This window comes from Salvelinus alpinus, chromosome 4 (assembly GCF_045679555.1).
Source record: "Salvelinus alpinus chromosome 4, SLU_Salpinus.1, whole genome shotgun sequence".
Classification (NCBI taxonomy): domain Eukaryota; kingdom Metazoa; phylum Chordata; class Actinopteri; order Salmoniformes; family Salmonidae; genus Salvelinus; species Salvelinus alpinus.
Genome location: NC_092089.1, coordinates 33,623,977 through 33,869,198, shown reverse-complemented (window position 1 = coordinate 33,869,198; position 245,222 = coordinate 33,623,977). Strand labels below are relative to the sequence as shown.

The following is a 245,222-nucleotide window of genomic DNA, read 5'->3' as shown; positions in this document are numbered from 1 at the left end:
TGTGCCGCTGTGATTCAGAAGGGGTGGGGAATATGGAGGGGGAAGGACAGAGGAAGGTTTACCCCCCCCCACCACTAACCAAATTGTGATTGGTTGATACAGGGTCCCCCCCCACCCCTCCTCAATCTCCATAGTGACAGAGCACAGGAGAGAAAGAAGGTGAGAGAGTGAGTTAATTCTGTGGGTATGGCTCAGTAGCTTTTAGGAACTGATTTCCTAAGCATTTTCACCTGTTATTATCAGGGGAATAAAACATGAAAGGTAGAACAAAAAGATACAAGTGTAAATTGCAACAATTGTATTTTCTTTGTCTACTTATTTCCTCTGGGGAAAAAAGCAGGATATAAACTTTACAGTGGTACAAAAGCCTGGTTGATATGCTGATAATGTACTACTGATAAATCAATATCAGCGATACAGTAACAAAGTCACAAAATGAACCGTGTTTGGTTTCAGGAACCCTGGGCCAGGAAAAATTTCCTTGCAGAGACCTGACGGGGATGGTGAGAGAGGGAGGTAAGAAATTCACATACACACACACACACACAAAACACTACAACATGATACCATTCTATTGTCTGTCATTTAGAAAATGCCACCCCAAAAGGACAGAGTCCAACCATTCAGAGTGATGCATGACAGTCCACAGTCCATCCATGTAAACACAATGCATCCATCACACATATCCCAGATGACTTGATTCTTATCACTGATTCAGTACTAACACATTAGGGTATAAATCAATAAATCGATCAAATCTAATTGATAAAGCCCTTTTATTACATCTGCAGTTGTCACAAGGCGTTTTAAATGTTTCTGTCTACAGGGCTCCTGAGTGGCGCAGCGGTCTAAGGCACTGCATCTCAGTGCTAGAGGCGTCACTACAGAACCCGGTTAGATTCCAGGCTGTATTACAACCGGTCGTGATTGGGAGTCCCATAGGGCTGCACACAATTGGCCCAGCGTAGCCCGGGTTAGCGTTTGGCTGGGGTAGGCCGTCATTGTAAATAAGAATTTGTTCTTAACTGACTTGCATAGTTAAATAAAGGTTAAATAAAATACAAAAACAATATGCTGATGCTGTCAGGTAGTGTGTTTGCAAACACGGCATCAAAACATTAACATCCCTGGTCAATGCAATCTATTGACCATCTGTTGCCCAATTCAAGTCTGAATGCATCTGTGTATACTTTAGATCTGTGGTTTCCAACCTGTTTCAGCTACTGTACCACCAGCTGAATTTTGTTCTGCCCGGAGTACCCCATCATGTGCATTTTTTCCAGTAGGCCTATGGTCTGATGAGTCTTCTGAGTGAAGACATGGTGGATGTCTTTCATGCCCGAGTCCCCCAGCAGCGGAGTCGAGCTCTTGGGCTGATGAGCACCCCCTGTGGATAGGCCAAGTGCCCTCAGGAGTCCTAGTACCCCTGGTTGGGAACCACTGCTTTAGATGCTCTTCTATATGGTTGAATTCTCTGTGGCGGTCAATGCAATTGACCCTGTTTCAAATTCTAGTTTCCTCTACCCTGTCCACAGCACTGCATGCTCTGAGGGCTATGGAGACAATAGACCCCAACTGTACTGTGCCATCCCATAAGTTGTTCTGTTGAGTCCAGAGACAGGTGCCTAACATGTGACACAGCAGTCCATCATTGACACAAGCAGTACATGTTTCTGGTATCCCTGTGTGTCCCGAACAATTACATGTGTGTGGCAAACCTGTTGTGTTGTGTTGATGTGTGTATTTAAGACTAAGCCATGTGTACCATGTACTCCATGCACTTCAGTACAGTTGGCCTAGAGTTATTCCCATGCAAGTGTTATAAAGCAGTCTTATACTGTGAGTGCAGTCTGTAAGTAAGTACGCACAGTGGTAGCCTAGCCTACGTGTGGGCTTCCATAGGTCTTCTGGGTGCAGTGGTAGACATGCCAGGAGGACAGTCTGTGAATATTATGGTCTGTCACCAGTGGCCTAGAGTTTCCCTGGAGACCATGTGACTGGTATTTTTTCTCCTGTCTTTTTAGGAGTTGTGTTTATTATGGGATGTTGGTGGCTGGAGTATTATGGTCTGCCAGAGAGAGGGCGGGAGGAGGAGTGTCTCCATGACAACGGGGTTGCTAAGGGGCAGGGTGTGTGTGCAGTAGAAGTGTGTGTGTGTGTAGAGGGGGGAGGTGCGTGAAGGCTGAGTATTATGGTCTGTCCGTTGCGAGGTAACTATGCAGAGTTGTGTGAGTGTTACAGAACGCCGAGGGAGGGGGGATTATTCTGGGATGTCTGCCCCCTTTGTGTGTTTGTGAGGATGTTAGCTAAGCTCTGCTAGCCACTGAGGCTGGGGGAGAGAAGGGGGACGGAGTGTGCAACGTGTTTTGCGGGGTCATTAACGACATATTTTACTGGATATTGTTGCTCATTAATTTATATTAAAGACTAATACCATTGCTGAGAGACAATTATTACACGAAGGAAACCCATATCTAACAGGGACTACAGTAAGTTTCTCACAAGTCTTAGGGGTTTCACTTGAACCCTGACTGTAACTGTAAGTTTGCCTAAATTGAGTTTGTATCGCGAGTGGGGCAGTATTCCAGAGAGTACTATAATGCACCTATCTATTCAATACACGATGATTGACGGGTGTCCATTGCTACAGCTTCCTATGCGGTGTGGACAGGCATGCCAATTGAAAACAAATGTTTTTCGATTTAATAAGATAGTTAACATGTCACACCGTGACCTGTCAATGTAATATATACTTATTATTATTCGAGAAATACCAATAGGATTGCTAATTCAAGCAAATGTTTTTTTCCTTCTTACAGCGACCCCCCCTCCCCAGGACACCCCCGTTCCATTCTCCACCACCCACACGTATTTTGCCCTCCTCCCTCACAAGATCGGGCAGGGTTCGGTGGAGGGATTAGCTCGCTTTTAATTTAAATTAATTATTATTGAAATATGTCTGGAAGCGAGGACGAGCGGGATGACTTGGAACCTACAGGACTTGCACATGGTAAGACATCGTCAGCGATCTATTTTTTCAGAACAAGCTTGCAGGTTGGTAACGTTAGTTAACGGTACGTTAGCTAGTTAGCTAGCTTATTTGCTAGCTACTCTAGTCTGGTGCTGGTAGTGACAATTTACATTAGGCAGCCCAGTTCGCTAGCTAGCCGAATGTTTTGCTTCTACACTAGCTGGCAAACTTGATAGCACGCTAGCTAGCTAGCTACCAATAGAGAGTGCGTAAATATTTGCACTGCCAATGCATGCGTGTTGTTGTTAGAAGTTGCGTCCACGACCATTTGCTGGCAAAGTCACACGAGTCATGCGTACTGAACTGGCAGCTGGCGTGCAGTGCATATCTTTATATCAAAATGTATCCAAAACACTGTCAATAAAGCTTGTCTGGAGTTGACAGTTTTAGAATTTTATACAAATCCCTCGGTAATCTATGAATATTTTTTTTAATTAATATAATTATCTCGTAATTATCTCAATCAATTATGCATTATATTCAATCAATTCCTGTACCCTTTCCATCGGCAGATGAGGAGGAACCAGAAGAGGCTGTGTCTGACGTCGAGGTCCCCACCAAGTCAAAGAAGAAGAAGAAAGCCAAGAAGAGCCGTGAGAGCAGGATCAACAAGAGACCAAGACCTGTCAGAGAGGTAGGATGGGCATCATCCTTCCTTACATGCAGTATCCTAGTCACTGATATCAGGGATTTCTCCAAGGAAGTTGGGAGGGAAGAATGCATTTTGAAGTATATTAATAACAATACGGATAGCCCCTAGCCTTTGACCCTTTTGACCTGTCCTTAGTATAGATTTTCAGCATTTGTGAATTTTTTTTCTTCTTCATATTTGCATCTATGTTGACTCATTTTGTTTCCTCTCAGGAGGTGCCAGTCAGCTCACCAGAACCCTTCTTAGCAGTGGAGCAAGTAGCGAGGGAGGAGGAAGAAGGAGGAGGAGGTAGAGCCAGGTCAGAAAGCGAGGGAAGTGATTACGCCCCGAGGGGGAAGAAGAAGAAGCGCTCCAGCTCCTCCAAAGACAAGAAGAAGGGAGGAGGGACGAGTGGAGAGAAGGAGAAAGGTGGAGGCTCATCCAGCTCCAAGAGTAAACGCAAAGAACCAGAACTAGAGAAAGATGAGGATGATGAGGATGATGATGATGAAGATAGCCAGGTGAGGATGAAGGCTACGAGGATGTGGGTGTTGCAGGTGGGGTGAACGAGGGAGTCGTTGATTCTGTTTTGATTTGAAGCAGCCCCTGCAATGCACTTAATGACCCTGTTGGCTCAGTGACCCTGAATGTAATGATATCCTCACTCCGCCCACTCTCCAGGAGCCCAAGAGCTCGACTCAGCTGCTGGAGGACTGGGGCATGAAAGACATCGACCATGTCTTCACTCAGAAGGACTACACCACCATCACCAACTACAAGGCCTTCAGCCAGTTTGTCAGGTTAACACACCTCTCTCACGTCTCATGTTTTCTACTTGCTTTTTGCTATTCTCCTTCTATTTCTATTTCCACTGTAGCATGTTTCAGTACCACTTCACCTGGATAGCGCAGCTTTTGTGGATCGGGGGAGAAAGTTACTTCATATCTGTGTGTGACTGAGCTAGCTACGACCAGTCTGAAACTGCCCCTACTTCTACCCCGAACTTAAACTAACATAGCAGGCGTAAAAAGATGCTTGAAAGGAGTCCCCAAATCTGTTTTTCAGAGCAAATGGAAGTTATGTTGAAAATACTGTATCCCTGAAAACCGCAAACATCCGCTTTCTGCTGGCTCCCCGTTGAGTGCCCCAAACTTAACCTCTGCCTCTCCTTTGGCCTCACTTCCCCAGACCCCTCATCGCAGCCAAGAACCCCAAGATCGCTGTGTCCAGGATGATGACTCTGATGATGGCCAAGTGGAGGGAGTTCAGCACCAACAACCCTCTGAAGGTAACACAACCCAATACAACATTGTTATTACATGACATTACATTGCTATTACAATACATTACAAATGTATTTTGACTATGATTGCATGTTCTTTATAGCAACGGTCCTGATTTCCATCCTGCCTTGTCTAACCCTCTGTAGGGCTGTGCCAGTGCCAACGCAGCCCTGGCAGCTGCCAACGTGGCTGCGGCCGTGGAAAGTATGGTGGTGGCAGGGACAGAGGCAGGAGGGGATACAGGGGCGGGGGGTAGTGCCGCTAAAGACTCCCCTCCAGCTGCACCCGCTTCTGTAGCTGTGCCCGCTGTGCCTGCACCCCCACTCCGCAAGGCCAAGACCAAAGAGGGCAAAGGTGAGGAACAAGTTAAAGGAATGCTGATGGAGGGAGCATGTATAATATTATTTTTGGGGATTCGTTGTAGAATAAGGGAATAATTGAACTCCATCTCCCTCTGCAGGCCCCAATGCTCGCAGGAGGTCCAAGCCCAACCCTAAGCCTGCCCCCAAGCCCAAAGCCAAGAAGGTGGCTCCGCTCAAGATTAAACTGGGAGGCTTCAACAGCAAGAGGAAGAGATCCTCGGTAAGAACACTAACTTGTCTGAGAATCAACTGATATGCAGTAAGCCTTGCCATACTTCTGTCCCACAATTCTATCATTGTATCTTTGTCTCTGTTTCTCTCTCTCCCTGTGTTGTTGTCAGAGTGAGGAGGATGAGCTTGACGTGGAGAGTGACTTTGACGACGGGACCTTTGAAGTGTCGGACGGCTCCAACAGCCACAGCAGCCGCTCCAAGAAGAAGGTCAAGACCGCCAAGAAGAAGAAGAAAGGTTGGCATGGAAACGCAACTGTCATCTCTTGACCTCTTATTCTATGTAATGGAGGTGTCTACATGCTATACCTTGGGGCTATAGCATGTAGACTAGTGTTCAGTCACATACCTTAGATCAGGAGAGCTATAGGGGTTTCAGGCTTTTGTTCCAGTCCAGCACTAACACACTTGATTCAACTAATTGTGTTGTTGATGATCATGTGATTAGAGGAATCAGAGGATTAGAGGAACCAAGGACCTGGCTCTCAGCCAATCCTTTGATAGTATTAAATGTTTTTGACAGGACCATCATCATGTACCATCCCCCTCCCTCCTAACTCCTCCTCTTCCCTCCTAACTCCTCCCCCTCCCTCCTAACTCCTCCTCTTCCCATCCCAGTTGAGGAGGATGGTGACGGCTATGAGACAGACCACCAGGACTACTGTGAGGTGTGCCAGCAGGGAGGGGAGATCATCCTGTGTGACACCTGTCCCAGGGCCTACCACATGGTCTGTCTGGACCCCGACATGGAGAAGGCCCCCGAGGGCAAGTGGAGCTGCCCCCACTGTGTAAGTACACAATGTACCCAGTCTGAAGCCGGCCCATAGTCCAACCCATGGCTAGGTAGAGTTAACACCATATTGCTTGTATACACTGTATGTATTTTCTCTTTAATGACTAAAGATTGATGTGATATCCTATTTCTGATAATGACCTTTTTCTATCCTGGTCCTTCTCTCTTTCACTCCTCCTATCTTTCACTCTCCTTCCATTTGTCCTTCATCACCCCCCCTTCCTCCCCTACTCTCACCTCCCCTCTCTGGTTCTGCCCCCTTTCCCCCACTCTCGCTTCCCCTCCATCATTCCACTCCCCTCTCTTCCCATTTCCTCTCAACACCCCCCCACCTCTTCCCTCCCTCTCCCTTCTCACTCCCCTTCCTGCACTCTCACTACCCCCTCCGCCACACCCCTCCCGCATTCTTCCCCCCCCCCCCCCTCCCCCGCCTGCTCTCTCCTCCCACTCTCTTTTTGTTCCTCCCTCCCTGCAGGAGAAAGAGGGGATCCAGTGGGAGGCCAGAGAGGAGCTGTCTGAGGGAGAGGGGGAGGACGAGGAGGTGGGGAGGGATGAGGGATGGGTAGAGGAGGAGGATGACCATCACATAGAGTTCTGCAGGGTGTGTAAGGATGGGGGAGAGCTGCTGTGCTGTGACACCTGTACCTCCTCCTACCACATCCACTGTCTCAACCCCCCCCTCCCCGAGATACCCAACGGGGAATGGATCTGCCCACGCTGCATGGTGAGCCCTGCCACCCTGTGTATGTGTATGTCTGTGAGAGAGAGAGAGAATGAATCTCAACGTATGGGTGTTGGATGTACATGATTATTAAAGAGAACATGTTCTGTTATACTTGTGTGGGTGGCTACACCTACATCATATGGAATTCTTGATTTGAGTCAGCTATACAGCTGCCATTTCACTCTCATTTCTGATCTCTCCTCGTATACGCTGGCATTGTTTTTTAAATGTATAATGACGAAAGATTGCAGATAGAGATGCAATATGTAGTGTTGACATGATTGACAAAGAAGATATTTTTTTACACAAGATATTTCTTTGTGAATGTATATCTGATTGTTCCTGAATTTCCCTCAGTGCCCGGGAATGAAGGGTAAAGTCCAGAAGGTTCTGACCTGGAAGTGGGGTGAACCTCCGCCCCCTACACCTGTGCCCCGTCCACTGGACCTCCCAGCCGAGGCCCCAGACCCTGTCCCATTGGCCGGCCGACCAGAGAGGCAGTTCTTTGTCAAATGGTGCAACATGTCTTACTGGCACTGCTCCTGGGTCCAAGAGCTACAGGTAACACGCTCAACCAGCAATATGCCACTGTAATATGCAGGCTTAATTAGGGCTGTGGCGGCCATTACATTTTGTCAGACGGTTATTGTCATGCAAAAGACTGCTGGTCTCATGGTAATTGACCGTTAATTAACATAATCACGTTAGGGGACAGAATGCGGTCGGACCATCACATAATTGGCATATACAGTGGGGAGAACAAGTATTTGATACACTGCCGATATTGCAGGTTTTTCAACTTACAAAGCATGTAGAGGTCTGTAATTTTTATCATAGGTACACTTCAACTGTGAGAGACGGAATCTAAAACAAAAATCCAGAAAATCACATTGTATGATTTTTAAGTAATTAATTTGCATTTTATTGCATGACATAAGTATTTGATACATCAGAAAAGCAGAACTTAATATTTGGTACAGAAACCTTTGTTTGCAATTACAAAGATCATACGTTTCCTGTAGTTATTGACCAGGTTTGCACACATTGCAGCAGGGATTTTGGCCCACTCCTCCATACAGACCTTCTCCAGATCCTTCAGGTTTCGGGGCTGTCGCTGGGCAATACGGACTTTCAGCTCCCTCCAAAGATTTTCTATTGGGTTCATGTCTGGAGACTGGCTAGGCCACTCCAGGACCTTGAGATGCTTCTTACGGAGCCACTCCTTAGTTGCCCTGGCTGTGTGTTTCGGGTCGTTGTCATGCTGGAAGATCCAGCCACGACCCATCTTCAATGCTCTTACTGAGGGAAGGAGGTTTTTGGCCAAGATCTCGCGATACATGGCCCCATCCATCCTCCCCTCAATATGGTGCAGTCGTCCTGTCCCCTTTGCAGAAAAGCATCCCCAAAGAATGATGTTTCCACCTCCATGCTTCACGGTTGGGAGGGTGTTCTTGGGGTTGTACTCAACCTTCTTCTTCCTCCAAACACGGCGAGTGGAGTTTAGACCAAAAAGCTATATTTTTGTCTCATCAGACCACATGACCTTCTCCCATTCCTCCTCTGGATCATCCAGATGGTCATTGGCAAACTTCAGACGGGCCTGGAAATGCGCTGGCTTGAGCAGGGGGACCTTGCATGCGCTGCAGGATTTCAATCCATGACGGTGTAGTGTGTTACTAATGGTTTTCTTTGAGACTGTGGTCCCAGCTCTCTTCAGGTCATTGACCAGGTCCTGCCGTGTAGTTATGGGCTGATCCCTCACCTTTCTCATGATCATTGATGCCCCACGAGGTGAGATCTTGCATGGAGCCCCAGACCGAGGGTGGTTGACCGTCATCTTCAACTTCTTCCATTTTCTAATAATTGCGCCAACAGTTGTTGCCTTCTCACCAAGCTGCTTGCCTATTGTCCTGTAGCCCATCCCAGCCTTGTGCAGGTCTACAATTTTATCCCTGATGTCCTTACACAGCTCTCTGGTCTTGGCCATTGTGGAGAGATTGGAGTCTGTTTGATTGAGTGTGTGTACAGGTGTCTTTTATACAGGTAACAAGTTCAAACAGGTGCAGTTAATACAGGTAATGAGTGGAGAACAGGAGGGCTTCTTAAAGAAAAACTAACAGGTCTGTGAGAGCCGGAATTCTTACTGGTTGGTAGGTGATCAAATACTTATGTCATGCAATAAAATGCAAATTAATTACTTAAAAATCATACAATGTGATTTTTTGGATTTTTGTTTTAGATTCCGTCTCTCACAGTTGAAGTGTACCTATGATAAAAATTACAGACCTCTACATGCTTTGTAAGTAGGAAAACCTTCAAAATCGGCAGTGTATCAAATACTTGTTCTCCCCACTGTATATTACTCTTACAGAATTTCCACATGGGTGAGGATATTGGAAATTTAATCAAAGCCTACTGGATGATTAACTAGGACAGAATAATTTATAACTGATTTTTTCCGACATAACATAGGTACAGCAGATCCCCTTATTGTATGGGACACTTTTAAATGTGCCTTTAGAGGCCATGCAATTCAGTACTCATCGATAAAAGAAAAGACATTTAGATCAAAAGAGTCCATGTTAACAAAGGAAATTGAAGGACTAACAGTACAGATAGATAGCAATAAAAACTGTACCATAGAGGAAAAACAAAAAGAAATGGAGGAACTTATTCTAGAAAGATCCAGTGTAATATATTATAAAAATAAAGCGAACTGGATGGAATATGGGGAAAATGCACCAAATTATTTTTAGATCAAATTGTTTGGTTGAAAAATGTGTTACAAATGATGGATGAGCTGGTGCATGATATCTAAGGAAGTCTCGAGCAATTGCTCGTTTCAGGTAGAGGTAGAGTATCGCCTGAGGTAGAGCATCGCCTGAGGTAGAGCATCTCATGATAAGCTGTAGACCACACTACCTACCGAGAGAGTTTTCATCTGTATTCTTCGTAGCTGTTTACATACCACCACAGTCAGTGGGTGGCACTAAGACAGCATTGAATGAGCTGTATTCCGCCATAAGCAAACAAGAAAATGCTCACCCAGAGGCGGCGCTCCTAGTAGCCCGGGGATTTTAATGCAGGGAAACTTAAATCCGTTTTACCAAATTTCTATCAGCATGCTAAATATGCAACTAGAGGAAAAATAACTCTGGACCACCTATACTCCACACACAGAGCCACATACAAGGCTCTCCCTCGTCCTCCATTTGGCAAATATGACCATAATTCTATTCTCCTGATTCCTGCTTACAAGCAAAAATTAAAGCAGGAAGCACCAGTGACTAGATCAATAAAAAAAGTGGTCAGAGGAAGCAGATGCTAAGCTACAGGACTGTTTTGCCAGCATAGACTGGAATATGCTCCGGGATTCCTCCGATGGCATTGAGGAGTACACCACATCTGTCTTTGGCTTCATCAATAAGTGCATCGATGATGTTGTCCCCAAAGTGATTGTACGTACATACTCCAACCAGAAGTCATGGATTATAGGCAACATCCGCACTGAGCTAAAGGCTAGAGCTGCCGCTTTCAAGGAGCGGGACTCTAACCGGGAAGCTTATAAGAAATCCCACTATGCCCTCCGACGAACCATCAAACAGGCAAAGCGTCAATACAGGACTAAGATCGAGTCGTACTACACCGGCTCTGATGCTCGTCGGATGTGGCAGGGCCTGCAAACCATTACAAACTACAAAGGGAAGCACAGCCGAGAGCTGCCCAGTGACACGAGCCTACCAGGCGAGCTAAACTACTTCTATGCTCGCTTCGAGGCAAATAACACCGAAACATGCATGAGAGCACCAGCTGTTCCGGAAGACTTGTGCGATCACACTCTCCGCAGCCGATGTGAGTAAGACCTTTAAACAGGTCAACATTCACAAGGCCGCAGGGCCAGACAGATTACCAGGACGTGTACTGCGAGCATGCGCTGACCAACTGGCAAGTGTCTTCGCTGACATTTTCAACCTCTCCCTGTCCGTGTCTGTAATACCAACATGTTTTAAGCAAACCACCATAGTGCTTGTTCCCAAGAACACTAAGGTAACCTGCCTAAGTGCTTTGAAATGCTGGTCATGGCTCACATCAACACCATCATCCCAGAAACCCGAGACCCACTCCAATTTGCTTCCCGCCACAACAGATCCACAGATGATGCAATCTCTATTGCACTCCACACTGCCCGTTCCCACCTGGACAAAAGGTACACCTATGTGAGAATGCTATTCATTGACTACATCTCAGCGTTCAACACCATAGTGCCCTCAAAGCTCATCAATAAGATAAACCTACAAACCTATTCCCCCTCAGGAGACTGAAAAGATTTGGCATGGGTCCTCAGATCCTCAAACGTTTCTACACCTGCACCATCGAGAAAATCCTGACTGGTTGCATCACTGCCTGGTATGTCAACTGCTCAGCCTCCGACAGCAAGGCACTACAGAGGGTAGTGCGAACATCCCAGTACATCACTGGGGCCAAGCTTCCTGCCATCCAGGACCTCTATACCAGGCGGTGTCAGGGGAAGGTCCTGCCACCCTGGTCATAGACTGTTCTATGTGAAGGTGAGGGTGACCGTGACCCCCAGCTTCTCCATAAAGGCTTTCCAGACCCGCAAAGTGAACTGGGGACCACGGTCGGTAACGATGTCCTCTGGAAGACTGTAGTACCGGAAGACCTGCTGGAACAGTGACCTGGAGAGTGGTAGGTAGTCCAGAGAGAGGGATAAAACGGGGGGATTTAGAGAATATGTCAACAACAACCATAATAGTGGTAAAACCATCAGAAAGGGGGAGATCAGTTACAAAGTTTATGGACAGGTGTGACCAAGGCCGCTGAGGCATGGGAAGGGGAAATAGTTTTCCTGCTGGAGTGTGCCAGGGAGATTTGGATTGAGCGCCAGCTCATTCCATCTACTGGAGGCTGCCACATTCTGAAAGGTGAGGGCATACTCTGCAGTGGTCTGGGCACCCTGCTGGAGTTGGAACAGTCGCTCACCTCCCTCTCTGCCCTCTGGAGGTTGGTCGAAGACCGCCCTGAACAGAGCCATGAACCTCTCATAGTAACCCAGTTCCTCCTCCCATGCGGACCGTGGCAACCTTGGACCTCTCGATGATGGGGGCTCCCGTTTGATAGGTGAAGTAGAGGGAGCACTTGAGTAGGAAGCCACGGCATTTCGATGAAGTTCCGTCATACTTCTCCGGAAGGGATAGTCAGGCATCGCTGACCTGGGCGGACAGCTGGGTGGGCTGGGGGACTGGCTCACTGTGATGACCCGTGGTAGGAGGCCCTCTGATAGGGGTATGGAGAACCTCGCTGGTGGTGTCGAGGCGGTGGAGAACATGGAAGTTTCCCTCATGGTTGTACCCAGTTGCGACATTTGGTTGTGGTGTTGGTGGAGTAGATGACCCTGTTCATTGACCGTCTAGAAGAAGGTTTTATCTTCTGCTGCTTCCATATTGTGAGGTGGTATTCTGTAACGTATATGCCGGGAGTCAGGAAACAGGTGCAGAAGGTGAGTTTAATAATCAAATCAAATGTTATTGGTCACATACATGGCTAGCAGATGTTAATGTGAGTGTAGCGAAATGCTTGGGCTTCTAGTTCCGACAGTGCAGTAATATCTAACAAGTAATGTAACAATTCCCCAACTACCTAATACACACAAATCTAAAGAGCTGGAATAAGAATATGTATCATGACACAAGGCGAGCCCCAGATGCAGACACAGGAGGCAGATGGTTGGAGTCTTACAATATTTATTAATCCAATAGGATAAGGCAAGAGAATGGTCGCGGACAGGCAAAAGAGTCAAAACCAGTTCAGAGTCCAAAAGGTACCGAAGGGCAGGCAGAATCAAGGTCAGAGCAGGGCAGGATGATCAGGCAGGCGGGAAAGTAGTCCAGAGACAAGCAGGGGTCAAAACCTGGAAGACTAACAAAAAGAGAATAGCAAAAGGAGATCGGGAAAAACACGCTGGTTGACTTGACTAACAAACAAGACGAACTGGCACAGAGAGACAGGAATCACAGGGAAAAATACACTGGGGGAAATAAGCGACATCTGGAGGAGGTGGAGACAATAACAGGAACAGGTGAAACAGATCAGGGCGTGACATATGTACGTATAAATATATGGATGAGCGATGGCCGAACGGCATAGGAAAGGTACAGTAGATGGTTTAAGGTACAGTATATACATATGAGATGAGTAATGTAAGATATGTTAACATTATTAAAGTGGCATTGTTTAAAGTGACTAGTGATCCATTTATTAAAGTGGCCAGTGATTTGAGTCTCTATGTAGGCAGCAGCCTCTCTGAGTTAGTGATTGCTGTTTAGCAGTCTGATGGCCTTGAGATAGAAGCTGTTTTTCAGTCTCTCGGTCCCAGCATTGATGCACCTGTACTGACCTCGCCTTCTGGATGGTAGCGGGGTGAACAGGCAGTGGCTCGGGTGGTTGTTGTCCATGATGATCTTTTTGGCCCTCCTGTGACTTTGGGTGCTGTAGGTGTCTTGGAGTGCATGTAGTTTGCCCCCGGTGATGCGTTGTGCAGACTGCACCACTCTCTGGAGAGCCTTACGTTTGCGTGCGGTGCAGTTGCCGTACCAAGCGGTGATACAGCCCGACAGGATGCTCTCGATTGTGCATCTGTAAAAGTTTGTGAGGGTTTTAGGTGACAAGCCACATTTCTTCAGCCTCCTGAGGTTGAAGTGACTCTCTGACTGGCCACGTAGTCATGAGTGAACAGGGAGTACAGGAGGGGGCTGAGCATGCACCCTTGTGGGGCCCCAGTGTTGAGGGTCAGCGAAGTGGAGATGTTGTTTCCTACCTTCACCACCTGGGGGCGGCCAATCAGATAGTCCAGGACCCAATTGCACAGGTCGGGGTTCTGACCCAGGGCCTCCAGCTTAATGATGAGCTTGGAGGGTACTATGGTGTTGAATGCTGAGCTGTAGTCAATGAACAGCATTCTTACATAGGTATTTCTCTTGTCCAGATGGGATAGGGCAGTGTGCAGTGTGATGGCGATTGCATCGTCTGTGGACTTGTTGGGGTGGTATGCAAACTGAAATGGGTCTAGGGTGGCAGGTAAGGTGGAGGTAATATGATCATTGACTAGTCTCTCAAAGCACTTCATGATGACAGAAGTGAGTGCTATGGGGTGGTAGTCATTTAGTTCAGTTGTCTTTGCCTTCTTGGGTACAGGAACAATGGTCTCCATCTTGAAGCATGTGGGGACAGCAGACTGGGATAGGGAGCGATTGAATATGTCTGTAAACACACCAGCCAGCTGGTCTGCGCATGCTCTGAGGCGGCGGCTAGGGATGCCATCTGGGCCAGCAGCCCTGCGAGGGTTAACACTTTTAAATGTCTTACTCATGTTGGCCACGGATAAGGAGAGGGTGGCACTGTATTATCCTCAAAGCGGGCAAAGAAGGTGTTTAGTTTGTCTGGAAGCGAGACGTCGGTGTCCGTGACGTGGCTGGTTTTCTTTTTGTAGTCCGTGATTTCCTGTAGACCCTGCCACATACGTCTCGTGTCTGAGCCATTGAATTGCAACTTCACTTTGTCCTTATACCGACATTTCGCTTGTTTGATTGCCTTGCGGAAGGAATAACTACACTGTTTGTATTTGGCCATATTCTCAGTCCTCTTTCCATGGTTAAATGCGGTGTTTCGCGCTTTCAGTTTTGCGCGAATGCCGCCATCCATCCACGGTTTCTGGTTAGGGTAGGTTTTAATAGTCACAGTGGGTACAACATCTCCAATGCACTTCCTTATAAACTCACTCACAGAGTCAGTATATATATCGATGTTAATCTCTGAGTCTGCCCGGATCATTTCCCAGTCCGAGTGATCAAAATAATCTTGAAGCGTGGATTCCGATTGGTCAGACCAGTGTTGAATGGTTCTAGTCACGGGTACATCCTGTTTGAGTTTCTGCCTATAAGATGGTCGGAACAAGATGGAGTCGTGGTCGGATTTGCCCGAAGGGAGGGCGAGGAAGGGCCTTGTATGCATTCCTAAGGACTCGAAACGAGGCAACCATCTCTGTCGGCGTCATCTTCATGAAACGATACAAAAGAACAAACATGAGAAGCGAACTGAACATGAGAGAAAACAATACCACCTCATGACTGATGACAACTGAGGGCAAAATAAAGGGGGCGAAATCAAGGAGAAAATGATGACCAGGTGTGTGTAATGATGAGGAACAGGTGTGCGTAATATAATAGCCTGTACCGGTGGTTGGTAGACCGGCGACGTCGAGCGCTGGAGGGAGGGAGCAGAAGTAGGTGTGACAATATGTTTATAAGTCCCGTGCCATTATTTTATTTTACATGATTTTATAGTAAGAAGGATATAATTGAAATTAGCTGAATAAAATAGAAAGGATATTTTTCCCATTTATGGAGCATATGAAGTGGCAATGTTGAGCGAAAAAGTGATCACTTGAAACAGGTCCTATATGCTAGATTTGAGAGTTATTTGGCAACTTTAGTTGTGAGTGATACAAACCATAGAATGTCTCAGAAATCAGGCTGCTTGGGTTTTATAGCGGAACATGTGCTTAATATGAGCAGCTGAGAAAGAAATATAACAACACTTATTTCACTCAACGCGGCAGGTAGCCTAGTGGTTAGAGTGTTGGGCCAGTAACCGAAAGGTTGCTGGATCAAATCCCAAGCTGACAAGGTAAAAATCTGTCGTTGGGCCCCTGAACAAGGCAGTGTTCCCCGGTAGGCTTGCCTAGTTAAATAAAGGTTCAATTATATATAGATTTAAAAAAATAAAATAATAATGCAGTCCACACTCAAAGGCAATTACTCACATTTGTTAGGATAGACCCAATATGTTCCAAAGACATCTTAAATCAGTTTGTTTTATGTTTTTCTGCCATGTGTAATATGCGGTAGGCTATGTATTGTAAAGACACAACAATCATCATTTCAATTTGTTGTTTTTGAGCTTGGGCTAATAAGCCTATGCATAAACTCAAATATGCGTTTGGGTGTTTTGAATTAGTCATCATCTGAGAAAGTGCTGTCCATTTTGTTAGGTTAGGCTTTGAAACAACATCCACAACAACCATGTTTTATACTGTTTCAACCTGCTGTTAAACTTGTTTCTTCAAATTGATCATCACAGTGAGATGAGTTTTAAAAGTATGATAGGCCTTCTGTTTTGATGATAAGTGTTTGATGTGATTTTCCATTGCATTTGCTTTGATGTCAGAGTGGTTAGAGGGACAATAGAGCCCTGAGTACCAGACCATTATGACCTGATGGAAGGACAATAGAGCCCTGAGTACCAGACCATTATGACCTGATGGAGGGACAATAGAACCCTGAATTCCAGGCCATTAACAACCTGATGGAGGGACAATAGAGCCCTGAGTACAAGACCATTAGGACCTGATGGAGGGACAATAGAGCCCTGAGTACCACGCTGTTAGGACCTGATGGAGGGACAATAGAGCCCTGAGTACCAGGCCGTTAGGACCTGATGGAGGGACAATAGAGCCCTGAGTACCACGCTGTTAGGACCTGATGGAGGGACAATAGAACCCTGAGTACCAGGCCGTTAGGACCTGATGGAGGGACAATAGAGCCCTGAGTACCAGGCCATTAGCAACCTGATGGAGGGACAATAGAGCCCTGAGTACCAGACCATTAGGACCTGATGGAGGGACAATAGAGCCCTGAGTACCACGCCGTTAGGACCTGATGGAGGAACAACAGAGCCCTGAGTACCAGGCCGTTAGGACCTGATGGAGGGACAATAGAGCCCTGAGTACCAGGCCATTATGACCTGATGGAGGGACAATAGAGCCCCAAGTACCAGGCCATTATGACCTGATTGAGGGACAATAGAGCCCTGAGTACCAGGCCATTAGGAACTGATGGAGAGACAATAGAGCCCTGAGTACCAGGCCATTAGGAACTGATGGAGGGACAATAGAGCCCTGAGTACCAGGCCATTATGACCTGATGGAGAGACAATAGAGCCCTGAGTACCAGACCATTAGGAGCTGATGGTAGTTAGTAAGTTGGGTACTACTGTCGTGGAAAATCATTTTCAAATACAACGCTTACCAGAACTTTTAAAATCAAACATGCTCTTTATTACAACTGTACAGCCCACTGGCATGTCCCCGCGGAACACACCCCGCGGAACACACACCGCTTCCCAACCCCGGTTCCAACATTTATACATAAATAGCATATGGGTCCACCCCATATGCAAATAAGCATACTTCCCCTAATTCTTCCTGCCATCCTTATCTTTTTAGTTCAGGCTTCCTGCTTGTTCACGCCTACTAACGCCCATTATCTGCTTTCAGTTAAATTATAATAGTGGCCAGACCCATGCTTGTCTTAAAAATAATATATGTCCCTCTATACTCTAGGCCTATGACTCAACCCTGTATTTAATTCAATGCCCCAGCATGTTCTCTGGTATGTCCTTATTGGAATTGGCAGACTCTATGTCTCTTCTTATCATTAGTGTCCAGTTGCCTTAGGCATATTTCTCTGGTATGTGTGCTTTTAGTGGAATGTGTAGACTATAAGTCTAGTGTGTCCAATTGTTTTAGGTGCCCATGTGTCTGGTCAGTCTGTCAGCACAATGGAGAAAATAAGAGGGCCAGAACGTCCCTTAGTATATCTCCATTACCACAGTCTCATGATCAACGTGAACATGTGGTTCGTTACTTTAATGTTCAGCTGTCTTATGTCTTTATATGTTATCCATGTGTCTTATGTTACTACTACACTACCAAAGCATGTCCAGAGTGCATAAAAGGAGATTACCGTAACTCAACGGTCAAGTGGAATTTTACTGCCGTCATGACTGCCGGTGTGGCGGTAATACGGTCACCGCAACAGCCCTAGGCTCAATGTCTTCATCCTTATGTACTAAATAGAGAGCAGACTCACCTTTTACCCTCTTCACTCTTTTCCCTCCCTCCAGTTGGAGCTGAACTGCCAGGTGATGTTCCGTAACTACCAGAGGAAGACGGACATGGACGAGCCCCCGCTGGTGGACTTCGGAGGGGAGGGGGACGATGACAAGAGCACTAAGAGGAAGAACAAGGACCCCCTGTACGTCCACATGGAGGAGGAGTTCTACCGTTACGGAGTCAAGATGGAGTGGCTCATGATCCACCGCATCCTCAACCACAGGTAGCGCACACACAGGCACCTGGGATACACACGCTAACACACACACACGCACACACCTGGGATACACACGCTAACACACACACGCACACACCTGGGATACACACGCTAACACACACACGCACACACCTGGGATACACACGCTAACACACACACGCACGCACACACCTGGGATACACACGCTAACACACACACGCACGCACACACCTGGGATACACACGCTAACACACACACGCACACACAGGCACCTGGGATACACACGCTAACACACACACGCTAACACACACACGCACACACCTGGGATACACACGCTAACACACACACGCACACACCTGGGATACACACGCTAACACACACACGCACACACCTGGGATACACACGCTAACACACACACGCACACACCTGGGATACACACGCTAACGCACACACCTGGGATACACACGCTAACACACACACGCACACACCTGGGATACACACGCTAACACACACACGCACACACCTGGGATACACACGCTAACACACACACACGCACACACCTGGGATACACACGCTAACACACACACGCACACACCTGGGATACACACGCTAACACACACACGCACACACCTGGGATACACACGCTAACACACACACGCACACACCTGGGATACACACGCTAACACACACACGCACACACCTGGGATACACACGCTAACACACACACGCACACACCTGGGATACACACGCTAACACACACACGCACACACCTGGGATACACACGCTAACACACACACCTACACACCTGGGATACACACGCAAACACACACACGCATACACCTGGGATACACACGCAAACACACACACGCATACACCTGGGATACACACGCTAACACACACACGCACACACCTGGGATACACACGCAAACACACACACGCATACACCTGGGATACACACGCAAACACACACACGCATACACCTGGGATACACACGCTAACACACACACGCACACACCTGGGATACACACGCTAACACACACACACCTGGGATACACACGCACACACCTGGGATACACACGCTAACACACACACACACACACCTTAGATACACACGCTAACACACACACGCTAACACACACACGCACACACCTGGGATACACACGCTAACACACACACGCACACACCTGGGATACACAAGCAAACACACACACGCACACACCTGGGATACACACGCTAACACACACACACCGGGGATACACACGCTAACACACACACGCATACACCTGGGATACACACGCTAACACACACACGCACACACCTAGGATACACACGCTAACACACACACGCACACACCTGGGATACACATGCTAACACACGCACGCACATACCTGGGATACACACGCTAACACACACACACGCACACACCTGGGATACACACGCTAACACACACACGCCTGGGATACACACGCTAACACACACACGCCTGGGATACACACGCTAACACACACACACCTGAGATACACACACTAACACACACACACATGGGATACACACACTAACACACACACACATGGGATGCACACGCTAACACACACACACACCTGGATACACACGCTAACACACACACACACACACCTGGGGTACACACGCTAACACACACACACACACCTGGGATACACACGCTAACACACACACACCTGGGATACACACGCTAACACACACACACACCTGGGATACACACGCTAACCCACACACACCTGGGATACACACGCTAACCCACACACACCTGGGATACACACGCTAACACACACACACCTGGGATACACACGCTAACACACACACACCTGGGATACACACGCTAACACACCACAGCATAGGTAACATACTACCACCTCCTTACACAGTCAGTTCTGTAAAGGAATACAGATGTAAACCATAATATCATCATTCTCCTTCCCCTCTCCTCCTCTCTCCAGTGTGGATAAGAAGAACAACGTGCACTTCCTGATCAAGTGGAGGGATCTGGCCTACGACCAGGCCTCCTGGGAGAGTGAGGAGATGGACATCCCAGAGTACGACCAATACAAGCAGACCTACTGGAACCACAGGTGCACACACACACACACACACACACACACACACACACACACACACACACACACACACACACACACACACACACACACACACACACACACACACACACAAAAACATGCACATACTCACCCATGCATGCACACAAAACTCTGACAACTCTGCCTATAGCAACCTGTAGTAAGTAACCTGAAGCAATAATCTAATCCTCTTCATGTCTTCCATCTTTCTCTACCTACCAACTCTTCCATCTCTCTCTCTCAGAGAGTTGATGTTGGGAGATGAGGGCAGGCCTGGTAAGAAGCTGAAGAAGATAGCTAAAGTGAAGAAGAGTGAGAAACCCCCTGCTAACCCTGTGGTGGATGTAAGTACGGCTACTTCCTTGTTCCTTTTCATGTGAATCTTCCAAATCTCCCATTCACATTGATTCATGATTCTGTGATGTAAATGAAGATGTTTATCTTCCACTTCCCCTCCAGCCCACCATCAAGTTTGACCATCAGCCAGACTACCTGGACACTACACGGGGAACGCTGCACCCCTACCAGCTGGAGGGTCTCAACTGGCTGCGTTTCTCCTGGGCTCAGGCCACTGACACTATACTGGCTGATGAGATGGGTCTAGGCAAGACTGTCCAGACCGCTGTCTTCCTCTACTCACTCTACAAAGAGGTGTGTTGTTAGGGTCTGTATTGGGGTCTGTGTGTGCTGGATAGGCAAAAGGATGTGGTCATCTGATTCCATAGCGATGTGTTTCAGAAAGTGTGTGAGAGAGAGAGCGATATCCTGTGTGTATATAAGTTTGTGTCTCTCTTCCAGTCTGCCTTCTCTTATCAATAATTTCAGTAGGGGTACTGCCAAACCCTGGACAAACAATAAAACCGCCCATCAAAGGGGAAAAAGAGTCCAAAAAGAGGGACACTGTCCTAAAGGCAGGCTGGGACAAATACAAGCAAAGTCCACATAGTCTTATCAGAAGGCTAGGTTGAGTTATTACTCTACTGCTAAATACCTAGTGCGTGAATGATCAGTCCAGTGTTAGGGGATAAGGGCAGAGCATCTAAATCGGACTTAGGCACTTCTCTTTTCTGATTCACCTGAAGTGTTTTACTCACTCACCTTTTAACCCCTGACCTTCCACCTCTCCAGGGTCATTCAAAGGGCCCGTTCCTGGTGAGCGCCCCCCTGTCCACCATCATTAACTGGGAGAGAGAGTTTGAGTTGTGGGCCCCGGACATGTACGTGGTGACCTACGTAGGAGACAAGGACAGCAGAGCCGTCATCAGAGAGAACGAGTTCTCCTTCGAGGGCAATGCCATCCGGGGGGGCAAGAAGGCCTCTAAGATGAAGGTGAGAGATGAGTGGGATGGGAGGATGGGGAAAGACTGATAAGGTGCGGTCATGGTTGTTATTGTTGTTGATTTTTTTCTATCTCCCTCATTATATCTTTATTGTTACCCCCTAATCCTCTGCCTACTCCCTCTCGCTCTGTCCCCCTGCAGAAAGACTCATCGGTGAAGTTCCATGTCCTGCTGACGTCCTATGAGCTGATCACTATAGACCAGGCTGTGCTGGGCTCCATAGACTGGGCCTGTCTGGTGGTGGATGAGGCCCACAGGCTGAAGAACAACCAGTCAAAGGTCAGACACACACCAGTACAATAACCATTATAGTCATAACCAGTACCGTAACCATTATAGTCATAACCAGTACCGTAACCATTATATAATCATCCCGAGTGGCGCAGCAGTCTAAGGCACTGCATCTCAGTACAAGAGGCGTCACTACAGTCCCTGATTCGAACCCAGGCTGTATCACATCCAGACGTGATTGGGAGTCCCATAGGGCAGCGCACAATTGGCCCAGCGTCGTCCGGGTTTGACCGGGGTAGGCCATCATTGTAAATAAGAATTTGTTCTTAACTGACTTGCCTAGTTAAATAAAGGTTAAATAAATAAAATCAGAACCAGTACCATAACCGTTATAGTCATAACCATTATAGTCATAACCAGTACCATAACCATTATAGTCATAACCAGTACCGTAACCATTATAGTCATAACCAGTACCGTAACCATTATAGTCATAACCAGTACCGTAACCATTATAGTCATAACCAGTACCATAACCATTATAGTCATAACCAGTACCGTAACCATTATAGTCATAACCAGTACCGTAACCATTATAGTCATAGTCATAACCAGTACCATAACCATTATAGTCATAACCATTAAAGTAATATCCATTATAGTCATAACCAGTACCATAACCATTATAGTCATAACCAGTACCATAACCATTATAGTCATAACCAGTACCATAACCATTATAGTCATAACCAGTACCATAACCATTATAGTCATAACCAGTACCATAACCATTATAGTCATAACCAGTACCATAACCAGTATAGTCATAACCAGTACCATAACCAGTATAGTCATAACCAGTACCATAACCATTATAGACATAACCAGTACCATAACCATTATAGTCATAACCAGTACCATAACCATTAAAGTCATATCCATTATAGTCATAACCAGTACCATAACCATTATAGCCATAACCAGTACCATAACCAGTATAGTCATAACCAGTACCATAACCAGTATAGTCATAACCAGTACCATAACCATTATAGACATAACCAGTACCATAACCATTATAGTCATAACCAGTACCATAACCATTAAAGTCATATCCATTATAGTCATAACCATTATAGACATAACCAGTACCATAACCATTATAGTCATAACCAGTACCATAACCATTAAAGTCATATCCATTATAGTCATAACCATTATAGTCATAACCAGTACCATAACCATTATAGCCATAACCAGTACCATAACCACTATAATAATAAGCAGTACCATAACCATTATAGTCATAACCATTATAGTCATAACCATTACAGTCATAACCAGTACCATAAATATTATAATATGACATATCCTTGCATACTGAATACAGTGTTTATTAGTATAGTTATGGTTATAACCAGTCAAAGATGAGAGATCACCCTGTTTTGTGAAGAGGACAGCTGAAGTATAAAACGCTGTCTCTCTCTCTCTCTGTGTAGTTCTTTAGGATTCTGAATAACTACCCTCTCCAGCACAAGCTGCTGCTGACTGGTACACCTCTACAGAACAACCTGGAGGAACTCTTCCACCTGCTCAACTTCCTCACCCCAGTGAGATTCAAGTCAGTATGCCTACACTACTGTGTGTCTGTGTGTGTGTGTGTCTTTGTGTGTGTGTATGTGTGTGTCTGTGTGTGTGTGTGTGTGTGTGTGTGTGTGTGTGTGTGTGTGTGTGTGTGTGTGTGTGTGTGTGTGAGTGCTGCTATTGCTTAGTGTTTTGTAGTCCTGATGTTTCTTTTTGAACAAATCCAGTAACCAAAACAATAACAAAAGTCCCCCCCCCTCTTCTCTTGCTCTCTGCTCTGCAGTAACCTAGAGGGGTTCCTGGAAGAGTTTGCTGACATCGCCAAAGAAGACCAGATCAAGAAGTTGCATGACATGCTGGGACCACACATGCTCAGGAGACTGAAGGCCGACGTCTTCAAACACATGCCCTCCAAGACAGAGCTCATCCTACGAGTGGAGCTCAGCCCCATGCAGAAGTAAGTGATGAGGGGAGGGTGGGGAGGATGGTGGTAGCAATCAAATCAAATTGGATTCGTCACGTACACAGTTTACAGCAGGTATAAAAGGTGCAGTGAAAGGCTTACTTGCTATCTCCCTCAACAGTGCAGTACAATCAGTGCTAGCACATGCTAATGAGAGGAGAAGTATAGAGAATAAGGAAATAGAGGATTGAATGTCAGTAGTGTAGTGTTGCAGAAGTCTCATGTTGGCTTCTATTTCTTGTTTTCTGGTATTAATTGAATTGTGTGATGCAGGAAGTACTACAAGTTCATCTTGACGCGTAACTTTGACGCCCTGAACACCCGCGGAGGAGGAAACCAAGTGTCCCTGCTCAACGTGGTCATGGACCTCAAGAAGTGTTGCAACCACCCCTACCTCTTTCCCGGAGCCGCAATGGTACGATCCCAACCCATTCTCTGAGACGTGGGCCATACCATTGATTCGGTGCTTGAAGGAGGGCATCAATCTGTGTGTTTGTATACGAGAAAATGTTGTCTTGAATGTATATGATTTTGTTGGTTATATTTCTAAACCTAACAGACTAAACAGAATGTGTTAAGATGCTTTGATCTGGATGCAGTCTGCTTGATGATGAGCTTTAATTAATTAATTGACTGATGTTTGATTGATTGATCTCCTGCAGGAGGCGCCAAAGATTCCAAACGGAATGTACGAGGGCAGTGCCCTCACAAGGGCTTCTGGGAAACTGACTCTGCTGCAAAAGATGATGGTTAAACTCAAGGAGGGAGGACATAGAGTGCTCGTCTTCTCTCAGGTACACACACACACACACACACACACACACACACACACACACACACACACACACACACACACACACACACACACACACACACACACACACACACACACACACACACACACACACACACACACACACACACACACACACACACACACACACACACACACACTAACTGTCTCTGTCTCCTGGTAGATGACTAAGATGTTGGACCTGCTGGAGGACTTCCTGGAGAACGAGGGTTATAAGTACGAGAGGATTGATGGAAGTGTAACGGGGGGCATGAGACAGGAGGCCATCGACCGCTTCAACGGTGAGACACACACGCATGGGTTCATGGATACACTAACAACAGCACAATTGGAACACTAACTTTAACTGTGAAAAAATATGAAATGGAAGTATCTATTTGTCTTTTGTCTCCTCCCTCCCTCCTTCTCTCCCTTCTCCTCTATCTCTCTCTCAGCTCCTGGCGCCCCTCAGTTTGCCTTCCTGCTCTCTACCAGAGCGGGAGGTTTGGGCATCAATCTGGCAACCGCCGACACCGTCGTCATCTACGACTCCGACTGGAACCCCCACAACGACATCCAGGTACACACACACACACACACACACACACACACACACACACACACACACACACACACACACACACACACACACACACACACACCCCTCTCCTCTTCTCTTCCAATCTCTTCCCGTCTCTCTCTCTCTCAGGCATTCAGCAGAGCTCACAGGATTGGTCAGAATAAGAAGGTTATGATCTACCGCTTCGTTACCAAGGCGTCTGTGGAAGAGAGGATCACTCAGGTAAACCCAGTATACCAAGGCCTACCAGACTCATACAGAGTGGTAGGTAAAAGACAGACACTAACTCTCCTCTCATCCTCCCCTCCTCTCCTCCAGGTGGCTAAGAAGAAGATGATGTTGACCCACCTGGTGGTACGTCCTGGGCTGGGCAGTAAGACAGGTTCCATGTCCAAACAGGAGCTGGATGACATCCTCAAGTTTGGAACAGAGGAGCTGTTCAAGGACGAGCTGGGAGAGGGTGAGTCACTAACTACTAACCATAACCAGATCAGTCCACTCCAAACAGGTAGTCATTCCCGTTGTTGGGGGCCGTAATGTCCGCTGGTTTTCCTTCAAACTAACAACCTGGAAACTATGTGTGTGGCCTCTCCAGTCTTTCTTTCTTACACACTCTTTCATTGTACGCCACTCTCTTTCCTTGTCCCTTTCCGTCTCAGGGGACAACAAGGAGGATGACAGCCAGGTCATCCACTATGATGACAAGGCCATAGACAGACTGCTGGACAGGAACCAGGAGTCAGAGTCCACTGAGGACACAGAGATCCAGAGCATGAACGAGTACCTCAGCTCCTTCAAAGTGGCCCAATACGTCGTCAAGGACGAGGAGGAGGAGGTGTGTGTGTGTGAGAGATACTGTGGAAGGTGATGAACAGGAGAGATGACCCATACTTCTGAGTCTGTGTTATTACACTTGAATGTGTTTTTATACAAGTTCTTCCATCATTGCTAACCTGTGTGTGTGTGTGTGTGTGTGTGTGTGTGTGTGTGTGTGTGTGTGTGTGTGTGTGTGTGTGTGTGTGTGTGTGTGTGTGTGTGTGTGTGTGTGTGTGTGTGTGTATACAAGTTCTTCCATCATTGCTAACATGTGTGTTAGTTCGTATATAAGTTCTTCCATCATTGCAAACCTGTGTGTGCATGTTAGTTAGTATACAAATTCTTCCATCACTGCAAACCTGTGTGGGTGTTAGTTAGTATACGAGTTCTTCCATCATTGATTAGGTGTGTGTTAGTATACGAGTTCTTCCATCACTGCAAACCTGTGTGGGTGTTAGTTAGTATACGAGTTCTTCCATCATTGATTAGGTGTGTGTTAGTATACGAGTTCTTCCATCACTGCAAACCTGTGTGGGTGTTAGTTAGTATACGAGTTCTTCCATCATTGATAAGGTGTGTAGGTGTGTGTTAGTATACGAGTTCTTCCATCATTGCTAACCTGTGTGGGTGTTAGGTAGTATACGAGTCCTTCCATCATTGCTAACCTGTGTGGGTATGTTAGTATACGAGTTCTTCCATCATTGCTAACCTGTGTGGGTGTTAGTTAGTATACGAGTTATTCCATCATTGCTAACCTGTGTGGGTGTGTTAGTATACGAGTTCTTCCATGATTGCTAACCTGTGTGGGTATGTTAGTATACGAGTTCTTCCATCATTGCTAACCTGTGTGTATGTTAGTATACGAGTTCTTCCATCACTGCAAACCTGTGTGGGTGTTAGTTAGTATACGAGTTCTTCCATCATTGATAAGGTGTGTAGGTGTGTGTTAGTATACGAGTTCTTCCATCATTGCTAACCTGTGTGGGTGTTAGGTAGTATACGAGTCCTTCCATCATTGCTAACCTGTGTGGGTATGTTAGTATACGAGTTCTTCCATCATTGCTAACCTGTGTGGGTGTTAGTTAGTATACGAGTTATTCCATCATTGCTAACCTGTGTGGGTGTTAGTTAGTATACGAGTTATTCCATCATTGCTAACCTGTGTGGGTGTGTTAGTATACGAGTTCTTCCATGATTGCTAACCTGTGTGTATGTTAGTATACGAGTTCTTCCATCATTGCTAACCTGTGTGGGTGTTAGTTAGTATACGAGTTATTCCATCATTGCTAACCTGTGTGGGTGTTAGTTAGTATACGAGTTATTCCATCATTGCTAACCTGTGTGGGTGTGTTAGTATACGAGTTCTTCCATGATTGCTAACCTGTGTGTATGTTAGTATACGAGTTCTTCCATCATTGCTAACCTGTGTGGGTGTTAGTTAGTATACGAGTTATTCCATCATTGCTAACCTGTGTGGGTGTGTTAGTATACGAGTTCTTCCATCATTCCTAACCTGTGTGGGTGTGTTAGTATACGAGTTCTTCCATCATTGCTAACCTGTGTGTGTGTGTCCAGGAGGAGGAGGTGCAGCGGGAGGTGATTAAACAGGAGGAGTCAGTAGACCCAGACTACTGGGAGAAACTGCTGAGACACCACTATGAGCAGCAGCAGGAGGACCTGGCCCGTAACCTGGGAAAGGGAAAGAGGACCCGCAAGCCTGTCAACTACAACGACGGCTCTCAGGAGGAACGGGGTAGTAGACGGGGTACAGAACAGCGCTGCACAATGCAACCTTTTTTTACCTACTCTGTGTGTGTGCATGTGGACGTGTGTTTATGTGTGTGTTAGGTAGGGTGTGTGGGATAAGAGTGTGTATCTTTTGTGTTATATTGGAGCGTGTGTGTGTGTGTGTTAATGGTTTGTGTTCGTACTACATGTTTGTCTATGTCCCATCTCTGTCTTCTGTGTTTTTTAGCTGTTTCTACTAGTATTCTATGATTAAGCATGGGCATGATGTTTCCTTCCTACTGTCTCAGTACTCTCTCCTATCTGTCTCTAACAAGATTGGGGTCAATTCCAATTCAGGAAGTGAATTGAAATTCAATTCATGTTTGACAAGAAAGTGACCCCAACCTTGTTAATGATTTTGGTATTGACTAGTTTAGTTTTCTTGTGAAGTTGGTTGAAGTGAATTTCTGTCTATGTGATTGTATCTATTCTTCACTCTCTCTTCCTTCTCCCCTGAAAACAGAGCGGTCTGTGTCCTAAAACTCTCTGATTGGCTAATCCTGTCTCTTCCCCGTACCTCTCTCTCCATTCTATAAGCAGATTGGCAGGAGGATCAGTCTGACAACAACTCAGATTACTCTGTGGCCTCAGAGGAGGGAGATGAGGACTTTGATGAGCGATCAGAAGGTAACAAACACTATTGTCATGAATTCAAATTGATTACAGTGCATTCGGAAAGTATTCAGACCCCTTCATCTTTTACCCCAAATTTTATGTTACAGCCTAATTCTAAAATGGATTAAATAAAACATTTTGCTCATCAATCTACACACAACACTCCATAATGACAAAGCGAAAACAGTTTTTTAAAAACATTTTTGCAGAAATACATTATTTACATAAGTATTCAGACCCTTTGCTATGAGACTCGAAATTGAGCTCAGGTGCATCCTATTTCCATTGATCATCCTTGAGATGCTTCTACAACTTGATTGGAGTCCACCTGTGGTAAATTCACTTGATTGGACATGATTTGGAAAGGCACACACCTGTCTATACAGTGCATTTGGAAAGTATTCAGACCCCTTCACATTTTGTTATGTTACAGCCTTATTCTAAAATTGATTAAATCGTTTTTTCCCCTCATCAATCTACACACAATACCCCATAATGACAAAGCAAAAACAGGTTTTTAGAAATTTTAGCAAATGTATATATATATATATATATACAGTGGGGAGAACAAGTATTTGATACACTGCCGATTTTGCAGGTTTTCCTACTTACAAAGCATGTAGAGGTCTGTAATTTTTATCATAGGTACACTTCAACTGTGAGAGACGGAATCTAAAACAAAAATCCAGAAAATCACATTGTATGATTTTTAAATAATTAATTTGCATTTTATTGCATGACATAAGTATTTGATCACCTACCAACCAGTAAGAATTCCGGCTCTCACAGACCTGTTAGTTTTTCTTTAAGAAGCCCTCCTGTTCTCCACTCATTACCTGTATTAACTGCACCTGTTTGAACTCGTTACCTGTATAAAAGACACCTGTCCACACACAATCAAACAGATTCCAACCTCTCCACAATGGCCAACACCAGAGAGCTGTGTAAGGACATCAGGGATAAAATTGTAGACCTGCACAAGGCTGGGATGGGCTACAGGACAATAGGCAAGCAGCTTGGTGAGAAGGAAACAACTGTTGGCGCAATTATTAGAAAATGGAAGAAGTTCAAGATGACGGTCAATCACCCTCGGTCTGGGGCTCCATGCAAGATCTCACCTCGTGGGGCATCAATGATCATGAGGAAGGTGAGTTATCAGCCCAGAACTACACGGCAGGACCTGGTCAATGACCTGAAGAGAGCTGGGACCACAGTCTCAAAGAAAACCATTAGTAACACACTACACCGTCATGGATTAAAATCCTGCAGCGCACGCAAGGTCCCCCTGCTCAAGCCAGCGCATGTCCAGGCCCGTCTGAAGTTTGCCAATGACCATCTGGATGATCCAGAGGAGGAATGGGAGAAGGTCATGTGGTCTGATGAGACAAAAATAGAGCTTTTTGGTCTAAACTCCACTCGCCGTGTTTGGAGGAAGAAGAAGGATGAGTACAACCCCAAGAACACCATCCCAACCGTGAAGCATGGAGGTGGAAACATCATTCTTTGGGGATGCTTTTCTGCAAAGGGGACAGGACGACTGCACCGTATTGAGGGGAGGATGGATGGGGCCATGTATCGCGAGATCTTGGCCAACAACCTCCTTCCCTCAGTAAGAGCATTGAAGATGGGTCGTGGCTGGGTCTTCCAGCATGACAACGACACGAAGCACACAGCCATGGCAACTAAGGAGTGGCTCCGTAAGAAGCATCTCAAGGTCCTGGAGTGGCCTAGCCAGTCTCCAGACCTGAACCCAATAGAAAATCTTTGGAGGGAGCTGAAAGTCCGTATTGCCCAGCGACAGCCCCGAAACCTGAAGGATCTGGAGAAGATCTGTAGGGAGGAGTGGGCCAAAATCCCTGCTGCAGTGTGTGCAAACCTAGTCAAGAACTACAGGAAACGTATGATCTCTGTAATTGCAAACAAAGGTTTCTGTACCAAATATTAAGTTCTGCTTTTCTGATGTATCAAATACTTATGTCATGCAATAAAATGCAAATTAATTACTTAAAAATCATACAATGTGATTTTCTGGATTTTTGTTTTAGATTCCGTCTCTCATAGTTGAAGTGTACCTATGATAAAAATTACAGACCTCTACAGGCTTTGTAAGTAGGAAAACCTGCAAAATCGGCAGTGTATCAAATACTTGTTCTCCCCACTGTATATATATATAAAAAAGAAAGAATGAAATATCACATTTACATAAGTATTCAAACCTTTACTGAGTACTTTGTTGAAGCACCTTTGGCAGCGATTACAGCCTCGAGTCTTCTTGGGTATGACGCTCCAGGTTTGGCGCACCTGTATTTGGGGAGTTTCTCCCATTCTTCTCTGCAGATCCTCTCAAGCTCTGTCAGGTTGGATGGGGAGCATCGCTGCACAGCTATTTTCAGGTCTCTCCAGAGATGTTTGGTCAGGTCCGGGCTCTGGCTGGGCCACTTAAGGACATTCAGAGACTTGTCCTGAAGCCACTCCTGCATTATCTTGGCTGTGTGCTTAGGGTCATTGTCTGGTTGGAAGGTCTGAGGTCCTAAGTGCTCTGGAGCAGGTTTTCATCAAGGATCTCTGTCCTTTGCTCTGTTGATTTTTCCCTTGATCCTGACTAGTCTCCCAGTCCCTGCCGCTGAAAAACATCCCCACGACATGATGTTGCACCACCATGCTTCACCGTAGGGATGGTATTGGCCAGGTGATGAGCGGACCTGGTTTCTTCCAGATGTGACGCTTGGCATTCAGGCCAAAGAGTTCAATCTTTGTTTCATCAGACCAGAGAATCTTGTTTCTTATGGTCTGAGAGTCCTTTAGGTGCCTTTTGGCAGGCTGCCATATGCCTTTTACTGATGAGTGCTTCCGTCTGGCCACTCTACCATAAAGGCCGGATTTTTTATTTTATTTAACCAGGTAGGCTAGTTGAGAACAAGTTCTCATTTACAACTGCGACCTGGCCAAGATAAAGCAAAGCAGTGCGACACAAACAACAACACAGTTACACGTGGAATAAACAAGCGTACAGTCAATAACACAATATAAAAAAATAAAGTCTATATACAGTGTGTGCAAATGGCGTGAGGAGGTAGGCATTAAATAGGTGGAGTACTGCAGATATATGGTTGACCTTCTGGAAGGTTCTCTCATCTCCACAGAGGAACTTTGGAGCTCTGTCAGAGTGACCATCGGGTTCTTGGTCACCTCCCTGACCAAGGCCCTTCTCCCCCGATTGCTCAGTTTGGCCGAGTGGCCAGCTCTAGGAAGAGTCTTGGTGGTTCCAAACTTCTTCAATTTAAGAATTATGGAGGCCACTGTGTTCTTGGGGACCTTCAATGCTGCAGAAATGTTTTGGTACCCTTCCCCAGATCTGTGGCTCGACACAATCCTGTCTCGGAGCTCTACGGACAATTCCTTCGACCTCATGTCTTGGTTTTTGCTCTGACATGCACTATCAACTGTGGGGGTTTTCGGTGACAAGCCACATTTTTTCATCCTGAGGTTGAAGAGGCACTGTTGCAAAATGACGTTTCCACAAAATTATGATAATGCTTTGCTACAAAAATTAAGCGTAACATTTCCAAATGCACTGTATGAGTGTGTGTATGTGTCCGTGCAAATAAATGAATCTCTGTATGTGCCAGTTCGAATTAGTGTTTGCTTGTGTGTTTTTCTGCAAAGGACAGAAAGTGAAAGAGTGTAAGCATTTGTGTGTGAGAATGATGCGCGAGAGAGAGTGACTGATTCTGTTAGCCAGTTATAACAGGCCAATTAAATTATAATAGTACGAAACTATTCCACACTACAAGTCTAAGTAAGCAGAAGTACAAACGAATACTTAATGGCCGACGGCAGTTAGAAAGGGCGGTAAGCCCCAACTACTGATACAGGGTTAGATATTTGTTCATCCACCTAATGGTTCATTTAGGATTGGGGATAGAATAATCTGATTATAGATCTGTGGTTAAGGTCAGTTCTACATGGACTGTTACGAAGCTGTGTCCCATGCTAATGTCTTTCAAACGGCCGCTACAGATTATACAGAAACAGACTAACTCCTGCATCGACTTGTTAGACAGGGCAGCAAAATGTACAGAGTATATCAATTCTGTACAGTGAATCATCCATGTTCTTTTTGAGGATCTGTTAAAATTCTTATTTTGAAGTTTATAGTGTGGTGCTCATACATAGAATTAGAATAAACTGTTGAAAGCACTTATGATTACATCCATTCTTTGAGTTTATGGATATCCAATCATTGTCAAGTTAATATATGATTGTGGTCAACATGACATTTGGTTAAACTACACGTGTTTTGAAATGGAAGGGTTGCAGGTCAAATGCTGGTGTAGCATACCTTTTACTTTACATTGTTGGAACAACATTTCCATTGATGAAATTCACACAAAAATCATCCAGGACATTTATGTGTGTATGTATTATGTAAGAAAGACAATATATATTCTTTATAAAGAAGCGTTTTGGTGGCAAAACAATAATTCATACAATGTTGGTCAGAAATGTGACATGATATGGTCTGGGTTCGAACCATTGATCTATTGATTGAACGGCAGATGAGTTACCGATTGCGCCGCCGTGGCAAATAAAATATTAATGACTGCAGATTTCACCCTGAATGAGCGACTCAAAATCTTGTCATAATCGTAAATATGTCCATGCTAAACAGTAAACACATTGTCAGAAGATTAATCTGATGATGTTCACTTGCCTCAGTTGACGTTCGCGGCACAGAACATTCAGAGCGGATTTTATTACAGCGCGACAGATACAGTAGCTACTCGCGGTTACGTTTTTCGTTATTGAGGTGTTCATTTCCATCATCCGCCCGTTTCAATTGCGACAGTCAGTGAGTGAGTGCTCTTTCAAGATCAGATATATCGAGGAGTAGCAGCATCGTCTGTGAATACGATAGCTACTAATTCAATTCAATTTGAAGGGCTGTATTGGCATGAGAAACATATGTTTACATTGCCAAAGCAAGTGAAATAGATAATAAACACAAGTGAAATAAACAATATAAAATGAAAAATCAAAAGTTCCAAAGAAATAGAGACATTTCAAATGTAATAGTATGGCTACACACTGCTATTAGCTAACTTTCGCTAATATCAGGGATATATTCACTAGGAACAAAACGGGGAGGTACCTACCTGAGTTTTTTCAATATAAACTTTTTTTGTGCTACATTGCAAACCGTTTTCCGTTTGCAACTGTTTGCTGAGGTGTGAACTAATTATACACACCGTTGCCTCCTTGCAATTCGTTTTTTCAGCAAGTTCACTGATGATGCAGCAACAATGTATCAATATATGTCTTTCAGACAATACAGGGTTTGAATCCCTTATCATGTCACATTTTATGGTACACTATTTCAAATAGGTCTGTCTGCAACTTGTATCTGCAATTGGTTGTAAAAATTGCAAAGGCTTGCTAAAACAACATCCGGTAGAGGTAAAATAGCACACAATTCCATGCTGTTTTGAGGGGTCATTCAATCAAAATCTCATACAGTGATGTAGGGAGTTTACCCCAACTCTATTGCAGGATGAATTGTGTGTGTGTCAGTACACATTAATATGTGTGTATTTTCTGTGTGTGAGTGTACAGTCGTGGCCAAAAGTTTTGAGAATGACACAAATATTAAAGTCTGCTGCCTCAGTTTGTATGATGGCAATTTGCATATACTCCAGAATGTTATGAAGAGTGATCAGTTGAATAGCAATTAATTGCAAAGTCCCTCTTTGTCATGCAAATGAACTGAATCCCCCCCAAAAGAAATTCCACTGCATTTCAGCCCTGCCACAAAAGGACCAGCTGACATCATGTCAGTGATTCTCTTGTTAACACAGGTGTGAGTGTTGACGAGGACAAGGCTGGAGATCACTCTGTCATGCTGATTGAGTTTGAATAACAGACTGGAAGCTTCAAAAGGAGGGTGGTGTTTGGAATCATTGTTCTTCCTCTGTCAACCATGGTTACCTGCAAGGAAACACGTGCCTTCATCATTGCTTTGCACAGAAAGGGCTTCACAGGCAAGGATATTGCTGCCAGTAAGATTGCATCTAAATCAACCATTTATCGGATCAACAAGAACTTCAAGGAGAGCGGTTCAATTGTTGTGAAGAAGGCTTCAGGGCACCCAAGAAAGTCCAGCATGCGCCAGGACCGTCTCCTAAAGTTGATTCAGCTGCGGGATCAGGGCACCACCAGTACAGAGCTTGCTCAGGAATGGCAGCAGGCAGGTGTGAGTACATCTGCATGCACAGTGAAGCAAAGACTTTTGGAGGATGGCCTGGTGTCAAGAAGGGCAGCAAAGAAACCACTTATCTCCAGGAAAAACATCAGGGATACTGATATTCTGCAAAAGGTACAGGGATTTGACTGCTGAGGACTGGGGTAAAGTCCATTTTCTCTGATGAATCCCCTTTCCGATTGTTTGTGGCATCCGGAATATAAGCTTGTCTGGGGAAGACAAGGTGAGTGCTACCATCAGTCCTGTGTCATGCCAACAGTAAAGCATCCTGAGACCATTCATGTGTGGGGTTGCTTCTCAGCCAAGGGCGTGGGCTCACTCACAATTTTGCCTAAGAACACAGCCATGAATAAAAAATGGTACCAACACATCCTCTGAGAGAAACTTCTCCCAACCATCCAGGAACAGTTTGGTGACGAACAATGCCTTTTCCAGCATGATGGAGCACCTTGCCATAAGGCAAAAGTGATAACTAAGTGGCTCGGGGAACAAAACATTGATATTTTGGGTCCATGGCCAGGAAACTCCCCAGACCTTAATCCCATTGAGAACTTGTGGTCAATCCTCAAGAGGCGGGTGGACAAACAAAAACACACAAATTCTGACAAACTCCAAGCATTGATTATGCAAGAATGGGCTGCCATCAGTCAGGATGTGGCCCAGAAGTTAATTGACAGCATGCCAGGGCGAAGGCGAATTGCAGAAAAAGAAGGGTCACGACGGCAAATATTGACTCTTTGCATCAACTTCATGTAATTGTCAATAAAAGCCTTTGATACTTATGAAATGCTTGTAATTATACTTCAGTATTCCGTAGTAACATCTGACAAAAATATCTAAAGACACTGAGGCAGCAGACTTTGTGAAAATTAATATTTGTGTCATTCTCAAAACTTTTGGCCACGACTGTAGTGTGTGTGTGAGACTAACATGACATGACCTGTGTTTCTCCCTCCAACCAGCCAACTCCCGCAGGCCAAGCCGCAAGGGGCTGAGGAACGAAAGGGACAAACCGCTGCCCCCCCTGTTGGCCAGAGTGGGAGGCAACATTGAGGTCAGACTGCAGCTTCTATCAGTCTCTCTCACCGTCTGTCACTCAAAAGAAAAATCGACATTGTCCTCTTCATATCTCCCTCTACAAGCAGTCTTTTCTTTCGCCATGTCTACTTCTGCCTGCACATTTTCCTCTCTCTCTTTACCACTTGTCTTTTGTCTCTTTCAGTGTGTATGTTGCTCTAACCCCCCCCCTCCCCTCTCTCTCTCTCTCTCTCTCTCAGGTGTTGGGCTTCAATGCGCGCCAGAGGAAGGCATTCCTGAATGCAGTGATGCGCTATGGGATGCCTCCTCAGGATGCCTTCACCACCCAGTGGCTGGTCAGAGACCTCAGGGGGAAGTCTGAGAAAGAGTTCAAGTGAGTCTGTGTGTTAATGTCTATGGTCTATCTATTTGTATGTGTGCAGTCTTTATGTGTGTGTTCCCAGGGGTCCGTATAACAATATTCTCTCTCCCTCTCAGGGCGTATGTCTCTCTCTTCATGCGTCATCTCTGTGAGCCGGGGGCTGACGGAGCGGAGACCTTCGCTGACGGAGTTCCACGGGAGGGGTTGTCACGACAACATGTCCTTACTCGCATCGGCGTGATGTCATTGATCAGGAAGAAAGTAAGCAATGTGTTATCAATTGATCATTTGTTGTTTTGTTTTCATTTAATTGATGTATGTATTGATTGTATTGATGTCCAGGTGCAGGAGTTTGAGCATGTGAACGGCCAGTGGTCCATGCCCTGGATGATGGAGCTGGAGGAGAACAGGAGGCTGGCAGCCATCGCTGCTGGAGAGGACGTCAAAACACCTTCTACTGGAACCCCCGCTGACACACAGCCCAACACCCCCGCCCCAGGTACACACACACACACACACACACACACACACACACACACACACACACACACACACACACACACACACACACACACACACACACACACACACACACACACACACACACACACACACACACACACACACACACACACACACACACACACACACACACACAGAGAGACAGCCAAACATCCCCGCCCCAGGTACAAACACAGTAAAATGGAAATATACTCAATCATTCTCTCACACTCTCTCTGTCGCTAACAGAGGACCTCACTAAGTCTGAAGACACTGGCAAGGAGACGGAGGTAAAGAAGGAGGGAGAGGTAGAAAAGGACGGCAGGGTGCACAGCAAGACAGAAGACCCAGAGGTGAACATTCTTTATTACATTATACTGCACCCTCCGCTCAGATTGTGATGTCATCCCATCACTACCTTAATCCTCACCCCTTTTTCCTCCTCACAGATTATTGAAATCCCAGACGAGATGGAAAAACGCTCTGAAAGGAAAGAGGCAGAGGGAGAGTCCTCCACCACAAAGAACGACAAAGAAAAGGACAAAGACACAGAAGAGAAGGAGGATAAAGAGACTGAAGAGAAGGAAACCAAGGAAACCCAAAAGGAGATGGTAGACGAGGTGAAGGATTCCCCCACTGAGGTCAAAGGTGAAGGGTCAGAGGCCACAGCAATGTCAGAGGAGGCCAAGCCTAAAGGTCAGTCGGGACAGTCAGGGTGACACAGATACTGTATTAAGGTCATGTCTCCTGTGGTTGATTCCTGACCTGTGTTCTCTCTGTTATAGTGGAGGAGAGCAAAGAGGAGAAGATGGACACCAGTTCTCCTGCACAGGACAAGAAGGGTAGGTTCTTCCGTTCCATACACACATTTATGCACACACACACACAAACATGGTGCTAACCCAGTATTCTTCCTCCCTTCAGAGCAAAAAGAGGAGAAAGATGGTTTGAAGACCGAGGAGTCTGGCAAGCTGCAGAATGGAGAGAACACTAAAGAAGGAGTGGCAGCAGCAGCGGTGAATGTGAGTGAGGAGAAGAAGAAGGCTACCAAGCAGAGGTTCATGTTCAACATCGCAGACGGAGGATTCACAGGTACACACACAGATCTAGGATCAGCTAACCCTCCCCAACCTTAACTAGTAACCATTGGGGGGCAGGGGGATGCAAAACTGTCCTTTGTTCATTTTCAGTCTCTCTTAACATCTCTCTCTCTCTCCAGAGCTCCACTCTCTGTGGCAGAACGAGGAGAGGGCGGCGACCGTCACCAAGAAGACATTTGAGATCTGGCACCGTCGCCATGACTACTGGCTGCTGGCTGGCATCATACAGTATCCTTTCACTCTGTACCAACGTCACTCTGTACCAACGTCACTCTGTACCAACGTCTCTCTGTACCAACGTCACTCTGTACCAACGTCACTCTGTACCAACGTCTCTCTGTACCAACGTCACTCTGTACCAACGTCACTCTGTACCAACGTCTCTCTGTACCAACGTCACTCTGTACCAACGTCACTCTGTACCAACGTCTCTCTGTACCAACGTCACTCTGTACCAACCTCGCTCTGTACCAACATCGCTCTGTACCAACGTCACTCTGTACCAACATCACTCTGTACCAACATCGCTCTGTACCAACATCACTCTGTACCAACATCACTCTGTACCAACATCACTCTGTACCAACATCGATCTGTACCAACATCACTCTGTACCAACGTCACTCTGTACCAACCTCACTCTGTACCAACCTCACTCTGTACCAACGTCACTCTGTACCAACGTCTCTCTGTACCAACATCGATCTGTACCAACATCACTCTGTACCAACATTACATTTACATTTAAGTCATTTAGCAGACGCTCTTATCCAGAGCGACTTACAAATTGGTGCATTCACCTTATGATATCCAGTGGAACAACCACTTTACAATAGTGCATCTAACTCTTTTAAGGGGGAGGGGGGGTTAGAAGGATTACTTTATCCATCACTCTGTACCAACATCGATCTGTACCAACATCACTCTGTACCAACGTCACTCTGTACCAACATCGCTCTTTACCAACCTCGCTCTGTACCAACCTCACTCTGTACCAACATCGCTCTGTACCAACCTCACTCTGTACCAACCTCACTCTGTACCAACCTCGCTCTGTACCAACCTCACTCTGTACCAACATCGATCTGTACCAACATCACTCTGTACCAACGTCACTCTGTACCAACATCGCTCTTTACCAACCTCGCTCTGTACCAACCTCACTCTGTACCAACATCGCTCTGTACCAACCTCACTCTGTACCAACCTCACTCTGTACCAACCTCACTCTGTACCAACCTCACTCTGTACCAACCTCACTCTGTACCAACATCGCTCTGTACCAACATCGCTCTGTACCAACATCACTCTGTACCAACGTCACTCTGTACCAACATCGCTCTGTACCAACATCGCTCTGTACCAACGTCACTCTGTACCAACGTCACTCTGTACCAACATCGCTCTGTACCAACATCGCTCTGTACCAACATCGCTCTGTACCAACGTCACTCTGTACCAACATCGCTCTGTACCAACATCGCTCTGTACCAACATCACTCTGTACCAACGTCACTCTGTACCAACCTTACTCTGTACCAACATCACTCTGTACCAACCTCGCTCTGTCCCAACATCGCTCTGTACCAACCTCACTCTGTACCAACGTCACTCTGTACCAACCTCGCTCTGTCCCAACATCGCTCTGTACCAACCTCACTCTGTACCAACGTCACTCTGTACCAACCTTACTCTGTACCAACATCACTCTGTACCAACCTCGCTCTGTCCCAACATCGCTCTGTACCAACCTCACTCTGTACCAACGTCAATCTGTACCAACGTCACTCTGTACCAACGTCACTCTGTACCAACGTCACTCTGTACCAACTTCGCTCTGTACCAACATCGATCTGTACCAACCTCATTCTGTACCAACGTCACTCTGTACCAACATCGATCTGTACCAACCTCACTCTGTACCAACGTCACTCTGTACCAACGTCACTCTGTACCAACATCGATCTGTACCAACCTCACTCTGTACCAACGTCACTCTGTACCAACGTCACTCTGTACCAACATCACTCTGTACCAACGTCACTCTGTACCAACATCACTCTGTACCAACCTCACTCTGTACCAACGTCACTCTGTACCAACGTCACTCTGTACCAACGTCACTCTGTACCAACGTCAGTCTGTACCAACCTCACTCTGTACCAACCTCACTCTGTACCAACGTCACTCTGCTAATCAAAGTGTGGAGGAGTAGGTTATTAGTTGGATCAGGTATGTTAGTGCAGGGATGGAACTAAAACCTATAGGACCAGGGTTGGAGACCACTACACTACTCAGCAGGATGTCAGAGGTTTGGTGGGAGAACTGTGAATCATTATGATGTCATGACCTTTGACCGTGGCGCCTCTCAGACACGGTTACGCTCGCTGGCAGGATGTGCAGAGCGACGTGAAATATGCTATCCTCAACGAGCCCTTCAAGGGGGAGATGAGCCGAGGAAACTTCCTGGAGATCAAGAACAAGTTCCTGGCCAGGAGGTTTAAGGTGCGCTGGGCTGGCGGGATGTTTCTGGCTGCTTCTGTCTATTGAACCACTCTCTGTGTTCTGTTGAGACATCTCTCTCTCCCACTGTCACTTCCTTTCTGTTAATCACTCTGTTTACCTCTTTCCTCTCTCCCACTGTCTCTTCCTTTCTGTTAATCACTCTGTTTACCTCTTCCCTCTCTCCCACTGTCTCTTCCTTTCTGTTAATCACTCTGTTTACCTCTTCCCTCTCTCCCACTCTCTTCCTTTCTGTTAATCACTCTGTTTACCTCTTCCCTCTCTCCCACTCTCTTCCTTTCTGTTAATCACTCTGTTTACCTCTTCCCTCTCTCCCCCTCTCTTCCTTTCTGTTAATCACTCTGTTTACCTCTTCCCTCCCTCCCACTGTCTCTTCCTTTCTGTTAATCACTCTGTTTACCTCTTCCCTCTCTCCCACTCTCTTCCTTTCTGTTAATCACTCTGTTTACCTCTTCCCTCTCTCCCACTGTCTCTTCCTTTCTGTTAATCACTCTGTTTACCTCTTCCCTCCCTCCCACTGTCTCTTCCTGTCTGTTAATCACTATGTTTACCTCTTCCCTCTCCCCCCCTCTCTTCCTTTCTGTTAATCACTCTGTTTACCTCTTCCCTCTCTCCCACTGTCTCTTCCTTTCTGTTAATCACTCTGTTTACCTCTTCCCTCTCTCCCACTGTCTCTTCCTTTCTGTTAATCACTATGTTTACCTCTTCCCTCTCTCCCACTCTCTTCCTTTCTGTTAATCACTCTGTTTACCTCTTCCCTCTCTCCCACTCTCTTCCTTTCTGTTAATCACTCTGTTTACCTCTTCCCTCTCTCACACTCTCTTCCTTTCTGTTAATCACTCTGTTTACCTCTTCCCTCTCTCCCCCTCTCTTCCTTTATGTTAATCACTCTGTTTACCTCTTCTCTCTCTCCCCCTCTCTTCCTTTCTGTTAATCACTCTGTTTACCTCTTCCCTCTCTCCCACTGTCTCTTCCTTTCTGTTAATCACTGTTTACCTCTTCCCTCTCTCCCACTCTCTTCCTTTCTGTTAATCACTGTTTACCTCTTCCCTCCCTCCCACTGTCTCTTCCTTTCTGTTAATCACTCTGTTTACCTCTTCCCTCCCTCCCACTTTCTTCCTTTCTGTTAATCACTCTGTTTACCTCTTCCCTCTCTCCCACTCTCTTCCTTTCTGTTAATCACTCTGTTTACCTCTTCCCTCTCTCCCACTGTCTCTTCCTTTCTGTTAATCACTATGTTTACCTCTTCCCTCTCTCCCACTCTCTTCCTTTCTGTTAATCAGTCTGTTTACCTCTTCCCTCTCTCCCACTCTCTTCCTTTCTGTTAATCACTCTGTTTACCTCTTCCCTCTCTCCCACTTTCTTCCTTTCTGTTAATCACTCTGTTTACCTCTTCTCTCTCTCCCACTGTCTCTTCCTTTCTGTTAATCACTCTGTTTACCTCTTCCCCCCTCCCACTCTCTCTTCCTTTCTGTTAATCACTCTGTTTACCTCTTCCCCCCTCCCACTCTCTCTTCCTTTCTGTTAATCACTCTGTTTACCTCTTCCCTCTCTCCCACTCTCTTCCTTTCTGTTAATCACTCTGTTTACCTCTTCCCTCTCTTCCTTTCTGTTAATCCCTCTGTTTACCTCTTCTCTCTCTCCCACTGTCTCTTCCTTTCTGTTAATCACTATGTTTACCTCTTCCCTCTCTCCCACTGTCTCTTCCTTTCTGTTAATCACTCTGTTTACCTCTTCCCTCTCTCCCACTGTCTCTTCCTGTCTGTTAATCACTATGTTTACCTCTTCCCTCTCCCCCCCTCTCTTCCTTTCTGTTAATCACTCTGTTTACCTCTTCCCTCTCTCCCACTGTCTCTTCCTTTCTGTTAATCACTCTGTTTACCTCTTCCCTCTCTCCCACTGTCTCTTCCTTTCTGTTAATCACTCTGTTTACCTCTTCCCTCTCTCCCACTGTCTCTTCCTGTCTGTTAATCACTATGTTTACCTCTTCCCTCTCTCCCACCCTCTTCCTTTCTGTTAATCACTCTGTTTACCTCTTCCCTCTCTCCCACTCTCTTCCTTTCTGTTAATCACTCTGTTTACCTCTTCCCTCTCTCCCACTCTCTTCCTTTCTGTTAATCACTCTGTTTACCTCTTCCCTCTCTCACACTCTCTTCCTTTCTGTTAATCACTCTGTTTACCTCTTCCCTCTCCCCCCCTCTCTTCCTTTCTGTTAATCACTCTGTTTACCTCTTCCCTCTCTCCCACTGTCTCTTCCTTTCTGTTAATCACTCTGTTTACCTCTTCCCTCTCTCCCACTGTCTCTTCCTTTCTGTTAATCACTATGTTTACCTCTTCCCTCTCTCCCACTCTCTTCCTTTCTGTTAATCACTCTGTTTACCTCTTCCCTCTCTCCCACTCTCTTCCTTTCTGTTAATCACTCTGTTTACCTCTTCCCTCTCTCACACTCTCTTCCTTTCTGTTAATCACTCTGTTTACCTCTTCCCTCTCTCCCCCTCTCTTCCTTTATGTTAATCACTCTGTTTACCTCTTCTCTCTCTCCCCCTCTCTTCCTTTCTGTTAATCACTCTGTTTACCTCTTCCCTCTCTCCCACTGTCTCTTCCTTTCTGTTAATCACTGTTTACCTCTTCCCTCTCTCCCACTCTCTTCCTTTCTGTTAATCACTGTTTACCTCTTCCCTCCCTCCCACTGTCTCTTCCTTTCTGTTAATCACTCTGTTTACCTCTTCCCTCCCTCCCACTTTCTTCCTTTCTGTTAATCACTCTGTTTACCTCTTCCCTCTCTCCCACTCTCTTCCTTTCTGTTAATCACTCTGTTTACCTCTTCCCTCTCTCCCACTGTCTCTTCCTTTCTGTTAATCACTATGTTTACCTCTTCCCTCTCTCCCACTCTCTTCCTTTCTGTTAATCAGTCTGTTTACCTCTTCCCTCTCTCCCACTCTCTTCCTTTCTGTTAATCACTCTGTTTACCTCTTCCCTCTCTCCCACTTTCTTCCTTTCTGTTAATCACTCTGTTTACCTCTTCTCTCTCTCCCACTGTCTCTTCCTTTCTGTTAATCACTCTGTTTACCTCTTCCCCCCTCCCACTCTCTCTTCCTTTCTGTTAATCACTCTGTTTACCTCTTCCCCCCTCCCACTCTCTCTTCCTTTCTGTTAATCACTCTGTTTACCTCTTCCCTCTCTCCCACTCTCTTCCTTTCTGTTAATCACTCTGTTTACCTCTTCCCTCTCTTCCTTTCTGTTAATCACTCTGTTTACCTCTTCTCTCTCTCCCACTGTCTCTTCCTTTCTGTTAATCACTATGTTTACCTCTTCCCTCTCTCCCACTGTCTCTTCCTTTCTGTTAATCACTCTGTTTACCTCTTCCCTCTCTCCCACTGTCTCTTCCTTTCTGTTAATCACTCTGTTTACCTCTTCCCTCTCTCCCCCTCTCTTCCTGTCTGTTAATCACTATGTTTACCTCTTCCCTCTCCCCCCCTCTCTTCCTTTCTGTTAATCACTCTGTTTACCTCTTCCCTCTCTCCCACTGTCTCTTCCTTTCTGTTAATCACTCTGTTTACCTCTTCCCTCTCTCCCACTGTCTCTTCCTTTCTGTTAATCACTCTGTTTACCTCTTCCCTCTCTCCCACTGTCTCTTCCTGTCTGTTAATCACTATGTTTACCTCTTCCCTCTCTCCCACCCTCTTCCTTTCTGTTAATCACTCTGTTTACCTCTTCCCTCTCTCCCACTCTCTTCCTTTCTGTTAATCACTCTGTTTACCTCTTCCCTCTCTCCCACTCTCTTCCTTTCTGTTAATCACTCTGTTTACCTCTTCCCTCTCTCACACTCTCTTCCTTTCTGTTAATCACTCTGTTTACCTCTTCCCTCTCTCCCCCTCTCTTCCTTTCTGTTAATCACTCTGTTTACCTCTTCTCTCTCTCCCCCTCTCTTCCTTTCTGTTAATCACTCTGTTTACCTCTTCCCTCTCTCCCACTCTCTTCCTTTCTGTTAATCACTGTTTACCTCTTCCCTCCCTCCCACTGTCTCTTCCTTTCTGTTAATCACTCTGTTTACCTCTTCCCTCCCTCCCACTTTCTTCCTTTCTGTTAATCACTCTGTTTACCTCTTCCCTCTCTCCCACTCTCTTCCTTTCTGTTAATCACTCTGTTTACCTCTTCCCTCTCTCCCACTGTCTCTTCCTTTCTGTTAATCACTCTGTTTACCTCTTCCCTCTCTCCCCCTCTCTTCCTTTCTGTTAATCAGTCTGTTTACCTCTTCCCTCTCTCCCACTCTCTTCCTTTCTGTTAATCACTCTGTTTACCTCTTCCCTCTCTCCCACTTTCTTCCTTTCTGTTAATCACTCTGTTTACCTCTTCTCTCTCTCCCACTGTCTCTTCCTTTCTGTTAATCACTCTGTTTACCTCTTCCCCCCTCCCACTCTCTCTTCCTTTCTGTTAATCACTCTGTTTACCTCTTCCCCCCTCCCACTCTCTCTTCCTTTCTGTTAATCACTCTGTTTACCTCTTCCCTCTCTCCCACTCTCTTCCTTTCTGTTAATCACTCTGTTTACCTCTTCCCTCTCTTCCTTTCTGTTAATCACTCTGTTTACCTCTTCTCTCTCTCCCACTGTCTCTTCCTTTCTGTTAATCACTATGTTTACCTCTTCCCTCTCTCCCACTGTCTCTTCCTTTCTGTTAATCACTCTGTTTACCTCTTCCCTCTCTCCCCCTCTCTTCCTTTCTGTTAATCACTCTGTTTACCTCTTCCCTCTCTCCCCCTCTCTTCCTTTCTGTTAATCACTCTGTTTACCTCTTCCCTCTCTCCCCCTCTCTTCCTTTCTGTTAATCACTCTGTTTACCTCTTCTCTCTCTCCCACTGTCTCTTCCTTTCTGTTAATCACTATGTTTACCTCTTCCCTCTCTCCCACTGTCTCTTCCTTTCTGTTAATCACTCTGTTTACCTCTTCCCTCCCTCCCACTGTCTCTTCCTGTCTGTTAATCACTATGTTTACCTCTTCCCTCTCCCCCCCTCTCTTCCTTTCTGTTAATCACTGTTTACCTCTTCCCTCTCTCCCACTGTCTCTTCCTTTCTGTTAATCACTCTGTTTACCTCTTCCCTCTCTCCCACTGTCTCTTCCTTTCTGTTAATCACTCTGTTTACCTCTTCCCTCTCTCCCACTGTCTCTTCCTGTCTGTTAATCACTATGTTTACCTCTTCCCTCTCTCCCACCCTCTTCCTTTCTGTTAATCACTCTGTTTACCTCTTCCCTCTCTCCCACTCTCTTCCTTTCTGTTAATCACTCTGTTTACCTCTTCCCTCTCTCCCACTCTCTTCCTTTCTGTTAATCACTCTGTTTACCTCTTCCCTCTCTCACACTCTCTTCCTTTCTGTTAATCACTCTGTTTACCTCTTCCCTCTCTCCCCCTCTCTTCCTTTCTGTTAATCACTCTGTTTACCTCTTCTCTCTCTCCCCCTCTCTTCCTTTCTGTTAATCACTCTGTTTACCTCTTCCCTCTCTCCCACTCTCTTCCTTTCTGTTAATCACTGTTTACCTCTTCCCTCCCTCCCACTGTCTCTTCCTTTCTGTTAATCACTCTGTTTACCTCTTCCCTCTCTCCCACTCTCTTCCTTTCTGTTAATCACTCTGTTTACCTCTTCCCTCTCTCACACTCTCTTCCTTTCTGTTAATCACTCTGTTTACCTCTTCCCTCTCTCCCCCTCTCTTCCTTTCTGTTAATCACTCTGTTTACCTCTTCTCTCTCTCCCCCTCTCTTCCTTTCTGTTAATCACTCTGTTTACCTCTTCCCTCTCTCCCACTGTCTCTTCCTTTCTGTTAATCACTCTGTTTACCTCTTCCCTCTCTCCCACTCTTCCTTTCTGTTAATCACTGTTTACCTCTTCCCTCCCTCCCACTGTCTCTTCCTGTCTGTTAATCACTCTGTTTACCTCTTCCCTCTCTCCCACTGTCTCTTCCTTTCTGTTAATCACTCTGTTTACCTCTTCCCTCTCTCCCCCTCTCTTCCTTTCTGTTAATCACTCTGTTTACCTCTTCCCTCTCTCCCCCTCTCTTCCTTTCTGTTAATCACTCTGTTTACCTCTTCCCTCTCTCCCCCTCTCTTCCTTTCTGTTAATCACTCTGTTTACCTCTTCTCTCTCTCCCACTGTCTCTTCCTTTCTGTTAATCACTATGTTTACCTCTTCCCTCTCTCCCACTGTCTCTTCCTTTCTGTTAATCACTCTGTTTACCTCTTCCCTCCCTCCCACTGTCTCTTCCTGTCTGTTAATCACTATGTTTACCTCTTCCCTCTCCCCCCCTCTCTTCCTTTCTGTTAATCACTGTTTACCTCTTCCCTCTCTCCCACTGTCTCTTCCTTTCTGTTAATCACTCTGTTTACCTCTTCCCTCTCTCCCACTGTCTCTTCCTTTCTGTTAATCACTCTGTTTACCTCTTCCCTCTCTCCCACTGTCTCTTCCTGTCTGTTAATCACTATGTTTACCTCTTCCCTCTCTCCCACCCTCTTCCTTTCTGTTAATCACTCTGTTTACCTCTTCCCTCTCTCCCACTCTCTTCCTTTCTGTTAATCACTCTGTTTACCTCTTCCCTCTCTCCCACTCTCTTCCTTTCTGTTAATCACTCTGTTTACCTCTTCCCTCTCTCACACTCTCTTCCTTTCTGTTAATCACTCTGTTTACCTCTTCCCTCTCTCCCCCTCTCTTCCTTTCTGTTAATCACTCTGTTTACCTCTTCTCTCTCTCCCCCTCTCTTCCTTTCTGTTAATCACTCTGTTTACCTCTTCCCTCTCTCCCACTCTCTTCCTTTCTGTTAATCACTGTTTACCTCTTCCCTCCCTCCCACTGTCTCTTCCTTTCTGTTAATCACTCTGTTTACCTCTTCCCTCTCTTCCTTTCTGTTAATCACTCTGTTTACCTCTTCCCTCCCTCCCACTGTCTCTTCCTGTCTGTTAATCACTCTGTTTACCTCTTCCCTCTCTCCCACTGTCTCTTCCTTTCTGTTAATCACTCTGTTTACCTCTTCCCTCTCTCCCCCTCTCTTCCTTTCTGTTAATCACTCTGTTTACCTCTTCCCTCTCTCCCCCTCTCTTCCTTTCTGTTAATCACTCTGTTTACCTCTTCCCTCTCTCCCCCTCTCTTCCTTTCTGTTAATCACTCTGTTTACCTCTTCTCTCTCTCCCACTGTCTCTTCCTTTCTGTTAATCACTATGTTTACCTCTTCCCTCTCTCCCACTGTCTCTTCCTTTCTGTTAATCACTCTGTTTACCTCTTCCCTCCCTCCCACTGTCTCTTCCTGTCTGTTAATCACTATGTTTACCTCTTCCCTCTCCCCCCCTCTCTTCCTTTCTGTTAATCACTGTTTACCTCTTCCCTCTCTCCCACTGTCTCTTCCTTTCTGTTAATCACTCTGTTTACCTCTTCCCTCTCTCCCACTGTCTCTTCCTTTCTGTTAATCACTCTGTTTACCTCTTCTCTCTCTCCCACTGTCTCTTCCTTTCTGTTAATCACTATGTTTACCTCTTCCCTCTCTCCCCCTCTCTTCCTTTCTGTTAATCACTCTGTTTACCTCTTCTCTCTCTCCCCCTCTCTTCCTTTCTGTTAATCACTCTGTTTACCTCTTCCCTCTCTCCCACTCTCTTCCTTTCTGTTAATCACTGTTTACCTCTTCCCTCCCTCCCACTGTCTCTTCCTTTCTGTTAATCACTCTGTTTACCTCTTCCCTCTCTTCCTTTCTGTTAATCACTCTGTTTACCTCTTCCCTCCCTCCCACTGTCTCTTCCTGTCTGTTAATCACTCTGTTTACCTCTTCCCTCTCTCCCACTGTCTCTTCCTTTCTGTTAATCACTCTGTTTACCTCTTCCCTCTCTCCCCCTCTCTTCCTTTCTGTTAATCACTCTGTTTACCTCTTCCCTCTCTCCCCCTCTCTTCCTTTCTGTTAATCACTCTGTTTACCTCTTCCCTCTCTCCCCCTCTCTTCCTTTCTGTTAATCACTCTGTTTACCTCTTCTCTCTCTCCCACTGTCTCTTCCTTTCTGTTAATCACTATGTTTACCTCTTCCCTCTCTCCCACTGTCTCTTCCTTTCTGTTAATCACTCTGTTTACCTCTTCCCTCCCTCCCACTGTCTCTTCCTGTCTGTTAATCACTATGTTTACCTCTTCCCTCTCCCCCCCTCTCTTCCTTTCTGTTAATCACTGTTTACCTCTTCCCTCTCTCCCACTGTCTCTTCCTTTCTGTTAATCACTCTGTTTACCTCTTCCCTCTCTCCCACTGTCTCTTCCTTTCTGTTAATCACTCTGTTTACCTCTTCCCTCTCTCCCACTGTCTCTTCCTGTCTGTTAATCACTATGTTTACCTCTTCCCTCTCTCCCACCCTCTTCCTTTCTGTTAATCACTCTGTTTACCTCTTCCCTCTCTCCCACTCTCTTCCTTTCTGTTAATCACTCTGTTTACCTCTTCCCTCTCTCCCACTCTCTTCCTTTCTGTTAATCACTCTGTTTACCTCTTCCCTCTCTCACACTCTCTTCCTTTCTGTTAATCACTCTGTTTACCTCTTCCCTCTCTCCCCCTCTCTTCCTTTCTGTTAATCACTCTGTTTACCTCTTCTCTCTCTCCCCCTCTCTTCCTTTCTGTTAATCACTCTGTTTACCTCTTCCCTCTCTCCCACTCTCTTCCTTTCTGTTAATCACTGTTTACCTCTTCCCTCCCTCCCACTGTCTCTTCCTTTCTGTTAATCACTCTGTTTACCTCTTCCCTCTCTCCCACTCTCTTCCTTTCTGTTAATCACTCTGTTTACCTCTTCCCTCTCTCACACTCTCTTCCTTTCTGTTAATCACTCTGTTTACCTCTTCCCTCTCTCCCACTGTCTCTTCCTTTCTGTTAATCACTCTGTTTACCTCTTCCCTCTCTCCCACTGTCTCTTCCTTTCTGTTAATCACTCTGTTTACCTCTTCCCTCTCTCCCACTGTCTCTTCCTTTCTGTTAATCACTCTGTTAATCACTCTGTTTACCTCTTCCCTCTCTCCCACTGTCTCTTCCTTTCTGTTAATCACTCTGTTTACCTCTTCCCTCTCTCCCACTCTCTTCCTTTCTGTTAATCACTCTGTTTACCTCTTCCCTCTCTCCCCCTCTCTTCCTTTCTGTTAATCACTCTGTTTACCTCTTCCCTCTCTCCCCCTCTCTTCCTTTCTGTTAATCACTCTGTTTACCTCTTCCCTCTCTCCCACTCTCTTCCTTTCTGTTAATCACTCTGTTTACCTCTTCCCTCTCTCCCACTCTCTTCCTTTCTGTTAATCACTCTGTTTACCTCTTCCCTCTCTCCCCCTCTCTTCCTTTCTGTTAATCACTCTGTTTACCTCTTCCCTCTCTCCCCCTCTCTTCCTTTCTGTTAATCACTCTGTTTACCTCTTCCCTCTCTCCCACTCTCTTCCTTTCTGTTAATCACTGTTTACCTCTTCCCTCCCTCCCACTGTCTCTTCCTTTCTGTTAATCACTCTGTTTACCTCTTCCCTCTCTCCCACTCTCTTCCTTTCTGTTAATCACTCTGTTTACCTCTTCCCTCTCTCCCACTCTCTTCCTTTCTGTTAATCACTCTGTTTACCTCTTCCCTCTCTCCCACTCTCTTCCTTTCTGTTAATCACTCTGTTTACCTCTTCCCTCTCTCCCACTCTTCCTTTCTGTTAATCACTGTTTACCTCTTCCCTCCCTCCCACTGTCTCTTCCTGTCTGTTAATCACTCTGTTTACCTCTTCCCTCTCTCCCACTCTCTTCCTTTCTGTTAATCACTCTGTTTACCTCTTCCCTCTCTCCCACTGTCTCTTCCTTTCTGTTAATCACTCTGTTTACCTCTTCCCTCTCTCCCACTGTCTCTTCCTTTCCGTTAATCACTCTGTTTACCTCTTCCCTCTCTCCCACTCTCTTCCTTTCTGTTAATCACTCTGTTTACCTCTTCCCTCTCTCCCACTGTCTCTTCCTTTCTGTTAATCACTCTGTTTACCTCTTCCCTCTCTCCCACTGTCTCTTCCTTTCTGTTAATCACTCTGTTTACCTCTTCCCTCTCTCCCACTGTCTCTTCCTTTCTGTTAATCACTCTGTTAATCACTCTGTTTACCTCTTCCCTCTCTCCCACTGTCTCTTCCTTTCTGTTAATCACTCTGTTTACCTCTTCCCTCTCTCCCACTCTCTTCCTGTCTGTTAATCACTATGTTTACCTCTTCCCTCTCTCCCACCCTCTTCCTTTCTGTTAATCACTCTGTTTACCTCTTCCCTCTCTCCCACTGTCTCGTCCTTTCTGTTAATCACCGTTTACCTCTTCTCTCTCTCCCACTGTCTCTTCCTTTCTGTTAATCACTTTTTACCTCTTCTCTCTCTCCCACTGTCTCTTCCTTTCTGTTAATCACAGTTTACCTCTTCCCTCTCTCCCACTCTCTTCCTTTCTGTTAATCACCATTTACCTCTTCTCTCTCTCCCACTGTCTCTTCCTTTCTGTTAATCACCGTTTACCTCTTCTCTCTCTCCCACTGTCTCTTCCTTTCTGTTAATCACTGTTTACCTCTTCTCTCTCTCCCACTGTCTCTTCCTTTCTGTTAATCACTCTGTTTACCTCTTCCCTCCCTCCCACTTTCTTCCTTTCTGTTAATCACTCTGTTTACCTCTTCCCTCTCTCCCACTGTCTCTTCTTTTCTGTTAATCACTGTTTACCTCTTCTCTCTCTCCCACTGTCTCTTCCTTTCTGTTAATCAGTGTTTACCTCTTCTCTCTCTCCCACTGTCTCTTCCTTTCTGTTAATCACTCTGTTTACCTCTTCCCTCTCTCCCACTCTGTTAATCACTCTGTTTACCTCTTCCCTCTCTCCCACTGTCTCTTCCTTTCTGTTAATCATTCTGTTTACCTCTTCCCTCCCTCCCCCTCTCTTCCTTTCTGTTAATCACTCTGTTTACCTCTTCCCTCTCTCCCACTGTCTCTTCCTTTCTGTTAATCACTCTGTTTACCTCTTCCCTCTCTCCCACTCTCTTCCTTTCTGTTAATCACTCTGTTTACCTCTTCCCTCTATCCCACTGTCTCATCCTTTCTATTAATCACTCTGTTTACCTCTTCCCTCTCTCCCCCTCTCTTCCTTTCTGTTAATCACTCTGTTTACCTCTTCTCTCTCTCCCACTGTCTCTTCCTTTCTGTTAATCACTATGTTTACCTCTTCCCTCTCTCCCACTGTCTCTTCCTTTCTGTTAATCACTCTGTTTACCTCTTCCCTCTCTCCCACTCTCTTCCTTTCTGTTAATCACTCTGTTTACCTCTTCCCTCTCTCCTCTCTACACCTGTCATATCCCTTCCCTCTCTCTCTCTGCCTCTCTCATCTCTGTACCCCCCCCCCCCCCCCCATCTGACTCTAGTTGTTGGAGCAGGCGTTGGTGATTGAGGAGCAGCTTCGCAGAGCAGCCTACCTGAACATGTCTGAGGACCCGGCCCACCCCTCCATGGCCCTCAACACCCGCTTCAGTGAGGTGGAGTGTCTGGCTGAGTCCCACCAACACCTCAGCAAGGAGTCTATGTCAGGGAACAAGCCTGCCAACGCAGTACTGCACAAAGGTAGACTACACACACACAGACTCACTCTCTTTCTTTCTCATTGTCTCTTTTCTGTCTCTGCTTTTCTTACCCACTTCCATCATCTCTTTTTCTTATTTCTCTTTTCATTGTTTCGGTCAGTTGGACGGTCAGTTGGACTTTGGTGGTGGTAACTCTGTCTCTCTCCTTCAGTTCTCAAACAGCTTGAGGAGCTTCTGAGCGACATGAAGGCCGATGTCACCCGTCTCCCGGCAACCATCGCCCGTATACCACCCGTCGCCGTGAGGCTGCAGATGTCGGAGAGGAACATCCTCAGCCGATTGGCCAGCCGCGGGTCCGAGGTCACAGGGCAAAGCCAATCACAGACCACGCAGCAGATGCAGGTGCCACGCTGACCAATTCCGCCAGTCCTCCCCTAGGCGTTCTCCCACTCGTGTTTTGCAATCGGAGAGTGACCCTCATCTCACCCCCGCTCTGCACCTCTCCTGTCCCCAAACCAAAACTCACACTCTGGACAGTAGAGTAAGGTCTCTACCCACCAACACCTCTTCTCTGGACACACAGCAGACTACAAATGTTCTGCTTCCTCTTCCCCCAAAGACACCTGGAGGAACACAGTCTGTTCTCCACTGGGAACACAGCTTCTCTACAGTATCTACCTAATGAACTGCAGCACTGTCTCTGTGTCTGTCTGTTATGTGTCCAACCTTCACACAGAGGTTGTTTTCACTCTATCTTTCCCCAAGCCTGTCTCTAAAATAGACAGCAGTGTACCTGGCTCTGTCCCATAGAATTAGAATGGGTAAAATGGACTTTTCCACTCCAAGTGAAGGTTCTATAATATGTGGACTCGTCGTTCTATGGGTGTGCAGAATTCAATTCGATATGCAACATGTACAATTCAATTGGGTAAATATGAAATCATGTGGAATTTAGAACTATGTCTGTTCTGCCCATTCCATTTCTGGGTGTGTACCTCTTCTCAGTGTGTGTGTGTGTGTGCGCGCTTGTGAGTGTGTGTGTGCGCTTGTGTGTGTAGGTGGGCACACTGCTCTATACTTCCCACAGAGAGACTGTTAATAACTATCAACTGATGAGGATGCTTTAGTAGAATAATATTGGTTCTGTGTTACACTCCTGCCCCTCCCCCCTCTTCACTGCTCCCTTCACCTGTACACTCAGGTGGTCCATAACACTAGCCTGTTATTGGCTCTCCCCGCTCCTCAGCCACGCCCCGTCCTGCAGCTCTACATTCCTGAACGATTGCGTCACAAATGTTCCCGGAGGCCTCACCCCCTTTTTGCCCAAATAAGGACATGCAATAGCTCCACTAGTGTAGACACACGGGGCTGCATTGAGAATGATGGCAATCTCTAAATTAATTAAATGTCTTAGTCTAATGTTTTGTTCTTTTACATTTTGGAATATTATTATGGTTACCAGCTTGTTGTTTTTATCGTTACAGTTTCTTCTGAGAACTCCAATAAAAAGGGTAACAGTTTGTGAAGCTTGTTTCTTTGCCCTTTATTATGTGAGGGCATTATTACCTGGGCACATTATATTGTATTATAAACTGGGTGGGGTCGAGCCCTGAATGCTGATTGGCAGACAGCCGTGGTATATCAGACCGTATACCACGGGTATGACAAAACGTGTATTTCTACTGCTCTAATTACGTTGGTAACCAGTTTATAATAGAAATAAGGCACCTCGGGGGTTTGTGGTATATGGCCAATATACCACGGCTAAGGGTTGTGTCCAGGCACTACACGTTTCATAGTGCTTAAGAACAGCCCTTAGCTGTGGTATATTGGCCATATACCACACCTCCTCGGGCATTATTGCTTAAATGACCAATGGTACGTGTCATCATTTGACCTACAAGGTCTGTGGAAGGACATCTGATTTAACTGCTTCTATAAAGTAATAAAACCATAGAACACAGGTACAGGAAGAGGAGGGAGTGTGGCTGTAAAAAGCAAAAGTCCATTCAATGTCTTGTGGGTAAGTACTATCTATAGACACAGTTAGCATGTGAAGCTCACAGGTGTGAAAGGGGAAGAGAGCCCAACTCAAACTGCTGCAGGCGTTTTGTTTCACTAACCCGTATGTTTGTGTGTCTGCAATTCCTGGTGTTAACCACTGTTCTAACACCTGCAGTACAAACGTCTGTTAGTCTGTGCATGTGTGTGCGTGCTCGCTCGCTCGCATGCTTGTGTACGTATACTCTAGCCTTCTGTAATGTATGTATTTAAAATCACACGTGGGAGAACTAATTATGTTCTCATTGGCTGATCATTCTGTGTACCCCTTCCTATTTTTGAGTTGCACCTGCTTTTGCCCTAAGAAAAGCCTCAATTGGACTCTTGAACTCTACAAGGTGTCGAAAGCATTCTACAGGGATGTTGACCTCCCACAGTTGTATCAAGTTGGATGGATTTTCTTTTGGGTGGTGGACCATTTTTGATACACACAGGAAACTGTTGAACGTGAAAAACCCAGCAGCGTTGCAGTTCTTGACATAAACCGGTGCGCCTGACACCTACTACCATATCGAGTTCAAAGGCACTTCAATCTTTTGTCTTGTCATTCACCCTCTGAATGGCACACATACACAGTCCATGTCTCAATTGTCTCAAGGCTTAAAAACCCTCCTTTATCCTGTCTCATCCCCTTCATCTACACTGACTGAAGTGGATTTAACAGGTGACATCAGTAAGGGATCATAGCTTCACCTGGATTCACCTGGTCAGTCTATGTCACAGAAAGCTTTTGTATACTCAGTGTATTTACATACATTTAAATCTCACTGTTAAAAGTCCAGGCAAGAGAAATACGATTTGCAAGTCAAAGTGATAGCCCTGGAAGATTCTTGTTGTGACAATAGTTACTGTCAGACAGGGCTCTTACTTTGGCGTCATTTATTAGTATTTATTTCAAACCCATCCCCCACCAGGCTGCTGAGGGGAGGACGGCTCATAATAATGGCTGGAACGGATGTGTTGGAAACCATGTGTTTGATGTTGTTGATACTATTCCACTTATTCTGCTCCAGCCATTACCACGAGCCATCCTCCCCAATTAAGGTGCCACCAACCTCCTGTGTCCCCCACCCCTCCCTTCAGAGGACCAAAGCAACCTTGTTATACACACTTTTCCCCAGATATTTTTCTACATACATGCCACTTTCCCCACACATGACAAAAATACAGTTCATTATACACTGAGTGTACAAAACGTTATCACAATAGTTAGGTGCCGATATGATTAGTATTGCGGTACTTACGATTCTCACGATTCTATATGTATTAAGATTCGATATTGTGATTTTACTGCGATTCGATTTTCCAAACATATTGCTCACCAAATGTCTGCTGTAGAGGGACAAGAGAGAGCCATGGTAAAACATATATTGATCAGTCATGGAAATAAAAGTGCTGAAAACAAATTGGTTCCCTATTTAAAAAGAAGATGGAAAACAAGATATGAAGGGAAAATAATGGAGTTTTGGTGCAAGTACAGCCTACTATAGCAAAAATAGTATTACAATATTGTCAAAACGATACAATATATCGTCAAAAATAATATCCCAATATGTAAATGTATCAATGTTTTCCCCCATCACTATTAGTCAATGTGAGAGTGTGTACATACGCTGAAGGAGTGACTGGATCAAGAGATGTCATCACTTGTATGTGTGTGTTAGTCAGTGTGTGTGAGAGTGTGTACATACGCTGAAGGAGTTACTGGATGAAGGCATGTCATCACTTGTATGTGTGTGTTAGTCAGTGTGTGTGAGAGTGTGTACATACGCTGAAGGAGTTACTGGATGAAGGCATGTCATCACTTGTATGTGTGTGTTAGTCAGTGTGTGTGAGAGTGTGTACATACCCTGAAGGAGTTACTGGATGAAGGCATGTCATCACTTGTATGTGTGTGTTAGTCAGTGTGTGTGAGAGTGTGTACATACGCTGAAGGAGTTACTGGATGAAGGCATGTCATCACTTGTATGTGTGTGTTAGTCAGTGTGTGTGAGAGTGTGTACATACCCTGAAGGAGTTACTGGATGAAGGCATGTCATCACTTGGAATGTGTGTGTCAGTGTGTGTGAATCTTTGTGGAAGGTGGTCATCACTTTTGGGTGTTAGAAATGATACACAACAGCAACATGACTGAACAGGGAAAGCCATTCTCCCCATCAGCTCTCAGCTCTGTACATGTATCATCAGAGCCTGAAAAGCAGAGAGAAAGATGGACAATTTCACAGCTGTCTTCCCGTGTAACAAACTTCACAGGTTCATCAGCCTCCACCTCTAGTGTTCAGATCGTAGATTTTACAGTGTGAAAAACACAATGGGGTTCTGACGTTCCTCTCTCAGCTCCTACGTCTCAGATTTAATCAGTCCCCACAAACCCCAGAAAAGTGGGTTTGTCTCTGTCTCTCACTTGCTCTCCCATTGGTGGGGCTCTGTCAAAAAAACAAATGTATTTAACCTTTATGTGGTATTATTTGATAACAATGCATATTATATATATAACACCACACACAAAAAGGCATACAGACATATGCAGCCCCAGCCACTACAGATCAGGAGCTTTAAATCACACCTCTCACCTTTTTTTTATTTTCTATACATTGAATTAGGCAAGTCAGTTAAGAACAAATTATTATTTTCAATGATGGCCTAGCAACAGTGGGTTAACTGCCTGTTCAAGGGCAGAACGATAGATTGTACCTTGTCAGCTCGGGGATTTGAACTTGCAACCTTTCAGTTACTAATCCAACGCTCTAACCACTAGGCTACCCTGCCGCCCCACCTACGCTCTGCTGCTTTGCATGTTGGTTGTATTGAAATTTGTAACACTAACTTGAACAGGCAGTCACACTGTAACATCAAGCTGTAAACAGCCCTGCTTGGTTGCTATGCCGCTTCCGTAGCCACACCAGCTGGCTGTTGCATTGTGGGAAGAGTAGTTTCAGTTTCAAGCTCTAACAGACTTCTGTGGACAAGCCTTTAGTATACATGTAGCCCACCTCTTCTTGTAGCATGCTCACATGTCTTGTATTGCTGCTCACATGAACAGTGTTGTGTAGTTACTATCCTGACTGTAGTTATGTGTGTGTGTTGCTTGTTGTTAGTTTGTAAGTTTGTTGTCATGACCTCACAGTTGTAAATGGTTTGAGAGCGACACACGGGGGGAAGGTCGCACTCTGAAAATAAGGAAGTGTAATGTGAGCATGACCTTTGTGCATCAAACACAAACGGCACACAAAAGGTTAGACACACACACACGTGCACACACACAGCTGAAAGAAGATAACAGACACTCAGACAGAAGAGGGGAGGAGTGGAGGACAGGTGGGTTAGAAGGAAAGAGAGAGAATGAGAAGGACAGAGAAAAATTTATGATTAGTTTAACCAGTATATACTGGAGGGACTAGTGTGTTTTTCATTCCTGATAGTGGTGGTGTGCAGACATGCAGTTCCTTAGTTTACCTTTACCTTACCCCTCTCTCTCTCTCTCTCTCTCTCTCTCTCTCTCTCTCTCTCTCTCTCTCTCTCTCTCTCTCTCTCTCTCTCTCTCTCTCTCTCTCACTCTCTCTCTAGTTCATTATCTCATCGAGGAACAGTGTTTGGTATGACATATTCAGAGTAATCTCACTGGACTGTGTCTGTTTGCAAAACACTAATGGTGCTATGATCCTTCTGAAGGGATAGAGAGAGAGATGTGACATTAGATTGAGGCAAGGAGAGAGAAAGAATTATAGTTTAATTTTAAAGATGAATACTAAGCTTTTTTATTGCGTTGACATTTATGAAGTATCTCTATCAGTAAGAGATTCCGGCCTGTCAGCTTTTTTTGTTCCTGTCTGTCTCTTGCTTTCACTGTTTTGTGAAAAGAGACACAAAAAGGAAGGAAGGAGTGAGAGAGTGTCACAGAACGACAGAGAGAAAAAGAAAAAAGAGGGGAGGGACGGAGGGTAAGACATAGACAAGCCTGTCAGCAAGAGTGTCGCTTGTTTTCAGAAGGAGCTGAGAACAGTAAGATTGTTTACTTATCTACCTAACGTGAGATATTTAGAAAAGGGTAAGGGAGGAAAGAGGGTTTGATGAACAGATGAGCGTGGGTGTAAAAGAGGAAGAGAAGATAGGTTGTTTAGAATGGTGTTCTTTGCGTATGTGATGTTGAATGAGATAAATGGAGGAAGAAATATAGCAAACTAATGTGTGGAGGAGGGCAGTTAGAGAAAGGGATGATAATGGAAGTAAAACATGATTTGTACCTGTAAGTGTACCCTCACTATCCTGTCTCCTTCTCTTTGGGCCCAGAAGAAGTGAAGGTGAAAATGGTTCGGTGAGTTGAGCTCCCCCTTCTCAAGACTCTTACACCCAGTTGCTCAACCGTGGTCTGGATCTGCCTTTACCTAACGCGTGATGTCAACTTCTCTCTTTCTTTTACTGGTTCTCTCTGTTTCTTTACCATCAGTACTTTGTTCTTTAGTCTTTTCTGCTGTCTTGTGTGTTTGTAGTTCACACGTAACGTTTTGTTTTTAAACTCTGTAAGAATTCCCAGCTATTTTGCAGTAGTTTTTCAAAATCTTGAAATGTTCCCCCAATTCTGACCAATTCTGACTATCAATGTCTTTACCATGTCTTGTGTAGCTACAACTACACTGACACTTGGCAACAGATATTGTTAGCAGCAGGTTGTTCTGTAGAATAGGCTAGTATAGTATCCATTGAATGAATAGTTGGTGCTTTGTAGTGAGGTGGGTTTGTGGGTAGGTGGTCTGTGTGTCATCTCTTAGGCCTTAGTCAGACTTTACCATTCAAATGCTATGCTAGTTATTTTTCTTGAAACAATATTGTATACTTGTATACTAGCGTATACTTAAAAAAGGTTGCAATAATGCTGTGTAGACTGCTCTCTACCTAGTACTGTGTTAATCTATGACCTGGTAATGGAAGGCAGGGATTTGAAATGCGATTTAACAGACACATTGGGATTTAACTAATCTTTATTACCACGTCTCATATAATTTCCCATCGAGGGAAGAACTGAGTATCAAAGAGATGATGTGGCTCAGTGGACAGGTGCGGCAGGGCCAGATCATAACCATTTGTGTGTGCATGTGCTTATGTGCGTGGTCTGATCTGTGTGTGTGTGTGTGTGTGTGGTTTGTATATACTGTATGTATACACTACCGTTCAAAAGTTTGGGGTCACTTAGAAATGTCCTTGTTTTTAAAAGAAAAGCAAATTTTTTGTCCATTAAAATAACATCAAATTGATCAGAAATACAGTGTAGACATTGATAATGTTGTAAATTACTATTGTAGCAGGAAACGGCAGATTTTTTATGGAATATCTACATAGGCGTACAGAGGCCCATTATCAGCAACCATCACTCCTGTGTTCCAATGGCATGTTGTGTTAGCTAATCCAAGTTTATCATTTTAAAAGGCTAATTGATCATTAGAAAACCCTTTTGCAAACTGTTGCTTGATTAAAGAAGCAATAAAACGGGCCTTCTTTAGACTAGTTGAGTATCTGGAGAGTCAACCTTTGTGGGTTCGATTACAGGCTCAAAATGGTCAGAAACAAAGAACTTTCTTCTAAAACTCGTCAGTCTATTCTTGTTCTGAGAAATGAAGGCTATTCAATGCGAGAACTTGCCAAGAAACTGATCTCGTACAACGCTGTGTACTACTCCCTTTACAGAACAGCGCAAACTGGCTCTAACCAGAATAGAAAGAGGAGTGGGAGGCCCCGGTGCACAACTGAGCAAGACGACAAGTACGTTAGAGTGTCTAGTTTGAGAAACAGACACCTCACAAGTCCTCAACTGACAGCTTCATTAAATAGTACCCGCAAAACACCAGTCTCAATGTCAACAGTGAAGAGGCGACTCCGGGATGCTGGCCTTCTAGGCAGAGTTGTAAAGAAAAAGCCATATCTCAGACTGGCCAATAAAAAGAAAAGATTAAGATGGGCAAAAGAACACAGAAACTGGACAGAGGAACTCTGCTCTAACCAGAATACAAAGAGGAGTGAGAGGCCCCGGTGCACATCTGAGCAAAAGGACAAGTACATTAGAGTGTCTAGTTTGAGAAACAGACGCCTCACTGGCAGCTTCATCAATTTTATGCTATTTTAATGGACAAAAAATTAGCTTTTCTTTCAAAAACAAGGACATTTCTAAGTGACCCCAAACTTTTGAATGGTAGTGTATGTGTGTAATGTGTTTCTCTCTGTGTATCCAGGTGGTTCCACAGGGATATCTCTGGCTTGGATGCTGAGTCTGTTTTGAAGAGCCGGGGCGTCCATGGCAGCTTCCTGGCCCGACCCAGCAGGAAGAACCAGGGAGACTTCTCTCTCTCTGTCAGGTAGGAATACACTCCATCTCTTTCTTTGTCCTTATCTCTCTCTTTCTCTGTCAGCTAGGATATCCTCTATCTCTCTCTCTCTCCATCAGCTAGGACATCCTCCATCTCTTTCTCCTCCTTTCTCTCCATCAGGTGGAGATACTCCATCTCTTTCTCTTCTTCTTTGTCTCTCCTTCTCTCCCCTTTTCTCAACCTACAGCGCCTTCAGAAAGTATTCAAATCCCTTGACTTTTTCCACATTTTGTTGTGGTACAAAGTGGGATTGTAATTTTTTGTCAACGATCTACACAAAATAATCTGGAATATCAAAGTGGATGAAAAATTAAAACATTTGCAAAAAAGAAAAGTAAAACACTAATATACTGTAACTTGATTAGATAAGTATTCAACCCCCTGAGTCAATGCAGTGATTACAGCTGTGAGTCTTTCTGGGTAAGTCTCTAGGAGCTGGCCAGGTTTGGCCAGGGTAGGCTGTCATTGTAAATAAGAATTTGTTCTTTAAATAAATGTTAAATTAAATTAAAAATTTAAATAAGTCAAAATCAAGCAGATTTAAGCCAAAACTGTAACAAGGCCACTCAGGAACATTCACTGTCTTTTTTTCAGTGTAGATTTGGTCTTGTAGTTTAGGTTATTGTACTTCTGAAAGCTGAATTCATCTCCCAGTGTCTGGTAGAAAGCAGACTGAACCAGGCATTCCTCTAGGATTTTGCCTCTGCTTAGCTACATTCTGTTTCTTTTTTATCCTGAAAAACTCCCCAGTCCTTAATGATTACAAGCATACCCATAACATAATGCAGCCAACACTATGCTTGAAAATATGGAGAGTGGTACTCAGTAATGTGTTGTTTTGGATTTGCCCAAAACATAACACGTTGTTTTCAGGACATAAAGTGAATTGCTTTGCCACATTTTTTGCAGTGTTACTTTATTTAGTGCCTTGTTGCAAACAAGATGCATGTTTTTCTGTACAGGCTTCCTTGTTTTCACTCTGCCAATTAGTTTAGTATTGTGAAATAACTACAATGTTGTTGATCCATCCTCCGTTTTCTCCTATCACAGCCATTAAACTCTATAACTGTTATAAAGTTACCATTGGCCTCATGGTGAAATCCCTGAGTGGTTTCCTTCCTCTCTGGCAACTGAGTTAGGAAGGATGCTTGTATCTTTGTAGTGACTGGGTGTTTTGATACACCATCCAAAGTGTAATTAATAACTTCACAATGCTCAAAGGGATATTCAATGTCTGCTTTTTATATTTTTAGGCATCAACCAATAGGTGCCCTTCTTTGTAAGCCCATTGAAAAACCTCCCTGGTCTTTGTGGTTGAATCTGTGTTTGAAATTCACTGCCAGACTGAGGGACCTTACAGATAATTGTGTGTGTGGGTTACAGAGATGATGTAGTCATTAAAAAATCGTGTTAAACACTATTATTGCACACAGAGTGAGTCCATGCAACTTATTATGTGACTTGGTAAGCACATTTTACTCCTGAACTTATTAAAGGCTTGCCATAACAAAGAAGTTTAATACTTATTGACTCAAGACCTTTCAGCTATTTATTTGTAATTCATTTGTCAAACATTTGAAAAACATAATTCCACTTTGACATTATGGGGTATTGTGTGCATACCAGTGACCCAAAAATCAAAATGTTATCAATTTGAATTTCAGGATCTAACAATAACATGTGGAAAAAGTCAAGGGGTGTGAATACTTGCTGAAGGCACTGTATGTTAACCTACAACATTTCACTACACCTGCAATAACATCTGCTAGATGTGTATGTGACCAATAACATTTGATTTGAAAATGTGATTTTATTAAATTTGATTTATAGTATATCATCTCTCCTCACTCGTCCTTTCCTCTGTCCTTTTCTTGCCCTCTGTCAGGTACAGATACACTGCATCTCTCTTTCGCTACTTTACTTTAAAATGTTTTACTTAAAACTAGCTTAGGAAGAATTGTCTCCTGTCACTGACTGGCCCATGAATGTCCCCTCTCCCCTGATCTTTGACCCCAGGGTGGGTGAGCTGGTGACCCACATCCGTATCCAAAACACAGGGGACTTCTACGACCTGTATGGAGGGGAGAAGTTTGCTACGCTGTCCGAGCTGGTGGAGCACTACACTGCAGAGAACGGGATCCTGCAGGACAAAGACGGCACCATCATCGAGCTCAAATACCCCTTCAACTGCTCTGACCCCACCACCGAGAGGTCAGTGCACTCTAACCTTTACCCCTAACCCTTAATTCCACCAGAGTCAGTCAGTCAAGTCCGTGTACTCTTGCCTGAAATCTCTATCCCCGAACTTCACCATTCAGAGGCCTGTGCTCTGCTTTCATTGTTCTGCTGAATTTCAAATGTTATTTATCAAACTGAAGCAGATCATATAAAATGCTCCTGAGACATCCAGACATTTTGTAATTTCATACTTTCTTCATCTAAACGCTTTATGTTGAGGATCATAAAGCTTTCAGAAGGAAATGTCATTCTATGGCCTTTACTTTGAGGCGTGTGTGTGCGTGCGCGTGTGTAAATCCCTAATGTTCTGCCCTCACTGCCCCTCCTTTCCCCGCTCTCTTTTCTCTCTCTCTCACTGTCAGTTTAACTTCCCTTTCTTGCTGCGGTTGGAAACTTTAGGTTTTGACACATTTGAAAACAGTGACCAGACCCTCAATATCTTCCTCTCTCCTAACCTCCATCTCACTCTTGCTCTATTTCAGTCTTTCTGATCTCTTTCTTGATACCCATATCACAGGTACTGCTGTGATGGTATGCTCTATGGTCTCATTTTAATGCAGAGGTGTCATACTATGATATTTATGCCTCTGTAATTTTCCCACTCATCATTATTCACAGTCCATTCATGATTATCCGTAATCATGGTAGCATCCACATTAATGCAGAAGTGTTTAGAAACATATTGTATTCTTATTTACAATAAAAGTGACTCCACAAAATAATCTGAAACACAACCAAAACTAACTGAAAATGCATCCAACAAGTTAGTAGAGCCACAAGCTTGATGTAGTCATTGCGTGCTAGGAATATGGGGCCAAATATTTGGGGGGACTATGTACAAAAAGTGCTGCAATTTCTAAACGTTGAAAGTACCCTCAAATTCTGCACTTTGGGGTGAGGTATGGGGGGGTTTGGTGATATGGGGTGAGGAATGGGGGTGATGTGGGATGAGGAGGGATGAGGAGGGGGGGTAGTTTGTGTGGGGCTCAGGCTATTAATATCATGCTGTCTTGAGCCACGAAATCTTGTCATCAGAATTTTCCGACCGCAATGCAGGAAGTTCAGATGAAGAAATCGAGAACTGCGCCTAAATTTAAACAGCAGGCAGCACTCAGAGACGATCCCCATACCAACGAGTGTAAACTCCCCCAGACACACAGACGTATGCACGCAAACACACACTCACACACACTATACTCGCAGGACAGAAATACCTTGCATAAACCCACATACAGTGCATCGGTACAGGCCGTTAATACACATTAGTAACCAAAATGTCCTCAACCATTTATTAAAGTCCTCTACTACTTTCCATTCCAACGCAAAACAGTTACAGTACATTACATTTACACTCGCTTTCACTGTCTGTCCGGTAGCACTGAACAAGCTGCAAACCATACTTTTACAGAATAGTACTATACAGCCCTGTTCTAACACACTGGCTTCTGCTTTATGAGCTGCTTATTACAACCATGATTAGCTGAATCAGATGTGTTAGAGCAGGGCTGGAGCAAAAGCCTGTACTCACAGCAGCTCTCCAGGAGGAGGGTTGGCCAGCCCTGGTGTAGGGCATAGTGATGTTTCCATTAGAGCTTCATTGACCCCTTCTCTGTCATACACCATACAGGTGGTATCACGGACACCTGTCAGGCCCCAACGCAGAGAAGTTGCTATGGGAACGGGACGAGCCGGGCACCTTCCTGGTGCGGGAGTCTCTGTCCAAACCTGGAGACTTTGTTCTGTCTGTTCTGACTGAGGAGAAGAGCAAGGCATCCAGTGGAGGGAGGAGAGTCTCACACATCAAGATCATGTGCCAGGTGTGTGTGTTTGTGTGTGTGTGCATGCGTGCATGAGTGTGTGTGCATGAGTGTGTGCGAGCATGTGAAAGTGTTCGTGTGTTTTTCTCTCTCTAACTCACATTCACACATTCACTCACATTCCCTATTGTAATTCACATTGTAATCTTTGCTATAGTTTTTCTCATATCTGAGAACATCTTGTTATGAAACCAGACCAATTTTCAGTTTCCCCAAAATGTTTATTCTTATGCAACGAATGACCTTCCTGCTTCCAACATCTAGGAGAAAACCTGACAAACATCAAACACACCACCACTACTGTCTCAGCACAGAAACAGTTATGCAAAGTCCAGTCAATATGAACATGGAGGTTTGAGTTTGATAGATATCACTGACCACTTCCTGGTTACAAAAGTTTTACTTAAAAAACAGGTATGCCAAGCGGTTATGTTTTAATTAGTTAGTTACGTATTTATTTGGACCCTTAGGTGATGTGTGAAAATGCATATATGATTCCAATAAAATACATGAGAATTGGTATTCACAATTAAATACTTTATATTCATGTGTGTACAGTAACTACCACTAGAAATAAAAAATAGCATAGTTATTTCCAAGTGCAGAGCTAGACTGTAACTAACTGCGTTCATTCCCAAACCTCCTTTTCGTAGATTCAACATGATCAGCAGCACCATCATGGTTAGGTTATTTTTAGCTGTGGTTCATCTCATTGCAGACATGAGGCGGATTTGAATAAGAAGCATTGTAGGGCTGGAGTCTGGAGAATTCAGGGTCAGAAGATTATCACAGAGGTCATTGAGTCCTGGCACAGGCCCTACCAGGAGCAAGCATCAGGTGCATTTCTTAATAGCTCATTTGAAGTACATTAAAGATATTTTCCGGGTACTTTTGTTTACTTTTTAACTAGTGGTTCTGAAAGTAGCGCCCATGAGCCAAAATAGGTCCTGGAAATTGCATACTATGTCGCAAATGGGCAGATATGTGCACCATGTCATTGCTCTCTCTCTCTCTCTCTCTCTAATGTGTATGTGAGTCTTGTTAGCTGTCACTCAAATGGCAAGGGGCTGAAGCTCATTGACTGAAACTTGAATTGCTAGGGGGTTTGCCCACGTGGGTTGTAAATGTATGGAAATTGGTGCAGCACAGCTTCCAGAAAACAGTCTCTTTCAAACTAGAAATTTCGTAGCTAATTGAGGTAAAAAGGCAATTTTGCTCATAGATTATGCATGAACTACAGATTGACACATCCAGCCCAAAGCGCGAGGTTTAAAAAATACTTACTAGTCACCAAAGTACCGGCGCATGCCTTTAAATGCATGAAGTACACTGGCTGTATCATATTAGATAACATTTATTTCCCTCTTATGTGGAAATTTATTTTCACGTGCTAAACATAACCAAAGACCCAAAACCACAGTTACCAACAGAACATTATTACTGTGTATTATTGACAGTTTCTATATTCTATATTGTCCCGTGTGGTGTGTGTGTGTGTGTGTGTGTGTGTGTGTGTGTGTGTGTGTGTGTGTGTGTGTGTGTGTGTGTGTGTGTGTGTGTGTGTGTGTGTGTGTGTGTGTGTGTGTGTGTGTGTGTGTGTGTGTGTGTGTGTGTGTGTGTGTGTGTGTGTGTGTGTGTGTGTGTGTGTGTGTGTGTGTGTGTGTGTGTGTGTGTGTGTGTGTGTGAGAGAGTGTGTGTTTATATACAGTAACAGTCAAAAGTTTGGACACACCAACTCATTCAAGGGTTTTTCCTTATTTTTACTATTTTCATTGTAGAATAATATTGAAGACATAAATTAGGAAATAACACATATTGAATCATGTAGTAACCAAAACAGTGTTGAACAAATCAAAATCTATTTTAGATTTTAGATTCTTCAAAGTAACCACCCTTTGCCTTGATGACTGCTTTGCGCATTCTTTGCATTCTCTCAACCAGCTTCACCTGGAATTCTTTCCCAACAGTCTTGAAGGAGTTCCCACAGGTGCTGAGCACTTGTTGGCTGCTTTTCCTTCACTCTGCGGTCCAACTCATCCCAAACCATCTCAATTGGGTTAAGGTCGGGTGATTGTGGAGGCCAGGCCATCTGATGCAGCACTCCATCACTTTCCTTCTTGGTCAAATAGCCCTTACACAGCCTGGATGTGGGTTGGGTCATTGTCCTGTTGAAAAACAAATGATAGTCCCACTAAGCACAAACCAGACGGGATGGCGTATCGCTGCAGAATGCTGTGGTAGCCATGCTGGTTAAGTGTGCCTTGAATTCTAAATAAATCACTGACAGTGTCACCAGCAAAGCACCCCCACACCATCCACCTCCTTCTCCGTGCTTCACGGTGGGAACCACACATGCGGAGATCATCCATTCACCTGCGTCTCACAAAGACAAGGTGGTTGGAACCAAAAATCTCAAATTTGGTCCATTGCTCGTGTTTCTTGGCCTAAGCAAGTCTCTTTAGTAGTGATTTCTTTGCAGCAATTCAACCATGAAGGCCTGATTCACGTGATCTCCTCTGAACAGTTGATGTTGAGATGTGTCTGTTACTTGAACTCTGTGAAGCATTTATTTGTGCTGCAATTTCTGAGGCTGGTAACTAAAATGAACTTATCCTCTGCAGCAGAGGTAACTCTGGATCTTCCTTTCCTGTGGCAGTCCTCATGAGAGGCAGTTGATGGTTTTTGCGACTGCACTTGAAGAAACTTTCAAAGTTCTTGAAATGTTCCTTGATTTGACTGACCTTCATGTCTTAAAGTAATGGACTGTCATATTTTTTTGCTTATTTGGGCTGTTCTTGCCATAATATGGACTTGGTCTTTTACCAAATAGGGCTATCTTCTGTATACCACCCCTACCATGTCACAACACAACTGATTGGCTCAAATGCATTAGGAACGAAAGAAATTCCACAAATTAACTTTTAACAAAGCACACCTGTTAATTGAAATGCATTGCAGGTGACTACCTCATGAAGCTGGATGAGAGAATGCCAAGAGTGTGCAAATGTAACAAGTGTGCTGAGAGTCGGGAAGCAAGTTCAGGGAGTGAGTGTTTTAATAAATAAAATAAACCATGAACACGAAACACAAACGCATCGGCATGAAAACAGAGTCAATAACACCTGAGGAATGAACCAAGGGGAGTGACAGATATAGGGAAGATAATCAAGGAGGTGATGGAGTCCAGGTGAGTGTCATGAGGCGCAGGTTCGCGAGACGATGGTGACAGGTGTGCGGGATAATCAGCAGCCTGATGACCTAGAGGCCGGAGAGGGAGTATACGTGACAGCAAAGTTGTCATCAAGGCAAAGGGTGGTTACTTTGAAGAATATAAAATATAAAATATATTTTGATTTTGCTCAACACTTTTTTTGTTACTACATGATTCCATATGTGTTATTTCATAGTTCTGATGTCTTCACAATTTTTTCTACAATGTAGAAAACAGTAAAAATAAAGAAAAACTGGAATGAGTAGGTGTGTCCAAACTTTTGATTGGTACTGTATATATACATATATATATAGTGCCGTGAAAAAGTATTTGCCCCATTTCTGATTTTCTCTATTTTTACATATTTTTGACATTGAATGCTATCAGATCTTCAACCAATACCTAATATTAGATAACGGAAACCTGAGTTTACAAATTAGAAAACAAATTGATACTTATTTTATTTATTTAATTGACATAGTTATGCATCACCCTTACACTCAATAACTGGTTGTGCCACCTTTAGCTGCAATGACTGCAACCAAATTCCACCTGTAGTTGTAGATCAGTCTCACATCGCTGTGGAGGAATTTTGGCCCACTCTTGCATACAGAACTACTTTAACTCAGTAACATTTGTGGGTTATCAAGCATCAACTGCTCGTTTCAAGTTCTTCCACAACATCCCAATTGAATTAGGTTTGGACTTTGACTAGGCCATTCCAAAACTTCAAATGTGTTGCTTTTTAGCCATTTTCATGCCTTGATTGTTTGTATTGGATCATTGTCTTGCTGCATGACCCAGCTACACTTCAGCTCACACATTCTCCAGTATAATTCTCTGATACAGAGCAGAATTCATGGTTCCTTCTATTAATAAGGCAAGTGGTCCAGGTCCTGAGGCAGCAAAGTATCCCCAAACCATCACACTACCACCACCATGCTTGACCGTTGGTATAGGGTTCTTACTGTGGAATGCAGTGTTTGGTTTTCGCCAGGCATAATGGGACCCATTTTGTCATATATTTATATAAATAGAATGACCGGTACACGGTGGGAGGCACAGGGATGTTTGACACCCTGGCTGACCTGATGGAGCACTACAAACGCAAAGGCATCGAGGAGATGTCTGGAACCTGGGTGCACCTCAAACAGGTAAAGACTTACAGGACTTACAGTTGTAACGCCATACAGGTCACAAAGTCACCGTGAGTGTTGCAGTCAAGTTACAACCTTACACAGGTCGGAGATACTGTATCTTATAATGGGTTAAAGATCACCTGAATGACAAGATAGAGCCATATCCGAACAAATCTTGACTTCTTCTCCTCTCCTTCTCTTTCCTGTCCACTCCATCCTTCTCTCCTTCAGCCCTACTTCTCCACCAGAGTGAATGCAGCAGACATTGACAGCAGAGTGAGGCTGCTGGACCAGACGGCTGAGAGAGAGAACGAGGGAGACAAGAAGAGCAAAGCAGGATTCTGGGAGGAGTTTGATGTAAGTCGATTAAGTTTTTGATGGAAGGAAGATGTGATGTTTTGAACAACCCTTCTTAACCTCTTCCTCTCTTTACTCAACCTGGTCTCAGAGCATTTCATATTATTATGTATGTAAATTCCAGACACTCCATTTAGTATGAGATTCGAAGTTTCTTATGGTATGTATTCATTTGTGGGTGACCATCACCCATTTTATATGATATGTTATGAATTACAATTATTATTACATTTTACGAATTTGCAAAACGTACTACATGTTATGAATTTTCAAAAAGTACGATATGTAACGAATTCTAGCAAGGTGGCTAAAAGTGGTCTATGGTTCTTGCAGTCTACTTCCTATGGCTGTAGTTGTGAGACCTTTAACCATTTGATTATAGTTTTTCCTTGCAACACTCTCACTTTGACTTGTCCAACGGAACATGTTTCAAAATGTTTCACCATGTTGCACAAGAATAAAGGCACATTACATACACAGCTTATATGACCAACCAAATGGTCAAACACAGACACACTAACATTCTGACTACACCGGGCACGCGCGTGCACCATTTTTTATACATTTGCAAAAAAAACTTTTTTCACTGTAGGGATGGTGCCAGGTTTCCTTCAGACGTGACGCTTGGCATTCAGGCCTAAGAGTTCAATCTTGGTTTCATCAGACTCATAGTCTGAGAGTCTTTAGGTGCAAACTCCAAGCGGGCTGTCATGTGCCTTTTACTGAGGAGTGGCTTCTGTCTGCCCACTCTACCATAAAGGCCTGATTGGTGGAGTGCTGCAGAGATGGTTGTCCTTCTGGAAGGTTCTCCCATCTCCACAGAGGAACTCTGGAGCTCTGTCAGAGCGACCATCGGGTTCTTGGTCACCTCCCTGACCAAGGCCCTTCACCCCCGATTGCTCAGTTTTCCTGGGCGGCCAGTTCTAGGACGAGTCTTGGTGGTTCCAAACTTCTTCTTTTATGGAGGGCACTGTGTTCTTGGGGACGCTCAATGCTGCAGAAATGTTTAAGTACCCTTCCCCAGATCTGTGCCTCGACACAATCCTGTCAAACTCCCATCCTGTAGTCAAGATTACTCTCAAACTCCCATCCTGTAGCCAGGATTACTCTCAAACTCCCATCCTGTGGTCAGGATTACTCTCAAACTCCCATCCTGTAGTCAGGATTACTCTCAAACTCCCATCCTGTAGTCAGGATTACTCTCAAACTCCCATCCTGTAGTCAGGATTACTCTCAAACTCCCATCCTGTAGTCAGGATTACTCTCAAACTCCCATCCTGTGCTCATCACTCTCACTTTGATGACCTGAAATGGCTCAAGGTAAAAACAACTGAAGTCACCCAGATCAAGATGGGGCTTATCCACTAAACTGTATAGCCTGTCCCCAGATATCTATATGTAATTATTTCAGCCACATTAGAGACACCCTCTAGTACTCCACTAGAGGGAGCTCTACTGACTTTATTCCCTGTTGATTCAAGAGCTCCATGGGGGAAAACTCTTTCCTCTAGTCCAGTGGTTCCCAAACTGTGGGGTCGGCATTAAAAAAAACATATATATATTTTTTAAGTGAACTCAGTCCAGTTTTAAACTTACTCTTGAAAGAGTCAAGTTCCTCTTGTCGTGTCAGTCATTGCAGACCTTAGAGAGCTATTTATAACTTGTCAGAAATGTCCAGATCAACTAGCCCATGTCAGATATTTTTTTATTTAGTTTTTTTAGCCCATAGATATTGTTGTATTTTTTTTGTCACTCAAATATCACATAAATACACTGTAGACATGGCAAAATGTATAGAATTGCAAGAAAAAGTTGCTTTAAAACGGCTACATTTTCTTTGCACCCCATGATAAAATGTGTAGAATTGCAGGAAATAAGCTTTAAACCTGCAAAATTCTCTCCACCAACAAGAGGGGTTTGAATAGTTTGTGTCATGAACAGTGCTTGTGCCCATAGAAATAGATGTGGTGTGCGCGCGGGGCCCGGGATGTTCCCCAATGCTGGAAGGGGGGCCCAGAGTGAAAAAGTTTGGGAACCCCTGCTTTAGTCTGTGGCAGTACTGTGGAACAAATTAAACATTTGTCATTAGAGAATAGCTTTAAGGTGTCACTTAAAAATGGTTGAGAAATGTCATGGCTGTTAAAGGGTATTTTTATTTTCAAGAAGTGACCCGTTTAAAGGCCCCTCTATACTGTTGGTTAAGTAATTGAATGCTTGTTGATGTTTTTAAAATTGTATTGAGCTTACAATGACTATCCTTCTCTTTCTCTCCTTCTCTCTCTTTCTTGTTCTTTTCAGACCCTTCAAAAGCAGGAGACAAAGGTGAAGAAGAGCAGAGAAGAAGGGATGAGACCAGAAAACAAAAGCAAAAACCGATATAAGAACATCCTTCCCTGTAAGAGCATCTACTTCTAAAGTGCAATGATATAGCCTCTTATCTTTTACATATCTTCTTTACATTTTCTCTTCCATTTATATTATCTCTGTCTGATACATCCCCTCATCTCTCTCTCACATCCTTCCATCTCTACACTCATCCTATTCTCCTCCCAGTTGATGAGACCAGGGTCATTCTGTCATCTGGAGACCCCGATATCATTGGCTCAGATTACATCAATGGCAACTATGTGACAGTAAGTACATGTTATGTCACCTTGTAGTCTCAACATCAAATGATAAACCACTGTTATGAATCCATAACAAGTCTAAACATGATTATGTTTTAATTAATATGATCAGAGACTATAATTGCAATGGGCTTTGTCTCCATGTAGACAATATTTTACATATTTTACTAACTTTCTCCGTCTCGTTGTAGAATAAGCTGCAGGAGCCCGGTGACCAGAAGGTGTACATCGCCTGTCAGGGCTGCCTTGCAACAACTGTCAACGATTTCTGGCAGATGGTGTGGCAGGAGAGGACAAGGGTCATCGTCATGACAACCAGGGAGGTCGAGAAGGGACGGGTTAGTGACTTAAGAGTGTTACTGAGAATTTGAAAGCATTTTCTTTTACATTGTATGATTTTAATATTATAACATAGTATAAACTACCCATCTCATTTTCCTCAAACCATTTCTCCATGTTTGTTTATGCAGAATAAATGCGTGCCATACTGGCCAGAAATGCAGGGCTCCAAAGAGGTGGGGCCGTATGTGGTCACTTGTGTCTCTGAGAGAGATGCCACTGACTACAAGATCAGGGTTATGGAGATCTCCCCTCTGGATCAGGTAGGTACCACCTGCTGGCTCCACTCATCATCACCTCTCCTACCTCTGTTACCACTGTCATCATTGTTACCTCTGTCATCATTGTTACTACTGTCATCATTGTTACCTCTGTCATCACTGTTACCTCTGTCATCACTGTTATCTCTGTCATCACTACCATCATTGTCATTACTGTTAACACCTCTGTCATCTCCAATACTGTCATATCATCACTATCACCACTGTTACCATTATCTTCACTGTCATCACTGTTACCATTGTCACCACTGCATCACTGTTACCGTTATCATCACTGTCATCTATGTCATCACTGTTACCTCGGTCATCACTGTCATCACTGTTACCTCGGTCATCACTGCAGTCACAGATTAGCTGAGTTTACAGTATTACTCATGTCTCTCCTCTTTGTCTCTTTCCTCTCTCCTCCTCTCCTCCTCGTCTGTCCCAGTCGGACTTGGTCCGTACTATCTGGCACTACCAGTACCTGAGCTGGCCCGACCATGGAGTTCCCGAGGAGCCAGGAGGGGTGCTCAGCTTCCTCACTCAGGTCAACTCAAAACAGGCCGAGTTCACCAACGCCGGGCCAATGATCATCCACTGCAGGTATATTCTAGCTGTCTTCCAGATGTATTCTTGCTATATTCCAGCTGTATTCAGGAAGATAAGTGTCAGTTCTATCCATTCTCCATTGTCTAGAATACATGATAAGAACTTCAGATTATGTTGTTTTTCCAGGATTAAGATTAGTTGTTAAGATTAGTTGCGGTTAGGGTTGCGAAGTGTCGGAAACGTTCCGGTAAATTTCCAGAATTTTTCCGGAAATTTCCATCGGAAATTAAGCCTGGGAATTTTGCTTAAATTCATCAAAGAAGTTGGCTTATAACAGTGAACCTTTTTTGTGGCATACACATAAGGAAATTCTAGGTCTTGTGGCATATTTTGGTTCTACTATTCCCAATTGAATTGGAACCCTCTGCATGTGCAGTGCACTCTTCCATCACATGTACAGCTGATCCTCAAGATCTTACACACTAATGAGATGCTATTGAGCCCACACTACTACACTGTCTGAGCCAAGGACTACATGCTTTCTGGTAAGTTTTGATTACAATACTGGGTGGGGTGAATATATTTTATAGGACATACATGATTTTTTTGTTAACTAGTAAATAGTAGCCAACAGAAAGTGTGTTTAAATAATTTCTAACTTGTTAACAATTTCTGCTAGTTAGTTTTTGCTACCATGTGGGTTTTAGCTTGCTTTAGCCTGCTAATTCACCTGTTTCCATACATGTTTCATTTTAAAACATTTATCTTACAAAGGAGTTGTTTAATCTAGCTGCTTAACTATTTATCTGTACATGAAATTGTTTTTTGTTTTTTTTACTCATTTTTTTCTAATCTCTACAGGAAAATGCCACTATCTGATGTGTGGAGACATTTCACTGTAGCTAATGTAGAAGGAAAAGCTGTGTACATTTGCAAATACTGTGCCAAATCATATGTGAAGAATGCAACAAAGATGCAGAACCATCTGGCCAAGTGCATAAAGTTCCCTCAGCACTCACATTAAGCAACCTCTGACAAAAGTCCCTCTACTTCTATTCGAGGTGAAAATGATGAATCAGACACCTTATCGATAGCAACAGCTCATGGTCCTCCTGGAATGATTTTTTTTGACTCAATGGAGGAACGTAGTCAGAGAAATGCTGATGAATGTCTTGCTCGAGCTGCGTATGCAACTGGTTCACCTCTGATGCTTACAGGCAATGTGTATTGGAAGAGATTTCTGAATGTTCTTCGCCCAGCATACACCCCTCCAACCAGACATGCTTTATCTACTCATTTGCTGGATGCAGAGTTCAACAGAGTTCAAGTGAAGGTCAAGCAAATCATTGAGAAAGCAGACTGTATTGCAATCATCTCTGATGGGTGGTCGAATGTTCGTGGGCAAGGAATAATTAACTGCATCATCTCCACCCCTCAACCATTATTCTACAAGAGCACAGACACAAAGGACAACAGACACACCGATCTCTACATTGCAGATGAGCTGAAGGCAGTCATCAATGACCTTGGACCACAGAAGGTATTTGCACTAGTGACAGACAATGCTGCGAACATGAAGGCTGCTTGGTCTAAAGTGGAGGAGTCCTACCCTCACATCTCACCCATTGGCTGTGCTGCTCATGCATTGAAAACAATGGATACACTCTACAAGAGAGCAAAGGAAATGGTTAGGTATGTGAAGGGTCAAGTTATAGCAGCAATCTACCTCACCAAGCAAAGTGAGAAGAATAAGAGCACCAAATTGAAGCTGCCCAGCAACACCCGTTGGGGTGGTGTTGTCATCATGTTTGACAGTCTCCTGGAGGGAAGGAGTCTCTCCAAGAAATGGCCATATCATAGTCTGCTGATATGGACAGCCCCATCAAGAGGATCTTCCTGGATGATGTATTTTGGGAAAGAGTGGTAAGCAGCCTGAAACTCCTGAAACCTATAGCAGTAGCCATTACACGGATTGAGGGAGACAATGCCATCCTGTCTGATGTTCAGACTCTGCTTGTAGATGTAAGAGAAGAAATCCGTACTGCCCTGCCCACTTCACTGTTGCTCCAAGCAGAGGAAACTGCAGTTCTGAAATACATCAAAAGGCGTGAAGACTTCTGTCTGAAGCCCATACACGCCACAGCGTACATGTTGGTGCAGAGATCAACCAGGCCTATGGTGTCATCACTACTGTCTCTCGCCACCTTGGCCTGGATGAGGGCAAGGTTCTTGGCAGTCTGGCAAAGTACAATCAATTTTGTTAGGGCTAATTGGAAAAGCTGTTAAAAAGAGGACATTGTATTCCTTTTTTTTTGTACTCCCTGACGAAGGCCATGCAGCCGAAACGCGTAGGTTTAAAAAAAAAACTTTGTTTCTATTGAACATGCCATACTAATAAAGGCATTTTAATTAATTATATGAAGAGTGCCTTGGTCCTCCTTTCTTTTTTATATGCTTTTTTTTGTTGTTCAGTGAAATCATCCCATGTGAAAAGCCAACTCATTTAATTAAAGTTCAATTCGTAACTAAATCGTTTTTTTATTTCTATTGGAAGGATTTAATCATTTACAATTATGCCTACTTATGATAAGGTAAAAGGTTTATGTTTCTGTCTCCATATGATATGGTAAATATATCCAATGCAAAAAACATCTACATTTAAATGGTATTCATATTGATTTGTATATATTTCCGTTAATTCCAATATATTCCCGTTAATTCCGACGGAAAGTTACCACCTCTGAATATTCCCCAAAATGTGCAACCCTAGTTGCGGTACTCAGCATTTTAAGTCAACTGACAGTTTATACTATAGGAATTTTCCCCATGTGATATCAAGAATAGGGAGGGTTCTTGTACTCTTGTATGTTGTTGGTCCCGTGACTATTTGTTATGTAAGCAGACATAAGTACAGCACAATAGTGTATAGAGTGTTTACAAGGCTGTTGCAGTACAGTTTAATGACAAAAGCTATTTCCTTTGCTTCTTTACACTGAAAGACATCCATAGGGACAAAGTTCTTATTCAATCCACTGGTCTTTATAAATATAACCAAACTGTCACAGTCACGTGTGTGTAAAGTGGTCATCCCCTGGCTGAGACATCTGTTAGTGTGACAACATGACAAATCCCTCTCCATTTGTCCATGAACACTTTACACCTCCGATCACAGAATGACTTAGATGATCAATACTGCTCTAGAAATTCTGTTTCAATACAGTTAATTACTTTCAGTGAATTGCATTGAGTCCAATCACATGGTACTGTACTGACAGTTGTCCCTACAACCACTCTGTTTGTGTTGTGTTTCTGTGTAGTGCTGGAATAGGCCGAACTGGCACCATTGTGGTGATCGACATGATCATCGAGACCATCGACACTAAAGGTGAGTCTCTGTCATTACCAAAGTTCCCGCATTTCTTCACATCTTCATGATTTTATACTGTATCTTATTATGGCTCTTTTGTCCCATGATCCTTGTAATGCCTGTCATCACTGTAGAATGACAATGTTTTGTTGTTGATTGTGATTCTAACTTCCTGGTTGTCCATAGGTCTGGACTGTGACATAGACATCCAGAAGAGCATCCAGATGGTGCGAGACCAGCGGTCAGGCATGGTGCAGACTGAGGCCCAGTACAAGTTCATCTACCTGGCCGTCTCGGAGTACATAGAGGCATCCAAGACCTACAACAAGGTGAGGGAGAGGGGGGGGAGGTTGCAATAGAAGGGAGAGGAATATGGGTAATATGGAATCAAATATATGCACTCTCCCAAGTGCACTGGCTACAATATATGTCTATTGACAAACTGTGTTGAAAAACAACATTCCAGAAAATAACAACAACAAGACAGCAGAGAGACTCAGATATCAGCTGACACAGAGGGATCTGTGTCAATATATACTTTCCACTGTTGTTGTGCATGTTCTTCTGTTCTCCAGACAGATGTCTTATCAGACACTGCTTTGTAAAATATGAACATTGACAGAGAGAGGTTGAAATTGTTAACGGAAATTGCTAAATTTCTGGGGAATTGTTAATAAGACTATGACTTAATTCTGCACATTGACTCACCTTATACCACCCATCATCTAACACTCGCTGTCCTCTTCTCCCCTTTCTAGGGAGCTGAGACAGAGTATGGAAATCTGCAGTTCAAACACCAGCCTGCCAGCCGCAAGGTCTCCAAGTGAGTTTGTACAGTGTGTGTCTGTGCACATGCCATTGGAGTCCCGTGCATATTCCCATCTCTCCTCAAAACCACATTGGGTCAAAGTTCTCTGGCGCAGGCTACACAGAGTGAGAGACACACACACAGAGAGAGGAGGTTAGGTAGAGAGACACGGAAGAGAGAGAGACACACACACAGAGAGAGAGGGGTTAGGTAGAGAGAGACGGAAGAGAGAGGGAGAGGTTAGTTAGGTAGGTAGGTAGGTAGGTAGGTAGGTAGGTAGGTAGGTAGGTAGGTAGTTGGGTAGGTAGGTAGGTAGGTAGGTAGGTAGGTAGGTAGGTAGGTAGGTAGGTAGGTAGGTAGGTAGGTAGAGAGAGAGAGAGAGAGAGAGAGAGAGAGAGAGAGAGAGAGAGAGAGAGAGAGAGAGAGAGAGAGAGAGAGAGAGAGAGAGAGAGAGAGAGAGAGAGAGAGAGAGAGAGAGAGAGAGAGAGAGAGAGAGAGAGAGAGAGAGAGAGAGAGAGAGAGAGAGAGAGAGAGAGAGGAGGTTCGGTAGAGAGAGACGAAAGAGAGAGAGAGAGAGAGAGAAAGAGGAGGTTCGGTAGAGAGAGACGAAAGAGAGAGAGGAGTGGATGTGGACTTTCTCTCTCAGCTCTGTCTCCTAATGAGCCTAGCTCCTATAAGCCATATTGAAAATGGGACCATTGTTTATCATTGTTGTCCCCAGTGTCTCTCCATCCTTCTGTTGTCCAATTTAGCTGATTGGGCACGTTTGTGTAACCTTTGGAGGCGATACATTTGGCTAGGTAGCCCTACTGTACTCTCTCGCTCTGGAAGGAATGGACCAATTAGAAAAAACTAAACTGGACAACAAAGGAGAGGAGGAATCACTTGACCTGTTTGGATCATCCAGACTGACCAAACTCTGTAAACTTCCACTCGATCAACCAGCCCATTCTCTTGTCAGGGTTTGAATTACACTGATTCCCAGGGATGCTCTGAATACAGTTAAGACAATGTTAGCAGTGTTAACTGCTATGAGAATGTAGGGACACGGGTTCTTCTTGACCGGGAAACACTTTGGACCCTGATTATACAGCAGCCTATAGGGATCACTCTTGTTATACAGCACGGTTCACCCTGGTTATACAGCTGGCTGTAGGGATCACCCTGGTTATACAGCTGGCTATAGGAATCACGCCAGTTTATACAGCATGGTTCACCCTGGTTATACAGCTGGCTGTAGGGATCACCCTGGTTATACAGCTGGCTGTAGGGATCACCCCGGTTATACAGCTGGCTGTAGGGATCACCCCGGTTATACAGCTGGCTGAAGGGATCACCCTGGTTATACAGCTGGCTGTAGGGATCACCCTGGTTATACAGCTGGCTGAAAGGATCACCCTGGTTATACAGCTGGCTGTAGGGATAACCCTGGTTATACAGCTGGTTGCCAGCAGCATACCACCCTGCATACCACTGCTGGCTTGCTTCTGAAGCTAAGCAGGGTTGGTCCTGGTCAGTCCCTGGATGGGAGACCAGATGCTGCTGGAAGTGGTGTTGGAGGGCCAGTAGGAGGCACTCTTTCCTCTGGTCTAAAAAAAAAAAATATCCCAATGCCCCAGGGCAGTGATTGGGGACACTGCCCTGTGTAGGGTGCCGTCTTTCGGATGGGACGTTAAACGGGTGTCCTGACTCTCTGAGGTCATTAAAGATCCCATGGCACTTATCGTAAGAGTAGGGGTGTTAACCCCGGTGTCCTGGCTAAATTCCCAATCTGGCCCTCAAACCATCATGGTCACCTAATAATCCCCAGTTTACAATTGGCTCATTCATCCCCCTCCTCTCCCCTGTAACTATTCCCCAGGTCGTTGCTGCAAATGAGAACGTGTTCTCAGTCAACTTACCTGGTAAAATAACGGTAAAATAAAAAATAAAAATAAAAATAAAAAATAAAAAATAGGGATCAGAGTTCTTCCTGTTCAGATGACATGGTCAGGAAAGACTCTGGGCCCTAGTAATGAAAGAGCCCCCGAGGCACCCACCTCATGTATAATCAAACCCCTGTCTCTAGTACAGTATAATACACCACAGTATAACACATGTCTCTAGTAAAGTATAGTACACCACAGTGTAACCCCTGTCTCTAGTACAGTATAGTACACCACAGTATAACACATGTCTCTAGTACAGTATAATACACCACAGTATAACACATGTCTCTAGTACAGTATAATACACCACAGTGTAACCCCTGTCTCTAGTACAGTATAGTACACCACAGTGTAACCCCTGTCTCTAGTACAGTATAATACACCACAGTATAACACCTGTCTCTAGTACAGTATAGTACACCACAGTGTAACCTCTGTCCCTAGTACAGTATAGTACACCACAGTGTAACCCCTGTCTCTAGTACAGTATAGTACACCACAGTATAACCTCTGTCTCTAGTACAGTATAGTACACCACAGTGTAACCCCTGTCTCTAGTACAGTATAGTACACCACAGTATAACCCCTGTCTCTAGTACAGTATAGTACACCACAGTATAAGACCTGTCTCTAGTACAGTATAGTACACCACAGTGTAACCCCTGTCTCTAGTACAGTATAGTACACCACAGTATAACACCTGTCTCTAGTACAGTATAGTACACCACAGTATAACACCTGTCTCTAGTACAGTATAATACACCACAGTGTAACACCTGTCTCTAGTACAGTATAATACACCACAGTGTAACCCCTGTCTCTAGTACAGTATAGTACACCACAGTGTAACCCCTGTCTCTAGTACAGTATAGTACACCACAGTATAAGACCTGTCTCTACTACAGTATAGTACACCACAGTGTAACCCCTGTCTCTAGTACAGTATAGTACACCACAGTATAACACCTGTCTCTAGTACAGTATAGTACACCACAGTGTAACCCCTGTCTCTAGTACAGTATAGTACACCACAGTGTAACCCCTGTCTCTAGTACAGTATAATACACCACAGTATAACACCTGTCTCTAGTACAGTATAGTACACCACAGTATAACACCTGTCTCTAGTACAGTATAGTACACATCAGTATAACACCTGTCTCTAGTACAGTATAGTACACCACAGTGTAACCCCTGTATCTAGTACAGTATAGTACACCACAGTGTAACCCCTGTCTCTAGTACAGTATAGTACACCACAGTGTAACCCCTGTCTCTAGTACAGTATAGTACACCACAGTGTAACCCCTGTCTCTAGTACAGTATAGTACACCACAGTATAACACCTGTCTCTAGTACAGTATAGTACACCACAGTGTAACCCCTGTCTCTAGTACAGTATAGTACACCACAGTATAACACCTGTCTCTAGTAGAGTATAGTACACCACAGTGTAACCCCTGTCTCTAGTACAGTATAGTACACCACAGTATAACACCTGTCTCTAGTACAGTATAGTACACCACAGTGTAACCTCTGTCCCTAGTATAGTATAATACACCACAGTGTAACCCCTGTCTCTAGGACAGTACACCACAGTATAACACCTGTCTCTAGTACAGTATAGTACACCACAGTGTAACCCCTGTCCCTAGTACAGTATAATACACCACAGTGTAACCCCTGTCTCTAGTACAGGATAATACACCACAGTGTAACCCCTGTCTCTAGTACAGGATAATACACCACAGTGTAACCCCTGTCTCTAGTACAGGATAATACACCACAGTGCAACACCTGTCTCTAGTACAGTATAGTATACAACAGTGTAACACCTGTCCCTAGTACAATGTAATACATCACAGTGTAACCCCTGTCCCTAATACAATGTAATACACCACAGTGCAACCCCTGTCACTAGTACAGGATAATACACCAGTGTAACCCCTGTCTCTAGTACAGGATAATACACCCCAGTGTAACCCCTGTCTCTAGTACAGTATTATACACCACAGTGTAACCACTGTCTCTAGTACCGTATAATACACCAGAGTGTAACCCCTGTCTCTAGTACAGTATTATACACCACAGTGTAACCCCTGTCTCTAGTACAGGATAATACACCACAGTATAACCCCTGTCTCTAGTGCAGTATAATACACCACAGTGTAACCCCTGTCTCTAGTACAGTATAATACACCACAGTGTAACCCCTGTCTCTAGTGCAGTATAATACACCACAGTGTAACCCCTGTCTCTAGTACAGCATAATACACCACAGTGTAACCCCTGTCTCTAGTACAGTATAATACACCACAGTGTAACCCCTGTCTCTAGTACAGGATAATACACCACAGTGTAACCCCTGTCTCTAGTTTAGTATAATACACCACAGTGTAACCCGTCTCTAGTACATGATAAAAACCCACAGTGTAACCCCAGTCTCTAGTACAGGATAATACACCACAGTGTAACCCCTGTCTCTAGTGCAGTATAATACACCACAGTGTAACCCCTGTCTCTAGTACAGGATAATACACCACAGTGTAACCCCTGTCTCTAGTACAGGATAATACACCACAGTGTAACCCGTCTCTAGTATAGTATAATACACCACAGTGTAACCCGTCTCTAGTACATGATAAAACACCACAGTGTAACCCCAGTCTCTAGTACAGGAGAATACATCACAGTGTAACCCATCTCTAGTACAGTATAGTACACCACAGTGTAACGCCTGTCTCTAGTACAGTATAATACACCACAGTGTATCCACTGTCTCTAGTACAGTACTTCACAGTGTAACCCCTGTCTCTAGTGCAGTATTATACACCACAGTGTAACCATTGTCTCTAGTATAGTATCATACACCACAGTGTAACCCCTGTCTCTAGTACAGTATAATATACCACAGTGTAACCCCTGTCTCTAGTACAGTATAATACACCACAGTGTAACCCCTGTCTCTATTACAGTATAGTACACCACAGTGTAACCCCTGTCCCTAGTACAGGATAATACACCACAGTGTAACCCCTGTCTCTAGTACAGTATAATACACCACAGTGTAACCCCTGTCTCTAGTACAGTATAATACACCACAGTGTAACCAACTGTCTCTGGTACAGGATAATATACCACAGTGTAACCCCTGTCTCTAGTACAGGATAATACACCACAGTGTAACCCCTGTCTCTAGTACAGGATAATACACCACAGTGTAACCTGTCTCTAGTACATGATAATATATCACAATGTAACCCCAGTTTCTAGTACAGGAGAATACATCACAGTGTAACCCATCTCTAGTACAGTATAGTACACCACAGTGTAACCCCTGTCTCTAGTGCAATATAATACACCACAGTGTAACCACTGTCTCTAGTACAGTATAATACACCACAGTGTAACCCCTGTCTCTTGTACAGTATGGTACACCACAGTGTAACCCCTGTCTCTAGTACAGTATAGTACACCACAGTGTAACCCCTGTCTCTAGTACAGGATAATACACCACAGTGTAACCCCTGTCTCTAGTACAGTATAATACACCACAGTGTAACCAACTGTCTCTGGTACAGGATAATATACCACAGTGTAACCCCTGTCTCTAGTACAGGATAATACACCACAGTGTAACCCCTGTCTCTAGTGCAGTGTAATACACCACAGTGTAACCCCTGTCTCTAGTACAGTATAATACACCACAGTGTAACCCCTGTCTCTAGTGCAGTATAATACACCACAGTGTAACCCCTATCTCTAGTAGAGCATAATACACCACAGTGTAACCCCTGTCTCTAGTACAGGATAATACACCACAGTGTAACCCCTGTCTCTAGTACAGGATAATACACCACAGTGTAACCCGTCTCTAGTATAGTATAATACACCACAGTGTAACCCGTCTCTAGGTCATGATAAAACACCACAGTGTAACCCCAGTCTCTAGTACAGGAGAATACATCACAGTGTAACCCATCTCTAGTACAGTATAGTACACCACAATGTTATGCCTGTCTCTAGTACAGTATAATACACCACAGTGTAACCACTGTCTCTAGTACAGTACATCACAGTGTAACCCCTGTCTCTAGTGCAGTATTATACACCACAGTGTAACCATTGTCTCTAGTATAGTATCATACACCACAGTGTAACCCCTGTCTCTAGTACAGTATTATATACCACAGTGTAACCCCTGTCTCTAGTACAGTATAATACACCACAGTGTAACCCCTGTCTCTAGTACAGTATAATACACCACAGTGTAACCAACTGTCTCTGGTACAGGATAATATACCACAGTGTAACCCCTGTCTCTAGTACAGGATAATACACCACAGTGTAACCCCTGTCTCTAGTACAGGATAATACACCACAGTGTAACCCCTGTCTCTAGTACAGGATAATACACCACAGTGCAACCTGTCTCTAGTACATGATAATACATCACAATGTAACCCCAGTTTCTAGTACAGGAGAATACATCACAGTGTAACCCATCTCTAGTACAGTATAGTACACCACAGTGTAACCCCTGTCTCTAGTGCAATATAATACACCACAGTGTAACCACTGTCTCTAGTACAGTATAATACACCACAGTGTAACCCCTGTCTCTTGTACAGTATGGTACACCACAGTGTAACCCCTGTCTCTAGTACAGTATAGTACACCACAGTGTAACCCCTGTCTCTAGTACAGTGTAATACACCACAGTGTAACCCCTGTCTCTAGTACAGGATAATACACCACAGTGTAACCCCTGTCTCTAGTACAGTATAATACACCACAGTGTAACCAACTGTCTCTGGTACAGGATAATATACCACAGTGTAACCCCTGTCTCTAGTACATGATAATACATCACAATGTAACCCCAGTTTCTAGTACAGGAGAGTACATCACAGTGTAACCCATCTCTAGTACAGTATAGTACACCACAGTGTAACCCCTGTCTCTTGTACAGTATGGTACACCACAGTGTAACCCCTGTCTCTAGTACAGTATAGTACACCACAGTGTAACCCCTGTCTCTAGTATAGTATAATACACCACAGTGTAACCCGTCACTAGTACATGATAAAACACCATAGTGTAACCCCAGACTCTAGTACAGGAGAATACATCACAGTGTAACCCATCTCTAGTACAGTATAGTACACCACAGTGTAACGCCTGTCTCTAGTACAGTATAATACACCACAGTGTAACCACTGTCTCTAGTACAGTATAATACACCACAGTGTAACCAACTGTCTCTGGTACAGGATAATATACCACAGTGTAACCCCTGTCTCTAGTACAGGATAATACACCACAGTGTAACCCCTGTCTCTAGTACAGGATAATACACCACAGTGTAACCTGTCTCTAGTACATGATAATACATCATCATGTAACCCCAGTTTCTAGTACAGGAGAATACATCACAGTGTAACCCATCTCTAGTACAGTACAGTACACCACAGTGTAACCCCTGTCTCTAGTGCAATATAATACACCACAGTGTAACCACTGTCTCTAGCACAGTATAATACACCACAGTGTAACCCCTGTCTCTAGTACAGTATAATACACCACGGTGTAACCAACTGTCTCTGGTACAGGATAATATACCACAGTGTAACCCCTGTCTCTAGTACAGGATAATACACCACAGTGTAACCCCTGTCTCTAGTGCAGTATATTACACCACAGTGTAACCCCTGTCTCTAGTACAGTATCATACACCACAGTGTAACCCCTGTCTCTAGTACAGTATTATATACCACAGTGTAACCCCTGTCTCTAGTACAGTATAATACACCACAGTGTAACCCCTGTCTCTATTACAGTATAGTACACCACAGTGTAACCCCTGTCTCTAGTACAGGATAATACACCACAGTGTAACCCCTGTCTCTAGTACAGTATAATACACCACAGTGTAACCAACTGTCTCTGGTACAGGATAATATACCACAGTGTAACCCCTGTCTCTAGTACAGGATAATACACCACAGTGTAACCCCTGTCTCTATTACAGGATAATACACCACAGTGCAACCTGTCTCTAGTACATGATAATACATCACAATGTAACCCCAGTTTCTAGTACAGGATAATACACCACAGTGTAACCCCTGTCTCTAGTGCAGTATATTACACCACAGTGTAACCCCTGTCTCTAGTACAGTATCATACACCACAGTGTAACCCCTGTCTCTAGTACAGTATTATATACCACAGTGTAACCCCTGTCTCTAGTACAGTATAATACACCACAGTGTAACCCCTGTCTCTATTACAGTATAGTACACCACAGTGTAACCCCTGTCTCTAGTACAGGATAATACACCACAGTGTAACCCCTGTCTCTAGTACAGTATAATACACCACAGTGTAACCAACTGTCTCTGGTACAGGATAATATACCACAGTGTAACCCCTGTCTCTAGTACAGGATAATACACCACAGTGTAACCCCTGTCTCTATTACAGGATAATACACCACAGTGCAACCTGTCTCTAGTACATGATAATACATCACAATGTAACCCCAGTTTCTAGTACAGGAGAATACATCACAGTGTAACCCCTGTCTCTAGTGCAATATAATACACCACAGTGTAACCACTGTCTCTAGTACAGTATAATACACCACAGTGTAACCCCTGTCTCTTGTACAGTATGGTACACCACAGTGTAACCCCTGTCTCTAGTACAGTATAGTACACCACAGTGTAACCCCTGTCTCTAGTACAGTATAATACACCACAGTGTAACCCCTGTCTCTAGTACAGGATAATACACCACAGTGTAACCCCTGTCTCTAGTACAGTATAATACACCACAGTGTAACCAACTGTCTCTGGTACAGGATAATATACCACAGTGTAACCCCTGTCTCTAGTACAGGATAATACACCACAGTGTAACCCCTGTCTCTAGTACAGGATAATATACCACAGTGTAACCCCTGTCTCTAGTACAGGATAATATACCACAGTGTAACCCCTGTCTCTAGTACAGGATAATACACCACAGTGTAACCTGTCTCTAGTACATGATAATACATCACAATGTAACCCCAGTTTCTAGTACAGGATAATATACCACAGTGTAACCCCTGTCTCTAGTACAGTATAATACACCACAGTGTAACCCCTGTCTCTTGTACAGTATGGTACACCACAGTGTAACCCCTGTCTCTAGTACAGTATAGTACACCACAGTGTAACCCCTGTCTCTAGTACAGTATAATACACCACAGTGTAACCAACTGTCTCTAGTACAGGATAATACACCACAGTGTAACCCCTGTCTTTAGTACAGTATAATACACCACAGTGTAACCCGTCTCTAGTGCAGTATAATACACCACAGTGTAACCCGTCTCTAGTACAGTATAATACACCACAGTGTAACCTGTCTCTAGTGCAGTATAATACACCACAGTGTGAGTCTGGCACTGGCTTGACACGGGTAGCTCAGTGTCCTAAATTGTGTTGGAAAAACTGTTGATTGGTTCATCCATTTATCTAATTACAGTACAATAGAATGGCTTCCCCGCTGGCCTCTAGTGCCCGCCTGGCCAAGGCTACGGCCACTCAAACATGTAGGTAAGCTCACAATACAGTGTGGTGTGGGTAAGCTCACAATCCAGAGTTCACTGGAGAGCTCTGAGCTGGCTATGTACAGTATGAAATGTGACACTGTCACCACTTCTGAGTGTTTATCTCCTAAGCTAGGCAATACCTGTTTTTACCTGTTGTACATTTGCGAACTATCCTTGTATTGTTAACCTGTCAGGGTACTATCAGGGTAGTGTTTGGTAGGGTCAGGGTACTGTCAGGGTAGTGTTTGGTAGGGTCAGGGTACTGTTAGGGTAGTGTTGGTATGGCCAGGGTACTGTTAGGGTAGTGTTTGGTAAGGTCAGGGTACTGTCAGGGTAGTGTTTGGTATGGTCAGGGTAGTGTTTGGTATGGTCAGGGTACTGTCAATATACTGTCAGGGTAGTGTTTGGTACAGTTAGGGTAGTGTTTGGTACAGTCAGGGTAGTGTCAGGGTAGTGTTTGGTACAGTCAGGGTAGTGTCAGGGTAGTGTTTGGTACAGTCAGGGTAGTGTCAGGGTAGTGTTTGGTATGGTCAGGGTAGTGTCAGGGTACTGTTTGGTACAGTCAGGGTAGTGTTAGGGTAGTGTTTGGTACTGTCAGGGTAGTGTTTGGTACGGTCAGGGTAGTGTTTGGTAGGGTAAGGGTACTGTCAGGGTAGTGTTTGGTACTGTCAGGGTAGTGTTAGGGTAGTGTTTGGTACTGTCAGGGTAGTGTTTGGTACGGTCAGGGTACTGTCAGGGTACTGTTTGGTAGGGTAAGGGTAGTGTCAGGGTACTGTTTGGTAGGGTCAGGGTAGTGTCAGGGTAGTGTTTGGTAGGGTCAGGGTACTGTCAGGGTACTGACAGGGTAGTGTTTGGTACGCTCAGGGTACTGTCAGGGTACTGTTTGGTAGGGTAAGGGTACTGTCAGGGTAGTGTTAGGGTAGTGTTTGGTAGGGTAAGGGTACTGTCAGGGTAGTGTTAGGGTAGTGTTTGGTACGCTCAGGGTACTGTCAGGGTACTGTTTGGTAGGGTAAGGGTACTGTCAGGGTAGTGTCAGGGTAGTGTTTGGTACGGTCAGGGTAGTGTTTGGTACGGTCAGGGTACTGTCAGGGTAGTTTGGTACTGTCAGGGTACTGTCAGGGTAGTGTTTGGTACGGTCAGGGTACTGTCAGGGTAGTGTTTGGTACGGTCAGGATAGTGTTTGGTACGGCCAGGATAGTGTTTGGTACTGTCAGGGTAGTGTTTGGTAGGGTCAGGGTAGTGTTTGGTAGAGTCAGGGTAGTGTCAGGGTAGTGTTTGGTACAGTGAGGGTAGTGTCAGGGTAGTGTCAGGTAGGGTCAGGGTAGTGTCAGGGCACTGTTTGGTAGAGTCAGGGTAGTGTCAGGGTACTGTCAGGGTAGTGTTTGGTAGGGTCAGGGTACTGTCAGGGTAGTATTTGGTAGGGTCAGGGTACTGTCAGGGTACTGTTTGGTAGGGTCAGGGTACTGTTTGGTAGGGTCAGGGTACTGTCAGGGTAGTGTTTGGTAGGGTCAGGGTAGTGTTTGGTAGGGTCAGGGTAGTGTCAGGGTACTGTTTGGTAGGGTCAGGGTAGTGTCAGGGTAGTGTTTGGTAGGGTCAGGGTAGTGTCAGGGTACTGTTTGGTAGGGTCAGGGTAGTGTCAGGGGGTACAGGGTCAGGGTACTGTCAGGGTAGTGTTTGGTAGGGTCAGGGTACTGTCAGGGTACTGTTTGGTAGGGTCAGGATACTGTTTGGTAGGGTCAGGGTAGTGTTTGGTAGGGTCAGGGTAGGGTCAGGGTAGTGTTTGGTAGGGTCAGGGTAGGGTCAGGGTACTGTTTGGAAGGGTCAGAGTAGGGTCAGGGTACTGTTTGGAAGGGTCAGGGTACTGTTTGGTAGGGTCAGAGTAGTGTTTGGTAGGGTCAGGGTAGGGTCAGGGTAGTGTTTGGTAGGGTCAGGGTAGGGTCAGGGTAGTGTTTGGTAGGGTCAGGGTAGGGTCAGGGTACTGTTTGGAAGGGTCAGAGTAGGGTCAGGGTACTGTTTGGAAGGGTCAGAGTACTGTTTGGTAGGGTCAGGGTACTGTTTGGAAGGGTCAGGGTACTGTTTGGAAGGGTCAGAGTAGGGTCAGGGTACTGTTTGGAAGGGTCAGAGTAGGGTCAGGGTACTGTTTGGTAGGGTCAGAGTAGGGTCAGGGTACTGTTTGGTAGGGTCAGGGTACTGTTTGGTGGGGTCAGGGTACTGTTTGGTAGGGTCAGATTAGGGTCAGGGTACTGTTTGGTAGGGTCAGGGTAGGGTCAGGGTACTGTTTGGTAGGGTCAGGGTACTGTTTGGTAGGGTCAGGGTACTGTTTGGTAGGGTCAGATTAGGGTCAGGGTACTGTTTGGTAGGGTCAGGGTACTGTTTGGTAGGGTCAGATTAGGGTCAGGGTACTGTTTGGTAGGGTCAGGGTAGGGTCAGGGTACTGTTTGGTAGGGTCAGGGTACTGTTTGGTAGGGTCAGGGTACTGTTTGGTAGGGTCAGGGTACTGTTTGGTAGGGTCAGGGTACTGTTTGGTAGGGTCAGGGTACTGTTTGGTAGGGTCAGATTAGGGTCAGGGTACTGTTTGGTAGGGTCAGGGTAGGGTCAGGGTACTGTTTGGTAGGGTCAGGGTACTGTTTGGTAGGGTCAGGGTAGTGTTTGGTAGGGTCAGGGTAGGGTCAGGGTACTGTTTGGTAGGGTCAGAGTAGGGTCAGGGTACTGTTTGGTAGGGTCAGGGTACTGTTTGGTAGGGTCAGGGTACTGTTTGGTAGGGTCAGATTAGGGTCAGGGTACTGTTTGGTAGGGTCAGAGTAGGGTCAGGGTACTGTTTGGTAGGGTCAGGGTAGGGTCAGGGTACTGTTTGGTAGGGTCAGGGTACTGTTTGGTAGGCTACTAACTGAAGATCTAAAGAGTGCTCCTTTTCTTACACACAAAGAAGCCTACATTGTTATCTCTCAGCTATTTGAAGCTGCAGGTGTCTAACATGATGTCCTCTCTCTTGTACTGTCTCTCTTTTAGAAACAAGGAACAGGAATTGTATGGAAACACAGCCAAAGGAAAGAAAGATGTGAAGAAGCAGAAGTCAGAGGAGAAGAAGAGTGGCTCCGTGAGAAAAAGATAGAGGATGAGAGAGCTGTGTCCTGATGATTTAATATTGAATTTGATATTAACTTTTTATTTTAAAAGATGTATCTTTGTGTTTTTTTTAATATCAAGTGATAAAGTTGATGTCTGTGATATAATTAAGATTATAAAGCAAAGTACTGATAGATTTGGGCCCTGGGCTCCTGCACCATGGAACCATTCTGCACCCATGCAAATGGTAATGGGTTTACATTTTTGCTGACAATAAAGGCTCAGAGTAATATGCATTAATTTCTTTCTTCATCACAAGTGTATTGTATCCATGGATGCAAAGCCTATAGAATATTCTACAATGAATATATTATAATGCCATGACCACGGGATCTAGCACAGCGGGGACACACTGCCACTCTGCCATTCCAATGAAAGTTTTAGATAAGACATATCTCTATAATGAGCTATTATGTTTATAGACTAACTTTGGCACCATCACTGGGCTCCCCCAGAGTCGCCGACGACCCCAAGTGACTGCCCCGAGTGAGAGGAAAACATTGAGCGAGATGAATGAACTTTCCCCCCGCCTCCCTCTCCCTCTTCTCCGCATGTGGTACAGAACAAAGTCTGCTCTCCAAACAGCGATAGTGAAGGAGAGCGAGAGAAACTTTTAACACTTTTGTGTGTGTAATGTTTACTGTTCATATCTGATTGCTTATTTCACTTTTGTTTAATGTTTTTCACATGTTTTGGCAATGTAAGGATATGCCAAAAAAGCCATTCTGAATAGAGAGATGGAGAGAATACCGTTTAATTAATGGCACAGACCTACCCAGTTCCCATTTTAGGAAGAGGATTAGTGGAACAAAAGCTGTTTGCATAAAGCTCCGTAGGGAGGAGTTTACGCTTTCCGTGGGAGAGCAGAGGGAGCGAATAGGGAATTTAAAAGGGTTGTGCAACGTTTGCATCAGGGAATCGATACTCGGGGATTGAAGGAGTGGAGAGAGCAGAGGACAGTCATTGTGGATACGACCGCCGCTCTAAAACATTCCAGCAGCTCAATCATTCCTTTATCGAGTTGCAGTTTTGCGTAAAGCCGCATACCTTCTGACTGACACTAGCAGACAGAAGGTTAGCTCACAGGTTGCACAAGTGTTATTATTATCAAACAATGCGGTAGTGGTGAGAGCAGTGAAAAGAGCAGAGAAGGATAATATCTGTAGAGAAGAGGCAACACTGTAGGTTACAGTTTTCTTTGTTGAGTTCCTCTGCAAAACTAAAGGCTAAAAGATGTCTAAACCAAATTACACAGGAACATTTCACATGGTGTCTCAAGATAACTTCGAGAACTACCTCGCAGCTTTGGGTAAGATTATATGAATCGTAATGTCTTTGTCTGTTACCACATATATTAGCTACAAATCCGTCATTGTTAAAAAGTGTCCAATTCGTGTAGTTGTAATATGTAAAATGACACGTGTTAAGAGCTTACTGTACCTCTGCAACTTGCCTCCTTTAATTTTAATTTAACACGATTCATTCATTCTATTTTATTGAACTTAACATATTTTTTTCCTTTGTTTGCCTGCTGCTTTGAGATTCATTTTAGGGGTAGTGACTCATCCAAAGGCTTGCCATCTCTTCCCAGAGCCGTGTGATAGATCATCATGGCGCCTTAGCCTGTAAATGACCCTGGACACAGACAGGGATGTGTGTGTGTGTGTGTCTGTCTGTGCGTGTGTGGTATCTGGAAACATTAACAGGAGATGTAAAAGGACAGACACAGCTGTAGGTCAGAGATGTTGCCTCAGATACACTACCTCATTACTAGAATGGCAAGGTATTATGTTTGGTTGATTCATTCTCTCTCTCTCTCTCTCCATAAGATATTAATTTTGCCCTGCGGAAGATAGTGTGTATGTTGAAGCCCACTAAACAGATAGTCCACGACCCGGCCACGGGCATTATGAAGATCCGCACATTGACCACCTTTAAGAACTTTGATATGGATTTCAAACTGGGTCAGGTCTTCACCGAGGACCTGGGACCTGTGGATGGACGAGTCTGTCAGGTGTGTGTGTTTACAGTTCTACATGTATGGTTGGGTGGAGGGTCTCTGTGTTCTTCATCATGTGCTGTTTGTAAAGACAGTGGCTAAATGTATTTCTGTTATCTGGTGATGTTTTCCCTTATGTTTGTCTGTTTCATAGCTTGTTCAGACTTGTACAAATTCTCTCTAATTGACTTCATATAGGTGTACTTGTCATACTACTTTGCTTTGTTTGGGTGAATAGACTATTTGCCAGCTGTGTGTGTGTGTGTGTGTGTGTGTGTGTGTGTGTGTGTGTGTGTGTGTGTGTGTGTGTGTGTGTGTGTGTGTGTGTGTGTGTGTGTGTGTGTGTGTGTGTGTGGTGCTATTTTGGCATGTTTGTGTACCTCCTGTTGTTTTCCTGTCATAACCACCCCCTGTTGCTTGTTTTCAGACCGCGCCAAACTGAGAGTGGTACAAGGCAGTGGTTGTGTGTGTGTGTGCACTTTCATGTTTTTGCAGACCACTGTGTGTGTTAACCCTGTTTTTAGACCACCGTGGGCTGGGTGGGTGATAAGCTGGGGTGTGTTAACTCAGTTTTTCTCTGTTTTTAGACCACAGTGGACTGGGAGGGTGATAAGCTGGTGTGTGTTCAGAGAGGAGAGAAAGAGGGAAGAGGATGGACACACTGGCTGGAGGGAGACAAGCTACACCTGGTGAGAATGGAGGGCTAGATTAACAGAGAGGGATAAAGATGGGAAGGGAATAGGAATAGAGGTGAACACAAGGCCAGAGAAAGGGAGGAAAGCAGGAAAGATTTGGGAGGAAAGAAGATGCTGGGATTGATATACCATTTTGAAAGTGGGGGATATGCAAATCAGATTTGGTGATGGAAGTTATTCACTGCCTACGTTGTATGTCCGTGCACGTGTCCGTGCGTGTGTTTGTGTGAGAACAAATGACGTCCTTCTAAAAAAAGAGGGGATGTATGGCCCTCAAACCTCCTTACTTGTTGCCTGTACATGGGAAAGAAATGTGTGGGGCCCGAAGAAGGAGAAAGAAACAGAGGAAAACACTTAAGAGTCTTCAGGGTGAAGGAATGGGCAGGAACAGGAAGAATAAGGAAAGGTTATTGTTTGTTACCATTTTAATGAGCTAAACTTCAACAAGACTCTTCATAGTGAAGGGATTTGAAGGAGAATCACAAGCTGCTGTTTAGGCCTGTGCTTCAGATGGACTTTAGTTGGGCAATCTGTTTTTGCTTGTGATTACATGCAAATGCTGATTACGATTTCAAACAATCAGCATTGTTTTATTAAACCGCTCCCAAATGCTTCTAATAGAAAACAATACCTCATTGATATTTTGTTCAAATCCGAAAGAGAAGTTTGTAAATAAATACCACTGGGGATCAGGCACTAAAGGGTGGATTTGGTGAGTAACACAAGAAGAGAGGGAGGGAGGGGCGCGAGGGGGAGTGAGATTGAGAGCTGGGAAGTACATGTGTGGGGGGTAGAGATAAGGAAGGGGAGAGAGCGAGGAAGAGGAGAGAGAGATAGGGGAGATAGGATTACAGTCCGGAGAGAAAAGAGCACAGCGTTTTTATTGTGACTGAGTCCATTAATGATCTTTTCCCACGCATGCACACACACACACTCACTCTCACACACACACTCCCACACCCAAACTCACTCATCCAAACTCCTCCCTCTTTTCTCTTTCTCCACCCTCTTCTCAACCCGTCCTTTTTTGCCCTCTAGGAGATGAGAGTTGGAGATGTGGTCGCCAGGCAACTCTTCAAGAAGGCAGACTGAAACCACTGGAAGGATCTCGTTCATCAACTCAACGTTCATGATTCTCATTAGAAAACAGTCTAGGACTTGGTATATAAGTGCCATAGTTTTAAAAATATGATCATCATTGTTTTAAAACCAGTACTTAATGGACAACATTTAAGATATTTTTAATTAGTGTGCTATTTCACTGTGGGAAATATTGTCAATGGTATGTTTTGAATGTTGTCATGGTACAGTGCAGGGTGAACTGTGTAAACATTCCCAATGTTTTTCCTCATATAGCACTAAGATAGTTCACAATGCCATTGAATGTTCCCTTTTGTGTTGTATGTGGCTGTTCTGTGTCCAAATATACCACCTGATGTTCCACACTACAAATACAGACATTGCCTCTTTATGGGACCCATGTTCTAACTCTTCCCTTCAATGTGTATTTATGTATACGCTGTGATCGAAAGTCAGTTCAGCGTTATTCACTCCGATTGGTTAAGATTTGGGGAAGGTGTGCTTACCCTTGGTCTGTGCCTAAAGGGCTGTGTTTACACAGGCAGCCCAATTCTGATCTTTTTTCAAACTAATTGGTCTTTTGACCAATCCGATCAGCTCCAAAAAATATCTGATGTGTAAAGATCTGATGTTATTGGTCAAAAGACCAATGGAAAACAATATCAGACTTGGGCTGCCTGTGCGAACGCAGTCCGCAACTGATTTCAGTTGGCCTGCATTTAGCTGTAAATGCTAGCTGATAACACTAGAGGGCAGGGTAAAGCAGTTTGAAGTATGGTAGCTGCTGCTACTCCTATCCTACAGGGGGCGAGAAACAATTAATCGGTGTCCACTCTGGTGTTTACATTTAGATTCTGCACTTTGCTAAAGTGTCAACTGTTTTGACAGAATTTTCAATGCTGTGGTTAAAACATCATTGAACAGATGCTGTGATGTCAAAATGAATATCTATATACATCTACTTCATCAATCTCTTTTCCACCACAGTGATGTTCATATCAAGCTACTGACAACAACACGTCTTCGTTAGGGAAAGTCCAGCCGCCGGGGGCTTCGAAAGTTCCTTAGAAAAATGTAAAATAGAGAAGCTATGATGACATTTGACCTCAGTGGTTACACTTTATTTAAGCCCTCCCCAACAGTTTTTTCAATGACCTAAGAAACAAAGAATGTTCATTGGATGTTTATAGTTCAGTATATTTATATTTCAGGGATGAGACTTAAAAAAAAAAAAAGGGATTGTATCCAGGAACTGTCAAGGAGGAATCTGCTCAGTTATTTTCCCATGTAGGTCTTATTCATTGAAAAAAGTAATTAAAAAAATAATATTTAGTTGAAAATCAGAATTAAGTCCCTGGCCACTCATCTTCCTGTGGCTCTGATAGGTAGCGGGAGGGTCTGATGTCATTTCCTCTCATTCCATTACTGTGATCCGATTGGCTGAAAAGCTCTGATGTTGTCATTGTTATGGTGGCGCTATCGGCCTCAACTTCACAGTCTGAGGTATAGCCGTTTACCTGAATAACAGCTGGGATGCACAATGGAAATAGTATGAGCACACAACAATAACCCTCCTCCAACGTCACGTAGTACTGCATTTCTCATTCATGAAGCCTACACAGGCCCCATCTCATCGTGGCCATAGAGGTAACAATACATCTGTATTTTAATGATTTAATTTAGGCTCTTGCAAATGGAGAAATAGCTCATCCTGATGGTTGATTATATGGGCAGCCTCAGTTTAGATTACATTACATCTGATCCATTCTAAGTGAGGAGAGCCATCACATTATTGATCATTGCATCACATTATTGATCATTGGGAAGCTGCAGAACTACTATGAGTGATGGATATGGTGTAATATAGACTAATGAACAGGTTTATCACATATAGCGACTCCACATGGAAACAATGTGTTTTTGGTGATGCGATTTGTCAGGAGATGATTTAAAGGGGTAGTTCATCAAAATGTCAAATGTCATTTATCTTGTGGATACCTTGCACTCGATTCAATCCATATTGCCGAAGTTCAGCGCTATGGCGCTGAATTACGTGCTTGAAATTGAAAGAGATTTTCCAATTGAGCTGACATATACAGCGTTTAGTGGAACATTGCCTTTAAATTTAAATCGCTCTATAACGCTAAACCTCAGCGATATGGATTGAATCGAGCCCTTAAACCATGGTAACCAGGGTCCCATCACTCATATTGTTCTGCACTCTATGATGCTAATGCTAACCTGTAGCTCAGTAAACAAACCCAACCTACTCCCTAGGTGTACTGAATACCTCTTTCTTGTGCACTAGAGGAGGTACATTTGTAATTGTGGTGAACTATTCCAACTACCACTGAGGGACTTTCACCTGTGTTGATGAAGAGTGGCTCAGTGGCTTTCTGGTCCAGGCTCCAATGGCTGTTGCACTCCGTGGGGAACTTGAGCTCAGCTGGAGCGAAGGAAGGAGGTGCAGGCTCTACAGGAATACCAGGACCACTGGAGTTAGCTACAGACAGACAGGCAGACAGACAGACAGGCAGACAGACATGAGATCACTGAGTAGCACTATCAACATTCATATACTTGCTGTATCTGACTTTCTGTTATTGTGGGTAAGTCCAACCGCCACTAGTGAAGCATTGATAAAAAGGACAGTCACAAAATGTGTCAACTGGTGACGCCACTGTACTTTACCCAACGCTTTCTTGCAATGAGTTAGCTGGCTGTGAAACGTGTCATGTGGTTTTCCAACAACCGTGTCAAGCTCAACATAGAACAGGATGTGGTTTTGTCCCCAAGTCTCACAAACTCAAGAAGCTACAGTAGAAGCTTGTTTCATGCCTACTATAGTTTCAGAACTGATAATGTGTCGATGTACATGGAATCTGGAGGCAGTTCTTATTTCTACCTTCACAGGGTAGTCCAACTGGTTATTTATTCGGTGGAACCTACATTGAGTTTGATTTGAATTAAATATATATATATGATTGAAATGTCAATGTCAAATAACCTTTAGAAATAACATTTCAAACAACATTTTCCAAAATGGGATATCAGTTTGAGATCACAGATATCCTCTGTGTGGCTACAATGTTCTCTCAACCTCCCATTTTATGCTCAGTCGTTTCTCAACAAACATCTGTTTGTTTGAGATATTAGGCTGAAACATAAATGTTATAACCAGAAGCCAATAGCAGTGTCCCCCCTTATATAAGCTCCTGTGACTTTTAGCTGCACTTGGACTCATATTGGTTGATGTGCTGTGCTCTCAGCTCCTGATCGAGCATAAACATGAGCAATGCATGCGAGTTTCACTATAACTCTATTGTCTTTGATCTGATTCATCTCTAGAGGAAGTGGCGAGTTCCTACGTCTGACGGTGAAAAGCAATGACCTTGTTTCCTTTCATTCAATCCAAATTACGTCTAGCACCTTGACACCTAATACTTTTACAATGTGATGCATAATGTCGCTGTGTAGGAGAGAAAATACACACTAAGAGTTCTCACTGCCTCTGCATCTGTCACCAGGTAATATATACTGTACATGATCTGAAATCTGCTGGCTGGGAAATCACTCAAAGATATGAATATGCATTTACTTAACAATTGGTAGGCCTAACTATCAAATGGGACCAAGAGTGGGGCTTTTTGAATGACTCCCGAAGAAACTAACAAGTTGTTGATAGTTGTTAGTTGTTGATAGGTTATAATGATGTATGTACACCAGCCCTCAGAGTGGAGTAGCATACAGCTGAGCTGGACTTGATCAGGCAAGTTGATTTCACCTGTTGACTCGCTCATGCAATCACACACCTGTCAGTAATTATCAGAACTGCCCTGATAGGCTCGTTCACACTTGTTGTTTGTATTTAAAGCCTGTCAAGCCATAGCTCAGTTTCTTTCCAGTTGTGTGTGTTAAGAGTAAGTTTGTTTCCTATTTCAGATGTATTGGTTTAATAGGTTTATCCGTATCACCTTGTATGTTCTGCAACCTGCTCATGATGTCTGTCCTTCGTTGCAGAACCCCACAAAATCCAACTTCACCATGTCCAACCACAAGTCCTCAATAAATAGGTGAACTTTGGCACTGTCTCTGTCATTTGCGAGTACTCCTGGTGACATCTATCCAACCAATGACCTATCTAGGTTCCTTAGCTTATTTTTCATGGTCCTTCAAGCTGGATGATGTTTACCAGGTGTACTACAGCAGATTTCCATCTACCACGGCAGAGACAGCGTTTCATTTTCATGTGAAGGACTGTGTAGTGGGTCACTGTAGGGAGTGTCGGAGTGGTTGGTCACCCATCAACCGGACCGGGCTCTAACAGCATGACTTCGTCTCCATTCATCATGTCTTTGGGCTACCCCGTGCTCACCCTAGGGGCCAACCCGCACTCGTCCAAGGGGCCTACCTGAGCCCGTTCAAGAGGTGGCCTACCAGGTACTCATACAAGGGGTCTCATGTGAGCCTGCCCAAGAAGCCTACCCTGCCACACCTACATCGCTCCTGACCAACAACCCTATTTTTCAGTGTTATTAAAATGTTTCATTGTAATGTCTTAGTAAATACCTAAAACTTGTTCTACAGTACAACGAGAGAGTCCCTGGAATATAACTCCCTCTAGCCAATGCTTACATCAAATCCACGATGAGTGCACAAACACACACTATTTGGGTGTTGGCAGTGATGATATACACACCTGGCATGTATGATTGATGCTTGGCCCTCCAATAGATGCAGATCAAGATTATGATGAGTGAGGTCACCACTAGTCCCGCCCACAGACTGGTAGGTAGTATCCAGGGACACCCTGATGGAGCGGGATGGGGGAGAGAGAGGGACGGGGGAGAGAGAGGGACGGAGAGAGAGAGACAGAGGGACGGGGGAGAGAGAGGGACGGAGAGAGAGATAGGATCAATCAAAACAACCTAACACCCAGCAAATCTATATATATATCTGAACCATTTCTGAGGGAGAATGCAATGTGCTCTAATCTTGTTTACAGTATTAGATGTACATTACTTATGTCAATAAATCATTCAATGAAGAGAGAAAGAGGGGAGGTGGAAGAAATATTGGTAAAATGCCATATATACCATCTAGTTTTCTATATATTCTATACTACTGTGCAATAAAAGGAGATGCTATTAGACCTACGAGATATGAAGGCACCACACACAGCATCGGTCGTCTCAGTCCCAGCACTTTTCACCTCCTTCCCTAGGTCCCCACACCTGAGACAGGAAAGAAAGTGAATGTGAAACAGAGAAAGGAGTTTAACGCCACAGTTAACCCCACTGTCCCACAATTGTATAAAAATGTCAAATGTTTCATGCCAACCAAATGCACCTACTGAGTTGACTTTCGATAGAAATCAGAGCCACTTTGTGTGAAGGGTTCTGACCTGGTGTGTGATTGGCAGTGTGTGATGGCATCGTTGACACTGTTATAGGTCCCAGGTAGGCACGGGGCACAGACTGTGTCATTCTGGCGGGTGGCTGGGGGATTTAGGAACAGGTGTCACATGTCAGCTGCTCAAAGTAAAGTACACACATCCAGCAGATTATACAAGCCCCGTAATAAGATGTTTTGTACTGCCAAAGGCCCACAGTGGTTTAAACATTGACCCTGAGTGCATCTTATTAGACTACAGACTCTGATTTTCTTGTCAGGTGTCTTTTCAATACCAGCCTTAGTATCTCCAACTTATGGTCAGCTCATCAGAGGCAATGGTCTGTCATATTAGAACAGGGTGTAGAGGTGAGGAGGCTGCTGAGGGGAGAACGGCCCTTAATAACGTCTGGAATGGAGCAAATGGAATGGCATCAAACCATCATTCCACTGATTCCACTACAGGCATTATCACGAGCATGTCCTCCCCAATTAAGGTGCCACCAACCTCCTGTGGGGTAGAGGTGAGGAGGCAGTTCTCACCTTGATTCACAACCCCTGAACCCAGAGGGCACAGCTTCACGGGTAGGCAGTGTTCACATTCATTGTCTGTACAGTAGAAACCAGTCTTACACACACATTGCCTGTCACTACTGGCTTCACACTCCCACAATACCCTCTGGTTATTGCCTGAGAGAGGGAGAGAGAGACGGAGAGAAGAGAAGGGAGAGAAAGAGTGGGAGAGAGGACGGTAGAGAGAGAGTTGGGGTATTGAGTGGGAGAGGGCAAAAACAATTAAGTGAGGTGAAAATAATGATACGTTCAAGAGAGAGATGAGGAGAGGTGGGATAGAGAGAGGGGATGGAAAGATGAGGAGAGAGGTGGGATAGAGAGAGGGGATGGCAAGATGAGGAGAGAGGTGGGATAGAGAGAGGGGATGGCAAGATGAGGAGAGAGGTGGGATAGAGAGAGGGGATGGCAAGATGAGGAGAGCGGTGGGATAGAGAGAGGGGATGGCAAGATGAGGAGAGAGGTGGGATAGAGAGAGGGGATGGCAAGATGAGGAGAGAGGTGGGATAGAGAGAGGGGATGGCAAGATGAGGAGAGAGGTGGGATAGAGAGAGGGGATGGCAAGATGAGGAGAGAGGTGGGATAGAGAGAGGGGATGGCAAGATGAGGAGAGAGGTGGGATAGAGAGAGGGGATGTAAAGTGATAGAGAAAGAGAGAGTCGTGAGAGCGAGTGAGAGACAGAGAGAATGAGAGAGAGAGAGAGAGCAGGGGTGGGGGAGAGAGAGAGAGAAAATAATAGAGAGAGAGAGAGAGAGAGAACAGGGGTGGGGGAGAGAGAGAGAATGAGAGAGAGAGAGCAGGGGTGGGGGAGAAAGAGAGAGAGAGCAGGAGTGGGAGAGAGAGAGAGAGAGAATGAGTCAGATCAAAAATTAATGATTTTAAGGAGACAGGAGAACAATGAGTAGAACTGTCAGAATAAGGAGGAGGAAGGGACAGAGGGAGGAGAGAGGAAGAGGGGGGACTTACTGGAATGGCAGACCCTACAGGGTAGACATTTTTTCAAGGAGTTTAATTCAGCAGTGTAGTATTCATGTTGACAGGTTTCACACCCTGTTTTTGTAGACTTGCCACAGTCGGTGCGAACATACTGTCCTGGATTGAGGTTGGGAAAGAGAGAATGACAGAGAAATGTGATCATCCATACCCCCATATATAGGCCACAGTATTATGCTGTCCATAGTAACATGTTCATCACAGGAGGTTGGTGGCATCTTAATTGGGGAGGATGGGCTCATGGTAATGGCTGGAGCAGAATGAGTGGAATGTTATCATCAACATCAAACAAATGTTTTCCATGTGTTTGATGCCATTCCATTTGTGCGTCTCAAGCCATTATTATGAGCCGTCCTCCCCTCAGCAGCCTCCTCTGGTGTTCATGTAGTGTTGTGGAGATAAAGGGACTGCTGTTTTCCCCTCTATACTGCAGTTCATCATTTGATAATATGGTCATGTTGCAGACAAAGCAATGTACAGTTAATACATACAGTGGGGCAAAAAAGTATTTAGTCAGCCAGCAATTGTGCAAGTTCTCCCACTTAAAAAGATGAGAGAAGCCTGTAATTTTCATCATAGGTACACTTCAACTATGACAGACAAAATGAGAAAAAAAAATCCAGAAAATCACATTGTAGGAATTGTAATGAATTTATTTGCAAATGATGGTGGAAAATAAGTATTTGGTCACCTACAAACAAGCAAGATTTCTGGCTCTCACAGACCAGTAACTTCTTCTTTAAGAGGCTCCTCTGTCCTCCACTCGTTACCTGTATTAATGGCACCTGTTTGAACTTGTTATCAGTATAAAATACACCTGTCCACAACCTCAAACAGTCACACTCCAAACTCCACTATGGCCAAGACCAAAGAGCTGTCAAAGGACACCAGAAACAAAATTGTAGACCTGCACCAGGCTGGGAAGACTGAATCTGCAATAGGTAAGCAGCTTGGTTTGAAGAAATCAACTGTGGGAGCAATTATTAGGAAATGGAAGACACACAAGACCACTGATAATCTCCCTCGATCTGGGGCTCCACGCAAGATCTCACCCCGTGGGGTCAAAATGATCACAAGAACGGTGAGCAAAAATCCCAGAACCACACAGGGGGACCTAGTGAATGACCTGCAGAGAGCTGGGACCAAAGTAACAAAGCCTACCATCAGTAACACACTACGCCGCCAGGGACTCAAATCCTACAGTGCCAGACGTGTCCCCCTGCTTAAGCCAGTACATGTCCAGGCCCGTCTGAAGTTTGCTAGAGAGCATTTGGATGATCCAGAAGAAGATTGGGAGAATGTCAGATGAAACCAAAATAGAACTTTTTGGTAAAAACTTAACTCGTCGTGTTTGGAGGACAAAGAATGCTGAGTTGCATCCAAAGAACACCATACCTACTGTGAAGCATGGGGGTGGAAACATCATGCTTTGGGGCTGTTTTTCTGCAAAGGGACCAGGACGGCTGATCCGTGTAAAGGAAGGAATGAATGGGGCCATGTATCGTGAGATTTTGAGTGAAAATCTCCTTCCATCAGCAAGGGCATTGAAGATTAAACGTGGCTGGGTCTTTCAGCATGACAATGATCCCAAACACACCGCCCGGGCAACGAAGGAGTGGCTTCGTAAGAAGCATTTCAAGGTCCTGGAGTGGCCTAGCCAGTCTCCAGATCTCAACCCCATAGAAAATCTTTGGAGGGAGTTGAAAGTCCGTGTTGCCCAGCAACAGCCCCAAAACATCACTGCTCTAGAGGAGATCTGCATGGAGGAATGGGCCAAAATACCAGCAACAGTGTGTGAAAACCTTGTGAACTTACAGAAAACGTTTGACCTTTGTCATTGCCAACAAAGGGTATATAACAAAGTACAATATTGAGAAACTTTTGTTATTGACCAAATACTTATTTTACACCATAATTTGCAAATAAATTCATTAAAAATCCTACAATGTAATTTTCTGGATTTTTTTTTTCTCATTTTGTGTCATAGTTGAAGTGTACCTATGATGATAAATTACAGGCCTCATCTTAAGTGGGAGAACTTGCACAATTGGTGGCTGACTAAATACTTTTTTGCCCCACTGTATAATATAATGTGTTTATGTGGCGCATGTATAACGCTGGTCTTTCAGACATCTTGCTCCAACAGCCATCTGAACAACAGAAACACACCAGTAGTCACTGACCTTTACGACAACGCTCACAGCACCTTTCCACCCCAGAAGCATCATGAAGGTATTCCTCAGTTTTGCATCCCAATCCAGTCATCTCTAGTCCATTTGATGATAGTCTCTTTGTTAAAATGTTGACTCTATCATGAAGTTTGTGTTTTTCAGTAATCCTCCTCTGTAAAATCGTTACTATTCAAGTAAAACGTTCTTCTTCACCATTAATGTTGTTGATCCACTGGTCTCAGTTGAATGTATATCCTTTCACACTCCGCCTCTCTGTCTCTAGCTCTCTCTTGTTCTCTATCACTATTTCTGACTTTTACTTCTTTCTTCCGCTGAAGTATCACTCACTCTTTGTCTTCTCCTCTGCTGTCTCCTTCGTTCTCTCAGTGAGAATATAGAGCTGCTTCCTCACCTCTCTCACCCACCTCTTTCCGCCTCTCTTGCCCTCCACTGCGGAAAGCCCCGATGACCCTCATCTGCCCTGTGCTTCTCTCTCTCTCTCTCTCCCCCCCTTTCCTTCCTGCCCTCCCTCTCTGGCACGAGGTGCACTGTTCTGGACCGTGTAAACTAGCTGTAGAGAGGAGGATTCTAGAGGCTGCTTTTGGCACTGTCTCCAGATCAGTATGTCCAGATGTGGCACACAATACACACCAACACAATAATATACTTCCCCTGACCACTCCACCCCTTCCCGTCACTCTCTCTCCCTTAATTGCTTTACTGAACCTTTGTCCCGATAGTGTTGTAATGCTGCTGATCTGAGAGATGTGAGAGATGTGTTTAGATGATGAGTAGATAAAGACAGAAATATATACCCCTGACTCCCTTCCTCCTTTCTTCTCTCTCTCTCTCTCCCTCACTCTCTATGCACTCTCTCTTTCTCTGTCAATTCAATTCATTTTTTTGGCATGGGAAACATGTTTACATTGCCGAAGCACGTGGAAAAGATAATAAACAAAAGTGAAATAAACACTAAAAAATTAACAGTAAAGTTCTCTCTCTCAACGTGGAATAGATGTTGAATTGACGTCTGTGCCCAGTGGGAGGGGTTAGAGGGAGAGAGTCAAAGTGAAATAGCAAGAAAAGAGAAAGACAGTGAGTTTGTTTATTTGCTGAGGCAGAAGTGATCACTTCCTCACCATGCTAGGAGTGAGGTATGTAATGATTTTTCATAATTTCTTATCAAACAGAATATAAACACAAATATAATATGTAAGCTCATCTCCCTGCATTTATACAGCACTGAGTGATATTAAAACAAGCAACACATTTTAAGTGACGACCTTATGCAACGATCGTGATTCACAGTTTCCTTCTTGGGATATGTGGTGTAATTTTCTTCTTCCTCAATGGATGTGATTGTGTGAAATGAACCCAGCATTTGTTAATAAGGGCTGATATTATAATATATGTACTGTAAGTCTGAACTGATATTCACATGCATCTCTCACCCTTGTTCTTTCTTTCTGTTTGTCTGACTGTTTCTCTCTCTATTTGTTCATATTATTGATTCTCTCTTTTTCTTCATACTTACCTTCTCTCTCGGTGTCTCTTTGTTAATCTTCTTGTTCTCCTCTTTGACTGTGTCCCATCTTTCTCTCTGTATCTCTCCCACTTTTTGCCCCCCCTTCTCTCTCGCTTTCTCTCCCTTCTCTCCTCCTCTCTCTCTTTCCGTCTTCGTCCTCTCCCCCCTTTCTATCTTCATCCCCCCTATTTCTGTCTTTGTCCTCTCCCCCTCTCTCTATCTTCATCCTCTCCCCCATCTCTTTCTTTCTGTCCTCTACCCCTCCCTCTCTTCATCCCCCCCTCTTTCTGTCTTCGTCTTCTCCCCCCCACTCTCTTTCTGTCTTTGTCCTCCCCCCGTTTCTGTCTTCGTCCTCTCCCCACTCTCTTTCTGTCTTCGTCCTCTCCCCCCTCTGTTTCTGTCTTCGTCCTCTCCCCTCTCTCTCTTTCTGTCTTCGTCCTCTCCCCCCCACTCTCTTTCTGTCTTTGTCCTCCCCCCGTTTCTGTCTTCGTCCTCTCCCCACTCTCTTTCTGTCTTCGTCCTCTCCCCCCTCTGTTTCTGTCTTCGTCCTCTCCCCCCCACTCTCTTTCTGTCTTTGTCCTCCCCCCGTTTCTGTCTTCGTCCTCTCCCCACTCTCTTTCTGTCTTCGTCCTCTCCCCCCCACTCTCTTTCTGTCTTTGTCCTCCCCCCGTTTCTGTCTTCGTCCTCTCCCCACTCTCTTTCTGTCTTCGTCCTCTCCCCCCTCTGTTTCTGTCTTCGTCCTCTCCCCCCCACTCTCTTTCTGTCTTTGTCCTCCCCCCGTTTCTGTCTTCGTCCTCTCCCCACTCTCTTTCTGTCTTCGTCCTCTCCCCCCCACTCTCTTTCTGTCTTTGTCCTCCCCCCGTTTCTGTCTTCGTCCTCTCCCCACTCTCTTTCTGTCTTCGTCCTCTCCCCACTCTCTTTCTGTCTTCGTCCTCTCCCCACTCTCTTTCTGTCTTCGTCCTCTCCTCCCTCTCTCTTTCTGTCTTCGTCCTCTCCCCCCTCTGTTTCTGTCTTCATCCTCTCCCAGCCTCTGTCTGTTCCTCCTGCCCCTCTGTGCCATCTCGATGCTCTCGGGGTGGGTGGAGTCTCCAGGCTATCCCCGTGGTTACCCACCTGATGCCAGTCTGAACTGGAGCAGGTGTGCCCCTCCCGGCCACACCCTCGCCCTCAGGCTGACACACCTGGACATGGAGGACAGTGACGGCTGCGAGAACGACGCCCTGGAGGTCAGTGTGAAGGGTTAAAGGCAATTATTTATATATACACTATATGACTGATAGGAGATGTTGTTTTGAAGCCTCCATCTTGGCACTCCCCCAACAGTGTACTTTTTTTTTGGGAAGCTATAGAAATGCATTTATTAATTTCTACATTTGTTTTTGCCATGCTTATTATATTGCAGTCAACTTAATGCATACTTTTAAATTATATTATGTGAACTAAACATAAAAATAAAACATTTTCCTTAAAGCATACTTAAATACATTTTGACCTTGAAACACTGTAGAATTCTATTCATTCATATGGAGGACTGCTTCTTCTGGGGAGTGCAATTATGGCCGACTGGTAGCTTCAAATCCTCTCATTGGCCAATACATAGCATGAACAATCCATTGGTTAAAGTCAGGTGTCACTGACTCAAGGATGACACTTTTACTGTAATGTAACATACTTTGAGATATGGCAAAAAGTAATCTATTATTACTGTTATTGGGGTGGGAATGGGAGGGATATTAGATGTCACAATTAGTAATCCTAAGGTGTCCATGTGTTTTTTAAAGAGTTCTCTCCTCTCATCCCTCTGTTAGATCTTTGCAGATGGAAAGCACATAGCCCTTCAATGTGGTGAAATGTCGTTTGAGGACCTTGATTCTACCGTCAATCCCTCACTCCTTTCCTCCGTGGAGGGCTGCCTCTCTCTCTCGTTCCGCTCTGACTACTCCAACACCAAGAGACACACTGGCTTCAGAGGCTTTTACATGCTGCAAGGTGAGGAGGAGAAAGGGAGCATTGTTTCATAAAGCATTGCTGTATTTCTCTTCGACTATGATGAAATTGTATTTTTTTGTTGTTGTTGTTGCATTACCTCATGTAACCAATGAACTTAGTCAGACATATGTTGTCTTCTAACAGACTTTGATGAGTGTGAGGAGGACCCAGATAATGGATGTACCCAGTTCTGCCACAACTACATTGGAGGCTACCTCTGCTCCTGTCGCCTTGGTTACCACCTGGACACAGACGGACACACCTGCACAGGTATAGAGAGACAGAGACGAGGGATAGAGGGAGATAGAGACCGAGAGAGAGAGAGAAAGAGAGACAGACGAGAGAGCGAGAGAACACTGTATATATACATAATATGACATTTGTAATGTCTTTATTCTTTTGGAACTTCTATGGGTGTAATGCTTACTGTTCATTTTTATTGTTAATTTCACTTTTGTTTATTATCTACTTCACTTGCTTTGGCAATGTTAACATATGTTTCCCATGCCAATAAAGACCCTTGAATTGAGAGAGAGAGACAGAGAGACGGGAAGGGACGGGGAAAGAGGAAGTGAAAGACAGAATGAAGAGAGGAGAGCAAGAAGGAGAAGCACTAAGGGGAAATGAAGACAAAGAGAGAATGATGAAGAATGAAGTATAATGATGATGCAAATTGTATTAATAACGACAAAGATGCGATGGCGTTACTACTTGTTGCTCGTACAGCTACCGACTTCATGATACAACACCATCCCTCTATGATAATGATGACAATGAGGGTCATGTTATTGATCATACGTCTGTACCACAGTGAGTTGCACTGAGGACCTGTCCGGCTCGCTGCGTGGTGTGATATCCAGTCCGTCTCGGCCCGGCCCGTATGCTGAGCATGCCCACTGCTCCTACATCCTGTCAGTAGAGGACAACCTGGAGCTGCTCCTACACTTCACTGGGGAGTTTGATGTGGAGCAGGGGCCAGACGGACAGTGTGTGGACACACTCATGGTGAGTAGCTGTAGCCTATAAATAGGGCCTAGAGTTTTTCTTAGGTCATGTGGTCAAGGAAAACTCTGCTGATTCTCACTATTACTATGTGTAAGTTCTGTGAAATTCCTACATTATGCTGTGCACCCTCCCATGAAGGTGACCAATCCCTTTCACAAGATTTGCACCTGACATACGCTGTGAAAGTAACCAGGAAGTGACTACCCCCTCAGCCTTGTAGTTTTTAAAACGTAGCGCAATGGTCTAGAGTAAAAACCTGATAAAAGGCATCTGGTAGCAGAAGTGGCCATCACCTTCACAGTGAATAGGAGGACATTAAACCAATCAACTACATTTCAAGGTCACTGAATATGCTTCAACAACAATGTCCCCCTCTCACCTTGTAGTCTCACAGTATTTCTGATACAGTACATATCCTGTTTTCCCGGTACAACATATTCTGTTGTTTTCAGGTTGAGACTTCCGCTGGGACTCAGGGGCCATTCTGTGGCCGTGTGCCCCCCTCCCCTCCCCTCCGCACTGGGTCACACCACGCCCGCATTCTCTTCAACTCTGACGGACAGGGCTCCAACAATGGCTTCACTATCCACTACAGAACCACAAGTAAGGCTTTCTATAGGGTCATGTACGCTTTTAGGAAATGACTCATTATCCATTAAATAATATGCACACGATAACTGAAAAACGACAACTTTTATACATAAATAAAGCACATTTCTGGATTAAATCATGTAACATACATACCCTTTAGCAGATGCTTTTATTCTAAGTGACATTTCACGTGTGGATGGCGTTACAAGCACCAAGCTCTACCAACTGAGCTACAAAGGACCACCCTGTACAGTGCCTTCGGAAAGTATTCAACCCCCTTGACTTAAAAAAAGTATTATTTAGTTACAAAGTGAAATTAAAATGGATTTAATTGTCATTTGAAGAAAAATGTGGGTACATCTCTAAGAGCTTTGTACACCTGGATTAAACAATATTTGCCATTCTTTCTTTTTTAAATTCTCAAAGCTCTGTCAAGTTGTTTGTTGATCATTGCTAGACAGCCATTTTCAAGTGTTGCCATAGATTTTACAGCCAATTTAATTGTATGTGTAGGGTACAGAGATGGGATAGTCGTTCAAAAACCATGTTAACCACTATTACTGCAGACAAAGTGAGTCCAGGTGTAACGGATGTGAAATGGCTAGCCAATTAGCGGTGGTGCGCGCTAATAGCGTTTCAATCGGTTACGTCACTCGCTTTGAGACCTTGAAGTAGTGGTTCCCCTTGCTCTGCAAGGGCTGCGGCCTTTGTGGAGCGATGGGTAACGATGCTTCATGGGTGACTGTTGTTGATGTGTGCAGAGGGTCCCTGGCTCACGCCCGGGTCGGGGCGAGGGGACGAACTAAAGTTATACTGTTACATTGGTGCCGTGACCCGGATCACTGGCTGCTGCAGAAAAGGAGGATGTCGAAAGGGGGGTGAGTGTAACGGATGTGAAATGGCTAGCTAGTTAGCGATGGTGCGCGCTAATAGCGTTTCAATCGGTTACGTCACTCGCTTTGAGACCTTGAAGTAGTGGTTCCCCTTGCTCTGCAAGGCCTTTGTGGAGCGATGGGTAACGATGCTTCATGGGTGACTGTTGTTGATGTGTGCAGAGGGTGCCTGGTTCACGCGAGGGGACGAACTAAAGTTATATTGTTACACGGGCAACTTATTATGTGTATTTGTAAGCACATGTTTAACTCCTGAACTTATTTGGGCTTGTCATAACAAAGAGGTTGAATACTTATTGACTCAAGACATTTCAGCTTTTCATTTTTATTTTTAATTTGTATTTTCTAAAAACAACATTCCACTTTGACATTATGGAATATTGTGTGTAGATTAGTGACACGAAATCTAAATGTAATCAATTTTAAATTCATGCTGTAACACAACAAAATGTGAAAAAAGTCAAGGGGGTTGAATCCTTTCTGAAGGCACTGTATAATGGATCAAAATAAAGTGATGACTTAGGACTTGTTTCATTGCAGCAAAGACCTGCAGAGGGATTGTGATCTCCAACTCCACCTTAGCCCCACAGCAACCTAAATATCACCAAGGTGACACAGTCACAGTGACCTGCGACCTAGGCAGTGTTCTGAACACAGTGAGTAGGCTACAGTACTGTAAGTTCACAAGAGGCAATAAAAGGGTTCAGTTAGCTTTCATATTCAACCAAGAGCTTAGTTTAGTGCTGTAGAAGAACTGAAGACATTTTGACAATTTGAATGTTCTCAAAGATATGACATAATAGATTGTACACTACTAGATACGTGTGTTCTCTCTTCACAAAGGGTGACAAAGAGTATGAGTCGACATGCCAGAGGACAGGCGAGTGGAGTCCTGTGTACCGCTGTGAACGTGAGTGAGACGAGACCATCTCTACAATTGTATTTCATAGGATTAAAATAGCCAGCGATTAACACTCTTGATAGATGTAACGCAAAATGTTCTGGTGTAGAAAAATAGCAAAAGTTAAGTATGGATATACGTATGAGGGCCATTCTTGAATTAAGGGGACATTTGAGCTTGCCGCATTTCAAGCTTTCCTTTTGTGAAGGGCAGCCAGGAACTAGTTATGTAGAACTTTGTCTCCACTCTGCATTTAAGCAGCCCTTCACAGCTGATTCTGACTGGGCCAAAGAAATTACAAAAGCGATAGGTATGTTTCAGTGGAGGACGGCTCATAATAATGGCTGGAATGGAGCAAATGGAATGACATCAAACACATGGAAACCATGGAAACCATATGTTTGATGTATTTGATACAATTCCATTTATTCCTCTCCAGCCATTACCACGAGCCTGTCCTCCCCAATTAGGGTGCCACCAACCTGCTGTGGTATGTTTATAGCTGTGGATATGCGCCCATTCTCCGGGGTTGAGAAGAATAGGGGGTTTCATAACCTTGTGAAAGTGCTCAAGCCTCATAACAAACTTCGCCCTCTCGTACCCATTTCAGCAAACAGGTGGTACCCGCTCTATATAAGCAAGCTAAAGCTGAAGTTGGCAATGAATTGGCCAATGCACCCTGTGTTGCACCTACTACAGATGGATGGACCACCAGGGCTACTTATGACATGTTCAAAACAACGGGAACTGGGAAATCTCCGACTTCCAACTTCAGTGTGTTCAAGACAACTGGGAACTCAAAAAAAAAACAAGCTCCGACTGAGAAAAATCCAACCTGAAGTTCAGTGACGTCATGATTTGATCTAGTTTTTTCTTCAGTTGTCTTGAAAGCACCAAGAGAGCTACTTAATGGTGAGAGCCAATCACATTATCCCGGAGTGGGAAATGAGAAGTGCTACAGACGCCCCCTTTTTGAGAGTCACACAAGTGTGCATAAGAAAGCATTATAGCATAGGCCTACAGTGGTGGATAAAGTACTCAATTGTCATACTTGAGCAAAAGTAAAGATAACTTAATAGAAAATTACTCCAGTATAAGTGAAAGTCACCAAGTATATACTACTTGAGTAAAAGTCTAAAAGTATTTGGTTTTAAATATACTTCTGTATCAAAAGTAAATGGAATTGTTAAAATAAACTTAAGTATCAAAAGTAAAAATATAAATGATTTCAAATTCCTTATATTAAGCAAACCAGACGGCACGATTTTCTTGTTTTTTAAATTTACCGATAGCCAGAGGCACACTCCAACACTCAGACATAATTTACAAACAAAGCATTTTTGCTTAGTTAGTCCGCCAGATCAGATGCAGTAGGGATTACCAGGGATTTTCATATTGATTTCACATGCATCTTGCACCTTATGTTAGTGTTGTTGTTGATGAGCAATCGTGTTTTCATTTAAGAAAATACAAAGTGTTTATATTCCTGATGGTGCTCTCATCTGCATTATATGACTCATGGTCATATATGGAATCAGGTATACTAACACCTTGTATTTTCTTAAATAAACAATAATTTACTACAGTAACTTTTGTAATTGAATTATTCCGCTTTAGCGGAAACCGAACCGTGACCTCAAAGCCGCAATACCTACAGAACCTAGACTCATTCTAAATAAGATTATCTAAAATTGTCAATGACTGAGATAATACGTAATTATGATAACTAGGTCTATTTAACCTGAAGCGATAATTAGTCATGTTAGCTAGCTAGCTTTTTACTCACCGTCTTTGGTCAGCCACAATGTTTTGCCCATTTGTCTGTCAAAAGTAATTCCACTGAGCGCCTTTTGTCTGGTAAACTTGTTACACAGCTGCAACAATCCTCATTCACGAGCTTGCCGGATCACTTTGATCTTTTGGATCTGCCAAGAGAATTAACCCACCCACTGAGTCATATCATATCTCACTAACCCAGCATTAACAATCAAACCTAGCTCTTTTTAAAGAAATAAACCAAACTAAGTGACCCAATGCCTGCAACCCAGCAGTTGGGTCATCCAAACAACCCAGCATTTTAGGTATAGTGATTTTCAAGGTGGTAAAACATACATTACACTAGTAAAAACATTTTTTTACTAGCCTTCTTTGTTTTATTTATCTATATAATATATGAAAATACTTTTGTTCACTGTTTAGCATTAAAAAATAATATATAGATATCTCTGAATCCCCAAAACATGTCACTACACCTCTACATCCCCAGTGAGACAAGCCAATTTGTTAGCCCACAGTAGTTTCTAAAATGCAGACACATATATTTTGTAGTATAAGGACTTTTTTAAAATAACAAAGTCAAGGGACAGCATTTACCACTGCAATTCAAGAATGAATAAATACCATCCATGTTGATCATCCTTATGAACATTCTTGCTGATCTTGCTTTGAGTAATAATACCCTGGGCCTCGTTTCCCAGTTGTGATGTAATGTAAGCATTACGATGATCGTACCAGTTGCATCATTATTTACGAGCCAACTTTGTAAGAGTGTTTCCCAAACAAGCACGTAGAGAGAACGTTCGCTAAGGGACAGGTCAAAATTTACTTGGGGGAGGGGTGGGCACAGGGGAGGTTACAGGGGAGGGTAGTGTGATTTTTCCCTTGGTTTACATTCGCTCCTATACTTGTAGTTTTCATATGAACAATGGCTTGATATTACCCTAATAAAGTTTAGAAACGTTTGTGGTTTGGTATGGTGTGGCTATCATTAAACTTTAGCTACTGCAGGCCTATGATACGAAGGCAGTGCACCCCGGCGTTTCAACTGGCTCCGACAGTTGAACTTGAGGTGAGGAGGACTGTTTCAGGTCTACCAGAGTTACTCCTGTAATCTAACAATATAATGCTTATCTTTACAAAATATTTCGATCGAAAATTATCGAATTACCCTCCTTCTGTACGTCTATATGTGTATAGCAGACAGTAACCATCTGACATAAAGAAATGCATGTCATGTTGTACCTATATATACATACAGTACCAAGCCTAAACATATTGATTCTATGTGTAGTGGAGATATTCTGTGAATAAATTGACTCGGAAGGTCAAAAAACATCAAACGATGCACTTTGGCTGCTCTACAAGTGGTCTGGATCACTTGCAGATGTGCAATGGTTTTTAAGAAGAACGTTACTAATGAAGGTTCTGAGAAATAGATCAGCTACTACAGATACATCTTACGATGGTTCTAACAATGATCTTAACGCTATGAAGGCTCTGGGAAACGATGTCCAGGACTGTTGCATTTTCATAAAGTTATTTTATCTTTTAAAGCAATATGTTTTGGAATTTGTCAAACGTTGGTTTGCTCTGTATGTCTGGTTCACTCTAGCTGTGGATTGTGGAGAACCAGACACTTCTAGTGATGAGGCCCTTCAACTGGTGGACAAGGATCCAAGCACTCTGTTTCGTGACAATGTCCAGTTCAAGTGTGAATCCAAATACTACACACTGGAGGGAGACGGTTAGTCCATACAGTCTATTTTACCTACAACTGCAGCTGCCAGCTTTTTCTTTCACTTTTTATGTAAACCTCCTCCTTTCTTCCATCCCTCCTTCCCTGATCATTTCTATACAGTATCTTCAGTATACCTGCCCTATGCTTTCTGAGCCCGCTACACATGCCATCACTATCTACCCTACCTGTGCTCTTACCTCCCTTCTATTCCTACAGAGAAGTACATCTGTGATGCCAGTGGTACGTGGACATCGGTCAAGGGCCAAGAAAAGTTACCAAAGTGCATCGAAGGTATGCCTCACTATCATTTATCAGGTGTACGCAGTGTTGTGGAGTAATGAACTATATGTAGTTCAACTAGTATTTTAACTACATTTTGCAGTAGCTTGGTGGTAGTTTAACTAAATTCAAATCTTGATAGTGTTTACAATATATATATTTGTTTACCATGTAGCTGTGTAGCTAACTACTGGAAATACACACAACTTTTTTAGTAAGATTTTTTTTTAGACCTGCTTAATTCTCACTTGAAACTTGTGTTTAATAGGCTTAATTACACATTCTGTTAACATGACTCCAGAGTAAGCTTTTCTTGCAATTTGTAGTTTATGACATTTCACATTTAGTTATGATCATTTTCCACTAAGTTGTTATGTAGTGAACTACTTTTCAAAGTAACTTTAGTTAAGTAAACTAAGGGTAACTTTCGTGTAGCTTACCTTCTTCCAGTGAGAAGTAATTCGTAGCTTGGTAAACTATATTTTCACAGTAGCTTCCCTAACACTGGGTCGATGACAGTACAGTATAACTGGTGTTACACTATCAATGATCCAGTGTATTGTTCTGGATTGTCTATCTTCTAGTGTGTGGGAAGACAGAAACAGATATTTCCAGCTTTGGAAGAATTTTGGGGGGCAGCCAGGCGAAGATGGGAGAGATACCCTGGCAGCTTCTCACTAAACAGCCCAAAAGAGGAGGAGCATCCCTGATCAATGACCGGTGGGCCATCACAGCAGCTCATGTAGTGGATGGCAACGAAGAAAGCAAGCTTACATTTTTCGGGGGGCTGATAGATGGGACAAAAGCAAAGGATACTGATCCTAATGTGGTTATCATGGTAACGGATAAGATTATCATTCACCCTGACTACATGAAGGGCATAGCTGGTGATGAACGCACAAACTACGACAACGACATAGCTCTCATCAGAATGTCTTCCAGGGTGAAGTTAGGGCCCAATGTTCTCCCCATATGCCTGCCTGAGGCTGATGGAGGATTCAAAGAGCATCAACAAGGCACCGTTTCAGGGTGGGGTGGGACAGAGAATAAACGTGGGACAGAGAATAAACATGAAACCAAAATGTTGGATAAAAGCAAATTCTTGCTTCACACATCTGTGGGAAGATACCCCAAAATTATTTGTGAGGATACACCTGTGTTGTCTATTACCAAGCCAATGGTTTTCACTGAGAACATGTTCTGTGCAGGGGGTGATGGGACAGATAGCTGCAAGGGGGATAGTGGGGGTCCATTATTTCTCCCTATGCTGGGATTAGGGAACAAGGACAACAGAGGGCCATATCGTCTGAGAGGCATTGTGTCCTGGGGTTCCCTTTGTGAACTGGGAAAGGATTCTAAAAAGGGTTACTACACCAAAGTGGAGAATTACTTAGACTGGATCAAGAAGACCATAGAGAGAGAAGAGCAGGGGTAAAAACAGTAAAGAAGACTAAGAATAGTAAAACATACTAGTCAACTCCTAACCTCCATAATCATAATTGCATGCTAATTATTTCCAATACTTTCACTTTTTATAAAACCAGTCTGGTTCTATAAATGACTTGTGTTCTTTTAGTTCAGTGTTAAATGTAACTTCAGTATACAGACAATACCATCCTGTCATGTCTGAATAAAGTCTCTACTCTGTGGCAAAATCACAAAACATACTGCTGTGCCTTTTATTCATGGTTGTGAATAATGCTTCACAATGTAACCCTGATTGACAAACCCAAATAAAAATATGATTTATAAAACTCGTCTGAATGTTTGTCTTCAATCAAACTCTCAATTAAATGTTGATACCGTATTTTCTCTCCTCCCCCATTTCTACTGTGCCTGTACGTCTTCATTGCTCGCTCTCTGTGGTTTTAGGCTCGGTTTCTGTATTTTATTTGTATTTGCAGTGGCGACCCGTCATTCAGGGCTGTTTTGAGCCCTTCCTGTCTAGCTTTTTTTTGTAGCCTGTTTTCAAATCAAATTGTATTATCACATGCGCAGAATACAACAGGTATAGTAGACCTTACAGTGAAATGCTTACTTACGAGCCCCTAACCAACAGTGCAGTTTCAAAAAATACAGATAAGAATAAGAGATAAAAGTAACAAGTAATTAAAGAGCAGCAGTAAAAAAAAGAACAATACATACAGGGCGGTGCCGGTACAGAGTCAATGTGTGGGGGTTAGTTGAGGTAGTATGTACATGTAGGTAGAGTTAATTAAAGTGACTATGCATAGATGACAACAGAGAGTGGCAGTGGTGTGGAGAGGGGAGGGGGCAATGCAAATGGTCTGGGTTCATGTTCAGGAGTCTTATGGCTTGGGGGTAGAAGCTGTTTAGAAGCCTCTTGGACCTAGACTTGTCGCTCCGGTACCACTTGCTGTGTGGTAGCAGAGAGAACAGTCTATGACTAGGGTGGCTGGAGTTTTTGACTATTGTTAGGGCCTTCCTCTGACACCGCCTGGTATAGAGGTCCCGGATGGCAGGAAGCTTGGCCCCAATGATGTACTGGGCCGTACGCACTCTGTAGTGCCTTGCGGTTGGAGGCAGAGAAGTTGCCATACCAAGCGGTGATGCAACCAGTCAGGATGCTCTCGATGGTGCAGCTGTAGAACCTTTTGAGGATCTGAGGACCCATTCCAAATCTTTTCAGTCCCCTGAGGGGGAATAGGTTTTGTCGTGCCCACTTCACGACTGTCATGGTATGCTTGGACTATGTTAGTTTGTTGGTAACGTGGACACCAAGGAACTTGAAGCCCTCAACCCGCTCCACCGCCCCGTCAATGAGAATGGGGGTGTTCTCGGTCCTCTTTTTCCTGTAGTCCACAATCATCTCCATTGTCTTGATCACATTGAGGGAGAGGTTGTTGTCCTGGCACCACACGGCCAGTTCTCTGACCTCCTCCCTATAGGCTGTCTCGTTGTTGTCGGTGATCAGGCCTATCACTGTTGTGTCATCTGCAAATTTAATGATGGTGTTGGAGTCGTGCCTGGCCATGCAGTCATGAGTGAACAGGGAGTACAGGAGGGGGCTGAGCATGCACCCCTGAGGGGCCCCCTGTGTTGAGGATCAGCGTGGCGGATGTGTTGTTACCTACCCTTACCACCTGGGGGCGCTCCCGTCAGGATGTCCAGGATCCAGTTGCAGAGGGAGGTGTTTAGTCCCAGGGTCCTTAGCTTATTGATGAGCTTTGAGAGCACTTTGGTGTTGAACACTGAGCTGTAGTCAATGAATAGCATTCTCACATAGGTGTTCCTTTTGTCCAGGTGGTGAAGGGCAGTGTGGAGTGCAATAGAGACTGCATCATCTGTGGATCTGTTGGGGCGGTATGCAAATTGGAGTGTGTCTCGGGTTTCTGGGATGATGGTGTTGATGTGAGCCATGACCAGCATTTCAAAGCACTTCATGGCTACAGACGTGAGTGCTACAGGTCGGTAGTCATTTAGGCAGGCTACCTTAGTGTTCTTGGGCACAGGCACTATGGTGGTCTGCTTAAAACATGTTGGCATTACAGACTCAGACAGGGAGAGGTTGAAAATGTCAGTGAAGACACTTTCTAGTTGGTCAGCGCATGCTCACAGTTCACGTCCTGGTATTCCGTCTGGCCCTGCGACCTTGTGAATGTTGACCTGTCTAAAGGTCTTACTCACATCGACCACACAGTCTTCCGGTACAGCTGGTGCTCTCATGCATGTTTCAGTGTTATTTGCCTCAAAGCGAGCATAGAAGTAGTTTAGCTCGTCTGGTAGGCTCGTGTCACAGGGCAGCTCTCGGCTGTGCTTCCCTTTGTAGTCTGTAATGGTTTGCAGGCCCTGCCACATCCGACAAGTGTCAGAGCCGGTGTAGTACGACTCGATCTTAGTCCTGTATTGATGCTTGCCTGTTTGATGGTTTGTCGGAGGGCATAGCGGGATTTCTTGTAAGCTTCCGGGTTAGAGTCCCGCTCCTTGAAAGTGGCAGCTCTAGCCTTTAGCTCAATGCGGATGCTGCCTGTAATCCATGGCTTCTGGTTGGGGTATGTACGTACGGTCATTGTGGGGACGACATCATCGATGCACTTATTGATGAAGCCAATGACAGATGTGGTGTACTCCTCAATAACATTGAAGGAATCCTGGAACATATTCCAGTCTGTGCTAGCAAAACAGTCCTGTAGCTTAGCATCTGCTTCATCTGACCACTTTTTTATTGATCTAGTCAATGGTGCTTCTTGCTTAAATTTTTGCTTGTAAGCAGGAATCAGGAGGATGGAATTATGGTCAGATTTGCCAAATGGAGGGTGAGGGAGAGCTTTGTATGCATCTCTGTGTGTGAAGTATAGGTGGTCTTGAGTTCTTTTCCCTCTGGTTGCACATTTAACATGCTGATAGAAACTTGGTAAAACCGATTTAAGTTTCTCTGCATTAAAGTCCCCGGCTACTAGGCGCGCCACCTCTGGGTGAGCGTTTTCTTGTTTGCTTATGGCAGAATACAGCTCATTCAATGCTATCTTAGTGCCAGCCTCTGACTGTGGTGGTATGTAAACAGCTACAAAGAATACAGATGAAAACTCTCTCGGTAGGTAGTGTGGTCTGCAGCTTATCATGAGAAACTCTACCTCAGGCGAGCAATAGCTCGAGACTTCCTTAGATATCGTGCACCAGCTGTTGTTTACAAAAATACATAGACCACCGCCCTTTGTCTTACTAGACGCCGCTGTTCTATCCTGCCGGTACATCGTATAACCAACCAGCTTCATGTTGATATTGTCCTCGTTCAGCCACGACTCCGTGAAGCATAAGATGTTACAGTTTTTAATGTCTCGTTGGTAGTTTAATCTTCCCAGTAACTCGTCCATTTTTTGTCCAAAGATTGCATGTTTGCTAGCAGAATTGAGGGAAGTGGGGGTTTATTTGATAGCCTCCGACTTCTCAGAAAGCAGCCCGCTCTCCGGCCTCTCTTTCTCCGCCTCCTCTTCACGCAGATCACTGGGGTTGGGGAAGGTTCCCGAGGGAGCCGTATATCCTCCGCCTGGGCTTGTCAGAGTCGTAAAAGAAGAAAAATAATTCTGCTAGTCCGTGGTGAGTAATCGCAGTCCTGATGTCTAGAAGTTCTTTTCGATCATAAGAGACGGTAACGGCAACATTATGTACAAAAAGAGTAAAAAAACATGTTACAAACAACGCAGATAAACGAACAAAAAAACAATCGGTTGGGGTCACGTAAAACGTCTGCCTTCTGCTCTGGCGCCATCTATTTTATTATTTTGGCATTAAGACGTGAAACATATCAGTTCCTAACACTGTAAAAAATACGAATAATTGCGTTAATAAAGCCGCATACAAACATGGTCTGTTTTTTGTTTTCTTGAGTAAGGCAGCTCCAAAATGCAGGTGTTTCAGCCAAGCTCAGTGCTTTCTGTGGTGGTGGGGCAGCCAGCGGAAAATACGAGGGGTTGGTAATGTTCTCTAGTTGCACCGTGATTGGCTCAGTGTTGTGTCACTCATGGGGACACTATGTCACCGCAAAATCTACGCGGAGAGCTTGAAGAATCAAGCCCCTTGGGTGCTGCCATAGAGTTACATTAGAAGTGCAGGGACAAGAAGGCTCAAGGTCATTGGGCAAAGATAAAATGACGTCAAATCACATTATATCTACCGTAGCTTTGATTGGACTGATGATGTCAACATCATACTTTCAAAATCTTAGCTTGCAAGCTAGACAAGCAGTCATCATCATGAATCATGTCGACAATCTACTGGCAAATCCTTTTCAATCCTTGTCATATGAAGATAAATTATAGATAAAATCGGTATCGGTGCTCATCGGCCATTGGACATAAACATTACACAATAAGTTGGAAATTGCAAATTCAACAATGAGTGGTTTGGAAGGAATCAATCAATCAATCAAATATATTTATAAAGCCCTTTCTACATCAGCCAATGTCACAAAGTGCTATACAGAAACGCAGCCTAAAACCACAAACAGCAAGCATTGCAGATGTAGAAGCATGGTGGCTAGGAAAAACTAATAATAATAATAATCACAGTGGTTGTAGATTGAGCAACAGGTTGAAACTGGAGCAGCAGCACGACCAGGTGGACTGGGGACAGCAAGGAGTCATCAGGCCAGGTAGTCCTGAGGCGTGGTCCCAGGGCTCAGGTTCTCCAGGAGGGGAGGGAGAGGGAGAGAGAGAGAATTATAGAGAGCATACTTAAATTCACACAGGACACCGGATAAGACAGGATAAATACTCCAGACAGAACAGACTGACCCTAGCCCCCTGACACAAACTATTCCAGCATAAATACTGGAGGCTGAGACAGGAGGGGTCGGGAGACACTGTGGTCCTGTCCAAGGATACCCCGGACAGGGCCAACCAGGCAGGATATAACCCCACCCACTTTGCCAAAGCACGGGCCCCACACCACTAGAGGGATATCTTCAACCACCAATTTACTACCCTGAGACAAGGCTGAGTATAGCCCACAAAGATCTCCCCCACGGTATGAACACGAGGGGCCGCCAAATCCGAACAGGAAGATCACGTCAGTGACTCAACCCAATCAAGTGACGCACCACTCCTAGGGACGGGATGGAAGAGCACCAGTAAGCCAGTGACTCAGCCCCCATAATAGGGTAAGAGGCAGAGAATCCCTGTGGAGAGAGGGGAACCGGCCAGGCAGAGACAGCAAGGGCAACTCGTTGCTCCAGTCCTTTCCGTTCACCTTCACACCCCTGAGCCAGACTACACTCAATCATATGACCTACTGAAGAGATCAGTCTTCAATAAAGACTTAAAGGTTGAGACCGAGTCTGCATCTCTCACATGGATAGGCAGACCATTCCATAAAAATGGAGCTCAATAGGAGAAAGCCCTGTCTCCAGCTGTTTGCTTAGAAATTCTAGGGACAATAAGGCCTATGTCTTGTGACCGTAGCGTACGTGTAGGTATGTACGGCAGGACAAACTCGGAAAGATAGGTAGGAGCAAGTCCATGTAATGCTTTGTAAGTTAGCAGTAAAACCTTGAAATCAGCCCTAGCCTTAACAGGAAGTCAGTGTAGAGAGGCTAGCACTGGAGTAATATAATCAAATGTTTTGGTTCTAGTCAAGATTCTAGCAGCCATGTTTAGCACTAACTGAAGTTTATTTAGTGCTTTATCCAGGTAGCCGGAAAGTAGAGCATTGCAGTAGTCTAATCTGGAAGTGACAAAAGCATGGATTAACTTTTCTGCATAATTTTTGGACAGAAAGTTTCAGATTTTTGCAATGTTACGAAGATGGAAAAAAGCTGTCCTTGAAATAGTCTTTATATGTTCATCAAAAGAGAGATCAGGGTCCAGAGTAACGCCGAGGTCCTTCACAGTTTTATTTGAGACAACTGTACAACCATCAAGATTAATTGTTTCTTGGGACCTAGAACTAGCATCTCTGTTTTGTCCGAGTTTAAAACAAAAAGATTTGCCGCCATCCACTTCCTTATGTCTGAAACACAGGCTTCCAGGGAGGACAATTTTGGGGCTTCACCGTGTTTCATCGAAATGTACAGCTGTGTATCGTCTGCAAAGCAGTGAAAGTTAATATTATGTTTCCGAATGACGTCAACAAGAGGTAAAATATATAGCCAAAACAATAGTGATCCTACAACGGAACCTTGAGGAACACCTAAACGTACAGTTGATTTGTCAGAGGACAAACAATCCACAGAGACAAACTGATATCTTTCCAACAGATAAGATCTAAACTAGGCCAGAACTTGTAGGTGTAGACCAATTTATGTTTCCTATCTCTCCAAAAGAATGTGGTGATCGATGGTATCAAAAACAGCACTAAGGTCTAGGAGCACGAGGACAGATACAGAGCCTTGGTCTGACGCCATTAAAAAGTAATTTACCACCTTCCCGAGTGCAGTCTCAGTGCTATGATGGGGTCTAAAACCAGACTGAAGCATTTCGTATACATTGTTTGTCTTCAGGTAGACACTGCGCAACAGCTTTTGCCCAGATTTAGAGAGGAATGGGAAATTCGATATATAGGCCGATAGTTTTTTATTTTCTGGGTGAAGGTTAGGCTTTTTCAAGAGAGGCTTTATTACTGCCACTTTTAGTGAGTTTGGTTCACATCTGGTGGATAGGGAGCCGTTTATTATGTTCAAGGAGGGCCAAGCACAGGAAGCAGCTCTTTCAGTAGTTTAGTTGGAATAGGGTCCAGTATGCAGCTTGAAGGTTCAGAGGCCATTACTATTTTCATCAATGTGTCAAGAGATATAGGATAAAAAAAACTTGAGTGTCTCCCTTGATCCTAGGTCCTGGCAGTATTGTGCAGACTCAGGACAACTGAGCTTTGGAGAAATACGCATATTTAAAGAGGAGTCCGTAATTTGCTTTCTAACGATCATGATCTTTTCATCAAAGAAGTTCATGAATTTATCACTGCTGAAGTGACAGCCATCCTCTCTAGGGGAATGCTTGTTAGTTAGCTCTGTGACAGTATCAAAAAGAAATGTAGGATTGTTCTTATTCTCCTCAATTAAGTTGGAAAAATAGGATGATCGAGAAGCAGTGAGGGCTCTTTGATACTGCACGATACTGTCTTTCCAAGCTAGTCGGTAGACTTCCAGTTTGGTGGAGCGCCGTTTCCGTTCCAATTTTCTGGAAGCTTAGTCAAGGCTCCGGGCTTTTCTGTATACCAGGGAGCTAGTTTCTTAGGACAAATGTTTTTTGTTTTTAGTGGTGCAACTGCATCTAGGGTATTACGCAAGGTTAAATGTAGTTCCTCAGGTGGTTAAAAACTTCTTATGGCTGCAAGCCCGGTGTCGGTACACATATGACAACAGCCAGTCCAAGTGCAGGGCGCGAAATTCAAAATATATTTTTTAGAAATATTTAACGTTCACACATTAACAAGTCCAATACAGCAAATTAAAGATAAACATCTTGTGAATCCAGCCAACATGTCCGATTTTTAAAATGTTTTACAGCGAAAACACCACGTATATTTATGTTAGCCCACCACCAAATACAAAAAAGCACAGACATTTTTCACAGCACAGGTAGCTTGCACAAAACCAACCAAACTAACCAAGAACCAACCAAACTAACCAAGAAACAACTTCATCAGATGACAGTCTTATAACATGTTATACAATAAATCTATGTTTTGTTCGAAAAATGTGCATATTTGAGGTATAAATCATAGTTTTACATTGCAGCTACAATCGGAAATAGCACCGAAGCAGCTAGAACAATTACAGAGACCAAATTGAAATACCTAAATACTCATCATAAAACATTTATGAAAAATACATGGTGTACAGCAAATTAAAGACAAACATCTTGTGAATCCAGCCAATATTTCCGATTCTTTAAGTGTTTTACAGCGAAAACACAATATAGCATTATATTAGCTTACTACAATAGCCAACCACACAACTACATTGATTCAAGGCAACAGTAGCGATAGCGACAAAACCAGCAAAAGATATTAATTATTTCACTACCCTTCATAAACTTCATCAGATGACAGTCCTATAACATCATATTACACAATACATATATGGGGTGTTCGAAAATGTGCATATTTAGAGCTGAAATCCGTGGTAAAAAAAGAAATAGGAAATAACATCATAAATGGGTCCTACTTTTGTTGAGCTTCCATCAGAATCTTGCACAAGGGGTCCTTCGTCCAGAACAATCGTTGTTTGGTTTGAGAATGTCCTTTTTCCCTCTCGAATTAGCAAGCAAAACTTGCCAAGTGGCGCGAAGCTGTCCATCGTCAACAAACGCAGAGAACGGAACACGCCAAAACTCCCGAAAAAAATTCAATATTCTGATAAAACTATATTGAAAAAACATACTTTACGATGATATTGTCACATTTATCAAATAAAATCAAAGCCGGAGATATTAGCCATCTATAACAAAAGCTTTTCAGAAGCCAATGCTGATGTACTTCCTGCGCCTTCCTGAACAAAGGAATTTGGGGTCATGTCATTCCAAGCTCTCTCTTTTGACCATAGAAATAGCTATACACTCCATTTCACCTCTCACAGCCTATTGACATCTAGTGGAAGGCGTATGAAGTGCATGTATACTAATAGATTTCAAGCAAATGATTAGGGAGGCCCTGGAACAGAGCCTCGATTTCAGATTTTTCACTTTCTGACAGGAAGTTTGCTGCAAAATGAGTTCTGTTTTACTCACAGATATAATTCAAACGGTTTTAGAAACTTGAGAGTGTTTTCTATCCAATAGTAATAATAATATGCATATTGTACGAGCAAGAATTGAGTACGAGGCCGTTTGAAATGGGCACCTTTCATCCAAGCTACTCAATACTGCCCCTGCAGCCATAAAAAGTTAACAAATTTTTCTACTCCGACGTCCTTGGGTAGGTGGAGGGAGTCTGGAAGGGCATCTAGGAATCTTTGGGTTGTCTGAGAATTTATAGCAGAGCTTTTGATGATCCTTGGTTGGGGTCTGCGCGCCAACTAAACTGACATTTTAGGGATATAAAGAAGGACTTTATCGAACAGAACGACCATTCATTGTGTAGCTGGGACCCTTGGGATTGCAAACAGAGGAAGATCTTCAAAGGTAAGTGATTTATTTTATATCTATTTGGGATTTTGTGACGCCTGTGCTGGTTTGAAAAAGTATTTTGATGTGGGGCGCTGTCCTGAGATAATGACATGGTATGCTTTCGCCGTAAAGCCTTTTTGAAATCTGACAACGCGTTTGGACTAACAAGAAGTTAAGCTTTTAAATGATGAAAGACACTTGTATGTTCATGAATGTTTAATATTACAATTGTGTAATTTGAATTTGACACGCTCCAGCTTCACCGGATGTTGTCGATTTTGATTCCGATAGCGGGATCCTTGCACTTTTCCAAGCATAAAAAGATAAACATTCAACACCATGGGCCGGAAAAGGTTGAATACATTGCCCATACTGTCAATCAGCATGACTTCTGCTGCGTTCAAAACAACTGGAAACTCGGAACTGGGAAATCGTAGACTTCATTGAGTTCAAGACAACTGGGAACACAGAACAAAACGAGTTCAGACTGAGAAAATACGTTTTGAACAGTCATTTGGAAAGGCACACACCTGTCTATATAAGGTCCCACGGTTGACACTGCATGTCAGAGCAAAAACCATGAGGTCGAAGGAATTGTCTGTAGAGATCCGAGACGGGATTGTGTCGAGGCACAGATCTGGGGAATGTTACCCAAAAAATTCTGCAGCATTGAAGGTCCCCAAGAACACAGTGAACACAGTAAATGGAAGAAGTTTGGAACCACCAAGACTCTTCCTAGAGCTGGCCGCACTCCACCAATCAGGCCTTTATACAGCCCGCTTGGAGTTTGCCAAAAGGCACCTAAAGACTCTTAGACCATGAGAAACAAGATTCTCTAGTCTAATGAAACCAAGATTTGACTTTTTGGCCTGAATGCCAAGCGTCACGTTTGGAGGAAACCTGGCATTATTTGATTGGGAGAGCTAGCTAAGACAACAACGGGTAAGACAACAACAGCTAATCAGCTAAAACAACAACAACAGGAAAAATGTCGATGAATGGGCAGAGAGGGTCGGTTAACTACACACAGGGTCTGAGTTTGGGGCTAGGGCCGACAGATATATATATATTTTTTTAAATGGAGTACCGTGATAAATGAACATTCCAGCAGGCATCAGCTATGTAGCCAAGTGATCATAGGGTCCAGTGAACAGCAATAGATGGAACAGGGAAGCCGCGGGGTAGTCGTTACTACACTAGCATGCGGGAGACAGCGTTTAAAGTTAGCAGGCCCGGGGTAAGTAGAAGCGTCTGCTCCGACGTCCGGCAACGGCCGGTTGAGGGCACAGCGGATGGAATTACGTCTGCGGACCAGTCGTGGTGGTACGGCGGGGCGCCGTGTCGACAAAGGGTCCGGGCCATATGGCGAGAGAGGTATTGTAGTTGTAGTAATTTCGTTTGCTAGCCGGGAGATGTGCCTGGCTCGTGGCTAACTGGTGCTAGCTTCGGGGCAGGGGCGTTAGCCACTATAGCCACTCGGTTGCAGCTAGTTAGCAGCGATGATCCGCTTCAAAGGTCCAGAGCTTACTGAAAGTATCCGGTGGAGTAGTGGATTCTAGCCGTGTCCGGGAGGCATCGGCTAGCTAGCCAGGTGATCACAGAGTAGTCCGGGAGGTGGGCCTGGCTCAGGGCTAGCTTCGGGTCTGGGTTACTCTGTGGCAGCTAGCTAGCTGTGATGACCAGAAGTAAGGGTCCAGGGTTTACTGCAGGAATCCGGCGTTGTAGTGGAGAATAACAGTCCGAGGCTGGTAGGTATTATCCAGGCTAATAAAAATGGTTGGTGCCTGTGCAGAAGCTAATTAGCTGGTTAGCTTCTGATGACTAGCTTCTGGTGGAGGTTCTGGCTATAAGATCAAAAAACAAATAGCGGATCCGTGTCACATTGAGTGAGCCGGGTTACCGGAAGGTATATTTAATTTAAAAATAGAAAAGAGACTTCAAATAAATTGAAATATATACAAAAAATAAAGAAAATACAAAAAGTAAACGAGAGGACGACAAACCACGCCTGCACTGCTATGCCATCTTGGAGTGCTGTGCTAGTTGAATGTCCTTCCCTATATGCGCGCTGAAAGTCTGTTGTCAATTTGATTACTGTAAAATAGCATTGTATCTGGTCAACAACAACAAAAATCCAAAAAGTTTACTAACTTGGCAACAGGCTGATTGTTCGGCTATTTGAGCCAGTAAATGGGGCTTTACTATTCTTAAGTAGCGGAATGACTTTTGCTTCCCTCCAGGCCTGAGGGCACACACTTTCTCGTAGGCTTAAATTGAAGATATGGCACTTTGTGACAACTGCTGCTCTATGGATACATTTGATTGTTCATTTTTCTCATCTCATCTGTCCGTCTCTGTTGTCTTTATTCTTGTTTCCGCCACTCTGTCAATCTACTTAGTTTGTCGATATCTTTCTGGGCCAAGTCAAACAGAGACGTTTTTTAACAGGACTTTTAGACTCTAGTCAAACTCCACACTAAAACAAACAGTCAGCTCCAGTACCTGGAAGGCTGAGAGGCTGTGATATACAGAGTGAGGTAATCAGGTTTTACACAGCAGGTTCATTCACCATAGTCTCTCCTGTCCAATCACAGTCATGGACTGGGTCTATTCAACACTCTGGTGAGTCTACTGATGTTGTTTCTATGGTTGTTTATGGCTAATTTTCCATGTCTCCCCTGCTTGGATTCAAGCTGTTGTAATATTATTAAACAGACGTTCAGTTACAGTGATTTACACCCAAATTAAGTATGAATTATGAGATCATGACTAATCAGTTATCAAAATACTTTTTGTACGGGATGTCTCAACATGATTATTTTATGATCAGACACACTTAGTCTCAAATCTCCCCTTCCCCATATACTGTGTGTCCAGGCTGCTGGGTGTGTCTGTGTGTGAGTTTTGGGTTCCAGTCTCTTCTGCAGTGATTGGCTGTGGGGAACCTGAACCGTTGCTGAATGGAAGGGTGGCATTCATATTTGGCTCTCAGAACCAGCACCTCTCAGTCATTCAGTACCACTGCAATGAGCAGTTCTACAGTCTTCCTGAAGGACATAACGGTGAGACTAAAATCATCCTTATATTCTTCACTAGAGTGACATCTGTTTTCAACCTGCAGGTCTCTAATCTTTAGTAAATTAAACAACTACAACTATTCAATGCCTAATGCATGTATCGTGTAATGACATCTCTGTCACGCATGTTTACCAGGAAACTTCACATGCTCATCAGACGGACAGTGGAAAGACCGCCTGAACAGCTCACTGATTCCTCAATGTATCCCAGGTAACTCACAGTTTCACCCTTGAGTGTGTGTTTGTGTGTGTGTACTGTGTATTGTATGTTTTCTCTCCCTGTGTGTATCTACAGTCAGTCTGTCCCTGGATGACCAGTAAGGGTCTCTGTCTGTCCATAGTGTGTGGTCGTCCTACAGTGAACCTCCCAGGATTTGGAAGGATTTGGGGGGGAAAGCCAGCTCCAGCTGGATCCTTCCCCTGGCAGGTGTTGCTGATAGTAAATGGTAGAGGAGGAGGGATAGTGATCGGGGACCGCTGGATCATGACTGCAGCACATGTCCTGGGTCAATATCCCTGGCGGTTTCCTATGGTGAGGTGTGTGTGTTAATGAACAGAAACATGGGTTATCTTTCTGACTTGACTCATCTGTTTCTGTGCTAGATATATGATATGATACAATGGAAAAAATATCTGTCTGACTGCTGTTTAAGTGTATATCTTAAGTGTGATTAATTTACCCTCTCCAAAGGTATATGTTGGACACAACAAGGTGGAAACCCTCCTCCAGTCTCCTACTCTTGAGGTCGCCTCAGTCCATATTCACCCTGAATACAACAATGTAGATGATGTAAACTATGACCATGACATCGCCCTGATCCATCTCAAACATCCAATCACATTCAACGCTCATATCATGCCACTGTGTCTGCCACCAAAGGACGCTAAATACCCGACTTGGCGGAATGGGTAAGCGTCGGTTTTATGTCTAAAACAGTCAGCTGCAAATATCTGCATGTTAATCTTTTTCTCAATTTGTGCATATTTGCAGATTTTCGTATTGATTGTTAAAATTGTTGAGTCGCACAACAGCTTATGTCTATTCCGTTCTCTCTTTCTCTCTGCTTCAGCTTAATTTCAGGATTTGGCCTGAAAGAGAATGAAATGTCTACCAATAACCTCATGTATGTTCCTCTACCTGTGGTAAACCAGACAATCTGTAGAAATTCTATTGACAGAGTGAGAATGGAAAAAAATATCAGTCTAACAGACAACATGTTCTGTGCTGGGAATTCTGAGGGAGGCAAGGACTCCTGTAGAGGAGACAGTGGAGGAGCGTACGTCCTGAAGGAGGGTAATTATTTCTGGGCAGCAGGGATCGTCAGCTGGGGGATTAAATGTGGAGAGCCTGGTAAATATGGGGTCTACACCCGTGTGGCTAACTATGTAGACTGGATCAAGAAGACCATAGAGGAGGAAGAGCAAAAAACAAGTGAGAAACATTCTAAAATATAACTATTATGGATGTGTTTGTGTGTTTTGTTGTTTTGTTTTGTGCATGTGCTCAACCCAAGATGGCGTAGCAGTGCAGACGTGGTTTGTCGTCCTTTCGTTTACTTTTTGTATTTTTCGTCTTTTTTGTATATATTTCAATTTATTTTTCAATCTCTTTTCCATTTTTTTATTAAATATACCTTCCGGTAACCCGCCTCACTCAATGTGACACGGATCCGCAATAAAAAAAACAACAACCTTATAGCCAAAACTTTCATCAGAAGCCAGCCATCAGAAGCTAACTAGCTATTTAGTCATTGTTAGCCACTGCTAGCGGCCTTTACCCTCTGCACAGGCACCAGACGTTTTTTAGCCTGGATAAAACCTGCCAGCCTTGGACTGTTTTTCTCCAACGCCGGATTCCTGCCGTAAACCCTGGACCATTACTCCTGGTCATCAGAGCTAGCTAGCTGCCACCGAGTGACCCAGCCCCGAAGCTAGCCCTGAGCCAGGCACATCTCCCGGCTAGAAAACGAAATTACTACAACTACAATACCTCTTTCGCCATCTGGCCCGGTCCCTTCATCGACACGGCACCCCGCCGTACCACCACGACTGGTCCGCAGACATAATTCCATCCGCTGTACCCTCAATCGGCCTTTGCCGGACTACTTACCCCGGCCTGCTAACTTTAAAGGCCGTGTCTCCCGCGTACCAGCGTAGTAACAACTACGAATTCCCTGCTCCATCTATTGCAGTTCACTGGACCCTATGATCACTTGGCTACATAGCTGATGCCAGTTGGACCGTTCATTTGTCACGGTACTCCATTTTGTTTATTTTTTGTTTGTTTATCTGTCGGCCCTAGCCCCGAATTCAGGCCTTGTGTGTAGTTAACCGACCCTCTGCCCATTCATCGCCATTTTACCTTTTGTTGTTGTCTTAGCTGATTAGCTGTTGTTGTCTTACCCGTTGTTGTCTTAGCTAGCTCTCCCAATCAACACATGTGATTGCTTTATGCCTCGCTTTATGTCTCTTTCAAATGTCAATATGCCTTGTATATTGTTGTTTAGGATAGTTATCATTGTTTTAGTTTACAGTGGAGCCACTAGCCCCAATCTACATGCATCAGATTCTGCCTCCTTTGTCACACCTCCCACACATGCGGTAAACTCACCCAGTATAACCAGCACGTCCAGAGATGTAACCTCTCTTATCACCACTCAGTGCCTGGGATTACCTCCACTGTACCCGCACCCCACCATAGCCCTGTCTGCACATTATGCCCTGAATCTATCTACCATGCCCAGAAATCTGCTCCTTTTATTCTCTGTCCCCAACGCTCTAGACGACCAGTTTTGATAGCCTTTAGCCGTACCCTCATCCTACTCCTCCTCTGTTCCTCGGGTGATGTGGAGGTTAACCCAGGGCCTGCGTGTCCCCAGGCACTCTCATTTGTTCTCTTCTGTAATTGAAAAAGCCTTGGTTTCATGCATGTTAACATCAGAAGCCTCCTCCCTAAGTTTGTTTTACTCACTGCTTTAGCATACTCCGCCAACCCTGATGTCCTTGCCGTGTCTGAATCCTGGCTAAGGAAGGCCACCAAAAATGCTGGAATTTCCATACCCAGCTACAACATTTTCCATCAAGATAGAACTGCCATAGGGGAGGAGTGTCAATCTACTGCAGAGATAGCCTGCAAAGTTCTGTCATACTTTCCAGGTCTATGCCCAAACAGTTCGAACTTCTAATTTTAAAAATTAATCTCTCCAGAAACAAGTCTCTCACTGTTGCCGCCTGTTATAGACCCCCCTCAGCTCCCAGCTGTGCCCTGGACACCATATGTGAAGTGATTGCCCCTCATCTATCTTCAGAGTTCATTCTGTAGGCGACCTAAACTGGGATATGCTTAACACCCCAGCAATCCTACAATCTAAGCTAGATGCCCTCAATCTCACACAAATCATAAAGGAACCCACCAGGTACAACCCTAAATCCGTAAACATGGGCACCCTCATAGATATTATCCTGACCAACTTGCCCTCCAAATACACCTCTGCTGTTTTCAATCAGGATCTCAGCGATCACTGCCTCCTTGCCTGCATCCGCCATGGGTCCGCGGTCAAACGACCACCCCTCGTCACTGTCAAACGCTCCCTAAAACACTTCTGTGAGCAGGCCTTTCTAATCAACCTGGCCCGGGTATCCTTGAAGGATATTGACCTCATTCCGTAGAACTAAGAACAGATATAGCCCTTGGTTCACTCCAGACCTGACTGCCCTTGACCAGCACAAAAACATCCTGTGGCGGACTACAATAGCATCGAATAGTCCCCGCGACATGCAACTGTTCAGGGAAGTCAGGAACCAATACACGCAGTCAGTCAGGAAAGCAAAGGCTAGCTTTTTCTAACAGAAATTTGCATCCTGTAGCTCTAACTCCAAAAAGTTAGGGACACTGTAAAGTCACACTTTACAGTGTTTAGGGACACTGTAAAGTCCATGGAGAACAAGAGCACCTCCTCCCAGCTGCCCACTGCACTGAGGCTAGGAAACACTGTCACCACCGATAAATCCATGATAATCGAAAATTTCAATAAGCATTTCTCTACGGCTGGCCATGCTTTCCTCCTGGCTACCCCAACCCCGGCCAACAGCTCTGCCCCCCCCCCCCCCCCCCCCGCAACTACTTGCCCGAGCCTCCCCAGCTTCTCCTTCACCCAAATCCAGATAGCAGATGTTCTGAAAGAGCTGCAAAACCTGGACCCGTACAAATCAGCTGGGCTAGACAATTGTGGACTCTCTCTTTCTAAAACTATCCGCCGCCATTGTTGCAACCCCTATTACCAGTCTGTTCAACCTATCTTACGTATTGGCCGAGATCCTTAAAGATTGGAAAGCTTCCGCGGTCATCCAAATCTTCAAAGGAGGTGACACTCTAGACTCAAACTGTTATAGACCTATATCCATCCTGCCCTGCCTTTCTAAAGTCTTCGAAAGCCAAGTTAATGTTAGTGATCCCTTTAGCGGGATCGATTTGACAACATCCGGTGAAATTGCAGAGCACCAAATTCAAACTAGAGAAATATCATTATTCAAGATTCACAAAAATATAAGTGTAATACATCAATATGAAGCTTAAACTTCTTTGGGATAGGGGGGCGCTGTTTTCACTTTGTAAAAAATCGTTCCCAAATTAAACTGCCTCGTACTCAATTCTTGCTCGTACAATATGCATATTATTATTACTATTGGATAGAAAACACTCTCAGGTTTCTAAAACCATTTGAATTATATCTGTGAGTAAAACAGAACTCATTTTGCAGCAAACTTCCTGACAGGAAGTGAAAAATCTGAAATCGAGGCTCTGTTCCAGGGCCTTCCTATTCATTTGCTTGAAATCTATGGATATACATGCACTTCATACGCCTTCCACTAGATGTCAACAGGCAGTGAGAGGTGAAATGGGGTGTATAGCTTGATCTGAGGTCAAACGAGAGCTCTTGGAATGACATGACCCCAAATTTCCTTTGTTCAGCAAGGCGCGGGAAGGACATCAGCATTGGCTTCTGAAAAGCTTTCGTTATAGACGGCTAATATCTCCGGCTTTGATTTTATTTGATAAATGTGATAATATCATCGTAAAGTATGTTTTTTCAATATAGTTTTATCAGATTATTGAAAGTTAATCGGGAGTTTTGGCTTTTTCCGTTCTCTGCGTTTGGTGACGATGGACAGCTTCGCGCCACTTGGCTAGCTTTGGTTGCTAATTCGACAGGATAAGAGGACATTCTAAAACCAAACAACGATTGTTCTGGACAAAGGACCCCTTGTACAAGATTCTGATGGAAGCTCAGCAAAAGTAGGAACCATTTATGATGTTATTTCGTATTTCTGTTGAAAATGTTTAGTAATATTTTCCGCCCTGATTTTGGGCGCGGTCTCGCTATAACGTAAGCTGTATGTCGTACTAAAGTTATTTTTTAAAATCTAACACAGCGGTTGCATTAAGAACTAGTGTATTTTTCATTTGCTGTCCAACATGTAATTTTTAGTAAAGTTTATGATAAGTTATTTGGTCAGATTAGGTGAGTGTCAGAAATATATCCGGAGATTCTGGGAAAAAGTTGCTACGTTTTCCGTGAAATCCGTGAAACCACGGATTTCAGCTCTAAATATGCACATTTTCGTACACCCCATATATGTATTGTGTAATATGATGTTATAGGACTGTCATCTGATGAAGATTGTGAAGGTTAGTGAATAAATTTATATCTTTTGCTGTTTTTTTTGCTATCGCTACCTTTGCGTTGAATGCGGTTGTGTGGTTGGCTATTGTAGTAAGCTAATATAATGCTATATTGTGTTTTCGCTGTAAAACACTTAAAAAAGTCGCTCTGGATAAGAGCGTCTGCTAAATGACTTAAATGTAAATGTAAAAAATCTGAAATATTGTCTGGATTCACAAGATGTTTGTCTTTCATTTGCTGTACACCATGTATTTTTCATAAATGTTTTATGATAAGTATTTAGGTATTTCACGTTGGTCTCTGTAATTGTTCTAGCTGCTTCGGTGCTATTTGTGATTGTAGCTGCAATGTAAAACTAGGATTTATACCTGAATATGCACATTTTTCGAACAAAACATAGATTTATTGTATAACATGTTATAAGACTGTCATCTGATGAAGTTGTTTCTTGGTTAGTGACTAATTCTATCTCTATTTGGTCGGTTTTGTGCAAGCTACCTGTGCAAGCTAATCCGAAACAGTCCTGTCTGGTGACATACACAAAGACACAGGAAACAAACACCCACAAACCAACAGTGAAACTCAGGCTACCTAAGTATGATTCTCAATCAGGGACAACGATTGACAGCTGCCTCTGATTGAGAATCATACCAGGCAGAACACAAAACCCCAACATAGAAAAACACACATAGACTGCCCACCCCAACTCACGCCCTGACCATACTAAATAAAGACAAAACAAAGGAAATAAAGGTCAGAACGTGACACGTTGTTTGAAATGTTTGGACCAAGTTTACAGGTAACTTATTAGATACTTTCTAGTCATGTTGGGCGAGTTGGAACCGGTGTATTTCTGAATCAAACGCGCCAAATAAATGAACATTTTGGGGATATAAAGAAGGACATTATAGAACAACAGGACCATTTGTGATGTTTCTGGGACATTTTGGAGTGCCAACAGAAGAAGATCTTCAAAGGTAAGGCATTTATTATATCGCTATTTCTGACTTTTGTGTCACCACCTGCCTGGTTGAAAACGATTTTCATGTGTTTGTATGCGTGGCGCTGTCCTCAGATAATCACATGGTCTGCTTTCGCCGTAAAGCCTTTTTGAAATATGACACTGCGGCTGGATTAACAAGAAGTTAACCTGTCTAGCCCCTAGCGGAACCCCCCCCACATTCCACTGAAAAGGCAGTGCGCAAAATTTAAAAAATTGTTTTTTGAAATATTTAACTTTCACACATTAACAAGTCCAATACAGCAAATGAAAGATAAACATCTTGTGAATCCAGCCAACATGTCAGATTTTTAAAATGTTTTACAGCGAAAACACCACGTATATTTATGTTAGCTCACCACCAAATACAAAAAAGCACAGACATTTTTCACAGCACAGGTAGCTTGCACAAAACCAACCAAACTAACCAAGAACCAACCAAACTAACCAAGAAACAACTTCATCAGATGACAGTCTTATAACATGTTATACAATAAATCTATGTTTTGTTCGAAAAATGTGCATATTTGAGGTATAAATCATAGTTTTACATTGCAGCTACAATCGGAAATAGCACCGAAGCAGCTAGAACAATTACAGAGACCAAACTGAAATACCTAAATACTCATCATAAAACATTTATGAAAAATACATGGTGTACAGCAAATGAAAGACAAACATCTTGTGAATCCAGCCAATATTTCCGATTCTTTAAGTGTTTTACATCGAAAACACAATATAGCATTATATGTATGATCTTTCCAATTTGTAAGTCGCTCTGGATAAGAGCGTCTGCTAAATGACTTAAATGTAAATGTAATTAGCTTACTACAATAGCCAACCACACAACTACATTGATTCAAGGCAACAGTAGCGATAGCGACAAAACCAGCAAAAGATATTAATTATTTCACTAACCTTCATAAACTTCATCAGATGACAGTCCTATAACATCATATTACACAATACATATATGGTTTGTTCGAAAATGTGCATATTTAGAGCTGAAATCCGTGGTTATACATTGTGAAAACGTAGCAAATATTTTCCAGAATCTCCGGATATATTTCTGACACTCACCTATTCTGACCAAATAACTACTCATAAACGTTACTAAAAAATACTTGTTGTACAGCAAATGATAGATACACTAGTTCTTAATGCAATCGCTGTGTTAGAATTCTAAAAATAACTTTAGTACGACATGCAGCTTACGTTATAGCGAGACAGCGCCAAAAATCAAGGCGGAAAACACAACAACACATTTTCGACAGAAATAGGAAATAACATCATAAATGGGTCCTACTTTTGTTGAGCTTCCATCAGAATCTTGCACAAGGGGTCCTTCGTCCAGAACAATCGTTGTTTGGTTTGAGAATGTCCTTTTTCCCTCTCGAATTAGCAAGCAAAACTTGCCAAGTGGCGCGAAGCTGTCCATCGTCAACAAACGCAGAGAACGGAACACGCCAAAACTCCCGAAAAAATGTCAATAATCTGATAAAACTATATTGAAAAAACATACTTTACGATGATATTGTCACATTTATCAAATAAAATCAAAGCCGGAGATATTAGCCGTCTATAACAAAAGCTTTTCAGAAGCCAATGCTGAAGTACTTCCTGCGCCTTCCAGAACAAAGGAATTTGGGGTCATGTCATTCCAAGCTCTCTCTTTTGACCATAGAAATAGCTATACACTCCATTTCACCTCTCACAGCCTATTGACATCTAGTGGAAGGCGTATGAAGTGCATGTATACTAATAGATTTCAAGAAAATGATTAGGGAGGCCCTGGAACAGAGCCTCGATTTCAGATTTTTCACTTTCTGACAGGAAGTTTGCTGCAAAATGAGTTCTGTTTTACTCACAGATATAATTCAAACGGTTTTAGAAACTTGAGAGTGTTTTCTATCCAATAGTAATAATAATATGCATATTGTACGAGCAAGAATTGAGTACGAGGCCGTTTGAAATGGGCACCTTTCATCCAAGCTACTCAATACTGCCCCTGCAGCCATAAAAAGTTAACTAACCTCCAAACGAGCTTCAATGCCATACAACACTCCTTCCGTGGCCTCCAACTGCTCTTAAACGTTAGTAAAAACCAAATGTATGCTTATCAACATTTCGCTGCCGGCACCCGCCCGCCCGACTAGCATCACTACCCTGGGCGGTTCTGACCTAGAATATGTGGACAACTAGCAGGGATTAAACCAAGGTGCAGCGCGTTGGAATGACATGATGAATTTATTTAAACAAGAACAAAACGAACTGTACTTGAAATGATACAAAATAACAAAACGAAAGTAGACAGACTTAGAACGACAAACTTACATAACACACGCAGAACGAACGAACAAGTACTTACTACAAAAAGACGAACGAACAGTCCCATATGGTGCAAAACAAACACAGACACAGGAGACAACCACCCACAAACAAACAGTGTGAACAGCCAACCTATATATGGTTCTCAATCAGAGGAAAACGTAAAACACCTGTCTCTGATTGAGAACCATATAAGGCTGATTACCAGACCTAAACATAGAAACACAAAACATAGAAATGCCCACCCACACTCACGCCCTGACCGACTAACACATACAAAACAATAGAAAATAGGTCAGGAACGTGACATAACCCCCCCCTCAAGGTGCGAACTCCGGGCGCACCAGCACAAAGTCTAGGGGAGGGTCTGGGTGGGCATCTGACCACGGTGGTGGCTCAGGCTCTGGACGAGGTCCCCACCCCACCATAGTCAATCCCAGCTCCCTTAGCCTCCTCAAAATGACCACCCTCCAAATAACCCCACCTAAATTAAGGGGCAACACCAGAATAAGGGACAGCTCTGGGACAAGGTAGCTCCAGACAGCGAGGTAGGTCGGAATAGAGAGGTAGCTCAGGATAGAGAGGTAGCTCAGGATAGAGAGATAGCTCAGGATAGAGAGATAGCTCAGGATAGAGGGGCAACTCCGGACTGAAGGGCAGCTCCGGACAGAGAGACAGCTCTGGACTGAGGGGCAGTTCTGGATTACTAGCCGCTTCGGGCTGAGGGGCAGCTCATGGCTGACTGACGGCTCTGGACGCTCATGGCAGGCTGACGGCTCTGGACGCTCACGGCAGGCTGACGGCTCTGGACGCTCATGGCAGGCTGACGGCTCTGGACGCTCACGGCAGGCTGACGGCTCTGGACGCTCACGGCAGGCTGACGGCTCTGGACGCTCACGGCAGGCTGACGGCTCTGGACGCTCATGGCAGGCTGACGGCTCTGGCAGATCCTGTCTGGCTGGCGGCTCTGGCAGATCCTGTCTGGTTGGCGGCTCTGGCAGATCCTGTCTGGTTGGCGGCTCTGGCAGATCCTGTCTGGTTGGCGGCTCTGGCAGATCCTATCTGGTTGGCGGCTCTGGCAGATCCTGTCTGGTTGGCGGCTCTGGCAGATCCTGTCTGGTTGGCGGCTCTGGCAGATCCTGTCTGGTTGGCGGCTCTGGCAGATCCTGTCTGTTGGCGGCTCTGGCAGATCCTGTCTGACGAATGGCTCTAGCGGCTCCTGACTGACTATCGGCTCTGACGGCTCGGGACAGACGGGCGGCTCTAATGGCTCGGGACAGACGGATGGCTCAGACGGCACTGGGCAGACGGATGGCTCAGATGGCGCTGGGGAGACGGATGGCTCAGATGGCGCTGGGGAGACGGATGGCTCAGATGGCGCTGGGGAGACGGATGGCTCAGATGGCGCTGGGGAGACGGATGGCTCAGATGGCGCTATGGAGACAGATGGCTCAGATGGCGCTGGGAAGACGGATGGCTCTGGCCGGATAAGGCGCACTGTAGACCTGGTGCGTGGTGCCGGAACTGGAGGCACCGGGCTAAGGACACGCACCTTCATGCTAGTGCGGGGAGCAGGGACAGGGCACACTGGACTCTCAATGCGTACTCTGTGCCTGGTGCGTGGTACCGGCACTGGTGGCACCGGGCTGAGTGCACGCACATCAGGACTAGTACGGGGAGAAGTAACAGTGTGTACAGGACTCAGGAGACGCACAGGTGGCTTAGTGCGTGGTGCCGGAACTGGAGGCACTGGGCTGGAGACACACACCATAGGGAGAGTGCGTGGAGGAGGAACAGGGCTCTGGAAACGCACTGGAAGCCTGGTGCGTGGTGTAGGCACTGTTGGTACTGGACTGGGGCGGGAAGGTGGCGCCGGAAATACCGGACCGTGCAGGCGTACTGGCTCTCTTGAGCATTGAGCCTGCCCAACCTTACCTGGTTGAATACTCCCCGTCGCCCGACCAGTGCGGGGAGGTGGAATAACCCGCACCGGGCTATGTAGGCGAACCGGGGACACCATGCGTAAGGCTGGTGCCATGAATGCCGGCCCGAGAAGACGCACTGGAGACCAGACGCGTTGAGCCGGCCTCATGACACCTGGCTCAATGCCCAATCTAGCCCTACCAGTGCGGGGAGGTGGAATAACCCGCACCGGGCTATGCACACGTACAGGAGACACCGTGCGCTCTACTGCGTAACACGGTGTCTGCCCGTACTCCCGCTCTCCACGGTAAGCCTGGGAAGTGGGCGCAGGTCTCCTACCTGCCCTAGGCCCACTACCTCTTAGCCCCCCCAAGAAATTTTTGGGATTTCTTCTCGGGCCTCCGTGCTAGCCGCGTACCTTCATATATCCAGTTTTGGGCTTGATTTTCCGGCCTCCAGCCTTGCTTCCGTGCTGCCTCCTCATATCGCCGCCTCTCTGCTTTCGCTGCCTCCAGCTCAGCTTTGGGGCGGCGATATTCTCCTGGTTGAGCCCAGGGTCCTTTTCCATCCAGCTCGTCCTCCCAAGTCCAGTATTCCTGATTATTCCCTTGCTCAAACAAACGCTGCTTGGTTCTGGTTAGGTGGGTGGTTCTGTTACGGCGTTCCTCCTCCTCTTCATCCGAAGAGGAGGAGCAGGGATTAAACCAAGGTGGAGCGCGTTGGAATGACATGATGAATTTATTTAAACAAGAACAAAACGAACTATACTTGAAATGATACAAAATAACAAAACGAAAGTAGACAGACTTAGAACGACGAACTTACATAACACACGCAGAAAGAAACGAACAAGTACTTACTACAAAAAGACGAACGAACGAAACAGTCCCGTATGGTGCAAAACAAACACAGACACAGGAGACAACCACCCACAAACAAACAGTGTGAACAGCCAACCTATATATGGTTCTCAATCAGAGGAAAACGTAAAACACCTGTCTCTGATTGAGAACCATATAAGGCTGATTACCAGACCTAAACATAGAAACACAAAACATAGAAATGCCCACCCACACTCACGCCCTGACCGACTAACACATACAAAACAACAGAAAATAGGTCAGGAACGTGACACTAGGTGTCTGGCTAGACTGTAAACTCTCCTTCCAGACTCATATTAAACATCTCCAATCCAAAATTAAATCTAGAATCGGCTTTCTAATTCGCAACAAAGCCTCCTTCACTCACGCCGCCAAACTTACCCTAGTAAAACTGACTATCCTACCGATCCTCGACTTCGTCGATGTCATCTACCAAATAGCTTCCAACACTCTACTCAGAAAACTGGATGCAGTCTATCACAGTGCCATCCGTTTTGTTACCAAAGCGCCTTATACCACCCACCACTGCGACCTGTAGGCTGTCGTCGGCTGGCCCTCGCTACATATTCGTCGCCAGACCCACTGGCTCCAGGTCATCTATAAATCTATGCTAGGTAAAGCTCCGCCTTATCTCAGCTCACTGGTCACGATAACAACACCCACCCGTAGCACGCGCTCCAGCAGGTATATCTCACTGGTCAGCCCCAAAGCCAACACCTGCTTTGGCCGCCTTTCCTTCCAGTTCTCTGCTGCCAGTGACCGGAACGAATTGCAAAAATCGATGAAGCAGGAGACTCTTATTTCCCTCAGTAACTTTAAACATCAGCTATCTGAGCAGCTAACCGATCGCTGCAGCTGTACATAGTCTATCTGTAAATAGCCCACCCAATCTACCTACCTCATCGCCATATTGTTTTTATTTACTTTTCTGCTCTTTTGCACACCAGTATCTCTACTTGCACATCATCATCTGCTCATTTATCACTCCAGTGTTAATCTGCTAAACTGTAATTACTTCGCTACTATGGCCTATTTATTGCCTACCTCCTCACGCCATTTGCACACTGTATTGTCGTGTCTTTGGCTATGCCGGATTAAGCGATATGACATGCTATTCTATAAAATCATTTCTCTGTAATTAATATTACCTGATTGAGCTAATCATGTAAATGTAATTAACTAGAAAGTCGGGGTACCACGAAAGAGTGTTTATAGAGCTGTTATCTTCCGAATAAACTCTGAAAGACCTAGTAATATTTTACATCAATAGCAGTCAATATTAATCGTCACCTTGTTTCAGTCTCATCTGAAAGTTGTAAATTCTTGGTTATCTTCACGAACCCTGGCTAACAAGTTGAATCAGCAATACAAACTTTGGTTTAATTATTTATTTACTAAATACCTAAATAATCACACAGAATTACATATACACAGAATGCAAATTATGTCATACAGAAAACGTCCCTGGTGGACGGAGCCGACATGACGGCAGGTTACACAAAGGAAAGGGGTTGGGTTTGAGTGAAAGAGCGGGAAGACTGAGGAACAAAGGGAGAAGCTATGCTATCGCAAATACAGTATCTTATGCATTCTAAATTACCGCCCATTTGGAAAAGAAAAATGCAATAAATATTTACTCTGAGCTGCGCTTCGGTAGGTTGGTCGTAGATGCTGGCCGTGTTGGCCAACAGAGATCTTCCTGTCCTCGGAAGAATGTCTCTGGTGGTAAATTGGATACGTTGTAGTATCGTCGTTGTGTGTTAGACTGGATACGTCGTCCGTTCTTTCCTAGCCCACGTTTACAGCGGCCGCTGCTAACTCAACGGCTAGGAGGTATCACTTCTGTAGTGAATAAGAGTTCAAAGTTCATACCATTCGCAACCAAAGCTCACGCTGAGGTTGGATTAGTTCTGTAGTTATTATCTGAATCCTTCTGACATCGGACCGTCACCCTAATGTACCTGGAACAGGAGGTTACATTTTCGTCAAGGGCTTATATAGTGGAGGGAGAGAAGGGTGTGTTTCATAGTTTATAACCAATGTCTCTTCACAGGGGCGGGCCACTGATTGAGTAGAGCTCTAACCTTATGAAAACCCAATTCTCTCATTTGGAAGCTAAAATTACATTTAATCTTTTCACAAACAGTTTCATATTTAAACATTTAAATTGCACAACAATTCCATGTGAATCTGATAACTACAATGTGTAGACCTTCCCAGATATAGTTTATGTCGTCCTGTCATCAGTCATAATGTCTCAGATGACACCCGAACTGACATCATATTCATTAAGTACCAACGCATATTTTCAACTGGTTCTATTACCGAAATATGGTTCCTTTCCCCCCCACTTGTTTGATGTTCCCAGACTCTCTATGTTTAACAAAGGCTATTCAAGAGTCCTTCAGTAGAGTCAGAGAGAGAGGGAAGGGAGAAAGGTATTTATGGGGGGGTCATAAACCTTACCCACAGGCCAACGTCATGACAGTATACAGACTTTTTTTTTCTATTGTGTTATTGACTGTACGCCTGTTTATTCCATGTGTAACTCTGTGTTGTTGTTTTTGTCACACTGCTTTGCTTTATCTTGGTCAGGTCGCAGTTGTAAATGAGAACTTGTTCTCAACTGGCCTACCTGGTTAAATAAAGGTGAAATAAAAAAATAAAAACAAAAACGTGCTTTGGCTGTATGCTTTTCTACAGTAATAATGGACTCAATGTGGAATATGAACTACTGCTGAGAGGAGAAGTGACATTTTGTTCTTTTCCTGATCCACCAGTCTGTGGAAGACCCTTGGTGTCTTTAGAAATACACCAGAGGATTCTGGGAGGAGAGGTAGCTCCAAAAGGAACATTTCCCTGGCAGATGCTTCTCAGTGTGGAAGGAGGGCGATCAGGAGGGATGGTCATCGGGGACAGGTGGATCCTGACTGCTGCTCATGGCGTGGTGCATCAACATAACAACCAAGTCATTAAGAAGAGTGAAGTTATGGTAGTGCAATAATGATTATGGCAGTGTTTACATAATGACTAGGGCCAGGAGTTTTTTCTGATTAACTCTGGTTGAGAATTATAGGGTTATCATAGAAAAACTCCTGGCCCTACATCTGAGATGATGACAAAGATTGATGAAGGAGTGGAGAGACAATAAACATGCTTCTGAGTGCTCATAGTTGAGGAAGCTACTATTTCCACCCAGCAGTTAAATGCAGTAACTGACTGAAATTCACACCCATTTTCCTTCACTTCATAACAGGCATACGTTGGCGACAACAATGTGGAAAACCTCCTTCAGTCTCCACCTCTTGAAGTGGCCTCTCTCCATCCTCACCCTGGGTACAACAACACAGACGGGTTATCCTTCAACCACGACATTGCCTTGATCAAGCTCCAACACCCACTCACATTCAGTAGTTCCATCATGCGAGTGTGTCTGCCTGAAAAGGGTGCTGAATACTCCACTGGAAGAGTTGGGTAAGAGTTGGCTCTCCTGTACAGTAAATGTTTGATCTTTGACAGTATAGTTATTGGGCGTTCTCTATTTCTGTTTCCATTGTATTTTTTTTAAATCCTAAAACTACCTCAATGCAATGGAAATGGAAGCTATGATACTGCATTTGTCATTTCTCTCTCTCTAACCCTGTTTATACTTGGTTCTAACTTGCATCCTTTGTCCACATTCTGATTGTGCCCAAATTAGTACACAAGTGTAGACAATCAAAAGACACATTGTGATCTGATTGTGATCAGATCATCCTGCCCACTTCCGGGGGTAGTCAGACATACATTGTATCTGGATATCTTACATTTGTAGACAGATCTGGACAGAGAAATAATTTTATTCAATTTGAATAAAAGAAGGGACCAGGAAATTTGGTCACAATGCAGACACAGTGGATGGATAACAGACACATTTTAATAGCATGTGTAGCACAGGAGGTTGGCGGCACCTTAATCACTAAGTTAAGGACCCTGGGACTAAACACCTCCCTCTGCAACTGGATCCTGGACTTTCTGATGGGCCGCCCCCAGGTGGTAAGGGTAGGTAACAACACATCCGCCACGCTGATCCTCAACACGGGGGCTCCTCAGGGGTGCATGCTCAGTCCCCTCCTGTGCTCCCAGGTCACTCATGACTGTATGGCCAGGCACGACTCCAACACCATCATTAAGTTTGCCGATGACACAGAGAACGACGAGACAGCCTATAGGGAGTAGGTCAGAGACCTAGCCGTGTGGTGCCAGGATAACAACCTCTCCCTCAACGTGATCAAGACAAACAAGATGATTGTGGACTACAGGAAAAGGAGGGCCAAGCACGCCCCCATTCCCATCGACGGGGCTGTAGTTGAGCAGGTTGAGAGCTTCAAGTTCCTTGGTGTCCATATCCCCAACAAAGTATCATGGTCCAAGCACACCAAGACAGTAGTGAAGAGGGCACGACAAAACCTATTCCCCCTCAGGAGACTGAAAAGATTTGGCATGGGTCCACAGATCCTCAAAAGGTTCTACAGCTGCACCATCGAGAGCATCCGGACGGGTTGCATCACTGCCTGGTATGGCAGCTGCTCAGCCTCCAACTGCAAGGCACTACAGAGGGTAGTGCGTACGGCCCAGATAAACTTGGATTAGCTAACATAACGTGCCATTGGAACAAAGGAGTGATGGTTGCTGGTAATGGGCCTCTGTACGCCTATGTAGATATTCAATAAAGAATCTGCCGTTTCCAGCTACAATAGTCATTTACAACATTAACAATGTCTACACTGTATTTCTGATCAATTTTATGTTCTTTTAATGGACAAAAAATGTGCCTTCCTTTCAAAAACAAGGACATTTCTAAGTGACCCCAAACTTTTGAATGGTAGTGTACATGTACATATTACCTCAATTACCTCAATTAACTCGTGCCCCCGCACATTAACTCTGTACCGGTACCCCCTGTATATAGCCTCGTTATTGTTATTTTACTGTGCTCTTTAATTATTTGTTACTTTTATTATAATTTTTGGGGGGGGTATTTTTCTTAAAACTGCATTGTTGTTTAAGGGCTTGTAAGTAAGCATTTCACTGTATTTCACTTGTATTCAGGGCATGTGACAAATAAAATGTGATTTTGATTTGATTTGGGGAGGACGGGCACGTGGTAATGGCTGGAGCGGAATCAGTGGAAAGGTATCAACAACATCAAACACATGGTTTCCATATGTTTGATGTCATTCCCTTCGCTACGTTCCAGCCATTATTATGAGCCGTCCTCCCCTCAGCAGCCTCTGGAAATGTGGGCACAATCTGAATGTAGACAAGATCAGGACAAAGGACCCATGTTAGCACCAGGTATAAACGGGGCTTCTCTCCCTTTCTCTCTCTCCCTCCCTCCCTCTCTCAGCTGGGTTTCAGGTTTTGGCCTCAAAGATGATGATGAAATGCCCAGTAACCTCAGATATGTCCGGATTCCCCTGGTGGACCAGGTGAAGTGCAGAAGCTCTATTGATGAGGCGAGGAAGAAGAAGAGAGAAGCCCCTGATTTGACAGACGGCATGTTCTGTGCCGGGTTACCAGAGGGTGGAAAGGACACCTGTGCAGGAGATGGTGGAGGGCCGTATGTCCTGAAGTATGGGGGAGTTTTCTGGGCAGCAGGGATCGCCAGCTGGGGAATTGACTGTGGAGAGCCAGGCCAATATGGGGTCTACACCCGCGTAGCTAACTACGTAGACTGGATCAAGAAGACCATGGAGAATTGAAATTATGGCTGAAAAATTATGCAAGAAATGTTTGAATTTGTCGAGGATAGTAGCAAATATAAAAAATAAACATTAGATATGTTTTTTATTGAATTAAGGGTTTTCTGTAACTGGAGCATATTAAATACATTTTAAGTCAGTTTTTTTTTTAATTACATAATTGTTATTATCAACTGTATAGCTCATTTTAATACACTGAGTGTACAAAACATTAGGACACCTGCTCTTTCCATGACATACAGTGCATTTGGAAAGTATTTAGACCCCTTGACTTTTTCAAAATGTTGTTACGTTACAGCCTTATTCTAAAATGCATAAAATATAATACAATTGAAGTGGGAGGTTTACATACACCTTAGCCAAATACATATAAACTCAGTTTTTCACAAATCCTGACATTTAATCCTAGTAAAAATTCCATGTCTTAGGTCAGTTAGGATCACCACTTTATTTAAAAAATGTGAAATGTCAGAATAATAGTAGAGAGAATGATTTATTTCAGCTTTTATTTCTTTCAACACATTCCCAGTGGGTCAGAAGTTTACATACACTCAATTAGTATTTGGTAGCATTGCCTTTAAATTGTTTAACTTGGGTCAAACATTTCGGGTAAACTTCCACAAGCTTCCCACAATAAGTTGGGGGGATTTTGGCCCATTCCTCCTGACAGAGCTGGTGTAACTGAGTCAGGTTTGTAGGCCTCCTTGCTCGCACACACTTTTTCAGATCTGCCTATAAATTTTCTATAGAATTGAGGTCAGGACTTTGTGATGGCCACTCCAATACCTTGACTTTGTTGTCCTTGAGCCATTTTGCCACAACTTTGGTAGTATGCTTGGGGTCAATGTCCATTTGGAAGACCCATTTGCGACCAAGCTTTAACATCCCGACTGATGTCTTGAGATGTTGCTTCAAAATATCCAAATAATTTTCTTTCCTCGTGATGCCGTCTATTTTCTGAAGTGCACCAGTCCCTCCTGCAGCAAAACACCCTCACAACATGATGCTGCCACCCCCGTGCTTCACGGTTGGGATGGTGTTCTTCGGCTTGCAAGCATCCTCCTTTTTCCTCCAAACATAACAATGGTCATTATGGCCAAACGGTTCTGTTTTTGTTTCATCAGACCAGAGGACATTTCTCCAAAAAGTACGATCTTTGTCCCCATGTGCAGTTGCAAACCATAGTCTGGCTTTTTTATGGCGGTTTTGGAGCAGTGGCTTCTTCCTTGCTGAGCGGTCTTTCAGGTTATGTCGATATAGGACTCGTTTTACTGTGGATATAGATACTTTTGTACCTGTTTCCTCCAGAATCTTCACAAGATCCTTTGCTGTTGTTCTGGGATTGATTTGCACTTTTCGCACCAGAGTACGTTCATCTCTAGGAGACAGAATGTGTCTCCTTCCTGAGCGGTATGGTGGCTGCGTAGTCCCATGGTGTTTATACTTGCGTACTATTGTTTGTACAGATGAACGTGGTACCTTCAGGCATTCGGAAATTGCTCCCAAGGATGAACCAGACATGTGGAGGTCTGCAATGTTTTTTCTGAGCCCTTAGCTGATTTCTTTAGATTTTCCCATGATTTCAAGCAAAGAGACACTGAGTTTGAAGGTAGGCCTTGAAATAAATCCACAGGTACACCTCCAATTGACTCAAATTATGTCAATTAGCCTATCAGAAGCTTCTAAAGCCATGACATAATTTTCTGGAATTTTCCAAGATGTTTAAAGGCACAGTCAACTTAGTGTATGTAAACTTTTGACCCACTGGAATTGTGATACAGTGAATTATAAGTGAAATAATTTGCCTCTCAACAATTGTTGGAATAATTACTTGTGTCATGCACAAAGTAGATGTCCTAACCGACTTGTCAAAACTATAGTTTGTTAACAAGAAATTTGTGGAGTGGTTGAAAAACGAGATTTAATGACTCCAACATAAGTGTATGTTAACTTCCGACTTCAACTGTATATAACTACTGCTGTATACACCTTGTCTATTAATATACTGTCCACAATGTCTACACACACCATCATTCCAGACTCTGACAATGCTCCTTATAATATTTCTTAATTATTTTTTAGGGGTGAGGGGGATTTGGGTGTATTGTTAGGTATTGCTTCCCTGTTGGAGCTAGGAACATACGCATTTCACTACACCTGCGATACTATCTGCAAAATATCTGTACTCAACCAATATATTTTTTTCTCGATTTGTCCATTCATCTAATTGCACTGTTACTATCCTGGAGTTATTTTGGAGTGTACGAACACGCACAGGTAGCCTACTTTTTGAAGTGATTTGTCTTTTGACAATAAGATGAAAACATCATGACTGGTTGTGCTCATGCCAAATTAATTGGTAATAAAAAAAGTGTTAAATGACTGTTAGGCCCATTAAAAAATGTGTGCAGGTCCTGTGAAAAGAATTGAGAGCCCCTGAAAGTATAATTCGCTGTCTGGAAAAGGAGAAGAAAGGGTGTCACGGTAACAGAAGAGTAAAAGAGGGGAGGAGCTAAGGCGCTTAGGGCCATATTGACTTCACTTCATGTATCCCTTTCAGAAGACCTCGTCTGATTAACAGAAAATCCTAGATTCCTACTAGCTACAGTAAGAAGATGCAATCCTGTTGTTTTCCTGTCTCTTATTAAGAGGCAGAGTATATGCAGGAGGCAACCACCTCCTCCGTTCCCCTCATTTTGAAATGGCCTATTTCATCATCACCACAACATTGCCTCCAACACCCACTCACATTCAGTAGTTCCATCATGCGAGAGTGTCTGCCTGCAAAGGGTGCTGAATAATCCTTTGGACGAGTTGGTTAAGAATAACATAATACAGTATATCGAATTTAGCAGATGCTTTTATCCAAAGCGACTTACAGTCATGCGTGCATCAATTTTTCCTATGGGTGGCCCAAGCTGGAACCGAACCCACTATCCTTGGCATTGTAAGCACCATGCTCTACCAACTGAGCCCCACAGTGTCCTGTGAGAAGGATCTTCAGACGATATTTGACAGAATGTGTCTGTATATCTTGTTATGGAAGGACTTTCTCTCACTCTCCTTCTCGGTTTCTATCCCAGCTGGGTTTTGGGGTTTAGTTATTCTAGTGGCAGTTATGCAGATGAGCTCAGGTATGTTCGATTCTCCCTAGTGGACCAGGAGAAGTACAGCAACACCATTGAGGAGGCGAAAGCAAAGGGAACATCAGACCATTACTCCACATGTAGACCACACATGCTCATATTGTACAGTAGAACTCAGACAAAGAGAAGATCTAACTCTTCAGCACAGGTGAATTGCTTTAGACACCCTTGACTCTCAGACATGGGGCTCTATTTTAACAAACCCAAATGGTCAGGGCAGGCTCCAGGCAAAACTTCATAAGCGGTCGCTTAGGGCCCCTGGCCGCAAGGGGGCCCCTGACCCTAAGGAACTCAGTTGGGGTCTCAAGTTACTGTTGAGAGTTAGAATAGTAGAATACACAAGGTGCAAGTTCAAATGTGGTTGTGCATCAGCAGTTTTCCTCTAGTTTTGTCAGTCACTGACACTCACTCAATAAGCCATGACAGATTAAAAGAATTTGAATGGTAAATTAGTCTAGCCCATTATCTAAACGTGTAGTTATCAAGGTCAAATACCGACCGGGCACACAGGGCACGTGCCAAGGGGCCTTGACCTCCAAGGGGCACCCATTGATTTTGTTAGTCACACTCACTCAGATATCATTAACATTGCATAAGTCATGGCAAAATGTGTACAATTGAAGGAAATGAACTTTAAAACATTTTGCCCGCTTGGTTCTCCAAATCTTGCTTATGGCCCTCAAAAGGCTAGAGCCGGGCCTGGCAATGGTAAATTAAGTGCTGTGGTAGCACTATAGGTTCAGGGGTGTGTTAGAAATATTTTGGCTATTTCCAACACCACAATTATGGGTGCATTTGCTAGCGGTGGCACGAAAGGGCTGGGTTTTGATGAATCAACAAGTTGTGGGTGAGTTGAGGCTTGGCCCCTCACTGCAGTCCACATTGTTCTAGTTGCATTTCTTCAATATGGAAATACGTTGTTAAGCATAGGCTATAGTACTCACACTGATATAGGTGCTATGCCTACTGAAATCTGCACATGGACATTCCAGACAATCAAAAAGCAAGATTAAATTCACTAAGCTATTGATAAGGCCTAAAAAGACAGTGTATATGTAACGGCGTTCCTCCTCCTCTTCATCCGAAGAGGAGGAGCATGGATTGAACCAAAATGCAGCGTTGGAATAAGACATAATGAATTTATTGAACAAGACAAAACGAACTATACTTGACAACTAAACAAAATAACAAACCGAATGTAGACAGACTTGGACCACGAACTTACATGAAACACGAAGAACGAACGAACAAGTAGTTACTACAAACAAAACGACGAACGAACGAAACAGTCCCGTATGGTGCAAACATAGACACAGACACAGGAGACAACCACCCACAAACAAACACTGTGACTACCTTAATATGATTCTCAATCAGAGGAGATGAAAACCACCTGCCTCTAATTGAGAACCATATTAGGTACCCATTCACCAACATAGAAACAGAAAACATAGACTGCCCACCCAAACTCACGTCCTGACCAACAAACACATACAAAACTAACAGAAAACAGGTCAGGAACGTGACAGTATAATTCTAATCAAATTCTAATAAAAATTAAACAACAACTTGCTTTAAGAAGGATATGTCTAAATATAGTTACAGGCATCATAATTCCTCCCCGTGGGTGTATAATACAGGCAAGACAACTGAGAATATGAGGGCTTTACGCACATTCAAACTTCTCACCGGAGCTGGATGAAGATCCAGTACAAAGGAACGGGGAAATGTCCACTCCTTTATAGTGCTTGCAAATGTAACATTTTATAAACGTCATGGAACCATCTTACATATCATATTTGTATTTCTCCAGAAATAGCAGACGAAATTGCATTGCCTATTTAGCCTATGTCATCCGGTTATCCGGTTTATATTTCTAATAAGTTTGGTTCTTAATCAAATTAAACAAAAAACAATCAATCTGATTTTTAAACCAACAACAATATTTCTAAATAGGATCGGGTAATAAGCATTATATCATAAATCGCTTTCTCATTCCATGACAGTGTGCACATGTAAGCCTAAATCTTTATTCAGGACCACTGCAATGATCCATAATACACTCTTCCTGAAAAGGCTAACGGTGAGCCTTTCATTAAAGATCAGGAATGGTGCAGGAAAGTAGTGAATTCTAAGCAAACTATTGCTACTGTCTTGTAAACTACCAATACCGTGTGGAAGAATGTTAATAGAGGGTCGTCCCACCAATTGGGTGCCTTTTGAGTGCTGTAACTTTAAGAAAAGAGTAAAACTAATTTGAACATTCTGTCATAATCCTTAAGAGTCAATTGACGCACCCCATCAAAAACTGTCTGTTTAAACTAGAGATATCAGTTTATTTCTATGGGCTGCGTCTCAATCCATCACATCTGCCTAGGACAAACGGCCTTCCATATCTGAGGTGGAAAGTGTCAGAGCTACTGCACTGTTTGTCAGACAAGGAGACCAAAAATGTGTCTTCCCCCATAACCGTCTGTAGCATCCGAACGGTTTGGCTTACATTTTCATGAACACGGTGGTGGTCTCCGCTTTGTCTATGATCCCCACAAGCCCCACGGGACTCGTCTGAAGTCAGTACTGCCAATGTGCCAACTTCTGTCTGTAGCATCCAAACCGTTTGGGCTACAAACTAATATGAACTAACTATAGAAATGGGAGAGTCTCAGGAACACGACGAGGGTCTCTGTTTTTCTCCCTTACAAGTGTCACGCGACAGTGTAGGAATGACCCAGCAGGTTAAACCTGGAGCCAGTGTAGGAATGACCCAGCAGGTTAAACCTGGAGCCAGTGTAGGAATGACCCAGCAGGTTAAACCTGGAGCCAGTGTAGGAATGACCCAGCAGGTTAAACCTGGAGCCAGTGTAGGAATGACCCAGCAGGTTAAACCTGGAGCCAGTGTAGGAATGACCCAGCAGGTTAAACCTGGAGCCAGTGTAGGAATGACCCAGCAGGTTAAACCTGGAGCCAGTGTAGGAATGACCCAGCAGGTTAAACCTGGAGCCTGGGGTACATTTCACAATGACTGGACCATTGTCATAGTATGAGCATTGCCTTAATGTCTTCCTTGGTCAGTTCAGAGGTGGCCAGCTGCAGTCATGACCCACGGGTCTCTGATCACTGCGGCCCGCTCATTACTCTCTCTTTGACTCTGAACTGAGAATACCAGGGAATACCAAGTTTGCGTTAGGAGCAACATCCCCACCCAGAACCCTCTGCTAACTTTCCAGGGACACCGCTGGATGAGCGCACACCAGGAGAGGAGAAGAGGAGGGTCTCTTTCAACTGTGTTATATTTAAGCAATAAGGCCCAAGGGGGCGTGGTATATGGCCAATATACAATGGCTAAGGGCTTTTCTTATGCACCCATGGCTAAGAGCTGTTATTTTGCAAGAAGCAACACAGTGCCTGGATTCAGCCCTTAGACGTGGTGTATTTGGTCTTTACTACTATAGCCCATAGAAATACATTCAATAACACATTAATAAATGGAAAAAAGACAGTCAAAAAATGTATCATATGGAATGCGGTTTTGAAGTGTCAAATCTGTCCTATATCTAGGAGATATAAGAAAGTACAGGAAATATATATATAATGCTGATTGGCTGAAAGCCGTGGCATAATCTGCTGGGTCATTCCTACACTGGCTCCAGGTTTAACCTGCTGGGTCATTCCTACACTGGCTCCAGGTTTAACCTGCTGGGTCATTCCTACACTGGCTCCAGGTTTAACCTGCTGGGTCATTCCTACACTGGCTCCAGGTTTAACCTGCTGGGTCATTCCTACACAGGCTCCAGGTTTAACCTGCTGGGTCATTCCTACACTGGCTCCAGGTTTAACCTGCTGGGTCATTCCTACACTGGCTCCAGGTTTAACCTGCTGGGTCATTCCTACACTGGCTCCAGGTTTAACCTGCTGGGTCATTCCTACACTGGCTCCAGGTTTAACCTGCTGGGTCATTCCTACACTGGCTCCAGGTTTAACCTGCTGGGTCATTCCTACACAGGCTCCAGGTTTAACCTGCTGGGTCATTCCTACACTGGCTCCAGGTTTAACCTGCTGGGTCATTCCTACACTGCTGTGCAATTTGGAGCTCAAAACTTTTTGAAATGTTAAAATATATACAGTGGGGAGAACAAGTATTTGATACACTGCCGATTTTGCAGGTTTTCCTACTTACAAAGCATGTAGAGGTCTGTAATTTGTATCATAGGTACACTTCAACTGTGAGAGACGGAATCTAAAATAAAAATCCAGAAAATCAAATTGTATGATTTATAAGTAATTAATTTGCATTTTATTGCATGACATAAGTATTAGATCACCTACCAACCAGTAAGAATTCCGGCTCTCACAGACCTGTTAGTTTTTCTTTAAGAAGCCCTCCTGTTCTCCACTCATTACCTGTATTAACTGCACCTGTTTGAACTCGTTACCTGTATAAAAGACACCTGTCCACACACTCAATCAAATAGACTCCAACCTCTCCACAATGGCCATGACCAGAGAGCTGTGTAAGGACATCAGGGATAAAATTGTAGACCTGCACAAGGCTGGGATGGGCTACAGGACAATAGGCAAGCAGCTTGGTGAGAAGGCAACAACTGTTGGCGCAATTATTAGGAAATGGAAGAAGTTCAAGATGACGGCCAATCACCCTCGGTCTGGGGCTCTATGCAAGATCTCACCTCGTGGGGCATCAATGATCATGAGGAAGGTGAGGGATCAGCCCAGAACTACAAGTTCAGGGAGTGAGTGTTAAGAAATAAACACAACATAATACAAAAATAAGAAACACGAACAACGCTCAGAAGTGACACAGGAACAGAAACACCTGGGGAAGGAACCAAAGGAAGTGACATATACAGGGAAGGTAAATCAGGGAGGTGATGGAGTCCAGGTGAGTCTGATGACGCGCAGGTGCGTGTGATGATGGTGACAGGTGTGCTCCATAACGAGCAGCTGGAGACCTAGAGGCTGGAGAGGGAGAACATGTGACATAAATGGAATGGAATGATGCAAAAATAAATGTATGGGTATTACTGACGGTGGCTGAAAAAAATATAATAAACGTGGAAAAGCCCGGGCCTATAATCATAACATTACCTCAACTCGGCAGGTCCAATCCTACAGAAGCCTAGAAACTTGGGTCTCCAAATTTCCTCTACACAAATTGAGGGCACACAAATGGTATCATGTTTATATCAACATGTGGGCTGATCTGTTTTGTGTTTAGCTTACCCACCCCGTCAAACAACCTGAGGCATTGCTGTTTAATCTGAGGCTCGCTAGATGAGTATGCATATAGCTTTTTATCATTCAGTGATGAACGGCACCTTATTTTCTTGGCTTTAAACATTTCCCATGTGCTCTCTACTATATTACTCGCAGCCCCAGAGTCAATTAACATTAATAAACTGACCCCTCCCACTGACCCCTCCCACAATAAACTGACCCCTCCCACTGAGAACGTGATCCTGTCTGAGTTACAGTTCTCATTTACCACAAACGCATAGTCTCTGTTTTGTTCCTGTGAATTAACATATTTCACAGTCTGTTTTGAGTATCCTTTGCTCTTGCACATGTTAGCAAAATGGTCCTTCCCATTACATTTCTTGCAGGTCTGCCCATGTGCTGGACAAGCAGGATCCTTTGCAAAATGATCTGCATGTCCACAACGATAGCACACCTTCTCTGATTGGTCTTTCCCTTCTGCATTCTGTCTCAGCCCATTTTTGTGATATTTCCTCTCCTTTTTGAAAACATGATGCACGGTCTCGCCTTTAGCATCTGTACTCACATGCATGGAGACCATTTGCACTTCAATTCTTTCACATTGTGCTGCTAGCTCAAGTGATCCCGCTAATGTTGGACCAGGGCCCTCCTCCAATAGTTTTTGGCGCACATATTCAGTACTACACTTGCTGTATGGCATCACTAATCTGATTGTCCTTATCTCCAGCAAAGTCACAGTCTTTAGCTGCTTGTCTAAGACGAGTAACAAATTGCTGAACTGTCTCACCAGTTTTCTGTGTCAGTTGATAACATTTCTGTCTTGTGAACGCTGTGTTCACCTGTTTCACCCGTAGTCCGTTGGTTCTCCGGTGTCTGCGAGTGTGGAGAAAATGTCCTGCACATCTGTCCCAGCATGATGTAGAAACAAGCTCTCCTCCGTTGTTTTGTAACCGCATCAACGTCACCGGACAGTATTAATCCTTTACCATCCGCGAACAGTTCAACCACCTGGTCCAGCATGGACCTAGCGTAGCAGGCTCACTGTAGTAGTCAAACTTTGGCACAGTGTTTTCCATCTCGACGACACTAACTCACTTTTCAGATTTAACTATCGTTTTCAGACGCTACCCTCGTCGCCATTGTTCAATCTTATACTTACAACTCGTGCTAAGTTAAGATATTATACTGAGTTAAACCAACCAGACTCAGAGGTCAACTGCAACACGTCTTTACTCCATCACTGTCGCTGTAACCCCTCACATTCCTTTACTGACGTGGTGACGTCCTATCTCAGTATGTCACATCAATACACGACACTTACATCCTGATGATGTAGCAAGAGCATGATATACCGACCACCAGCCACTGGTTTAGAGGTTCATTTCATTCAGCGGATGTTCATTTCATTCAGAATTCATCTCTCTCTCTCTCTCTCTCTCTCTATAGGGATTGGTGTAGGAGTCGTGACAATCTCCAATAAGCTCCAATATGACCAGCTTCCTCTGGAGGATCAGCAAACGTGCAGAGCTGTTGTTGCCCTGAACAATAGACTAATATGAGTTGTAGTGGCAATCAATGACATCTGTTCTCTCAACGTCTGTCTTTCCGTGTCATTAAACATGAAATCTCGATTTATTTTACACACTTTCAAATGAATCTCACAATATATTAATAATATTTCATTTATGATGTCAACACACTGTAGGCTTAGAAAAGGAAAGCTGGACACATTTCTGAGGCTCCGATGCAACGAATGCATTAAATACCAACGTTTCCACAGCTAAGCTGCCTTCATCAGGGTCTCATCTATCTAACACACTGTAGGCTGTCATATCCCATAACTGCACATGACCAGGGATGTAGTTTAAAAAAGGTAGATCATCTGAATGCCATAGTGGATAGTATTGAGTGTACAGTGTGTTCTTCATGAAAAGGTCAACAGCGTAGCAGCACTACAGTACATCCCTGCATCATGTGACCTGAACTGACATACCCAGGCCAGCATGGAGTTTGTCCCTATGTGTAAACAAAACAAACTATTCAAACAGAATTTACGGGAAGAGTACTGAACACACAACACTTTCCTCCCATTCTCTCGCTCTCCTCCCTCCTCTTTTCTGCCCCTTCCTCCCCCTCTACCCCCCTTTCCCCTGCGCCCCATCCCCCCTCCAACCTCTGGTAGATATGCATTCTGTCTTTTCTAGGTTAACATTTTCAACATTAACGTAAAAAATGTTTTGTCTTTTAAGAACTGGTCAATTGTAGTCTTTTAACTCCACCACCACCACTACTCTGTCTCTCTGTCTCTCGGAATCTTTCACTCTCTCCCTCTCTCTCTTCCCCCCTTCTCATGCGTCTAAGTCAAACAGAGCAGGTTTTAACACAACTTTTAGACTCGTAGTCTAGCATAATACCTCACCATAGGTCTCTATTGGGACACACAGACTGCAGGGAAATCAAGTCTATGCATGTGAGCAATAGCCACACAACAGTAAAACAATAACAACAGAAATATTTGTAGCCAGGACCTTCAACATGGACTGGACTCCTCCGTTCATCTGGTGAGTTTGTTTGGTTACACTGTACTTGAACCCATTGGCTATAGCTAAGTGAACGTAAACAACAACTGCTTACGTGAGTGTGTAAAGTCAGTTGTCATAATCAGACCAGCTGCCGTGAAGGTGTATGCCATTTATTCCATTACTAGTACATTGTGTCATGTGACTAGCACGTGTGAGAAAGAGTTCAAATGAAGTATAACCTGTTTGTTTATATTACGCAGCATCGTCAGTGGTTTTAACGTTTATTGAGCTTTCATCTTGAAGGATGATAAGAACATATGATTCCTACAGCATCATTGGGTTATGTTTTCTTCTGCTTCCTGGTCACAGATCAGAAAATAGCTCTCTTTCTGATCAGTCATCATACAGACATGTTTCAAGGGGCTGTATTTACCTCGTTGTGACACACAACTCCTCCTATACCTCCCATCTCAGCCCTCTCTCCCTGTGTTGCTCTGCTCCAGGCTGCTGTGTGTGTCTGTGTGTGAGTGTTGGCGGTTGGCCCGGTCCCTGCCAGCCCTACATGGGGTGGTCCAGTCCCCCCAGTTCCCCCAGCCGTACCCTGCTGCCCTGTCACAACACTGGGACCTCAGTGTACCTGAGGGCTACCAGCTCCAGCTCAGCTTCACTCATCTGGACATCGAGCCGTCAGCCGACTGCTACTACGACTCACTCACGGTCAGTGGACTTCAAAAGAACACTTCAATACCTTATTATAAAATGTATTAGGGTGTATTAAATGTTTCTTTCACTCCGTCATTCCAGGTTTTATATGACAAGAAGGTCCTTGCAAAGTTCTGTGGTCAGGAGAATTCTGCTGATGGACATCACCCAGGCAACCAGCCACTCTTGTCTCCAGGCAACAGGCTCACCCTGGTCCTTCAGACAGACGACACGAACCCTGAGCCACACAAGCACTTCGGCTTCTCCGCCCATTATCAGGCCAAAGGTAGTGCAGCCCGTACCAACCTGACTGGAGGATCAGATACCCTGCTCACAACGGTACTACGTACATAATCCAAGGCAACCGTACAACACTGTTAAACCAGAAACACCAGGCAAATCTCAGGGAAGGTGACATCACGGTGTAATGCTAAGATACACCCTCCACCTCTCTCCTCCATACTTCTCTCCATCCCTCCACCTCTCTTCTCCATCCCTCTCTTCATCCCTCCACCTCTCTTCTCCATCCCTCTCTCCATCCCTCCATCTCTCTTCTCCATCCCTGTCTCCATCCCTCCACCTCTCTTCTCCATCCCTCTCTCCATCCCTCCATCTCTCTTCTCCATCCCTGTCTCCATCCCTCCATCTCTCTTCTCCATCCCTCTCCTCATCCCTCCACCTCTCTTCTCCATCCCTCTCCTCATCCCTCCATCTCTCTTCTCCATCCCTCTCTCCATCCCTCCATCTCTCTTCTCCATCCCTCTCTGCATCCCTCAACCTCTCTTCTCCATCCCTCTCTCCATCCCTCCATCCCTCTCTCCATCCCTCCACCTCTCTTCTCCATCCCTCTCTCCATCCCTCCATCTCTCTTCTCCATCCCTCCACCTCTCTCCTCCATCCCTCTCTCCATCCCTCCATCCCTCTCTCCATCCCTCCACCTCTCTTCTCCATCCCTCTCTCCATCCCTCCATCCCTCTCTCTATCCCTCCACCTCTCTTCTCCATCCCTCTTTCCATCCCTCATCTCTCTTATCCATCTCTCTCTTCTCCATCCCTCTCTCCATCCCTCCACCTCTCTTCTCCATCCCTCTATCCCTCTCTCCATCCCTCCATCTCTCTTCTCCATCACTCCACCTCTCTTCTCCATCCCTCTCTCCATCCCTCCACCTCTCTTCTCCATCCCTCTCTCCATCCCTCCACCTCTCTTCTCCATCCCTCTCTCCATCCCTCCACCTCTCTTCTCCATCCCTCTCTCCATCCCTCTCTCCATCCCTCCATCTCTCTTCTCCATCCCTCTCTCCATCCCTCCACCTCTCTTCTCCATCCCTCTCTCCATCCCTCCACCTCTCTTCTCCATCCCTCTCTCCATCCCTCCACCTCTCTTCTCCATCCCTCTCTCCATCCCTCCACCTCTCTTCTCCATCCCTCTCTCCATCTCTCTTCTCCATCCCTCTCTCCATCCCTCCACCTCTCTTCTCCATCCCTCTCTCCATCCCTCCATCTCTCTTCTCCATCCCTCTCCCCATCCCTCCATCCCTCTCTCCATCCCTCCACCTCTTTTCTCCATCCCTCTCTCCATCCCTCCACCTCTCTTCTCCATCCCTCTCTCCATCCCTCCAACTCTCTTCTCCGTCCCTCTCTCCATCCCTCCACCTCTCTTCTCCATCCCTCTCTCCATCTCTCTTCTCCATCCCTCTCTCCATCCCTCCACCTCTCTTCTCCATCCCTCCACCTCTCTTCTCCATCCCTCTCTCCATCCCTCTCCCCATCCCTCTCTCCATCCCTCCACCTCTTTTCTCCATCCCTCTCTCCATCCCTCCACCTCTCTTCTCCATCCCTCTCTCCATCCCTCCACCTCTCTTCTCCATCCCTCTCTCCATCCCTCCACCTCTCTCCTCCATCCCTCTCTCCATCCCTCCATCCCTCCACCTCTCTTCTCCATCCCTCTCTCCATCCCTCCATCTATCTTCTCCATCCCTCTCTCCATCCCTCCACCTCTCTTCTCCATCCCTCATCTCTCTTATCCATCTCTCTCTTCTCCATCCCTCTCTCCATCCCTCCACCTCTCTTCTCCATCCCTCTATCCCTCTCTCCATCCCTCCATCTCTCTTCTCCATCCCTCTCTCCATCCCTCCAACTCTCTTCTCCATCCCTCTCTCCATCCCTCCACCTCTCTTCTCCATCCCTCTCTCCATCCCTCCACCTCTCTTCTCCATCCCTCTCTCCATCCCTCTCTCCATCCCTCCATCTCTCTTCTCCATCCCTCTCTCCATCCCTCCACCTCTCTTCTCCATCCCTCTCTCCATCCCTCCACCTCTCTTCTCCATCCCTCTCTCCATCCCTCCACCTCTCTTCTCCATCCCTCTCTCCATCCCTCCACCTCTTTTCTCTCCATCCCTCTCTCCATCCCTCCACCTCTCTTCTCCATCCCTCTTTCCATCTATCCATCTCTCTTCTCCATCCCTCTCTCCATCCCTCCACCTCTCTTCTCCATCCCTCTCTCCATCCCTCCACCTCTCTTCTCCATCCCTCTCGCCATCCCTCCACCTCTCTTCTCCATCCCTCTCTCCATCCCTCCACCTCTCTTCTCCATCCCTCTCGCCATCCCTCCATCTCTCTTCTCCTACTCTCTTCTCCATCCCTCTCCCAGACATAGATGAGTGTTCAGCTCCAGACCCTGAGGATGGTTCTGGTCCACTCTGCTCCCAGCTCTGCCACAACACCCTGGGCTCCTACATGTGCTCCTGTCGCCATGGCTACGAGCTCCGCCCTGACCAGCACACCTGTGTCTGTGAGTACACCTACTCTCTATCTGTCTGTGTGTGTCTGTGTGTGTGTGTGTGTGTGTGTGTGCGTGTGCGTGTGTGTGTGTGTGTGTGTGTGTGTACTGTAGTTCTATTCATCTTGTGGACATCTCTCTCTCCCTGGCCAGTGTCCTGTGGTAGGGGTATATTTGATGAACCAGGGGGGACTCTGTCCAGCCCAGGGTACCCTGACCCATCACCCCACGGCCTGGCCTGTCAGTACGTCATCTCTGTGGAGCCTGGGTTCATCGTCAACCTCAACTTCACTGACAGCTTCCACATAGAGCACATAGGCACCCAGAATGGACCCAGCTGCCTCTACCACTGGTTACAGGTAACACTGTACACTGCCCTGACCACTGGTTACAGGTAACACTATATAATGCCCTGACCACTGGCTACAGGTCACACTGTACAATGCCCTGACCACTGGTTACAGGTAACACTGTACAATGCCCTGACCACTCGTTACAGGTAACACTGTACACTGCCCTGACCACTGGCTACAGGCAACACTGTACACTGCCCTGACCACTGGTTAAAGGTAACACTGTACACTGCCCTGACCACTGGCTACAGGTAACACTGTACACTGCCCTGACCACTGGCTACAGGCAACACTGTACACTGCCCTGACCACTGGCTACAGGTCACACTGTATAATGCCCTGACCACTGGCTACAGGTCACACTGTACACTGCCCTGACCACTGGCTACAGGCAACACTGTACACTGCCCTGACCACTGGCTACAGGTCACACTGTACAATGCCCTAACCACTGGCTACGGGTAACACTGTACACTGCCCTGACCACTGGCTACAGGTCACACTGTACAATGCCCTGACCACTGGTTACAGGTAACACTGTACAATGCCCTGACCACTGGCTACAGGTCACACTGTACAATGCCCTGACCACTGGTTACAGGTAACACTGTACAATTCCCTGACTACTGGTTACAGGTAACACTGTATAATGCCCTGACCACTGGTTACAGGTAACACTGTATAATGCCCTGACCACTGGTTACAGGTAACACTGTATAATGCCCTGACCACTGGCTACAGGTAACACTGTATAATGCCCTGGCCACTGGCTACAGGTAACACTGTACAATGCCCGGACCACTGGCTACAGGTAACACTGTACAATGCCCTGACCACTGGCTACAGGTAACACTGTACAATGCCCTGACCACTGGTTACAGGTAACACTGTATAATGCCCTGACCACTGGTTACAGGTAACACTGTACAATGCCCTGACCACTGGTTACAGGTAACACTGTATAATGCCCTGACCACTGGCTACAGGTAACACTGTATAATGCCCTGACCACTGGCTACAGGTCACACTGTACACTGCCCTGACCACTGGCTACAGGTAACACTGTACAATGCCCTGACCACTGGCTACAGGTAACACTGTACACTGCCCTGACCACTGGCTACAGGTCACACTGTACACTGCCCTGACCACTGGCTACAGGTAACACTGTACAATGCCCTGACCACTGGCTACAGGTAACACTGTTCAATGCCCTGACCACTGGCTACAGGTAACACTGTTCAATGCCCTGACCACTGGTTACAGGTCACACTGTTCAATGCCCTGACCACTGGTTACAGGTAACACTGTATAATGCCCTGACCACTGGCTACAGGTAACACTGTATAATGCCCTGACCACTGGCTACAGGTAACACTGTATAATTCCCTGACCACTAGTTACATGTGTTAAATGTCCTCACCACTGAACAGAGTACATGAATGAAGTATTGAATGTGTGTGTTCATGCATATGTGTGTGTGTGTTCAGGACAGCATGCTTTGTGTTTGTTTACAGTGTTTGATCTCTCCTCTGTCTCGCGCAGGTGTCCATCCCCGACAAGGAACCCCAGAAGCTGTGTGGAGGGAAGATTCCTGTACTAATGCCCACTAACTCTTACACTGTCCAGCTAGACTACCACACTGACTGGGCTGGTCTGAGCCAGGGCTGGAGCCTGCACTACACTACTCAGAGTGAGAGAGGGAGGGGGAAATGCATAGAGAGGGAAAACAGAGGTAGAGGGAAATAATGAAAGAGGAGAGGGAGAAAGACAGAGCAAGGGAGAGTATGAAGGGAAGAGCAGATGCAAACTGGTGAAGGGCAAAAAAGGTGAGACGGTAAAACCTCCTGGAAGTAAAGCAGAGAATACAGGTCAAAGTTGAAGCCTACCTAAAAAAGCCCTGGTCTGAAATCCTGATATGTGTGTTGTTGTTCATAGGGGTGCAGTGTGCTTCACCCAGTTCTATCACCAATGGAAGAGTCACCCCAAACTTTCCCCAGTACTATTACAGAGACTACATCCAAGTCAGCTGTGACCCTGGCTACAAACTAATGATGGTGAGATTAAACAATCCCTTTTACCCTGCCTCTTATCATTCTCTCCTACCTCATACTTCCTTCTTTCTCTTTCTCTTGTTTATATTCACAGTCTTTCATTTTCTACAAGGGCTCTTTTCCTGGAAATATCCCCTGTGAAGAGCAACTAAACTATCAGTGTATCGCTTCTCTCTCTCTCTCTCTCAATTCAATTCAATTCAATTCAAGGGGCTTTATTGGCATGGGAAACATGTGTTAACATTGCCAAAGCAAGTGAGGTAGATAATATACAAAAGTCAAATAAACAATAAAAATGAACAGTAAACATTACACATACAGAAGTTTCAAAACAATAAAGACATTACAAATGTCATATTATATATATGCAGTGTTGTAACAATGTACAAATGGTTAAAGCACACAAGTTAAAATAAATAAACATAAATATGGGTTGTATTTACAATGGTGTTTGTTCTTCACTGGTTGCCCTTTTCTTGTGGCAACAGGTCACAAATCTTGCTGCTGTGATGGCACACTGTGGAATTTCACCCAGTAGATATGGGAGTTTATCAAAATTGGATTTGTTTTCGAATTCTTTGTGGATCTGTGTAATCTGAGGGAAATATGTCTCTCTAATATGGTCATACATTGGGCAGGAGGTTAGGAAGTGCAGCTCAGTTTCCACCTCATTTTGTGGGCAGTGAGCACATAGCCTGTCTTCTCTTGAGAGCCATGTCTGCCTACGGCGGCCTTTCTCAATAGCAAGGCTATGCTCACTGAGTCTGTACATAGTCAAAGCTTTCCTTAGGTTTGGGTCAGTCACAGTGGTTAGGTATTCTGCCACTGTATACTCTCTGTTTAGGGCCAAATAGCATTCTAGTTTGCTCTGTTTTTTTGTTAATTCTTTCCAATGTGTCAAGTAATTATCTTTTTGTTTTCTCATGATTTGGTTGGGTCTAATTGTGCTGTTGTCCTGGGGCTCTGTGGGGTGTGTTTGTGTTTGTGAACAGAGCCCTAGGACCAGCTTGCTTAGGGGACTCTTCTCCAGGTTCATCTCTCTGTAGGTGATGGCTTTGTTATGGAAGGTTTGGAAATCGCTTCCTTTTAGGTGGTTGTAGAATTTAACGGCTCTTTTCTGGATTTTGATAATTAGTGGGTATCGGCCTAATTCTGCTCTGCATGCATTATTTGGTGTTCTACGTTGTACACGGAGGATATTTTTGCAGAATTCTGCATGCAGAGTCTCAATTTGGTGTTTGTCCCATTTTGTGAAATCTTGGTTGGTGAGCGGACCCCAGACCTCACAACCATAAAGGGCAATGGGCTCTATGACTGATTCAAGTATTTTTAGCCAGATCCTAATTGGTATGTTGAAATTTATGTTCCTTTTGATGGCATAGAATGCCCTTCTTGCCTTGTCTCTCAGATCGTTCACAGCTCTGTGGAAGCTACCTGTGGTGCTGATGTTTAGGCCGAGGTATGTATAGTTTTTTGTGTGCTCTAGGGCAACGGTGTCTAGATGGAATTTGTGGTCCTGGCGACTGGACCTTTTTTGGAACACCATTATTTTGGTCTTACTGAGATTTACTGTCAGGGCCCAGGTCTGACAGAATCTGTGCAGAAGATCTAGGTGCTGCTGTAGGCCCTCCTTGGTTGGTGACAGAAGCACCAGATCATCAGCAAACAGTAGACATTTGACTTCGGATTCTAGTAGGGTGAGACCGGGTGCTGCAGACTGTTCTAGTGCCCGCGCCAATTCGTTGATATATATGTTGAAGAGGGTGGGGCTTAAGCTGCATCCCTGTCTCACCCCACGACCCTGTGTGAAGAAATGTGTGTGTTTTTTGCCAATTTTAACCGCACACTTGTTGTTTGTGTACATGGATTTTATGATGTCGTATGTTTTACCCCCAACACCACTTTCCATCAATTTGTATAGCAGACCCTCATGCCAAATTGAGTCGAAGGCTTTTTTGAAATCAACAAAGCATGAGAAGACTTTGCCTTTGTTTTGGTTTGTTTGGTTGTCAATTAGGGTGTGTAGGGTGAATACATGGTCTGTTGTACGGTAATTTGGTAAAAAGCCAATTTGACATTTGCTCAGTACATTGTTTTCATTGAGGAAATGTACGAGTCTGCTGTTAATGATAATGCAGAGTATTTTCTCTCTCTCTCTCTCTCTCTCGCTCTCTGTCTCTGTCTCTGTCTCTGTCTCTGTCTCTGTCTCTCTCTCTCTTTCTCTCTCTGTCTCTCTCTCTCTCTCAGGATGGCAGAGAGATCAAGAGCTATGCCTCCATGTGTCAAAAGAATGGACAGTGGCACCTTTCCCTCCCTGAGTGCCACAGTGAGTCACGACCATAGAAATGGATTCTATTTCTATGATCACAACCTAATACATTCCCATGAGTCAAGTTCCATATTAAACACAGATGTATTTTGGTTTCTCTGTCTCTCTCTCGCTCTCCTGTGCAGTAATTGATTGTGGGGAACCTGAAGCATTGTTGAATGGAGAGGTTAGGTTCATATCTGGCTCTCAGAACCAGCACCTCTCCGTCATTCAGTACCACTGCAATGAACCTTTCTACTCACTCCTTGGAGGAGCAGCTGGTGAGATGTTATCTATCCTTCATCAGTCACACACATTTGCTCACAAAACAATAACATATTTTTATTTAATTTGACATCCTTCAGTGAGCTACACTTGTGCAGCAGATAGAACATGGAGAGACAACCTTGACACCCCTGTCATTCCCTCATGTATCCCAGGTAACTCCTTAAGTACCATTTTCTTTACCATATCCCTCAAATACCGTCCTGTATCTATTTGTGTGACCCTCGTCACTACTTTACCCCCCACCCCCAGTCTGTGGTCAGCCCACAGTGTCCATCTCAGGCTTTCAGAGGATCATGGGGGGAGACAAAGCCCCAGACAAAACCATCCCCTGGCAGGTGATGCTCAGTGTGGACGGAGGCAGAGGAGGGGCCATGGTGATCGGGGACCGCTGGATCATGACTGCAGCTCATATCCTGGTGCAACAGGGAAAACTTGTGCTAAATGAGAAACTTCGGGTTGGTAGATTGTGACACACCCATCAATTCATTGGACACTGGAGAACAAAAGTATTTCCTGCTTATGTTTTAAAGGTATAGTCCACTTAAATATCTGGAGTAACAACAGGCAAAGAGAAGTCTTCAGTACTTTGGTAAAGCCACCACAGGCTAACGTTCAAATTACGTCTGTAGAAGTCCTTCAGTGATGTCAGATTTGAAGAAGTTGAAGATCTATTCTGAAGTTGAATTATGTTTGGTTTTCAAGGTTTATGTGGGAGACAATGATGCAGAAAAACTAGCAAAGCTCACTCCTCTTGGTGTCGCCTCTCTCCACCCCCACCCTGAATACAAAAACCCAGACAATGCAAACTACAATCATGACATCGGCCTGATAAAACTCCAACAACCACTCACATTCCACGCTGCCATCATGCCATTGTGTCTGCCACCAGAGAACGCTGCATACAAAAGAGGCCAGATTGGGTGAGAGCCAGACTTATCCAGTTCTTTATTAAAATTGAGAAAGCTGAACATCAATATGAACATTTATATTATTAAAGACATCAATAAGAACACAAAGAGGAAGTGCATTTTGAAGGGATAGATAGACCCACATTTCATAATGTGTTCATTCTTATCATGGAAGTAGCCAGGAGTGCAACCTACAATTCTCATGACTTCTTTTTGGCATCGTTGAATTAAATTGTAAAATCCAAAGTAACCTAACTGCACAACTAGTCCTTAGCAGTCCACAGTTCATCAATGTTCTTTGGTAAGCTAATGAATGTAAGGCAATAGTTTTCTGAGTAACTCCTTGACCTCTTTCCTGACCTCTATCCCTTATCAGTATGGTGTCAGGCTTTGGCATCAAAGAAGATGATATCATTGCCAACGATCTCAGGTACATACGCCTACCAGTAGTGGACGGGGATGCGTGCCAAGACTCTGTCAACAAAGCAAAAGCAGCAATGCCAACAGAGACGATCCCTGTTCTGACAGACAACATGTTCTGTGCCGGAGTACCTGAGGGGGGCAAGGACTCCTGTATGGGGGACGCTGGAGGGGCGTATGTCCTTAGGGATAGTAGTACTAAACGGTTTTGGGCTGCAGGTATTGTCAGTTGGGGTGTGGGTTGTGGGCAGACTGGTAGATATGGAGTGTACACCCGTGTGGCTAAATACATTAGCTGGATCAACAAAACCATGGAGGACAATAAGTAAAATATATAGGCGAAGATAACGAGGGAAAGAGAACAGAAATACAAAAGTATTTTCAATTCAAGTCATGATTTATGAATCCAAATAAAGCCCAAACGTTTCATCTCTGCTTTTCTCATGTGCATTTGTGTGAGTGTATGTGTATGCGTTCCTGTATGTGTGTTTGTGTGTGAGAAGAAAGGTAGAACGAAAGAAAAGAGCTTCGACTTGGGTTGACTATTTTGTGCTTATGTGTAACGATCTTCTTCGTCTGATGAACAGGAAGGATCGGACCAAAACGCAGCGTGGTAAGTGTTCATGCTTTATTGAAAAAACTATACACTAATTAACAAACGGAATAAACGAAAATCGAAACAGTCCTGTAAGGTGCTACAACACAAAACAACTACCCACAAAACCAACATGGAAAATGGCAACCTAAATAGGCTCCCCAATCAGAGACAACGAGAAACAGCTGTCTCTGATTGGGAACCAATTCAGGCCACCATAAACCTACAATCCCCTAGACCATACCAAATCCCCATAGATAGACAAAACCCCTAGACAAGACAAAAACCCCTAGACAAATACAAAAACTAAACAAACCACCCTTGTCACACCCTGACCAAACCAAAAAATTAAGAAAACAAATATAACTAAAGTCAGGGTGTGACATTATGTACCAGAGTATGTGAGTGGAGCAGAACTGGAGCGGAGCGTGCCCAATTTGACTGGAGCATGGAGCGAGATTCCCAAAAGCTAGAGCGTTGGCCATCTCGCCCACTCCAATTTCGCTCCAAGTAGCGTTCACTTCACCAGCTCAGGGCATGCTCGGCCCAGCATGCATTTGTAGTCTACTTGTGTGCTGCTACCTACAGCCACTTGCTTCAGCTATTGTCTAAATATTTTCATAAAGAAACTGATAAAACACACAGGTGCTAAATCAAGGTGACAAAGATGAGGACCAAGAGCAAGAGAGGGAGTGCGGTGATGTAATGTCCACAACAAAGACGAGAGGGAGTGTGGTGATGTAATGTCCACAACAAAGAAGAGAGGGAGTGTGGTGATGTAATGTCCACAACAAAGACGAGAGGGAGTGTGGTGATGTAATGTCCACAACAAAGAAGAGAGGGAGTGTGGAGATGTCATGTCCACAACAAAGAAGAGAGGGAGTGTGGTGATGTAATGTCCACAACAAAGAAGAGAGGGAGTGTGGTGATGTAATGTCCACAACTAAGAAGAGAGGGAGTGTGGTGATGTAATGTCCACAACAAAGACGAGAGGGAGTGTGGTGATGTAATGTCCACAACAAAGACGAGAGGGAGTGTGGTGATGTAATGTCCACAACTAAGAAGAGAGGGAGTGTGGTGATGTCATGTCCACAACAAAGACGAGAGGGAGTGTGGTGATGTAATGTCCACAACAAAGAAGAGAGGGAGTGTGGTGATGTAATGTCCACAACAAAGAAGAGAGGGAGTGTGGTGATGTAATGTCCACAACTAAGAAGAGAGGGAGTGTGGTGATGTAATGTCCACAACAAAGAAGAGAGGGAGTGTGGTGATGTAATGTCCACAACAAAGAAGAGAGGGAGTGTGGTGATGTAATGTCCACAACAAAGACGAGAGGGAGTGTGGTGATGTAATGTCCACAACAAAGACGAGAGGGAGTGTGGTGATGTAATGTCCACAACTAAGAAGAGAGGGAGTGTGGTGATGTAATGTCCACAACAAAGACGAGAGGGAGTGTGGTGATGTAATGTCCACAACAAAGAAGAGAGGGAGTGTGGTGATGTCATGTCCACAACAAAGACGAGAGGGAGTGTGGAGATGTCATGTCCACAACAAAGAAGAGAGGGAGTGTGGAGATGTAATGTCCACAACAAAGACGAGAGGGAGTGTGGTGATGTAATGTCCACAACAAAGACGAGAGGGAGTGTGGAGATGTCATGTCCACAACAAAGAAGAGAGGGAGTGTGGTGATGTAATGTCCACAACAAAGACGAGAGGGAGTGTGGTGATGTAATGTCCACAACAAAGAAGAGAGGGAGTGTGGTGATGTAATGTCCACAACAAAGAAGAGAGGGAGTGTGGTGATGTAATGTCCACAACAAAGAAGAGAGGGAGTGTGGTGATGTAATGTCCACAACAAAGAAGAGAGGGAGTGTGGTGATGTAATGTCCACAACTAAGACGAGAGGGAGTGTGGTGATGTAATGTCCACAACAAAGAAGAGAGGGAGTGTGGTGATGTAATGTCCACAACAAAGAAGAGAGGGAGTGTGGTGATGTAATGTCCACAACTAAGAAGAGAGGGAGTGTGGTGATGTAATGTCCACAACAAAGAAGAGAGGGAGTGTGGTGATGTCATGTCCACAACAAAGACGAGAGGGAGTGTGGTGATGTAATGTCCACAACAAAGAAGAGAGGGAGTGTGGTGATGTCATGTCCACAACAAAGACGAGAGGGAGTGTGGTGATGTAATGTCCACAACTAAGACGAGAGGGAGTGTGGTGATGTAATGTCCACAACAAAGACGAGAGGGAGTGTGGTGATGTAATGTCCACAACAAAGAAGAGAGGGAGTGTGGTGATGTAATGTCCACAACAAAGACGAGAGGGAGTGTGGTGATGTAATGTCCACAACAAAGACGAGAGGGAGTGTGGTGATGTAATGTCCACAACAAAGAAGAGAGGGAGTGTGGTGATGTAATGTCCACAACAAAGACGAGAGGGAGTGTGGTGATGTAATGTCCACAACAAAGACGAGAGGGAGTGTGGTGATGTAATGTCCACAACAAAGAAGAGAGGGAGTGTGGTGATGTAATGTCCACAACAAAGAAGAGAGGGAGTGTGGAGATGTCATGTCCACAACAAAGAAGAGAGGGAGTGTGGTGATGTCATGTCCACAACAAAGACGAGAGGGAGTGTGGTGATGTAATGTCCACAACAAAGAAGAGAGGGAGTGTGGAGATGTCATGTCCACAACAAAGAAGAGAGGGAGTGTGGTGATGTCATGTCCACAACAAAGACGAGAGGGAGTGTGGTGATGTAATGTCCACAACTAAGAAGAGAGGGAGTGTGGTGATGTAATGTCCACAACAAAGACGAGAGGGAGTGTGGTGATGTAATGTCCACAACAAAGAAGAGAGGGAGTGTGGTGATGTAATGTCCACAACAAAGACGAGAGGGAGTGTGGTGATGTAATGTCCACAACTAAGAAGAGAGGGAGTGTGGTGATGTAATGTCCACAACTAAGACGAGAGGGAGTGTGGTGATGTAATGTCCACAACAAAGACGAGAGGGAGTGTGGTGATGTAATGTCCACAACAAAGAAGAGAGGGAGTGTGGTGATGTAATGTCCACAACAAAGAAGAGAGGGAGTGTGGTGATGTAATGTCCACAACAAAGAAGAGAGGGAGTGTGGTGATGTAATGTCCACAACAAAGACGAGAGGGAGTGTGGTGATGTAATGTCCACAACAAAGAAGAGAGGGAGTGTGGTGATGTAATGTCCACAACAAAGACGAGAGGGAGTGTGGTGATGTAATGTCCACAACAAAGAAGAGAGGGAGTGTGGTGATGTAATGTCCACAACAAAGAAGAGAGGGAGTGTGGTGATGTAATGTCCACAACAAAGACGAGAGGGAGTGTGGTGATGTAATGTCCACAACAAAGAAGAGAGGGAGTGTGGTGATGTAATGTCCACAACAAAGACGAGAGGGAGTGTGGTGATGTAATGTCCACAACAAAGAAGAGAGGGAGTGTGGTGATGTAATGTCCACAACAAAGACGAGAGGGAGTGTGGTGATGTAATGTCCACAACAAAGAAGAGATGGAGTGTGGTGATGTAATGTCCACAACAAAGAAGAGAGGGAGTGTGGTGATGTCATGTCCACAACAAAGAAGAGAGGGAGTGTGGTGATGTAATGTCCACAACAAAGAAGAGAGGGAGTGTGGTGATGTAATGTCCACAACAAAGACGAGAGGGAGTGTGGTGATGTAATGTCCACAACAAAGAAGAGAGGGAGTGTGGTGATGTAATGTCCACAACAAAGACGAGAGGGAGTGTGGTGATGTAATGTCCAAAACAAAGAAGAGAGGGAGTGTGGAGATGTCATGTCCACAACAAAGACGAGAGGGAGTGTGGTGATGTAATGTCCACAACAAAGAAGAGAGGGAGTGTGGAGATGTCATGTCCACAACAAAGAAGAGAGGGAGTGTGGAGATGTCATGTCCACAACAAAGAAGAGAGGGAGTGTGGTGATGTCATGTCCACAACAAAGAAGAGAGGGAGTGTGGTGATGTCATGTCCACAACAAAGAAGAGAGGGAGTGTGGTGATGTCATGTCCACAACAAAGAAGAGAGGGAGTGTGGAGATGTCATGTCCACAACAAAGAAGAGAGGGAGTGTGGAGATGTCATGTCCACAACAAAGAAGAGAGGGAGTGTGGAGATGTCATGTCCACAACAAAGAAGAGAGGGAGTGTGGTGATGTCATGTCCACAACAAAGAAGAGAGGGAGTGTGGAGATGTCATGTCCACAACAAAGAAGAGAGGGAGTGTGGTGATGTAATGTCCACAACTAAGAAGAGAGGGAGTGTGGAGATGTCATGTCCACAACAAAGAAGAGAGGGAGTGTGGAGATGTCATGTCCACAACAAAGAAGAGAGGGAGTGTGGAGATGTCATGTCCACAACAAAGAAGAGAGGGAGTGTGGTGATGTCATGTCCACAACAAAGAAGAGAGGGAGTGTGGAGATGTCATGTCCACAACAAAGAAGAGAGGGAGTGTGGTGATGTAATGTCCACAACAAAGAAGAGAGGGAGTGTGGTGATGTCATGTCCACAACAAAGAAGAGAGGGAGTGTGGTGATGTCATGTCCACAACAAAGAAGAGAGGGAGTGTGGAGATGTAATGTCCACAACAAAGAAGAGAGGGAGTGTGGTGATGTCATGTCCACAACAAAGAAGAGATGGAGTGTGGTGATGTCATGTCCACAACAAAGACGAGAGGGAGTGTGGAGATGTCATGTCCACAACAAAGAAGAGAGGGAGTGTGGTGATGTCATGTCCACAACAAAGAAGAGAGGGAGTGTGGTGATGTAATGTCCACAACAAAGACGAGAGGGAGTGTGGTGATGTAATGTCCACAACAAAGACGAGAGGGAGTGTGGTGATGTAATGTCCACAACAAAGAAGAGAGGGAGTGTGGTGATGTAATGTCCACAACAAAGAAGAGAGGGAGTGTGGTGATGTCATGTCCACAACAAAGAAGAGAGGGAGTGTGGTGATGTCATGTCCACAACAAAGAAGAGAGGGAGTGTGGAGATGTCATGTCCACAACAAAGAAGAGAGGGAGTGTGGAGATGTCATGTCCACAACAAAGAAGAGAGGGAGTGTGGAGATGTCATGTCCACAACAAAGAAGAGAGGGAGTGTGGTGATGTCATGTCCACAACAAAGAAGAGAGGGAGTGTGGAGATGTCATGTCCACAACAAAGAAGAGAGGGAGTGTGGTGATGTAATGTCCACAACTAAGAAGAGAGGGAGTGTGGAGATGTCATGTCCACAACAAAGAAGAGAGGGAGTGTGGAGATGTCATGTCCACAACAAAGAAGAGAGGGAGTGTGGAGATGTCATGTCCACAACAAAGAAGAGAGGGAGTGTGGTGATGTCATGTCCACAACAAAGAAGAGAGGGAGTGTGGAGATGTCATGTCCACAACAAAGAAGAGAGGGAGTGTGGTGATGTAATGTCCACAACAAAGAAGAGAGGGAGTGTGGTGATGTCATGTCCACAACAAAGAAGAGAGGGAGTGTGGTGATGTCATGTCCACAACAAAGAAGAGAGGGAGTGTGGAGATGTAATGTCCACAACAAAGAAGAGAGGGAGTGTGGTGATGTCATGTCCACAACAAAGAAGAGATGGAGTGTGGTGATGTCATGTCCACAACAAAGAAGAGAGGGAGTGTGGAGATGTCATGTCCACAACAAAGAAGAGAGGGAGTGTGGTGATGTCATGTCCACAACAAAGAAGAGAGGGAGTGTGGTGATGTCATGTCCACAACAAAGACGTGAGGGAGTGTGGAGATGTCATGTCCACAACAAAGAAGAGAGGGAGTGTGGGGATGTCATGTCCACAACAAAGACGAGAGGGAGTGTGGAGATGTCATGTCCACAACAAAGAAGAGAGGGAGTGTGGTGATCTAATGTCCACAACAAAGAAGAGAGGGAGTGTGGAGATGTCATGTCCACAACAAAGAAGAGAGGGAGTGTGGTGATGTAATGTCCACAACTAAGAAGAGAGGGAGTGTGGAGATGTCATGTCCACAACAAAGAAGAGAGGGAGTGTGGAGATGTCATGTCCACAACAAAGAAGAGAGGGAGTGTGGAGATGTCATGTCCACAACAAAGAAGAGAGGGAGTGTGGTGATGTCATGTCCACAACAAAGAAGAGAGGGAGTGTGGAGATGTCATGTCCACAACAAAGAAGAGAGGGAGTGTGGTGATGTAATGTCCACAACAAAGAAGAGAGGGAGTGTGGTGATGTCATGTCCACAACAAAGAAGAGAGGGAGTGTGGTGATGTCATGTCCACAACAAAGAAGAGAGGGAGTGTGGAGATGTAATGTCCACAACAAAGAAGAGAGGGAGTGTGGTGATGTCATGTCCACAACAAAGAAGAGATGGAGTGTGGTGATGTCATGTCCACAACAAAGACGAGAGGGAGTGTGGAGATGTCATGTCCACAACAAAGAAGAGAGGGAGTGTGGTGATGTCATGTCCACAACAAAGAAGAGAGGGAGTGTGGTGATGTCATGTCCACAACAAAGACGTGAGGGAGTGTGGAGATGTCATGTCCACAACAAAGAAGAGAGGGAGTGTGGGGATGTCATGTCCACAACAAAGACGAGAGGGAGTGTGGAGATGTCATGTCCACAACAAAGAAGAGAGGGAGTGTGGTGATCTAATGTCCACAACTAAAGAATCATTGTGGAATCTGAAAAGACACATATCCCAAAAGCATGATGGTGTACTTACTACGTGTGCATGCTAAAAGACAGGAACAAGGTGGGTAGATAACTAAGTGTGTCATTGTATCAAAGTATTTATAAACAAAAAATCGGATATCTTAAACGTTTTCGTAAATTTTTGTTATTTTATCAATACAATAGGCCATAATTGATTTTTGCCCAATAGGCCTGGCATATTTTGCCTAAAAACCTTTAGGCCTACCTATAGAAAACATTTTAAACAACTCCGCATCTCTGCCCAGTCTGGCAAGAGTGGCCAAAAGGGTGTTTAGCATCCCCAGTGGCTCTGCAAGTATGGAGAGGATATTCTCTGCTGCTGGCCTGCTCTCCAGGCACCATCGCATGAGACAGAAGCCACAGACTGGCCAAACTCGTGTTTCTAAAAATGAACTCAAAGGCACTAATAAGTCATTTTTAATTTAATTTGTATTTAATTCTAAGTCAAATAATACAATTTTATTTGTCACATGCGCCGAATACAACAGTGAAATGCTACTTACAAGCCCTTATTAACCAACAATGCAGTTTTAAGAAAAATACCTACAAAAATCACCGCCTATTTGCACGGAGAGAGAGAGAGAGAGAGAGAGAGAGAGAGAGAGAGAGAGAGAGAGAGAGAGAGAGAGAGAGAGAGAGAGAGAGAGAGAGAGAGAGAGAGAGAGAGAGAGAGAGAGAGAGAGAGAGAGAGAGAGAGAGAGAGAGAGAGAGAGAGAGAGAGAGAGAGAGAGAGAGAGATGGCTGTCTGTCGTAAATTATGTGTAACCTCCTTAATTCTGGCCATCTGTCTACAGCAACCATCATGTCTCATCGCTCCTTGGAGCTAATGTAGCCTACTTAACACACTGACTGATGCTAGGAGACTGTGTGTCAGACTTGGGTTCAAATAGTAGTTTAAATATTTTAAATACTTTGTGCGTATGCTTGAGCCAGCCTTTAGTGTATAAAGCGGGATGTGCACTTTTGGGACTATTTCATTGGTTCCATTGCACCAGGGAAGCTCAATCAAGCCCAGCTAAAGTATTTTAAATGATTTCAAATTCCATTTGAACTGAGGTCTGGTGTGTGTATGGAGTAAATTGGCTTAATTAACTTATGCAAAGAGTGCCTATGTCTAAAATGGCACCCTATTCCCTATGTAGTGCACTACTTTTGACCAGGGCCCATAGTTACCCACACACATTTAGAAAAAAGAGTTCCCAAAGGAGTTCCCAAAGGGTTCTTTGGCTGTCCCCATAGGAGAACCATTTTTGGTTATAGGTAAAATTCCTTTCTGGTTCTAGGTAGAATGCTTTTGGGTTCCATGTAGAACCCTCTGTACAAATATTTAAAATAACATAGCCTAAATAATTCATTTTCGTTCCTTCTTAAATTCTCTGTCTGGCTCCTGACCTGTTTAGAGTGTTTATATGCTGTTTAATCTGACATGGAGCCTATTTGAAATGACGTGTACTTCTTGCAATCACCTTTTCATGTTTATTCAAATAATTTTCGTTCAAATACATATAGTTTGATTTCAATACTTCAAACCCAAATGGTAGGTCCAGGTAGTCACAAAATAAATCGATGGGTGTTGGTTAAAAATTGTATTTTAATGACTGGAGCGAATTTGGAGGAGCAGTTTTTTTCCCCCTGTGAGCACGTTGCGGTTTTTAGCAGATAGTTGGAAAGGACATGTGCGCCGTGTTTTGTATTTTGTTTGTTCTATACAAGAGCAAGGTAATGTTGATTAGAATGTATTTACTTCAACATCATTGTGTAGCATGCATACAGCTCCATTCAGTGCATAGTAAGTAATGCCTAACTTGGCTCACTCGTACTATATAGTATAACACTCAGATACAAATAACAGCAGCGCCATCTATTGGCTTGGCGAACTACGCTCACATGCTCTGTTATGGACACACATTTTATCTTAGCCACCAATGAGGGATGAGGTTATTGCTGTGTGATTGGAGGATATGCTGAAAAATAGACAACTCTCTTTCACTTTCATTCAGCAAAGCTTCTCTAAATTCTGCAATGACGCACCTGCTTCGAACGCTGAAAACAACTTAGAACGCAATAGGAAAAACACACGCTGGAAACATGGCATCTATTCATCGGTGTTTGATAAATCAATAGGTCTGATCATTCTTATTATGTCAAACTAATGACGTTCTACGTGAACATTTAATTAACCATTTTTTACTTTATTTATTTGATTTACCTCCAAACAAAAGTGAAAGTAACTTCACTGTATAACAGCCTAACATTTTAACTGTCTCTAAATTGTATTCTAATATCTTCGACTTTGGTTTCGAGCGTGGTCATTAATTAAATTGTGAAATTAGGGGTCTATTCTGTATATTTATGAAAGGTCAGTAATTACTGTTGAATAAAAAACTACTGGAAAGATGCTTGAAATGCTGCTTTTTGGATATTTGATTACAAGCGTTTCTGGTAAGAATTGTTTTTCTCCACTCCTGACATTTTCTAAACATGAAATGACTGTATATTATGGACATTAGTCACCTATGCTCACATTCCTGCTCCTTATGACCTCTTCCCGTCCCTCTCTCTCGATCCTGTCCCGTCTCTCACTCCTCATGCTCCCCCTCCCATTCTCTCCCTCTCTCTTAGGCCAGGGAGGAGCAGACGTGGTGCTGTCCTGTTCTCTGGTGGAGGAGGGTAGTGGGATGGGGGAAATGGGAGGTGGGGCTCTCTTCAGCCGCACCCCAGCAACGCTTGTCCTCAGAAACCTGGCCGTGACCCCTGATCTTTCACCTGATACTCTGACCCCCTTCAACCCTCCTGCTGTCCCCGATCCTGATAACATCATCTTGGAGGCTAAAGGTTGGTTCATTATCAGGTTCTCTTTTGTACAGCAGAGTTACCTGATGGAATTATCTACCCATTCTCTCTCCCTCACACCATCCCTCTCCTGCACTCTCCCTCCACCCCTCTCTGCTTTCTGACAGTTGAGTCTCCTGAGATCCCAGAGGCAGACCTGCTGCTCCACGCTGACTGTAACGAACAGGAAGTGACATGTGAGATCAGCCGCTACTTCCCTCGTAATGCCAAGGAGGGCTCCACAGAACCAGCCTATTTCATTGGCTCCTTGCAGATAGAGGGGGGTGGGCTCAGCCTCACATTTATCCTGCAGACACTGCCACTGGACCAATCAGATCGTCCAGCTCTCATGCAGAGCAAACTGGAACTCCCCCTCAGCCAATCAGGAACTTTGCTGACTGAGGGTGAGACAAGGAGGTTATTATAATGCTTATGGTAGTACGCCTGTTGTAGAGTAGACGTGCCATATTGTAATGATGTATATTCTCTCACCCGCATCTTCTCTTATCACCCCTCTTTTTTTCTCTAGTATTTTGCACTTTCTCTACTTTTCATTTGCTTCTTTCACCATAAACCCTTCTTTCTCTCTCCCTTGTCTTCCCCAGTGGTGTTCCTGGTGTTCTCTCGCTCGGAGTCCCACTCCACTCCTCTAGGGGGTGTGGCCCTCCTGGACTGTGGCTTCAGGCAGCAGGCCCCACCCCCAGGGCGGGAGCTGGGGCTTGAGTGGCGGCTGCAGCACAGAGGAAGTGGGAGGAAAGTGCTGGAGATTAGGGCGGGGCAGATGGAGGCAGAGGAGGGGCCAGCAGGTGAGAGAATAAAGGCATTATTTAAGTAGTTATGATGGTGCTATAAGTGTTGGATGAGTTAGGTCTACTTACCATCACAACATAAAGTGCATTAGGACCTCCATGGTCAACATTCCAACTTTATTATCCACCCAGAGATGGAAAATACACATCTTACTGCTGTCATAGCTAGGAACCCAGAGGTTTACTGAATGATTACTATGAGAATTGGACCTCATTTTCACCTCTGTCAGGACCCGGTGCAAGAAACAGTCACTAATAATCGTCAGAACCCAGAAGATGAGGCAGACACAGCAGTACTAGAGATGGTGGTTTAATTAAAGAACACAATCTTCAGGCAAAGAAACTAAATCCACAATGTCCAAAAATAAAGCCAAGAGGCACAAAATGGAAATCCTCCAAAATACAAAAGAAACTCCACAAAGTGGTAAAAAACAGCAGGGAAAAACAAACCTCAAAAGACTACTCAAATAATACACAAGAACTAAACCAGAGAACCTCTGGAAAATCCAACAAGAGAAATATCTGTATAAAACAAGGCTTGGGCTGGGGCTGGGTGCTAACTTACAAACACTGAGCAAGGAACTGAGGAACACACAGGGTTTAAATACTAACAAGGGAATGACTTACAGGTGCAAACAATAATTAGAGCAAGAAAAACAAAAAGGTACAAAAAAGGTGCAATGGGGACATCTAGTGACCAAAACCCGAACAGTCTTGGCCAAAACCTGACACACCTCATCATACTCTGTTTCGCATTGTTTTTTGCTCCTCCAGTACACGTGGAGAGGGAGGGTTCGAGCGTGGATGCCGCCCTGCTGGTGGGGCAGGGTAATGCGTCTCTGACTCTGGCCAGACTGAAGGTATCTGACGAGGGGACCTACATCTGCACCGTCAGCACTGGACTGTACCAGGCCCAGCAGGTCATACAGCTACACGTCACACGTGAGTCCCTCTAAGAACACTTGTGATTGATTGTCTCTTTACATTACAGGTAAACCGATTATGATTTTTCAACGCCGAAACCGATACTGATTATTGGAGGACCAAAAAAAGCTGATACCGATTAAATCTGCAGATTTTTATATATATATTTGTAATAATAACAATACTGAATGAACACTTTTATTTTAACTTAATATAATACATAAATAAAATCTATTTAGTCTCAAATAAATAATGAAACATGTTCAATTTGGTTTAAATAATGCAAAAACACAGTGTTGGAGAAGAAAGTAAAAGTGCAATATGTGCCATGTAAAAAAGCTAACGTTTATGTTCCTTGTTCAGAACATGAGAACATATGAAAGCTGGTGGTTTCTTTTAATATTCCCAATATTCCCAGTTAAGAAGTTTTAGGTTGTAGTTATTCTAGGAATTTTAAGGACTATTTCTCTCTATACCATTTGTATTTCATATACCTTTGACTATTGGATGTTCTTATAGGCACTTTAGTATTGCCAGCCTAATCTCGGGAGTTGATAGGCTTGAAGTCATAAACAGCACTGTGCTTCAAGCATTGCAAAGAGCTGCTGGCAAACGCAGGAAAGTGCTGTTTGAATGAATGCTTACGAGGCTGCTGCTGCCTACCACCGCTCAGGCAGACTGCTCTATCAAATATCAAATCATAGACTTAATTATAATATAATAACACACAGAAATACGAGCCTTAGGTCATTAATATGGTCAAATCCGGAAACTATCATTTCGAAAACAAAATGTTTATTCTTTCAGTGAAATACGGAACCGTTCCGTATTTTATAGAACGGGTAGCAACCCTAAGTCTAAATATTGCTGTTACATTGCACAACCTTCAATGTTATGTCATAATTATGTAAAATTCTGGCAAATTAATTCCGGTCTTTGTTAGGAAGAAATAGTTCACACAGTTCGCAATGACCCAGGTGGCCCAAACTGCTACGTATACCCTGACTCTGCTTACACTGAACACAAGATAAGTGACACAATTTCCCTAGTTAATATTGCCTGCTAACATGAATTTATTTAACTAAATATGCAGGTTTAAAAATATATACTTGTGTATTGATTTTAAGAAAGGCATTGATGTTTATGGTTATAACTTGTGACATTGGTGCTATGATTGTGCTTTTTTTGTGAATGTGCTTTTGTTAAATCATCACCCGTTTGGCGAAGTTGAAGTAGGCTGTGATTCAATGATAAATTAACAGGCACCGCATTGATTATATGCAATGCAGAACAAGCTAGTTAAACTAGTAATATCATCAACCATGTGTAGTTAACTAGTGATTATGTTAAGATTGATTGTTTTTTATAAGATAAGTTTGACGCTAGCTAGGAACTTACCTTGGCTCCTTGCTGCCCTCGGTAACAGGTGGTCAGCCTGCCACGCAGTCTCCTCGTGGATTGCAACATAATCGGCGTCCAAAAATGACGATTACCAATTGTTATGAAAACTTGAAATCGGCCCTAATTAATCGGCCAACCTCTACTTTACATAGGCAGCAGGTAGCCTAATGGTTTAGAGCGTTGGTACAGTAACCAAAAGGTTGCTGGTTTGAATGCCCGAGACAAAAATGTGAAAAATCTGTCTGTGCCCTTGAGCAAGGCACTTAACCCTAATTGCTCCTGTAAATTGCTCTGGATAAGAGGGTCTGCTAAATGACTCAAATGTACATTATTTCTCTACACATATGAACATGTGTTTATTACATTAGGTGTCTATGTCATGTGTGACATAGTGTGCACACTATTCACATCTAAATACGAAGTCTCTCTGTCTTCAGAACCTCCTCATGTTTCTCTCTCTGAGGAGAAGCTGGTATTTCGGGATGAGTTGCCCCAGAAACTGAGCTGCCACTGCAAGAACTACTACCCTCTGGATGTCCAGGTGTGTGTCTGGTGCGATCGACCAGTGAAATATCCAGTCATTCATATGCACAGATACCACTGTTTCAAAGTGATTAGCACACAAGCACACAGTGATCAGACGTCTAATGAAATCAGAAGATAATTGGTAGGTCATCATACAGCACTTATAATATGGATATCCTAAATATAACAGACATTATACTGAGACTCTCTTCTCTCTCAGATGGAGTGGTTCTCCGTCTCATCTACAGACTCAGAGCCTAGCGTCCTATCAGACCAGGTGTCTCTCTCCAGCCATCGGCAGCACAGCGACAGGACCATGTCCATCTCCTCCCACCTCACCCTGCACCCCTCCTCCTTCCCCCCTGGAACCACGGTCACCTGCAGAGTGACCCACCCGGCCCTGGACACACCCCTCTCCCTCAGCCTGACAGTAGAGACACCTGAGCCAGGTAGGCTGCTACAGACACAGGCGTGAGAGGACAATAGGAAATTAGGTGAACATCAGCATTGGTGATGGGTCACGTTCATTAGGCGTGAATTGACAACTAAAATATAATGAGTGTTCTTATCAGGCAGGTTCAGATACTGCTCTTTTGCTAAATGTTTTCTCCTGTTGGGTGCCTGCTGACTGTGAGTCATTGGGAGAACCTGAGCAGAAACAAAATGGTGTCCATTCATATTAGTCCAAAACTGTTCCCTGTTGTTACAGATTCCTACTGGATGGTCCTGGGTTTTCTGGTTATAACCGTTCTGTTCTTCTACCAAGTGATGAAATAGGTAAGTTCCCCATGCTCCCTATGGACCTCCTTGTATTTTTAACTATTGTTTGTAGTAAGACAACAGTAGCCTAGAGAAGCAAATTTCTGTCCAAACAGACAAATAATACATTTTTCTTCTCTTTTTTTTCTTGCAAAGAGTTCCAACCTAATTCACAGACCTGGATTCTTTCAGGGTCGCAGAGGCACAGTATCTGAAGCTGTTGCAAACCAATGTCTTAAGAGTTGCTGTAATGTGAATTACTGTTGTACTATAAACAGTTGTACATTTTCTTCAAATAAATATTTTCTTTAATAGTATCATTGGTGTTGTTTTCTGAATCTGGAGAGACGGTGTGGTATTATACCTGTTAATTTTCACTTCAATGATGAACACATTAATGTTGATGATTTTCTTTATTAGCATCAAGTGGTAAGCATGCGTTTAAAGAATTCTCATGATCCAGTTGTATCTCTCGCAGTATTATCATGTTGTATCATTTCTTACCTAATAATATTATTGCACAATATTATTAGATCATTGTTGAGTAATCACCACTATTTTCATTCATAAATGCAATTTACACATAGCTATTTTTCATATTTTTTTTTACAATGTGTCAAACAGTCCCTCTGTATCAACCATTGAGAGGAAAATTATATTTTCTGGAATATCCAACACCAAAGGTAAAATATAAACTTACTAAAAAACACATTTTCAGGAGCAATAGTCTGGCAAAGATGAAGCTTTATGGTACTACTTGTACGGTACTACGATTTACGTTTTTAGTTTTTTTCCCGTCAGAATACTACTGTAGCAACCATTGTTCTCTGGTTGTGTATTAGTTATTTCGAAAGCATGTGAGCAACAAAAATTTTGCAAACTCTTGAGCTTCATTGCATTGCATACGCATGAGTTATTAATTGAGCGCATAGATACAGTAGCCTATACACAGGTCCTGAAAACCACTAAACCAAACAAAATAAATGTACAATCGGCAGTTAGTTTCAGAAATGGCAGATACATAGGTCACACAAATAGGCAAAACTATGGACATCGTCTGCCATGCAAGTCAAGTAAGACACAAACACTACTTCCATTGGGCCTATAGGCTACTGTAGGTAACAGCCTATTGGCGACTGTAGTTGTAAGTCGCTCTGGATAAGAGCGTCTGCTAAATGACTTAAATGTAAATGTAACAGCCTAAAGTCTACTGTAGGTACCAGTGTGTGTGTTTTTGTTGGTTTGATGTGCAGGGAGTGGGTTATTTGGAGGGTTATTTGGTTATGTCCTCTCTCCAGATAGGGGACAGTCTATTGAACCATTCCACCCTAACCCTGTACCCTCTCTACTAGAACGTACAAGAGTGTCTGAACACAACCACAACACAGTAAAGCTGCTCACTAATCAATCAAAAATGTACTATGCAGTGTTATTACACAGACCTGCCTTTAGGTGTGTCGAGAGTTAATGCTGTATAGACTTTTGTCTGCACTCCTGAAAGAATACTCTATGTAGGTACAGATTGTCTGTTTCTGTCTGTCAATGTTAATCTAGCTAACTGTCCGTCTGTCTGTCTGTGGTACAAGAATAAAGATATACTAAAAGTCAGTGTCCCAAAAGTCGTTTCTGCCTTTTCCAGTATCCTTCCTGGCTTTTCTTATCCTCTCTCTATCTCTGTCTTAAACACCACAGTCAGTGAGTGAGAGAAAGAGGGAGGTAAAGGAAAAGGCAGGAATGCCAGTCAAGGCCTACATCAACTAAACCTGGAAAAAGCTACTGGCTACACTGATTTGGATCACAAGTACACACACACACACACACACACACACGACAAAATGATCATAATCTTAACCATGACCTTGTATTAGTAAGTAGTATTAATAATGGTAGTGGTATGAGGTAGGGGATCAGGAGGGGTTGTTAGGTACTGTATGTCAGTATCAATTTACAAATGTGGTACGCTCTCCAAAAGGTAACACGAACAAGCTTTGGCGGATAGAAAGAACTGCTGCGCTCTCTCATTGCACTCACTCTCTCTCTCTCTCCATGCTTTCTCTCTCTCTTTCACTTCTTCCTGCTTTCTCTCTCTTTCCCTACTGCACACTTCAATAATATATGAGACGCAGAGGCAGGAGAGAGTGAGTGAGACAGCATGCCAAGACAGAGGAAGAAAGATGGATCAAAGAGACGGGAAGGGCAGGAGGACAAAGAGAAAAGAGAGCAACAACATCTACACAGGAGCGTCATGTTTAAGTGCTAGATGGAAGACCTGGTGTGGAGGAAAAGGGGGCGGGACTGGAGTTTGGATTTGTGTCGATTTTGTTTTCGATTTTCTCTCCTATTTCGCTCTCATGTCTGTGTCCTGCCACGCTGGGATTACTCAATAGAAGAAGTACACTATGAGAAAGATGGAGAGAGAGAGGAAGATAAAGAGAGGGGGAGGGAGAGAGGGAGAGATTGTTCAATAATTGGGTCAGCAGATTTATGGGTTCCTGAATCACAAACTGAAGACACATCTAACAATGTGTTTACAGCTAAATAATTATCTTTGCATTCAGTGGGCCACATCTACACATGTGTTGTTTCTGCTGAATGACTGGTAACAGAGGCCTTATACTGTTTCAATCATTTACTGTAATAAGTTATCATGAATTATTGACATAGAGTAGGCACTAGGAGACCGTCAGAGCAGGGCAGACCTGGGCCTGTTATAAGTGCACACTGATTATAGCTGTGGCCTTCGCCTTAACATCTACTGCACTTGACTAGTATGGATTCAGAATTGCATTAGTGGAAACCAAGACTGTTCTCAGGACAGGCCTGGTTGTAGCTAGATATTGTTAGCATTTTAGCTAACCCTAACCATTTTCCTAACCTTTACCTAATTATGCTAACCTGCCATGTTAATTCTCCTAAACCGCTACGAAAAGTAACTTCTGCTAGTCAAAACTGGCAGACCTTCCCTGAGAGCAGTGTGAGTATCTGCTAATGCAATACAGAAGTATGGAAATTAATTTAGTCATCTGCACAATAATTCATATGCCAAGAAATTTCTAAATGAAGTTCAAAAGACGTGAAGAAAGCCTCTAACTGGCTACATGCGAGTGGGTATCAATGAATGGTAATAGGGGAAAGTGAATAATGGTACTTACAGAAAAGGACTCCGACCACAAGAACTCCAATGATACCCATAATGATCATCATCTAGAAAGAAAAGCAAATGGAGAGTTAAAGGTTTTCTTTATTCATCTATTCTTCTAGTTAATCAACCTGATAGATTTTCCTCAGGGTGATTAAACATGTGTTTTTTATTCAGGGGTGAAGTCGCTGCGAATTAACATTAGTCCTGCTGACCCAAAAAACACACACACACACACACACCAACCCAGCACGATGACAAACACAAAAAGCAGAGCGTAACATTTCATCACACTCCCTTGTGTCTAGTCAGTGTATTTTTGGTGCTATTGCTATGCAATTAATAATAATAACTGCTTGTAGAGAAAACTCTGCAGTGAGAGCCTCCCTATTTCCCCATTCCCCGGAGCGCCACTCCGCTCGTCCACAGACGCTAATTAGGGGATTAGTACACGGGAAAAGGGGGTGACGCTGTGTGTCCGCCTCAGCACCCTGCACCTCAATGGCTCAGTTGGTTGGTTGGTGGAGCGTGGTACTGGTTGATTGAGCATGGTACTGGTTGGTTGAGCGTGGTACTGGTTGGTGGAGCATGGTACTGGTTTAATGAGCATGGTACTGGTTGATTGAGCATGGTACTGGTTGGTTGAGCGTGGTACTGGTTGGTGGAGCATGGTACTGGTTGGTGGAGCGTGTAAATGAGCGTGTAAATCAGCTAGAAAGATGTGTCGGCATCGAGTAATTGTCTCGGGCCCCCTCCCAGTTAGGGGGAGTGATGAGCTCTACAGCAGAGTCTCACAACTCAATCACTGGTTGAAAACTGTTTTCTGCCCCTCCCAAAAGATAGAATTTGTAGATAATTGGCCCTCTTTCTGGGACTCACCCACAAACAGGACCAAGCCTGTTGAGGAGTGATGGACTCCATCCTAGCTGGAGGGGTGCTCTCATCTTATCTACGAACATAGACAGGGCTCTATCCCCATTGAGACCGTGTCTGTGCCTCGACCTATGTTGGGCAAAACTAAACATGGCGGTGTTCACTTTAGCAATCTCACTGGAATAAAGACCTCCTCCATTCCTGCCAATATTGAAAGAGATCGTGATACCTCACATATCAAAATAGGGCAACTTAATGTTAGATCCCTCACTTGAAAGGCAGTTATAGTCAATGAACTAATCACTGATCATAATCTTGATGTGATTGGCCTGACTGAAACATGGCTTAAGCCTGATGAATTTACTGTGTTAAATGAGGCCTCACCTCCTGGTTACACTAGTGACCATATCCCTCATGCATCCCGCAAAGGCGGAGGTGTTGCTAACATTTACGATAGCAAATGTCAATTTACAAAAAAAATAAGTTTCCGTCTTTTGAGCTTCTAGTCATGAAATCTATGCAGCTTACCCAATCACTTTTTATAGCTACTGTTTACAGGCCTCCTGGGCCATATACAGCGTTCCTCACTGAGTTCCCTGAATTCCTATCGGACCTTGTAGTCATAGCAGATAATATTCTAATTTTTGGTGGCTTTAATATTCACATGGAAAAGTCCACAGACCCACTCCAAAAGGCTTTCGGAACAATCATCGACTCAGTGGGTTTTGTCCAGCATGTCTCTGGACCTACTCACTGCCACAGTCATACTCTGGACCTAGTTTTGTCCCATGGAATAAATGTTGTGGATCTTAATGTTTTTCCTCATAACCCTGGACTATCGGACCACCATTTTATTACGTTTGCAATCACAACAAATAATCTGCTCAGACCCCAACCAAGGAGCATCAAAAGTCGTGCTATAAATTCTCAGACAACACAAAGATCCCTTGATGCCCTTCCAGACTCCCTCTGCCTACCCAAGGATGTCAGAGGACAAAAATCAGTTAACCACCTAACTGAGGAACTCAATTTAACCTTGCGCAATACCCTAGATGCAGTTGCACCCCTAAGAATGTAAAATATTTGTCATAAGAAACTAGCTCCCTGGTATACAGAAAATACCCGAGCTCTGAAGCAAGCTTCCAGAAAATTGGAACGGAAATGGCGCCACACCAAACTGGAAGTCTTCCGACTAGCTTGGAAAGACAGTACCGTGCAGTATCGAAGAGCCCTCACCGCTTCTCAATCATCCTATTTTTCCAACTTAATTGAGGAAAATAAGAACAATCCTAAACTTATTTTTGATACTGTCGCAAAGCTAACTAACAAGCAGCATTCCCCAAGAGAGGATGGCTTTCACTTCAGCAGTAATAAATTCATGAACTTCTTTGAGGAAAAGATCATGATCATTAGAAAGCAAATTACGGACTCCTCTTTAAACCTGCGTATTCCTCCAAAGTTCAGTTGTCCTGAGTCTCCACAACTCTGCCAGGACCTAGGATCAAGAGAGACACTCAAGTGTTTTAATACAATATCTCTTGACACAATGATGAAAATAATAATGGCGTCTAAACCCTCAAGCTGCATACTGGACCCTATTCCAACTAAACTACTGAAAGAGCTGCTTCCTGTGCTTGGCCTCCTATGTTGAACATAATAAACGGCTACCTATCCACCGGATGTGTACCAAACTCACTAAAAGTGGCAGTAATAAAGCCTCTCTTGAAAACACCAAACATTGACCCAGAAAACATAAAAAACTATCGGCCTATATCGAATCTTCCATTCCTCTCTAACATGTTTGAAAAAGCTGTTGCACAGCAACTCACTGCCTTCCTGAAGACAAACAATGTATACGAAATGCTTCAGTCTGGTTTTAGACCCCATCATAGCACTGAGACTGCACTTGTGAAGGTGGTAAATTACTTTTTAATGGCGTCAGACCGAGGTTCTGCATCTGTCCTCGTGCTCCTAGACCTTAGTGCTGCTTTTGATACCATTGATCACCACATTCTTTTGGAGAGATTGGAAACCCAAATTGGTCTACACGGACAAGTTCTGGCCTGGTTTAGATCTTATCTGTTGGAAAGATGTCAATTTGTCTCTGTGAATGGTTTGTCCTCTGACAAATCAACTGTAAATTTCACTATATATTTCACAAATTTTCACTATATATTTTACCTCTTGGGGATGTCATTCGAAAACATAATGTTAACTTTCACTGCTATGCGGATGACACACAGCTGTACATATCAATGAAACATGGTGAAGCCCCAAAATTGCCCTCCCTAGAAGCCTGTGTTTCAGACATAAGGAAGTGGATGGCTGCAAACTTTCTACTTTTAAACTCGGACTAAACAGAGATGCTTGTTTTAGGTCCCAAGAAACAAATAGAGATCTTCTGTTGAATCTGACAATTAATCTTGATGGTTGTACAGTCGTCTCAAATAAAACTGTGAAGGACCTCGGCGTTACTCTGGACCCTGATCTCTCTTTTGACGAACATATCAAGACTGTTTCAAGGACAGCTTTTTTCCATCTACGTAACATTGCAAAAATCAGAAACTTTCAGTCCAAAAATTATGCAGAAAAATGAATCCATGCTTTTGTTACATCTAGGTTAGACTACTGCAATGCTCTACTTTCCGGCTACCCGGATAAAGCACTAAATAAACTTCAGTTAGTGCTAAATACGGCTGCTAGAATCCTGACTAGAACCCCAAAATTTGATCATATTACTCCAGTGCTAGCCTCTCTACACTGGCTTCCTGTTAAGGCAAGGGCTGATATCAAGGTTTTACTGCTAACCTACAAAGCATTACATGGGCTTGCTCCTACCGATTTGGTCCTGCCGTATATACCTACACGTACGCTACGGTCACAAGACACAGGCCTCCTAATTGTCCCTAGAATTTCTAAGCAAACAGCTGGAGACAGGGCTTTCTCCTATAGAGAATGGTCTGCCTACCCATGTGAGAGACGCAGACTCGGTCTCAACCTTTAAGTCTTTACTGAAGACTCATCTCTTCAGTAGGTCATATGATTGAGTGTAGTCTGGCCCAGGAGTGTGAAGGTGAACGGAAAGGCTCTGGAGCAACGAACCGCCCTTGCTGTCTCTGCCTGGCCGGTAACCCTCTCTCCACTGGGATTCTCTGCCTCTAACACTATTACAGGGGCTGAGTCTCTGGCTTACTGGTGCTCTTCCATGCCGTCCCTAGGAGGGGTGCGTCACTTGAGTGGGTTGAGTCGCTGACGTGGTCTTCCTGTCTGGGTTGGTGCCCGCCCTTGGATTGTGCCGTGGCGGAGATCTTTGTGGGCTATACTCGGCCTTGTCTCAGGATGGTAAGTTGGTGGTTGAAAATATCCCTCTAGTGGGTGGGGTTATATCCTGCCTGTTTGGCCCTGTCCGGGGGTATCATTGGATGGGGCCACAGTGTCTCCTGACCCCTCCTGTCTCAGCCTCCAGTATTTATGCTGCAGTAGTTTATGTGTCGGGGGGCTTGGGTCAGTCTGTTATAGCTGGAGTATTTCTCCTGTCTTATCCGGTGTCCTGTGTGAATTTAAGTATGCTCTCTCCAATTCTCTCCTTTCTTTCTCTCTCTCTCCCTCTCTCTCTCTGAGGATGATGACTCCTTGCGGTCCCCAGTCCATCTGGCCGTGCTGCTGCTCCAGTTTCAACTGTTCTGCCTGCGGCTATGGAACCCTGACCTGTTCACCGGACGTGCTACCTGTCCCAGACCTGCTGTTTTCAACTCTCTAGAGACAGCAGGAGCGGTAGAGATACTCTCAATGATTGGCTATGAAAAGCCAACTGACATTTACTCCTGGGGTGCTGACTTGTTGCACCCTCGACAACTACTGTGATTATTATTATTTAACCATGCTGGTCGTCTATGAACATCTATGTACTGGTTGGTGGAGCATGGTACTGGTTGGTGGAGCGTGGTACTGGTTGGTGGAGCGTGGTACTGGTTGGTGGAGCGTGGTACTGGTTGGTGGAGCGTGGTACTGGTTGGTGGAGCGTGGTACTGGTTGGTGGAGCGTGGTACTGGTTGGTGGAGCGTGGTACTGGTTGGTGGAGCGTGGTACTGGTTGGTGGAGCGTGGTACTGGTTGGTGGAGCGTGGTACTGGTTGGTGGAGCGTGGTACTGGTTGGTGGAGCTTGGTACTGGTTGGTGGAGCATGGTACTGGCGTTGCAACACCACCACAGTTGTGGCTCTGAATGATTCCCTCATGGGCCACATACAGTACACTGGATATATATGTTAACTTGAATATATGACAGTACACTGTCACTTTGGATAGAAAGAACTGGCTAAAAAAACATATTATAATCATTATCAATATTAACATTACCTTGCAGTTCTCCTGAATATGTAAATTCTAATTCCTTTTGGATGAAAGTGTCTGCTAATGTGAATGACAATATAATCATGGATCACTGTCATTACCTTTGCGTTTTTCCACCAGTATTTGCTCTTTAGTTTGGCTGCACAGCTCTCAAACTGGGAGGCCCCGGCCTGGAGGGCATCCGCTCTGTCATCCAGCTCCGACAGCTTCTGGTCCCTCTCCAGAACCTTGTCCACATTCACCCGCATAATATCCACCACCTGGAGAGGAGAGAAGGAGCCGGGGAGAGGAGAGGAGAGGAGAGAGAAGAGAAGACGAGACGAGACGAGACGAGAGGAGAGGAGAGGAGAGGGAAGAGAAGAGGAGAGGAGAGGAGAGGAGAGGAGAGAGGAGAGGAGAGGAGAGGAGAGGAGAGGAGAGGAGAGGAGAATTTACTGACAGCCCGAGCCATAGAAGCCCACATCACACAATTGAATACAGCATGAAACCATTCCCAAGCTGCAGTGCAGTCCATTACTAAGATAAATTGATCAACCATGTTATTTTCTATATGTTAATAGCTAACATAACTTTCGCCATAGAAATATAATATATTAAACATCATCATAGACAGCCATGTTGTATCGTATGCTAGCCATGTTGTATCGTATGCTAGCTATGTTGTATCGTATGCTAGCCATGTTGTATCGTATGCTAGCTATGTTGTATCGTATGCTAGCCATGTTGTATCGTATGCTAGCTATGTTGTATCGTATGCTAGCTATGTTGTATCGTATGCTAGCTATGTTGTATCGTATGCTAGCTATGTTGTATCGTATGCTAGCTATGTTGTATCGTATGCTAGCCATGTTGTATCGTATGCTAGCCATGCTGTATCATATGCTAGCCATATTGTATAGTATGCTATCCAAATTGTTATCGTGGGTATTGTATTTTGGAATAGTTGTTACAACATTTCTCAGCGCTTCATTCATTATGCACACACCACAAACACACATCAATAAAATAACAAATTCATGTTGTCAGGTTGATGGAATATCATGATGATCCCAGAAAGCCTCACCCTGACAAAGACTGCATAGCTAAAACATTACTGGAATTAATCGTAAAACAAATCAAACTGCATTGTAGAGTAGAGTAGACTCTGCTACTCTATTTTTAGATTTCCCAACAATCAAAGAATGTCACAAAGATGTCCTTTCCTTTTCTGTTAGCTCTGTTTCTACAGCTTGACTCATGACCGTACTTCATTCCAGAAGGTTGCTCCGTTACTTCTGCCCTCATTCCCCCATTTCATTGAATTGGATAGATGAAAGCAAAATGGGGGAAACTAGGTGGCGCTATTGCTTACACCAAGGAGAGTGAACGAGTGCAGAGAGGAGGGAGCAACTGGAAATGCAGCCCAGATCTGGCCTAATTGTTGCTAGTTGTCTCACGCTGTGACGTCAATCCCAGATTGACAAGCTAGCTACTTGCTGTAGTTTAAAATGTTGTACTATATGGTTTGGCAAGAGTGGGAGTCCTGTTAGGAGCATGGTATCGAAGCCCGGAGCAGGTTGGTTGGTACTGTATGTGCGTGTCACACTAGCTCACCTCCTCCACTTGGGCTTGTGTCTGTTGTAGCCTGCGGTTGCTGGAGGTGTTGGGAGGAGGGGGTGGGGGCCCTCCACCTGGGGCTCCGTCTGCTCCTGGGGCCCCTGGGGCTCCGGGAGGTCCAGCTGGAGGAGCAGCATCTGGGGCAGACCTGGGAAGGGGAGAGAGGGAGGAAGGGACGGAGAGGAGAAGAGATGGGAGGTGCGAGGGATAGGAGAGGGGGAAGGAGGGAGACGGGAAGAGGGAGATGAGGAAGGGTAAGACTTTTTTTACATTACAATAATTTAGCAGTCGTGAGTTAAGTGGAAACTGAAACAACCACATTTTAGAGGTGTTGGAACTAAAACAAAAAAACAAAACAAAAAAAGCCTTGATAACAGTACTCAGTGATAAAAGAGATTCAGATTAAAAGTTCAAAAGTACAGAAGGGCAAGTATAATGAGGAGAGGGGAAAGAGGAGGAGGAGGAGGAGGAGGAAAGAAGGGATATGAGATAAAGAACAGAATTGGAAGCCAGAGAGGGGAAGAGGGAGAGGAAGAGTATTGGAGAGGCTGTATCGCATTTGTAGAAATCAAGACTGTTCTCGGGGCAGGTCTGCCGGTTTTGACTAACAGAAATGACTTTCATAGAATATTGGGAGAATGCCCTGAGAACAGTCTTGGTTTTCACTAATGCGATGCAGCATGGGGGAGAGGAAGAAAGATGAATGATGAGGTACAGAAGGGAGAAAAGCTGTTGGTGGGGAGAATAAAGGGGATAAAGTCAGAGTTGTACATGGGATAGATGCCTCCCTGAGAGAGAGAGAGAGAGAGAGAGAGAGAGAGAGAGAGAGAGAGAGAGAGAGAGAGAGAGAGAGAGAGAGAGAGAGAGAGAGAGAGAGAGAGAGAGAGAGAGAGAGAGAGAGAGAGAGAGAGAGAGATGGGGGAGAGAGCGAGAGAGGGGGGAGAGAGACAGAAAGAGAGAGAGAGAGTGTCAGATTAAGCAAGAGGGAAATAAGAAGAAGAGGAGGATGAGAGGAAAGGCCAAAAGAAAAGTAAGAGGAGGCTGTAGAGATAGAGAACGGGAGAGAGGGTTAAGAGAGAAGGATAAGGAGAAATGGAATAAAAGGAGAGGAGAGAGAAAAGGCAGAAGGATTAAAACAACTAATTTGGTTCAGAAGGGTAAAGAGAGGGGGAGGAGGGGTGGTGAGAGAAAGGGGAGGGGTGAGAGGGGGAGCGTTCTAACACAGACAGCCTCCATGGACTCATCTGGGGGTGTTGGTCCTGACTAAGACTATTGAAATTAGTAAAATATACAGTAGAGGCAACCATTCCATCCACCATATATATATGAATATGAAGAATATAGCCATCATTTGAAAGGCATGAACTTGTTCTATACTGCAGTTGCAGGACAGTCTCATCCCAGATGTCATGCGTAGTACCCTACTGTATGTCCTACTGTAACAGGAGAAGAAGACAAACATCTCAGACCAATCAGTTCACATTGATATTGATTTTCTAATACTTCACAGACATTTGATAACCTGGAAGTCCCTAGAACCATACGGTTCAAAACCCATGGAATAAAGAAAGAAAACATAATTTCAGCTGAAATAAGCCAATTATTAATTAAAATAATCAAGCAAAAAATGAATTTCTTTTGAAGCCCAGAAGAGGACTGAGGGTAATCAACTACAGTAGACGAGATCCATTATTCAGAGCTGCTGTGACGGAAAAAGACTTGCGTCAGCAAAATACATTAAGCTAGAACAAATCAATAGAGCATAGAAAAAGCCTGACAACATGATAGAAATACTCAACATATTAGAATAAATCATGTTTAGTGAATATCCATTTTTTATAGAATAAGTAAAAAAGAGGAAGCCCTGCATTGATACTCACATCTTCTATGCAGCTGCTTGGAACTGACACACTGTCACTGAGCGGTGGGGGGAGGGAGGGGGGGGGGTTGCGAGAGACGAAAGGGGGAAGGGTCTGAAGTAAAAAATTAAAAAGCGAAATCACAAAAAAGCAATGGGAAAATCTCTGCTGTCGTCCAAAGATGTCCAGAACCTCAGAGACTCGACTGATTAAAATGATGCGTTAATAACAAACGGACGCAGAAGCTGATGCAGTAACCTCAAAGCAATGCTTTAGCACCGCAAGTCATCCCCAAAGTACCGCAATACCCAGGCAAGCGTCGGGTAATAATTCACTCGAAGAAAGGCAGCGGAACAAGAGGTTGAAAGTGAATTCGGGTGGTGCACAGATTCTCAATTTCAGCTCGTAAAATCCATAATGGATAAATCCAAGGATGCTTGGCGATTTTCTTTAAATAATAAAGCTATGCAAGAGAAGTCGTGATACTCCAAAGATGCTGAGTCGAGATGCTCAAAATCACACCAATGGTTTAAGTTGCACGTTCCCCTTCAAAAGCTAAACACAACTGATTTCACTTTCCTTTACATTAACCATTTATATAATTTCACTATTTTCCCGTGGTCTAGTTTCAGAATTATCTAGAATTATCTAACACCGCCGTTGTTCCCCCTCTCCCGGCGAGTGTGTCGAAGCGTATATGTGTGTCGGTTTGTGCGCTAGTTTCGTTAGTGTGTGTGTGTGTTTGTGTGATGGCACTATACTGCAATAATGCGTCGCTCCCCTTCCCCTCTCTCTCTCCAGCTGGACTAATAACGATGGTGCGGTACCTCTTTCCCAACCCCCTCCCTCCTCTTTCTTGTGCTCCCCTCTCGCTCCACACTTTGCAGTACTGCAGTTTTCTCTGTGTGCTGGATAGGGCGGCAGGACGACACTGCGGTACATTGCTTAGTACAGAATGTTGACTCTGCTACCCCCTCACGCGCTCCGGCTTGTAAGTGCTCCTTTCTCTACCCGGACGACTAGGCTTCTCACCAACCCCCAGTTATCGACTACTCTCTCCATATTATAATAGCTATCTTGCCCAACGTTTGATTTATTCCAGTTTCATCATGACCACAACTCGGTTATTCCTCTTTAGTCCATGAATACAAAACGAGATGGGAGGCAGTGCGAACATTACTGCACAGCAGTGAGCTGCGTTATGGAGCAATATAGCCCCATTGGTTGCGTTGAAAACGTGCTAGCCAGGCCGTGGGGTAATTTAATATGGAGAATGCTTAGTCAAATCTGAGATCTGGTCAACTGATTGATTATTGAATATGTAACTTTATAGATTACTGCTATTGGCACATTCACATGGATCGACAATTTAGGTCGAAATGACTAACTACCTTTAGGTCAAATACTAATGCGGCCTTACAATAAAATCACTCAATTGTAATGACAAGCTTCTGTTTATTATCATACCCACAACATTACTTACATTAGTCCTCAATGTGATAATATTTACAGACCATAGAGCATCAAACATTGTGTGTATATTTCCACTTCTAGGAGTTCATAATGTATTTTACAGATGTGCGTGTTGATTTAGTGCTAACAACAATACTAAATGAATCCAACATTTTCCAGCTGTCAAAGTCAAAAACGAATTGCAATCAGCTTCCTCTTACCCCAATATGGATATAAGAAAAGGTGACTACCAAATGGTATAAGGGGCTGATATAAATCTAAGTGGCATAACTGAGTAGCACACATTTCTCTCTTTAGAGTCTGAATGTGGTCCAGTGGGCAGGTTGTTAGTACAGTAGTAGTTTAGCATTGTTAGCCAGACCGCTCAGTCCCAGATCAGATCAGCGATGTTTCCCAAAGCGGTTGAAGTGTCGATAGAGGAAGCGGATCCTGTTCTGCATGTCGTGTTTGTCCTGTGTCATCATCCTGTCTCCTACCATCCTCTTCTTCCTCGTCAGACGCTGCAGCTCATTGCCACGGAAACCTTTCACCCAGACCGGTCCAACGATCAGGTTCTTAGGGTGGGCTTTGAAGTCACCTACAGACAACGCGTTAGAGATGTAAGGCCTGTTATAGGAGAGTGTGTGTGTGTGTTTTGGTTAACCCCAAAAAGACAGCACTGTACCATTTTGTATCAACTGGCAATATGGCAGAAGCCTTACATTACATTTTTAGCAGGGGGCAAAAGTGACATTTTCAGCATGTGTCCATTTTCATATCTACCTGGTAACCAAGAGTAGATTTGAAGTTAGTCCAGAGGACAGTGTCATGTTGCTGAAATGGTTTGAGTCCCAAGAGACTGGGAGCACTTTCATAAAGATATGAAAGTTATGCGTCAACTCAATGTCTTGACCTCAGGTCAAATGAGCTATGATTTGAAACTGATAACTTCCCAGTTACCTAAAATTCCTATGTTGTCATAAACCCCAAACATGCTCCTCTTCTCAGCCCACCTGTCCACCTTCTTCAGCTCAGGAATGGCATTCATACAGACTGGACAGCACACACCTGAAACACACATTTTGATCTCATTAGCTGGGCTACATTCAGTACCAAGACTTCAATTGACAAGAACTATAATAATGACTGTAATGCTACAGTATAAACAACGATTGTATGACACCTAATGTATCAGTGTCCTGTTTGTAGTATACACATTAAAACTTCTTGTTACGACATATCAAATTCACAGGGCCCTGGTTGGAAAATTGTGAGCATGCAAAATAGGCCTATCATTATGAAATGTGTATTTTATTTAACTAAGTCAGTTAAGAACAAATTCTTATTTACAATGACAGCCTAGGAACAGTGGGTTAACTGACTTGTTCAGGGGCAGAACGACAGATTTTTACCTTGTCAGCTCGGGGATTCGATCTTGCAACCTTTCGGGTACTGGCCCAACGCTCTAACTAGGCTACCTGCAGCAGCTACAAAACATTCCATCTGAATTGCAATGTACCTACCAGTTCTAATCTTAACTACCAGTGCTAATCTGTCTGGTTGTGTGGAGTGGCAAGCCTTCAGCAACCCTCTCAACAGAGACATAGTTCACCTGAAATACACAGAGGTCGTCAATCATTCTGGAAAGGTAAAATAGCTAACGTTAGCTAGCTAACTAACTAAATAAGAAATTGTACAGTACAGCTACACAACTAACATATTGCTACAGCCTAGTAACATTACCTAGCTACTAGTGTAATATTTTGTACAATATTTGCAAAAACAAGAGGTAACGTTAGTTAGAATAAAATGCTGTTCCTCTTTGCCTACAAGTTGACCTAGCTAAGCCAGCAATACCGTGTTTACCCGAAGCGTTGCACGTGTTTATGACCTTGTTTTCGTCAATCTAATATGATAATAAAATCAAAGACAATCGAAATTCACGTTTTAAAGCTTCGACATGTATAAAGTCATGCATGACAAACGGGCACCTCCATTTTCCTACTATTCCCAAGATGCAACGCGCATTTAACGTACAACTCCTAAACATCCGCATCAACAATTATCTGTTCATAGGGGTCGTTTTTTGTAGGTCTACAAACTGAACTACTGTAGACTACATTTTATCCACTAGGTGGATACATTCACTTCATACATTTTCACCAACCACATACGCATAAACACTATGAAGACACACTCACACGCTGTGTTGGTTTCAGTCTTACTATAACAAAAACAGCTGAATGGAATAAGGGGCGTCTGTTTCAAAGAAGCAAGCGCAGCAGAAATTAATTTGGTCCAATTTTCAGTTCTGCTTTGACGTCAGTGTCCTTCAGCGGAAAATAAAAATGAAAAACACATATTACAAAAAAATATAACAACATTCCATTGATGGCCCTACACCTATACTGACTTCTGATACTCATGCACGCCCAGATGTTATGATAATATTGCAGGATGCCGCATGAATTTGGTAAATTTACGGGCCGGGTTTACAAAGCATTTGCACAAGTGCAATGTATAGGAAAGGCCAATTTGGAATGTTTATATAAAGAATGTCTCATGTAATATGGCAGAGGAGATAGCCTATCAATAATAACTTGTGATATGAATTAGTATTGTGGATAGGTAAGAAATTGAATAAAATAAATGCATTTAAAAACCCAAATTCAAGTATTTAAAAACCAAAACATTCAAACTAAACAGTTTGAGAGAAGAATAGCTGCATTTATTGAGACTTTACAGCCTGGTGTATCATTGTTCCACATAACTGGCTTTTTGGAATTATTCTCTGCACACACAGTGTCCTCAGTGGTGTAAAGTACTTAAGTAAAAATACTTTAAAGTACAACCTAAGTCGTTCTTTTGGGTATCTGTACTTTACTTTACTATTTTTTATTTTTGACAACTTTTACTTTTACTCCACTACATTCCTAAAGAAAATATTGTAATTTTTACTCCATACATTTTCCCTGACAACCAAAAGTACTCGTTACATTTTGAACGCTTAGCAGGACAGGAATATGGTCAAATTCGTGCACTTATCAAGAGAACACATGGTCATCCCTAATGCCTCTGGCGGACTCATTAAACACAAATGCATCTTTTGTAAATAATGTCTGAGTGTTAGAGTGTGCCCCTGGATATCCATACATTTTAAAACAAGAATATTGTCCGTCTGCTTTGCCCCTTTACCTCTTCTGTTCATGTACATATTACCTCGACTAACCTGTTCCCCAGCTCATTGACTAGGTACCTGTACCCCCTATATATACCGTAGCCTCGTTATTGTTTTTTTATTGTGTTACTTTAGTTTATTTAGTAAATATTTTCTTAACTCTATTTTTCTTAACTGCATTGTTGGTTAAGGGTTTGTAAGTAAGTATTTCACAGCAAGGTCTGCACCTGTTTTATTCGGTGCATGTGACAAATACATTTTGTTTTGATGAATATAAGGAATTTTAAATGATTTAAACTTTTACGTTTGATACTTAAGTATATTTAAAACCAAATACTTTTATACTTTTACTTAAGTAGTATTTTACTGGCTGACCTTCACTTTTACTTGAGTAACTTTCTATTAAGGAATCTATACTTTTACTCAAGTATGACAATTGGGTACTTTTTCCACCACTGAGTGTACTGTAGATAACTGTAGACCTTCAGGTTCAACATCTGGATTAAAAATCTGCTGAACAGACAGAAAAATGTCATATACAGTGCCTTCAGAAAGTATTCACACCCTTACATTTTTTCCACAATTTGTTGTGTTACAGCCTGAATTTAAAAAAAAGAAGCAGACATTGAATATCCCTTTGAGCATGGTGAAGTTATTAATTACACTTTGGATGGTGTATCAATACACCCAGTCACTAAAAAGATACAGACGTCCTTCCTACTCAGTTGCTGGAGAGGAAAGAAACAGCTCAGGGATTTCACCATGAAGTCACTGGTGACTTTAAAACAGTTACAGAGTTTAACGGCTGTGACAGGAGAAAACTGAGGATGGATTGACATCATTGTAGTTACTCCGCAATACTAACCTAACTGACAGAGTGAAAAGAAGGAAACCTGTACAGAACAAAAATATTCCAAAACATGCATCCTGTTTGCAACAAGGCACCAAAGTAATACTGCAAAAAAATGTGGCAAAGCAATTAACTTGTTGTCCTGAATACAAAGTGTTATGTTTGTAGCAAATCCAACACAACACACTACTGAGTACCACTCTCCATATTTTCAAGCATAGTGGTGGCTGCATCATGTTATGGGTATGTAATTGTTAAGGACTGGGGAGTTTTTAGTATAAAAAATAAACGGAATGGAGCTAAGCACAGGCAAAATCCTATAGGAAAATCTGGTTCAGTCTGCTTTCCACCAGACTCTGGGAGATTAAATATTTACCTTTCAGCAGGACAATAACCTAAAACACAAGACCAAATCTACACTGGAGTTACTTACCAAGAAGACAGTGAATGTTCCTGAGTGACCAGGTTACAGATTTGACTTAAATCTGCTTGAAAATCTATGGCAAGACCTGAAAATGGTTGTCTAGCAACGAGTACAGTTGCATGGACAGTCAGATTAATATAATAGTTTGTTTAAAACGTTTACAAAATTTGAAAAAAGTCAAGGGGTCTGAATACTTTTCTAATGCACTGTAAACAGTGTCCCCCGACCCCTCCCTGCCTCAGCCTCCAGTATCTATGCTGCAATAATCTATGTGCCGGGGCCAAGGGTCAGTCTTTTATATCTGGTGTAATTATCCTGTCTTATCTGGTGTCCTGTGTGAATTTAAGTGTGCTCCCTCTAATGCTCTAATTCTCTCTCCCTCTGAGCCCTAGGACCATGCCTCAGGACTACCTGGCCTGATGACTCCTGGCTGTCCCCAGTACACCTGGTCATGCTGCTGCTCCAGTTTCAACTGTTTTGCCTGCGGCAATGGAACCCTGACCTGTTCACCGGACGTTCTACCTCTCTCTCTACCACTCCTGCTATCTCAACCTCTGAATGACCATGCTGGTCATCTATGAAAGTGTTCTTCAAGATATTCAAACTCTGGCCTTAATGGCCATGTACTATCTCCACCAGGCACAGCCAGAAGAGGGCTGGCCACCCCTCAGAGCCTGGTTTTTCTCTAGGTTTCTTCCTAGTTTCCTGCCTTTCTAGGGGGTGTTTCCTATTCACCGTGCTTTTACGTCTGCATTCGTTGCTGTTTGGGGTTTAGACTGGGTTTCTGTATAGCACTTTGTGACATCTGCTGGTGTAAAAAGGGCTTTATAAATACATTTGATTGATTGGTTAAAGTGTCTACATGACTATTGCCATACTCGGCCTACTGCCATAATCAGTTTAATATCGAATTATTTGTGTGCATGTAAACATATTCAATGATCAACAAACAATTTGACAGAGCTTGAAGTAGTTTGAAAAGAATAATGGCCAAATGTAGCACAATCCAGGTGTGGAAAGCTCCTAGACACTTACCCAGAAAGACTCACAGCTGTAATCCTGCCAAAGGTGATTCTAACATGTATTGACTCAGGGGGTTACTTATCTAATCAAGATATACTGTATGAGTGTTTTATTTTTCATATTTATTTTTATAAATGTTCGAATTTTCCTTCCACTTTGACATTAGAGTAAAAAAAAGGACAATAAAATATATTTTAATCCCACTTTGTAACAACAAAATGTGGAAAAAATCAAGGGGTGCTACTTTCTGAAGGCTCTGTACATCCTTTCAACAGACAGAATGTAGTTTATCTCATCACTCATCCGCCTCCTCTCAGCTGCCAGTAAAAGGCTGTATCAGCCTACTGATATGGCCAGACTGGGGTCAAATGCCTTCTGTTTAATTTTTCTGTATTTATTTGTTTCTATATGTATGTATGTATATTTTTAATTGCTCTAGGGATATAATTATTTTTTGGATTACCTTATTTACTATGATGTTTATTATTTTTTACTCTTTATGCGAGTAGAACACTGCAGAGAACACCGGACAAAGAATTATCAGTGAATTATCACAGTGAATTATTGTAATGTTTGTTTATGTGTCAATTAATGGGTTGCCAACTGACAATTTGACACGGAAATCAAATTTCATTCATTCCAATTTCATTCAGTGGTGCACTGTCAACTGAAGTGAAGTGTATTGAAATATTTCACAGCTCAAAGTTTGATTCATTTATTTGAAGTATGCCTATATGAGCCCAGTTTAAATCGACCAAACATAAAATGCTAATTCAAATACAAATTCAACATCAAAATGCTATGCACAATTAAGAGTGATTTGAACTATAATTCCTATAGTTTTGTAACATTAGTGTGCTGGATTGAGGTCGAGATTGAGTGATGTGACGTGATGAGCGAGAGGGACAGGAACAGATGAGTTATCCTGTTGAAAAATTTAGACTGAAGATATCTAGTTGAAATATTTTCCGACTTCAGGTTGATTTGCATACTGTAGGTTTTTTTCATTATCATTGTCATCTATTGTTTCCATGTGAGGGGCATCTGTCTGTTTAAGACTTTCCCTCATCACTGCCTAACTGTGGATTTAAATACAGTATGTACATTTAAAGATCAGCAGGAGGAAAGACCACCTCACGAATCTGATTCACAGACCCCGAAAGCCAGCAAGAAAGAGAGAGAAGGAGGGGGCGGGGGTTGTGGTCCCAATGTACTCACTGAGCCACCAAATTTGGGCCAAAAACACACAGCCTGTGATTTCAACAGGTTTACATGGAAATGTTTTGAGGTTTTGAAGAGAGTAGTGGGGGAGGGGGTTGATAGATGAGATAAAAAGATGTATCCAGCACAGAGAGATTCACAACTGTCTGAACCAGGGGAAAATATGGCTGCTACAAGAACACAAACAACTCTTGGGTGTCCACCCACACATTTTTCATCTATCTATCTATCTATCTATCTATCTATCTATCTATCTATCTATCTATCTATCTATCTATCTATCTGTCTATCTGTCTGTCTGTCTGTCTGTCTGTCTGTCTCTATGTCTGTCTGTCTGTCTGTCCGTCCGTCCGTCTAACATCTATCTGTCTGTCTGTCTAACATCTATCTGTCTGTCGGTCTGTCTGAAACTATAGAGCAGTATAGTTGGTATGATGGGAACCTGATACTATAAACTCAAATATTGTCCCTAAGCTTCAGAATAGCCGTGTATGACTGAGGCAGAGAGCGAGAAAGAGAGAGACGTAAAGGGAGATGGAAGTCGCTATCATCATCATCATGTATTCTCCACCAAAACAAAGCCAACCACCATTCAATGACTTGCATTACTGGAACCGGCCCTGTCCTCCCATGTATGCTGGTGAGCTGGTAACTTACAGCAGTGAGAACTGCATGATGATCAATGTGGAAGGATACAGTGGTTAGATTGTGCACACTTTCGGCAACCCTGTGCTTCCTGTAAGTTCCACTGAGTAGAAATACAATAGATACACTAAATGCAGGGTTAAAATGAATGGGTCACTCTGTCAATGGATATATAAATACTGTGTATTACAGTACTGTATGTTTCTGATGATATGATGTATGTTTTGTAATACAGTGTTTTTTATACCAAGGTATACCAAGGTAAGGTAATTAAAGGTAGAGTAACAGATCAAATTCAACTTTGCAGAACTTGAGCAGAGAGAGGGGGGAGGGGAAAAGAGATAAAGTTGGGGGGGAAGGGAGAGAGGGGAGAAAGAGAGAGGAGGAGGGAGAGAGAGAGAGAAAGAAGGGGGAGGGGGATGGAGAGAGAAAGAGAAGGGGGCAGAGAGAGAATGATGGGGGGAGAAAGAGAATCCGTGGGAGGGAGCATGTAGGATTCCCTGTTTGTGTGGCTGACAGTTTCCATGTTGCGTCAGTGAGACTGACACAAACCGCATCAAAGACCGCCTCGTTGCACATGTCACATGACCAGGAGAGGGACTACCTGCTTAGACACCTCCCTCTTCCCACAACTCACACCTACAGGCCTTTATATACCCAGCCCCAATTGACAGAAACACACACAACAGCAGAGAGATCAAAGAGGGACGCAGAGAGAAAATACTAAGCTACTTAGTACTAAACTACTTAATACTAAACTTCAGAAGAAAGGAAAAAAGAGAAAAGAAGAGACCATGTGGCAGTTCCTCCTCTTGGGAACATCCCTGTTAGTGACAGGTGAGACCTTACAGATGATCTGTAGTCATTGTTTTTTTAAATGAAAATGTGTTGCAATTTAAACTGATTTAAAGAAATGTTATGACATGCTTTGATGTGTACTTACGGATGGAGGATTGTGTATGTGTGTGTATTCATACAGTATGTGTGTGTATTCATACAGTATGTGTGTGTATTCATACAGTATGTGTATTTGTTCAGGGGGTCGGTGTCAGTGTCTGTCTGAGTATACTGAGATGTTCGCAGAGGCAGGGTCCCAGGCAGTGTTACCCTGCATGTGTCGCCCTCCCTCCACCTCTGCAGCCATCGTTCTCTGGAGCAAGGACCTTAAGGGGTACGACTGCCTTTCTCTCAGTCCATGTCTTTCATGCTCTCCTTCTCCCTATTCCTCTCTGTCTCTGTCTACCTCTGGGACTCCAATATCCTCAAAGATTCCCTTTTCATCTCTCTCATCCTCTCTGTCTCTGTCTACCTCTGTGACTCCAATATCCTCAAAGATTCCCTTTTCATCTCTCTCATCCTCTCTGTCTCTGTCTACCTCTGTGACTCCAATATCCTCAAAGATTCCCTTTTCATCTATCTCTATCCTGGTCTTTCTTTCTTTCTCTTGATCTCTTAATACATTGTTCTGTGTTGAAAGTGTTCTATAGGAGAGCATAGCAATGCATTGCTATTGATCTGTATGTCTGTACGATACAAGTGTCATGTTTCAAACTTAGCATCTCTTCCTCTTTCTCTCAGGACGGTATGGAGAAAGGGAAAGAGTGGACTGGAGCACTGGGGAATAGGAGCTGCCCAGCGTGTTCGATGCCCCCATTCAGAGGTTGGAGCTGGTGACTACAGCCTGTACATAAAGGAGGTGAGGGAGGTGGACAGCGGAAATTACACCTGCATGGTGCAGGATGGCGAGAAAATCCTCTCTAAGAGGATCCTCCTCAGGGTCATCAAAGGTAAGGAGCTAAAATAACAGTAACTTATATGAAATACTGTGTGGGCAATTAAATTAACTTTCAGTGATATTTACAGTCATTTTAAAGTGATATTTACAGTCATTTTTAAAGTGATATTTACAAGCTGTAATAACAAGGTATTTGTCTGCTGTTTATCATACAGTTACACATATCATAAACCTGTGAATATGATTAACATCTCATTGCTCTTACTTACCCATGTCTTTCTTTCACAGTATCCATCTCCCCACCTGCTCCAGTGGAGGGCAACAAAATGACGATCACTTGCAGTGTCACTCCATGGCCACGGAAGGCGACAGTGAGCTGGATGCTCAACGAGAAGCGAGTTTACCCTGACAGTGCAGATTATGTCCTTTCAAAGAACCAGGCGAGTGTTTTGGAGAGCAAAGCATCTGCAAGCATGATGGGTAACTGGAGCTGTGTAGTGCATAAAGGGAGGAAACCAGGGAAGGCCACCACGGCCCTGACAGTGAGAGGTGAGGGCTCAGACACAGTGATGTCATGTTTGGAAGGAATAAAACATTCAAATGCAGCTGATATATTAAAGACGGTTAATATTAAGTTTCCTATATCTTTCTCCCTTCTCTCCTATCCATCGTCTTCCCCCGTCTCTTCTCTCGCTCAGGTATCGTTAACCCCTCCAGTGCCAGTGCCAAGGTGTATGCTGAGGTGGGGTCTGCTGTCACCCTCCCCTGTGTGTTCTCCACTGGACTCACCCCATCAGACACAGTCTGGGAGAGACTGGACACCTCTGGCTCTGCTCTCCCACTCCCACCCTCCTTCAACCTGTCCTCCCTGCTATCCCTCCCTCTCTGGGACAGGTCTGTGGGTGTGGGGCAAGTGGGGCAGGGGGACGGGGGCAGGTACAGGTGCTCAGGGACAGTGGAGGGGCGCCGGGTAACCAGGGAGATGCAGCTGGTGACTGCCCAAGGTGAGCCAGGCATAGAAAATGGATGATGATATGATATTGTAGCGTCTCCTCATTTGAATGCCTAATGTGAGTTGCTCCGTTCTGCAAAATGGCAAGCATTTAAGTAAAATGTTTGAGATGAGATGGGCAAATGGTGCTTTAGAATTAGCAATCACATTGCTATTGATGATCCTGTGTGTTCTCTCTACTCAGTGCTCAGCAACTCACCGTCTACCCAGAAGGCCCCAGTCTCACTGACCTGTCACCTCAGCGATGCCAGCGAGGTCACTGAATACAAGTGGGTACAAGTGACCTATGACCTCAATGGCACCCAATCAGAGAGCTCCGTCCAGAAAGGGAGGGTCCTGGGGATCAACAAAGTGACAGACAGGAACTCTGGCGAATGGGCTTGTCGATTCCACGGGAAAGAAGGAGCTCTGGGGAGCGTGACATACCACCTACATCTGATGAGTAAGTCCTATCTGCCTACTTTGATTCACTGTCTATTTGCATGGATCTAGGTAGATGTAGACACATTTCAAATGCAACAAATATCAGCAAGATGTAAAAAATGTGTCATAATTAGACGTAGGGGTGGAAGGTAGCCTCGCAGTTAAGAGAAGTGTGCCAGTAACCGAAAGGTCACCTGTTCAAATCCCCAAGCCGATTGGTGAAAAATCTGTCCATGTGCCTTTGAGAAAGGCACTCAACTCTAATTGCTCCTGTAAGTTGCTCTGGATTAGAGCGTCTGCTAAATTACTCAGATGTACACTAGAATGTATCCTTGTTCTGTCTTGGTTGATCAGGTGGTCTGATGGGAGATAATGAGACAGGTTCTTCCAGTAATGTTGCCGTGGTAACCGGCCTGGGTTTCTTCCTCTTGGTGCTGCTGTTGGTCTTGGTGCAGATGTACAGGAACTATCGCAGGGTACGTTCAACCACAGATGTGTGTGTTTTCCTTAAATCCACGTTGACATGGAAAATACGTTTTGAAAAGGTTTATGTAATACTTATTTAATCTCCTCTACAGCGCAAGCTGATCCTGCTGTACCCTGCCCTGGAGACCATTGTTCACACCATTGCTAACGAGAGAGAGGACAGAGAGAGGAACAGAGTGAAAGAAGATGAGATCTCCAAATAGAGGAGACTCTGCAATATGACGTTTGAAATCATTTGACATGTCTACGATCCGTTGGGAGATGATGTGGTATTTGTACATATTAATTCAGTGCAGACAATTGTAGCAGTTTCTTTCCTACTTTCACCAAAAAATGTGATTGATCTTTTATTTGAAATGTGATTTTGTATAATTTTGTATATGTATGCCTTATTTTTCACTACCGGCACCTTAACCACCTATAAGACTTTTGTAATATAATGAATCACTGAGAATACAATTATCTAAACACTTCATTGGTTTAAATATGTCTCTTTATTACAATATATCAGTATGAATCTCCCAAATGGGTCACAATACCAAATATGCAGTTACTCTTATAAATTAACAACTCAAATTAAGTATAATGAAACATGTCGTTCTATGTATACACAGCATTTCAGTTACCTGACACCACATCAAAAAGTACACTTGTATAAGACAGTATAGGCGTCTACAGATGTAGGATCTTAAGAACGCTACAGCAACAGGATTTGAACATTTAGTCCATAATGTTGCTTGAAGCTGGCCAAAAGTAGGCTACATGAAAAGTGCAATACTGTTAAATATAACCGTGTGTTAGTGCGGGTTTTCAGTACATTTATGTAAATCACAAAGCTCATCTGCAATTCCTGCGTTGCAGGAAAAACCTCAGCAACAAAAGAGTGACCAAATGAAGATCCTACATCTGTAGCTCTAACAATATTATGCAGGTTGAAGAAAATTATTCTGCTGTTCACTCAGACTCATAATCACAAACTCAAAATCACTCACAAGCATTCCATGCAACAAACTGAAATCAAACATTTGGTGGCAATCACCTCACTCAATCAACATCTTGCTGTGGAAAAGTATCAAGTTGTTATATGTCCACTCCGGCACAGTGAAAATCTCAAATGACATATTATTCCCCATAAAGTGCAGATAAAGTCTTGGAGAATGAAGGACTCCCAGTAGCCTATGCAGAACTACACCTGACTAATCGTCCCGTCCTCATGCGTGCCGATTCGCTGGAAGTCTCTCAAGGTCAAAGTTTGGCTGATCCCCACCTCAGCCGCTTCCCACCACTCCTCATCAACACCAACACCAACGCCACTGTCCTCTGGGGTCAGCTGATCCAGGACCTCATCGGCTTCAAAGCACCAGCCTGGCCAATCAGTCCTGGCGCTATCAGGGAAGGCGGGGCTAGAAGAGACAGGAAAAAAGCTTTTACAATGGAGATAAACTTGTTGGATTGCAAATAGCTTAGTCACAAGATTTGTTTCTGCTTTAGTCTACTTCCATGTTGTTCACTGGAATGTTTGGCGTGACATTAACAAAGGAGTTGGCTAAAGTGGACACCAATCTGGTGATCAGGCTAGATTGGTTATGATGACATGGTTGTCATGACATGAAACATGGTTACGGGTGGCATGTCATGGTTATGACAGTAAATGCAACTTCCAAGAATAACGATTTGAACATAGAGTGATCCTACACTACATGGTAATCAGCCCAGTAGGTAGAGTCATAAAATAACCCAGAATGAAACTGTTCCATAGTGGCCATCAGCCACCCACACCTATCTGACTGAGTCATTTCAATAGATGAATCTTCAAACTGATTAAGCATACTTTGAAGACGTTCTTTTCTTTTATATCCAACTGAGTTTTGATGTAAAACTCACCTGCTCTTCTTCTCCTCCTCCTCATCTCCGTCCACCCTCTCCTCTATCCATCCCTGACTGACACTGGGGGCCAGCCGTCTGACCAGCTCCACCTCTTCCCACTCAGTCTCTCTATCCCCTTCACTGGGCGACTGGGACGGAGTGGTGGAGAAACACGGAGAAGGAGGAAGAGCCCATGTTCTGAAGGTTGGAGATTTCCCCTTTCCCTCTCTTCTCCCTCCGTCCTTTCTTCTCTCCTTGGCCCGGTTCAAAATGCTCTCCAGAGGGGAGGGGTGCAAGTATGGATCCAACCCAGGAGGAGGAGAGTGGGCTATTCGTGCGTTGGAGGGCTTGGCTGAGGTCAGAAGAGAACTATATCCTTCTTGGAGGATGATATCTGGTATGGACACACTCCTCTGAGTCTTCAACTTAGGCCTTTTTGGGGAGTTTTCTTTTTCTTTAGAGATGTCTTTGGGCAGCTCTGGCTCAGGGAAACTGTGGGGCTCTGGGGAGAACTCTCTCTCTGAAGGCATGTCCCAGAACACCCCTCCGTTCATCTTTAAGGACCCCAGCTTGAGCACCAGGTGAGAGTCAGAGCTCTGTCCGGAGGAACCTGAGTTGTGTTGGTAGGAACCTCTGAGTTTCTGTTTGCAGTCTGAGTCAGAGTTGGAGGAAGAGTTTGTGTGTGGTTCAGACTGGGCCATCCCAGAGCTGTCAGACCCCCCAGACATCTGAAGGGTAGCAGTCTGCTCAGTGTTTATTGGTCTTCTCCTACGTAACCGTGGTGAATTCAACTTTCGAGAAAACCTCAATGATTCCGCTAAAGCCTCCTCCTCTCCTGATTGGGTGAGCCACAAGTTCCTCATGGCTTGTTGCTCCACTGACTGGGGGGCAGAATTCCTCCGTGTGGATGTGGCTCGTCCTCTCTGTGAGAGCAATCCTTGGGATTCCATTTGACTAATAGCAATAGAAACTTTTCGATTGTTTTCCCTGCATGGAGAAAGTGGGAAAGTGCTGGGTTGGTGTTGTGGGTAGTCTATGTCGTAGTCTATGTCAGGATATCCGCCTAGCAACAGGTTGTGTGGCCCGTTGGGTTTGGGTTGAAGTTGGAAGAATGATTGGTTATGAATGTCACTGAGCTTGCGTGGTTGTCCTGGCAACATTGCATCTTTATAGTCCACTGGTTCTGCCTCCGTTGCTATGGACACCAATGTTCCATTCACTGATTGGATGAGGAGGTCCTCAACAGGTTTCACCTCCAAAGAGGAAGTGATCTCTGCTTCTGATTGGTCAGGAGGCTGATCTACTGATTCCTCAATGGTCATCTTGGGCTCTGTAGGGGGTGTGGCTTGTTCCTGTAGCTGTAGGTCTCTCTGTTTGGTCTGCAGTCGTCTGCTGGCCTCTGTCTCTCTCAGGCCCTGCAGTGTTTCCTGTCAATGAATGGAAGAAAGAAAGAGGGATAAGAGGAGAGCATCAATATCACTGTATATTACACATTATGTACATCATTAATTCATTGATTTAATACTAAAGAGACCAAAAGGTAAATCATGTCATTACCACTTTAGTCAGTATTTTTCTGTCTGTTTACCTGTGCCTCGTGGATGGTGAAGACCCATGTAGAGCAGCTCTCTGGGCTGGAGGTGGAGAAGGTGTAGACATTCGCCGCACAACCCAGAACACTCACCTCCACCACCACAAACGAACCTGGGAGATGGAGAGAGGGGGGAGGAAGAGAGGGAGAGAGCGAGGGAGAGATAAAGAGAGAACTGTCATTTAAAACTCTACAAATGGTCTCTGTAGCAAGAGACAGAGCAACGTTTCATCTTTCCACTTCTGGGATATGTACTGTATGGTCAATGACTGTACTCACAGCCATCTTTGAGTGTGTCACAGCGTGTTCTATCCAGGGCCAGCGGGGGGCGAACTACCTTCAGTCTGTCTGCCTTCTTCTGGACCTTGGTCACCAGCAGCACGTCAGAGAAGAGCAGGGCTGTCACCTCCAGCTTCACCACACAACAGTCGCAACAAGCCCACAGAAACATGACATCTATATCTTACATGTTAATCATTTAGCAGATGCTCTTATTCAAAGCAACTTACAGTTAGTGCATTCATCTTAAGATAGCTATCACAGTCGTAGCAAGTACATTTTTCCTCAAAGTCGTTATCATCAGTACGTGCTAATGAGATGATAATATTAGGAAGAATCCTCTACATGGAAGTCAATGTTTCAATGGAACAGAGTGAGATTCTGTCACTCAACCTACCTTGTGATCCTTCCTTCCTCTGATCTTCAGAGTCTCCTCCAATAGCAGCTTGCGTATGATCCCAGGACCCACCCCTCTGACAGGGCACGTCAAATCAAAACTGCAGAACTCTCTGACATGCTGTGGATGACATCAACATTGACTACTCATCTGCGTCACACATTACAGTATCTATATCGTTTTTTAAGGTTGGTGTAGTTTCCTATCCTGTACTCTGTTCCTAGCTTTTTCTTCTCTCTTTCACCTTTTCGATTTCCTCATTCATCCCCTCCATCACGTCATATCCCTCTATCTTCTGGGCGGAAAGTAAGAGGGCCAGCTCATCATCCTTAAGCCTCAAGTAGTCATTGATGCTGTGCAGAAAGCCATTAACACAGGCCAACTGGAGGAGAGACAGAGGGAGAGAGGGAGAGAGAAAGATAGAGAGGGATAGAGTGTGTGGGTCAGAGAGATTTCCTTAATTTGCCTTTTCATCTATTACTAGTAGAGGCAATTAGCGGCTAGTAAGAAAATGGCGCTGGAACGCGTAACTTCCTTTTCTAATGAACATGAACAGCCTCAGGCCTGACAAACTGAATTAAAAGGCATTGATTTAAAAGGCCAGCTCTTCACTCACCATGCCCCTGAGTGTGTGCTGTGTGTGGGGAGCCTGGGTGGTCTTGAGGACAGCCTTCAGCAGCAGGGGGTACTTGGTGATCCTCTGGATGGGTTTGGCCTGCATATCTCCCAGACGCATCCGCTCACACTGGAGGTGTGCCTCCACCCACTATGGACACAGAGAAAAACATTATTTTGTGTCTTCTAGTAGAGGCTTTAGACCTTATACCCAAAGTTATGGCCTTGGTATAACTAATGTAAATGCACGGTTGTTACTGTGTATGAAAAAATATTGTTACATGGTACTGGACAAATTCAAAGGCTTGAAAAACTCATAATGGAGATTCTTTGAACAAGCTGTAAAAGTGCGTAGACAGCAAAAACAGCCAAAGACACGTTCTAATCTTTAAGAAGACAATGTGCAGGCTAGGCTCTCGGAGTCATTAGGTCAGGGCGTTGGTGTAACAAGTGTTTGGCCTTCAGGATATTACCAATAACAGAAGGCCTGGATATGGTGGTCATCAAAACCACTAGACCAATAACAGAAGGCCTGGATATGGTGATCATCAAAACCACTAGATCAATAACAGAAGAAGTTCTGCGGCTGCTATGACTCAATTCACTGATGTTCCAGACTGTGTTACCGTAATGAAGGGTAGTTTGGAGAACCATGTGTGTGACGCAGAGTGACTTTAGGGTGAGAGTGAAAGGGTGTGCATGCAACACGTAAACAAGAAGTGGGCTTGTGTATGAAGTGGTGTGTGTGGGTTTGTTTCTGTCTCCCATTCCATGTACCATAATACTGCTATTGGCAAGGACATTCTCACCTTTACTGTTAAGGCGAGTTCTACCAACAAAATACAACCTAGCTCTCTGGTACCCTGCAAACCATGATCCCTTCTGTGTTTTCCACCCTGAGGTAAACGTAAAGGAGTCTGTTGCACATGTTGTTAATGGTTTCTGTTTATACTGAGATTTGTACATTGCTAGACATGACCGTCTTGTTGACCTGGTGGCTACGGAGGTGAGACAAGTGGAGTCACCAACCGAACACATACACAAACATTCTCTTGTCAGAGAAGCCTGGTTTGATGTTGATGATCATGTGTTTTCTTGCCCGCCCGAATAAGCCAGATATTGTTGTTGTGGGGGAGGCCAGAGGGAGGGGCTGATTCTGGAGGTGGGCTGCTCATTGGACTACTACATGGAGCAGCTTAAATACCAGCCCCTCGTGTCACACCTGAACAGCCTCGTAACAGTGCATGCTTGCTACGGTGATATTGGGTAGTCTCTGTGTAACGGATGTGAAATGGCTAGCTAGTTAGCGGGTACGCGCTACTAGCGTTTCAATCAGTTACGTCACTTGCTCTGAAACCTAGAAGTAGTGTTGCACCTTGCTCTGCAAGGGCCGCGGCTTTTGTGGAGCGATGGGTAACGACGCTTCGTGGGTGTCAGTTGTTGATGTGTGCAGAGGGTCCCTGGTTCGCGCCCGAGGTCGGGGCGAGGGGACGTACTAAAGTTATACTGTTACATCTGCCATGTTCACAGGCTGACAGTACCTGGACTTCAGATAGCAGGCCTACATAAGACGAAGCTGATAGCGAGGTACTGCTCTGTGTCAGCAGTCAGGGGCAGCCTTGCTGTGTGAAGAAGAAGGTGCTATCTGTTTCCCTAGGTGTCCAAGTATCCTTGTCCTGAGATGTTTGTATGCATTATGATTTGTGGATTCAAATAAAGTATAAAACATTTGTTTGTGTGTGTTTGTGTGTGCGTGTGTTTAACTCACCATTAAGTAGGTGTGGAAGTGCAGGTTGGTGTCTGTCAGTTTGCTCGTAAACTCCACTGTGCTCTCCTCCTTACAACAGTAATGCAGATAGGTGGAGAAACGCTCAGGGAACTACAGACAGAGGGTGGGGATGGGATTAGACAAAGATTGCTGTAAACAAACATCTTTTAAACTCATGATCCGTGTTTCCATTCCTTCCTTTCACCCCCGTTTGACCCTTATACTTTCATCCCATATGTGAACCTGATACTAGATGTGATTGACAGTCAGTACTGTACCTGCAGGCATCCTGCCTCTAACCCCATGGGGTCAAAGGGCTTCCCCGTCCTGCGGACTTCCTGTAACATGGGATACATCACTTCCTGCCAGAAGAGCCGGTGGGCGCTGAGGATAGAGGGAAGGTTGGAGAAGAGGCTCTCAGGTGTCACCTGAAAAAGAGAGGGACAGGAAAAAGAGGGTGATGATACTGCTTTCTTGATTTTGAACCTACAATCTACCCCACACCTCTTGTCATTATGTGTTGAAGTTTGTGGTTGTCTAAAGTCAATAAAAATATATGATAGTTGTAGACCTTTTGTGATAAAAATAGATGGAGGGTAATTGTTTGACAAAGCTGCAGTGTCTAGCTGTAGAACTCTGCAGAACTCACTCCCCCACATTCTCAGATACTTTCCACATTCTCAGCAGGAATGATCTAACATTCTGTTATTGAGCTGAATGTTCCATCTGCCCTGGTGTGTTCTGTGTCAGATAAAGCAGATGTTCTCAGTGTGTTAGTATGTCAGCTCAGCAGTATGTACTGTATGTACAGTATGTTGTACTACAGCAGTCGGCTTCAACTAGGCCCAAGGGCCTGCCCTTGAACTGTATACTGGTTTCAAATTCAACCAAAGGTCAAAGTCATTCATTTTTATTTATTTATTTATTTATTTAACCTTTATTTAACCAGGTAGGCAAATTGAGAACACGTTCTCATTTACAATTGCGACCTGGCCAAGATAAAGCAAAGCAGTTCGACACATACAACAACACATAGTTACACATGGAGTAAAACAAACATATAGTCAATGATACAGTGAAAAAAAAATAAGTCTATATACAATGTGAGCAAGTGAGGTGAGATAAGGGAGGTGAAGGCAAGCAAATATATGTATAAATAAATAAAAATATAAAAAGGCCATGGTGGCGAAGTAAATACAACACAGCAAGTAAAATAAAACTAAAAACACTGGAATGGTTGGTTTGCAGTGGAAGAAAGCGCAAAGTAGAGACAGAGATAATGGGGTGCAAAGGAGCAAAATAAATAAATAAATACAGTAGGTAAAGAGGTAGTTGTTTGGGCTAAATTATAGATGGGCTATGTACAGGTGCAGTAATCTATGAGCTGCTCTGACAGCTGGTGCTTAAAGCTAGTGAGGGAGATAAGTGTTTCCAGTTTCAGAGATTTTTGTAGTTCGTTCCAGTCATTGGCAGCAGAGAACTGGAAGGAGAGGCGGCCAAAGGAAGAATTGGTTTTGGGGGTGACCAGAGAGATAAACCTGCTGGAGCGCGTGCTACAGGTAGGTGTTGCTATGGTGACCAGCGAGCTGAGATAAGGGGGGACTTTACCTAGCAGGGTCTTGTAGATGACCTGGAACCAGTGGGTTTGGCGACGAGTATGAAGCGAGGGCCAGCCAACGAGAGTGTACAGGTCGCAGTGGTGGGTAGTATATGGGGCTTTGGTGACAAAACGGATGGCACTGTGATAGACTGCATCCAATTTATTGAGTAGGGTTTTGGAGGCTATTTTGTAAATGACATCACCGAAGTCGAGGATTGGTAGGATGGTCAGTTTTACAAGGGTATGTTTGGCAGCATGAGTGAAGGATGCTTTGTTGCGGAATAGGAAGCCAATTCTAGATTTAACTTTGGATTGGAGATGTTTGATGTGAGTCTGGAAGGAGAGTTTACAGTCTAACCAGACACCTAGGTATTTGTAGTTGTCCACATATTCTAGGTCAGAGCCGTCCAGAGTAGTGATGTTGGACAGGCGGGCAGGTGCAGGCAGCGATCGGTTGAAGAGCATGCATTTAGTTTTACTTGTATTTAAGAGCAATTGGAGGCCACGGAAGGAGAGTTGTATGGCATTGAAGCTCGCCTGGAGGGTTGTTAACACAGTGTCAAAAGAAGGGCCAGAAGTATACAGAATAGTGTCGTCTGCGTAGAGGTGGATCAGAGAATCACCAGCAGCAAGAGCGACATCATTGATGTATGCAGAGAAGAGAGTCGGTCCAAGAATTGAACCCTGTGGCACCCCCATGGAGACTGCCAGAGGCCCGGACAACAGACCCTCCGATTTGACACACTGAACTCGATCAGAGAAGTAGTTGGTGAACCAGGCGAGGCAATCATTAGAGAAACCAAGGCTGTCGAGTCTGCCGATGAGGATGTGGTGATTGACAGAGTCAAAAGCCTTGGCCAGGTCAATGAATACGGCTGCACAGTATTGTTTCCTATCGATGGCGGTTAAGATATCGTTTATGACCTTGAGCGTGGCTGAGGTGCACCCATGACCAGCTCTGAAACCAGATTGCATAGCGGAGAAGGTATGGTGGGATTCGAAATGGTCGGTAATCTGTTTGTTGACTTGGCTTTCGAAGACCTTAGAAAGGCAGGGTAGGATAGATATAGGTCTGTAGCTGTTAGGGTCAAGAGTGTCCCCCCCTTTGAAGAGGGGGATAACCGCAGCTGCTTTCCAATCTTTGGGAATCTCAGACGACACGAAAGAGAGGTTGAAAAGGCTAGTAATAGGGGTGGCAACAATTTCAGCAGATAGTTTTAGAAAGAAAGGGTCCAGATTATCTAGCCCGGCTGATTTGTAAGGGTCCAGATTTTGCAGCTCTTTTAGAACATCAGCTGACTGTATTTGGGAGAAAGAGAAATGGGGAAGGCTTGGGCGAGTAGCAGAGGGGAGGGCAGTGCTGTTGTCCGGGGTAGGGGTAGCCAGGTGGAAAGCATGGCCAGCCGTAGAAAAATGCTTATTGAAATTCTCAATTATAGTGGATTTGTCGGTGGTGACAGTGTTTCCTATCTTCAGAGCAGTTGGAAGCTGGGAGGAGGTGTTCTTATTCTCCATGGACTTTACAGTGTCCCAGAACTTTTTTGAATTTGTGTTGCAGGAAGCAAATTTCTGCTTGAAAAAGCTAGCCTTGGCTTTTCTAACTGCCTGTGTATACTGGTTTCTAGCTTCCCTGAAAAGTTGCATATCAAAACACACACACCTGATCCCAGTCAGATCATGCAAGATCCAGCTCAAAAGCACATTCTTAGTTCATTGCAACACATCTATTTGAGTGGTCAGCCGGGAAACACAGACAGGCCCAAAGACCAGAGAGTGAGTTCTAGAGAAAATGTTCCCTACAGAAAACCCTGTGAATGAGAACCCAGCTCATATAGACTGACCTCTAAGAGGAATCCATGCTGGTGCAGGTTGGTAAGAGCTGCCATCACCAACTGGGAAACACAATGACACAAACAAACACGGGCATTGAAAAATGACATTGCAATAAAAGATGCTATACAGATAACAGTTACTATTATCATATTTCTATTATGAATAGTCACTGGTTGTTATGGACACATCACTGAAAGACATTGATACATTTTCAGTAATGAGAATCAGAATAATGAGAGCAGGGTGTCTGTCTGTCTTACATCAGTGACAACAGTGAGCTTGTTGATGTAGGTGAGCTCAGTGTGGAACAACTCCCACAGTGCCTCCTGTTGGTGCCTCTGGGTCTTACACATCATCTGATCAGAGAGGGAGCGGGAGAGGGAGAGGGAGAGGGAGAGGGAGAGGGAGAGGGAGAGGGAGAGGGAGAGGGAGAGGGAGCGGGAGCGGGAGAGGGAGAGGGAGAGGGAGGAAGGAAGGGAGGGAGGGAGAAAGAGATATGTTGTAAAAGGTAGGGAGAGAGAGAGGGGGTGGGAGAAAGAGATATGTTGTAAAAGGTAGGGAGAGAGAGAGGATGGGAGAAAGAGATATGTTGTAAAAAGGTAGAGAGAGAGAGAGGTGGTGGGAGAAAGAGATATGTTGTAAAAGGTAGGGAGAGAGAGAGGATGGGAGAAAGAGATATGTTGTAAAAGGTAGGGAGAGAGAGAGGATGGGAGAAAGAGATATGTTGTAAAAAGGTAGGGAGAGAGAGAGGTGGTGGGAGAAAGAGATATGTTGTAAAAGGTAGGAAGAGAGAGAGGATGGGAGAAAGAGATATGTTGTAAAAAGGTAGGGAGAGAGAGAGGGGGTGGGAGAAAGATATATGTTATATAAGGTAGGGAGAGAGGGGGGGGGGTGGGAGAAAGAGATATGTTGTAAAAGTAGGGGGAGAGAGAGGGGGTGGGAGAAAGAGATATGTTGTAAAAGGTAAGGAGAGAGATAGGGGGTGGGAGAAAGAGATATGTTGTAAATGGTAGGTAGAGAGAGAGGGGGTGGGAGAAAGATATATGTTATATAAGGTAGGGAGAGAGAGGGGGGGTGGGAGAAAGAGATATGTTGTAAAAGTAGGGGGAGAGAGAGGGGGTGGGAGAAAGAGATATGTTGTAAAAGGTAAGGAGAGAGATAGGGGGTGGGAGAAAGAGATATGTTGTAAATGGTAGGTAGAGAGAGAGGGGGTGGGAGAAAGGATATATGTTGTAAAAGTAGGGGGAGAGAGAGGGGGTGGAAGAAAGAGATATGTTGTAAAAGGGTAGGGAAAGAGAGAGGGTGGGAGAAAGAGATATGTTGTAAATGGTAGGTAGAGAGAGAGGGGGTGGGAGAAGGATATATGTTGTAAAAGGGTAGGGAGAGAGAGAGAGGGTGGGAGAAAGAGATATGTTGTAAATGGTAGGTAGAGAGAGAGGGGGTGGAAGAAAGAGATATGTTGTAAAAGGGTAGGGAAAGAGAGAGGGTGGGAGAAAGAGATATGTTGTAAATGGTAGGTAGAGAGAGGGGGGGTGGGAGAAGGATATATGTTGTAAAAGGGTAGGGAGAGAGAGAGAGGGTGGGAGAAAGAGATATGTTGTAAAAGGGAGGGAAAGAGAGGGGGGTGGGAGAAAGAGATATGTTGTAAAAGGTAAGGAGAGAGAGAGGGGGTGGGAGAAAGAGATATGTTGTAAAAGGTAAGGAGAGAGAGGGGGGGTGGGAGAAAGAGATATGTTGTAAAAGGTAGGGAGAGAGGGGGGGGGGGTGGGAGAAAGAGATATGTTGTAAAAGGTAGGGAGAGAGAAAGGGGGTGGGAGAAAGAGATATGTTGTAAAAGGTAGGGAGAGAGAGAGGGGGAGGGAGAAAGAGATATGTTGTAAAAGGGAGGGAAAGAGAGGGGGGTGGGAGAAAGATATATGTTATATAAGGTAGGGAGAGAGAGAGGGTGGGAGAAAGAGATATGTTGTAAAAGGTAGGGAGAGAGAGAGGGTGGGAGAAAGAGATATGTTGTAAAAGGTAGGGAGAGAGAGAGAGGGTGGGAGAAAGAGATATGTTGTAAAAGGTAGGGAGAGAGAGAGGGTGGGAGAAAGAGATATGTTGTAAAAGGTAGGGAGAGAGAGAGAGAGTGGGAGAAAGAGATATGTTGTAAAAGGTAGGGAGAGAGAGGGGGTGGGAGAAAGAGATATGTTGTAAAAGGCAGGGAGAGAGAGAGGGGGTGGGAGAAAGAGATATGTTGTAAAAGGCAGGGAGAGATCATTCATATTAACTAGATGACATGCCCATCATGACATGTATTTATCAGTAGGTAGATCTGGTTACCAAGTGATTGTGTACTATGTCAGTCCAGTTGTTCTCCAGTGTGGCTCCTGTCCCCTCCTCCCCCCAGCTCCAGTTCAGACACACTGGTACTGGGAACGCCTCCAGAGTCCGCTTCAGAGCATCCAACTGCCCTGCACCCTGACAGAGAGAAAGAGAGAGGGGGAGAGATAATATATATATTATATATATATATATATATATACACACACACACACATATATATACACATATACATATATTCCACCAGAGTTATCATCAAAATTCGTTAGAAATGGGCCCATAGCAGATATGCTTGAGTGAACAATTGTAGTGTGCATTTGTGGAACTCTTATTTTCAGCAAGTATGTGGACAGTGCCACTGGCTGTGCATGTCTGTGCATGTGCGTGTCAGGGTGTATTCATGTCTGTGCATGTGCGTGTCAGGGTGTATTCATGTCTGTGCATGTGCGTGTCAGGGTGTATTCATGTCTGTGCATGTGCGTGTCAGGGTGTATTCATGTGTGTAGAGGACGAGTTAAGTGCGTGGGAGGAAAGTACCTCAGGCATGGGGCTCTTTTCAGTCGCTCCCTGGCTGAACAGAACCTGTCTCAGTGCTGCTCGGGGTTTGAAACTTCCAGACGCTCCCTTACTCACCGTGGTATAGTCTGCCACCACTTTCTGCTTCAGCTTCCTCTGAAAATGATGGTGAATATAATGTAAATATACAGTATGTGTCTGCTGTGGTAGCCTGCATATTAGGAAGTACACATAGCCTTCTGGTGGGCTGGGTGAAGTTTCTACCACTTGGCTTCAGGACGTAGATTAAGTGTCATGGGGGCCTCAAGTTTAGGGATGATTTCAAACTGATCCTGCATCTACAGACAGAAGCTGAAGTTCATAACCCTCACATGGTATCCCACAGTATTGAATCTGCGTCTGTCTGCTGACACCCTGTGGTTGGTAGCTGTCTCTGCAGCCAGAGTTAGTCCATCTGTCACGCCCGCCTCTCTCTCCACCTCCCTCTGTCTCTCCCCCTCTCCTCCATTCCTCCACTGCTCCACCACTTCCTCTGGCTGAGTCACATCACCTCCCCTTCCTTCGTTGAAAGAGGTTGTTGCTTTTGAGGAAAGGCTGAAGAGATAAGAGAGCATAAACACAATGTTGACCTACTGCTTGGGGCCTACAGAGAGAGAGAGATGGAGGGAGAGAAGCAGAGGGAGAGACACAGAGGGAAAGAGGGAGGAAGAGATGCAGAGGGAGAGGAGGGAGAGACGCAGAGGAAGAGATGGAGGGCGAAAAGCAGAGATGGAGCGAGGGTGGTAGTAGAAAGGAGACTAGGCAGAGCATGGGATTACTATGTAGTTCATTTAAAAGAGAATGTATTCTTAATGATTGACCTGGTTAATAAAGGTTAGATACTTAAATGAACAAGGAACCAAAAGGGGGAAGTCCAATGAGGGGAAATTAAACTTGAGGAACTAAGAAGGACAGAGGAACTTACATTTCTAACAAAACACACACATCGATACCTCCCATTTAGCATGAGCGCAGTAAATAAAACCAAGACATGGGCTGCAGAATGTAAACCGCTACAGGCCATTGAAACACAATGTAGTGACAACGTATTGCGACCTTAATACCACTTTGTTTCTGCCTCAGTCAAGCTGTTATGATCTTGCCAAAAATCTATAATGATGATGACAATGATTACCTCAATGCAATGATGAATGCATTGTCAAGTACGCAGGCTAGCAGTAAGGTGGAAATAACAGAGATGACAGGAATAGCCTCAGTGAAACAAGGTGAAGAACTCTAGACAATCTGACACTGGTCGAGTCACACAGGGCTCTCAGCTTTAGTTACAATATGACCAAGGTGAAACCTCAAAAACAACTTCACCTTACACAAATTCACACATACCTGACCCTCACCCAAATACATCAACTACAGCATGTCCTCTAAGGGCTTTGGGTTACACAGCAAAAATGTACCTTGAGTTCCCAGCCATACATCTATCACACCAAAGACAACCTACAGTAATCTAGAGCAGGGCTTCCCAAACTGGGTCCTGGGGCCCTCCCTGGGTGCATGTCTTGGTTTTTACGCTAGCACTACACAGCTGATTCAAATAACCAACTCATCCTCAGCTGTGTAGTACTAGGGAAAAAAACAAAACATGCATCGGGTGGGCAGGAGCGTGTTTGGGAAACTTCCAATCTAGAGCTTTAAAGCAGTGAATAATACACACATGATACGAGATACGCTCTCTGAAAGTATGCAGTGTGTGTGTAACTAGTCTCTCACACATACAAACACAATCCACGCCACAATGCCTAACATCAAAACGCCTGCTCCATGACAACAGTGATTTAATCACAGATACTCATGACTGACCCACTCTGCCCATTCATCGCCATTTACCCATTGTTGTCTTAGCTCTCCTGATCAAAACCTGTGATTGCTTTATGCCTCTCTCTAATGTCAATATGCCTTGTATACTGCTGTCCTGGCTAGTTCTTATTGTTTTATTTCACTGTCGAGCCCTCAGTCCTGCACAACATGCCTTAGATAGCTCTTTTGTCCCACCCCACACCCATGCAGAGACCTCACCTGGCTTAACTGGTGGCTCCAGAAACGAAACCTCTCTCATCGTCACTCAACGCCTAGGTTTACCTCCACTGTACTCACATCCTACCATACCATTGTCTGTACATTATGCCCTGAATCTATTCTACCACACCCAGAAATCTGCTCCTTTTATTCTCTGTCCCCAGCGCACTACACTAGACTATCCTACTTCTCCTCTGTTCCTCTGGTGATGTAGAGGTTAACCCAGGCCCTGTAGCCTCCAGTTCCACTCCTATTCCCCAGGCGCTCTCATTTGTTGACTTCTGTAACCGTAAAAGCCTTGGTTACATGCATGTTAACATCAGAAGCCTCCTCCCTAAGTTTGTTTTATTCACTGCTTTAGCACACTCCGCCAACCCTGATGTCTAGCCGTGTCTGAATCCTGGCTTAGGAAGGCCACCAAAAACCAACTACAACATTTTCCGCCAAGATAGAACTGCCAAAGGGGGAGGAGTTGCAATCTACTGCAGAGATAGCCTGCAGAGTTCTGTCATGCTATCCATGCTATTCTGTCATGCTATCCAAACAGTTCGAGTTTCTACTTTTAAAAATCCCCCTTTCCAGAAATAAGTCTCTCACTGTTGCCGCTTGTTACAGACCCCCCTCAGCCCCCAGCTGTGCCCTGAACACCATATGTGAATTAATTACCCCCCATTTATCTTCAGAGTTTGTACTGTTAGGTGACCTACACTGGGATATGCTTAACACCCCGGCCACCCCACAATCTAAGCTAGATGCCCTCAATCTCACACAAATTATCAAGGAACCTACCATGTACAACCCTAAATCCGTAAACACGGGCACCCTCAAAGATATCATCCTGACCAACCTGCCCTCTAAATACACCTCTGCTGTCTTCAACCATGATCTCAGGGATCACTGCCTCCTTGCCTGCGTCTGTAATGGGTCTGCGGTCAAACGACCACCCCTCATCACTGTCAAACGCTCCCTAAAACACTTCAGCGAGCAGGCATTATTGACCTCATTCCGTCAGTAGAGGATGCCTGGTTATTCTTTAAAAGTGCTTTCCTCACAATCTTAAATAAGCATGCCCCATTCAATTCTTTTAAAACTGAGAACAGATATAGCCCTTGGTTTCACTCCAGACTTGACTGCCCTTGACCAGCACAAAAACATCCTGTGGCGTACTGCATTAACCTCGAATAGCCGCTGCAATATGCAACTTTTCAGGGAAGTTAGGAACCAATATACACAGGCAGTCAGGAAAGCAAAGGCTAGCTTTTTCAAACAGAAATTTGCATCCTGCAGCACAAACTCAAAAAAGTTCTGGGACACTGTAAAGTCCATGGAGAATAAGAGCACCTCCTCCCAGCTGCCCACTGCACTGAGGCTAGGAAACACTGTCACCACCAATAAATATACGATAATCGAGAATTTCAATAAGCATTTTTCTACGGCTGGCCATGCTTTCCACCTGGCTACCCCACAGCAACTTGCCCAAGCCTCCCCCATTTCTCCTTCAACCAAATTCCATGTGTAACTCTGTGTCGTTGTTTGTGTCGCACTGCTTTGCTTTATCTTGGCCAGGTCGCAGTTGTAAATTAGAACTTGTTCTCAACTAGCTTTCCTGGTTAAATAAAGGTTAAATAAAAAAAATATTTAAAAAACACAGTCCAAAGAAGGGCCCGACGTATACAGAATGGTGTCGTCTGCGTAGAGGTGGATCAGGGAATCACCCGCAGCAAGAGCGACATCATTGACGTATACAGAGAAAAGAGTCGGCCTGAGAATTGAACCCTGTGGCACCCCCATAGAGACTGCCAGAGGTCCAGACAACAGGCCCTCTGATTTGACACACTGAACTCTATCAGAGAAGTAGTTGGTGAACCAGGCGAGGCAGTGAACCAGGCGAGGCAGATAATTTTAAAAGAGGGTCCAGATTGTCTAGCCCTCCTGATTTGTAGGGGTCCAGATTTTACTCTGGACGGTTCTGACCTAGAATATGTGGATAACTACAAATACCTAGTTGTCTGGCTAGACTATAAACTCTCCTTCCAGACTCACATTAAGCATCTCCGATCGCTGCCTGCACCTGCCCGCCTGTCCAACATCACTACTCTGGACGGCTCTGACTTAGAATATGTGGACAACTACAAATACCTAGGTGTCTGGTTAGACTGTAAACTCTCCTTCCAGACTCACATCAAACATCTCCAATCCAAAGTTAAATCTAGAATTGGCTTCCTATTCCGCAACAAAGCATCCTTCACTCATGCTGCCAAACATACCCTTGTAAAACTGACCATCCTACCAATCCTCGACTTCGGTGATGTCATTTACAAAATAGCCTCCAAAACCCTACTCAATAAATTGGATGCAGTCTATCACAGTGCCATCCGTTTTGTCACCAAAGCCCCATATACTACCCACCACTGCGACCTGTACACTCTCGTTGGCTGGCCCTCGCTTCATACTCGTCGCCAAACCCACTGGTTCCAGGTCATCTACAAGACCCTGCTAGGTAAAGTCCCCCCTTATCTCAGCTCACTGGTCACCATAGCAACACCTACCTGTAGCACGCGCTCCAGCAGGTTTATCTCTCTGGTCACCCCCAAAACCAATTCTTCCTTTGGCCGCCTCTCCTTCCAGTTCTCTGCTGCCAATGACTGGAACGAACTACAAAAATCTCTGAAACTGGAAACACTTATCTCCCTCACTAGCTTTAAGCACCAGCTGTCAGAGCAGCTCATAGATTACTACACCTGTACATAGCCCATCTATAATTTAGCCCAAACAACTACCTCTTTACCTACTGTATTTATTTATTTATTTTGCTCCTTTGCACCCCATTATTTCTGTCTCTACTTTGCGCTTTCTTCCACTGCAAACCAACCATTCCAGTGTTTTTAGTTTTTATTTTACTTGCTGTGTTGTATTTACTTCGCCACCATGGCCTTTTTATATTTTTATTTATTTATACATATATTTGTTTGCCTTCACCTCCCTTATCTCACCTCACTTGCTCACATTGTATATAGACTTATTTTTTTTTTCACTGTATCATTGACTATATGTTTGTTTTACTCCATGTGTAACTATGTGTTGTTGTATGTGTCGAACTGCTTTGCTTTATCTTGGCCAGGTCGCAATTGTAAATGAGAACGTGTTCTCAATTTGCCTACCTGGTTAAATAAAGGTTAAATAAATAAATAAATAAAAAAATAAAAAAATAAAATAAATAAATCTCCAATCCAAAATGAAATCTAGAATCGGCTTCCATTTCGCAACAAAGCCTCCTTCACTCATGCTGCCAAACATACCTTCGTAAAACTGACTATCCTACCGATCCTCGACTTCGGCAATTTCATTTACAAAATAGCCTCCAACACTACTCAGCAAATTGGATGCAGTCTATCACAGTGCCATCCATTTTGTCACCAAAGCCCCATATACTACCCACCACTGAAACCTGTATACTCTCGTTGGCTGGCCCTCGCTTCATACTCGTCGCCAGACCCACTGACTCCAGGTCATCTATAAGTCTATGCTAGGTAACGCTCCGCCTTATCTCAGCTCACTGGTCACAGCAGGTATATTTCACTGGTCATCCCCAAAGCCAACTCCCCCCTTGGCCGCCTTTCCTTCCAGTTCTCTGCTGCCAGTGACCGGAACAAACTGCAAAATTCACTGAAGCAGGAGACTCTTATTTCCCTCAGTAACTTTAAACATCAGCTATCTGAGCAGCTAACCGATCGCTGCAGCTGTACATAGTCTATCTGTAAATAGCCCACCCAATCTACCTACCTCATCCCCATATTGTTTTTATTTACTTTCTGCTCTTTTGCACACCATTATCTCTACTTGCACATCATCATCTGCTCATCTATCACTCCAGTGTTAATTTGCTAAACTGTAATTACTTCGCTACTATGGCCTATTTATTGCCTTACCTCCCTAATCTTACTACATTTGCACACACTGTATGTAGATTTTTCTATTGTGTTATTGACTGTACGTTTGGTTATCCCATGTGTAACTCTGTGTTGTTTGTGTCGCACTGCTTTGCTTTATCTTGGCCAGGTTGCAGTTGTAAATGAGAACTTGTTCTCAACTGGCCTACCTGGTTAAATAAAGGTGAAATATATATATATATTTTTAACTATGTTAACCACCTGTTTACATCCACTATATCTCACTAGTAAAAATCCATTAATGCTGGTGACTTCAAGTATCATTGAAACACAATCGTCTTTTTGGGTTGACACCTGTTGGTCTGTGTTAGTTCTGAGGGGAACCTCAAATCAACACACAGCATAAAACTAACACATTACAACACAATATAAGTATACTGATTATTATACAAAGAAGAAACGTCAGATTGTCAAGGCATTGATTAAGTATAATAATAAAAGATACCATATCCCAGATAGTGCCTTCACAAGTCTACTTCTACGGTAATCAAATAGTAAGTAAGTCAAATTAATTACCTGGCTTTGGTTGGATCCATCTTGATTCAGACAGTCATCTTTCTTTTCTGTTGGCTCTCTCACTATTTCTCTCTTTGATTCAGTCCCTCCCTATCCTGCCTCCTTCCCTCCCTTTCTCTTGCACCCCTGCCCTCTAACTGGCCTGACGAGAACAACTGGATTCCTAAAATAACTAATCTGCTCTACGGCCTAGTTAATGTGTAGCAGTGGTGTTTGTTACGAGGGTGGCGCTGATTCATTTCTTCTGACTAGATGGTTTGTGTTGTTTCATGTCGATCAGTGATATCGATCATTCTGAGGAGGTAATAGTTCTACAGGAAGTGATCATGTCCTCTAAAACCTGTCTGAGGAGCCTCTACCTAGAGAGACGTGAAGAGCACCGCTTATAAGGGTTTTAAAACAGAGTGAGACATAGAATGGTAGTTGACTGAGGAATGAGGTGATTGAAAAAAAGGATAAATGTCAAATGACAGACAGATCAGCAGACATGTAGAGAGGACGTGGGAAGGGAAGTGGAAAAGGTTAGAGGGATGTGGCGACAGGTGAAGAGAGAGGGAGGGAGAGGACAGGGTAATGATAAAAAGAGAGCCAAAGACAGAGAGGGAGCGTGAGGAGTATAATTTAATAAGTTAATGCTACGTCGAGGAATGCAGAGACTACATACCAGAAGTTATACACACCATTACACCGCCATACACACACACAGACCACACAGACAGACATGCAAGAAAACAAAGCTATACATAATGTATGCTGCAGTCATACACTGAATAGAACAGTAGCTAACACTTACAGTCATACACTGAATAGAACAGTAGCTAACACTTACAGTCATAATAACAACTGCATACCAGGTCACTTTTACAAGGGATTTTTTATTTAAAAAATATATACAATTGATCAACTTGGTTGAGCACGTCCCCCACCTTATTCAAAACAAATCAATGTCTGCATATATTGTATGTGATTTGAGAATAAAACTAGTTTGTCTTTAGTAAAATCACCAGTAACAATTCAATGTTAAAAAGTGCTGTAAAATATTATAAAATCCAATACATGGCATTTCACTGTACTTGTGCACCTGACATTAAAAACTAGAAACTTGAGTGCTATCTATCCATCAACCCATCCCTAGTTTCCATGTTTAGTCTCCCAGAGATCAGTCAGCCCTGCAGAGTGACAGGTGTGTCCTCTGACTAAGGGATCCTGAATAATGGCAGCATGATGATGGGGCTTTAAGGAATGTCAATAACTCAGGGATAACGCCTACAGAAGACCTGTCTGTGCCCTAACAGTACTGACACAACTATTACTGTACAGATATAAGAATCAATCTCTTGTGGTAATCAAAAACCATGGCACAGAGACAACCTAGACGGGTGTGATTTTTAGAGGAGGAATGCACTGCACACTGAATAGTAAAGAAATATGACAGATTGATACATCCCTAACTTATTTTGTAAAACAAGAATGTGCACATCAAGACAGTAGTAAAAGACAGCAAAACTACAGTAGTTTGATCTTCACGCCCAAGCAGCAACTTATCAAAGAACCATTCAAATATACAACATCCTCCTATGCAGCATTAATAACCATATAAAAAACACTTCAAAGACTTCAAATATGACATATAATGCTAATATCTGTTTGATATGTTTGTGGTTTATTAATGCAAGATAGAGACAGGGAAGATAAAAGCTATACAGATTCCTATCTAAATATTAGCTTGAGTACTACTGCAACACTAGTAATTAATACATTTCACATTTACATTTTAGCCATCCTTATCCAGAGCGATTTACAGGAGCAAGTATGGTTAAGTGCCTTGCTCAATGGCACAGACCTATTTTTTTCACCTTATCAGCTCAGGGATTCGAACCAGCAACCTTTCAGTTACTGGCTATCTATCGCCACCTAATACTCAGTAATATAGAACTGTAATACTATAGATGGGTGTTAAATCTGTATTACCCTAAACACAGCGTTTAACTCAATTGTTAGTGTGGTTCTCATACCTGTGTGTGGCACATTACAAGTTTGCCTGTTTTACAAACAGCACTGTCTAAAACTGCTTTTTATAAACATACGATTCCTCATTGGTTCGAATGTGCAAAGAATATATATATATATATTTGAAAAACATATAAGAACAGTACGGTCGGTAATCAATAATCAGCCTCATTGCCAAAAGGTTATATAATACATTATGACATATTATGAAAGCATGGCAACACTTCCACCTAGTCTATCAGATCTGGACCAGGTGGAACAACTACCATATTGCTTACACTGTAACAATCCTATTCTCTCAGGACTACACAAGTGAGGTCAGGGACAAGGGGATGTGGCTGATCTTCTCTCTCTCCCCATTAGCACCTCACCCATCTCTCTCTCTCCCTCCCCTAATTATCCTATACATATGATGAATAGTCTTGGTCCCTCTCGGTTTCTCTTTTGAGTCGACATAGAGAAGAGAAACCTGTAAGGGTCCCCTACTTGGTCTATACAGTCTGCATCTCTCTCCCTCTACTGATCTCCATACATGGTCTCCAGCTCCTCTGCAGTCCCTCCCAGGTCCATGTCTCTCAGCTTCTCCAGCAGATGGTACAGTAGAGGGCGTGCTAGCACCCCTCCCCCTCCCTGCATACTTCCCTTAGCCCAGACCCTCAGCATCTGGTACTGGGCTTCCTTAGTGTCACGGAGGTGGTCATTCTCAGCCCTCTCTATCACTATGTCACTCACACCCAGCGAACGCACCAGCTCCTTCACATGGCGCGGGGGGACTTGGTCCAACACCGAGTAGATCAACTCAGAGACTGGAGGGAGAGAGGAACAGAGAGAGGTGATAGGAGGGGAAAGAGATTAAAATAGAGTCCAATATACACTACATGGCCACAAATATGTGCCACAAATATGTGGACACCCCTTCAAATGAGTGGATTCGGCTATTTCAGCCACACCCGTTGCTGACAGGTGTATAAAATTGAGCACACGGCCATGCAATCTTCATAGACAAACATTGGCAGTAGAACGGCCTTACTGAAGAGCTCAGTGACTTTCACACTGTCATAGGATGCCACCTTTCCAACAAGTCAGGTCGTCAACTTTCTGCCCTGCTAGAGATGCCGAGGTCAACAGTAAGTGCTGTTATTGTGAAGTGGAAACATCTAGGAGCAACAACGGCTCAGCCGCAAAGTGATAGGCCACACAAGCTCACAACACGGGACCGCTGAGTGCTGAAGTGCGCAAAAATAGTCTGTTCTCGGTTGCAACACTCACTACCCAGTTCCGAACTGCATCTGGAAGCAACGTCAGCACAAGAACTGTTCGTCGGGAGCTTCATGAAATGGGTTTCCATGGCTGAGCAGCCGCACACAAGCCTAAGATCACAATGCGCAATGCCAACCGTTGGCTGGACTGGTGTAAAGGTTGCCTCCATTGGACTCTGGAAACGCGTTCTCTGGAGAAATGAATCCCGCTTCACTATCTGGCAGTCCGATGGACGAATCTGGTTTTGGTGGATGCCAGGAGAACGCTACCTGACCAAATGCATAGTGCCAACTGTAAAGTTTGGTGGATGAAGAATAATGGTCTGGGGCTGTTTCATGGTTCGGGCTTGGCCCCTTAGTTTCAGTGAAGGGAAATCTTAACTCGACAGCATATAATTACATTCTAGACGATTCTGTGCTTCCAACTTTGTGGCAATAGTTAAGGGAAGCCCTTTCCTGTTTCATCATGTTAAAGCCCCCGTGCACAAAGCGAGGTCCATACAGAAATGGTTTGTCGAGATCGGTGTGGAAGAACTTGACTGGCCTGCACAGAGCCCTGATCTCAACCCCATCAAACACCTTTGGGAGAAATTGGAACGCTGACTGCACGCCAGGCCTAATCGCCCAACATTAGTTCCCACCTCACTAATGCTCGTGGCTGAATGGAAGCAAGTCCCCACAAGCAATGTTCCAACATCTAGTAAAAAGCCTTTCCAGAAGAGTGGAGGCTGTTATAGCAGCAAAGGGGGGGACCAGCTCCATATTAATGCACATGATTTTGGAATGAGATGTTCGACGGGCAGGTGTCCACATACTTTTGGCCATGTAATGTATATAAAAAAATAAAAATCACATTCCAACACACACACATACAGCTTTGTTTTCATGAATTCTCAGGACTTTTTGGAGAGTAAAAACATATTTCCTTTCAAAATCCTAACCCTTAAACCTAACCAAACCCTAACCTTAAAAAAGGTCCTCATTTTCCAGAATTGTTCTTGTTGTCCTACCTTGTCAGGACATTCTGATGACTCGTCAGGACATTCTAGTCTGGATAAAATAGGTAAACATGTGCACACACACACGTTCGCATGCACGCACATGCACACACACTTACTCTTGATCTCCTTGGGGACACAGTCCGGTAGCTTGCTGAGGGGCTCCTGTTCACACTCACACACTGGGCTACATGAAGGGATACTCTGGTTGAGAACGTTCTCTGTGTCCTCTTGGATCAGCCTCTACAATCACAGAAAATGGAAAACATCAGAATTCTACTATATAGAACTGCATCCACTAACAGTACATCCTAAACCCGGGGAGTACAGTACAATCAATAAAGGAAATCCTATTGGTTTCCTCCCTGGCACTATGGTGCAAACAGTCTATAAATGCTCTTGGGTATTCAAAACAGTAGATGATTTGGTATCTATTTTTTCTCCATACAAGCCTTTTAGAGGTTTTTATCAGATTGGGTTTGTCCAGTCAGGTCAGAGGTGAAATGTGAGATGTCAGGGGTCAAAGGTGAGAGGTCAGAGATGTATCTCACCCGAGTAGACGTCTCAGAGACCTGAGAGGTGATCTCAGCAGAGGGAAAGGAGCTAGACCCCTTTGGTTTCCGTCGGACCACAAGTACGCCCATGATCACCACAATCACCAGTAACAACACACAAACATAGCCGGACACAACCAACAGGTAGGGAGACCAAACACCCCATCCAGTATCTTCGGCTGGAAAGAGGGAAAAACATGCAGAGAATGAATACGTTCTGCAGCCCTTAGGGCAGAAATAGTCTAGTTCCAATTTAAGCAAAACAAAAAAAAGTTTCAAAGTATCTTGTGACCCACCAAATAAACAAACTATGTTTCTAGCCAGACCCAGCCACAAAGTATCAGAAACTCACGATGTGCACTGCCATCGACATTGGGAGTGGGATGTGTGCCTGAAGAACACTCCTGCTGGCAGTCAGCAGTCAGCTCACAACTGGAGAGAAAATGCACACAGGAAATGGTATGTTATTGAAGAGGAAGTGGCCCGTTTGTGAAGAGGAAATGATTAATGTTGAGACATGTGAAGAACAGCTCTACAGAAGAACCATCCAGGCCATCCTGTTGCAGCATACCCCCCTCCGGAAAGACAGAACACTGAAAGAGACCGTTACCAGCACTGTATCAGTGGCCACCACTGCCTAAGGTCTTGATATATGGTTATATCCTGCCTGGTTGGCCCTGTCCGGGGTTATAGACCCCTACTGTCACAGCCTTCAGTAATTATGCTGCAATAGTTTATGTGTCGGGGGGCTAGGGTCAGTCTGTTATATCTGGAGTATTTCTCCTGTCTTATCCGGTGTCCTGTGTGAATTTAAGTCTCCCTCTCTCATATATATATATATGAAAAGCCAACTGACATTTACTCCTGGAGGTGCTGACCTGTTGCACCCTCTACAACTACTGTATTATTATTTGACCCTGCTGGTCATCTATGAACGTTTGAACATCTTGGCCATGTTCTGTTATAATCTCCACCCGGCACAGCCAGAAGAGGACTGGCCACTCCTCAGAGCCTGGTTCCTCTCTAGGTTTCTTCCTAGGTTCCTGCCTTTCTAGGGAGTTTTTCCTAGCCACCGTGCTTCTACATCTGCATTGCTTGCTGTTTGGGGTTTTAGGCTGGGTTTCTGTATAGCACTTTGTGACATCGGCTGATGTAAAAAGGGCTTTATAAATACATTTCATTGATTGATTGATTGATAAGCAGTAGATTAGGGTGAATCAGGTGTGTTAGTGCTGTGCTGGAACTAAAGCCTGGACACACAGACCTTCTCCTGTCAACCTTACATAGCAACAGACTGTATGTCTCTAGGACCAGGGTTGGTGTGACCACAAAACAGCTGACATGTCAAAATACTTCTTCCTTTTTAACTCACCCACGGGAAGAAGTTTGTTGCACAATGTTGCAGACGGATTCTATTAAACTTCCCATTTACAAGCAGAATGTTCATTTTTTGTTACTTTGTTTTTATTGAACAACACAATGATAATACAAATAAAGTAAAAGAACAAAAAAGGTCTGGCAGGTACAGCACCCATCATACAATTTTACAGTATGAAACCCATTTTCCCTCTCTCCTCTTTAGTTCTTAAAGCAAAGGTCATATTTCTTTAACAATATCCATTGTGTCACGGTGGGAGGGTCTTTTTGTAGCCATTTCCTAGTGACAGCCTTTTTACTGGCTGCCAGTAACACCTTCAACAGGTACTTTTCTCTATTGTGTAAATTATCAAACATTTCACCCAAATACAAAGAAATGAATGTTTGTTCTATGTCAAATCCAATTATTTTTTCAATGTTAGATCTTATTTCTCCCTAGTAAGTTTTGATTGCGGGGCAGGACCAAAAGACATGAGAGTGGTCTGCCCTCAATAGGCCGCATTCTCTCCAACAAGGGTGTAGGGAGCCAGTCTGTTTGGATTTCAGTTTAGGTGTTATGAAGAAACGTGTAACATTCTCTCCAACAAGGGTGTAGGGAGCCAGTCTGTTTGGATTTCAGTTTAGGTGTTATGAAGAAACGTGTAACATTCTCTCCAACAAGGGTGTAGGGAGCCAGTCTGTTTGGATTTCAGTTTAGGTGTTATGAAGAAACGTGTAACATTCTCTCCAACAAGGGTGTAGGGAGCCAGTCTGTTTGGATTTCAGTTTAGGTGTTATGAAGAAACGTGTAACATTCTCTCCAACAAGGGTGTAGGGAGCCAGTCTGTTTGGATTTCAGTTTAGGTGTTATGAAGAAACGTATAACATTCTCTCCAACAAGGGTGTAGGGAGCCAGTCTGTTTGGATTTCAGTTTAGGTGTTATGAAGAAACGTATAACATTCTCTCCAACAAGGGTGTAGGGAGCCAGTCTGTTTGGATTTCAGTTTAGGTGTTATGAAGAAACGTGTAACATTCTCTCCAACAAGGGTGTAGGGAGCCAGTCTGTTTGGATTTCAGTTTAGGTGTTATGAAGAAACGTGTAACATTCTCTCCAACAAGGGTGTAGGGAGCCAGTCTGTTTGGATTTCAGTTTAGGTGTTATGAAGAAACGTGTAACATTCTCTCCAACAAGGGTGTAGGGAGCCAGTCTGTTTGGATTTCAGTTTAGGTGTTATGAAGAAACGTGTAACATTCTCTCCAACAAGGGTGTAGGGAGCCAGTCTGTTTGGATTTCAGTTTAGGTGTTATGAAGAAACGTGTAACATTCTCTCCAACAAGGGTGTAGGGAGCCAGTCTGTTTGGATTTCAGTTTAGGTGTTATGAAGAAACGTGTAACATTCTCTCCAACAAGGGTGTAGGGAGCCAGTCTGTTTGGATTTCAGTTTAGGTGTTATGAAGAAACGTATAACATTCTCTCCAACAAGGGTGTAGGGAGCCAGTCTGTTTGGATTTCAGTTTAGGTGTTATGAAGAAACGTATAACATTCTCTCCAACAAGGGTGTAGGGAGCCAGTCTGTTTGGATTTCAGTTTAGGTGTTATGAAGAAACGTGTAACATTCTCTCCAACAAGGGTGTAGGGAGCCAGTCTGTTTTGATTTCAGTTTAGGTGTTATGAAGAAACGTATAACATTCTCTCCAACAAGGGTGTAGGGAGCCAGTCTGTTTGGATTTCAGTTTAGGTGTTATGAAGAAACGTATAACATTCTCTCCAACAAGGGTGTAGGGAGCCAGTCTGTTTGGATTTCAGTTTAGGTGTTATGAAGAAACGTATAACATTCTCTCCAACAAGGGTGTAGGGAGCCAGTCTGTTTGGATTTCAGTTTAGGTGTTGATACGTGTAACATTCTTCCAACAGAATTCTCTCCATGACCTTGAGTTGGTGGAGCTTTGTTGAGTCTCTAATATGTTCAACCATGTTTCATCAGTTATTTCAATGTTAAGTTCCTCCTCCCATTTCTGTTTAATATAGTTTGTAGAATGTTTCTTTGAGGATTGAATACCCAAGTAAAGATTTGAAATAGTTTTTTTGTTACTCCCCAAGTTGTATGCGTTAGTGAATACTTGGATACATTTTGAGGATCAATCACTTTTATCTCCATTAAAAAAATAGTGTTGTACTTATATGTATCTGTAAAATAGATTTTGATCAATTTTGTTTATCTAAGCCATGTTTTTTTACTTAGGTCCTGGAAATTCTCCAGGATCTCATTCCTTATAATTGTACTGAATGATGTGATGCCTTTCTGCGTCCATTGTTGAAATCTGCTGTCCTGAGTTGCAGGGATGAAGCTGGGGTCGTATGTGGGCCAACTCAGCAGTTTGATCTCTGTCTAAATTAATTTGCTTAACAACCCTAAACCATGTCTTAAGCGAGAAATGAATCCACTGATTTTGTCTATTGTATATTTCTGTTACCATGCCCTTATTTCCCAAAACGGACTGTATGGGTATCTCTGTCAAAGTAGTCTCAATGTCTTTCCATTTGGATTCGTATTCTGAATTGCACCAACAAACCAGAGGTCTCAATTGGGCTGACACATAATAATCTTTTAGGTTTGGTAAGGCCATACAATTACCAACAAATAGTGGGGGTAATGTTGTATATCTAATTCTTGGTATCTTACTGTTCCAGATAAACCTTGATATCCGTTTATCCCTAAACCGTTTAGGTGGGATTTCTATGGGCAGTGATTGGAACAAATACAGTAACCTCGGCAGTTTGCTTGTTTCAATTCTACTACTAAGATCTAAGGGAAGTGAATTCCACCTGTCCAGGTCATCATAAATATTTTCTTGTTGATGTGATCGTAATTCATGTCATAAAGTTTGGGTGTATCTTTTGTTTGATTTACTCCAAGATATTTCATGGATGAAGAGGTATACTTACTCTTCAGCTCTTCCTGTGGGGTATAATTATATACTAGGGCTGAACCCAAGAGTTTTAACGGACAAAAGAGTGTCAGCTTGTTCACAAGCCAGTACTCACATTTTGCATGGATGACAGGCCTTGTTTTTCTTGTCTCGGAAGTAGAAGTCCTCACATTCACACACTCTGTCATTCTCTTGAGTACCTGTCAACAACAATATGTACACTCAGTACACACACAAACTTTGTCATACACACACACACAAATAATACTACTAGTACTACAAGACAAAGGGTTGTCATTATTATGTAATAACCATTATACTGTGTAATCCATAAGTAAATACCAGGTTGGGTGGAAAAACGTGAAACATTATGAACCACACTAGCAAGACAAACTCACATGGTTGCGTTTCTCTCTCTCCAGGTCCACATGTCTCGCAAGTGAGGCACTCCCATGTTCCCGAGTTTATTATATTTTTGTAGAAGCCTTTTTTGCAGTGACACATTGTGTTCTTACTCTTCTTGCATGATGACACCACTTCCTTATTGTCTACAGGTGTATGGAACAACACAGCCAAGGAGAACAGAATAGAGAGAAAGAGAGAGAAGACAAGAGACATTTGCTATCATACCACATTGAGACCATCTATAGTGATGCCATTTTATTCAATGTATTTTGTAAATACTTGCACATTATTGTAAATCATTGAAAATGTTTCTAAATAATTGTACTGTACCAACACAGCGTGTACATCGGAGGCAGGTATTGGCATAGTTACTCTTCTCTCGGTACGTCTGGCCCTCTTCACAGGGGACACATTTGCTATTCCCGCCGTCCTTAGTGCAGTGCTCCTCCAGCTTAAACCCTGGAGAACACAAGGCATACATACTAAGGGGGAGGCAATACAATCCAGCATATTTATTTACTGTAAAACCTGGTAATACGTCAGAGCTAAAACTAGGCTAGAGAGTGACAAATATAGTATACAGTATGTAGGGCCTACCGCGTGACAGACGACTGAACGGCCGTCTTTTATACACAATAAGAGTAGAATCTTGAAATAAGATGTTTGTTTAAAGCTGGAATCCTTAAGTGGTGAAACTGCCACATCCATTTGGGATATTACAACAAAGAAGTTACTGCAAACATATGTTTTCCCCCTCTGACATCAATGCACAGGCACACACATCTCCCCCGCTGCACCGAGTGAGCCAATTGAAGCACACGTAGCATTCTCTTTTGCCTTGCGCAACATTTGGTGATCCAGAAACAAGAGACCACTTGTGTGGCTGTTTTGTACGGAAATCTGGGAATATTTGGCCAATTAAACATTTGTGGTTCCTCTCAGGAGAAAAGAAAATAGACTTTTAAAACAGGATTGAGTGAAGTAGCATCAAATATGTTGAATGAGCAACTAATGAGCATGGAGAGTTTGACGAAATGACCTTATATCTTTCAGTCTAATACGGATGTTTACTTATTTTTGTAGCTCTTCGTTAGACACACGCTTTTTGTAAACACCGGTAGGTAACTGTCCTCTCCAAGTTTAGCTGGAATTTAGCCCCGAAATTATTTAAAAAATGTGATTGGTTGACGATATAACATTGGCCTACATCTCTTCTTGCGCTGTGCAGAATATCAGATCTCAACAACATTGGAGAAGTGTTAAAAACGTCCATCAGCAGTTGAAACAATAAGAAAGCGTAAAAAAAGTTGAGGGATGGGGCTGGAGAAACGTAACCACTCTCAAATTCATAGACAGAGCTATGCAAGGACTGACCATCCATGATATCAGAATTATAGTTTTAATCATGTTTTGAGACTATACAATATTTGTTAACATTTACTTTGTTTACAAACATTGGAGTAAAACAAGCTTATATTTGGGGTTCTGATGGGGTGCGACATTTGAACTAAGCTCATGAGGCATTTCTAAGTTATATTCTTCAAAAATCAATAGGTACATATCATTAATTAAATCAAAAAATGAATGTAGTTACTGCAGATTTCCCCTTTATCACCCGCACCACATCCTTATGCTATAGTATATTGTCATAAGGGCAACTTCACTGCAAAAGAGACAGATTGGAATGTAAATTCTCATCAAATTAATAGGAAGTCAATAAAATAAAATAAAAATAAACCTTTTTCTAAATTAGTAGTGTTTCATTTGTTGATAAAATGAGGGACATGATTATTTGGTTGCGGGACGTGGGACAAAGGGCAAAAATGAGGGACTGTCCCACACAATCTGGGACATGTAGTTACCCTAGTTCTGGGGCGAACAGTGGCACTGCACTGTTCCCTTTAAAGCGGATTTGATCTTTAGCTCAATGCATAGTGTATGGAAAAGTATAAGTTACATCCACATTACACTCTGGAATGGAAAAGCCCAGCTGTATAAGTGCAGTGTAATATAGTACAGAAGGCCTACCTTCATGGCACTTTCGACAGCATGTCCCGTTAGCATTGTGGTAATGACTCCCCTCAGGGCATTGAAACTCCTGGGTCCTAGGAGGTGGTGGTGCCGAGAGGGAGGGGTCTACTGACCAGCACTGCAACATTACATTACATTGTTGTTATAGAACAGATACAATCAAATACCAGTCATATGTAATTACTGTTATATATTTTATAACTGATTGATAGGCTACTGTATAGGCCTATTCCTGAAATGATTGACTAATTTATTTACTGATTTAATAATGTATTAACACTGAATTGAATGGTGTGAATAATTGACAAATTTGATAGTTGATGGATTGGTGGGGGATAATTAATGTATTGCTGAGAAATAAGTACGACTAGATGGGGCATTATGTTATTGGTAGAGGGCATTATGCATCTGTTCATGTCATGTTAAAGTTTCTTACCAATACGAGCAGAGCGCAAACGTTCAGAATGCATTTTTCCTTCCATTTCCCTCTCAAGACGTCCATTCTTTCACACCACTCTCCTCACTAACATCATCTTTGAAAGAACAACACCTGCAGAAAGGAGAGATGGGGTAAAACGTGTGACAAAACTCTTCATAATGCTTTCACACATTAGGCCTACTTGACTTACGTTTTTTCTAGTGCAAAGAAAATGTTGTCAATATGAATCAGTATTTCACTGTGCAAAAATAACTTTTTTCTACCATGTCTAGGCTATATAGATATGAACTTTGTTTGATTTAAAACACATAGCCTAGCTAGCGTTATAACGTAAGTCTCGGAAAATAATTTACATAGCCTATCGGGCCTAGGCTATGAATTAATTTATTTTAGAATGTAACCTTTGTTTATCTAGGCAAGTCAGTTGAGAACAAATTCTTATTTACGACGGCCAAACACGGCCGCTCTATGGTACTCCCAATCACGGCCAGTTGTGATACACCCTGGATTCGAACCAGAGTTTCGGTAGTGACGCCTCTAGCGCTGAGATGCAGTGCCTCAGACCGCTGCGCCACTCGGGAACCCATGTATGGCGAGGTAAATTATTTTCCGGGACTTACGTTATAGCTGGGCTATGCATTTTAATTAATACAAAGTCCATATCTAGTTCAAGAATAAACTCCACTTAAACCACAATAAAAACCGAGAAAACGTATTTAGTTTCGATTTCACTGTAGCGTACACCCACTGCTTTTAGCCGCAGAAGTCCGATATTATCAATCTCTTTTCCCAAAACTATAGGCGGAGAGTTACCGTCACTTACCTTTATCAAAACCGCCCCTACATGACAAATGGCGATGCAGTCGAGTCTCCAAAATTAAAATGTAATTTGTAGTAAGACTTTAAGAAATGCATTCAAATCTCAAAAGATACGCCAGGGTATTAAATCGCGAGTTCTAGTGAGGGGGCGGACTCAAACGGGAAAATGGAAACGTCATTGTTTCAAGGAAGTCTGAATTGCAGGGCGTAATACAGGTTACGCCATAGTACTCGATTGAGCAATAGCAGGCTGTGCGCCTATGGGTCACAAGAGACATTTCCCAAGTGTATAAAAACAACAATTGAAACACCTGCAGGGTGCTAGGGGGATTGTTTATTTTATCGGGATGTAGCATAATGCTAAATACGCATTCCCCCTCTGCCTATCGGAGCAACAGGTGAGAGGGGTATGTTGAGCGATTTGTTACATTCATTATCACTACGTCAAGGAAATATAGTATCTAACAAAGATATCTACGTAAATTTTAGGGAGTTGTGTGTCCCTGGAAATAATCAGAATTCATGTAAACAACCCTTTTGAAAACATAGCTTGTCTCTTGGCACAATTTACCCCGGGTATGGAGTAAATTGAGTACGGGAACAGGGTAGCCTAAGCATAGCGAAACAAGGCATTTTTCATCTTTTAAACTTGACTAATCACTCAAATGCGAGGTGTCTTCAAAATACTATTCATATTATGCATAAAACAGACTAAATGTAATCATCATTTGTATGGGATGTGTTGATTAGACATTGGCTCAACTTGCCCCTCGCCCAATCAGAATCACCGTTATTCGCCAAGTACATTTACTCATACTCAGAATTTAACTTGGTGAGATGGTGCTTCTAGTGATAGACAACATTTAGAGACAGACAGCAGAGTTTAAACAAAGTTTACATACATTATATATACACAATAATAATGGTACAATTTACACCAAAGAAACCATTTTGACTATATTTGCCCACACACCTACAAGGGTGCCCTTTCATGCTAGGTTTAGGACCTCCTATTGTAGCTTATAGAGATCCCAACTGATGTATAAAACCAGTGGAGGCTGCTGAGGGGAGGACGGCTCATAATAATGGCTGGAACGAATGGAATAAAAAATGGAAACCATGCGTTTGATGTACTTGATACCATTCCACTCATTCCAGTCCAGCTGTTACCACGAGCCCGTCCTCCCCAAATAAGATGCCACCAACCTCCTTTGTATAAAAGTTTTAAAACTATCTACTTTAAAACTAACCTATAACTAGCATCATGAAACCTATATCACAATAAATGTATTTGACTTTGTGAAAATCCGTTTTTTGGACCTAACTTGCTTGCTGCTTTTTCCATGTGGTTTCTTCCTTCACAGACTCTATGAAATTATGACCTCTTCCTAAATATTTGGTCGCATAATTCATTTTGTGTATGGTTTCCTAGAAACAACTAACCCTTTGGCTCAACTTACAACACTCTCCCATATATATATATAGAGAGAGAGATTTTAAATATGCCTTATCTTTCTGTTACCTGTGTTTATCTGATTGCTCAGCAGTGCAGTGAGAAGTACTTCCTTTCTTCAGAACCCACTTCCTTCTCAAAGCGCTCCCCCCCACCCCCACCGCACTCCTCTACTGGCTGTTATACACTGAACAAAAATATAAACGCAACATACAACAATTCAATTCATTACAGTTCATAAGGAAATCAATGAAAATAAATTAATTAGGCCCTGATCTATGGATTTCACATGACTGGGAATACAAATATGCATCTGTTGGTCACAGATACCTTAAAAAAAGGTAGGGTTGTGGATCAGAAAACCAGTCAGTGTCTGGTGTGACCACCATTTGCCTCATGCCGCGCGACACATCTCCTTCGCATAGAGTTGATCAGGCTGTTGATTGTGGTCTGTGGAATGTTGTCCCACTCCTCTTCAATGGCTGTGCGAAGTTGCTGGATATTGGCGGGAACTGGAACACACTGTTGTACACGTCGATCCAGAGCATCCCAAACATGCTCAATGGGTGACATGTCTGGTGGGTATGCAGGCCATGGAAAACTGGGTCATTTTCAGCTTCCAGGAATTGTGTACAGATCCTTGCGACATGGGGCCCTTGCATTATCATGCTGAAACATGAAGTGATGGCTGCGGATAAATGGCACGACAATGGGCCTCAGGATCTCGTCACGGTATCTCTGTTTTTTCAAATGGCCATCTATAAAATGCAGGTGTGTTTATTGTCCGTAGCTTATGCCTTCCCGTAACTCCACTATGGGGCACTCTGTTCACAACGTTGACATCTGCAAACCGTTCTCTCACACGACGCCATACACCTGTTCTGCCACCTGCCCAGTACAGTTGAAACCAGGATTAATCCGTGAAGAGCACACTTTTCCAGTCGGTTACGACGCCGAACTGCAGTCTAGTCAAGACCCTGGTGAAGACAACGAGCACGCAGATGAGCTTCCCTGAGACGGTTTCTGACAGTTTGTGCAGAAATTCTTCGGTTATGCAAACCCACAGTTTCGTCAGCTGTCCGGGTGGCTGGTCTCAGACGATCCCGCAGGTGAAGAAGAAGGATGTGGAAATGCTCACTAACAGGGATGTAAACAAATTTGTCCTCAAAATTTGAGAGAAATACATGTTTTGTGCAGATGAAACATTTCTGGGATATTTTATTTCAGCTCATGAAACATGGAACCAACACTTAATATGTTGTGTTTATATTTTGTTCAGTCTAGTTACAACACTTTAGGAGTTAATCTAAATAATCTAAAATTACTTAGTTTTAACTGAATTAATTAGTATTGAGAGATGCACCAACCAACAGTAAAGACTGCTGAGTGTAATTGCAACATGTGTATGCCCTCTAGAGTCTGTTCTGTGTACTAGATGTCATCCAACTACAGTACATCAAGAAACAAAATGTATGTTTGTCATGGGCAAAGAAACTCAAAAGGGGTGATTATACTAATTAATACAAATGTTGATCCAATTGTGCAACCAGATCCGCAAGGATGATGGATTATTTTAAATATGCTATTGGACCAAAAACAGATCTGGCTAATTAATCTATATGGGCCAAATAATGATGATCCACACTTTTTAGAAAATATATATAATAATCTTTTGAGCTCACAAGCAATGAAATAATATATTATTATGGTGGGAGAATATAATACGGTTTTAAGTACCTCAATGGATTGTAAAGGAAATCACTCTACAAACTATCACCCTCAAGCATTAAGGAGATCACAAAGATCATGGATACATTAGAACTAGTGGATGTATTGAGGTTGAAAAACCCTGACCTAGTGAGATATACACGGAGGAGGCTTAATCAAGCTAGCCGTCTTGATTACTTCCTAGTCTCGTTCTTGCTGGCATCAAAAGTTTAAAAAGTATTAATAGGAGACCGAATGCGATTGGATCACCATCTAATTGGCCTCCATATAACTCTTACAGAATTTCCACGTGGATATTGGAAATTTAATCAAAGCCTGTTCGATGACAATTTGTTCTTAACTACGACAAAATAATTCATAATTGACTTTTTTTTGTACAACATACAGTGGGGCAAAAAAGTATTTAGTCAGCCACCAATTGTGCAAGTTCTCCCACTTAAAAAGATGAGAGAGGCCTGTAATTTTCATCATAGGTACACTTCAACTATGACAGACAAAATGAGAAAAAAATCCAGAAAATCACATTGTAGGATTTTTAATGAATTTATTTGCAAATTATGGTGGAAAATAAGTATTTGGTCAATAACAAAAGTTTATCTCAATACTTTGTTATATTTGTTTGTTGGCAATGACAGAGGTCAAACGTTTTCTGTAAGTCTTCACAAGGTTTTCACACACTGTTGCTGGTATTTTGGCCCATTCCTCCATGCAGATCTCCTTTAAAGCAGTGATGTTTTGGGGCTGTTGCTGGGCAACACGGACTTTCAACTCCCTCCAAAGATTTTCTATGGGGTTGAGATCTGGAGACTGGCTAGGCCACTCCAGGACCTTGAAATGCTTCTTACGAAGCCACTCCTTCGTTGCCCGGGCGGTGTTTTTGGGATCATTGTCATGCTGAAAGACCCAGCCACGTTTCATCTTCAATGCCCTTGCTGATGGAAGGAGGTTTTCACTCAAAATCTCACGATACATGGCCCCATTCATTCTTTCCTTTACACGGATCAGTCGTCCTGGTCCCTTTGCAGAAAAACAGCCCCAAAGCATGATGTTTCCACCCCCATGCTTCACAGTAGGTATGGTGTTCTTTGGATGCAACTCAGCATTCTTTGTCCTCCAAACACGACGAGTTGAGTTTTTACCAAAAAGTTCTATTTTGGTTTCATCTGACCATATGACATTCTCCCAATCTTCTTCTGGATCATCCAAATGCTCTCTAGCAAACTTCAGACGGGCCTGGACATGTACTGGCTTAAGCAGGGGGACACGTCTGGCACTTCAGGATTTGAGTCCCTGGCGGCGTAGTGTGTTACTGATGGTAGGCTTTGTTACTTTGGTCCCAACTCTCTGCAGGTCATTCACTAGGTCCCCCCGTGTGGTTCTGGGATTTTTGCTCACCGTTCTTGTGATCATTTTGACCCCACGGGGTGAGATCTTGCGTGGAGCCCCAGATCGAGGGAGATTATCAGTGGTCTTGTATGTCTTCCATTTCCTAATAATTGCTCCCACAGTTGATTTCTTCAAACCAAGCTGCTTACCTATTGCAGATTCAGTCTTCCCAGCCTGGTGCAGGTCTACAATTTTGTTTCTGGTGTCCTTTGACAGCTCTTTGGTCTTGGCCATAGTGGAGTTTGGAATGTGACTGTTTGAGGTTGTGGACAGGTGTCTTTTATACTGATAACAAGTTCAAACAGGTGCCATTAATACAGGTAACGAGTGGAGGACAGAGGAGCCTCTTAAAAAAGAAGTTACAGGTCTGTGAGAGCCAGAAATCTTGCTTGTTTGTAGGTGACCAAATACTTATTTTCCACCATCATTTGCAAATAAATTCATTCAAAATCCTACAATGTGATTTTCTGGATTTTTTTCTTCTCATTTTGTCTGTCATAGTTGAAGTGTACCTATGATGAAAATTACAGGCCTCTCTCATCTTTTTAAGTGGGAGAACTTGCACAATTGGTGGCTGACTAAATACTTTTTTGCCCCACTGTAGGTACAGCAGATCCCCTTATTGTATGGGACACTTTCAAATGTACTTTTAGAGGCCATTCTATACAATACTCATCATTAAAACAAAAGGAGGTTTGGTCAAAAGAGATTAGACTAATAAAGGAAATTGAGGAAGTAACAGCGCAGGTAGATGTTAATGGAAACTGTACTATAGAGGCACAAAATAGGTTAGAGGAAAAACAAAAAGAATTGGAGGTACTTATTCAAGAACGATCAAGTGCAAAGTATTACAAAAATAAAGCGAATTGGATGGAAAATGGTGAAAAATGCACAACATTTTTCTTGAATCTTCAACATAGAAATTCTACCAAAAATAATTCACAGAAACTCGTTACAAATGATGGAGTTATCCATGATTCACCAAATGATATGCTTAAAATATTTTACTTCCTCTTTCAAAATATGTTGTCTCTTCAGTCTCCTCCATTTCCACTGAATGATGTTAACTGTAAGGATTTCTTTCCTAATAATAATGTAAAATTAACAAATTTACAGAAAGAACTGTGTGAAGGCCAACTTACAGAAGAGGAACTTTGAGGCAATAAAATCGTTTCAGTCTGGAAAAACACCAGGGCTTGACGGTATACCAGTAGAGGTATATCAGACCTTTTTTGATGTACTCAAAGATCCATTATTTGCATGTTTTAATTACTCTTATACAAATGGTAGACTTTCAGGTACGGACAGGTTTTTTACATGGACGATATATTGGAGATAATATACGACAATTACTTGAAACAATTGAACATTATGAAACATCTAAGATACCAGGCCTGGTCTTCATAGCAGATTTTGAAAAGGCGTTTGATAAAGTACGACTAGAATTTATATATAAATGCCTGGATTTCTTTAATTGTGGTGAATCTCTTATGCAATGGGTTAAAGTTATGTACAGCAACCCCAGCTGTTAAATAGTAAATAATGGTTACTTCTCAGAAAGTATTGAGCTTTTAAAAGAAGTAGAACAAGGCTGTCCGCTGTCTTCATATCTATTTATTATGGCCATTGAAATGCTAGCTATTAAAATTAGATCCAACAAGAACATCAAGGAGTTAAAAATCCAGGGATAAAAACAAAGGTGTCAATGTATGCCGATGATTCTAGTTTTATCTAAAGTCCGCAATCTGGATCCCTGCACAGTCTCATTGAATATCTTGATCACTTTTCTAGCCTCTCTTGATTAAAACTTAATTATGACAAGTGTACCATATTACGTATTGGAATATTAAAAAATGTGTCTTTTCACTTCCTTGTAGTTTACCAATAAAATGGGGAGATGGTGAAGAAGACATACTTGGTATTCACATCTCAAAAAATATAAATGAACTTACCACAATTAATTTCAATAGAAAGTTAGCAAAAATAGATAAGATTCTGCAACCATGGAGAGGTAAATACTTGTCTATTTATGGAAAAATCACATTGATTAACTCTTTGGTCCTATCACAGCTTACTTACTTACTAATGGCACTGCCTACTCCAGATGACCCATTTTATTTGGAATGCTAAGCCAGACAAAATTAAACGTGCATTTTTATATAATGAATATGAGTTTGGGGGCCTAAAATGCTTAAATATTAAAGCTTTAAACCGCTCGCTAGAAGCTTCACTCATACATAAATTATACTTAAACCCAAAATGGTTCTCCAGTAGATCATTAACAAAGGCTCATCCTTTGTTCAAAAATGGCCTTTTTGCCTTTATACAGATTACAACTTGTCATTTCCTACTAATTGAAAATGAAATTTTGTTTAAAGTATTGCCCTTTCTTTAACAATCCATACAAAGCTGGTTACAATTTCAGTTTTATCCTCCAGAAAAGATAGAACAAATATTTGTCACGACTTCCACGGAAGGTGGTTCCTCTCCCTGTTCAGGTGGTGCTCGGCAGTCGGCTTCGCCGGCCTACTAGCCATCACCGATCCACGTTTCCTTTTCCGTTTGTTTTGTCTTTGGTTCTTTCACACATGGTTTTCATTTGCTTTCATTTCTGTGTGTATATTTACCCTGTTTCCCCGTTTAGGTTTGTGCGGGATTATTTTTCTTGTTGCTTGTGGAGGCTTTCCTCAGTGTATTTCGCGTGTGGTTATTATAGTAAGGTGCGTTATGGTTTTGCGCTTTACGGGAGAACTGTTAGTTCCCATTGTTTTTGGGTATTGTACTGTACCGTGTTTTTGGACTTGCCCTGATTAAAAGATATACGCTACACTGACAGTTCTGCTCTCCTGCGTTTGACTCCTCACCTACCTCCAGTGCGTAAACGCAACAATATTACAACAAATGTTATGGTTAAATTCAAATATACTGATTAATAAAAAAACATTCTTTATCAATTAAAAAAAGGTATTATATTTGTTAATGATATCATGAATAGAAACAGAGATATATGGGAATATCTGCTCAATCCAAATTTACAACCAACTGATTGCAGCACTACCACAGAAATGGAGGAGGCAAGTGGAAAAGGGAGAAGGTAGAGAACTTGTTTGCCTGCCATATATTAAAGATACAAATAGGCTGAAAGGAACTGGCATAAATAGAAAAATATACCAGTTTCATCTGAGGCCAAAAATGTTGACAGCTGCACCATATAGGTTGCAAAATAAATGGGAGGAGCTTTTCGATGTACCAATTCCATGGCACATGGTTTATGAACTGGTACAAAAAACTACACTTGATTCAACACTGCTTTTTGTTCTATGTTGCTCTGTCTGTATGCTACGTCTTGCTTGTCCTATGTTGCTCTGCGTGTGCTCACTGCTCAATGATTGTTTATATTGTAATTGTTTTTAATAACCTGCCCAGGGACTGCGGTTGAAACTTAGCCGGCTGGCTAAAACCGGCACTTTTACTGAAACGTTTATTAATGTGCACTGTCCCTGTAAAAATAAAATAAACTCAATAAACACTGAGTTTTTCAGCTATTTAAATTATATAATTTTTTTGCCACCGACAGAATGCTATATATATGTGGCATACAACAATCTCAGCTCTGTAGTGCTCTGCTGCGAAGAGACAATCAATAGATCATTTATTCTGGTATTGCCCCTATGTAGCTTGTTTCTGGTCACAGGTTCAGGAATGGTTAAAAAAAAATCCCAACATGCATTAAAATTAACCTTACAAATAGCAGTGTTGGGCGATTTGGAAAGCCATAGTCAGTCAATAAATAATACTCATAGGAAAGGTTTTCATCTTTAGCTCACAATCTGTGGATAATATATGATTAGAAAGTTTCAAACATTTTGCAAAACATCACAGCACAATTGAAAAATATATGGCACATGGAAACCAAACGAGGGTGGTCTATGGTGATAGGTGGGATGGGCTGAGAGTGGCTGAGGGGTGGGATTAAAGAGTTTATGTTTGGTAATGTCTAACTGTTATGTGACTGCTTTATATAAAAGTACCATGTATGTAAAATGTATATGTAAAATGTATGTGTATGTAGCAAAAAAGCTGTAAAAAAAAAAACAGATTTGTCCTCCGAAGCGGGTTAAAAATGTTTTTTTTTAAATAATAATAAAGAAACGAAATGTACCCTTCAGCCAATGGTAAACATATAAGAAAACGCTGGAGGAACATTAATGAGAATCAGTCACAAACAAAATGTTTGTTTCTGCAGACTCAGGCTCAGCCCAGTCATTTCTGTTTGTTACAGTAATCTGTGTACGCTGTATGAGTTGTGAATGCTCAGAGGCCTGAGGCGAAGGTGGAGGGAGATGTGTAGAGGGTCGTCCCTGCTGCTGCTCCCTGGGCTGTAACAGTTCACCCAGGGTCATGTGATGTGGCCTGACTTCTGTGAAAATCCAGGTTGAGTTGAGAAGGAGCAGACCACAGAGTTAATGAAACCACGTGACCTCTGACTGAGAGACACGGCTGCATATAGTTGAACCACAC

At 43.8% G+C, this 245,222-nt stretch overlaps 13 protein-coding genes across 23 annotated transcripts in view; 8 read left to right on the top strand and 5 right to left on the bottom strand.

The window, feature by feature from the left end:
- The first annotated feature begins 2,191 nt into the window (after window positions 1-2,191).
- On the top strand, window positions 2,192-53,388 carry chd4b (chromodomain helicase DNA binding protein 4b). The gene is made up of 41 exons (XM_071396701.1): window positions 2,192-2,489; window positions 2,820-3,010; window positions 3,544-3,665; window positions 3,896-4,183; window positions 4,344-4,462; window positions 4,851-4,950; window positions 5,092-5,299; window positions 5,406-5,527; window positions 5,649-5,775; window positions 6,156-6,325; window positions 6,806-7,054; window positions 7,412-7,615; window positions 18,035-18,246; window positions 20,196-20,327; window positions 20,578-20,677; window positions 20,793-20,984; window positions 21,462-21,662; window positions 21,815-21,952; window positions 23,404-23,525; window positions 23,772-23,945; window positions 24,225-24,366; window positions 24,614-24,745; window positions 24,929-25,046; window positions 25,200-25,324; window positions 25,454-25,546; window positions 25,643-25,784; window positions 25,984-26,159; window positions 27,716-27,905; window positions 28,469-28,555; window positions 35,765-35,856; window positions 36,080-36,213; window positions 36,318-36,462; window positions 36,544-36,700; window positions 36,952-37,055; window positions 37,152-37,398; window positions 37,488-37,544; window positions 37,627-37,794; window positions 37,922-38,030; window positions 40,175-40,307; window positions 51,707-51,902; window positions 52,074-53,388. Exons 2-41 carry the CDS (start codon window positions 2,956-2,958, stop codon window positions 52,274-52,276), a joined length of 5,985 nt encoding a protein of 1,994 aa, XP_071252802.1. The 5' UTR covers window positions 2,192-2,489; window positions 2,820-2,955; the 3' UTR covers window positions 52,277-53,388.
- A 471-nt stretch (window positions 53,389-53,859) lies between these two features.
- On the top strand, window positions 53,860-89,888 carry ptpn6 (protein tyrosine phosphatase non-receptor type 6). Of its 6 annotated transcripts, none has more exons than XM_071396703.1 (16): window positions 57,106-57,241; window positions 58,214-58,238; window positions 60,148-60,270; window positions 62,299-62,493; window positions 64,148-64,337; window positions 68,586-68,702; window positions 68,919-69,044; window positions 71,343-71,439; window positions 71,598-71,677; window positions 71,863-72,009; window positions 72,142-72,273; window positions 72,722-72,876; window positions 76,140-76,207; window positions 76,376-76,518; window positions 76,948-77,012; window positions 89,538-89,888. In XM_071396703.1, exons 1-16 carry the CDS (start codon window positions 57,121-57,123, stop codon window positions 89,638-89,640), a joined length of 1,887 nt encoding a protein of 628 aa, XP_071252804.1. In that variant the 5' UTR covers window positions 57,106-57,120; the 3' UTR covers window positions 89,641-89,888. The 6 variants fall into 6 exon arrangements, with proteins under 6 accessions (XP_071252807.1, XP_071252804.1, XP_071252805.1 ...); XM_071396709.1 differs by lacking the exon at window positions 57,106-57,241 and adding an exon at window positions 57,745-57,864; XM_071396708.1 differs by lacking the exon at window positions 57,106-57,241 and adding an exon at window positions 57,800-57,925 and having other exon boundaries at window positions 58,217-58,238.
- A 334-nt stretch (window positions 89,889-90,222) lies between these two features.
- Window positions 90,223-93,824, top strand: rbp5 (retinol binding protein 1a, cellular). Its single transcript, XM_071396711.1, has 4 exons — window positions 90,223-90,963; window positions 91,484-91,668; window positions 92,241-92,342; window positions 93,387-93,824. The coding sequence occupies exons 1-4, from the start codon at window positions 90,888-90,890 to the stop codon at window positions 93,438-93,440; spliced, it is 417 nt and encodes a 138-aa protein (XP_071252812.1). The 5' UTR covers window positions 90,223-90,887; the 3' UTR covers window positions 93,441-93,824.
- Window positions 93,825-94,522: 698 nt separating this feature from the next.
- On the bottom strand, window positions 94,523-103,018 carry LOC139573355 (tumor necrosis factor receptor superfamily member 5). Its single transcript, XM_071396710.1, has 8 exons — window positions 102,567-103,018; window positions 100,357-100,482; window positions 99,363-99,509; window positions 98,833-98,926; window positions 98,586-98,662; window positions 98,128-98,238; window positions 95,794-95,931; window positions 94,523-94,956 (listed from the first exon to the last, which is right to left on the bottom strand). The coding sequence occupies exons 1-8, from the start codon at window positions 102,646-102,648 to the stop codon at window positions 94,775-94,777; spliced, it is 957 nt and encodes a 318-aa protein (XP_071252811.1). The 5' UTR covers window positions 102,649-103,018; the 3' UTR covers window positions 94,523-94,774.
- A 549-nt stretch (window positions 103,019-103,567) lies between these two features.
- LOC139572566 (complement C1s-1 subcomponent-like) lies at window positions 103,568-144,592 on the top strand. Its single transcript, XM_071395276.1, has 20 exons — window positions 103,568-103,708; window positions 105,107-105,305; window positions 105,888-106,068; window positions 106,213-106,338; window positions 106,880-107,073; window positions 107,526-107,676; window positions 109,098-109,213; window positions 109,401-109,467; window positions 112,850-112,981; window positions 113,192-113,266; window positions 113,839-114,688; window positions 126,373-126,438; window positions 126,694-126,878; window positions 127,030-127,104; window positions 127,235-127,425; window positions 127,585-127,802; window positions 127,964-128,325; window positions 141,490-141,701; window positions 141,966-142,183; window positions 144,099-144,592. The coding sequence occupies exons 1-20, from the start codon at window positions 103,695-103,697 to the stop codon at window positions 144,451-144,453; spliced, it is 3,987 nt and encodes a 1,328-aa protein (XP_071251377.1). The 5' UTR covers window positions 103,568-103,694; the 3' UTR covers window positions 144,454-144,592.
- A 10,517-nt stretch (window positions 144,593-155,109) lies between these two features.
- LOC139573353 (complement C1r-A subcomponent-like) lies at window positions 155,110-165,593 on the top strand. Its single transcript, XM_071396702.1, has 13 exons — window positions 155,110-155,392; window positions 155,857-156,070; window positions 156,158-156,341; window positions 158,705-158,845; window positions 158,987-159,192; window positions 160,732-160,879; window positions 161,125-161,243; window positions 163,488-163,566; window positions 163,695-163,829; window positions 163,914-163,988; window positions 164,086-164,291; window positions 164,539-164,756; window positions 165,121-165,593. Exons 1-13 carry the CDS (start codon window positions 155,367-155,369, stop codon window positions 165,491-165,493), a joined length of 2,124 nt encoding a protein of 707 aa, XP_071252803.1. The 5' UTR covers window positions 155,110-155,366; the 3' UTR covers window positions 165,494-165,593.
- Window positions 165,594-174,485: 8,892 nt separating this feature from the next.
- tapbpl (TAP binding protein like) lies at window positions 174,486-180,058 on the top strand. Of its 2 annotated transcripts, none has more exons than XM_071396689.1 (9): window positions 174,486-174,933; window positions 175,114-175,326; window positions 175,452-175,727; window positions 175,929-176,129; window positions 176,907-177,074; window positions 178,895-178,998; window positions 179,203-179,431; window positions 179,692-179,759; window positions 179,934-180,058. In XM_071396689.1, the coding sequence occupies exons 1-8, from the start codon at window positions 174,888-174,890 to the stop codon at window positions 179,757-179,759; spliced, it is 1,305 nt and encodes a 434-aa protein (XP_071252790.1). In that variant the 5' UTR covers window positions 174,486-174,887; the 3' UTR covers window positions 179,934-180,058. The 2 variants fall into 2 exon arrangements, with proteins under 2 accessions (XP_071252790.1, XP_071252789.1); XM_071396688.1 differs by having other exon boundaries at window positions 179,898-180,058.
- An 81-nt stretch (window positions 180,059-180,139) lies between these two features.
- vamp1b (vesicle associated membrane protein 1b) lies at window positions 180,140-192,355 on the bottom strand. Its single transcript, XM_071396690.1, has 5 exons — window positions 191,581-192,355; window positions 189,698-189,848; window positions 188,206-188,364; window positions 182,894-182,945; window positions 180,140-182,138 (listed from the first exon to the last, which is right to left on the bottom strand). Coding segments are annotated over exons 1-5 (381 nt in total). The 5' UTR covers window positions 191,583-192,355; the 3' UTR covers window positions 180,140-182,121.
- A 642-nt stretch (window positions 192,356-192,997) lies between these two features.
- mrpl51 (mitochondrial ribosomal protein L51) lies at window positions 192,998-195,501 on the bottom strand. Of its 5 annotated transcripts, none has more exons than XM_071396685.1 (4): window positions 195,213-195,501; window positions 194,535-194,623; window positions 193,972-194,079; window positions 192,998-193,609 (listed from the first exon to the last, which is right to left on the bottom strand). In XM_071396685.1, exons 2-4 carry the CDS (start codon window positions 194,614-194,616, stop codon window positions 193,413-193,415), a joined length of 387 nt encoding a protein of 128 aa, XP_071252786.1. In that variant the 5' UTR covers window positions 194,617-194,623; window positions 195,213-195,501; the 3' UTR covers window positions 192,998-193,412. The 5 variants fall into 5 exon arrangements, with proteins under 5 accessions (XP_071252786.1, XP_071252784.1, XP_071252788.1 ...); XM_071396683.1 differs by lacking the exon at window positions 195,213-195,501 and adding an exon at window positions 194,878-195,099; XM_071396687.1 differs by lacking the exon at window positions 195,213-195,501 and adding an exon at window positions 194,869-195,071 and having other exon boundaries at window positions 194,424-194,623.
- Window positions 195,502-201,037: 5,536 nt separating this feature from the next.
- On the top strand, window positions 201,038-204,481 carry LOC139573342 (lymphocyte activation gene 3 protein-like). Its single transcript, XM_071396682.1, has 8 exons — window positions 201,038-201,189; window positions 201,391-201,523; window positions 201,931-202,139; window positions 202,376-202,636; window positions 202,786-203,091; window positions 203,284-203,541; window positions 203,877-203,998; window positions 204,101-204,481. Exons 1-8 carry the CDS (start codon window positions 201,147-201,149, stop codon window positions 204,209-204,211), a joined length of 1,443 nt encoding a protein of 480 aa, XP_071252783.1. The 5' UTR covers window positions 201,038-201,146; the 3' UTR covers window positions 204,212-204,481.
- A 2-nt stretch (window positions 204,482-204,483) lies between these two features.
- On the bottom strand, window positions 204,484-223,417 carry plekhg6 (pleckstrin homology domain containing, family G (with RhoGef domain) member 6). Its single transcript, XM_071396681.1, has 15 exons — window positions 223,332-223,417; window positions 217,164-217,386; window positions 216,814-216,948; window positions 216,277-216,414; window positions 214,218-214,313; window positions 213,966-214,016; window positions 210,803-210,952; window positions 210,525-210,635; window positions 208,758-208,907; window positions 208,386-208,523; window positions 208,142-208,261; window positions 207,745-207,877; window positions 207,463-207,578; window positions 205,893-207,301; window positions 204,484-205,411 (listed from the first exon to the last, which is right to left on the bottom strand). The coding sequence occupies exons 1-15, from the start codon at window positions 223,349-223,351 to the stop codon at window positions 205,195-205,197; spliced, it is 3,207 nt and encodes a 1,068-aa protein (XP_071252782.1). The 5' UTR covers window positions 223,352-223,417; the 3' UTR covers window positions 204,484-205,194.
- Window positions 223,418-224,186: 769 nt separating this feature from the next.
- tnfrsf1a (tumor necrosis factor receptor superfamily, member 1a) lies at window positions 224,187-236,319 on the bottom strand. Its single transcript, XM_071396673.1, has 10 exons — window positions 236,139-236,319; window positions 235,313-235,426; window positions 234,874-234,994; window positions 233,176-233,304; window positions 232,839-232,988; window positions 232,556-232,640; window positions 228,505-228,584; window positions 228,150-228,331; window positions 227,718-227,841; window positions 224,187-226,147 (listed from the first exon to the last, which is right to left on the bottom strand). Exons 2-10 carry the CDS (start codon window positions 235,376-235,378, stop codon window positions 225,858-225,860), a joined length of 1,227 nt encoding a protein of 408 aa, XP_071252774.1. The 5' UTR covers window positions 235,379-235,426; window positions 236,139-236,319; the 3' UTR covers window positions 224,187-225,857.
- Window positions 236,320-245,217: 8,898 nt separating this feature from the next.
- The window catches only part of LOC139573334 (tumor necrosis factor receptor superfamily member 4-like), a 5,650-nt gene continuing 5,645 nt past the window's right edge, over window positions 245,218-245,222 (top strand). The window contains exon 1 of the mRNA XM_071396669.1: window positions 245,218-245,222. This exon is cut by the window's right edge and continues 54 nt beyond it. The gene's annotated coding sequence lies outside the window, so the exon portion shown is untranslated.

Excerpts from the sequence above, each read along its gene's own strand:
- chd4b (XM_071396701.1), top strand. The coding sequence starts at position 2,956 with ATGTCTGGAAGCGAGGACGAGCGGGATGACTTGGAACCTACAGGACTT. Across the intron at positions 5,528-5,648 it reads GCAAGAGGAAGAGATCCTCG|AGTGAGGAGGATGAGCTTGA; the intron begins GTAAGAACACTA and ends TGTTGTTGTCAG. Across the intron at positions 28,556-35,764 it reads CTTTGATGAGCGATCAGAAG|CCAACTCCCGCAGGCCAAGC; the intron begins GTAACAAACACT and ends CCCTCCAACCAG.
- ptpn6 (XM_071396703.1), top strand. The coding sequence starts at position 57,121 with ATGACCTTTGTGCATCAAACACAAACGGCACACAAAAGGTTAGACACA. Across the intron at positions 68,703-68,918 it reads CCTGGGTGCACCTCAAACAG|CCCTACTTCTCCACCAGAGT; the intron begins GTAAAGACTTAC and ends TCTCTCCTTCAG. Across the intron at positions 71,440-71,597 it reads ATATAAGAACATCCTTCCCT|TTGATGAGACCAGGGTCATT; the intron begins GTAAGAGCATCT and ends TTCTCCTCCCAG.
- rbp5 (XM_071396711.1), top strand. The coding sequence starts at position 90,888 with ATGTCTAAACCAAATTACACAGGAACATTTCACATGGTGTCTCAAGAT. Across the intron at positions 90,964-91,483 it reads GAACTACCTCGCAGCTTTGG|ATATTAATTTTGCCCTGCGG; the intron begins GTAAGATTATAT and ends TCTCTCCATAAG. Across the intron at positions 91,669-92,240 it reads TGGATGGACGAGTCTGTCAG|ACCACAGTGGACTGGGAGGG; the intron begins GTGTGTGTGTTT and ends CTCTGTTTTTAG.
- LOC139573355 (XM_071396710.1), bottom strand. The coding sequence starts at position 102,648 with ATGACTGGATTGGGATGCAAAACTGAGGAATACCTTCATGATGCTTCT. Across the intron at positions 98,927-99,362 it reads TTCAGGGGTTGTGAATCAAG|CCACCCGCCAGAATGACACA; the intron begins GTGAGAACTGCC and ends TAAATCCCCCAG. Across the intron at positions 95,932-98,127 it reads GCATCAATCATACATGCCAG|CTAACTCCAGTGGTCCTGGT; the intron begins GTGTGTATATCA and ends GTCTGTCTGTAG.
- LOC139572566 (XM_071395276.1), top strand. Across the intron at positions 114,689-126,372 it reads GAGAGAGAAGAGCAGGGGTA|CAGGTTCATTCACCATAGTC; the intron begins AAAACAGTAAAG and ends GGTTTTACACAG. Across the intron at positions 126,879-127,029 it reads TCTTCCTGAAGGACATAACG|GAAACTTCACATGCTCATCA; the intron begins GTGAGACTAAAA and ends CATGTTTACCAG.
- LOC139573353 (XM_071396702.1), top strand. The coding sequence starts at position 155,367 with ATGGACTGGACTCCTCCGTTCATCTG. Across the intron at positions 161,244-163,487 it reads CTGGCTACAAACTAATGATG|GATGGCAGAGAGATCAAGAG; the intron begins GTGAGATTAAAC and ends TCTCTCTCTCAG. Across the intron at positions 163,830-163,913 it reads ACTCCTTGGAGGAGCAGCTG|TGAGCTACACTTGTGCAGCA; the intron begins GTGAGATGTTAT and ends GACATCCTTCAG.
- tapbpl (XM_071396689.1), top strand. The coding sequence starts at position 174,888 with ATGCTTGAAATGCTGCTTTTTGGATATTTGATTACAAGCGTTTCTG. Across the intron at positions 175,327-175,451 it reads CATCATCTTGGAGGCTAAAG|TTGAGTCTCCTGAGATCCCA; the intron begins GTTGGTTCATTA and ends GCTTTCTGACAG. Across the intron at positions 179,432-179,691 it reads AGTAGAGACACCTGAGCCAG|ATTCCTACTGGATGGTCCTG; the intron begins GTAGGCTGCTAC and ends CTGTTGTTACAG.
- vamp1b (XM_071396690.1), bottom strand. Across the intron at positions 188,365-189,697 it reads CACAAGCCCAAGTGGAGGAG|GTGGTGGATATTATGCGGGT; the intron begins GTGAGCTAGTGT and ends TCTCCTCTCCAG. Across the intron at positions 182,946-188,205 it reads ACTGGTGGAAAAACGCAAAG|ATGATGATCATTATGGGTAT; the intron begins GTAATGACAGTG and ends TTTTCTTTCTAG.
- mrpl51 (XM_071396685.1), bottom strand. The coding sequence starts at position 194,616 with ATGTCTCTGTTGAGAGGGTTGCTGAAGGCTTGCCACTCCACACAACCA. Across the intron at positions 194,080-194,534 it reads GGTAGTTAAGATTAGAACTG|GTGTGTGCTGTCCAGTCTGT; the intron begins GTAGGTACATTG and ends TGTGTGTTTCAG. Across the intron at positions 193,610-193,971 it reads TGACAACATAGGAATTTTAG|GTGACTTCAAAGCCCACCCT; the intron begins GTAACTGGGAAG and ends CGTTGTCTGTAG.
- LOC139573342 (XM_071396682.1), top strand. The coding sequence starts at position 201,147 with ATGTGGCAGTTCCTCCTCTTGGGAACATCCCTGTTAGTGACAG. Across the intron at positions 201,524-201,930 it reads TGGAGCAAGGACCTTAAGGG|GACGGTATGGAGAAAGGGAA; the intron begins GTACGACTGCCT and ends TCTTTCTCTCAG. Across the intron at positions 203,092-203,283 it reads GCAGCTGGTGACTGCCCAAG|TGCTCAGCAACTCACCGTCT; the intron begins GTGAGCCAGGCA and ends CTCTCTACTCAG.
- plekhg6 (XM_071396681.1), bottom strand. The coding sequence starts at position 223,351 with ATGGATCCAACCAAAGCCAG. Across the intron at positions 208,908-210,524 it reads ACTTCCACACCTACTTAATG|TGGGTGGAGGCACACCTCCA; the intron begins GTGAGTTAAACA and ends CTGTGTCCATAG. Across the intron at positions 207,302-207,462 it reads TCACCATCCACGAGGCACAG|GAAACACTGCAGGGCCTGAG; the intron begins GTAAACAGACAG and ends ATTCATTGACAG.
- tnfrsf1a (XM_071396673.1), bottom strand. The coding sequence starts at position 235,378 with ATGGACGTCTTGAGAGGGAAATGGAAGGAAAAATGCATTCTGAACGTT. Across the intron at positions 232,989-233,175 it reads CCGATGTACACGCTGTGTTG|ACAATAAGGAAGTGGTGTCA; the intron begins GTACAGTACAAT and ends ATACACCTGTAG. Across the intron at positions 226,148-227,717 it reads TGTCCCCAAGGAGATCAAGA|TCTCTGAGTTGATCTACTCG; the intron begins GTAAGTGTGTGT and ends CTCTCCCTCCAG.